Raw genomic sequence first — 288,358 nt, 5'->3', positions numbered from 1 at the left:
TGGAATAGCTGCCACTGTGAAAAAAAAAATTAAATTCTTGATGAATTCTTTAGAAAAATGATTTTTGCAATCTGTTCAGAGCTGTACTGCAAACCGGAAACGAAAGAGTTAAAGATGCTGAGAAAATAAAGACCTTCTCTAATCATGAGTTTGGGGGAAGAAGTGGGTGGATCCACTTGAAGCTTGCCAAGTCTTGCTTTTCTGTTTATTTCTCTCTTGTGTAATCGTTCTTCACGATGCTCTTGTTGATGTTAACATTTAATGAGGGCCAAAAATATGCTAAGCCCTCGGTGGTACATAGAATGAGCAAAGCCCTTTCTCTGAGGTCTCATATCAAGATACAAAGGGGATAGAAAAAGAAAAGATGAAGACAGGAGACAGAACTATAGAATTATAGAAGGTATTCTGCCCATTGCTCTCAAAACAACACAAAATACCACTTGACACCAAATAAAAAACAAAATGCAACCCACAATGAGACACATTGATTGATAGACTATATATACCAGAATATGTGACAAGTATATTTTTAATGAATATATGTTCATGAATTTATTCTTTTACTCCATTCATTCAAAAAATATTTATTGTATTATTATTATTACAAAGTCCTGGTCTTGCATAGGATAAAAATGTATTTCTATGACATTCCTGACCTCAGGGAATTTCTGATCTGGTAAGAGAGATAAGGACAAAATGTTGTTCAGTCATTAAGTTGTGTCCAAATCTTTGTGACCCTGTGGACTTCAGCACTCCAGGCTTCCCCGTCCTTCACCATCTCCTGGAGTTTGCTCACACTCTTAATTATCAGGACAAAATATGCACACAGTATCTGTTAATTAGATTACACCATGCTCTTACTAATAGGAAGTAGGTGATTCTTTCCATCCCAATATTGTCTATTTCTCTCCATCCCCAAACCTGTCTGGATCTCATCATGTCCTTTCTGGTCTCCTGATTTCAGTTTTGTTCCTCTCTCATCCATTCTTGATTCAGTAGCTGGAGGACCACTTTTCTTGTCTAGAGAGGGCCTGGAGGAAATGTAGGATTTGGACTCCGGAAGGGAACTGAGAATGTTCTCAAAGGAAGAAATTCACATGTGAGGGAAGCAAGTGAAAGACATAATGAAATGAACAAATGAAACCTGTGCCTCTGCCTAAGTGTTGGGTTATGAGAAGGAAGAGGTGGTGAGAGTTGAGGAAGGCGATGCAGGCAGGGTCTTGCGGGTTACATGAAGGAGCTTATACCTGCTTTAATAGGAGAGTAATTGAAGGCATGGAGGGGTTTGCAGAAATGAATGGCATCCATTCACTCTTCGTACTTTTTCTCATCTCTCCATCTTTTTGTGTCCACTGGACATTTTGCTCTTCCTTAACATCTACTTCTGCTTTATTGACTACACCAAAGCCTTTGACCGTGTGGATCACAACAATCTGCAAAATTCTTCAGAAGAAGGGAATACCAGACCACTTGACCTGCCTCCTGCAGGTCAAGAAGCAAGAGTTAGAACTGGATATGGAAAAACAGACTGGTTCCAAATTGGGAAAGGAGTACATCAAGGCTGTATATTGTCACCATCCTTATTTAACTTATATGAGAGCACATCATGAGAAATGCTGGGCTGGATGAAGCACATGAAATATCAATAACCTCAGATATGCAGATGATACCAGCTTTATGGCAGAAAGCAAAGAACTAAAGAGTCTCTTGATGAAAGTGAAAGTGGAGAGTGAAAAAGTTGGCTTAAAACTCAACATTCAGAAAACTGAGATCACGGCATCTTGTCCCATCAGCTCAGTTCAGTTCAGTTCAGTTCAGTCGCTCAGTCGTCTCCGACTCTTTGCGACCCCATGAATCGCAGCACACCATCACTTCATGGCAAATAGATGGAAAAACAACAGAAACAGTGAAAGACTTTATTTTTGAGGGCTCCAGAATTACTGCAAATGGTGACTACAACCATGAAATTAAAAGATGCTTGCTCCTTGGAAGAAAAGCTATCACCAACCTAAACAGCATATTAAAAAGCAGATATGTTACTTTGCTGACAAGGTCCATCTAATCAAAGCTATGGTTTTTCCAATAGTCATGTGTGGATGTGAGAGTTGGAGGATAAAGAAAGTAGCTGTAAAGAATTGATGCTTTTTAACTGTGGTGTTGGAGAAGACGCTTGAGAGCCCCTTGGACTGCAAGGACATCCAACCAGTCCATCCTAGAGGAAATCAGTCCTGAATATTCGTTGGAAGGACTGATCCTGAAGCTGAAATTCCAATTCTTTGGCCACCTGATGAGAAGAACTGACTTCTTGGAAAAGCCCCTGATGCTGGGAAAGATGGAAGGCAGGAGGAGAAGGGACGACAGAGGATGAGATGGTTGGATGGCATCACCAATGTGAAGGACATGAGTTTGAGTAAGCTCCGGGAGTTGGTGATGGACAGGGAAGCCTGGCGTGCCGTGGTCCACCGCTTCACAAAGAGTTGGACATGACTGAGCGACTAAACTGAACTGAAAATGGTGCTCAACCAATGAGTGTCTAACCCAAACCAAAGCTCCAAGGCTGAACAATGGAATGCTGAAGTCCTCACAGAGAATCTCAAGCTAGGACCATGTTAGTTTTCTATTCTGTCATTACAAAGTACCCAAACTGGACAGCTTAAAGCAATAGAAATTTATTCTGACATAGTATTGGAGGCCAGACATTCCAGATCAATATGTGGACAACGTGGGTTCCTTCTAGAGGCTCTGTGGAGGAATCCGTTCCAGGTGTCTCGCCTGGCTTCTGGTGGCAGCTGGCATTCTTGGTATTCCCTGGTTTAGAGCTGCCTCACTCCAATCCTTGTTTCCATGGCCCTCTTTCCTACGTTTCTTTCCATGTCTCTGTATCAAAATTTCCTTCTCCTTTCTCTTATAAAGATACTAGTCATTGGACTTAGGGTCCACCTTAATCCAATACAACCTCATCTTAATTGGATTACATCTACAAAATTTCTATTTTCAACTGAGGTCATATTCCTTGGTGGCTCAGACAGTAAAGAATCTGCCTGCATTGCAGGAGACCCAGGCTTGATTCCTGAGTTGGGAAGATACCCTGGAGAAGGAAATAGCTGCCCACTCCAGTATTCCATGGACAGAGGAGCCTCTAGGCTATGTCCATGGGTTCACGAGTCAGACATGACTGAGCAACTAATACTTCCACTTTTACTTCTGCAGGTATTAGGAGCTATGACTTGAATATATTGTTTTGGTGGAGACAGTTCAACCCACCACAAGAACATTAATATAAACTTTGTTCCTGCAGTAGTAAAATACCCATAGTGCCACATCAAAGCAGACATCTCCTCCAATCAATGCACACGGGACACCAACAAAAATACACACACACACACACACACAGCTGAAGATTAGCTCACAGTGAAAAATTACAGAGCACACAAGGACTTGATCTATCAATGATTTACCATGAAAAAGAAATATCAAGTAAAACACTAAGGAACAAAATTTCAAAATAATAAAAATATCCGAAGGCTTTACAATTATGTAAGGAATCCACCACAAAAGTAGTTATTGAAGTGTTTAAAATATAAAAGGAGAAACAGAAAATAAAATGAAAGATGAGAGGAAGAATAATGAGGACTTGTAAAAGAGAACATAGATCCTCTAGAAATAAAAAAGAAAGCTATTAAAGTAAGTGGGAAATAAAATATTTTCTGCCCTATGCTCTGTCAGTAAACAAACCTTATCCAAATGCAAATTTATGAGCCCAGGTGAAATAAAGCCAGCATTTTGGAAGCCATCAGCTGCTTCCTCCCCAGTGTGCTGAGTAGCTGGGGGCATATGAGAGGCATCAGACACATTCGCCATCTCTTATAATAAACAAAGAGTATGTGAACAATAAAGAAAGGAGGATTGGCTCCAGATAGCTAGATGCATATGAAAGAAATGCTTTCAATAAGCCTGCAAGATTGCATCTTCCAGTGCATAGAAGATTGCTAAATCTCTTTATGTGAGAGATTTAGTTTTCTCTTAGTTAACAGTAATCTTTTAATATTCAGATTACCTGCCCCTTGCTGCAAACTTGTATATAGCCTCACTCTTCCCTGCCTCCTCAGAGTCTACTCTCTCAGACCTGAGATATTGTCTTCTGGGCCCAAGTCCTAACATTACCACCAAATAAAACCTAACTCTCAACTTTTAGGTTGTGTCTATTTCTTTAGTAGACATTAGCAAAATTAATAAATCAGTTAAGCAATAGATTCAGCCTAATCAAAGGAAGATCATCCCCAAGAGAAAGAAATTTAAAAAGGCAAAGTGGTTGTCTGAGGAGGCCTTACAAATACCTGAGAAAAGAAGAGAAGTCAAAGGCAAAGGCGAAAAAAGGAAAGATATACCCATTAGAATGCAGAATTCCAAAGAATATCAAGGAGAAATAAGAAAGCCTTCTTCAGTGAACAATGCAAAGAAATAGAGGAAAGCAATAGAATGGGAAAGACTAGAGTTCTCCTCAAGAAAATTAAAGATACTAAGGGAACGTTTCATGCAAAGATGGGTACAATAAAGGACAGAAATGGTATGGACCTAACAGAAGTAGATTATTAAGAAGAGATAGCAAGAATACACAGAGGAACTACACAAAAAAGATCTTCATGATCCACATAACCACAGTGGTGTGATAACTCACCTAGAGCCAGACATCCTGGAATGTGAAGTCAAGTGGGCCTTAGGAAGCATCACTACGAACAAAGCTAGTGGAGTGATGGAATTCCAGCTGAGCTACTTAAAATCCAAAAAGATGATGTTGTGAAAGTGCTGCACTCAATGTGCCAGCAAATTTGGAAAACTCAGCAGTGGCCGCAGGACTGAAAAAGGTCAGTTTTCATTCCAATCCCAAAGAAAGGCAATGCCAAAGAATGTTCAAACTTCCACAGAATTGCATTCATTTCACACACTAGCAAAGTAATGCTCAAAATTCTCCAAGCCAGGCTTCAACAATACGTGAACCGTGAACTCCCAGATGTTCAAACTGGATTTAGAAAAGGCAGAGAAGCCAGAGATCAAATTGCCAAAATCTGCTGGATCATTGAAAAAGCAGGAGAGTTCCAGAAAAATGTCTACTTCTACTTTATTGACTATGCCAAAGCCTTTGACTGTGTGGACCACAACAAACTATGGAAAATTCTTAAAGAAATGGTAATACCAAACCACCTAACCTGCCTCCTGACAAATCTGTATGGAGGTCAAGAAGCAACAGTTAGGACTGGACATGGAACAACAGACTGGTTCCATATTGGGGAAGGAGTACATCAAGGCTGTATATTGTCACCCTGCTTATTTAACTTATATGTGGAGTACGTCATGCGAAATGCTGAGCTGGATAAAGCACAAGTTGGAATCAAAATTAATGAGAGAAATATCAATAACCTCAGATATGCAGATGACACCACCCTTATGGCAGAAAGCAAAGAAGAACTAAAAATCCTCTTGATGAAAGTGAAAGAGGAGAGTGAAAAAGTTGGCTTAAAACTTAGAAACATTCAGAAAACTAAGATCTTGGTATCTGGTCCCATCACTTCATGGCAAATAGATGGGGGAAATAATGGAAATAGTGACTTTATTTTGGGGGGGCTCCAAAATCACTGCAGATGTTGACTGCAGCCATGAAATTAAAAGATGCTTGCTCCTTGGAAGTAAAGTTTGTTTGCTGACAAACCTAGACAGCATATTAAAAAGCAGAGATATTACCTTGCCGACAAAAGTCTGTCTAGTCCAAGCTGTGGTTTTTCCAGTAGTCATGTATGAATATGAGAGTTGGACTATAAAGAAAGCCGAGTGCTGAAGGATTGATGCTTTTGAACTGTGGTGTTGGAGAAGACTCTTGAGAGCCCCTTGGACTGCAAGGACATCCAACCAGTTTATCCTAAAGGAAATCAGTCCTGAATATTCATTGGAAGGACTGATGCTGAAGCTGAAACTCCAATCTTTTGGCCACCTGATGTGAAGAACTGACTCCTTGGAAAAGCCCCTGTTGCTGGGAAAAATCGAAGGCAGGAGGAAGGGGACGACAGAGGATGAGATGGTTGGATGGCATCACCAATGTGAAGGACATGAGTTTAAGTGAGCTCCGGAAGTTGGTTATGGACCAGGAAGTCTGGCGTGCTGCAGTCCATGGGGTTGGAAACAGTCGGACATGACCGAGCAACTGAACTGACTGAACTGAATACAGGTGTGGGGGAAATAGATACTTTCCTCTAAATTTTACTGTAAATCTAAAACTGCTCTAAAAATTAAATCTAAGGAAAAACATGTGACAAAGAAGAATTTATCTCAGAAATATAAGAATGGATTAAAAAGAAAAAAGTAGTAAAATCAGAAATGCATAGAAAACACAATTTAGAAAGAAAAGGGTGAAAAACAACATGCATGAATATCTCAGTTGATCTAGAAAAAGTTTTAGATGAAATCCAATGTCCAGATATTGCTCAATATATAGGCCTCCCTAGTGGCTCAGATGGTAAAGAATCTGCCATACACATACACACACACTTGGCTAACTATGAATAAGAGGGAAATCCCTTAAACAGTTAAAGAATGTCTACGTAACACTTCCAGCAAATTATATATCCTATTTATTACATGTCAAAGGCTGTTTTGAAAAGTTCCAAATCATACAAGGATCCCAATTTACAAACTTTTTTTTTGACTTTTTATTTTGAACTAATTCTAAACTTACAGAAAAGTTGAAAAAAAAAACAAAGAAAGGTTTTTTCTAATATAAATTTATTTATTTTAATTGGAGGCTAATTACTTTACAATATTGTATTGGTTTTGCCAGACATCAACATGAATCCGCCACGGGTTTTTTTTGTTTGTTTCTCACTCAGTATCCCTTAATACTATTATTTTCTATGATTGTAGCACAATTATCAAACCAGGAAATTAACATTGGCACAATATCATAGGCTGAAGACCTTATCCAAATTTTACCCTTTTGCCACGGGTCTCCTTTTTCTGGCCTAATTTCCTATAAGAGATTCCGTGTTATGTTTGCTGATTTAGAACTGTCTCCAGTGATTTGTAACAGTTCTTCAGAGTGTCCTTGTCTTTTGTGACCTTGACACATTTGCCAAGTGTTGATTGATTGTTTTGTCGAAGGTCTCTCAGCTTGTGTTTGTTTGCTATTTTCTTATGATTGGGCTGGGGTTATGCAGTTTGGTAAGACTGACACAGAAATAAAGTTGTATTCTTCCGAATACCAGTGGGTTCAGTACCTCCATATGCACAAGGTGTCCCAAGTCTTGCTGTCACAAGAACAGCAAGACAACTTATTGGTTTAAGAACTGGACTGGGTCAAGCAGATTTCCTTTGTTTCCCCACAGACAATGCTTGTCTACATAGAAAATGCGAGACAATACACAAACCAACTATTAAAAGTAATTATGCAGTTCAGCAAGCTCGCTGGATAAAAGATCAAAATATAAACATCTTTGATATTTTTATTCACATGTATTAACCAGTCTAAAAATGTAATAACAATAGAATAAAGCATAAAAATATCCAAGGTAACTAGAAGGAAATATAACAAAGATATGCAAGATTTCTGTGGAAATTTGTAAAAAATTTATTGTAAAACATGAGAGAATAACAAAATGCATATGAGATACACTTCATTCATGGACTAGAAAAATAAATAGTTAAAATAAATACCTAATTTGATATAGAAATTCAAATGTAATTCCAATCAAATTCTCAGCATAGCTTTTCATGAAATTAGACTGCTGACTCTAAATATTGTAAGAAAATAAACTGTTAAGGAGGATCAATACAATTTGATATAAAGTTTTAAAAATAAAGCTTTAGTAAATAATAATGTGCTTTTGATACAGAAATAAATAGATCAACTGAAAAAAATGGAGCAGAAACAAACTTACATATTTTGGGTATGAAAGAGATGGCATTAAAAACCTTTGAGGAGGGACTTCCTTGTTGACCCAGTGGCTAAGACTCTGTATTCCCAATGCACAGGCCCAGGTTAGATTCCTGATCAGGGAATCTTATGTGCCACTACTAAAGAATTCACATGCTGCCAATAAAGGTCCTGTGTGCTCAGTTCAGTTCAGTCGCTCAGTTGTGTCCAACTCTTTGTGATCCCATGGACTGCAGCATTCCAGGCCTCCCTGTCCATCACCAACTCCTGGAGTTTACCCAAGCTCATGTCCATTGAGTTGGTGATGCCATCCAACCATCTCATCCTCTGTTATCCCCTTCTCCTCCTGCCTTCAGTTCTTTCCAGCATCAGGGTCTTTTCCAATGAGTCAGCTCTTCGCATCAGGTGGCCAAAGGATTGGAGTTTCAGCTTCAACATCAGTCCTTCCAGTAAACATTCAGGACTGATTTTCTTTAGGATGGACTGGTTGGGCCTCCTTGCAGTCCAAGGGACTCTCAAGAGTCTTCTCCAACACTACAGTTCAAAAGCATCAATTCTTTGGCTCTCAGTTTTCTTTAAGGTCCAACTCTCACATCCATACATGACCACTGGAAAAACCATAGCCTTGACTAGATGGACTTTTGTTTTGTCTTTTATGTCTCTGCTTTTGAATATGCTGTCTAGGTTGGTCATAACTTTCCTTTCAAGGAGTAAACATCTCTTAATTTCATGGCTGCAGTCACCATCTGCAGTGATTTCGGAGGCCAGAAAAATAAAGTCTGCCACTGTTTCTACTGTTTCTCCATTTATTTGCCATGAAGTGATGGGATGAGATGCCATGATCTTAGTTTTCTGAATGTTGAACTTTAAGCCAACTTTTTCACTCTCCTCTTTCACTTCCATCAAGAGGCTCTTTAGTTCTTCTTCACTTTCTGCCATAAGGGTGGTGTCATCTGCATATCTGAGGTTATTGATATTTCTCCCGGCAATCTTGATTCCAGCTTGTGCTTCATCCAGCCCAGTGTTTCTCATGACGTATTCTGAATATAAGTTAAATAAGCAGGGTGACAATATACAGCCTTGACATACTCCTTTTCCTATTTGGAATCAGTCTGTTGTTCCAGTTCTAACTGTTGCTTTCTGACCTGCCTACAGATTTCTCAAGAGGCAGGTCAGACGGTGGTCTGGTATTCCCACCTCTTTCAGAATTTTCCCCTGTGTGCTCAGGCATGCTCATTCATGTCTGACTCTTTGTGACCCTTTGACTGCAGCACACAAAGCTCCTCTGTCTGTGAGATTTTTTTAGTCAAGAACACTGGAACAGATTGCCATTTCCGCTTCCAGGGAACATTCTTGACCCAGGGATTGAACCCGCATCTCCTGCATTGGCAGGCAGATTCTCTTACCACTAACGTCACCTAGGAAGACCCAAGGAGGAAAGGATGGATTACTGAAAATGTATTTTTGAAAACTGGTTATTCCTGTTAGCTGCCATATCATATTATATGGATTAAATACAAATAGCAACATCCTTAAAGGTCTAAAGTTAAAAAAAAATCAGAACTGCAGAACTTCAGAAAACAACAGAGGAGACTACCTTAATGACATAAATTGGGACAACGTAAAGCCTAAGTAAATAAATAAGCCATAGAGTAAAACCTGCATAAAACTGACTACTCTAAAATTAAAAACTTCCACACAATAAAATACATGTAAAGGAAATGAAAAGATAGGTAAAGAATACACCAGAAACTTGTAGGATGGAGAAGGAATTCATATCCAGAACATTGCATAACCTAGATTAGAAAATGCATGTTTTTTCACACTTTAATATCTCCAAATTTGGATACATCCTACCATTGAAAAAGCAATTGGCAATAATTGATCAAGAATGCCCATGCCCTCTAACCTAGCAATTCTGCTCCCAGATATACCTTAAACCAGTGTTTTTCAAACCTTAGGTCCTAATTCATGTTCAATCATGGAATGAATTTAGTATGTCCATCTCAGAATATAAAAGGAATAGAATAGAAATGCTTCAGAATGTACTGCAACTTTGTTTCAGCTAAATGCATGAGGGTACGCTTTTATGTGTGCACCTGGGCTTGTGGATGGTGATATACAGTGTAGTCAGATTGTGAGTTCTTGTCAAAATGAGGTTGAAAAACACTACTCTAGAGAAATTCTCACACACATGAACAAGGAGACATTTACAAGAATGTTCACTGCAGAACTATACTTAATAGAGAAATTTTGAAGTGTGTAAATGCTCACCAAAAGTAGAAAAGCTTGATTATTGTAAGCATATAACAGAATAACACTCAACTGGCAGAATATATTGAACTAAGTCTATAGGGATCAACTTGGATAAATGTCAAAAACATAATTTTCAATGGAAGGTGTAACTTCTCAGAGGGCTTATAAAGTTTGGTACTATTTTGAAAATCAAAATCATACATTTTATAAATACAGGATTATCAGGTAATGAGGCTAGTGCTTACCTTTGAGAAAGATGGAGAGAGAGAAGGGAAGAGAGATGGAGAAAGGAAAATTAAACGGTTGATCAAGAGCTCTTTAATTCTGTTGTTAACATTTTTTTACTTACCAATACAAGATCTTTGGGGAGGTCCTCAAGATGACAGAGGAGTAAGATGAGGAGATTGCCTGCCTCCCCACAGATACCAAAAATTCATCAGAACATGGAACAAATCCTACTGAACAACTTCTAAATTCCAGAAGACCCCAAACTTCCAAAAAATGCAAGCCAGTCTCCTTAGAAAAAGGTAGGGCAAAAGATAAAGACATAAAAGGAGACAAAGAATTTCAGGACAGGGCTGGGTAGGGGGTGTGGGCTTGTGCCCTGAGGGAGGGGAGGGAGTCGTGAAGGAGGAAAATGTTCCGCACACTAGGAAACCCCCCTTGGGCCAAGGGGGAGCTAGGATACCTCTGAATGCTCTGCAACAGTGGGGACTGAGAGGGCAAAACAAGCTCTACAGAAAATTTGCCAAATTTATACCTATTTAGTGTTATATTTGATCAGTCCTGGGTGTTCATTGAAAGGACTGATGTTGAAGCTGAAACTCCAGTACTTTGGCCACCTGATGCGAAGAGCTGACTCATTTGAAAAGACCCTGATGCTGGGAAAGATTGAGGGCAGGAGGAGAAGGGGAAGACAGAGGATAAGATGGTTGGATGGTGTCACCAACTCAATGGACATGGGTTTGGGTGGACTCTGGGTGTTGGTGATAGACAGGGAGGCCTGGTGTGCTGCAGTCCATGGGGTCGCAAAGAGTAGGACACAACTGAGAGACTGAACTGAACTGAACTGAATGTTATATTTTGTCATATAGTTTTAAAAAATGCTGTATTTTTTTTTTTACTATATGCACTGTTTTCGGAGAAGGCAATGGCACCCCACTCCAGTACTCTTGCCTGGAAAATCCCATGGACAGAGGAGACTGGTGGGCTTCAGTCCATGGGGTCGCTAAGAGTCGGACACGACTTCACTTTCACTTTCACTTTTCACTTTCATGCATTGGAGAAGGAAATGGCAACCCACTCCAGTGTTCTTGCATGGAGAATCCCAGGGATGGGGGAGCCTGGTGGGCTGCCATCTCTGGGGTCGCACAGAGTCGGACACGACTGAAGCGACTCAGCAGTAGCAGCATGCACTGTTTTATAGTAAAAAATAATAGCAATTTTTTGAAAGCGAGACAAAGTAACACGTGTCATGTATGTTCCATATTCCCAGCAGCCAGGACATGTTTGGGATACAATGTACTTAATCCACTGGTTAGTCAACCAATGAACTTTAGGATATGCTCGTGCATGCTCAGTCACTTCAGTCATGTCCCACTCTTTGTGACCCTATGGACTCTAGCTTGCCAGGCTCCTCTGTCCATGGGATTCTCCAGGCAAGAATACTGGAGTGGGTTGCCATGCCCTCCTCCAGGGCATCTTCCCAACCCAAGGATCTAACCCATGTATCCTGTGTCTCCTGGATTGCAGATGGATTCTTTTACCACTGAACCAATGGGAAGTCCCAGATTTTAGGACACTTGATGCCCTTAGAGAATACTCTAGTACCAGATCTCACCTATGAAATAAACTGGTAGAGTCCTCAGGCTTACAGGTGGGGAGAGTTGGCAGGTGACAACCTTGTGGCCAGTGGTTTCATTCTTTCCAAAGTAAATCCACAGGGAAGCCATAGGAGACTTCAGACATCCCAGACAATGTAGTTGTGATGGAGAAGACAGTTTGGAGAAAAACATCACTATCCTTCCTTCTTTAAGAACTCGAGGTCAGAACCAGGAAGGGATGTTCAGTCGCTGGATGCCTTTCATTGATGTCAAGAATTCCCAGGAGATATCTTTATTCCTAGAGTCTGGGGGAAGGAGGAAAATGTTAGGGCAGCAGGGGACCACCCAGTGTGCCTTAGCCTGCAGTGGAGCTAGAGATCCAGAGAAAGGGGCTGGAGACAGGAAGAGGCAAAGAAGGTCTCTGGCTCAGGGGAATGGCTGAATTCCTGCTCTGACCGTGTGTGGCTCTATAAATTCCACGGCAGCTCTCCTGGTGAGGCACAGAGGCAGCTGTTTGTACTCAGGACACTTCCCCTACCAGACAGCAGCTGTAATGGATCCTGTTGCTCTCAGGACCGGACAGAAATAGGTTTACGAAGGCATACAATTCCCTGGTTCAGAGACAGAAAGAGTTGACCGAGCAAAGATTTTTTTCACACTCATTCTTCTCTCTCTGAGATCCTGCTTTGGAGATGATGCAATTCCAAGCCCTTTGAGATTGATTAAACGTGAAAGTCCCTTTAGTAGCTGATCGCAATGCCAAGGAATCAATTTGCTCCAAATGAATCTTTAGTGCTTATTACAGATCGGCCACTGTCACCGACTGGGGGAGATGGGAAGTAGAGTGTAGTTTCTTAGGTATGAGGTTGTGGTGTCCCTGAGTTGTCATCTTTGAAGAGAGAAATCTGATTGATGTTGACAAAGATGAGGAGTTTTCTGTTCTTTCCCTAGCAGTGGATTTGTGGGGTGGGGGATGGAAAGAGATGAGTCTGTTCCCATTTGGAGAATGAAGGCACTGGCAGACCAGAACAAAATGCAGGCTGGACAGAGCAAGTCCAAGACTGAAAAGGGCCTCACCAGAGGAGAAACGAGTTAAGGAAAAGTAGTAGAGAACTAGAGAGTGAAATAAAACCTAAAAGTTACTTAGAGTTTGCTATAAATTAATCACTGTTTGCAGCATCTTAAATACATCAGTTCATTTAAACATCTAACAACCTTCAGATATAAATACAGTAGAATCATTACAGTGAATACTTTATTATAATGAATAAAGTACAGAAAGTTAAGTAACTTACCTGTCAGAGTTCTGAAGTCAGCTCACCATTGTAGCTGTTCCTCAATATCCCTGGGGGATTGGTTCCAGAACTTGTATGGATACCAACATCCATGGATGCTCAATGCTTATACAAAATGGCATAATATTTGCATATAACCTATGCACATTCTCTTGTACACTTTAAATTATTTCTAGATTGTTTATCATACCTAATACAATGTAGTGAATGTGAAAGTCGCTCAGCCGCATGCGACTCTTTGTGACCCCATGGATTATACAGTCCATGGAATTCTCCAGGCCAGAATACTAAACTGAGTAGCCTTTCCTTTCTCCAGGGTATCATTCCCAACCCAGGGATTGAACTCAGGTCTTCTACATTGCAGGTGGATTCTTTACTAGCTGAGCCACCAGGGAAGCCCAAGAATACTGAATGGGTAGCTTATTCCTTTTCCAGTGGATCTTCCTGACCCAGGAATCGAACCGGGGTCTCTTGCTTTGCAGGCACATTCTTTATCAGCTGAGATAACAGGGCACCGCTATGTAAACAGTTGCCTGTGCATAGCAAATTCAACTTTTGCCATTTGGAACTCTAAAACACTTTTTCAAATACTTTCAATCCTCATTTGGTTGTATCCATGGGTGCGAAATCTATGGGTATGAAAGGCCTGTACAGCAGTTCCCCAACTTCTGAGAGCCTGATACGATCCTACACCCTTGCTTCCTGAAGGTAGATTTTGAACATGCCTGCTAAGTAATTTCAGTTGTGTCTGACTCTTTGTGACCCTCTGGATTATAGCCTCTGTCTGTGGGATTCTCCAGGCAAGAATACTGGAGTGGATGGCCACGCCCTCCTCCAGGGGATCTTCCTGACCCATGGATCAAACCCACGTCTCTTATATCTCTTGCATTTGGCAGACGTGTTCTTTACCACTAGCACCACCTGGGAAGCCCAAAGGTAGATGTTACTTTATCCCATAAAATATGACTGGAGGTGACATGTACCACTTCTGGACAGTTTCAGGAAACAGCCTTCTTCTGTCCTTGTTTCTTTCTCCTTGCCATGACTAATCAGAGACACTTGAGAGGGAGGTGTTGCCATCAGCCTGAACCCAGAGTGAAGAGACACGACCGAGCTGTGCATTGATCAGAAAGCCCAGCCTAGAAGCTTCAGCTCTTTTAGCAACTATGTAAGCAGCTATTTTGATGAATTCAATTCTTTCTTACTTAAAATACCTGCAGGGCTTTCTGTTTCCCTCCCTGACTGGTGCTCTTAAGTAAGGACTCTTGCAGAGTCTAACAGTGAATCATTCCCTTCTTGACCCTCTCTTGGCTTCCATGTCACTGTTCTTATTTGCGTTTTCTTACTTTTTCCCTCTGCCCTTTGCAGGTTCAGAGCCTTCTTTCCATCCCTAAAATGTTGCTGTATTTCAGATTTGATTCTGAGGGGCTTCCCTGGTGGCTCAGTCGGTGAAGAATCCACCTGCAGTGCAAGAGTTGCAGGAGATGTGGGTTTGATTTCTGGGTTGGGAAGGTCTTCTGGAGAAGAGCATAGCAACCCACTCCAGTATTTCTCACCTGGCGAATCTCATGGACTGAGGAGCCTGGCAGGCTACAGTACATAGGGTTGCAAAGAGTCGGACATAACTAAAGAGACTGAGCATTCACACAATCTTCCCTTATTGTACATTTTGCCTGTAAATTTATATCCACATTGTAAATTTATATCCAGCTGATTCCTAGAAATCTTTGACTAGGCATTAGAGCTCAAAGCAAAATCCATCCTCCAACACCAAACATGCTCTTCCTCTGGGGTTTGACATTGCAACGAATTATTTCACAACTTCTAAGAAAGCAGTCTTCTTCAACCAACCTCATACATCACCTCCCATCCATCAGCGATGCTTCTCATTTGGTCACCTTTTCATTTGTTCAGAAAATATTTTTGAAACACCTAAATACGATGGGCATACCGTGGGAGATGACAGTGAGTAAGATGTGGTCCCGGTCCTCAGTTTAGCTTAGGTCAGGCTGTCACCACGTCTCCCTAGCCTACGCAATAGTTGCCTAACTGGTGCAACTCTCTGATCTACTTCATTGTGGCCCAAGTGAACGTTCATTATGGAAAACTGAGTTTAAAATATGTCTTCTCACTTAGAGAGGTCTGGATTTGAATGCCCATCCTTGAACTTGCTAGTTGTGTACCCTGAACAAATTAACTCAAAAACATTTTCTATAAATAGTCTTTTATGTGACCAAAGTATAGGGTAGCTCAATAAACAGTAGTTAACATTATTAACATGAAAATGGGACCAGGTGACTTATATTCCTTGTGTAAATCATTATTGTGGATAATATAAAGTCCAATCTCTTTGGCACGGGGTACTAGAGTCTTAAAGGCCCAAAGAGGGATAAATCTGCCTTTATTTTTCTCCACCCTCACGCTCCCGCCATGCGTTCTTGCCACACCAAATGACGTACTGAATGTACCTGTTACAGTCTCTATGTGCTCCGTGCTCTTGCACAGTTTGTTCTTTCTGCCTAGAATGCTCTTATCTTGGGCTTCTGATCACCTTTCAATTCATCCAACAACATTTTTTGGCCATTTATAACTTCCCAGACATTGCATTAGGCATTCAGGACTCAATATTTTATAAGTCAGTGTAACTCCTTGGGAGAGCCTTACAGTTTAATGAGAGAAGCAGCCAGTAAGGAGGTCATTACAGTACCAAGTGGTGGGGAGCCGTGATGGGCAGATGAAGACAGAGGAATGCTATTTACATCATATTCAAAAAGTCCTAGAAGATTTCTTAGCTAAGGAGACATCTGAGCTGCGTTTTAAAAGAGGAGGTGGAGGAGATGAAGAGAGAGTAGAGTGAGTGCTTTTGAAAAATTTTGCTGTATGGGGAAACAAAGAAATAGGGTGCCAACTCTTGGAGGGAAATGGATTAAGAGTGGTTGCTTTTTTAAAAAATAAGAAATATAAAAACATGTTTGTATAATGATATACACAACCCAGTTGACCCAGCAGAGAGGCAGTAACTGATGGCAAAATAAGAGGGGAGTAATTAAAGTACTCTGCTATACACCTGAAGTGAAGAAGTGACGCGAAGTGAAAGTCGCTCAGTCGTGTCCAACTCTTTGTGACCCCATGGAGTATACAGTCCATGGAATTCTCCAGGCCAGGATACTGGAGTGGGTAGCCTTTCCCTTCTCCAGGGGATCTTCCCAACCCAGGGATCGAACCCAGGTCTCCTGAATTGCAGACAGATTCTTTACCAGCTCAGCCACAAGGGAGTCCATACACCCGAAACTAATACCATATTGTAAATCAACTATACTTCAATTTTCAAAAAAATGAGAGGGGAGAGTTGCTAGAGTGCTGGCTTTGAGAAGGCCAGAGAAGGCAGGATCCTGTGTGCAAGGAGAAGGCTTGGCCAGAGTTTAGAGCCTGGAGCCGGGTAGCTGGGGGGTGTGGGGGAGGTGGGCTCATCTGCAGTAACCTCATGTCTGCCTTCTCCACTGGTGTACTCCCTTTCATCTTTCTAGAAGCCCTTATTACCATTTTCCCAGCAGGGATGGGATTTTAACCATACCTCTGTATGCAGAAAGCTCTCAGAAATTTATCTGTGAAATGAATAATGAATGACAAATGACCTAGAGACTGCACCAGCATGTGCAAATCTAAAACATAAAACTTGTTGTCTAAAGAAAAGAATAATTGAATTACCGATTATCCTTTGGAACAGACTTATTCCTAAATTGAAAACTATCTTTAAATTTCTTTATTGGAACACTCTCAGACACAAATCACAGCAGGATCCTCTATGATCCACCTCCCAGAATTCTGGAAATAAAAGCAAAAATAAACAAATGGGATCTAATTAAAATTAAAGCTTCTGCACAACAAAGGAAAATATAAGCAAGGTGAAAAGACACCCTTCTGAATGGGAGAAAATAATAGCAAATGAAGCAACTGACAAACAACTAATCTCAAAAATATACAAGCAACTTATGCAGCTCAATTCCAGAAAAATAAACGACCCAATCAAAAAATGGGCCAAAGAACTAAATAGACATTTCTCCAAAGAAGACATACGGATGGCTAACAAACACATGAAAAGATGCTCAACATCACTCATTATCAGAGAAATGCAAATCAAAACCACAATGAGGTACCACTTCACACCAGTCAGAATGGCTGACGATCCAAAAATCTGCAAGCAATAAATGCTGGAGAGGGTGTGGAGAAAAGGGAACCCTCCTACACTGTTGGTGGGAATGCAACCTAGTACAGCCACTATGGAGAACAGTGTGGAGATTCCTTAAAAAATTGCAAATAGAACTACCTTATGACCCAGCAATCCAACTGCTGGGCATACACACCAAGGAAACCAGAATTGAAAGAGACACATGTACCCCAATGTTCATCGCAGCACTGTTTATAATAGCTAGGACATGGAAACAACCTAGATGTCCATCAGCAGATGAATGGATAAGAAAGCTGTGGTACATATACACAATGGAGTATTACTCAGCCATTAAAAAGAATTCATTTGAATCAGTTCTGATGAGATGGATGAAACTGGAGCCGATTATACAGAGTGAAGTAAGCCAGAAGAAAAACACCAATACAGTATACTAACACATATATAGGGAATTTAGAAAGATGGCAATGACGACCCTGTATGCAAGACAGGAAAAAAGACACAGATGTGTATAACGGACTTTTGGACTCGGAGGGAGAGGGAGAGGGTGGGATGATTTGGGAGAATGGCATTCTAACATGTATACTATCATGTAAGAATTGAATAACCAGTTTATGTCTGATGCAGTATACAGCATGCTTGGGATTGGTGCATGGGGATGACCCAGAGAGATGTTATGGGGAGGGAGGTGGGAGGGGGGTTCATGTTTGGGAACGCATGTAACAATTAAAGATTTTAAAATTAAAAAAAAAAGCTGAAAAAAAAATTTCTTTATTGGCAACAGACAATGTACTTAAATACATTGGATTTAAGTAAGTTTGCAACTTTTGGGGGGCAAGTTGCAAATTCTATTTATAGAGCTGTCCACTTCCAGAAATAATTTCATGTTCTACAGAGAAGTCCTCAAATTTTCATATTGTGAATATTTGCTATGAACCAAAGAGACAATGTCTTAAAGTAGAAAGATTGCATAATCGTTCATCACAGCAATGTTAATAAGAACAAAAGAACTGGCAACAAGCTAATCTATAAGAGGAAATTAAATTATTTATTAAATTCTATAAATCCATGAAATTAATGAGTAAAGCAATAGGCATAATTAATGATACAAAACCTACTTATGACATATATTTAGGGCTTTCCTGGTGGCTCAGATGGTAAAGAATCTGCTAGGTTGGGAAGATCCCTTGGAGAAGAAAACATCTACCCACTCCAGTATTCTGGCCTGGAGAATTCCATGGACAGAAAAGCCTGGCAGACTGCAGTTCATGGGGTTGTGAAGAATTGGACACAACTGAGCGACTTTCACACGTGACATATATTTAAGTGAAATAAAGTTTATAAAGCCTATGTAATTTTTGTTTTAGAAAAAATATAAATTTAGGCATTGAAAAAATTTCTGGATGGATATATACCAAAGTATCACATAATTTTCCCTACATATTTGAATCATGGGTGAGCTTTTACTTTTCTTTTTTTTTTTTTTCTTGCTTTTCTAAATTTTCTAGTTTTGGGGTGATGAAAATATAGTATTTCTGATTTTTAAATGCTATTTTTAATCAAGAAAAATGCATATTCCATCAACTCCCTCAGTCAACATTATCCCTATATGGCCCATAGTTCTCCACGGCTAACATCTTTAATAGACCACATTTTCCTATACTTTTCCCTTTCACAGGCAAAAAGCAGTTAACCCCTGTGTTAAATCTCTTCTGAAGCAGAAGGCTGTTCACACAGTGCTAGCATTCATCTAGGAGGAGTTTAATGGTGTGGCAAACATTTTCTCTTTTCCATTCCAGACCAGGAAATTTACAGGTGGTCTGCGTATGTCAGGAGTAAATATTCATGATTAACGGGTATCTTGACTCTCCTGAAAAATGCTCTGTGGAAGTGTGGCTGTTTCTTCAGGTGGTAAATTATTATTCATTTATCAACTCAGAAGATTTCATTTTCTATAATGCAAGCGTGAAGTTTAAAAGTAGCCTTTGGTTTTTCAATTGCAGGAAGGGAAGTGTCATTGAAATTGGTGAATGCACTGTGTCTTTAATACAGAACCTATAGCATCTTCAAAAAGTTGCTGAAGAAATATTACATAACAGGTGTTAGTGTCTCCTGACCTGGCTGGTTATAGGTAAAAGTAACATTTTCAATTTATGTACTTAATGCCCTCCATCTTAGCTATCCTTAATTTCCACTGTAATTTTCTCCAAAATTAACTTCCAATAGAACACAAGCTTCCTCTCCAAATATAGCCTCCACTAGCACTAAAATAGCAAGCTTTTTTTTTTTTTCTTTCTATTTCTTCTTGGTCACAATCAGAGAAGAGAAGAGAGAATTCAGTAAAATTCTTCCCTTTGAGGAGCATCTTAAGCATAATTTAATCCTTTTGGGAAAATAACAACCCACTCTAGATATGTAGCTGGCAGGGGGTTGAACTGTTAATATTTTATGTGGCCAGTGTGTTCCTTCAGCCTTAGAATGGATTTGGATGATGTAACTGTGTGGACTTCTCCATCAGTCAGGTGATGGGAAGCAGGCAGGCTGTCTGTTTATCTTATACTTTACATTTTTCAATGGTATTGGGGCCGAGAATGGAGAAGGCAATGGCAACCCACTCCAGTACTCTTGCCTGGAAAGGCCCATGGATGGAGAAGCCTGGTAGGCTGCAGTCCATGGGGTCGGGAAAAGTCGGACACAACTGAGCGACTTCACTTTCACTTTTCACTTTCATGCATTGGAGAAGGAAATGGCAACCCACTCCAGTGTTCTTGCCTGGAGAATCCCAGGGACGGGGGAGCCTCGTGGGCTGCTGTCTCTGGGGTCGCACAGAGGCAGACACGACTGAAGCGACTTAGCAGCAGCAGCAGCAGGGCCGAGAAGAATGCAGATATGTGTGGAATAAAGAAATGCAATACAAGAAAACTCAGTGGAATGATTTTTCAAAATAAATCCTAAGATCGTCACATTCATGGGGAGAATGCCGAATTATAAATATAAGGGGAACAATTGTCAGAGACAAGATTGCTAGATTAATTAGATGTCAGCTGTCCAGTTAATTGAGAAAATATCAGTCCTAGTCAAACAGAAAGAGGTTTAGATTAGATTTACAGAGATTTTTCAACATAAAAAATTGAGAACAGAGCACAGGAGAGTTATGAGCCTGGATGCATAATAAACATTCAGATAGTATACCTTTTTCCAACCTTCAAAGGGAGGATTTGGGGTTGAAGGGAGCAGGGGACATACGCAAAGGGAAATGTAGCTCATTGAAGAGAACAAGTCTTTGGAGAAGAGAAGATCTGAGAGTTGCTTTCCAACTGTGTCTCTTAGGCAAGAAACTTTATCCCTCCACCCTGTCTTTGTTTTATCTTGTTTAAAATGAGAAAATTAGACATTATCTCCTTAGAGTTTCATTATCTCTGAAAATAGACAGTATAATACCTAGTATATGATTGATGCTAAACAAATTGTACCTATAATTATTTCCAAGAGCATTCCAACCTTTCCAAGAAATGCTTGGTTACTCTGGCTTTAGGATGTGAATAGCACAGTGATCCTCCAACCAACATGTTTGTCTAATACAGCCAATGTTCTTCACTCTTTAATGAATAAACCGATGTCATATGTCAGTTAATTGATAAATAACATGTTCTTAAGCCAAGCATCATGATTCATTGTTAAAAATTATAAACGTAAAATAAGCCATGGCTTCAAAATATTTTTTGAGGAGGGCATGGCAACCCACTCCAGTATTCTTGCCTAGAGAATCCCATGGACAGAGGAGCCTGGCAGGCTACAGTCCATTGGGTTGCAGAGAGTCCTACACAACTGAGTGACTGAACACACACATTTTTATATAAATTTGGGAACTAGACAGAGATCAGGATGGAGAAATGGATAAGAGAGTAACAGAGGGCAAGTAGATTATCATCATGGTCTTGGGCTCTGATATCAAACAGACCTGGCTTGAAAGACTGGCTCAGCTCAGTTAATGCTCTGTATCCCTGAGCAACTTGCTTAAACTATGTAAGTATCAGTTTCTTCAACTCTATAAATAAGTATAACAGATACTAATTATTGTTATCAGTAGTTAAGGCATAAATGGATGACCAAGAGTGGAAAAGTAGCAGATCCGAGTCTTTGCCTTGACTGAAAAGAGTTGCCATCTTATGGTAAGAACTTGGAGTGTCCCAAATGAAATCTCTAAGCAGGCATTATGTTTATAGATATAAACTTGATTTTCTCTGACTCTTGATTAGGTCTTGAGAGCTCATTTCATTTTAAATAAGTAATTTTGAGACTTATTTTTAAAGTTACTTTTAGGTATGATGGGATCAACCCAAACACTGCCTTTGAAAAGCATAAATCATCATAAACATATGTGTATTATTGATATAAGTATAAAAACTAGCATGCGTCATAAGAGAAGTGTAGATAAAATGTTATGGGAGTTTAAAAGATTATTACTTCCAGTTGGAGGGAATAGAAAGGTGATTTAAAAAAAAAAACTTTCCACACTTTATCCAAACCCCAGAAAAGCTATACCTAAATATAGGTTGAGACAAACACTAGCTCTGTGCTCCAGGTCAATCCGGGGACATTTTAATACAAATTGGAATTGTGTCAAAAAAAGCATTGTAAACCAATATTTGGTTCATTTTGACTTAAAGTAAAAGATCGTTTGTATTCTTGAGTGGTAGTTCTAGTATGTAGTAAAATATATTGCCCGAATGGGCTAATCAGAATTTTTGGTTCTGATACAGCTATTTCATATATGATCAGCTTTAGAGAAGAATGAGATAATTATACCAGGACTTCCAAAAATATGACAAGGGCTGTAAACCAAAGACTTTTGGAAAAGACCCTGATGCTGGGAAAGATTGAAGGCAGGAGGAGACAGGGACGACAGAGGATGAGATGGTTGGATGGCATCATTGACTCGATGGACATGAGTTTGAGCAAGCTCCAGGAGTTGGTGAAGGACAGGAAAGCTTGGTGTGCTGAAATCCATGGGGTTGCAGAGTCAGGCACAAATGAGTGACTGAACTGAACTGAAGCCTTACTAATGATCATTACAGAGAACTGTTCATCAGGTATCACTTTTTGTCTATACTCATATGCACAAAAAGCAATTTTCCCCAAAGACTCAAAACCACTGCCTAATATGACACATAGTCTGTTGAGAAAAAGAAGTACATTTAGTTGACTCTGGAACTACATGGGGGTTAAATGTCACCAACTCTTGCACAGTTACAAATTCATGTACTGTTATCTCTGCCTCAAAAAAGAATAAATAACTCATTCAAGGGCAGGAAGTTGAAACAGCTGGATAGAATCAGGACTACAACTATAGTTCTTTTTAAAATTCTTTTAATTTTTATGAACATTTCAAATATATGCAAAAGTGGGAAGAATACTACAATAAACACCAGGGTACTCAGTACCCAGTTTTAAAATTATCAATACTCAGTCATTCTTATTTCATCCATCACAAGCACATAAATTTTCGCCTGAAACATTATAAAACCAATGCAAAACATTGTATTTCACCTATGAATATTTCATTTTGCTGCACAGTAGAAACCCTAGTTCCTTTGATTCTGCATGCTATGCTCTCTAACAGAACACAAATTGTTCCCCATCCTTGCTTAATTTAAAGATCTGTAAAATGAAAATACAGATACTATGTTTACATTTGAAAATATGTGTTATTCAAGGGTCAACTGTATAACCTTAATTGTAAATGGGCTCAGTACTGTCAAATAAAATATTTCTTATTTTGAATAAGGATCAGAATAGCAGATTCTCCTCCATATACCACAACTAAGGAATGAAAAGAATTCTTTTGCACAGATTCTGTATTGTTTGTGACCTATGAATTCTTGACCAAACCGTTGTGGCACACCTATAATCTATATGACTCCAAGGCTGTATAACTAAAATATAGTTTAGACCTCTTAAGTCTCCTTGATAGACTACTTGTTTCTAAATTTTAGATATGACAAGAATCAGTTTATCACAGATTCCCAATGCCCATTTCCAGGCTTCCCAGGTGGCTCAGTGGTAAGAATCTGCCGGCCAGTGCAGGAGACACAGGAGAAGTGGTTTCGATCCCTGGGTTGGGAAGATATTCTGGAGGAGGAAATGGCAACCCACTCCAATATTCTTGCCTGGAGAATTCCATGGACAGAGAAGCCTGGAGGTATGGGGTCTCAAAGAGTCGGAGACCACTGAGCACTCACGCCCATTTCCAGTTATTCTAACTTAGTGAGTCTTGGATGAGTTAGTATATATCACAAGCAGTACCAAGCAATTCCAATGTTAAGTCCATAGTCTGAGAAACTTGCTGTAGATTTACTAAGATTGATATAATGTCCTCCTTTAATAAAAGATCTAATGAGTATTTTCTTCCTTCACTTTCTAGAACATATTCTGTTCCCATTTTTACTCTTCCTTAAAAATGGCAATCATTTCTGGGCTAAATCTAGGCCAGGCTGTGAAAGAGAAAAATATTTCCTGTGCACAAGTCTCTCTAAATGCTCAAAGCTAGTGGTTTTCTAAGTGGTGCGTATACCTTAAGAGCTGCACGAAGTGACTTAACTGGGATATGGGGGAAAATTAGAATTCTACTTTTATTCACTTTTATCTCAAAAGAAAAATTAAACTTCACCAATTTAAATGAATTGGAGCAATACTGTATATCCTTGTTTCTAAGCAAATGAATATGCACATAGAGGCACGCACAGTGAAAGACTTTTCACTGACAGAAATGAGTAATGAGAGGTTGACAACCAATAGCACGAATCAATAAAGTTCCCATTTCCCTAAATCTTTCAGCATTTATTATTGCCTTGCATCATTGGTTACATTCACTGTATATATGTCTTCTGTTCCCAATTAGAATGTAAACTGGAGGACAGGAACTATTTATTCAACTCTCCCCACACTCGGCACTCAGCCCCAAATTTCCAATTAGTGGACATTTAATAACTGCTTGGAGATGAATGAATTTGTCCTATGTCTTTTGAACTATTAGTTCTTTAATTTCAAGGTGACTGGCAGCACCTCAGACTGTCCTTCCTCACCTCTTTGTTTTCTCATGTTCTGTATCCAGAACAACTCTTCACTCACATTCCCTTCTGATGAACACTTATGTCTTTGTGGTTTAGCTCCAAAGTTCCCTCTTCTCTGCTGGCTTTCTTACTTCCCCAGCTTCACTTAGACTCATGTCCTTCCTGGCTTTCCAGAGAAACTGATACGTGGCTCTATCATAGCAAGTGCCAAGCTGTGTGCAAGCCTGAACTCTCTTGGGATTCCAAGTTTACAAAAGGACTCATGTCATGTCAATAACATAGGAGGTACTCAATGCATGCTCTTGAGTAATTGGTTGAATAATAAATGAAGGCCCCAAAAAACTGCCTTTATCCTTTATCTGTGGATTTTCTTATGCTCATTAGAGCTTTTATTTCAGTTCACAGTATCTTTTCTCCCTAAATTATAAAATATACCAAATTAAGTAACCTGGCGTGCTGCAATTCATGGGGTCGCAAAGAGTCGGACACGACTGAGCGACTGAACTGAACAAGACAGTGATAAATACCTTTAAATAAAATGGCTCTAAGTAGAAATTTTTGTCATTGTTGTTGTTTTGGTTTGATTTTTTTTGGCTTTAATTTTTTAATTTTTAATTAGATGATATGACTGAATTTTTTAAAAATCTTAGAAATATGTTATATGTCTACAAGAGTAGATAGCATCATCTAATCACCTTAAAGTGATATTTCACAACAGCTTTTTATTTCAATGTGTGAATACAGAATTGCTATACTAGAGCTAAAACCTTTTAAGCAATGCTTTGATTCAGTTTCCCTTCAAAGGTAGCAATTTATAAACAATTGCTGAGAAACGGTCTGACGAATGCACAAGCACCTGAGTCCTGATGGGTTTACATGGTGATTTTAGAAAGTAAATAGATGAAGGCAACTGTAAATAAAAGAATGAGAAATAATCTTAATTAAAGTACACCTTATTAGAATAGACATTTTAAATGAATCTCTCTCCAGGTTTTCTTTATCTAAATGAATATCGGAAACCAGTGTTTGGAAATTTTCTATAAATTGTTCCAATTATTTTTAAACCTCATATTTCCTAGCAGCTTGAGAATGACTCCATCATGTTAAGTGCACATTTCCAGAATGATTTCAACTGAAATGTTCGCTGGTTGTTATTCTGTATTCTATACATAAAACTCTTGGAGATTACCAGAAATTTGGGCCCCAAGAAGTAATCAGAAGACCTTTTATCCTGAAAAAGAGAGACAAAATGTTCTGATCTCTAAAGTCAGTGAATATTTACACCTACGAGTGTAAAAATATTTTATTCTTTCATTTATTTATATATTTATCTACTTATTTATGGCAAACCCAGTGATTTTAAGTAATGAAACTGTAAAAAGTAACTTCTATTCAACACTGTCTATAATGGAATTGGCATTTAGTAAGAAAATTGCTGTCTCATTTCCATGGCCAAATATCCATTCGCTATTGCATAGTATAATGAAAAATAGGTCTAGGCCACTTATCTGACTCAGGAACATTTAGAAGGGCAAAAATTGCATGGAAATACAAATTTGGTGACATCAACAGTTTTGATGTCTTGCCTGATGCTTTAAACATTAGGCATCTAACTCTAAATCTCACTTCAGTAATATACTGCCCTTTGTCTTTCCCTATTTGAAATTAAAATGACAACAAAGTGTACAGTGAGAAGAAATAGGAGTCACAGCTGTTTTTTCTCCCTCTGAGATGCTGGAAACTCAGAAGTTAACAAAACAGAAGTATCCCTTCAGCCAAAGAACTTCTTATCTGGGGAGACAGGAAATGAAGAAGTAAACATATAAATTAACAAAATCATTTTAAACATGAGAAATGCCTTGATGAAAAATGGATGATAAGAGAGAGGGTAACTGCTCGGTGTGGACTAGAGGATGGTGGGTCCTACTTTGATACTGTGGTCAGTTCATACTGATTTGAGAGGACATTCATGCAGAGACTTGAAGGAGCAAGCCTTTTGAGAAACCAAGCAGGGAGAATTCAATTATCAAAGCTCTGTGGTAGGAAGGAGCTAGTGTAGCTGAAAGAGAATAAGCAAAGGATTGGGTAGAGTAGGGAAAATAAGCCAGCTGATGTGGGATCATTATATTATGTACATATGTATTTATATCTATATATCTATATCTATATATTGTGTCACTGTACATAATGCCATAATTCTGCCAATAATACACAACCTGAATTTAATCATGAGGAAAAAAGAGATAAATCCAAATTCTGCAGAACAACTGATATGTAATCTTTAAAAATGTCAGTCCTGGAAAACAGTGAAAGACTGAGGATCTGTTCCAAATTAAAAGAGACTTAAAAAAAAAAAAAAAGAAAGAAAAGAAAATCACAATCAAATGCAGTGTGAAATCCTGAGATTGGATACTGGATTGAAGGGTGTATGGCTGCTATAAAGGACATGACTGGGAAACTGGCAAACTTTAAATATGAAATATTAAATAATATTATGGTATGTATACATACCAATGTATACATCTGATCACTGCGCATGATCTTAGAGAATATTCTTGTTCTTAGGAAACTAATGCTAAAATACTTAAGAGATATACAAGCATAAGAAAAAACAAATGTGGATAAAATATTAATGATTAATATGTCTGGGTAAAGTTAAGTGGGAGTTTATTGAACTATTACAGTTCTCTATGTCTGGAATTCGTTGAAAATTAAAAGTTAAAAAAATGTCACTCTGGCTGTGGCTATATGAATTCTTTTTAAGGAGACAACAGAATCAGTAAGGTCAGTTAGGAGGTCTTTGAGGCCCTGCATGCAAAAGATAGTAGTGGCTTAAGCTCAGAAATGACGGCACAGTTATCTTTGTCTGATATCCACTCATCACAAGAACAAGAAGTGAGTTTTGCAAGATAATAGAACCTGAGCTCAATATACAAAATCAATTGTATTTTTATATACAAGCAATAAACAATCAGAAATGGAAATTTAAAAACACTATTTACAATAGTATAAAACTATGAACTACTTAGTGGTGAATCTAACAAAAGATGTGCACACTCCACACTGAAAACCACAGAATATTCATAGGATAAATTAAAGGTATCTAGATAAATATAGAGATATACCTTGCTCATGTCTTAGAAGACTCAATATTGTTGACATGCTTGTTCTCTCATAATTGATCTACAGATTCCAAATATCTCAATCAAAATTCCAGAATGCTATTCCATTAAGATTGACAAGTCGATTCTAAAATTCATATGCAAACGCAAAGGGGCAAGAATAAATAAAACAAATCTGAAAATGAAATTAAAACTATGATTAGATACCTATTAAATGGGCTAAAATTAAAAAGACTGACCATACCAAGCATTGGCAAACATATGGAGAATGAGCATTCTCATTAGCTCCCAATGGGAATGTAATATGGTGTGGTTTTTTTTGCGAAAGTTCATCAGTTTCCAAAAAAGATACATGTACACCTTCTATGTGATCCAGCCATTCCCTTATATTATTTATGAGAAAAGAGAATGTCTGCTCATACAAATAGTTATACACAAATATCCAGAACATTTATGATCATCCTAGACTAGAAATAATTCAAATTTCCATCTATAATGAATGGGTGAAAAAATTATGGTTTATCCATGAAAACAAAAACTACTTGGTAATAAAAAGTAGTGAACTATGGACACATGCAGTGATATTGATAAATCACAAAATAATTATGCTGAGTGAAAGAAGAATATATACTGTCATTTGTATAAAATTCTAGAAAAGGCAAATTAATCTCTAGTGACAGAAAGTAAGTCAATGGATGCTTGGGCTTGGGCTCATTCAAAGGATGGAACAGACTATAAAGGCTGTCTGGATACTTTGGGGGTTCTACATGTGTCAAAACTTTAAAATGGTATTTATTTTTGTACAAAATTATACAAAAATTTTAAATTGTGTATTTTAAATGTATGCAGTTGATTTCACATCATATATATCTTAAATTATGAGGCATGTGTGCTTGTTAAAGTAAATTAAAGACTATAATAAAGCATTTTAGAATTTAAAAACAAAAAGTGACTATTGAAAAATTTTCTTATATTTCATTTTTTTCTTAAAAACTAGCAAGTGAAATAAAAAGAACTATTTTTACAGAAGAAGATTCTAAGAAGATTTGGTTATCCCACTAGTCCCTGGGTAGGTGTTTTTACCTTTCAAGGTAGTTGGAACTAAGCATTTACCTCCACAGTTTATTCACAGTAAATTGTATTTAGGCTAATTTATCATATATACTCCCACAACTTGCTAAAAGCTTTATTGCTTCTTCACCTCTGATTTTTGCTGAAATCTTATTGCTTGCAACAACTATGATCAGAGTCAAGTACAACCAAGTGAAATGAAGTTGTGCACTGTTTCAGTAAACGCCCTTATTTCACTGCTAATTGTCCGAAGACACTCTTTCAAATTTAACTATAACTTCTTTGTGGTTAGATCATCTTTAATCATTTATAATATAGAAATAAGAAAAAAGTCCAATCTCTTTAGCCTCAGTTTTCTATCAAAATGAAAAATGGCATATAAAATGTACTTTCACAAATTGCCAAGCATCACTCAACCAATGGTTTTTAATCACTGTTATTTCTTTATTATTGCATCTCAATGAATGTCCATCCATCTGTCTAAAAGCATCACTCTCCCAGGTGTCTGCTTCTAGAAAAAGAGGACTAATAAACTTCCAAAGGTAAAAAAAAAAAGAATCTAACAAACAAAACAAAAAACAACTAGTAAGTGAAGAAACTGGGCTTCAAACCCTCTCTATCTGATACTAGTCTGTGTCACCATTTCAGTGTTCTGCTCCCTACAAATGTTAGTCACTGTCCCTGAAATAGAGTAGCTTCTTATAGTAGGTACTCCATAAACATTTCTGGAGTTGAATAGAATGGAAGCTTGTATTAGGAAGGGGAGATGATTGCATTCCAATACTTTTTTGGATGATAACATGATCTTTGTACATCTTCCTTAACAAAGAGCAACACAATTTAATTTCTCTGCAGTTTCCTGAATAATTTCCCACTGCATTTGCTATGTATCCTCCCACTGCCAAAAAGCCAGATGTTCTTTCTTTGATCTATATTTGTTCAGTAGTTGTATTGCGCATGCTATTAATTGGTCAGTAGGGGTTCATAATATTTATTCCTTCATAATCCAAACCATACTGGGAATTCCCTGGTGGTCCACTGGTTAAGACTGTGTGTTTCCACTGCAAACCATACTAATTCTTTGGGGGCAGAGAGCAATGATATATTTGGGCCTGAAGATCTTATTCTGTAAAACATCATCTTCTGCTTACATTTGCCTTTCAAAAACATTAGAAATTTAAAATCCATATTTATTCACTTCTCAGTTCAGTTCAGTTGCTCGGTCATGTCCAGCTCTTTGCAATCCCATGAACCGTAGCACGCCAGGCCTCCCTATCCACCACCAACTCCCAGAGTCCACCCAAACCCATGTCCATTGAGTCGGTGATGCCATCCAACCATCTCATCCTCTGTCATCCCCTTCTCCTCCTGCCCTCAATCTTTCCCAGCATCAGGGTCTTTTCAAATGAGTCAGTTCTTTGCATCAGGGGGCCAAAGGATTGGAGTTTCAGCTTTAATATCAGTCCTTCCAATGAACACCCAGGACTGACCTCCTTTAGGATGGACTGGTTGGATCTCCTTGCAGTCCAAGGGACTCTCAAGAGTCTTCTCCAATATCACAGTTCAAAAGCATCAATTCTTCGGTGCTCAACTTTCTTTACAGTCCAACTCTACATTCACATCTATTTTGTTCTAAACCTTAAAATCACTCTAAAAATAATTTCTTAAAGAAAAACCTTGCTTCTTCTTCTCATCTGAATTGTGTTCCACATCTCACTCCCTATCGAGAAACCAAGAAAAAACTTAATGTATGTAAACTTTCTTATATTTTATATAGCAAACATATGTGCTTGTGTATATGTGTGAGAGATTTATGCTTATTATAAAAGTATTTTTAGCTGATATAGGTTTATGAGAGCTTCCCAGGTGGCGCTAGTGGTACAGAACCTGCCTGTCAATGCAGGAGATGTAATAGATGCTTGTTGATCCCTGGGTTGGCGTGGCAACCCACCCCAGTATTCTTGCCTGGAGAATCCCACGGACAGAGAAGCCTGGTGGGCTATAGTCCATAGAGTCACAAAGAGTCAGACATGACTGAAGCGACATAGCATGCATGTAGCACATAGGTATATGAGTAATTAAAAGATCTAATTCTCCAAAAATATTTTTGGGGAAAGACCTAACATGTCATGAGTACATACTGCTTATGTTAAGATTTTGCATAGTTTTGTTACCAAAAGAGTGTGTGGGTTCTGGCTACCCATTGCTTAAAAGTCAATAAACAGGCCAGATTGGTGGAAAGGAAAGTTTGCTCTAATTCAGATGCTGGCAACTGGTCAGGGGAAGGATGGCAGAAACCTGTCCAAAGGTCAACTTCTCCCCCACTGACAGTCAGTGGGGCAAGAGCTTTTATAGACAGATGGAGGGGGCTACATGCAGAAACAGCACAGTCAGCTCTGACAGTCATCTACAAATTGGTCGTTGGTGGTCTGACCAGCGTCATCTTGATTGTTTCAGGTACCGTTAATCTTCAGTCCCAGGGTCCGTCTGTTCCCATTTCTCGGAGGCCAGGTCTCGGAATTGTGGTAGCTTATGTCCTGGGTACAGTCTTGGTCATCACGTAGTTAACTTTTCCGCTTGGTGTTTTGGTGCCTAGAAGACAGCTCAGAGGATATGGCTCAAAATATTATCTATAGCCCTCGAGGAAGAACTAAGGGTCCTAGACTATGTTTAATGGCTACATTATTATTATTTAGTCTCCTTTGACTGTTTTTCTTTGCTTCCACATTTCTCACTTCTCTGATTAAACTTTTTTGACCACGGTTTTCCACAGATAGAAGGCAGGCAGAGGGCATGATGAGAGGGGGTGTTCAGGACCATAGTGTCCTGCTCCATTTCAGTATGATAAATCCTATGAAAAATGACCAGAAAATGGGGGGGTCTGAGAAATTAAGAAAATTGTCACATAGCAGTGATAGTAAGTGGCACTCCCTAGATCTTTCAATTCCAATTGTCCTTATTTTAAAGTCCCACACTAGATTGGGACTTACTGGGTCTAAAAGAGGATTCCTGTCTTGGGAAAGCTGCTACTTTCTAATGGTCCTAACACCCTTCTGAGTCCTTTCAGTCAATTAAGTTCAGTCGCTCAGTCGTGTCCAACTCTGCGACCCCATGGACTGCAGCCTACCAGGCTTCCCTGTCCATCATAAACTCCCATAGCTTACTCAAGCTCATGTCCATCGAGTCGGTAATGCCATTCAACCATCTCATCCTCTGTCATCCCCTTCTCCTCCCGCCTTCAATCTTTCCCAGCATCAGGGTCTTTTCAAATGAGTCAGCTCTTTGCCTCAGGTGGCCAAAGGATTGGAGTTTCAGCTTCAACATCAGTCCTTCCAATGAATATTCAGGACTGATCTCCTTTAGGATGCACTGGTTTGATCACGTGGGACAAATTGAAAGATTGGTGGTTTAGTCACTCAGTTGCGTCCATTTCTTGTGACTCCATAGACTATAGCCTGCCAAGTTCCTCTATCCATGGGATTTCCCAGGCAAGATTACTGAGGCAGGTAGTCATTCTCTTCTCTAGGGGGTCTTCCCAACCCAGGGATCAAACTCGGGTCTCCCGCATTGCAGGCAGATTCTTTACTGACTCAGTCACCAGGGAAGCACTGGGAGATTATATATACACTGCTGCTGAAGCTGCTTAGTCGCTCAGTTGGGTCCGACTCTGTGAGACCCTATGTACTGTAGTGTACCAGGCTCCTCTGTCCATGGGATTCTCCAGGCAAGAATATTGGAATGGGTTGCTATGCCCTCCTCCAAGGGATCTTCCCAACCCTGGGAGAGAATCTGGGTCTCCTGCATTGCAGGCAGATTCTTTACCATTGAGTCACCAGGGAAGCCCCATATGTACACTATCATATGTAAAATAGATACCTAGTGGGAAGCTGCTATATAGCCAGGGAGCTAGGCTCAGTGCTATGCAATGACCTAGAGGGATGGGATGCAGGGATTGGAGGGAGGTTCATAAGGAGGGGATATATGTATATATATATATATAGCTGATTCACTTTGTGGTACAGCAGAAACTAACACAATATTGTAAAGCAATTACACTCCAATAAAATAAAATACAGAATCAAAGTTTAGTTTAGCGGTAATGTTGACCCTAGCAAGAGACAGAGTCCCCTCATCTCTTTGCTTCCTGTTACCCGTGGTGAAGTTCTGGCAAACTGGTAATCGCTGGAGCAGACCAGTGTGGGGAAACTTGTCAGGGCATGTCACAAGCTCCCTGGGGGCCCCATCCATGTCATGGTGGCCACTGTGAAGTCTGTGATTTTATTCTGGAAAGGCAGAGTCGAAAACATGGGGAGGCAGTTAGTGGAGAGGAGACTCATTAAAAACAGAACTGGGCATGGTGACTAAAAAAACAGAAAAACAGAAGAAGCAACAAGCAAAGAGCAAAAGGGTCTGAGGTCAATGATATGTTTCATTAGCTCCTCTGGGCCTCTAATGGAATATGGATTAGTTTGCTCTGTGAAGGATGGTTAGAGCAAACAGTTGGTGGTAATGTTCTCCTTGCAGAATACATTACAAAACTTGTTCTCCTGCCATAGCTGATATATCACCATTTTATAGTAGGACAAGCATAAGTGACAGTGAATTTTTTCAAGGAAGAAGCTTACAGAATAAAATTGATAAAACAACATGAGGAAAGGTATTAGACAAGTTTATAAATCCTTTCTTTTATATAGACTGTACTCTCAAGACATCATGTGTCAGTTGCTTAGTCATATCTGACTCTTAGCGACCCTATGGACTATGGGGGACCCACTAGACTCCTCTGTTCATGGAATTCTCCAGCTAAGAATACTGGAGTGGGTAGCCATTCCCTTCTCCACGGGATCTTCCCAACCCGAGATCAAACCCGAGTCTCCTGCATTGCAGGCATATTCTTTACCGTCTGAGCCACCAGGGAAGCCCAAACACATCGTATATGCACCTAATTTCAATAATACTTTTGATTGTAGGTCACACGAGTACAATTCCCAGTTTTTCATTGGGAAAGTTTAGCCATTATAGACAGTTCTCAACTCACAACGGTTTGAGTTACAATTTTTCAAATTTACAGTGATACAAAAGTGATATGCATTCTGTGGAAACTATACTTCAAATTTTGGGTTTTGATCTTTTCCCGAACCTGCCTGCCAATGCAGGAGACAGAAAAGAGTTGGATTTGAGCCCTGGGTGGGGAAGATCCCCTGGAGAAGGGAATGGTAACCCACTCCAGTATTCTTGCTAGCTAATCTCCTGGACAGAGGAGTCTTACGGGCTACATTCCATAGGGCTACAAAGAGTCAGAAGTGACTAAAGCAACTTCGCACACACACGCAGGGTAGTGGTGTGTAGTATGACACTCTCTTGTGAGGCTGGGCAGCTCTACAGAACCTGCAGCTCTTGGGGCTCTGTGCCATCACCAGGGTAAACAGCCAGTACGCTTAAAGTTATTCTGGACCCATACAATTACCCTGTTTTTCACTTTCAGTGCAGTATTCAATACATTGCCTAAGATACTCAACATTCCATTATGGAACAGGTTTTCTGTTAGATGACTTTGCCCAACGGTGGGCTAATGTAAAGTGTTCTGAGAATGTTTAAGGTAGGATGGGCTAAGCTATAATGTTTGGTAGGGTAGGTATATTAAATGCATTTTCCGCTTAGGATATTTTCTGTTTACAATGGGTTTAGTGGGATATAACCCCATCATAAGTCAAGAAATATCTGTATAACCAAATTATTTAGCCAAAGCCTACTATGCTCTGTGGCAGAAACACATATCTCCCCATAGATGTAGAGAAAAGAATATATGGATACCAAGGGAGAAGGGGGGAGAGGGGAGGAACTGGGAGATTGAGATTTACACATTCACACTATTGAGATTATGTATAAAATAGATTACTAGTGAGAAAATACTATACGGCACAAGGAGGTCAAGTTCATGCTTTGTGGTGACCTGAATAGCAAGGAAATCCAAAAGGGAGGAGATAGATGTATAGGTATGGTTGATTCATTTTGCTGTATAGCAGAAACGAACACAAAACTCTAAAGCAACTGTACTCCAATAAAAATTAATTTTTAAAAAAAGAAGGAAACACAGGTCTCCCAACCCCCTCTGCTGTCAGTTACTAGTTAAACTTAGCATATTTCCCTCCTGCCAGGAAAGACTATGCAGTTTCCTGTGCTTCCTAGAGGGCTTCCCACGTGGTGCAGTGGCAAAGAATCCATCTGCCAATGCAGGAGATGCAGGAGACCCAGTTTGGATCCCTGGGTTGGGAAGATTCTCTGGAGGAGGAAAGGGCAATATGCTCCAGTATCCTAACCTGGAAAATTCCAGGGACAGAGGCATCTGGCCACACATAGGTGTGCTTTCTAGAGCTTAGCTGATCTGAAGTAAAATGTCATCATTGTTTTGAATATTGCCACCATGGAAAAATAGGCAGATCTTCAGAGTGATGGTATATACCAAAAAGAAAAGAAAAGACAATCTGAAAATTGTCCTTAAGGAGATAAACATCGAGGAATTAGATTCAAGCTGGACCACTTCTGACACTGACATTGATTTTTCTTGTCAACTACGAGGTTCTCTGAATACTTTTTAATTAAATGACTACAAAGGAGGAACTAGGAGTCCACCAATGGCTTCCTTACTAGGAAACAGCTTTTACACTGCAAGTTCCATGTCTATTGTATCAGAGTTTCTTTGGAAAGAGGGAAAATATCTTTTTTTCCTATTCAGTGATTTAGATCAGAAACAGCCTTTTGGATTAACCTGTTTGACCACAATACCTGATGAAAGTGAAAGTAAAAGTCACTCAGTCTTGTCCTACTCTGTGCGACCCCATGGACCATAGAGCCCATGGGCTTCTCCAGGCCAGAATACTGGAGTGGGTAGACTTTCCCTTCTCCAGGGGATCTTCCCAACCCAAAGGTTGAGCCCAGATCTTCCCAACCCAGGGTCTGAACCCAGGTCTCTCACTTTACAGGTGGATTCTTTACCAGCTGAGCCACAAGGGAAGCCCAAGGATACTGAAGTGGATAGCCTATCCCTTCTCCATGGGATCTTCCCATCCCAGGAACTGAACCTGGGTCTCCTGCATTGCAGGCAGATTCTTTACCAACTGAACTATCAGGGAAGCTGATAGAGGTCGTCAAAGAAAAAAAATTCTGATTGGAATTGCTTTGGATCTTGAATCAACAGAAATTGGTGTGTGCTGACTTCCTTGCGTCCTGGCCAGTGTCTCATTGCCCAGTGGAAATACCACAAGAGGACTGAACAAGAGAGGATTTTTTTTTTTTTCTAAATTTTTCATTTCTTGGATTTTGAAATTACAAAGGCATGTTAATTATTCCCGTTGTTCCCCCTCTCTCTAAGAAAAGAGAACATATTTTAATCATTACATAATATGATTCAACACATCTCTCAGCTTCAGGTAACTTTCACTTATTTGCCTTTTGAAATTTAAGTGAAATGTTCCTGTAGTGATTGATTTGCAGTCTGACCCAGTTTCCTGGGCTGAAGTGGAACACAGTATGTTGAGTTCCCCAGAGTCATGGGATTTGAAGTGGTCTGAATGCAGGCAATGGAGTTCGACAGACTTGGATTCAGTCCTCACCTCTGCCACGTACTGGCTGCTGCACCCCGGACCCTTATGTAACCATAACTGTCCAAGGACATCTCCTAATCAGGAAAATCAGTATTACAATACGAAGCAGCCTGTATTTGTTTTTCCTATTATCTGATGCAGCACCTGAAAGTAGCTAAATTAAAAGCCCACTCACTATCAATGTTAGCTATTATTATTAGTGTTTCTCAGGCTGGAATAATTGATAAGAGGTCTAAGCTTCTAAGGATAGAAGGAGTGATCCAACTGTAAAAGGACCATAACATGTCTTGACTGATGTAATTGGAACTGGGATGGAAGAGGTGTAAGTGAGGTCAAGATAACCACTGGAAATAATCTTGGAGTAAACTGGTCAAACCAGGAGTTGGAAATAGGAATTAGTCATGGCTTTAGAAGCAAGAGTCAGAAAATGACTCTGGTTAGTGGAGCTCGAGGAGCTGATGGAGACACGGGCCTGGGAACAATCAGGGACATAGACATCCTAAGGCTTGGGAGCAAGAAGGAAAGTGGAAGGTTCCAAAATCACTGACCAGAACCCACCTGGAGATGACCCCAGACACAGCCCAGGCACCCCTGCCTTTGCCAATCTTTCCAAGTGCCTGGTGTTGCCACTGCACCAAGAAAGCATAAACTGTCACTCTGTCCCCTTCTTTCCATCAGAGTTTCCAAAGTCAGAGATCTGGAGGGGTGTGTCTGATCAGTAAAAGGGCTGCACAGAGCAAGCATAACTTTCCACTTTCTACATGAGAGTCTCTTCCACCCATTACTACTCAGAGGGCAGAAGATCCCCAGAAAAGAAGGACAAGGAGATGCTGACCAGCCAAAAAGCTTTGTTCCCTGTAAAGAACAAGGTCAATGTCAGGTGTATTATCAGAACCAAGGGTACCTGTGTGAGACCACGTGCAGTGAGATTCATGTGCAGGATGTGGTGGAGAAGGTCAGTAGTTAGAGTCGTTGAGTTATCTAGCACCTGGGACTCCTCACTGGACTTATTTTTTCAGGCAGGCATCTGGCCTGCCCCCAGAGCAGCCCCTCAGCTATCCCCATGTGCTCTCATAATGCTTATGAAATAGTTCTAGGTTGACCTGTTTGAGAATTAAAGTGGTTCCCCTCATCTTGGTGGTTTCAACAATTCTTCACAGGCCTGAACAGGAGAAGGTAGTAAAGGGTTTTGACCTGGAAAAGGGGGACACTCATAATATAGGGTGAGTATCATTGCTCCATCCTCCCACATCCAGCCTTAGCCAGGACTTCTGAGTTCTCATGTTTGGGGTCAGGGAAGGGGGCAGTCTTTGAATCTCTAGTCTGAATAGGAACATAAAAATAATTCTACCAATTACTGATACTTTAAAAAATAAACACATGGTTTTATATAAGAGCAATATAATTTAGTCAAATATAAAATAATATAGTATATAATTTTATCAAGGGGAATTTAAAAAAACTAAAGAAAACAGAAGAGTTTATTATAATATCATTCTAACAAAAACCACTTTGGGCCTTTGGGTGTATTCTCTGCTGTTAAAAGCCGTCTGCTTGATCCCCCAAAATCGTGCTTATTAAAGAGAAGTTGAGGATTAGCTCCAGGTGTGTGTATGCATCTTTGGAGGCTGTGGCGGAGGGGAGAGGGAATCAGCCTTGGCTATTGGCAACAGGAATGTGAGTGTGACTCTGTCATTCAAAACTAGAGACAAGGCCAACCACACATGACTGATATGAGAATTAATGGAGAGGGATAAAGCAGCAGCGAAACAGTGGATAAAATACAAACACACACACAGAAAAAAGTAAAATCACCAAGGTTGCCACATATTTCCCTTTTCCTCCATGGTTTAGGCAACTCATCAGGAACATCCAAACTCTAATTAATTACATTTATTAGAGATACTAAGAAGCCCCAGCTGTTATCTAACCAGTATTGAAATAAAGTACTTCTCTGCATCAGGCCCTGTTACAAGAGTTTTATAACTTAATTCTTTTATCCTCTTCACAGCCAATGCTGTTGTTGTTCACTCACTAAGTCATGTCCAACTCTTTACGACCCCATGGATTGTAGCACGTCAGGCTTTCCTGTCCTTCACCATCTCCCAGAGTTTGCTCAAACACATTTCCATTGAGTCAGTGATGCCATCCAACCATCTCATCCTCTGTTGCCCTCTTCTCCAGGACCACGAGGAAAGTCTCGCAACGTACAGGATGATATTGTTTCACAGATGAGACCACTTGGTACAGTGTCATCACTTACAGACCTCAGGTGGTAGAGCTGGTACAAGGCAAGCCTAGGGTTCAAGTACAGCAGCCTGGACCCAACTCCATACTCTTCACCCTTGCACTATTCCACTGTTGGCTGAACTTCAGAATATTGAACATGGAAAACAATTGTTCTGTCCCAGCCCAGTGCTCTCTTTGGAGTGGCCACAGTCTTTCTCCTTAGGAGCTAGTGTTGGCTATTGTTCTCCTGAATTCATCTGAAAAACAATTCTGAAAGAGCTGATTGGACGTGAGGTACACATGTGGCAAAGTCCGTGTTCCTTCTTCAGGCAGCCTGTCCTGGAAACTCAAAAGATGGTGGTGCTTAGGGTAGATCTGGTATTTAAAATGGCATGCTCATAAATAGGACTATTTAACTTGAGATCAAATCGTTGCTTCCCGGAAGCATTTGGCTTAACTGAATCTAACAATCTATCCCACACTGCTTTTTTTGTCCATCTGTGAGCCATGATGGGACAAATAATTTGTATGACATGTATACCTCTGAAGTCATGGCTTCAAATGTTCAATGAATGAATGAGTGAAGTGTGGCTTGAAGGAAAGTGGAAAGAGGAAGCAGTGTGGCCTCTCAGAAATGATGTCATGCTCCTCCCCGCCCCCCGCTCCCCGCAGTCTATAAAACATCTTCAGAACAGGTGTCCCATAGAATGGCGAGACTTGGAGAACGCAGTTTCAGGCATTTGTCAACCATACATCACAAAGCTCCCTTCAGACTACAGTACTCTTGAGTTATTCCCCCACCAAGTGGTTAAGCTGTGTGACATTCCTTCTCCCACACTCACTCCCCTCTTCACACGTGGCTTTGTTAGGGGAACACGCAGCCCTGTGATGTGTTTAGCACTGCAGGTGTCGGGTGTAAATCTCTCTACAAGCCTGGGAGACAGGCGTGGTGGGAGAAACCGCTGCATGTGCCTTTGAATAACTTTTTCTGCAAGAGAGACAGTTAGTGCATAAAAGGCTTTATTTCAGCTTGTCATTGGTGCTATTTAATAAAGAAATTGTCCCTAGAAAAGGAAATTGTGAACTTTGTGGTCCTTGGTATTCTTCCAGAGTTTTTATACTGAACAAACATCCACTCAGTAAGTATCTGAATTATTCTGGAAGTCTGCACGAATTCATCTGGCCAGCTCCATGACAGTATCAGCTTTTCACATGTACTTCATTGTCTTGATGCTCCAACTGGCGGCACCATCAGGTGAGATCACGTGTTGATCTTACTCAGCTTATGCCTTTGAAGCTGAGGTTCTTGCCTTAGGGTGTTATGAGGATGAGAGGAATAGAATCTGAGTTTAGCCACCAGACTAGGTCTTAAATGACCCTAAATTGTCAAGCCTGGAGAGCTGAACAGCTGTGCTCCCTTTCAGCAGCCAGATTGTGCTAGTGCTGCAGGTAGCAGCTTATGAGCTTTAGCTGGCTTCCTTGGTGGCTTAGATGTTAAAGAACTCACCTGCAATGCAGGAGACCCAGGTTCAATCCCTGGGTCAGGAAGATCTCTGGGGAAGGGAATGGCTACCCACTCCAGTATTCTTGCCTGGAGAATTCCATGGAAAGAGGAGCCCGGAGGGCTACAGTCCATGGAGTCACAGAGTCAGACATGACTGAGCAACTAACACTTTCACACAACTTGGGAATTTCCCCATCCAGGTATGCTGAATGGCTTCTAGACAGCCAGGAAGATCTCAGGGTCCTCTCTCTCTTTCTCTCTCTCCCCTCTTTCTTTTCTGGGACTGTGGAAAATATGAAGAAATTCAAATATTCAAAAATACAAATAGTAAACACTCATTACAAAAATTTAGAAAAATGGAAGGGTTCAAAAAAAATAGCATAAGGAAATACACAGTTTTTATTATGCTCAAAATTCTCCAAGCCAGGCTTCAGCAATACGTGAACTGTGAACTTCCAGATGTTCAAGCTGGTTTTAGAAAAGGCAGAGGAACCAGAGATCAAATTGCCAACATCTGCTGGATCATGGAAAAAGCAAGAGAGTTCCAGAAAAACATCTATTTCTGCTTTATTGACTATGCCAAAGCCTTTGACTGTATGGATCACAATAAACTGTGGAAAATTCTGAAAGAGATGGGAATACCAGACCACCTGACCTGCCTCTTGAAAAACCTCTATGGAGGTCAGGAAGCAACAGTTAGAACTGGACATGGAACAACAGACTGGTTCCAAATAGGAAAGGGAGTACGTCAAGGCTGTATATTGTCACTCTGCTTATTTAACTTATATGCAGAGTACATCATGAGAAACCCTGGGCTGGAAGAAGCACAAGCTGGAATCAAGATTGCCAGGAGAAATATCAATAATCTGAGATATGCAGATGACATCACCGTTATGGCAGAAAGTGAAAAGGAACTAAAAAGCTTCTTGATGAAAGTAAAAGAGGACAGTGAAAAAGTTGGCTGAAAGCTCAACATTCAGAAAACGAAGATCATGGTATCTGGTCCCATCACTTCATGGGAAATAGATGGGGAAACAGTGGAAACAGTGTCAGACTTTATTTTCTGGGGATCCAAAATCACTGCAGATGGTGACTGCAGCCATGAAATTCAAAGACGCTTACTCCTTGGAAGGAAAGTTATGACCAACCTAGAGAGCATATTCAAAAGCAGAGACATTACTTTGCCAACAAAGGTCCGTCTAGTCAAGGCTATGGTTTTTCCAGTGGTCATGTATGGATGTGAGAGTTGGACTGTGAAGAAAGCTGAGTGCCGAAGAATTGATGCTCTTGAACTGTGGTGTTGGAGAAGACTCTTGAGAGTCCCTTGGACTGCAAAGAGATCCAACCAGTCCATTCTAAAGGAGATCAGTCCTGGGTGTTCTTTGGAAGGAATGACGCTAAAGCTGAAACTCCAGTACTTTGGCTACCTCATGTGAAGTGTTGACTCATTGGAAAAGACCCTGATGCTGGGAGGGATTGAGGGCAGGAGGAGAAGGGGACGACAGAGGATGAGATGGCTGGATGGTATCACCGACTCAATGGATGTGAGTTTGAGTGAACTCTGGAAGTTGGTGATGGACAGGGAGGCCTGGTATGCTGCAATTCATGGGGCTGCAAAGAGTTGGATACGACTGAGCAACTGAACTGAACTGAACAGATAGACATATAGTTAATATGTTTTTATGTAGCCTTCCAGGTCATTTCTACTGGGCATGGGAGAAGGAAGGAAGGTATGAAAGTGTTCAGCCCTTCTGAGAATTTATTGTGCTTCATCTTGCAAAATGAAATAAAATTTACCATAAAATATTGTTGAAGTGTGAAGATCAAATTATAATATTTCCCATGGGCCACCCTAAAATCTAAATTCTTCATATTTAGCATAGATGTCAACATCTTTTCATCAATAAATGGGTACAATGTCTACGACTCACAGCTTATTTTAATGGCTTAGAAAAAATTTGTTTATCATCTATCATGTATAGAAGAGAAAGTAAGACAGATTGAATCATAGAACAAATATGGTAAGATGCTGACATTGGGGATCTGGGTTAAGAGATGTACAGAAATACTTTATACTATTCTTTCAACTTGCTTATAAAACTAACATTCTTATAAGATATTATGCTAAATATTAAACAGTCCATGGGGTCGCAAAGAGTTGGACACAACTTAAGAGACTGAACAACAATCAGTTCAAATACCTTGCTTAAAAAAAAATTACTGGCTTTATTGTTGTTTCCTCGTCTCTGCCCATCTGAGGACGGGGTAAACATGCGCTGTAGAGTGCAGATTCTTGAGTTCTGCTTTGTTCAGGATGTAGAAAGTTGTAACAGATCATCTCTTACCCTAATAATAAGAAAAGCCAAATAATCTATAAAACTATAACTTTTCCTGAACCTGTCAGAGAGCTGAGGTTGTGCTGCAGCCAAATGGACTGGTGTCCAAAGGATGACAAGGCTCTTTGAGGAGGAATGGGGCACATGGACCGTTTCATCAGGAGCAGAACCTGGGAGGAAGGTGGCTGCCATGAGAAGGGCTGAGAGAAAAGCAACTAAAAAGTCACCTGGTAAAGGCCAAGTATGTCAGGCACTTTCCTTTGTGTGGGCTGTGTCTCTGCACACTCTGGCTCCAGGATTTCTTAAACAGTTTTATTGAGGAATCGTTGATGTAAAAAACATAAATAAATAAAGGCCAAGTGTGAACTAGCATATCCACTTAGATTATCCACAAGCTCCATACAAGCCAAGTTTATACTCACATGCAAGCTCATTCCCACAAACCTCCTGCAGATGCTTATAAGACAAATGACAACATTGTGGAAGATTTTGAAGATGTGTTATACTGAAGGTGAGAAGAGCAATGTAAAGAACTCAATAGCCCAGTCACTGATGACAGTAACCCAATGCACCACACTACTGTCCAGACACAAGAGGAGATGTACCCATGGCCATGTACAAATACTATTTACTTCAGTTCTGTGACTCTCCTACACACAATATTAGGCATTTGATAAAAAATTATGAGATATGTAAAATTAAAAACAAGGGATGGTGGGGGCTTCCACACATCCATTGCAGGAGACATGAGTTCAATCCTTGGTCAGGGAACTAAGATCCCACATACCACACAATATGGGGGAAAAAAAGACTGGAGAAGGTGACCCACTGTGAAGACATGAATCAACTATAGACCAAGCCTTAGTGTGGAAGTGCAGGAAAAACAGGTCTCCTTCAACTCAACAGCTCAACTCAGCAAGACTCAGAGACGAAGCAGATGCTATAACCAGCAGACAGGATCTTTAAAATAACTAGACTCATAGGTTGTTGGAGCACAACCAGAAACAGACAGACTCGGGTGGAGTGTATGGTAGGGAGACATGCTTGCTTGAAGAAAGGGATATGAAGAATTCTGCAAATGAATTCCTATCTCATCACGAAGAAGTCACACTTTCTCAGTTTCTACTTCCCTTCAAGTTGACTGCCATTCACTGATTCCTTGGCCATTGGGAGCCATAACTTTAATCACATGTATACCTTAAATTCTGTTCTTCCCTCATGCCACACAAACAAAAAAGCCAGAATGCAACTCCTCACTTTGTTTCCTCTTGAGTATGTATTCCATTTTTTTGGTCCTTATTGCATTTTGGACATGGTAAGTGATGGAGATTCTGGCTTCTATTATTTTTCTCCACTAAGTATTGTTTTCTTCAAACAATGTAATTCACAATATCACATATATATATATATATATCATAATAAAACTATATATATATATACATTTTTTTAGGTACTGTACTAGAAATAGAATCTAAGATGGAAAAGGTCTTCAGCCTCATGGAGAGAAACAATGGACAAGCAAAGAAATAGGTAACGTTACCAATGTGATTGGTCTAATGAAAGGAATAAATTCAATACACTAGACCGGGGTCTATAAATATTTTATGTAAAGGTAAGATAGTAAAAGTTTAAACTTTGAAGCTATCCAACTCAGCCATTGTAGCACGAAAGTAGCCAGAAATGATACACAGCCTAACTATGTTCCAATAAAATTTTATATTAAGGGGGGGGGGAAAAAAACAGATAATGGGGCTAGTTTGGTTCCTGGGTCAAAATTTTCCAATCTCTGTGCAATGGAATAAAGCACACTTTATTCTTCATAATTTTGATAGAGTGGTCAGGGAAGACTTCTCTGAGGAAAAATGTTTTAGCTGAGACTTTGGGGAAAGCCAGTGTGTTCTGGGAAAAGAAGCGGTTAGCATGAGAGTTCTAAGGCATGGCAAAGGCTTGGGCTGTTCTGGGAACTGACAGGACGCGAGTGTGGCTGGAGTGTGGTCAGCAAGCGGCAAATTAAGGTTGGAGGGTGGACACGGGAGGCCATGGACGGTTTGGGGGTTAGTGTGAGAAATCTGGTTGTTCTTTCAACTGCAAAGGGTAGTCACTGAAGGGTTTTAAAAATGGAGTGATGTGACCCGAAGGACAATAAAAGGTCATACAGTCTGTGGAGAAAGATTAGACGGTGACAAGTGTGAGGAACCCAGCCTGGAGGTGTTTGCAAGAATCCGGTAGATATCTACACTGCCTACCGTGTGGTGTAACCTGGATAGCTAGTGGGAAGCTGCTGGATAGCACCGGGAGCTCAGCTCGGTGCCCTCTGATGGCTAGAGGGGTGGGTGGAAGGTTCAAGTGGGAGGGAAGGTACACAGACATATGGCTGATTCACTTCGTTGAACAGCAGAAATGAACACAACATTTTAAAGCAATTATACTTTCCCCTTCTCTCCCCCTCAAAGCACAGAAGCTGGTAAAGACCACTGGAACTTTTACTTGGTATTTACTTAGCGCTATTATTTGTCCTATTAGATCTTATCATGCCTAGGAAGTAGTTATTGTTATTAACCAAAATTCTTTACACAATTTAGGAACCAGCGAAACTTGCCCAAGGTCATGAAGCAGGGATGAAGCCCAGGGAGATGCTTTCTCAGGTCTGAGGTAGCCAGCTGCCCCTAGTCCTTTGACCTTAAGTCGCCCTTCCCATCACTGCCTGTGGCTGTGTGTCTGAGTGGTTTCCAGAATCATTTGGCTCCATCCACCGTGACTCAGCAGTAAGCCATACCACCTTTGGCTTTGGGCACTTACCAGCCCAAAGCCTGCGTTTGATCCTTTAATGCAGGGGAGTCAGTGTTCTCTGTGGGCACACCTCTGAGATCTGTGCCAAAGGATATTAGCAGCTAAGACCTGGCTGAGTGTGTGTCAAGCACAAAGATAATGTCTTCATTCAGAAGAAATTGTGTTGCAAAGGCTGAAAATGCTTTAAATATTATTTTCTCTTTGTTCTTCATGGCTGATTGTACAAATTTGTCATAATCTTCAGAATCTAGCATTTTTTTTAACCAAGCAGCAAGCACTTTTTGAGATTATCACTCTCTCATATTTGATTCCATACATTTGGGGAAAAATGGAGATTTAGAGCTGGAGGGTCTTTACAAGCTCACTCAGGGCAGTAGTTTTCAAAATGTGTTCTGAGGAGGCTGAAGATTCTAGAGGAGAAAGACAGAGGCTCAAGAGGAACAAACTCTTTCAACTCAAGCTTGTTCCTTTATTTTACTTACTGAACTCTAGCTTAGATGCTGAGTGGTGTCCAACTCTTTGTGACCCCATGGACTCTAGCACGCCAGGCTCCTCTGTCCATAGCATTCCCCAGGCAAGATTACTGGCATGGGTAGCCATTCCCTTTTCCAGCAGATCTTCCCGACTCGGGGATCAAACCCAGGTCTCCTATGTCTCCTGCATTGGCAGATGGAATATTTACCACGAGTGCCACCTGGGAAGCCCACTGAACTCGCCAGTAAGATTTTAAAAAATATTCCACTGAGTAAAAATATTTGAACCTACTTACCACATCTAATGCCTTAGATTTTACAGAAAAATAAATTAAGCCCCAGAGGGATTGAATGAATTTGATTAACCACACACAAAGAGTCAGTAACAAGATAAGGACTAGAAAATTTTCAGCCCTGAATTTGTCACTCAGAGAATCACTGTGGTGAAACATTTGAGAAAGTAGTTCATCAACTGACTTGCATCTAACTGTTACTAGTTGTGTGTGTGTGTGTGTGTGTGTGTGTGTTCAGTCATGTCCAACTCCGTGACCCTATGAACTATGGCCCACCAGGCACCCCTGTCCATGGGATTTCCCAAGCAAGAATATTGGAGTGGGTTGCCATTTTCTTCTCCAGAGGATCTTCCTGTTTATATAAGGATTCTAACTGTCTTTTGTTTTCCTTCTTTTCACTACAAAACTTTCTCTCAGAAAAGTGACTTTTAAGGAGTTCAGAAAGAGTAACATGAAATTTTCTGAAAAGACAAGCTTGGGATAATTCTTTCTTCTTCCACACTTATGCATGCTACTCCACTAGAATATTATCCCTTAAAGCAGAGTTTATGTCTGTTTACTTACCAGTATAACTCAGAGTCTGAAGAAGAAACTTGCACACAGAAAGAAATCCATAAACTCATGTTTAGTCTATGCATCTCTGAAGAATGGAACAACCTCTCTTGGTCTAATGGGTACTCAACCATTTTTAATGATGCAATGCCATCTGCTGGCAATGTGCATAATTACAGTTGCATCTATGAGAAGACAATCTTGAGGAACATTTTCCTTTGTTTTATATTGCATTAACAGTCCGGCAATCTTGATTTCAGCTTGTGCTTCTTCCAGCCCAGCATTTCTCATGATGTACTCTGCATAGAAGTTAAATAAGCAGGGTGACAATATACAGTCTTGACGTACTCCTTTTCCTACTTGGAACCAGTCTGTTGTTCCATGTCCAGTTCTAACTGTTGCTTCCTGGCCTGCATATAGGTTTCTCAAGAGACAGGTCAGGTGGACTGGTATTCTCATCTCTTTCAGAATTTTCCACAGTTTATTGTGATCCATACAGTCAAAGGCTTTGGCATAGTCACGACTGAGCGACTGAACTAAACTGAACAGTGTTTGGAGAAAATATTGTGCCAACACTTTGTCTTTTATAATAAAATAAAAAACTATGAATTTTTAGACTAGAAAAACTCCTTCATTTTACCTGCAAAATGACAAAACATGTACCCTCACCTATACTGAGAAATATAAGCAAGACTGGGAAAAGAAAGGCTGGAAATGAACAGATGTACCTGAGGGAGAAGGAATTGAACACTGGTGAGTGTCACCCTACTGTGGACATTCAGTCTTACTCAGAATGAAGAGATGAAGGCTCTATGGTAAGACTCTCTTTCTGTTCAGTTCAGTTGTTCAGTTGTGTCTGACTCTTTGAGACCCCATGGACTGCATGCCAGGCTTCCCTGTCCATCACCAAGTCCTGGCGCTTACTCAAAGTCATGTCTATCGAATTGGTGATGCCATCCAACCATCTCATCCTCTGTCTTCCCCTTGTCCTTCTGCCCTCAATCTTTTCCAGCATCAGGGTCTTTTCCAATGAGTCAGTTCTTCACATCAGGTGGCCCAAGTATTGGAGTTTCAGATTCAGCATCAGTCTTTCCAACGAATATTCAGGACTGATTTCCTTTAGGATGGACTGGTTGGATCTCCTTGCAGGCCAAGGGACTCTCAAGAGTCTTCTGCAACACCACAGTTCAAAAGCAGTAATGCTTCAGCACTCAGCTTTCTTTAAGGTCCAACCCTCACATCCATACATGACTACAGGAAAAATCATAGCTTTGAGTAAATGGATCTTTGTTGACAAAGTAATGTTTCTGCTTCATAATATGCTATCTAGGTTGGTCATAGCTGTGATTCCAAGGAACAAGCATCTTTTAAATTCATGGCTGCAGTCACCATCTGCAATGATTTTGGAGCCTCCAAAAATAAAGTCTGTCACTGTTTCCATTGTTTCCCCATTTATTTGCCCTGAAGTTATAGGACCAGTTGCCATGATCTTCGTTTTCTGAATGTTGAGTTTTAAGCCAATTTTTTCACTCTCTTAACTTTCATCAAGAGGCTCCTCAGTTCTTTGCTTTCTGCCATAAGGGTGGTGTCATTTGCATATCTGAGGTTATTGATAATTCTCCTGGCAATCTTGATTCCAGCTTGTGCTTCATCCAGCCTGGCATTTCTCATGATGTACTCTGCATAGAAGTTAAATAAGCAGGGTGACAATATACAGCCTTGACGTACTCCTTTCCCAATTTGGAACCAGTCTGTTGTTCCATCTCCAGTTCTAATTGTTGCTTCTTGACTTGCATACAGATTTCTCAGGAGGTAGGTATTCCCATCTCTTGAAGAATTTTCCACAGTTTGTTGTGATCTGCACAGTCAAAGGCTTTGGCATAGTCAATAAACCAGAAGGAGATGTTTTTATGGAACTCTTTCACTTTTTTGATGATCCAAAGGATGTTGGCAATTTGATCTCTGGCTCCTCTGCCTTTTTTAAATGCAACTTGAACATCTGGAAGTTCATGGTTCACGTACTGTTGAAGCCTGGCTTGGAAAATTTTGAGCACTACTTTGCTAGCGTGTGAGGTGAGTGCGATGGTGTGGTAGTTTGAATATTCTTTGGCATTGCCTTTCTTTGGGATTGGAATGAAAACTGACTTTTTCCACTCCTGGGGCCACTGCTGAATTTTTCCAAGTTTGCTGGCAAATTGAGTACAGCACTTTCACAGCATCATCTTTCAGGATTTGAAACAGCTCAACTGGAATTCCGTCACCTCCACTAGCTTTGTTCATAGTGATGCTTTCTAAGGCCCACGTGACATCACATTCCAGGATATCCAGCTCTAGGTGAGTGAACACACAATCACGATTATCTGGGTTGTGAAAATTTTTTTTGTATAGTTCTTCTGTGTATTCTTGCCACCTCTTCTTAATATCTTCTGCTTCTGTTAGATCCATACCATTTCTGTATTTTATTGTACTCATCTTGAAATGTTCCCTTGGTATCTCTACTTTTCTTGAAGAGATCTCTACTTATCCATTCTGTTGTTTTCCTCTATTTATTTGTACTGTTCACTGCGGAAGGCTTTCTTATCTCTCCTTGCTATTCTTTGGAACTCTGCATTCAAATGGGTATATCTACCCTTTGCCTTCTACTTCTCTTCTTTTCTCAGCTATTTTTAAGTCCTCCTCAAACAACCATTTTGCCTCTTTGCTTTTCTTTTCCTTGGGGATGGTCTTGATCTCTGCCTCATGTACAATGTCACGAACCTCCGTCCATAGTTTATCAGGCAGTCTATCACATCTAATCCCTTGAACCTATTTGTCACTTCCACTGTATAATCATAAGGGATTTAAGTCATACATTTTGGTCTAGTGATTTTCCCTAGTTTCTTCAATTTCAGACTCTCTTTAGAGAACTTAAAATTAATGATGAGATTCCTGAATCCTAAGAAAATCTCGTTTCATTGATTATTTGGTCTGATTCTTTACAAATAAAATCTCCCCAAGGTATGTCTAAGTTATTTCCACTGTTGTTGTTGTTCTTCCCCTAAGTCATATCCAACTTTTCGGGACCCCCATGGACTGCAGCACCCCAAGCTCCCCCATCCTTCACTATCTCCCAGGTTTGCTCTAATTCATGTTCATTGAGTTGGTGATGCTATCTAACCATCTCAGTTTTCATTCCAATCCCAAAGAAGAGCAATGCCAAGAAATGTTCAAACTACCATACAGTTTTGCTCATTTCACATGCTAGTAGTTTATGCTCAAAATCCTTCCCACCACACTTTATCACATATCCTTGGGAGCACAATTTGTTTAATAAAAGCCAGGATGAGCTGCTGCCATGTGGGATTTCTCTGAGCCTCAAGCTTGTCCTGTGAAATATGGATTGTTCTAGAGAAACTCAAAGGTTTCTGAAAACCATTAAACCATCACACCTCTCAAAAATCGTTAAATCTGATTAGCATTTCAACTTTCCTATTCTGCTCATCCCTCTCCTCTCTAGGAAGATAGTATCTGTGACTATGAGACTTTACATGAAAAACAGGACTTTGCAGACATAATTAAATGAAAAATCTTCAGATGAGGGGATTATCCTGAATTATCCAAGGTCAGCCCAATGTAATCATAAGGGTCCCCGTGAGAAGGTAAAGAAGAGCCAAAGCTGAAGAAGGCAATGTAACAACAGAAACACAGTGGCTGGAGTAATAAGCTGCCAATCAAATATAGGCATCCTCCAGAAAGAATGGATACCCTCTGGAGCCTCCTGAAGGATCCAGCCAGGCCAACATCTTGACTTTAGCCCCAGAAGACTTGGTTCAGATTTCTGGCTTCCAAAACTTTAAGGAAATAAATTTGTTTTTGTTTGTTTGTTTGTTTTTTGGCTACCCCACATAGCATGTGAAGGCTTCCCTGGTGGCTGAGATGGGAAAGAATCCACCTGCAATGCAGGAGACCTGGGTTCAATCCCTGGGTTGGGAAGACCCCCTGGAAAAGTAAACAGCTACCCACTCAAGGATAATGGCCTGGAGAATTCCATGGACAGAGGAGTCTGGCAGGCTATAGTCCATGGGGTCACAAAGAGTCAGACACGACTGACGGCTTTCACTTCACATGGCACGTGGAACTTCCCTGACCAGAAATTGAACCCTTGGCAGTGGAGGCTCAGAGTCTTAACCACTGGACCACCAAGGAAATCCCAACAAATTTTTTTAAGAGAACAAATATGTTGTTTCAAGCCACCAAATTAGTGGTAATTTGTTACTGCAGCAATAGGGAACTGATGCTGTACTTATCTTTAATAAATAAGAAGATTTAATCTAATCATCATGCTGTCACATTTCACAGAATTAACCATTCATTTATATCAAATACCATACTCCAATTACCTTGATTTTGTAGCTCTAATCACCACATATTGTCATCACCTGTTTGACATACCTGCTTCCCCCACCAGATCATGAGCTTATCAAGAAGGGTTGATTCCATTTGGTAATGTTATCTCCTACAAAGCCAAGGTCCTCACATATCATAGATGATTAATAACAGCAGGCTGAATTGAAATAAATCACATCAATGACAACTTTGATGTGAAATTGCTGAAAATGGAACTTTACTGTTATAACTATATACCCCAAGTCAGAAAGCTATTACACCATAATGACAAAGTCACCATTTACTGATTGGCCACTCTGGACAGTTCATTTTACATATAGTTTTTAATGTAATTGCTATAACAGCTCTGAGAAATAGACAGTATTATCTTATCACACAGTTAGTCACACTAAAATTTAAAGATTGGTAACATGATAAATATTATTTAACAGGCAGAGACAAAGTTCAAATCTTGAAAACATTTGATGTTGGAACCACTTTACATTCTTCATGAATAGCTGCTGCTTAAAGAGTTGAAGTGTCCACCAAAAGTAGGATCGGGCAGGGGCCAAAGCAAGAGTGCTTAGGCAAGAACACCACCTGCTCTAGTCCCAGTGGCAGGACTGTAGAGAAACAGACTGGCAGAGAGAGGATCTGAAACCAGGCAGACTGAAATGTGATGATGAATATTTAATGTTAAAGGTCATTTAGTTCCTGACTTGAGATTGAGTAAGAATGAATGTCATCAACCAGTAATGCTGGAGAAGCTGAAGTAGAACGGTTCTATGAAGATCTACAAGAACTTCTAGAACTAACACCCCAAAATGATGTCCTTTTCATTATAGGGGACTGGAAAGCAAAAGTAGGAAGTCAAGAGATACCTGCAGTAATAGGCACATTTGGCCCTGGAGTACAAAATGAAGTAGGACAAAGGCTAACAGAATTTTGCCAAGACAACACACTGGCCATAGCAAACACCCTCTTCCAACAACACAAGAGAAAACTACACATGGACATCACCAGATGGTCAACACCAAAATTAGATTGATTATATTCTTTGCAGCCAAAGATGAGAAGCTCTATACAGCCAGCAAAAACAAGACCAGGGGCTGACTGTGGCTCACATCATGAGCTCCTTAATGCCAAATTCAGACTTAAATTGAAGAAAGTAGGGAAAACCACTAGACCACTCAAGGATGACCTAAATCAAATCCCTTACGATTATACAGCGGAAGTGACAAATAGATTCAAGGGATTAGATCTGATAGACAGAGTGACTGATGAACTATGGATGGAGGTTCCTGACATTGTACAGGAGGCAGTGATCAAGACCATCCTCAAGAAAAAGAAATGCAAAAAGGCAAAATGGTTGTCTGAGGATGACTTAAAAATAGCTGAGAAAAGAAAAGAAGTGAAAGGCAAAAGAGAAAAGGAAAGATATACCCATTTGAATGCAGAGTTCCAAGAATAACAAGGAGAAGTAAGAAAGCCTTCCTTAGTGAACAATGCAAATAAATAGAGGAAAACAATAGAATGGGAAAGACTAGAGATCCCTTCAAGAAAATTAGAGATACCAAGGGGACATTTCATGCTAACATGGGCACAATAAGGGACAGAAATGGAATAGACCTCACAGAAGCAGAAGATATTAAGAAGAGGTGGCAAGAATACACAGAACTGTACGAAAGAGATCTTCATGACCAAGACAATCACGATGGTGTGATCACTCACCTAGAGCCAGACATCCTGGAATGGAAAGTCAAGTGGGCTTTAGGAAGAATCACTATAAACAAAGCTAGTGAAGGTGATGGAATTCCAGTTGAGCTATCCTAAAAAATGATGCTTTGAAAGTGTTGCACTGAATATGCCAGCAAACTTGGAAAACTCAGCAGTAGCCACAGGACTTGAAAAGGTCAGTTTTCATTCCAATCCCAAAGAAAAGCAATGCCAAAGAATGTTCAAACTACTGCACAACTGCACTCATCTCACACACTAGCAAAGTAAAGCTCAAAATTCTCCAAGTTAGGCTTCAATAGCATATAAACTGCGAACTTCCAGATGTTCAAGCTGGATTTAAAAAAGGCAGAGGAACCAGAGATCAAATTGCCAACATCCGCTGGATCATGGAAAAAGCAAGAGAGTTCCAGAAAAACATCTATTTCTGCTTTATTGACTATGCCAAAGCCTTTGACTGTGTGGATCACAACAAACTGTGGAAAATTCTTCAAGAGATGGGAATACCAGACCACCTGACCTGCCTCTTGAGATACCTGTATGCAGATCAGGAAGCAACAGTTAGAACGGGAGATGGAACAACAGACTGGTTCCAAATTGGGAAAGGAGTACGTCAAGGCTGTTTATTGTCACCCTGCTTATTTAACTTATATGCAGAGTACATCATGAGAAATGCCAGGCTGGATGAAGCACAAGCTGGAATCAAGATTGTCAGGAGAATTATCAATAATCTCAGATATGCAAATGACACCACCCTTATGGCAGAAAGTGAAGAGGAACTGAAGAGCCTCTTGATGAAAGTGAAAGAGGAGAGTGAAAAAGCTGGCTTAAAACTCAGCATTCAGAAAATGAAGATCATGGCTTCCAGTCCCATCACTTAATGGCAAATAGATGAAGAAACAGTGGAAACAGTGGCAGACGTTATTTTCTTGGGCTCCAAAATCACTGCACATGGTGACCGCAGCCATGAAATTAAAAGACACTTGCTCTTTGGAAGAAAAGCAAAGACAACTAGATAGCATACTAAAAAGCAAAGACATTAATTTGCTGACAAATGTCTGTCTAGTCAAAGGTATGGTTTTTCCCATAGTCATGTATGGAAGTGAGAGTCGAATCTTAAAGAAAGCTGAGCACTGAAGAACTGATGCTTTTGAACTGTGGTGGTGGAGAAGACTCTTGAGAGTCCCTTGGACTGCAAGGAGTTCAAACCAATCAATCCTAAAGGAAATCAGTCTTGAATATTCATTGGAAGGACTGATACTGAAGCTGTAACTCCAATCCTTTGGCCACCTGACGTGAAGAGCTGACTCACTGGAAAAGACCTTGATGCTGGGAAAGATTGAAGGCAGGTGAAGGGGACAATAGAGGACAAGATGGTTGGATGGCATCACTGACTCAATGGACATGAGTTTGAGTGAGCTCCGGGAGATGGTGATGGACAAGGAAGCCTGGCATGCTGCAGTCCATGGGTCCAGTAAGGGTTGGACTCGACTGAGTGACTCAATTGAACTGAACATCATCTCCCTCCAGCAACACACGAACACATCAGACACACAAATATCAGCTGCAGTAAAAGCAAACTGAAAGCTTTAAAGGTGATAGTCAGATGCATTACTAATTATCTTTAATTTTTTGAAAAATATAAATGCCCAGGTACTGCTATTCTTCTCCAAGGCTTCAGGTATGTTCTAATGAGCAGCCACGTTTAAATGACCCAGCAATCCCACTGCTGGGCATACACACCGAGGAAACCAGAATTGAAAGAGACACATGTACCCCAATGTTCATCGCAGCACTGTTTATAATAGCTAGGACATGGAAACAACCTAGATGTCCATCAGCAGATGAATGGATAAGAAAGCTGTGGTACATATACACAATGGAGTATTACTCAGCCGTTAAAAAGAATTCATTTGAATCAGTTCTGATGAGATGGATGAAACTGGAGCCGATTATACAGAGTGAAGTAAGCCAGAAAGAAAAACACCAATACAGTATACTAACACATATATATGGAATTTAGGAAGATGGCAATGACGACCCTGTATGCAAGACAGGGAAAGAGACACAGATGTGTATAATGGACTTTTGGACTCAGAGGGAGAGGGAGAGGGTGGGATGATTTGGGAGAATGACATTCTAACATGTATACTATCATGTAAGAATTGAATCGCCAGTCTACGACTGATGCAGGATACAGCAAGCTTGGAGCTGGTGCATGGGGATGACCCAGAGAGATGTTATGGGGAGGGAGGTGGGAGGGGGGTTCATGTTTGGGAATGCATGTAAGAATTAAAGATTTTAAAATTTAAAAAAAATAAAAAATAAAACAAACAAAAAAAAACACAACTGGATTATATGATGATCTTTTATCTAGTTTGTTTCACTTTTTCTGTTTCATATTCAGTTCAGTTCAGTTCAGTTCAGTCGCTCAGTCATGTCCGACTCTTTGAGACCCCATGAATCGCAGCACGCCAGGCCTCCCTGTCCATCACCAACTCCCGGAGTTCACTCAGACTCACATCCATTGAGTCGGTGATGCCATCCAGCCATCTCATCCTCGGTCATCCCCGTCTCCTCCTGCCCCCAATCCCTCCCAGCATCAGAGTCTTTTCCAATGAATCAACTCTGCATAAAGTGGCCAACGTACTGGAGTTTCAGCTTAAGCATCATTCCTTCCAAAGAAATCCCAGGGTTGATCTCCTTCAGAATGGACTGGCTGGATCTCCTTGCAGTCCAAGGGACCCTCAAGAGTCTTCTCCAACACCACAGCTCAAAAGCATCAATTCTTCGGCGTTCAGCCTTCTTGACAGTCCGACTCTCACATCCATACACGACCACAGGAAAAACCATAGCCTTGACTAGATGGACCTTTGTTGGCAAAGTAATGTCTCTGCTTTTGAATATGCTATCTAGGTTAATCATAACTTTCCTTCTAAGGAGTAAGTGTCTTTTAATTTCATGGCTGCAATCACCATCTGCAGTGATTTTGGAGCCCCCAAAAATAAAGTCAGCCACTGTTTCCACTGTTTCCCCATCTATTTGCCATGAAGTGATGGGACCAGATGCCATGATCTTCGTTTTCTGAATGTTGAGCTTTAAGCCAACTTTTTCACTGTCCTCTTTCATTTTCATCAAGAGGCTTCTTAGTTCCTCTTCACTTTCTGTCATATTCAGTCTTTCCATTTCATTTAGTTTATGTTTTCCAATCTCTCTATTTTTGCTGTTCTTTCTCAAGTGTAGTAGAAAAGCTTTTGTATATATATATATAGTATGTATAATATATATTTTAGAAAATTTATAAATCTTTGCTTAGCTAAAAAAGTTTATTACATTTTGATTCCACTTATTTAACTTAGTATGAATAGAATGCTGGATTTCTAATTTATATTCACTCAAAATTTTGATATAATTTCATGTATTTTAGCATTTAGTATACTGCTAAAAGTCTAGAAGATCTATTATCTTAGTGATTTAAATGCGCTGGTGTGATATGTTTCCTGAATATTGTCTGGATTTTTCTCTCCCCAGTGTGGAGGCCGAATTCTACCTCCAGAGGTGCTCAGGTCCACATCCCTGGAACCTGTGACCTTTACCTTGTTTGGCCATAAGAATTTCACAGTTATGATTCAGTAAAGGCTCTTGAGATGGGAAGATTATTCATGGAATTCATAGGCCTTAAATGGAATCATACATGTTCTTAACATAAGGAAGCATAAGGAATTACACAGAGAGAAAAGAAGGTGATGTGACTGAAGAAAAGAGATTTAACTTTAGTGATAAAGGAAGAGAAGTGCCTGGCTGACACTTTGACATTGCTGTTGTTCAGTCACTCAATTGTGTCTTGAGTCTTTGCGACCTCATGGACTGCAGCACGCCAGGCTTCCCTGTCCTTCACCATCTACCAAAGTTGTTGAAACTCATGTCCATTGAGTCAGTGATACCATCTTGTCCTCTACTGTCCCCTTCTCCTACTGCTTTCAATCCTTCCCAGCATCAGGGTCTTTTCTAGTGAGTCGGCTCTTCACATCAGGTGGCCAAGGTATTGGAGCTTCAGCTTCAGCATCAGTCCTACTAATTCAGGACTGATTTCCTTTAGGATTGATTGGTTTTATCTTCTTGCTGTCCAAGGGACTCTCAAGAGTCTTCTCCAACACCACAGTTCAAAAACGTCAATTATCTGGCATTCAGCCTTCTTCATGGTCCAACTCTCATATTCATACATGACTACTGGAAAAACCATAGCTTTGACTATACAGACCTTTGTTGGCAAAGTAATGTCTTTGCTTTTTAACATGATGTCTAGGTTTGTCATAGCTTTTCTTCCAAGGAGCAAGCGTTAGCCCAGTGTAACTGATTTGGGACTTCTGGCTTCCAGAATCATAAGAGAACAAACTGGTATTGTTGTAAGCAACTGAGACTGTGGTAATTTGTTCCAGCAGCCATAGGAAACTAATACACTCACATAAAGAGATTACTGTTAAGTTCAGCTATGATTTAGTTTATGGAATAGGCATGCATTGACTGCTAAAAAGTATGTATGGGGAGAAGGGATAGTTAGGGAGTTTGGGATGGACATATACACACTGTTATATTTAAAAAGGATAACCAACAAGGACCTACTGTATAGCACAGGGAACTCTGCTCAATGTTAGGTGTCAGTTTGAATGGGAGGGGAGTTTAGGGGAGAATGGATACATGTATATGTATGGCCAAGACCCTTCACTGTTCACCTGAAAAGACTATCACAACAATGTTAAGTCAGCTATGCTCCAATATAAAATGTTTAAACAAAAAAGTATATAGGTGTCTCAAATCAGTTTATTCAGTACTTTTCACTAGGAAATTGCAGGCATTATTTTATAGAACCCCAAAACAGTCGTCATAGTTGCTTCTCTAACAACTATCAGATTGTTTTATTTTTAAAAATACATACATAAAAAGAAGCTGACAAGTCATAAGTGCAAATTGATGAATTTTGAAAAAGTGCAGGTTTTCATGTTATCACCATCCATCAAAAAATAGAACATTTCCAGCTCCACAGGAATTCTCGTGGTTCCTCTTCATAGTCACTTCACATCACCACGAGTTTTCTCCCAAACCTTACTCCTATCTTCTTCCTGTTTTGAACCTTATACAAATGAAATCAACAGCATGTAATCTTGATCAGGCTTCTTTCCCTCACCATTGCTTTGCTGTGTTTTGTAGCTAGAGTGTCTTCATTTTCTAGACTGGGTAACCTTTTGCAATGTGTTTATACAGTGGTCTATGGCACTCTTTATGGACAATAACACTGGGGCCATTACACACAGTACCATTATGGATATCATTGGGCATATTTTTCAATACACACAACTGTCTATTAGTCACATTGATAGACAGTGAACTAATGGGGCCATAGGTATGTGACTGTTCAACCTTAGGAGTTACTCCAAACAGGTTTCCAAATTGTTCTATCAATTTATATTCACAACAAGAATGCATGAGTTCTAGGTTCTTTTGATGTTGTTTGTAAATGTTAGTCATTATGAGGGGTATATAATACCTTTGTGTAATGTTAACTTTAATTTTTTTGAAGTTCAACTCTTTTAGCCACTTCTCTGTTATCTTTTTTTAAAATTTAGGATTTAAAAAATATTTTGGATATGAATCTTTTGTAGGATCTATGCATTCAATATTTAATAATGTGCACTGTCAGTCTCTTAAATAGTGAGAACAGAAGTTCTCAGTTTAAAATTGAAGGACAGAAATTCAACAATATCTTTGCATTGTCTCTTTAAGAAATACGTACCTACTCCAAGGTCACAAAGATTGTCTCCTATGCTACTCCTATGTACAGAAGCTGTATTATGTTACTTCTCACATTCAGATTTACCAATCACCTAGACTTGATTGTTCAATGAGTGCAGTAGCAGTCAAATCTTATTTTTTCTATATGGGTATTCAACTGGCTCCACATTACTTATTGAAAAAACTTTCTATATTCCACAAGCCATTGATTTTGTCGTAAGTCAAGACACCATAATGAATGTGTGGGTTTATTTGTAGACTTTCTATTTCTATTTGTTTATTTGTCAACTCTCCATGACAGTATCACACTGTTTTAATCACTGTAGCTTTATAACAAGTCTTGATACATGGCAATGCAATTTTCCAATATGAATCTTTAAGATTGCCTTATTATTAATGATCCTTCATTTTTCTATAAAAGTTTAGTTTTAGCTTGTCAATCTCTACACAGAAAAAGAAAGGACACTTGGATTTTAAACAGGATCAAATTGATTGTTTAGATCATTTTGAAAAGTGATATTTTTGTATTATTTACTTTTTACATCTATGAACATGGTACCTAATAGACAATTTGCTTCATATCACTTTCAATTTTTGTCAAAAATGTTTTACTTTTGTTATTGTAGAGATCTTGCACTTGGAATATTTCTTCTGGAGGCTTAATCTTCATATTGCCTAGTTTTATATTTTCATTTATCCTTTCTTATAGGAAAAAAAGAATATTGGTAACTTTTATGACCATTTCCTGTGTAAGACCGGCCAGTAGTCAGTAGATATCTTTTCTGTTACTTTCTTGCCTAGTGAAGGATGAAAAACAAATTACAAGTTCTTCTAGTTAAAGTTTCTTTGTTGTTGATGATGATGTTGAGGGATTCTGTTGGCTTACTGTGCAGATCCCTAGTCTATTTAGAAAAATTTGTTCCTCTGTTTAAGGACTAGACAAATGCCTGGATGAGAGTTTTTGCCCAACAAAGAATTATGGGAGTAAGACCAGGAAACTTGGGCACATTTTATCTGTGAACCTTATAAACATTTGTGCTAAAAAGAATTTAGAAACAAGGAGGGATTCGAGTCCAGTGGATTTGCCCTGTTGTTTAGCTGTGACTGAAGAAAGAAAGACTGCATGTTATAATTCTGAAAGCCCCTCACACCAGTGAGAATAACGGACGAAAAACAGCGACTGTGAAATATGGCTTCCTCCCCATGACTCTGGGCTCATCACAGCCTCCTTTATCCCGCCTACAAGCAAAGTGTGAAAATCAACTGGAGGGTCATGGAGAGAATGGCTAAACTTCAAGTGCCCCTCTTGAGTAAATAAGGATCATCCAAAATAGCAGAACCAAAGTTAGGAAAAAGATCCTTTGAAGGAAAAAAAATTTCCAAGTGAACTGGGAATTATTTGGAAGAATGAAAGCCACAACTATGTTAGCAATCCTTTATAGCTTTTGTGGATAAAGAAAAAAAGAAATCCAACCAACACTTTGTAACTACAGACTGATTTGTCTATAACTATGGCAAAGAGCTAGTAAAACATTTTCTAACTCTTGTTTGGAATCCTTGCTTGGAACTGTTCCTGAGGAGAAAATGTCCTTTTGACAATTCTGAGTATTTAGAAGACAGTCTGTGCATAGAGTTATCTACCAAAGTATTTGAAGAAGCAAGTTTCTGCGAAATTCAAATGAAAATGCTAACTGGAAGTGGGCTACTCAAACAGTGATAACTACTTGCAGAAATAGATGTATTACTTTTAAAAAATATATAGTAACATATGATTATTCCGGTAGCTGTATTGACCTCTAAGCTATCCAAGCATTCGCCTTACTCCACTTCACATCTTTGCATTGCCATAGATGATTTCTCAGCATCATGCCTCTGTAAACTGGTGTTTAACACAACTTAGACTCTCAGGGCCCTTGAAAAGGAACCACAAGCAATAATACATCTTTAAAACGTCTCTCAGGTCTTTGGCAATGAGTTCTGTGTTAGAACTGCCCTCCATAACTGATGTGCACACAACTTTCTCTAATTTGAATGCAAACTGGGCTGAGACATCCAGGACGACAGTAAATAAGCTCCTCTGAGCAGTGGGGCACATCCAGTGTGTTTATTACATGGCACCTATTGGTTTTGTCTTTCTCACTCACCCAGCAAGAGACCCTGAATTGGCCATCTGAGGCACATTCTGGGCAACTGTTGAAACTGTTTTGCTTGCTGTCTTTGTATTTCCTCCTGATCTGTTTTCTTCTTTCCCCCTGTGGACTGTGCACAGCATTGCAACACAGCTGGGGAGGAGAAATGGGTCTCTTGTACCTATGTTAGAAGGGTCATTAATTCCACCAATTTGCTAAAAGAAAACTAGAATTTTAATTCTGATTTTCACAATGAGTAGGTACTGCCTCACTGCTGGGGCATCTTCTCTTTGGTACTTGAGTGAATTTTCCTACTACCTTTATCTGCAAAAGATTTAATTAGTGTTCTGAAAATACCTCAGTGTTTGCATAGAAAAGGCATTTATTTTGGAAATAAAAAAGACACAGAATGCATGTATGTCCTTGAAAAACTGAGACTGAACAAGATCAAACATTTTGCTTGACATTTAGTTTTGGGGTCTTTGGATTCTGTGTTTAAATACAAGTGACTGACATTTTTCTATTTAAAGATGTTAAAGAGAACTATAAAATTCCAGTGCTGAAAACATTTTAGCTCTTTAGTGGCCTTTTTTGTCTACCAGATAGATAACCTGATGCCCACAGCAGATGGGTGACATGCTAAAGTCACATAGGGCAGACCGTTACTTGTGACCTTTCTTCTACACTCTGTGGTTCCTTCAGAGAAGGAACTGTTGGCTTTAGCAAAATGGGATCATTCCACCTTCGTAAACCTTAAACAATATGGATTCTATATGGTCACTTTCTCCAGTTCTTCTCATCCTTACTAGTTAACAGTATCACTGCTCACCGTTCTTCCTGCAGATTGTACCATGGCTTTCTCACTGATAGAGACTCCTAGACAGACAGTAATAGAATCAGGCTAGTAAGCTCGTTGGGATCTCAGACTTTTCTTTACATGCAAGGAATTAGCCAGAGCAAAAACTTACTTACCACAAATTTCATACAAAGCAAGTCTAACAAATATTTATGAATATCAGTTAAAGCAGAGGAAAATACCCCTTGATCCCAGATTCCTCAAAGTCTGGCCACAGGGTTCCATAAGGACCCTGTATGTTCATATGTTAAATTCCTAGATTTTGAAGCCAAGTTGAGCCAGAAAATAGTTTCTAAGACAGTTGCTCAAAAGCAGGTTTGTGTGCTTAGTTACCTCAGACTTCAGCTGAACCTAGTTTCCTTTCCAAAACCATTAAAAAGTATTTAGAGTTAACCTTAAACTGAAATCTTCTTGTTCTTATCCTACTTTACTGTAGCATATAAGGTGACATTAAGCAATGTGGGTAAAGTGTCTTGAATAGTGTGATACTAGCATATTTTCCCTTTTACTTTGTATTTCTAGTCCGTATTCTTATAAACTCACCCAAATTTAAGGTACTCTGAGATCTACTTTTCCAAAACATGAAATGCAAATAGACCAGGTAGACACCATATAAATTCAATAAACATGAACCAAGCACCTGTTATATAGCCAGCAGTATGCTATTGTCTGTGAAAATAATGAGAATAAACATAACCCAGTGCATCAGATCTTAATATTAATGTCATTCAGTAGAAGAGCTATACACCTAGAAAAATTTGAAAACCAAAAATACAGTATACTGTGCTCTAGACATTGTAGGCACTTGCTCTTGCTGTTAACAGTGTTACGGGAGATAATGTGTTCACTCTAGTTTGCCAGTAATGATTACACAGCAGATCTTCACCGATAAACTGATTCTTTTTTAAGTTACAATAGTTCCAAATGTGTCAGGTCTGCCAGCTCCAGCCAGTGAATAGGGTCACAGAGTCGGACATGACTAAGACGATCGAGCACGATGTATCAGTCACTTAAAATCCTCCAATGACTGGCTAGACTGTAGGATGATGAAGCAGGAAAATATGGTAGTGCTCTAGAGATCTTTCTTTTGCCCCTAGGGTATTTAAAAATCTTTATTTTGCTATTACTTTGTTATTTTCTCACACCGTTTGATCTGTGTATCTCTATTAAATTATATTTAATATGAATATCAAGTATCTTACTCTCATTGACAATCTGAATTTATAAACATTTTTTAAAGCAATTCATGATGAAAATAAGCCAACAGAAGATATAACTTAAAAGATGAAAAAAGATTTTGCGGTATGTCTCCAATTATTCAAAAATGTTTGAGATAAATCAGTAAATATTTGAGACTTTAGAATATTAAATATTTGGTTGTGAGCTTGAAATAAACTAGTTTTTCAAAACACACCAAATAAACATATTTAGATACAATGATTTAGGGAATGTACTTGTGAAAGCTACTCTGAGGGCAAACACCATGTATTAGTTTAGTTAATTTAGCCAGGGACTTGCATTCCTGTAAGGCTGTTTCACATTTTAATTTTACTCAGATCCCCATCCTAATATTATTGTCCTTAGAACACCCAGCAGATGAAAGAGCTTTTAATTATTTTAATTAATAAAAATCAGGAAATCCAACACTGACTCACTATCAGTGTCTTTATACCTCCTTGTCTCATCTAATAACCTGTAGTTCAACCTCAGAAGAAAGCTATGCCTCTTCGTATTATTATTTCTTTCTTTCTTTCTTTCTTTTTTGGCCACACATGCATGTGGGGTCTCAGCACAGCATACGTAATCTTAGTTCCCCGACCAGGGATTGAACCCACACCCGCTGTGTTGGAAGCACAGAGTCTCCAACGCTGGATCACCAGAGAAGTGCCCATATGCCTCTTCTCTTTGCCAGGGCTAACCTTCTCCCTGTAATTCTCATCCCACCCTTGCATCTTCATGTGTACTCTTGTTTTTCACTAGGGAAGCAGAAAAAGAGAACGGTTAAGTATTATTCCTTGATATGAAGAGGGAGGGAAGGAAGAGAGAAAGAGGCGGGGGAAAGTGAGAAAAGCAGGAAAATTGGGGGAAGCAGAAAAGGGAGCGAGGAGGACAGAAAGAGGGAGAGAGAAACAGTACTTTTATACGAAAAAAATAGAATGTTACCCAACTGGAAACACAGGCATTCTTCCAAAACACTGTGTTTGCAAAGCCCAGTTCCTTCAGATTTCAAAACACTACATACACAGATTGGCCTGAAAATCAAGTGTTTCCCACCTACTTCCCACTGTTGCTCCCCTAGCTTCAACCTGCTACATGTGACTGGAGACGAAGCTTTACCAACTGCTTGCCTGTTTTCTTAACATGGCTTGGCCAGGAGTTGTGAAGTTGGCTCAGAAGACCTGAGTTACCAGTGACCAGCCAACATGCCTCACAACTTAGCACTAAGTAGGGCCATGAGCCAAATTGGGCCTTGGCTCTCTGCAGAAGAGAGTTATCCTAAATAATCACAGCAAAAGGAAGTAAGGAGGTCCTGCTCTCATCATGCAAGTCAACTTGGCTAAATTCTGTCATTTTCTAAGCCTCCCACAAAGAAAACAGTGACTATAAATATTAAAAAAAAAATCCTAACTTCTATGTCATATTATTGATTTGGTTCCCTTTTCAGAAGGCTGAAGACTTCCCAAAAAGGAAACCTACATTACTGTTAATTTGCCACAGAGCTTGGCTTTGCATCAGTCATCTCAAGAAAATCTAAGAACTTCAAAATGCATTAATCCCCAGTGAACTGGATCTTTCTAAAATATTCATTCTCAATGTTTTGGCAAAGTCACCCCATGTCACTAGCTTAATTGGTGGCAGGTTATTTTCCAGTTGTCAAATAATCTTTTCCTATTTAAGAGGCAGAAATAAAAACAGTCACTCATAAAGGAATTGAATAATTTGGATCACAAACAACATAGGCATTTATTTGAAAAACATTTTCCATTTAAGTAAAATGGCAAATCAGCTACAGTAGCTTCTTTACTGATTATTCTATCTGCACTCACAGTCATTTTTTATTCATCAAATTCAGAGATACTGCTATAGAAAACTATTTCACAAAGTATTTAGAAAAAATATAATACAGTCTCTCTGATAGAAAGTTAATTAAAATAACAAAGCCAGGCAATATAAAGGTAAGATATAAAACAAGCTCACATTTATAAACACAAATAAATAAATATGTACAAAAGAGTCTATGCCAACATTAAACAAACAAAGCTTTACAACGCCAAGTCATGGTGACAACATTGGAAAACATATCAGGATCCTAGACTGACTCTAACATAATGTAGTTTAAAAAAAGGAAAAGAAAGAAAATAAAAAAAACAACAAAAATTGAAACTCTTTTCCAACTCTCTTCCAACCCCAGAGAGTCTAAGTTGATACTATTCTCAAATTTAGGCTAAACGAAATTTTGGCTCCAGAGCTAAATTCCTGAAGTTCTGTTCTGAGGGGGTTAAATGAAGTTGAGAACTACATGTGTAGAACTCAAGTCCATTTGCAAATGTTTCTATTCAGCTGTTTCTCCATTTTTTTTTTCATCCTTACCTGATTACTGGAAATTTCTAAAGTGGAGCTGATACTGTTGTCAAATATGAAAAAAACATTTTTCCAAGATCTGCATGAATATGAGTAGAAATCAAAGATATTTTTAAAGTTCTCACTTTAATTACTTATAACTACATAAGCACTTTGGGTAGAAATCTCACAGTTGAAAGCTAATTAAATTCTATCATCTCTAAGGCTTGGAGGAGAGTATATGAAGATTAAGCGACTAGTTAAGGTTAACTTTCATCTAGATGCAACCTCTGCCAAAATAAACAGCCTGTTAACATACATGCCTATGGAAAACGACGTGACTCTGCTGTAGGGAATCTTAGTGACCTCAGATTTACTATCTTTTCCTTCTGTCTACACCCCTCTCCTGGGAAGGCCAGGCTGAGTCATGCTTTTATCTCCCAGAACAGTGTTCCAGGATGTTACAAAATGGAATGGTATGAAAACTCATTACCACATCATCACCTGTTCGGGTCTGGCAAAAACCTACATGACTGACTGAGGGTGAGCGGAAAGTGAGACGTCCCTTGGTTGCTGCACAGTCTGAGAGCTTTCTTATATCTCAAACTAAGGGCTACCTGCTTCCTGCACAGAGGGAAAGGTCCCCAGGTGCTCAGTCTGGCTTCTGCCTTTAAGCAGTTTCGTTCTGCCGGAATGTCTCATCTTCTCACACTTAGGCTGCTTCCAGAACCTGAAACGTCTCAGATAACCCAAAGCAAATGTAAAGGTACAGCACATATTGAGACCAATTTCTATGAAACTGGACGCTCATTCATCATTTAAGAACAATTAAAATGTGGTCTCCTACACATTCACTAGCAAGCACATTACTCAGGACAGTCTGAAAGTTAGGCTAAAAGCTGCTTAATATTATGCATGGCTTATATGCAGAAACCTAATCCATAAATAACACCTCATCTATCTTGCCAGATCTCCTCTAGCTCTTATAATCAGAGGACCTATATACAAATAGTTTTCAGACTGGCAAGTATAGACCCACATGTTTATATATTATTTTGATTACGATAAGTCACCCACCTAAGTCTCAGTTTATATTCTTTGGAACAAAACTCTTGAAAGAGTAAGTAAGAGGCTTTTCATTTGTGCAAATGGAAATATCTTAAAAGTCTCTGGAGCTATGACAAGACCATAGAGTCTCAATAGTTGTTTTTCCCAAAAGGGCAAGACTGTTGTACACAGCATGCCTAATGGAAATTCCATTGCTCCCATGAACCCATGGCTCAATATACAGTAGACGATCAAAAATAGAGGTGTAAGAGGTTCATTCTTCAACTACTGTGAGGTCCACTGTAATGAAACCCCAACAATAAATTTGATTCAAAAGTATAGGATTAAATTATAATTAATAATGATGTTTACATCATGTCTTGAATAGGATAAATGAAACAGCATGACTTCATATTAACTAGGTCAAAATTTGGGAAATTCTTTCTTTCTTAGGCACATTGTGCTCTTCATGGTTAAACATTTGAGATAATGGAAGATACACCTTTCTAAACTTTGTCAGACATCATTCTTTTGTCTCTGTAGTTAAAAGAGGAAATGCTACTGCATTCATGGAAACTAGCAGAGATGGACTTGTGGGCATCCAAAATAGTTTTAAATATTAATATGCTTTTTTAAAGATTTTTTGGATGTGGACTATTTTAAAAGTCTTTATTGAATTTGTTTCAATATTGTTTCTGTTTTGTGTTTTGACTGTAAGCCATGTGGAATCTTAGCTCCCTGACTAGGGATCGAATCCACACCCTACCCTCACCCCCCATGTTGGAAGGCAAAGTCCTCACCAGTGGATCACCAGGGAAGTCCCTATTAGTATGCTTTCGTTTGTTGAGAAAGATGATGGAGCAAATGGCCATATCCAAACCTAATTATTAGGTGGAGTGTGAATAAACTCTAAACTAAACTTTTCCACAGTCTGGCCTGTCCCTTGTCCTCTAACCTTAATATTCCACCTCCCAGCCCAAGTTCTGATTGGTCAATTCAATTATATATTTAAAAAACCTTATCCCTGTGGGTACTGAATCATGCTGCTCTCAGTAGTGAAGTTTTAGTGATGGTGGAAACTCCCCCGTGTAAGAAACACACTGAAAAGACAGATAGTGAATTTCACAAACGCCTTCTTCACAAAACACATTGGTCATATATATGCAGTTACCTAGCTAAGACCACGTTTACATCTGCTAGTCAGAGTTTGACTGCTTGCACATCTTCATGTCTGTGTAGACTGATTCCTCTTTCTTATATTAAAGATATCAAAACTTTGTGCTGTGGCTGAAAGTGTCTGACATGATAATATTTTTATAGAAATTATCTGAATGAGCATTGCAATAACCCTTGACCTTATCAATGACCTGATGGACAGGAATGATCGATGTTTGTTCTCCATCAGCATGAGTTAGTTTTGATGAGGACTTGTCCATGGAAGCATTGTCTGAAAGAAATGATACAAGAAATTAGGCTGCAAGATGAGCTGGTGACATGCCTGAGGGCCACCGTTTTGGACGCTCTATTTTGCACATTAAAGAAGATCACAAAGGAAATAAAGCTCTGATTCTTCCTTAGTTTCGATTGCAGGCAGGACTAAAATTTCATGTTTTTCATCTTCAAGGTGCATTCCTGCATATGAATGAATGTTAATGTGCCTTCCAGTAATTTGCGGGGGTTTAAGAATGTTCTTCTAAGTGGTATTTTTCAAAGAGCCAGTGAATAGAGTCATCAGAAAATTGAGGAAAAAATATATATGGCAAATGGCTTGCACAAAGTAGTGACAGATTATATAACAATGAATTAAAAAGTGCTGAAATATCGGTGGAAGAAACTATATGATGTCTATGATATGTTTTCACAGTAATACAGAAAGGGGAAAATGTGTAGGTGGCTATGAGTTGATAGATTCAAGGAGATTCATTTTATTATCCTCTCTACTTTTTATATGTGTTTGACATTTCATAATAAAATTTTTAATGACATATAAAGAATTTTGGAAAAGAAGCGAATAAAAAACATAAAAGCTATTTTGAACACATTTTCTCATGGAAAAAACTTGTGAAATGATTGCAATATAGAAAAAAAGGCATCTTTTATGAATTATTTTTAAATTATAGAATCCAAAATTATCTTTATCAGAAATATTTTAAGTGTATGTTTTCATTAACTATGCTACGGTCTCAGAATAATGTTATTGCTGGCAGCAATAAAATCATAGCAACTAACAGTAATAAAGGATTGCTAAATACATTTCTTTTCCTAAATTTCTCAGTATCACATATTAAACACTATTTCTCTAGACCCATAGCTTTCTACAAGTGGCTCAGCCAATGCCTTGAAACTCTGTTGTGTGTGTGTATGTGTTAAGTCGCTCTGTCATGTCTGACTCTTTGCGACCCCAAGGACAGTAGCCGGCCACCCTCCTCTGTCCATGGAATTCTCCAGGCAAGAAAACTGGAAACTCTGTTAAACACTATTATCTATAAATACGCATGACTATCTTCATGTACCCTATGAGTATCTTGTAAGTTTCTGTCTTCCTCCTTCTCCCAACACATTTTGGAAAAAAATTCTATCTTTTTAGAATTGAAAAAAATCTATCTTTTAGAATTGAAAAAATTCTATCTTTTAGAATTGAAAAAATTCTATCTTTTTAGTTGAAAAAAATCAACTACAGAGATTTCACATCAGTGAATGAGCAAATATGACCTTCTATAAAGTACTCTGTCTCCTGCAGTTGTATTATCTCTATTCACTGTGGAAGGGGAAAAAAAATCTATCATGAAAAACTGTGTCTAGAAATCATGGCTCAAAATGGAATGTTCATTCCACGTGTTTTATGTTTTGAGTATGCTGGACCCAGTATGTGACTTAACATTAAAAATCCATCCATAATTGGCAAAAGCCATTGCTATTGTATCTGTTGTCTTTGGAAATGACTCAAATTGTTCAATTGTGGTCTTGGTGTTGGAGCAGACACTAAATACAATGAAAGCTAAAATAAAAAATGGTGCGTCCATCTCACTGGAGGAAGCGAGAGAGAACAGATGGTCTATGGGACGAGTGAGCAGACTGAAGCATGGTGGGATGACCCAGGATTGGTGAGAAAAAGGCTCAGGGGTCATTACATGAGTCCCTCCCCATTCAGCTCTCAGCAAGCTGATTGATTCTATGCTTTCCTTCCATTCACACATTCACTAGCCATTGGTTTTCTGTTGGGTATTTTTCTGTTGGCTTAAATCTCAATAATGAGCAATTTGTACTTGATGATTTTAGAAAACTGCACATCCTCAAAAAAACCTTCAAAGATACATTCATTCTATTTCATTGACAACTTCCAGGGCCACACAGTTTTTAAAGATTTGACCAGCTCCATTCCAAATATATGACCCAATTTTCTGGATCTTCACAGTCTAATAAAGTAAAATTCTGAGCTAGGTCTGTGTTTCTACATATATGCCATTCCCAGCTTCTGCAATTCCCAGTTATAGTTATTACATTGTGGATAATATAGATTTTTGATTATTGCTATAAGTCTGAAAACCAGGGGCTAGGGAAAGGAACTATTATTTGACTGATGCTGAAATTTCAAGCAGACAAAAGTCCTCAAAAAGCAGGCTTGGAATCGACAATTTGTCTTTTATGACTTCTGTGAATGTACCATGACATATCCAGTAATTCATAAGAGCAGTGAAAAGGTAAAGAATTGTACTCCATTCTACAAAGAACCACTCAAGTACTGCTTTTTTTTTTTTTTTCTGTTATATGACCCACTAACTCCAGAGCATGGTACATTTCCTAGAAGGAGCAGCTTGCAGATACCCCCATGCAGAGAAGAGCCAGCCCAGCACACGATCATCTGACAGTTCAGAAATTCCAGCTCAACGCAGGAATGTCCTTGTGCTGAGAAGTATTGTAAAGAAGAAGCCATTTTGCTGGTGCAGCAAGAGTCTTAGTTTAATCCATGCAAATATTCTATTACCTTGCAAAAAAACATTCATGCATTCAAAAAAGTAATAAAAGTTTACCTGAATGATCCACTTTTGTTGAAGGAATGATCTTAGAAGACATTATCTACAATTCCAAGAAATAAACCATCTAGATATCCATGATGATATGTGGTGACTTTCTACATACCCCAAGTGACCTAGGTACACCAGCAGTCCCACTGAGAACTGGCTAGGTTGCAGAAGGCCCTTCATATGTCAACTGACTGGAATGATTGTACCATGAAAGTCATGTCATACCGTTGACTATATCCTAATACTAGTTAACAAGAACCTGTTTAACTCCAAATGTTTGAATAGAAATGATTAACATTAGTGAAGTCTTCAAAAATAAATATCCAAGATTTTGAAACAGCAAAGCCTTTCTTTGGTATTCCCATTTCTACAGTCCCTTTTATCTTCTAGTCAGTTTTCCCCATGATGCTATTTCCAAATATTTTATACTTTCAAAATGCCCTCTGTTCCAAAATATCTACCTGTTACCTTCTTTACCGTTTTAATAGTGGTTTTTCAGGCTAGCTATTCTGTTATATTAAGAGGAAAATACTTCAATTGGGCTAATTCCTATGTATTCACAACTAATTTATAATGCATTAAGCATTTGGATTTTAAAAGGGAAACAAAATGAGTATTTAATTTTAAGGCTGATTAAATAAAGTATAAAATTCACTCATTATAAGTACAATAGAGCCTTGCATAATAGTTGGGATGAGGGGGCACTGACTTCCTGAACAACTGAAAATCTGAGTACAATTTACAGTTGACTCTGTCTGAGCTTCCTCACTGTCCACAGTTCTGTATCCATGTATTCAGTCAACTGCAGATCATGTAATACTGTTTGTTGTATTTAGTACTAAAAAAAAAAACCTACGTATAAGTGGACCTGCACAGTTCAAACTGTTTTGTTCAAGGGGTAACTGTAAACAATATTTTTGCCAGGGAACTATCAATTAGGTAGACTAATCTATCTCAGATTACATACCTGTCATCGTGTTTCTTACACAGGTGTTTCAAGCAAGAATGCAAAGACCTCTTAATTTTAAGGAAAACTGCTTGTGTGCAGGACTCCAGTACTCTTGCCTGGAAAATCCCATGGATGGAGGAGCCTAGTAGGCTGCAGTCCATGGGGTCGCACAGAGTCAGACACGACTGAAGTGAGTTAGCAGCAGCAGCAGCAGCTTGTGTGCAGGACTCAAAGACTGCACCCCATTCTGGAAGAGTTCATAGCTTCTATTCAATTTCCCAAAGTATCCCTAACTCCGAGAAACTTTAAGAACTGCTGCCCTAAGCTGCTCCAAGTTTTCAGATATTCTTTAAAATAATTTAATTATGTATTGGCTGTACTGCATCTTCGCTGTTGGGTGAGCTTTTCTCCAGCTGTAGCGAACAAGAGCTACTCTCTAGCTGTGCGCGGGCTTCTCATCACAGGGGCTTCTCTTGTTGCTGAGTGCTCTAGGGTGCCCAGGCTTCAGTAGTTGAGGCCCAAGGGCTCAGTAGTTGCAGTTCCTGGGCTCTACAGCACAGGCTCAATAGCTGTGGCACACGAGCTTAGTTGCTCCTGGGCATGTGGGATCTTCCCAGACCAGGGATCGAACCCATGTCTCCTGCAGTGGCAGGCAGATTCTTTACTGCTGAGCCATCAGGGAAGCCCTTCAGATCTTTCTTTGACTAATTTTGGAATTAAGAAAACTCTCTAAACATTCAAACTTTTTTCCACAGTGCTATCTTGAATACCAGGCAGTGGGCACCAGAGTGGTACAAGCAGGGACATGTGGAAAGATTCAAATGTACACAAGGGTCATTTGCAATGCAAGTGTTATAATGTGAACATTTATACACATATCACGCAAATCACTCTTGCCAAATATGAATGTTCCTGGTGCCATTTGCTTCTGCCTACGTTTACTAGCTAAACAAATACAAAACTTGAAAGTCATTTCCATTACCTTTTATAAGCATCTTTCATTTAGAAAGTGCTGGATACTGAGTGTTGAGAGCTGTTTGACTGAGGTTTAATTAGCATTAAAAGTAGCATTTCTGCTATTTTCAACTGAAATTATTAAGGGAGTATACCTTTTCACACTGTTCACTGGCTATCAAGGACTGCAAAATGGTCTTTGCAGGCATATGTCATTTTATTTCACTTCACTTTGAAGCCCTTTACAGACATTGCAGTTTTTATAAATTGAAGATTTGTGTTGTCTGATGATAGTCAAGCACAGTTTTTAGCAATAAAGTATCTTTTTAAATTAAGGTATGTATATTTGTTGACATGATTGTATTACACACAATAGACTGCAGTATAGGGTAAACATATATGCATATATTTATATATGCTACATATAAGCATTGAGAAACCAAAATATTTGTGTGACTCTCTTTATTGCAATATTCAATATATTATAGTGGTCTGAAGCCAAATTCTCTGTATATCTGAAGTCAGCCTGTGTTTTCACAGTCTTCAGAAATTTTCATACACAGGCTTAGTGTCAGAAAGTGTGATCATTGTAAATATCATGAAGATTTGGTAGATGAATAAAGATACAATGTTTCTCACCATCTGTATCACTTTCCAAACATAATGTTCCATCTTTCATATTTAATCAGTAACGTAGAGAGCAATCGCCAGTAACACTTCCAATGGTTAGGGACTTACGTATCTTTTTTGATTGAGGTATCATTGACATATATCATTATTAGTTTTAGGTGTACACTATTATGATTTTATACTTGTGTATATTTCAAAGGACTTAAGTCTTTCACATACAAGCTGGATGGTGTCTCTTCCTGTTTTCATTCCAACTTGCCAGGTAACTATCACACTATGCTGAAATAATCTGCAACTCAATTTCTGTATTTTTTACATAAAGATATACCTTTTAAAAACAAGATACCATACTTTTTTAGGAAAATTAAATTTTAAAGCAAATGAAGTTACAAAAATATTGAGCTAATGATACTCTGACAATGTAGGTTCACTTTTGGTTGTAAAATTTTTAAAAAAGGACAAAAAATTCACAAAGGTGCTGAAGGTGCAAATAAATTTTGATTTTCCTAAGTCTAAAATAAGCACCCTAATGGGCACTGTGATCTATGAATCTTTATGATGCGCCAGTTCTCACCATGAAAACATGATGGGGAAGTGTCCCAGACAGCATCTTTACCAGCACCTTTCTGGCCAGAATGACTCACCTGTGTGGCTGTTTCTTTTGAAGTAGGTGGTAGAGCTGGATTTAGACTTGGATGTAAGGTAGGTTGAGTTAGAACCAATGGAGCTGGAGGACAAAGATTTTCCTAGATTATCAGAACTTTTCTTGATGATGTTGGTAGCTGTCTTACTCCAATCTGAAAGAAATGACATCTCTCCATGAGTCTGCTTGAGAGGGGATACAGTCTGCCTTGAGGCCTTCCCTGGTGGCTCAGCAGTAAAGAATCTGCCTGCAATGCAGGAGATGCAGGTTTGAACCCTGAGTTGGGAAGATCCCCTGGAGGAGGGCATGGCAACCCATACCAGTATTCTTGCCTGGAGAATCCCATGGACAGAGGAGCCTGGTGGGCTACAGCCCATGGGGTTCCAGAGTTGGACAAAACTGACTTAGCACACATGCACACACTTCGCCTTGAAAAATCATCACCACATTATTTAAGTAACTGATTCATAGCATTAGATGTTCTGACACACTGACAGCGAATCATACAAGAGACTGACATGTCAATGGTAACAACTCGAAGATACAGAAAAGTTTCTTACTTTGACCTTATGTTTAAAATTCTACTTAATATCTTAAGGTTGAGAAGTAACCACTGGACGTTTTTTTTAAAGAGTAATGTTTTTCTTCAGGGATTTTTTTATATTGAGAAAAATCTCTTTCGTCTAATAATGTAAATGAAGACTTCAAAAATATGGAAAGGTACACAGGGTATAGTGGATATCCAAGTTGTCAAATAAAATCTTGAGCAACTCACTTAGCCTATCTTGAACTCGTGCGTCTCCTTTGCAAAAAAGAACAGTCAGGTCCAAAGTCCTCAGGTCCCATGCAGTCTTAATAATCTAAGACCCCAAGCAAGCATCTTTACACACTCCACCTCTACACCTTGCTACCACTGGGACTGGGTTGCTCTGACAATGCAAATGTGTGTGTGCTCAGTTGCTTAGGTGTATCTGATTCTTTGCGACCCCACGGGCTGTAGCCCACCAGGTTCCTCTGTCCATGGAGTTTTCCAGGCAAGAATCCTGGAGTGGGTTGCCATTTCAGGGGATCTTCCTGATCCAGGTATAGAACCTAAGTCTCCTGCATTGGCAGGTGGATTCTTTACTACTGAGCCACCTGGGAAGCCCAAATGACAAACCCTTCTGTCCACACTCTTAATGTAAAAAGCTCAATCACCGACAGGCCCCTTTACCTGAGTTGTCTGCCAACCGAAATCTACCACAGCAGAGATGTCGCCTCCACTGTTTCTGAACATTCTCCTTCATAGCACAGTGGAAGATAAATATAAATAAGCCTGGGGCAAAAGAAAATATAAAACAGTTAGGCAAAATGACACATTGCTAAAGACAAATCTTACAAAACACATGGATTCAATTTAATTTTTTTTTTTTTACACCCAAATCACTAAGAAACAAAGATCGAAGGAATCTTTAAGCATGCAGCTGATGTTTTAATCCTTTAGGATAGAACACAGAGGCACAGATAAAACTAGAACAATTACATGAATCTAATTCTGTCCTTGTTTTAATCAGTATTTGTTGTGACATAACCTAAAGACTAATCTGAAATAGGCAACATTCACTTTAAGAGACACTTAATGTTTCCCTTATATTTGTTTTAAAACTATGTGAAAACATAGAGAAAATATCCATGAGCTCATCATCTATTTCAATTTGTGTATTCTAAGCTATTTTATGTAAGCATATTATTGTAAGTCTGGGCCTGGTATTTTTACAAGTCAAGAATGGCCCCAAATCAGCAGTTTCATGTAGCTCCACCTGGCCTGCTTTAGTTTCTCAACATTTTAATGCAGAAGTATTTCTGTATTGTCAAGTGGTCTTCATATATTTATAGTCTGCCTGCATCTATCAAAAACTGTATCACTTGTGCTTTGGGAGCCAGCCTCTTTTAACTCTTCAAAGAATTTGCTTTTGCGTTTTCACTTTCTCTTGGCTGCCTCAATTTCTACCTCTCTTCCTCCAAACTTGGTTATTCCCGTTGCTCACAAGCATATCCTAGTAACTCTCTTTTAAATAATCAAATAATTTCACCTTTAACCCCTGATCTTCCAGCTTCTACTTCTTCATTCCCTTTCTCAAAAAAACATCCAATGACTAACTTTTGCTGTCTCTACTTTTTCTCATTTCTTTTCTTCTCAACCTGCTCTAAAGAGGTGACTATCCTCATCTCTGAGGCCACTGTTCACATCTCTGGGAGACTGTCCACATCTCTGAGACCAGTTAAACTGTAGATCACAGAAACTCCCCTACTGTTAACTCAGTTTTCTCTCCCATTTTACTAGACCTCTCAACCGTATTCAAAACAATTGATCACTCTCTCATTCTTGAAATACATCCTCTCTTTTTTAAAGATTTTTTTTTTCACGTAAACCACTTTTTTATTGAATTTTGTTACAACATCGCTTCTGTTCTATGATTTGGTTTTACGGCTGAGAGGCATGTGGGGTTTTCGCTCCCCGACCAAGGACAGAACACATACTCCTGCATTGGAAGGTGGTCTTATCCACTGGACTGCTAGGGAAGCCCCTTGAGATACAGTCTTGATACCATTTTCTCCTGTGGTGGGGGTGGTTTAGTCACTAAGTCATGTCCAACTCTGAGACCCCATGGACTGTAGTCCTCCAAATTCCTCTGTCCATGGGATTTCCCAGGCGATATCCTTCTCCAGGGAATCTTTCCAACCCAGGGATCAAACCCACATCTCCTGCATTGGAAGTAGATTCTTTACCACTAAGCTACCATCCCTGATGTTCAAAACAGAAGTGCTCTTCATCACTACCCTCAAACAAACATATTAAACTCATTTCAGCTCGATAATTTGATGGCTCTTCCTTCAAATCTTTCCATAACAGGTTCTTAACCTGCCATTCAGGTCTCAGATCAAACTCCTCAAAGAGGCCATCATCAACTGTTCCTTTTTATTTTTACGTCTTAGCCTCTGCTCACACCCTTGCACACACCTACTTTTGCTACAGCACTGATCAGTACCTGATATTCTTGTATTCCCTATGTATTCATTTATCTCTTTGCTTGATTATCTCTTGCTAGTAAATAATAAGCTAGTAAACAACAGGGATGCTTGCCTATCTAATGCTGTACTAGCCATTCCCAAAATAATGCCAGGAACTAAGCAGGACCTCCATAAATGCTTTGTTGAATGAATAAATATAACCATGATTAATCACTCACCTATTTTACATGAGATAATTTAATACATAATGTACATCTGAATGTCTTAAGTGTGTTTGGGTGTAGGGGCTTAAAAACAGGAGTTAACAGAACACAAGTTAAGGAGTGACAGGAATACAATATATTTAAGGCAAAAGTTTCTGAAACGTATGCAAATTAGCTGCCAAGTAATAGCTTAATAATATACCATATTAAGCAGATTATCTACATAAGTGAGGGTATTCTAGAGAGTGCAAGGGCTTAAACTGAACTTAAAGAAAACTTTGGGTAGGAAATTCAGGGAAGTTTCCAACTGAATAATCTACTCAGTGACTACTAAGCACTGCTAAGCAGAAGGCACTCTTTTAAGAGCAGGAAATTCCATGGGGATGATCATTGCTTTCATGGAGCACAGGGTCTAGCATGGAACACCATAAAACTGAAAATGACTAAAGTACCTTTAATGGACATTAAAACCTATCCATTCTTTTTGAATATGGAGTATTCATCAAGGAAACTGTAAATTACACTGTAGCCTGTGTAACTGGAAAAGTGGGACGAGTATTTAAAGTACTCTTATTTTACACGTGCAGATAAATTTTCAAATGAGATCTAAGGCTGTGCTTTTACATTTTATTTTTCAATATCTTAACTGAAAGTGGTCACAGTTTTACTCCAGAATAAATTACATTATTAAGAACAATTACAGAAGGGAATGTGCTGGATTTCTACAGGTTAGACCCTGAATGCAGTGAGATGACCATGGCTGATTCTTCTCCTCTGGGCTTCGCTTGTTTGGTCATCACTGAGTGGCAGACACTTACTTACGAGGTGTTCCACCAATTCCTATTGAACCCAGGTCTCCCGCATTGCAGGTGGATTCTTTACCAGCTAAGCCACAAGGGAAGCTTGAGAATATTGGAATGGGTAGCCTACCCCTTCCCCAGTGGAGCTTCCTGACCCAGGAATCGAACCAGGGTCTTCTGCATTGCAGGCAGATTCTTAACCAGCTGAGCTACTAGGGAAGCCCTTATTATTGTTACCATATCATTTTATACATATTTATATAAATGAAACATTATTATGTTATTTATTAATGATACTTTATTAGTAATAAAACAAAAAGTGATGAAAATATATGCTAGTGACACAATTACTTGTCTGAGATGATACCAGATAGAATAGGGAAGTCTAATTTCAAAAGAAAGCTCTACTAAATATGAATCAAATTTCAGTATTTCAGAAAATAAACACACACGCGCACACCCTCCTGAAGGTCCATGTGCTATTGACAAGGAGGGAAGCTGGGTTGGGGAGGAAGAACTGGAGATAAGAAACCCACTTGCAGCCTGGCCTGGCCTGGAACTCAGACATGACAAGCCTCAGAATAGGGGAAAGATTTTCCTCCACATTCAAAACTCCACAGAATCAGGACCTAGCAGGTAGAGCTATCTTCCCAGGAAGTACAGCACAGGCACTGGGTTGGGACCTCATCTTTACATTTTGACTAAATCTGATTGGGCTTCCCTGGTAGCTCAGTCAGTAAAGAAACTGCATGTAATGCAGGAAACCCAGGTTTGATCCCTGGGACAGGAAGATCCCCTTGAGAAGGAAATAGCAACCCACTCCAGTATTCTTGCCCGGGAAATCCCATGGACAGAGGAGCTTGGTGGGCTGCAGTCCATGGGCTCGTAAAGAGTCAGGCATGACTGAGTGACTAACAGTTTGGACCTCATCTTCACACTCTGACTAAATCTGATTGCCTTTTAAAGGCTTCCTACACCAACAACCCCCAAGTCCCTAACCTGCTTGCTAACACAGAAAATCCCTTTAATTAGCATGCATGCTTTGTAATACGGGTATACACAGTATAGATTGGTTTCCCTTTGAGAATCTTTGAAGAGGTGGTGGCAGTTTCCCAGTACAGGGAGCAGAATGCATGGAAGCTTGAGGCTCAGTTCAGTTCAGTTCAGTCACTCAGTCATGTCCGACTCTTTGCGACCCATGAATCCCAGCACGCCAGGTCTCCCTGTCCATCACCAACTCCCGGATTTCACTCAGATTCATGTCCATCGAGTCAGTGATGCCATCCAGCCATCTCATCCTCTGTCGTCCCCTTCTCCTCCTGCCCACAATCCCTCTCAGCATCAGAGTCTTTTCCAATGAGTCAACTCTTCCCATGAGATGGCCAAAGTACTGGAGTTTCAGCTTTAGCATCATTCCTTCCAAAGAAATCCCAGGGCTGATCTCCTTCAGAATGGACTAGTTGGATCTCCTTGCAGTCCAAGGGACTCTTAAGAGTCTTTTCCAACACCACAGTTCAAAAGCATCAATTCTTAGCTTGAGGTTAGGTCAGCACAGGTTACAGGTGAAGGAGTCAGAGGTGGAGAGGGAGCTCTTTGACTTGGGTTGAATCTATTTTTGTGCACTGGGGCAAGATTTGCAGAATTTGTTGTTGGAGGTATTTTTGTCCTAGAGCTGAAAATATAGCTAACTGTGTGTTTCTTAAACAATTGTTTAACAAAATCACTTATCAGAGCTGGAAAAGATTATAAACTCTAATTAAGCACTTTGGTTCTCAGGCATTAATCCTGGCCTTACTCATGCTTGGGATTCACACTGAGCAAATGATTTTTAGTAGACAGCAGAAAGTGAAATTTGCTAGATGATGTTTCTCTTAACACTCAGAAGTTTTTATAAATGTCATATATATTGGAGAAAAAGCTTCAGAGCATACAATTGGTGTTTTGAGGACACTGGGGAAGACCTAGTTCTGGATTTGCTTCCCTGATATTAAGGGCTTACCTGGTAGCTCAGATGGTAAAGAGTCTGCCGGTAATGCTGGAGACCTGGGTTCTATCCCTGGGTCAGGAAGATCCCCTGGAGAAGGAAATGGCAACCCACTCCAGTATTCTTGTCTGGAAAACCCCATGAATGGAGGAGCCTGGCGGGCTACAGTCCATGGGGTCACAAAGAATCCGACACGACTGAACGACTACCATATTAAGATGTGAATTATTTTGGGGCTCTGAGGCTGACCACAGTCATACAGAAGGAGGCTAAAGCTAAGAAAACTGACTTAATAAAACAATTTTTTAGATGGTACAGTGCTACTCTATATCATAATTATATAGCATTAGATGACACTGCTTATTTTTAAGCAAACCTGAAAATACACATCTCCTGCATTGGCAGGTGGGTTCTTTACCACTAGCACCACCTGGGAAGCCAAGTTTAAGAGACATGTATAGAAATTAAATTCAAAATCTGATACTTCTCTAAAACTTTGTAATAGAAGTCATTTACATGCTCCACTTCCCACTATGAATTGTGATGCTACGGGACAAAAGCAGATAATAGGCATGAGAAATTAGAATTCTTTGGGATAAATATATTTTAAATTTCCAAGGTATCATGCAGATTCTTCAGCCATGAGACAGATTTCCATTTTTAAATCAGAATGAGACTCTCATAACAGGTTATTTGACTATTTGTAGCAACTAGCCCTTTTCACATGTATTTAAATCAGTCTGGCAATAAATATTATCCCAAGATTATTTTAGGACAAAACATCCCGCTTAGAGTTCAGCCGTGGGAAATGTGGAAGGTAGCCACATCTGGAAGCATGCACATGCGGTATGGAAAGAAATTCTGAACACTGCAGGCGAGAGGGGTAGAAAGGCAGGGGGAGCACCAAGGGCACTTGGAGGCCAAAGTGAGAAAACAGAGGGCTGGTCCCTCGTCAGTCTCAGGGTTGGGTTTTTTTTTTTTTCCATCTACTTGCGGATCTTGGTGCCAGGAGCAGAACTTAAAATCACAAAACTTTATAGAGTTTTCCTTTGGCATCCAAAAGAATCTGTTTGACTTCTCATCTCCATCTCTGTTCTTTCTATCACATGTTTTCCCTTTGAGAATCTTTATATCAACCCACATGCCTCAAAGAGGCTCTTCATACCACCTGGAAAAATATGCTTTTCTAACTTTCTGGAAAGGGCTTTAAGCTGCAACTGGGGACCGGAATAATTGACTCTTACTCCTCCCAGTGCCTTTCAGCTTTATTTAACTGATCAGGGAGTAGGAAACACTGCCCATAAACGCTGGACACTAACACGACTGAAAAGATAGAATTCAGAGTTATAAAGTCTCTGCTTCATCTTGACAGGCTGTGCTAGTTTTATGACAACCCTTTTACGGTGAATTTGAGCCTGGAAAACCACCACTCTGATGAATCCAAGCCAGTTCCTTTGCAATAGTTTCTTCAGCTTGATAACTGCCTTGATTCTTTACCATACCCATAAAACCCCAGATATTATGTTAGAGCAAGATAAAGAGTAAAACTTTCTTTAAATGAACAGATTCTTAACCAGTTCTATACCTGTTCATCCTTGTCTTCCTTACATCTCCATTTTTCACTAACCAGAGGTATCTGCTCACTTTTAAAAATAATTTTGACCAATACATGAATAGATGATGTAATTTCTCATTTAAATGCTTTCTTTTCTGCAATCACCCTCTGTGTTTTTTGTTGTTGTTGTTTGTCTTTTAACTTTACTGAGGCTTTCAATGGCTAAGTCAAAGATCTCTTGGTAAATGTCACATTGCACTTGAAACTATGTGGGCTATTTTCAAATATGTTTTAATATTGATTTCTAACATAATCCCACAGTGATAAGAGAACAGACTCTGTATGAAATTTCTGCACCTTGTTTTATGTCCCTGGATATGTTCCAGTGTTTGCTGGTTTATAGTCTACGGGAAGTTAAATAGAATTTGTATCCTGCTGTTGTGTGAAAATTCTATAAATTATCTTAACTATGCTGAATTGGCCTACAGTGCTTTCCAGGTCTACTATATCCTTCTGCTTTTATGCATATTCATTCTATAAATTTTTGAGAGTTTGATACTGAAACTCCAACTAAAAATCTTAATTTATCTACTTTAAAAAACAATTGTAGTATATAGTGGAACTATATGTAACTTTGTTCTGCATTTTCCAGAAAGTGAAAGTGAAACTCACTCAGTTGTATCCAACTCTTTGCCACCCCATGGACTATACAGTCCATGGAATTCTCCAGGCCAGAATACTGGAGTGGGTAGCCTTTCTCTACTCCAGGGGATCTTCCCAACCCAGGGATCGAACCCAGGTCTCCCACATTGCAGGCAGATTCTTTACCAGTTGAGCCACCCCAAGTCTCTTGTAAATGTGTTGCCATACTTTCATAATTTAAAAAATAAAAAGAGAAAGAAAAAAATAGCTTTTTTGAGTAAGGGTGTTATAAGTATGTGGGTCTGGTAGGAAGGAAAATGCAATGAATTCCACCTCATCAAGACCTCTTGAAGAACCACACCATGGGCCAAAGTTGGCTCAAAAAATACAGTAAAGGGACATCCCAGGGGGTGCTCTCAATGTCTAAACATGGAGTGAGAAACATTCGGAGAGACCTCATCAAGTAGCAGCCTTGGGTTTTGATATCTAGTTCTTTCACCTGCCTCAGAACACATTCAAGTAAAAAGTCTTAAAAAAAAAATCCCCTTTCTAAAGCATTGACATCATAACCATTATATATAGATTATATAGGCTTATGTTTAATCTTGGTCTCTATAAGTGCTATTTAACTACTTATTTGGGGGAAAAAAGATATCCTTAGCCTCAATATTTTGGCTAGAAATTGGGCATCCACATAGAATTCATCCTCTTTGGTTGATTTTAGCAAAAATAGGGGACTTCCTATGGGCAAATATGAAATAAGTAGCTAAAGGGATCTTCTCAGATCTCAGTGCCATACAGTAAAATTTAGGGAAGCACATTTCGCATTCTTTTACTGGCCTAACAACTCACTTTCAATGTCTGGTGAAGGAAAACAAACAAACACCTTGAGTGCTCATTTCCTAAACATTTCTTTACCGACTAAGGTCCATTAGCAATTCCAGCAGGCTTGTCATCAATATATTCTGATAAATGACCTAAGTTGATTTTTCATACCTGGACAGAAAAGATCCAGAAACACAGTGAAAAGAAGATTATGGATATAGGTGACTTCAGGCATATGGGACGGAATCAATCAAGAATTAATCAAACCACATGCCTGGGTCAAAAAAGACACACATCCTAGATAACTGATCTTTGACAAAAATGATCCAGATAACTTCTCAGCTTCCCACCAAGCCTGAGTCCAACAACGGCTCATGTGTTCTCTTGTCACACAGATGCAGCCAGCTGGCTGCAGGACTGGGGAATCTCTAGAGTTTATGACTCCCTTTGGGAACCTCTTGAATCCTCCTTTCATTCAACAAGGTGCCCTTTAAAAAAATTACTTCTCTACACACAATATGCTCTGCCAAAAGATGAGTAATTTATTTCCCTGCAGTGTGTAATGTCTTGGCCAACGTGATGCCATTTCAGATGTGAATGGGTTTAAAGGTGGTACATCTCTTTACTTTGGCGTCAACCCGCCGTGTGTGTTGTCCATGTAATTATGGCCCAGCTTAACTATCAGGAGGTTCCTACTCCATAATTTTACTTAATTTTCTGAGTTTGCCAACAGGATTAAAATATATTTTCATTTTAAAATGATAAATAGGTTTCTATAGATGATTTTTGCTAGAAAAGGGTAAGAGCAAATTTCCACTTCATTAGATGTACATTTACTAAATTTCTTTAAACAGACATATTCACTTCCTAGAACTTTTGAAATAAAACATTGAAAAGGCAGTAATTTGTTTTATTTTTTTACTCATGCTTTCTCACCTGATGTGCTTTTCTATGCTCACATATGCTATGTTGTAAATATTACACTGTAGGAGTCAAACTGATCTTGGGAAAGTCATGAACTCTTGTAAGCCTGTTTCTTCGTCTATAAAATGGGGAGAATACCTCTTTCTTGGGTACCTACTTTTCATATTTGCTGCAATAATTACACAACAGATCACAGATGTTATGTGAAAGTGCTTTGTAAACCACAGCACACTATGCAAATATTCTTTCTGTTGCTCTGGGTATTTTAATCTTACCCAACTAATTAATGGCAAACATGATCTCTGAGTAGATTGATGATACCCTTCTGCGTTTGCCATGGTAGCCTCTATTTGCAGAACCATATGCTGCACGGTATACATACAGAAGATGGACTGATTATGCCTGAGACTATTAATCAATATTGTTTCATATGCATGGAAAAGGAAAACTGATGATTAAGCTCTCAGTATGGGGCTACGTTTTAAATCCTGTTAAACGTGTCAGGAGAGTTAAACTTCCCCATGTACTGGAGAAACCTAATCTAATGTTGCTGTTGTTCAGTCACTAAGTCATGTTTGACTGTTTGTGACCCCATGGACTACAGCACGCCAGGCACCCCTATCTCCCGGAGTTTGCTCAAATTCATGTCCATTGAGTTGGTGATGCTATCTGACCATCTCATGCTCTGCTACCCTCTTCTCCTTTTGCCTTCGATCTTTCCCAGCATCAGGGTCTTTTCCAGTGAGTCAACTCTTTGCATCAGGTGGCCAAAGACTGGAGCTTCATCTTCAGCATCAGCCCTTCCAATGACTATTCAGGACTGATTTCCTTTAGGATTGATTGGTTTGATGCCTGTGCAGCCAAGGGCCTCTTAAGAGTCTTCCACACACAATTAGAAAGCATCAATTCTTTGGTGCTCAGCCTTCTTTATGGTCCAACTCTCACATGCACTCATGACTACTAGAAAAACCATAGCTTTGACTATGTAGACCTTTGTCAGCAAAACAATGTCTTTGCTTTTTAATACGCTATTTAGGTTTGTCATAGCTTTCCTTCCAAGGAGCAAGCATCTTTTCATTTCATGCCTGTAGTCACCGTCTACAGTGATTTTGGAGCCCAAGAAAAGAAAATCTGTCACTATTTCCACTCTTTCCCCTTCTATTTGCCATGAAGTGATGGGACTGGATGGAACTGGATCTGTTTTTTCACTGTTGAGTTTTAAGCCAGCTTTTTCACTTAGTGTCAAATACTTTTGTACAGTAATGAAAAAATATACAGTCTGAGACACTATTTATCATTTGTATAATAAGCAGCAATGTGCACAGGCTGCATCTCAAAGCAATAACTGAATCTTGCAAGTACATCAATATCACCAAAGGATATATTATAGATGCCCAAGAGGACTCTGGCCAAGATCCTCTCAGAAACCAGAGAATTGCCTTTTACTTCTTTAGGATGAATTGCATTATATTTCTTGACATATAGGCTAATGTTCTCAGGCATGTGAATTATGATGTATTTTAGTCAAACATCTGTTCTCTTTTGAATAGCAATTTGTATACTATGTGATTTTCTCAAGTTGTATTCTTTAGAATAAACTAAAATGTTGAATAAAATGCTTTGCTACTCTCACCCTAGGAAAGCAGCAAAGATAGAAAAAAGAGTTAGAAACATAATTGTGCCATATTAAGAGAAGGTATATTTATCTAGTCATCTTAGAATACAAAATGCAATGAAATATTTAGTATATAACTTAAATGAAGTAGGTTAAGAGAAACAGAACAAAGCAATACACGGTGGGAAAGCAGTTAATAGTAAACCTGGTTTCAGCCTGCATTCAGGTGACTTCATTTGCTTATTCAAGTAGGTAAAATTTTAGGTAGAGCTGCACAGATTATAATAATTTTATGATATCCAGTTAACATGATTTTTTGCAACTAAACTGTGCAATTACAAATATATCTTAAAAATTTCAGAAAAAATATAGTATTGAAAATAAAAATAAAACATCTAAAATAAAAATACACATATAAAGCTTTAATACATAAGCTGCACAAATATGAATATTGACATAATTATACATGTATATGTCTTTGTACATACACACATATACACATGTATTTCTAAGAATCCTGAGAGATAAATGGATTTTTAACATCTTTGAACCAAATTTTTAAAGACATACACAAAAGTGAAAAGAAATCTGCTAGCAAAAGCTATTCCTCTGATACACGTGATCTGATATCACTGCTCAAACACATCTGTCCTCCCTGACAGACTTCACCTCTGTAACACTCAAGAGTGACTTGTGATCTTGCCAGTTTTAAGATGCTCAACTATAAGCTAAATCTGAGAAAATTAAAATTTACTTTTTTGGGCTTCCTTGTGGCTCAGATGGTAAAGCATCTGCCTGCAATGCGGGAGACCCAGGTTCGATCCCTGGGTCGGGAAGATCCCCTGGAGAAGGAAATGGCAACCCACTCCAGTACTCTTGCCTGGAAAACTCCATGGACTGTCACTTGAGGAGCCTGGTAGGTGACAGCCCGTGTGGTCGCAAAGAGTTGGACACGACTGAGTGACTTCACTTTGGCATAATTTTAGGTTTCAGAATATTACATTATTAATCTTTGGCCATTGCTAATTCTTGCAGTTCCAGGCTTCAAATCACTACAATACTGTATTAACATGAAGCTTTCTTATCCTAATCAGTGCAGAGAAGTAAGAATTTAATGACCAAACCAACGGTAAGTGTTTTGTTACTAGCACACCTGCAAATTCTCTTGACTCTGCTCACGTATCTCAGGCTCCTCCATTCCCATCACAGTCTAAAACCCTGAACCGTCTTACCTTACTTGGATCATTGCCACGGCCTCTCATCTACAGACACTACATGGCTGCTGTAATCCATTCTCCACATTATGTCCAGCTTCATCTTTACAAAATGTGTATCTGATCACATCAGTCCACAGGCCTCAAACCTTTCAAGAACTTCTAAATGCTCTTACACAGATCAAAATACAGAGCCTTTACCTTCCTTCTGTATCACCCCCACTGCTCTGTCACTCTCCTGCTCTTCTTGGTTGGTTATATGATCTTTCTTTAATGCCTTGAGTATATGCTATAATCACCAATTACAGCAATTGTTTTGCATAAGAAATGCCCTCTATCTGAAATAGTTTTCACCCAACTCCTACCCCCACCTCTCATCTAGTTCATTCCTACTGATCCTTCAGCTCTCAGTTTAGGCATCATATCTTCTGTCACATGCTTTCAACACCACCATGTATACTGTACACAGTGACGTATTTGATTAACATCAGTCTCTCCTAGGGCTTTCCTTGTGGCTCAGCTGGTAAAGAATCCACCTGCAATGCAGGAGATCTGGGTTCAAATCCTGAGTTGGGAAGATCCCCTGGAGAAGAGAAAGGCTACCCACTTAGTATTCAGTCTCTCTTACTATAACATAAGCTCCATGAGACCCGGGGGCAAGTTTCATTTTGGGCGGGGGTTTGAATAAAGAATATCAGAAAGACATCAACACAACATAGTTTGCCTAAGTTCAACCTGAGTTCATTATGTATTCATGGAATTTTTTTCTTTAAACTGTCTAAATTCCACATGCTTCTTTTAATAAATCATATACTTTTAATAACCACCAAGCCTCTCACAGAAGGTTCCAAAAATGACGCAAATAAAAACCATTAAATGACTTTCCATAGTGTCTGAAGAAGCTGTTGTACAAGTCTGGCCAGTAAGCAATTGTTAGATTCATGTGCTCTGTATCATTGCCTTTTAATTTAAATTTTCTTTTTAGAAGGTGTTTTTAATGTCACTGGATGTGCAGAAATCTGTTCTGAATTTATATCATTTAAAATCAGCCCTAAAAGTCAGTGATTTATGAAGAATACTGACTCGATGATGGTTTACAACATTTTTCCCTCCTGAGAGGAGACCTATGCTGGGAAAAATAAAACATCCCGAGTCTTATTAATGGAAACAGAGCTGAACAGACAACTGTAACTATTGCAGATTACTGAAAACTGCCAGGAAATTCTAAAAGCAAAAACAAGGTTGGGCTGGCAGATTAATGTGCCTTTCATGTACAATCCTGAAATATAAAACCATGGAATTTTCTAATGTTAATGGATATTTCTGTCAATATTTGTCTAGGCACTTTTATGTTGTATATTATAGAAGAGATTAAACAGAGGAACACTCACTTTACAAAGTTGGATCCCAGTGCAGATGTATTCATATGCTACCTATTCAGTTTCCAACTTCTGGAGGTGCACTTGAGGCTTATTATTTTATTTACTAACGATAATGAGCCCACAAAGTTCCTCTGTCAAAGCAGAATGAATCTGAATAAAATTTACTCAACTAATTAATTCATATTTATGCCGGAGGAGTCTCAGATTGAATTTAGGCCATCCCCCAAGCTCCTCCCTTCTTCATCTACCAATGCAGTGATTGATTTATCAAGTAGTTACTGAGCAGCTTTTAAGTGACAGGTTTTTAAAACAACAAGAGCTCATGAACTAGTTGGAAACTGAGGAAGATAAGCAAAACAGATACATAGGATACAAAGCTGTAAAAACTCTTCTGTAGATGAATACCGATGTTTCTTAGAACACAGCTGCTGGGAGCATTTGCTCAGGCATCTCACCTGTGAGAAGCACAGACCTGATTTCCACACTTTCCATCCTAGCTCAGATTCATTCAGCTTTAGTCAGCTATTCTTTCCCCAGAAACCTTCAAGTGCATGACCAGTAGCTTTAGGTAAGCCAGTAGTAATGCCCTGCTCTAAAAGATGCCAAACTTTGTCATCTCATTCCTACTGGTCTGTGGACTTCATTGTGCTTCCAACATTAGGGAGTTTTAACAACAATACAGGGTATATCAATGTCTTACAGAATGTTACTGAATTTTGAAGAAAACACTTCATATTCACTTAAGGTTCAAAACTAAATTCATCCCAGAAGGGAACCTTCCTAACAGTGTTGGTGGGAATGTAAGTTTCTACAGACATTATGGAAAACAGTATGGATGTTCCTCAGAAAACTAAAAAACAGAATTACCATATGATCTAACAACCCCACTCCTGGGCATATACTTAGACAAAGCTATAACTCAAAAAAGACACATGCACCCCTATGTTCATAGCAATACTATTCACAGTAGCCAAAACATGTGAACAACCTAAATGTCTATGGACAGAAGATACGGTACCTATATACACTGGAATACTGCTCAGCCATACAAAAGAATGAAATAATGCTATTTGCTGCAATATGGATGCAATAGAGATTATCACACCAAGTGAAGTCAGAAAGAGAAAGACAAATAACACATGATGTCACTTACATGTGAATCTAAAATATGGCACAAATGAAATGGTCTATAAAACAAGCAAACTCACAGACGCAGAGATCAGACTTCTAGTTGCCAGTGGGGAAAGCGGAGAGAGAGGGAGAGGGGTGGACTGGAAGTTTGGGGTTATTAGATTCAAACTATTACATTTAGAATGGATAGGCAACAAGGTCGTACTGCATAGCACAGGGAACTATACCCAATCTCTTGGGATAAACTATAATGGAAAAGAATATATTTTTAAAAAGATTGTATATATGTGTATAACTGAGTCAATATGCTGTATAGCAGAGATTGGCACAACATTGTAAATCAACCATACTTTAATAAAAATGGTTTAAAAAGTTAAATTCACTCTAGAGTACACTAGGTTTTATGTTATGGACTTAGAAGCATTACAGGGAACTCCCTGAAAGAAACCTTGTATTTCTAAACAGAACAGGCCGTTTATTAGATTGTTGAGTTCACTGCCATATCTTAGGGAAAAAAAATAAGCATTTCTGAACTAGATTGTTGGTATTTATATTTAGAGCCAAGGAATCAAAGTGAATTTTTCTGACCATGACAGAGTCTAAAGATTTTTCTGGCCAAGAATGCTACACTCACATGGTTCCATGAAGAGCATCAACACTTAGCAAAACGATGAAGAAGCCACAAAGCCTCTGTGGCTTTCACTTCCCATTGGACCCCTCTCATATTGACTCATGAACAAGATATATATACCGAGCACCTACTGTCTTCCAGGCATAGTTTTAGGTGCTTGGTAAATACAACACTGAAAACACATAAACTAACATTCTACCTCTTCACTTCATTCAAGGCCATTTTCATGAGCACCCACTCTGTGCCTGGAACTGTGCTCAGCACTCAGAATAGTGACTTAGAAATGCAGCATGGCGTCTGTTCAGAAGTGAAGCTGTCTGCACATACATTCAAATATGAAAGAGAAAACAGTGCGGGTACCATTTATCTTGGGCTTCCCAGGTGGCATTAGAGGTAAAGAACCCACCTGCCAATGCAGGAGACATAAGAGATGTGGGTTCCATGCCTGGATGGGGAAGATCCCCAGATGAGGGCATGGCAACCCACTTCAGTATTCTTCCCTGGAGAATCTCATGGACAGAGGAGCCTGGTGGGCTACAGTCCATAGGGTTTCAGAGTCAGACACGACTGATGCAACTTAGTAGGCACGTACCAGTTATCTTACCTTGTAACGAGTTGAAGATGGAGAAGAGGTACATGAAGGGGACATTCAAAGGTCCCCAGGCAAAGAAAGCAAACCCCCACGTCATGCCCAGGAGAAACGTCAGGCTGACCACGCTGCGCAGGTTCCGGAGAACCTCCTCACGCAGCGTCCGGCTGCTTCTCTTGCCGTTCCTCCCACAGATCTGCACCATCACCACAATGAACATGGCGACATTCAGGAAAAACATGAGTCCGAAATACCCAGCACAGGTCACGTAAAATACGACAGGATCCTGTATCCAACAGCTTAAAGGAGAAGAGACAGAAAGAGAGAGATTAATCATCACGCCCTGTTTACCTAAGAGGCTTACTTTGGGATTCTGCATACTTTACAGGTGGGCCTTCCTCAAATGCCCCTCAAATCCCTTTAGGAAGTCACTTCATTTGGGGAGGAGGCTCAGCTTCTTCCTTGATGTTTACATAAGTTTTTTGTTTTTGTTTTTGCTTTCTTTTGGATAGTCATTATCTTAACACTTAGTTATTTCAGTCAACAATTAAGAAAACAAGGTAGCCTCTTAAACTCTGACTTGGTGTGAAGACATTATCGTTTGGCTCACTCTAAACCACATCTATCCCCTTTCTCTTATGGGCCTCCACTCCAGAGGATGGGAAACTTTCTCAGTTTCCTTTGTTATTTAAATGGTGGCCATGTGGACTTTCTGGAGAAAGAAATGGCAACCCACTCCAGCAGTCTTGCCTGGAGAAACCCATGGACAGAGGAGCCTGGGGGGCTACAGTCTATGAGATCACAAACAGCCAGACACCACTGAGTGACTGAGCATATGTGGACTTTGTTCTACAAAATGATAAGGTAGCAGAGTCCACTAAGGGATTTTAAGAGAGGTATTCCTGACAGTCTGACTGGCAAAGCCCTTACTTATTTCTGCTTTGAACATGAATGCGAGCTCTGTGGCTGTAGTCATCATCTTCTGTCCAGGAAAGGAAGACCAAGAGAGCTATAGGATTGCTGGTCCTAACATTTTCAGCCCAAAATTAATGCTAGTTGTTGCCTTCTTCCAAGTTTCTTATTATGTGAAAAGAGTAATACTTACTTATTTAAGACATACATAATTGTGGATTCCATTATTAGGAACAAAATACTTCTTATTAATATAATTGGTCTAATTGAGGCACAACCTTATTGTATAACTCTGTTATTCTTACGCTGAAGCTTCCAATGCACAAATAAAAAGCTTACATCATAACATCCTTGTGAGATGAGGAAAGATACACTTGCTATTCAGAATGACATATATCTGAAAACAGATGGAAGTACTTTTAAAGGGTACTAAAAGTAAAATTAAAATACTGCAATTTGCAGATGCCCCAGTACCTAATTAATACTATGCAAGTTCTTAGGTGCCAAAAATATTTAGATGAATTATTTAAGACAATTAATCTTCAAATTCTAAAGCGCATGGTCATCATTTTGGTAGGTTGTGTCTACCATGGTATAACTTGACCACTGCAAAGGCAAAAGCTGTCTTGAACATCTTTGAGTCCTATAACCTAACCAGATTCCTGGCATATAGTAAATTCTCAATTAATGAGAGCTGTCCATGGCACAATAGCTTACTGAATCATACTTTAAAGGCCTGTAAAAGTTAACTCACATACTTTTTATATTCCCTTATTTAGAACTTGTTCACTGACTTGTACCTTTAATATAGCTTATTTTAAAGGTCCCCAAGTGATACAGCTTGCCCCTGGAGCTAATCTTACTCTCTATATGGAAGTCCCCCTAGAATCTGAAATTCCTGGCCTGGATCGTTTACTTCCCACTAGCTCTCTTGGGGGCTTTTGAATGTTACTTTGGAAACATAAAAGGGAAGACCAGGAGGAAAGGAACAGGACTGGATACTGACTGGATATAAAAGTGATATCCATCCATGAAATGAGCACAGAAATGTGGCATCACAGTCAGGAGTAAGCTCTTCATTCATTCAGTAATTCAGCCAACCCACAAATAATACTCAGTACTTATTATGTGCTACATAAAATACAAGAAAACTAACTGAACAGTTTAAAAATCTTAGCCTCAATAATCTCACAGTCTGAAGGGAATTTTTCAAATTATTCAAGATCCATTCTCTCCACTTTCACACAATAATCATACTGTTACTGAATCCCTCACTGTCTGATGCTGCTACTTAACTCTCTGGAAGATGCATGTGGTTTAATGAGGTGGAAGTATTAGGAAACCTCCTCAAAGAGACAGGATCTTCTAAGTCCAGAAGAGAGAATCTTAGGCTTCTTCTGAACTCCAGATGAGAAGAGCACAACATTCATAAAAGCAGCTCACACAGTTCAGGGCTTTCAACTGAATTTATGTATGGTATAGCAGAGGCCTTGGCAAAGACACATAAACACAACTTAACCTTCCAAAATAAGAAGCTCACTACTGGCATGAAAACTCACACTAAACTTCAGGAAACGAAGCATATAATACTCATCACAAATAAATTCCCAACAAACTTTTGTTACTTACAATTCATCACCTTGTTCTTTTCCATAACTGTCTTTTCCATAGACTTCATTTTGCTTTCTGCTCGCTAGAACAATGGACACAACTAAGACAGGCACACCTGTTATAACAAAACCATGACAGAAACAACTTTTCTGAAACATCTGAAATTGCTTTATAAGACTGAAAATGGCAAGGGGAAAAAAAGAAAGTAAACACTCCATATTATAAAATCAAATTTCTTAGAACTGGCAGCTTGGTTGAAAACAACAATAAAATCCCCTTTGTGGTATGAAACATCCAACTCTAATTAGAAACAATCTAAATCTTAAGTATTCTGTTTGCTTGCTGGTACCCACTAGAGTATAAGGACCTGCCCTATACTGAACACAGCACCAGAAAATGTAGTTTCATGAATGACACCTGTTAGACTGACCGAGTTCAGGTTGGAAAGTAAGTGCAGCTTCATTATACCCCTTTCTATAGAAAGAAACGTCTTCAGAATAAGTTGAGGGGAAACAATGGGGGCAGAAAGTCTTTACAGTCATCTCTTTTCTCTCATGAGCATTTTATAGATTTGCATGTATATTTCAGTAGGGAAATGCTACCCCACCTGAATTCCCTGAAAGGTGCCTTCACTGCCTCCTAAGGAGGTACTGAACACCTTGCAAATGTCTCATTCCCCCCTGCCATCTGAAAACGAGATTTGTGATAAAGCTTGAAAATGCCTGCCCCAATACAGAACCCAGATAAAAGAAGGAGCCTGATTGGAAAACTGTAAACAGGCTAACATAGCCATCTGTGTCTGGCTGAGGAATCATGGTAAGAAGTTCAAAGCAAGAATTCTGTCAGTATTCTGGTTGCACTCACAAAAATAACCTTTTCGCTCAGGTTTCCAAGACATGGGCATGTGTCTAGGGGCAAGAATAGTTAAGAGTCTGAGCTGGCCTTTCTATTTTGAAATATAATGGAAATCCACCACTGTCTGCCAGCTGCTTCTTCAGACTTGGGTGGGCTGGCTCTGGACACAGGAAATAAGTTGGTGGTGACTCAAGAGCTAAGGCTTTTTTTTTCTTTCCCCTTTAATCGTGACTTTTGTGAGGACTGTGGAACAGTTTTAAAAACACCCCTGCCTTCGGTTATGTATATCAAAGGCATATCACTCACAATCTTGAAGTTTCTTTTAGCAGTCCTATTCTTTCAAAATAGGATTTTCCTATGAGAACCTAGTGATTTCCAGGACAGGGGAAAAAAAAAAAAATGCAGGAGGCTTACCCCAGCCAACGATGCAGAATTTCAGGATGTACCGGCGAATGTAAGTGTTAAATACTTTCACCAGAGCAATGTACATGTGAATCGCTTCTAGTCCCATCCAGGTAAAGGTAGCTAGAAGGAAGAAGTGCAGCAGGGCTGCGATGGCCGTGCAAAGTCCATCCACATGAAATGAGGTGATCCACCCGTCCAGGAGGAAGACGAGATTCAGAAACAGCAGGGCTGTGCTGAGGTTCATCAGGATTTTGGAGGGATAATCCCTTCGTAATTTTCTTTAGGAAGAAAAGGAGGAGCAATGGAAAGATATATGAGAATGATATTGTAAATAAATCTTTTAAGCACAGGCAGTTAATTCACATCTTATACAGCTCTGCAATAACCTAGATACTACCATCTTTGACTTCACTGGTGGCTCAGATGGTAAAACATCTGCCTACAATGTGGGAGACCCAGGTTCAGTCCCTGGGTTGGGAAGATTTCCTGGAGAAGGAAATGACAACCCACTCCAGTATTCTTGCCTGGAGAATCCCATGGATGGAGGAGCCTGGCAGGCTACAGTCCATGGGGTCGCAAAGAGTCGGACACGACTGAGTGACTTCACTCACTCACTCACTCCACTGGGAGGAGGGCCACAGATATAAGAGTACCAGGCAAATTATAAAGATTTTTTTTTAAACTACTAATCTAATTTCAAAACTGTTTCCAAATTTTCTAATTGGTTACAACAGATTGATTTTTTTTTTAATCCAGGAAAAATTCTAGATTTATTAGAAAAAATATTTTTGTTAAAAACCAATTTCCCTAAAATTTTTTGAAATTTCTTGATTTCTAATGAGGTCAGGGTCCTTTTTTAAAAAGACTTCCTGTTTCAAAACCAATTTTATAAGATTTATTTTGCTTTCATCTTTTTTCATCTTGTATTTTCACAAAAATGTTTTTATCTTTTACCATAAAAAGCAATTCATACAATTGTTATTTACTTAAATACTAATTATCTTAACAGGCTTAAATACATTTTATCAATAGAAATATAGTAACTATAAATTAAGATTCTAAAGCTGGGAAACTCATGTTGCATGATACATCTCATGAGAAATCTGAACATTAAAACTGAATCCTACATGATTCACAGGGTGTATACATGTTTTTTAAAAGCTGAGACAATTCTCGTATTCATGTTTTGCAACAGTCCGCTCTGGATTTGGCAGATAGTGAAAAAAAAAAAACTTACTCAAAAGCAACATATGTCAGGAGGGTAGCTGCTGAAAAGATGGCAGATATTCCACACCCAATATAGGTAATGAAGGTGAGGATTTTAGTGTTTTTTGCATCCAACTGTGAGGCAGTTCCTTGAAGGTCCTACCAAAAACATGAGAAATAGCTGTAATAATCTCTTTTCATGAGAATGCTGTTTTGTTCTAGTAGAAGCTTCATGACAACACTTAGAATCGCAACTCAATCTTAGGGGCTAACAACAACAGTGTAAATCAATACAGGTGAATCTCATTTTAAGTGTTTGCCTTTATTGCACTTCACAGACACTGCATTCTTTTTACAAATTGAACATTTGTAGCAACTCTGAATTAAGACCTTTTTCCAACATTTGCTCACTTTGGGTCTCTGTGTTGCACTTTGGTAATTCTCATCACATTTAAAACTTGTTCGGTTCATTGTTATTATATTTGCTATGGTGACCTGTGATCAGTGATCTTCGATGTCACTGCTTGATAAACTGAAGCTTAGACAATGGTGACTAATTTCTAGCAATAACATATTTTAAAGTAAAGTATCTATATATTTTTTTCCTTTTAGAGATAATGACATTGCACATTCACAGGCTACAGTATTGTACAAACATAACTTTTATGTGTACTGGGAAACCCAAAAATTTGTATGACTCATTTTATCTTGATATTTGCTTTATTGCAGTGGTCTGGAACTGAACCCACAAAAATATCTCCGAGGTATGCCTGTACTGAAATTTCCACTTATTGCACTCTTGTGGATCACTCCATGAAATAAAAATGAAGCATTATTGAGAGAATTGTACATGGTTTTTTATCATTACCTATTACCCAAGCTCTTTGCACATCAGTATAACTTGAAGAGCAAAACCACTGGTTCCTCTAACAAAAACTGGAAAGGAGTTCATTGTCTTGCATTATAAATAACCAGACCCTTCCTACCATTTGCAGAGCTGGGGTTCCAAGCACAAATGGAGGCCACGGTGGCCCATGTGTCCAAGCCCTCAGGTGGGCCTCATTTCTTTGCTTGGTAGGGTGGGACTCATCCGAGATAGCCAGAGGCTGGCTGGCATGTGGCTGCCCAGTTCTAAGAAAAGTGCTGAGGCTCTTACTGTAGTCATTGCAAAGTTTGGTACATATATGGTCTTTCCTTTTCTGTTGTCATAAATGAGAAGCCACCAAGAGTTTTTTTTTTTTGGTGGAGAGGGTATCATAGTTTTTTCATTTTTATACACTTGAAAAGTTGTTACTTAAAAGTGTTAGGGGTTGGACTTCCCTGGTGGTGCAGCGGATAACAATCTGCCTGCCAATGCAGAGGACACAGGTTCAATCCCTGGTCTGGGAAAATTCCACATGCAGAGGGGAACTAAAGCCTGTGCACCACAACTCTAAGCCTGCGCTCTAGAGCCGATGCTCTGCAACAAGAGAAGCCACCGAAATCAGAAGTCTGCCAACAGCAGTGAAGATCCAGCATAGCAGAAAATGTTTTTTTTTTTTAAGTATTAGATGTTGTTGTGGTTAAAAATAAGTAAACATTTTTGCATGTGAATACACAGCCGTAATTTCACTGTGCAGAAGGAGGCAGACTTGCAAAATTCAGGTGTGATAGGAAAATCTTTCTTTTCTTCCTTAAATGGAGAATTGGACTAGGGATAAACCTTGAGTTAAGACCAACTACTCAAGCCTTGGATGGAGGAGAAAGGCATCTCCATTATATAGATGTTTGAAAATGCAGCCTTTTTGGAAAAGGAACATGGAATATCTGGTTTAAACTTTTAGGTCTTAAATTATGAAAAAAAAAGTTTATAGGTTTTTCATTCTGTAATGTTAATTTTCTTTAATTGTCACTAAAATGTCAATAAAATCTGCTATTCATACAAAAACCTCCAGGAAGTCATTTTGTATGAGTGCCTATTTACGTGAAACCACGAGTGGGACTTAATTCCAGGTTCGGTTGACACAGTGAGGAGCAGGTAACAGTACCTGTGTGATAGCAAGAAATGCACAAAGTGATGGAATTCAGCAGACACAGGGACTCAGGGTCAGAGAGGACCATCAATCCCTACCCTCCTCTCCCAGGAATCCCTCAAACCACTGGGAGGACCTGAGATTCCCCTGGCACATGGGGTGGGTTTGAGTCAGGCCACTCGATTCACTGGTAGGTTACCCTGATCAAAATTCTGGTTACTCCAGGATTTGATGGAGCAGAGAAATATCTTGAGAGCCTCCAAAGGACTCATTATTACCTCTTGAAAAATATACGGCTCTCCGTTAGATGTTGTGGTTGACTTGCAAGTCATGATTAGAGCCACAGTTTAAAATGTAAATTGAATAAAATAATGCTCTTCATGGTTACACATTTAAACACAATTCTCATGCTGTTTTGTACTTTTAAAGAATGAAGAATATGAAAATATTTGTTCCTCTGCACTAGCCAACATGAAAACATACTAACGTCAAAAAAGATGAAAATCGGTTTTACTACAAATACATGGAACAGAGGATGTGAAAATTTTCATATGTTTGTAGATTAGGAGATACAATTATGAATCTGGGGTATTTTTTGGGGGGGGTATGTTTTTAAATTTCTCATATGGTGACTGTGTCATGGGGCAAAGCAGACTCAAGGAACACCTTACAGAGGTGAATAAAGAGTCTGTACACCAAGAAAGACTCTTAACAATGTCTTGGTGGTCTGGAAACGCTGAAAGGATATGGGCATATGACCAGAAAAGATAAATTCTGGAAAGTTTTTCTTCCAGAACTTTATAATCCTATAAAAGCAGCCACAATAGAAAATGGAAAGAGAGCAGTGAAAAATGCACATACCCTTATACCTGTAAAATTATTTCATCAAAAGACAACAGAAAAAGTAATATATAATTAAAAATTCATAACAAAATGTAAACAATACTTGAAAAAAAGCAATAGGAAGCCAAACTTTGGTTACTCATAAATCATCTCTGAACAGTGAATAGTATTATTGCTATCTATTTATCTAATATTGATTTATAACACACACAATCCTGCTCAAACACACACACAGTTAAATACTTCAGTAAATTAAGCTAAAGCTTGTATACCTAAATGATTAATGATGCAAAATCAGCATTTCATGAAAGAAAGAGGCTGTCACTTTTCAAAAAAACAAATATGGAAGAAAACAGGATTTTAAAAAATTATTTAGGGAAGACATGCTATAGTTTAATTGTTCATTTTCATGGTCTGTCAGTAAATAAAGACATTAATATTTGAGGAAAGTTATTTTCTATGATTGTCAGTCTTTTTAAATGACATGGTCCTATCCTTCAGAGCTTTAAGTACTGGATTGTCGGGAAAATCACAACGGGCAGGGCTGCCTCATGACAATGGCCCTTTATCAGTCCACAGGCCCAGTAGATCCATGAGCCAGTCACTGCACCCCACAGTCCCTCAGTGCTTTGTCTCAGTCCCATTGGAAGTGGGTGTAAGATTCAAGGGACAGATTGGATATACATAACCCGACGTCTATGATTCAAATTTGAAAAGCTTTACTGCCTTAGCACTCATTACTCCCATCTTCAATTAAAAAACAAATGTGGTTTGTTCCCTTTATGGAAACTATACAGAAACAATGGCTCTGTTTGGATGTGGAGGGTATATTTCATACCAGAAAGATGTTTACACAAACACTAGCATACCAGATTATAAAATGAAGGTGTAAGTCTGTGGATGAAGTCATACAAGTTCCTGCTTGTATGACTCTCGAAAATTGACTCTTAAAAATTTGATGGGCTGAAAAAACATACTGATGCGATCTAATTTCTGCTTAGAACTGTTGGACAGGCTGGCTAATGAGATAAAACCAGGGCCAGGGGAAAGAAGGCAGGAAGAAAGGGAGGAAAGAAAGATAGGAAGGTCTAGTTGTGAGAGAAATGTCACACCCATCATTTCTCTGGCAAGCCTCCACACTACCCTAGTTACTAGTCAGTGCTAACAGGCGTGATCTCTAGATAGGGCTGCAGTCATTTGGGGTCACAACTGGATCACCAGTACCTGGTACAAAGCTCCATTCAAATATACGAGTGATAATATACTATAAGACAATTTTTGATGAAACTTTTCACAGTTCACTTCCATGCTAGTAAAACCCAACATTTTCTCCCTCTTTAACTTTTCTCTCTCTCTCTCTCCCACCCTCCCTCTCTTTCCCCATCTCCCTAACTTTCTCTGTTAATTTGAGGGTTTCATGGTGATTTTCTTGTTTCTGAGGTTATTTGTGATTACTGTTAATGCACGGGATGGGGGGACAGTATTCGTTTCTATACTTACCTTGCACATTTTAAATATATGGTCTCTGCCAGTTAGATTCTTATTTAAGAATCAAGATTTCAGGCTATAGATGAAAATTATTAGGAAAAAAATTTCCCAAACACATCATCCATAAAGGCTGACTCACAAAAAGAAATACGCCTTCCACAATTATATCATTTCAAAACGAGTTTAGACATTCCTCCCCTACCATCAGAACCCCAAAGTGGGTGAGGTGGTTACACAGGCAGATTGTCTCGTTGGCATCTGAATCTTTGTGCGCGTCACATCCTGAAGTGTTCCAAAATCCAGAACCTTCTGTGGGAAGAAGTCAACAGTGTGAAAACGATAGCAGATCAGTTCCTTTCCCAGAATGGGTGAGCGTTCCCTTGGGGAACTATGCCTCAGTCTCTTTTGCCCTGCTGTTTATCTGCAAAACAGATACTGTCTTGAAAACTGCCAATACTTAAAATAATTTCGATTCCTGTAATCATAGGATGTTATTACAAGATGGGCAGATAGAGATTAGGGGGTGGTTTTCAACTGTGTCCTGTGGAAGTGCCTCCTCAGGGAGATTGCAAAAACGTCAATTTTTAAAATTCAAAATATTTGAATATATATTTTACTTATTTAATGTATGTATCTTGAGTATATCTATAAGACATATTTATTTAGTAGATCATATTTTATATAAATATATATTTAACATAAATATATTAATGCATGAATTGATGCGTAACTTATTTAATATATTTCAAAGTTAATTTCCATGAAAAGAATACTCCTTTCCAAATATGTTATGTACTAAAAAAGTCTCTAGAGATCAATACAATTTTTTACCCCCTTGAGTCAACCTATGTTTCTGGGAAGACATAAGAACAAAGGTCAGTTTCCTTGGAACATGCTATTAAGCACACAGCAGTCATGCACAGAAACAACTTACTGTAATGCCTTTGCCACATCTTATATGACTTTCCTGGTATGATATGGAATATGAATGACACATACAGTTAAAAAGTGTTTTAAGACTACAAGGTGATATTATTTTTAACTATGTAGCGAGTAAATCAGGATCTTCTCAAACTGCAACCAGAAACCAAACAACAACAAAAACTTTCCAGCTAGGATAAGGAGTATGAGGCGGTTTGGGACACCTTCAGATTACATTTCTGAGAAGTAGCCCACACTAGCACCGGTTTGACTGGGCCACCACAGTTCCCACTGGGGAACCGCAGGAGAACGGCAGGGAATCCCAGGGGAAGCCGACCAGGTGCGAGGTTTCCCCTTCCCTTCACAGACGTCACCACCCTTTACACCTAGTGATTTATCCCTTAATTTTGCCTTTCTCTCTCAACTGTAAAATGTCATTTTGGAGGCACTTCATTTCTTTCAAGTAACATGTATCTATTATAACCATTCCTATAAGTCCTCTAATATGATACCCCCCATAATCCATGGTCTGGAAACTAGATTTTAAATTGCATGCCTCATGCATATCAAATAATCTCAGAAGTGTCCCAGAAGAAATGTGATCAAATGTATACTGACATTCATCTAAAAGGGGCAGTAAAATGTAAGCTATAGCTTATAAACTACTGAAATTAGAGGTAGTTTTTTTTTAAAGTAAAGTAAGCCTATTTCTTCTCGCAATGAATAAAAAATTACTGAAATAAGAATTCTCTTCCCAAGCTACCTAAACTAAATTTTGCAGCTCAGTTGCCATCACCTTACATTGTGACTCACTCTGATGTGAGATGGAATTAAAGGGAATGGAGGTGTCTAACAAGGTTTAAAATTCAGCTGTTATTAAGACAGCCAATATTTTAAAACTTACCATTTTTGTTCAAATCCCAGAAGGCACAGATGGGATGAGCCACTGCCTATATTAACATAAGAATAAACATGTGAAACTGTGTTTAAAATAAATGAAAAAAAAATCATACAATTTGAACATGGGAAATGAGTAAAATTGCTAAGCTTTACACAAAGGAATAGACCACCATTAGTCACAGCAATACAATCCAAGAACAGCAGGTAGTTTAAGGGGTTTGCTCTCACAGACTTCAAATGGAAATCAACTATAGCTCCAGAGGAATCATCACCTTATTCATTTATCTGCAGGTTACTAATTTTATGTCTCATCGTAAAGTGCAATTCTAAGCATTTAGCAAAGCTCTTTACACTAAAATTTCACTTCATCTTCAAAATTCTCTTTTATTTCTAGGTATATGCCCAGAAGAATCACAAGCAGGGACTCAAACAGATATTTACACAACCATGCTCAGAGCAGCATTATTCACAATTGCCAAAAGATGGAAGCAGCAAAAGTACCCATTATGAAGATAAGCAAAATGTGTGTGTGTCTCTGTGTGTGAATGTATGCAGTGGAATACCATTCAGACTTAAAAATGAAAGAAATTATGACACATGGTATCATATGGATAGAACTTGAAAATCCCAAGTGAAATAAGCCAATCACAAAAGGACAAATACTGTATGATTCCACTCATATGAGATATCAAAGTAGTCAGTTTCATGGAGAGACAGAATAGAAAGGAAGTTTCCAAGGACTGAGAGAGGAGGGATGGGAGGTGTTTCATGGGGACATAGTTTTAGTTGGGGAAAATGAAGAAGTTCTGGAGATGGATATAGCGATGGTTGCAGAGCAGTGTGAATGTACCCACAGAACTGCACACTTAGTAATGGTTAGAATAGTAACTTTTATGTTATGTATATTCTACCAATACTTTGGCCACCTGATGCCAAGAGCCAACTCACTGGAAAGGACCCTGATATTGGGAAAAATAGTGGGCAGGAGGAGAAGGGGGCAACAGAGGATGAGACAGTTGGATGGCACCATTGACTCAATGGATGTGAGTCTGAGCAAGCTCTGGGAGATAGTGATGGACAGGGAACCCTGGCATGCTGCAGTCCATGGGGCTGCAAAGAGTAGGACACGACTTAGCTATGGAACAACAACATATTTTACCACGATAAAAAAAAAATTCTTTATGGATGAAGGAGCCGAAACAAAGGAGGCCAAAGGGTAGAACAGGGAAGTCTCAGAGGGTTCCGTGACAAAGCAAGGCGAATTCTTAGTAGACTTCAATTCCAAGCCTTACTCCTTATCAGCTGGGTCACTTCCCGCCTGCCTTCCTGCCTGCCTAACAGTCGAACCGTGACTGGGAGCCTCTATAAAACAGGGGAACACTGTGGTTAGGCCACTGAGGACAATAAGAACCCCCACATAATTTTGTAAAATAAACAGATGAAGCAGAAAAAAAAAAGCAACATTTGCCAAGATTTTAGACAAGCACTAACCTCTCAAAAAATAAGTCAACTCTCTCCTGTTTCTCCCATTTCCCTTCTGCTTTCCCAGCTTCAGATATCTTTGACTTTAGAAGGGGTCCCCTGGTAGCTCAGCTGGTAAAGAATACGCCTGCCATGCAGGAGACCCTGGTTCGATTTCTGGGTCAGGAAGATCCCCTGGAGAAGGGATAGTCACTCCAGTATTCTTGCCTGGAGAATTCTACGGACAAAGGAGCCTGGTAGGCTATACTTGCTATGAGTCGGATACAACTAAGCGACTTTAACTTTCACTTGACTTTAAAAAGACAACAAAAACCTTTAATGACACAATTGTGCACTGTGTCTAAATCTAATTTAGCTGAAGTACTAGGTTGGCCAAAAAGTTTGTTCAGGTTTTTTGTAAGCGGCACAAAAATACGAATGAACCTTATGGCCAATCCAATAATTGTTGTCGTTGTTCAGTGGCTAAGTCATGTCTGACTCTTTGCGACCCCATGGACTGTAGCACGCCAGGCTTCCCTGTCCTTCACTATCTCCCAGAGCTTGCTCAAATTCATGGCCATTGAGTTGATGATGCCATTCAACCATCTTATCCTCTGTCAGCCCCTTCTCTTCCTGCCCTCAATCTTTCCCAGCATTAGGATTTTTTCCAATGAGTTGGCTCTCCGCCTCAGGTGGCCAAAGTATTGGAGCTTCAGCATCAGTCCTTTCAATGAATAATCAGGGTTGATTTCCTTTAGGATTGACTGGTTTGATCTCCTTGCTGTCCAAGGGACTCTTAAAGAGTCTTCTCCAGCATCAAATCATAAGTCGTTTCTTAAAAGGAGTGGCTCTTTCCTTCACTCTTATTCCTCTTCAGATGACTGAACCCTAGATAAGACTAAATTTCCCTCGCTCATCCTATGGCCACCATCTGTGACATTACAGGACTGCCGGACTAGCTGGTTTCCCCTTTGTGGAAAACAGCCCCCCACAAGGTACAAGTTACTTCTAACCATGTTTTAAAACATGCCTCGGAGTGCTATGAAACAGTCAGACTCTGTCCCATGGCTGTTTGCAGCTTTTCTTTACCTGAGTTCTTGTGTGTTTGATCTTTATCTGAACAGGATCCTTCAGATCCTGGATAGTAATGTTTCCAATCCTGCACGCCATCACATAGCTTACTAAGGTGACTTTCTTGGTTCCTACATCCTTTCAAAGAAAAAAATATGTGTATTAGTCAGAAGTACACCCTTTTATTTTATTTTGGTGCTCCAAAGTAAGCAATCTGTCAGCACTTCTTACACTTAAGATCTTCAGTTATAGAACATCCTGTTTATAAGATCAAACTGCTAGCTTTCCTGAAAGAGCTCTGCTATTTCCCTTATTATAATAAATACATTGAAGGAACCTTAGAGCCAATGCTGTAAGATAATGTTCATAAAACTTCGTTCTTGATTGCTGTAACTGATGTCAGCCAGTTAACATCTGAAACAATGCAAACTCACAAATAATATACACTCATAAAAAGCTGCGAGACAGTTAGATCATTTCCCTACCATAAAAAATAGATGAAGTTGTTTTCCTCTAAAGAAATAACAAGGAAATATGGTGTGAAAAATAAAAATCAATTCATCTTTCAGGTTCATGACAACAGTCTGAGTGTTTACTAGAAGTGAAGTGAGTGAAGCTAAAGTCGCTCAGTCGTGTCTGACTCTGCGATCCCATGGACTGTAGCCTACCAAATTCCTCTGTCTATGGAATTCTCCAGGCAAGAATGCTAGATGGGTTGCCATTCCCTTCTCCAGGGGATTTTCTCCACCCAGGGATGGAACCCAGGTCTCCTGTATTGCAGGCAGATTCTTTACTGTCTGAGCTTCTAAGGAAACCTGAGTGTTTACTAACATGAAGTGAAATGAAAGTCGCTCAGTTGTGTTTGACTCTTTGCGACCCCATGGAGTACAGTGTCCATGGAATACTCCAGGCCAGAATACAGGAGTGGGTAGCCTTTCCCTTCTCCAGGGGATCTTTCCAATACAGGGATAGAACCCAGGTGTCCTGCACTGCAGGCAGATTCTTTACCAGCTGAGCCACCAGGGAAGCCTGAGTGTTTGCTAATGTAAACCTAAATGTAATTCTACTGGATTAAAACTCCACCAAAACTTCTACCATCTCCAATCGTACACTTGATGGCGTCTGTAGCTACCACTTCAAAGTTAAGGTTGTCAGGAAATCAAATTAATGAATCTGTGCTGCAAAATGCCTGGGAACATTAGGTTATCATGACTTTCTCTTTTCCTTTGTCTTTCTTGTTGAACCTCCTCAATTTCTCTATTACAGCTTGTAAATCAGCCCTTTTGGAATAACTATAGGATTCCTTCAATGCTACCTAGTTCTCAGCACCCAGAGTATAGCTTTTTATTAGGTTTGTGTGTTCTCTCTCTCAATAAGGAGCTACAGTTTGGAGATATCCAGCCTTTCCGGTAAAGAGGAGAGGTGGGAGAAATTAAAGAGATTAAGACTGACACATATACACTATTGATACTTCGTATAAAATAGACAACTGATGGGAATGTACTGTATAACTCAGAGAACTCTACTTGATACACTGTACTGTCCTAAATGAGAGGGAAATCCAAAAGAGAGGGGCTATGCATACATATACAGCTGATTCATTTTGCTGAGCAGTAAGGCTTCCCTGGTGGCTCAGACAGTAAAGAATCTGCCTGCAATGCAGGAGACCTGGGTTCAATCCTTGGGTGGGGAAGATCCCTTGGAGAAGGGAATGGCTACCCACTCCAGTATTCTTGCCTGGAGAATTCCATGTACAGAAAGGAGCCTGGTGGGCTACAGTCCATGGGGTCACAAAGAGTCAGACAAGACTGAGTGACTAACACTTTCACTTTTCAGAGGTTAATACAACATTGTAAAGCAACTATACTGCAATAAAAATTAATTAATAAAAAAATACTCTTATTCTGTTCCCTTCTTGAGGGGAGTACAATTAGAACCTTCCATGTTTTTCAGTCTTCTATAAATTTACTTTAAAAACCAAACATATGTTTTCTAATAATGTCGAGGATTGGGAGATGTCAAAGGAGAAGGAAGTGATCACATGAGAAGACGAGACTCAAAATGAAACAGTGACTGATCTTACAACGCTAGGACTTCCTCCAGTGCCCACCTCTCCTCTCAATGACCTCTTCTCCCACTATTCACATCATCCCAAACCTACTGCATTTTTTTGTGTTATTATTATTTGCTGGGGCTTGGCAGGTACACCTGGAAGCATGTGGGATCTTAGTTCCCTGATCAGGGGTTGAACCCAGGCTCCCTGCATTGGAAGCGTGCCATCTTAACCACTGAACTACCAGGGAAGTCCTCTCCTATTATTTTAAAAGGTGCCATTGTTACACGTCTCCAACAACTTTAACAATTGCATTTTTAAGTGTTTGTAGCTATTAAATCCTTCAAAGCAATTACATGTAGCTACATTCTTAATTTACTCAAAAATTGTATATAGCTTGTTCTTAAAACATTTGCTGATAACATTTAAAAGTGTTTTGAGTTAATGACTATAAACAGTTCCATGCTCCTCCTTTTACTTCCCTGTAGCCTCCTTTGCCATTCTTCTAAATGTGATGCCTAGCGCAGCGAAAAACATTTCTACTGACTTTGAAACTTGCAGCTCTCTCTTACATAGGTCACACTGTTTAATATACACAGGTATCCTCAACATAACAGATAAAACTTTTATTGACAGGGCTCAGTGAAACTGCTCAAAATGAGCTGTACTTTCAAAGGCAACCAGAGGTCATCAGTGTTTGCTGGCAGGGGACTTTCTAGTATTTGGAAACGATGCCAATAAAAATGATAATATGTGCTCAGCACAATGCCACGCTACTCGGGGGATGTGGGAAGGCCAAAGGCCATTTGAAATACTAATGGGAAAACTGATTAAAGCCAAGAATGCTGCTCATTATGTAAACAGTGCTTCCCGCTGAATCAAGAAAAAAACCTTTCCTTTGGCACACAATTTCTTTAACTCTGAAGATCTAAATTGCTGGAGAGCATAAAATACTTAACAAAAGAAATAAGAAATAATAACCTCCACAAATTCCATTTCTAATTGCATCATGCAAGTCTTAATCTGATTTATTCAAAAAACTTAAATGAACACATCTTATTAATAAGCATATGATTATCAGAAATAAAGTATTTAGAGTTATGTTAAATAACTTTTTAAAATACAATAGATTAATTTTTCTATACTTTTGACATATTTTTGAGAAACCTGAACTTTTATCTTTCATTTTAAGCAAGGAAACTATTTCTGATTGAAAAATAGTAAGTTAATGAACACTTACCTGGAAAAGTCCAGTTTTATTGAAGAAAGTAAATTGTGCTCTTTTAACTAATACAGAATCCTCTTCACTTAGGTTCTCAAGTAAGTTCGGAGGCAAAATGACAGAAGCCAAAGGATCCATTTGTCCACTCTTAAAATCCATCTGTCACACACACAGACACCAGTTGAGTAAGTATATTTAAATTGCAATGATAACTTTACTCCCTAGGACAGTAACTGCCGTCATCAAGACTCAGCTTCGTCTCCTCTTTACCTCCACCACAGTCTCTGCCCTCAGTATGAGTCCCTTACAAAGGCCTGGATCTTATTCGAGCTTTGCAAATGTGGCAAAACAAGAAATGTAGAGTTTAACTCAAGCCGAGAAATCTACAAATCAGTTGACATTTTCAAGAATAAAGATTAGATTTGCACTTAATAGATTTTGAATTTTTCTCAAAACACACTGTGAAAAAATAACTATCAGAAAAAAAAAAGACTGGAATTCACTTGTTTTATTGCTGAGAATGAGTATCTTTTCACTGAGGAAGCAGCTGAAGTTTTATGAGCGTTCTTGGGTATCATTTTTCCTGAACCCACAGATTACGCCAAAGAGTGTTTTCCTGCAAATGGACCTGAAATGAGACTGACGCTGACTGCTTTTTAACTCTTAAGATGTGAAACAGAATTACTCCAAAAGAGCCGCTGGTCCAAAGCAGAAAAAAAGTTCTTCCTTATATCCAGATTTTTAAATATTCTATCTTGAATTATCTCCACAGTTAAGAAGTATGACATGCCAGCCACTTAGGTGTTCTCCCATGTCAAGGATGATGTTTCAATCATTTCATTTGCCCATGTGGCTAACACTGTCTAGTTCATAAGAGGAATCTGACAATTAATTGCTGAAGTGTCACTTGAACAAGTCAGAGAGGATCTCCATTAATCTAGCCCCGAATTTCTTGTTCAGCCTCATTTTCATCTGTCATTCTTAGCCTTCTATACCTGGAGAAGGAAATGGCAACCCACTCCAGTACTTTTGCCTGGAAAATCCCATGGACGGAGGAGCCTGGTGGGCTACAGTCCATGGGGTCGCTAAGAGTCAGACAAGACTGAGCGACTTCACTTTCACTTTTCACTTTCATGCATTGAAAAAGGAAATCGCAACCCACTCCAGTATTCTTGCCTGGAGAATCCCAGGGACGGGGGAGCCTGGTGGGCTGGGCTGCGGTCTATGGGGTCGCACAGAGTTGGACACGACTGAAGAGACTCAGCAGCAGCAGCAGCCTTCTATACCACTGTTTCTCAAAATACAATCCTCAGACCAGCAGTACTAGCAAATACCTGGGAACTTGTTAAAAGTGCAAACTTGAGAGATCCACTCAGGACCCTAAATTAGAATCTCTGGAGATGGGACCTAGAAATTTTTATTTGTTTATTTATTTTTGGTTCTGCTGGGTCTGCATTGTGGCGCAGGCTTTCCTATAGTTGGGGCAAGCAGCGGCCACTCTGGTGGCGGTGTGTGGGCTTTTTGTGGTGGCTTCTCTTAGGTTCTTTGGTAGCTCAGACGGTAAAGAATCTGCCTGAATGCAGGAGACGCAGGTTTGATCCGTGGGTCGGGAAGATCCCCTGGAGAAGGGAAAGGCAACCCACTCCAGTATTCTTGTCTGGAGAATTCCACGGACAGAGGGGCAAAGAGTCAGACATGACTAAGCAGCTTTCACTTTCCGCTTTCTCTTATTGCGGTTTCAGTAGTTGCAGCACATGGGCTCAGCAGTTGTGGCTCCCGGTTCTAGAGAATAGCCTGAAGAGTTGTGGCACACAGACTTGGTTGCTCTGCGTCATGTGGGATTTTCTCAAACCAGGGATCAAACTTGTGTCTCCTGCATTGGCAGGTAGATTCTTTATCACTGAGCCACCAGGGGAGCCCCAGCAATCTGTTTTGGTAAGTTCTCTAGGTGGTTATAATGTAACAGTTTGAGAAATACTGGCACACCATGCATCTTCCCATCTTTGGGTCCTTAAAAAGGTCTTTCTTCTGACTACAGGAAAGTGAAAATCGTTCAATCACGTCTGACTCTCTGCAACCCCATGAACTATACAGTCCATGGAATCCTCCAGGCCAGAATACTGGAGTAGATAGACCTTCCCTTCTCCAGGAGATCTTCCCAACCCAGAGATCAAACCCAAGCCTCCCGCATTACAGGCGGATTCTTTACCAGCTGAGCCACAAGGGAAGCCCAAGAACACCGGAGTGGGTAGCCTATCACTTCTCCAGGAGATCTTCCCAATTCAGGAATCAAATTGAGGTCTCCTGCATTGCAGGTGAATTCTTTACCAACTGAGCTATCAGGGAAGCCCTTTCTTCTGATTAAACTAATCCCATATCCCACTCCCAGTGGGGTGGTACTCCCTCATAGTTCAACGTTTAATTCCAGTATCACCTCCTGGAGAAGGTAAGCTGAAAGTATACCTCCTGTCTGAGTCGACATGCCTTATGGCTACTGCTGCTATTAATCTCAGTCAGCCTTCAGACTTACCTTCCACCCCTAGAACCAAGATCTCCTTGCCATAGCAATTAGCAGAAGATCAGAGATTTTTGTCTAATTGATTACAGAAACCACTAACTTATTACCTGGAAGTATGATTCATTATTGCTTGGAAGACCAATGCTAAAATTTGAAATTTCATTGGTCTCTGGGGACACAGATGATACTCCAAGAGCCAGATTCCGAGTTGTGATATTCACGTGTGTTGTGCTCTGTAGGTCTATCTTGAAGGCCAATTCATCAATTGTTTTCAAAGCTCTAAAGAAATGACAATAGCACTGTTAAGGAACACATTTTAGGTACCTGCACACATGTGATTTCCAGCAGGACAAAATACAAACCAAATAAAATCATCCTTAAATCTTTTGATCTAAAAAAAATTTTTTTTGACCTTAATACGAATACCCATTAAATTAATTGCCTCATATCACAATAACATCAGTTAAAACAATGAATTCTAGAGGTAAACTTCAAAGAGAAATATATACTTTAGGGAAAAGCAACAATAAAGTTATCCTAAACAAATACTCTGTGTTTTAGGTATTTTAGCCTTTCTTTCCTCATGCAAAAAATCCTCTTCTTACTTTATACTGAGTGAGAATCAAAGGAAATAATATGATAAAAGTATTTTTTGAATTGCAAGACCCTGTAAAAAAAAGTTTGTAATTATTTTTGCATAAGGTAAGTTAGAGAATGCATTATAACAAAGAAAATTTTCATCAAAGAAATTTGGTTGAAAGAAAATAGAAAGGAAAAATATCTCAGCATTCGTGCATACTCAGCTACTCAGCCATGTCCTGCTCTTTGTGACCCCACGTACTGCAGCCGACCAGGCTCCTCTGTCCATGCAATTTTCCAGGCAAGAATACTGAAGTGGGTTGCCATTCCCTCCTTCAGGGAATCTTCCTGACCCAGGGATTGAACCTGTGTCCCCTACATCTCTTTCACTGGCAGGCAGATTCTTTACCACTGAGCCATCTGGGAAGCCCAAATATCTTAATACTAACACAGGAAATGAAACAATTGGATATAAATTGAATTATGTAAAAGTAGGTATATTTCACCCTTCCCTAGGCATTTTCATTTCAGAAGTATAACAGTCACAGAGTAGTGGCTGTTTTGTGTCACAGTCCATGGAATAGTAGACAGCAATGACCACATTATACCTAAAAGATGTGAGCTGAATGTTTGCTAGGTATCTCCTTTGCAAACAAAAAGTAGTGTCATAAATTTATATACATATATAAAATATATATAATATATTCTAAATATAAAATTATATTTATGCTAAATACATAAATATACACAATTTATCTTTTGAATTTACAGCAGTTAACATTTTTCAGATGAAAAAATGAAATACCAATAATGTCTTTCTGGGACTATTTACATTATCTAGCCAGGTGGGCAATCCTAATCAATTTGTAAATTATTTTCTCAAAAAAAACCCCAAACAAACAGAATTTTGAAGTACATTTTGTGAATGATTTGGAAAATATCAGTGGATCTTCTAGAGATTTAAATTATGAAAGCTGGGCACTGAGCATTCAGATTTTTGAGAAACTACATAACACCTGTATCCAATAAATATTATTCTCTGGAAGAAAAACAAACAGACTTACTCAGAAGATGACTCAAGCAAATCGCTATCTGGGCTGGTTAAAATATTAGAAAATATATTCATTAAGGTTGAGCCAAGCGTTATATCAATGTTTTCTTCTTTATTTACAATCCTTTTGACCTGTTCTACGATGCTGGTGATATTGGCTGAGCTTAATGTCTGCCCGTCACTGGTTAAATTTAAAATCTGATTGGCAGCTTCATTTGCTTCCCCTAAAAAATATGACAGAAGAACAACATACAGTTTTACGTGTGTATTCTGAGCAGTTCTAGGGATCCGAAACATAGTATAACATTTTACTTCACAGTAAAGCAGCAAATCAGGTTCCCTGTGTGTATCCCTTAGCACGATTTTCACAGGACAACAGTATTTCTTTACACACACAAGCTAATGTCTTTCTTTAGTGAGACACAAACTGTGCTTATAAGCAGCTTAGGTAAATAACTTGGAGGAATCAATATTCACACATAGTTCTAAGTGAGATGCCCACAGAATCACTAAATAAGTATGTATTTGCTGCTTAAAAAAACACACACACACAATCTTAATTTACATAGTCTCTTCTCCAAAATTTTCTTACTATTGTTATCTACTACAGAATAAGTATAACAGAAAGTCAGAATGAGCAAAAACAGTATTTTCTACTTTAAGTGAGTCAAACAATCATTTGCTTAGCTTTTAATATCACAATGGTATCAGCACATGATACCACAGAACAGAACATCTTCCAAAGAAGATGAAAACCCTGAAACTTGAGGTCATCTTATTTTGCCTTGGAGAAATGAAGACATCTCTCACTTACTTGAGCAATTGGAGATATCGGGAGGCCCCCAGTAGGCTACAGAAGTGTTGACAGAGTCTTTATAACTATAAAACAAAAAATGTAAAAGGTTTCACAGACATGACATTATAGCTGACAAAAGTAGTTAATAATAAGCTTTAGAATTTCCCTTGATATCTAGGTAAGTTTCATTTGAAGACTATAACAATGGACATAAAATTCATATTAAAAGTTCTTATTGGGGAAAAAAAAATCAGGCACATGCATCAGGGGGAAAAAAAAATACTAGCAGTAGCCTATATCCTAGTGTAGGCTCCATGAGGTTACTAAATTTAAAAGCATAGTTGTTAACGTGGATCAAGCACCACTTTAAGAACTTTCTAGATAAAATCTCATTTTGATTTCACATAACTCTGTAAAGCAGATTATAATCCATGTTTCATAGATGAGGAAACAGACTTAGATAAATCAAGGACTTTTCCAAGGTGTCACAGGCAGGAAGAGGCAGAACCACAATCCAAAGCCAAGTCCCTTTCTTTCCTCTCCACCACTTGTCAAACCCAGCAGTGGGGGCAAAATATTTCTACATGGGCAGTTTCAGTGTCTGAATTTCCCTGCAAGAAAATTCTCACTGAAGGTGGGGTGGAGGGTGAGGAACTGGATTTGACTTATTCAGTGAATCCTCTGTTAATCTGTCTGAGGTTTCCATTCAACAATTAGAGAAAAATCCACACTCTTGACAGTCTCCACTAGCAGACTGCCCTAACATGGATCTTGTCTTCCTTCTTTTTGATGTCTCTTTTCCCCTCCAGTGTTGACCACTCCAAAGATTTAAAAAGAATCGGCATGTCATGTCACGTATATGCAATCATGTCATGTAAATGCATGTCATATCATGTCATGTCATGTATATACATGTCATGTCACGTATATGCTGGCTCTGTTCACCAACTTTGCTCTAGAACTTCCCTCTGGTTTTCAAATTGCTCCATCTTTCTTTGAAGAAGGTTAAATTAGCATGTTGCTTAAAGAGAAAAAAACGCTTTTCTTGGTAACCTACCTTCCTCATCTTTACCTCACATGGATTTGACGTACAAAGAGATTCCTGTCCTTCTTTCCTATTAATATACACTGCATGGGATCTATGGAACAGCGCCTGTAACTCTGGAAAGCAGGTACATGGAGTTTGCTGGCAAGAGTTAAGAAAGTATTACCATGTTCGTGAAGCAGAGAAGCCCTGTTTCCCTGGACAGGGCATTCTGTATTCAGAAGGTTGGATGCTTGGCCATTTATAGCCTTTGGGTTCCTCATTAGAGTGACATATACCTATGTGAAAATAAGACCCAACATGAGAAATATTAATCTATTTCTTGAAATTAGACATGCAAGATGAGAGCAAAACAACAATGTTGGTAATTAGGTATTTATTACATGCAATACTAAAATAACAGGTTTTTATGTTCAGAATTTATAAAAGTTTAGAAGCTATGAAAAATAAACATTAGCTGCATTTCATATTTAAGATTGTATCTTAAAAAAATCATCAAATAAAAACATATACTTATGCAAGTATAAAAATGAATCAGACAATACTATTCCAACATAAGTCCATTTGTAGATAAAACTATTAAATAGTTGTTGTTTAGTTGCTAAGTCATGTCCAACTCTTTCGCAACCCCATGGAGTATAGCCTGCCAGGCTCCTCTATCTAAGGACTTCTCCGGGCAAGAATACTGGAGTGGGTTGCCATTTCCTCCTTCAGGAGATCTTCTCCTGCAGTGGCTGGTGGATTCTTTACCAATGAGCCACGAGGGAAGCCCCTAGTAAACCAGATTTATTGGGAAACCAAAAAAACTGACATAAAATGAAAGCTATCCTGAAAAATTCAAAATGTAATTTAATTTTTTTCAAAGAAAAAGCCTATAAAATAGTGCCTCAACAGTTTTGCTGTTGAGTTGCCAGCATGTTTTATAGAAACAACTTCTGGTTGCTCTGAAAGCATGTTTCATCTGGCAATTTGCTGGGGGAATGGCAAGAAGATAGCTGTAGGCCACACATCTTGCACACACACCTTCACCTCAAATCATCCCACTATTGTCTAGAAACTGTCTGAGTGAGAGCTATGACATAAATAACTCAGACTTTACACTTTAAAGATAAAAATAAAATCACTATATCGATAACAACAAAATCTCATATTTCAGTACTGAAAAATAGCAAGTTACACAAAGACTACCGGAAACCGGTAGAGTAGTTACCAGTTAAATATTTAAATAACTTTTCTATCTATATTCTGAGCTTTTCTTTTCCCAATTGGTAGAAATTTTTCTATAGAAGCAAGGTCTGCTGCATTGCAGGTGGATTCTTTACCAGCTGAGCCACAAGGGAAGCCCAACAATACTGAAGTGGTAACCTATCCCTTCTCCAGCAGATCTTCCCGACCCAGGAATCGAACTAGGGTCTCCTGCATTGCAGGCAGATTCTCTACCAACTGAGCTATCAGGGAAGCCCTAAGGATTTCCCTGGTGGCTCAGACAATAAAGCGTCTGCCTATAATGCGGGAGACCTGGGTTAGATCCCTGGGTCAGGAAGATCCTCTGGAGAAGGAAATGGCAACTCACTGCAGTATTCTTGCCTGGAAAATCCCATGGACAGAGGAGTGTGGTATGTTACAGTCCAAGGGATCACAAAGAGCCGACTGAGTGACTTCACTTCACTTTCTACAGAATAACAATACAATATGGAATTTAAGTGGTATAGTAGCATCGTGCTCAGTCCTGACTCTTTGTGGCTCCACGGACTGTAGCCTGCCAGGTTCCTCTGTCCATGGAATTTTCCAGGCAAGAATACTGGAGTGGGTGGTCGTTTCCTCCTCCAGGGGATCTTCCCGACCCAGGGATCGAACTCCTGCACTGACAGGCAGATTCTTTACCACAAGCACCACCTGGGAAGCTCTGCTGCTAAGTCACTTCAGTCGTGTCCGACTCTGTACGACCCCATAGATGGCAGCCCACCAGGCTCCCCCATCCCGGGGATTCTCCAGGCAAGAACACTGGAGTGGGTTGCCATTTCCTTCTCCAATGCGTGAAAGGGAAAAGTGAAAGTGAAGTCGCTCAGTCGTGTCCGACTCCTAGCGACTCCATGGACTGCAGCCTACCAGGCTCCTCCGTGCATGGGATTTTCCAGGCAAGAGTGCTGGAGTGGGGTGCCATTGCCTTCTCCATGGGAAGCTCTAAGTGGTGTGAATTACACGTCCAAGTGTGCAGAGAGAGCTGTTCAGGGATTCCTCAACCTCTGAGGAACAGAGATAAGGCTGGTCCTCATGGGCTCCTTTGTCAGCCACAAACTACATTCATCAAGCTCCTTCTTCTGTGGAGACCCCTATGTGTGAAAGGGAAGCCTTTGTATTCTACTCATCCCCCTGTATCCTTGAGGCACTGGTTCCAGAAAACACATTCCTCTCCCTGCCAGTATACTGATACCTGAGAAAGCTCATTTCCCTTGTGTAAAATGTAGTAACATTTGCAACAACCTACGTACATCCTCCTGTATACTTTATATCATCACTAGATTACTTACAATAATAAATACAGTGTAAATGCTATGTACATAGTTTTAAATACAATGCATACGCTTGGTAAACAGTTGGCCAGGCACGGCAAATTCAAGTTTTGCTTTCTGGAACTGTCTGAATTTTTCCTCCCAAATATTGTCAATCCAAGGTTGGTTGAACTACAGATGCAGACCCCATGGAGACTGTGCATGCTGACACATTAGAGATGAGGGTTTCCTCAGAGAAGCAAGGATGCCTGCTTCCTTGTTGCACTGCAATTCTGGCTGCAGTCATAATCATGCTTTTAGAGGCTGAGGAATATCTGCTTCACTCACTTCAACTTCCTAAGTGTGTGTCTAAGGAAATGTGTCAAAGTTTCCCTTTCTTTTGAGCTCTACTAATTCACCTAGTTAGCTGTCATCATAACATTAGAACGACTACTTTACTTTTTGTTATCCATGTTTTTGATCCATTTATTTTTCTCAAAGATGCCCATCAAGGGGCATTCATTTATTTATTCATGCATTTAAATGCTCAGGAATGTGCTGGTTGCTGGGAAGGAGGTGGGAAGTGAGAGTGTTAAGAGAAAAATAAGATGTATTCTCAAGCCAGAGGAAATTTCTGGTTAAAGGAAATATATATGAGAACACAAACAAGTCCAGTCAAATTCAAGTTTTCTATATGGATGGTACTTTAGGTCTGTGGACAGCACGAGGTGGAGGCTCCCAGGCAGTGATAGCTATTTGTCCATAATGATGTTAGAAAAGGCTTCACAGAAGAGGCGACTTTGGGCTATCCTTCATACCATGTAGGTGATCATCAGGTGGGCAGTGAGAGGGGAGGAAAGAAATGTGGGCAAAGAAAGAAAAGAGCACAGCATGTCTGGGGAAGTGCTGGCGGCACCACGCCTATGGCTGGAGGTTAGGATGTGAGTGGCATCCAGGCAGGAAACAGTTAGGCAGGTAGAACAGGGGAAAGGAGTCCAAAATGGTGGTGGCCACAGACAAGGAAGGGAAAAGCCCACGAAAATGAAACAAAAGAAGGTCCGAGGACCGGAGTGAGGACCTCAGGTAAAACAAACAACACTCCTGGCCGGCCCAATTTACATAGGACAGGCCCAGGGAGAGAGAAACATATAGAGGAGCCTGAGCCAGCTCTCTCTCTCCCGCGCGCTGGGGCGCTCTTCTGGTGTCTTTAGATCAACGTGCCCTCACGCCTCGAAGATGGATTTTCCTGCTATCTTCTAAATAAAATAGAGCCGTAACACTGAGCTGTAACACTGATTTGTCTAAGAGCTATAACATGGTCCATTCGAGACCTGAGAGCTATAACACGGTCTATCTGAGACCTGAGAGCTATGATACGCCGAGGGGGCTTTAATGTCCGTCACTCCAAATCTTTGTTGTGACGAGACAAAGAATCGAGGAACATACACTTGCGTGACAAAAGCCATCTGGGTTTGGGATAACTCCCAGATTTTTGGTCTATTCCTGCATAGATGGTGGTATCATTAACAGAGACAGAGAACATAAGAGAAGAGGATGTTTCATAACAAGAAATTGTCTTTTATAAGATTTACTTTATTGGAGATCCCATATGCACATACACACGCTCTCTTTATTCCTAAAGTTGAAGCGAACTCTGGTCAAGGTTATCTTGGCATTTTGCTCATATTCTTAGTATTTTCACAACAGATTCCTAAAATAGGGTATCAACTTCCATCTGCCTCTTTCATTCCCTTGGATTCATAGGTATCAAGGTGCTATCTTTTATGCTAACCTTGTCACGCATTTGTTAAAAATGTCACCAACATCATCAGAAAAATAGCTTTAAATAAGTAAACACACAAAGGAAGAATATTTTTGTTGATTTTGTTTCAACTTAACCTGTTCTATAGTCACATAAATACATATAATAAAACAATTAAAGGCACTTACCCAGTTGTCTCACATTCACTGTATGTAGCCTCAAGCCCTCATCCAGGGACTCATTATTTCTTAAAAGCTTCTGCTGAATGGTTCTTCCTTCTAAAGTGGGATTGTTGGTAGCATTATAAACCAAAAGGGCCAAAATCACCAACCTAGGAAAACAATTCAGATAGAATTGTTGTTGCCATTGCTGACCAGTCAGATTTTTTTTTGGTGGAAAAACAGAACATTTGCATATGGTAGTAAGAGGGTAACTGTGAAGTGCTGAGATTTAAGAAATACATCAAAGCATTCAAAGACTTCTGTCCCTGTACAAATTATAATGCTAAAAAAGTGTTTAAAACTTATAACCTTAAAAAATCTCAATATGAACATTTTATAGAATACTGCATACATTATCTATCTTATTACCCCATTTCTTTTAATAAATATTTAATATTTTATAGCATACATGCAAGAAAGAATCATATTTGTGGTTAATTCTATACTGTTTCTTTAAAGTCAAAAACAAAGTTTTTTAAGGAAAATTAGAATTTTAACTAATCTGATTAAACAATTAACTTTTAAATTACTCTTATTATTTACTAATATGTTGCAAGCTTCTCCAGAATTGTGATAAAATGCTTTTCTATCTCCATGAAGCATTTACTAGTAATCTGTACACTGAAAAGTTACAAAATAAGTACTTGAAATTCACTCAGTAATTGGCTGGCATGTTACTGAAGAAGTTTATATATTGCTTGAACTGGCTTGTCTTTGAAAAGAAAGTATCTCTATGGGAAGCAGAGATATATATCCTAAAACACCCACCAAAACTCTGGTTCTACAATTTAAAGTAATATAATTTCCTGTTCACTTGCAATCACACACATAGTCAAAAGGGAAAGCAAAAGATGCCAAAGTGAACCCAGTAGCATTGTTTCTGAAATAACTACGAAGTCCTCAGAGGAGAGGCAGTGGCATATTTGATTTATGAAATACTATGGGTATCAACATAAATGAAATAAAGTAGTAACATATTTGTGACACTAAAAAGAAGAAAAATAACTGAAATCTTTAATATTCAACGTTAGGTGAAATTTTAAAATAGCCCTATTTTCCCCCGAAATATCTGTGCTTCACAATTCTCATAGTTTACTCTGAAGAGCTATTTATCTCTAAAATCACTTACTGCTTACTGTTCATATAGACGTCATATTTCAGGATGAGAAAAACGCAGATGTGAATATAATGTTGAACTGTTATAATAATTTTTAAATGACTTATTAAAAAAATATCCCTTGATTAAATTATTACTGGATGCTAAACTTCACCACTCCAGTAACTGAGAACTTAAGAGCTGGCAATGTGAACTTTTACTTTCCTTGAATATTGAGAAAACAGTATGTTTCGGATGGTACTGACCCAAATTCAGCAATTCAAGAATGACCATGCATTTTCACTTCTTATCTGTGTTGTTTCCCTCTCTCATCCTGGAAACTGAAACTATTTTACAGTTCTGCAAAATCCAGTTCTATCTGTTGTTACTATCAGTCATTCTTTAATTGAATAAATCAGTCTCTGTGGCTCTGGTTTCCTGTCTGTCTAGGCAATAGATTATGATAGCATTATCTAAAGCTAGGGTTTGTGTTAGGTGTTACAGTTCAGTTGAAAGGAAAGGTTGGGGAAAAAAAGAATATGTGTAAGACTAGCAGATTGTAACTTTGAGAAAACCTATGAGAGATCACAAAGGTTCATCCATGAGCATAAAAGCAACAGAGAGCAGAAAGGAAAGATGGAGATAAAGATGGTAAGAACAAATTTTAAAGCAATGCCAGAAGCTCATACCAAAGAAAAACAAAATGTACGGATTTTCCCATATACACTCCAAGTTCATTCTCCCTATAATTTTTTATAAAATTACCCACTGGCGTTACAGACAGGAAACTGAGATTCCACGAATTTAAATGTCTTTCCAACAAGAGTTTCTAAGGTGTGGACGTATATTCATGATGACTGATTTTAGTATCATCAGGGAATAGAAGAATCACAGTAAATGGGACCAGAGCATGGGAGCATGTAGTCAGAAATCTTGGCTTCTCACATTGGCTGGTTGATGTTGGGCAATTTATGTGGTCTTAGCTTTGTCACTGGTTGAAAGGGCAGGATGTTACCTACCTTAACATGAAGTTTCCAAGGAGATGCTGTGATGAAGGTTATAAAGGTGGTCAGGATGAGGGTGATAATGCTTTCAAAGGGCATGAGTTTAATATATTTTATACTTCTGGAAAATGTTTTATTTGGTTGTTCTCATCAAATTGCATTATTAGAATCTGAGTTTGAGTCCTATGAAGAGGGGATAGCATTGGAGACACTTTGAACTAGGGCTGCTCCAACTGCAAGACAAAGTGTCCAGCAAAGTTACCCAGATAATTGTGGATCCATTATTCCAGGTTCAATATGATCTAGCAGTAAGGTTTGGAGAAGAATTTATTTGGCTAAATCAAGGAGAAAAATCCTGTTACCATCAAGAAGACAGTGTTAAGATACATTAAATACATTACTCTGATCTTCAGATCATAAAGAAAAAGGAACAATTCTAGAAAATAAACAATAACTTTCCCTAATCAGATGGTCCAATCCAGTCTGTTGAACATACACAGAAATGGTAAATTTGAAATATAATCTTAAAGACATGTGTTTTTCTAATGCATAGAGAAACGTGCGTTTTTCTAATGTATTTTTCTGAATAGAAAAAGAAAAAATAAGAAAACTCTCTGGTCAACTCTCATATGAAATTTTATTACTAGCTTCTCTTATAAGAATATATGACCTGGAAAGAAATATATTCCATCTCTATAGTTGTAAATACACATATCAATTCAGTCAATTGAAACTGAGTAAGAGATGTAAACTTTTACATTTCAGCTGACTTTTTTTATTCTGTGGAGATGCAGTATACTACCTGACACAACTTCATGTATTTTCCTTGGGAGTTTACATTGTTTTTTTCACTACATAGCACTCTTGAACAGTTGGTTTTTAAATGCCCACTATTTATATATGATGAACATAGCTATTAAATTACCTGCTTGCTTAAGTCATGACCTTGATATAAATTTAAAAATGAAGACTTCAGAAAATTAGCTGATGGCTTTGAATGCTGAAAATATTTCAGCACCTATTACCCATATTATTAGATGCTACTGTACATAAGTACTTTACTTAACACTATCATTATTTTTTCTTCTTTGAAGGTCTATGAAATTTCAAATAATAAGCAATAGGTTATCACAAACTGGAATTATCAATACTAAAAATAATAAATGTTCCAATTCTGAATTATTTTTTTATCAGATGTATATTTCTGAGTCGGCTTATATTACAGTTTTAACTATAGGAAAAAAGGAAGATTTGTTCATTAGGGCTAAAGAAATAATTTAAATGTGCTACTCAAAATAAACATTTCTCTCCTACCTCCTTGATTTTATTTCTCTACAGGACATTCAAAACAGAGAACACAAGAAAAGATGTCACATTTTCTACGAGACCTTGTCAACGTTACCTTTGGTCAGTCACAACGCTTCTCCTCACTTTAATCTTGTCCTCTCCAGTGCTCAGGTGAAAACTGTGAATACAAACAGATATATCATTATCAGGGTTTCCCAGGTGGCACTAGGGATAAAGAACCCGCTTGTCAATGCAGGAGATGTAAGAGACAAGGGTTTGATCCCTGGGTCACAAAGATCCCCTGGAGGAGGGCACGGCAACCCACTGCAGTATTCTTGCTTGGAGAATCCGCATAGACAGAGGAGCCTGGCGGGCTATGGTCCACAGGGTCGCAAAGAGTCAGACTCGACTGAAGCGACTTAGCATGCACGTGTGCATATTCATTATCAACCTCATCCGCTGCATGATCAGCAACAGAACTTGAGGAGGTGAGAGGAAGAGGCAGAGAGGATGTTCTAAGCCAGTGTTAGCAAATGTGTCTTTAGAGGTCCTAGTTCCTTCTTAAGCCTGAGACAAATCAGCTCCTTGGCCAAATAAAACTTGGAACTACATGACCTCTCTCTTTCGAAAATTTCGTAACGCATATCAGTACATGAGAGAACCTGAGATGCTCAGATATACAGAAACTTGCTCCTGAACTAATTTCACCCTTTGATCCTCTTTTCTGCGAGATACATTATTGATATATCTCAGGTTCATAGAATACATGTTTAAGGCTTCCCTGGTGGCTCGGACAGTAAATGAGACCTGGCTTTGATCCCTGGGTTGGGAAGATCCCCTGGAAGAGGACATGGCAACTGACTCCAGTATTCTTGCCTGAAGAATCCCATGGACAGAGAAGCCTGGTGGGCTATAGTCCATGGGGTTGCAAAGAGTCAGACATGACTGAGTGACTAAGCAAAGAACAGCACAAATACACTTTAGAAACTGTAAAACGATAAAATCAAGGTGCAGAGGAAGACAGGTAGATAACACAGGTAGAAAATCTCTTCTGCTAGAGATTCATGGAGTATTTAAATAGAAGATTAGTGAAAGTTAATTTTGAAAAGCTAGGATGCAATCCCACTGTAGATGTCTTATTTTATAGAAAAAATGGTCTTCAAACAGGTGCATGCAAACCAGGGAGTGCTCTTGATGATCTACTGGTGTGTGAGAAGCAACTAATTTCTATTTATATTACATGATAACATATATTGGTTAAGTAATATACACGTACACACATGCATACATAAAATTTATTTAAAATTACAAATATATTTTGGGAGTACAAGCTACATTTTTAAAAAAATGATTGGGATCTACAATCAAAAATTTTTTAAACCATTACTGCACTATTGAAGCTTTTTGTGCAAAGCAATGATATAATATATGGAGTTATTTAGAAAGATTATGAGTATAGTGTGTATTTCTGTATTTTCATGTGTATGTGTGTGGAGGTATAACCACAGAGAGAGAGTAGTAGTAAATCAGACACTCCTGTTTATTTGCACGTGGCAGGGGGAGGGAAAGGGGAAGGCGCTATACCTTGCAGCTCGTGGGATCTTAGTTTCTCTAACAGGAATCGAACCTGTGCCCCTTGCAGTGGAAGCAAAGAGTCTTAACCACTGGCCTCTAGGCAAGTCCCCTAGACACTGCTTTCTATTTCTCAATTTATTCTGTCACTTACCTGATATTAACCACATACACAGTGTAGTTCCAATTCTGGAAAGTTGAATTGAGCTGAAAATACAATGGAAATGGTGAGTTTGAATTAACACCTAAAAAAAAAGAAACTTAAATCCAGTTTCTTCTCTCCCCTTAATTGTTATTGGAATAAGACTCTGGGAAAATTCCAAAGAGCTAAAGGAATGAAAGAAAGGTACAGATAACAGTTACTGAGACACTGTATGCCAAGAAATTTACCAATGTTTTTTCTTTCATTCTCACAACAGCTAATGAGATAGGTATTATCTGCACTATCCTCCCACCCATTACACGAAGAAACTAAGTTTCACGGAGATGAAATAGCTCACCCAGCTGCAACCAAGAAGTAACAGATCCCAGACTGGAACCCAAGTCTATCTGAATGGAAACATTATACTTTCCTCTTTAGCCTGTATTATTAGGGCTTTCTCTACAATGGGCTTTCAAGTCAGCTGTAACACTGAGAACTTATCCACAATAGAGTACACAGGAAACTAGCACAATACACACCTTCCACGTTCTTCATTCAACAAACACCGAGGTGCATTAACACATGTTGTTCTAGCAATTATCATCTTATAAGAATATCAGTAGTAAGAAAAATGATAAATTAACAATATAGACCTTTAAAAACAAAGATCAACATTATGGAGGATTGTTATTGACAATTATGTGGTCATTTAACAATTTTTATGGGTCTCAGCACTAAACTTTTTAATGAAGCAAGGGATTCCTCTCCATGAAAAAAAAAAAAAACCTTTCCATATGTCCAATACAATCACAAAATATTTTGATTTCTTTACTGACATGAAATTCTCTTATTTATATATCACCTCCAAAGAGTTTTTTTAGGTCTTGTTTGGCTCAGATGGTAAAGCGTCTGCCTGCAATATGGGAGACCCAGGTTTGATCCCTGGGTTGGGAAGATCTCCTGGAGAAGGAAATGGCAACCCACTCCAGTATTCCTGCTTGGAGAATCCTAGGGATGGAGGAGCCTGGTAGGCTACAGTCCATGGGGTCGCAAAGAGTCGGACACAACAGCCACTTCACTTCATTTCACTTCACTTCATACACACATTTAGCCTTCCTTGTGAGCATTTTTTAATTGAATGTAAATTCTAGGAAATTCTGGAAAGAAGCATTAAATTATTTTTAAATTGTAAATAGTAATAATATGAAATAGGGACACCACTTATACTTTCTCTATTACCAAACACCTGCTTTTGTATCTTACGTCTTAAGGAGAAATGTCCATTTAAGTTTAGTTTCAGATGAAAAATGATGCTATGTTGAAAACCATGCATGAAATAAATACAAATGTAAAATTATACCTTGCCTAAAGCATAAACTCCCCAATGGATGCTGATTTACAGAATTAATAACATTAGAAGTGGTTCATTTGAGAATGAGAATAAAGAATTCTATCTTTTGACTAACACAACATTGAAAATCAACTATACTTCAATAAAATAAATTTAAAAACTTTATCTTTTGAAAACATTCTGACTTTAAAAAAGCAGAAAGAAGAATGTGAAAGAAAATGGGATGCAAGATTAAACTCATTCAGTAAAGCTCTCTCTCCATTTAGAAATTCAATACATCTAGTGTTTGAATTAGCTACTAAGGTTAATATGTCATTCCAGAAAGTTGACAGTAGTACTTTTCTTGGATTTCCACTAGATTTTACTCCCCCGCCTCAATTTTTGTAACAGAGTTGTTAATTACATACTTTTGTTTTCTGTGGGTAACTTGTTGCAAAGGGTACAGCCTTTAAAAATAAAACTATGTCTTCCTACCATTCTTCAACTGTATATACATATACACATATCTGAAGAAAGTACATATAGTTTTATATATATAAAGTATTATCATCACTATCTCTCAGTGTATGGTGTAACATTTTTTTGCTACCGAGGCCACATTTATTAGAAATGCGGCCTTGGTATATGCCCTACCACATAAGAAACCCATTTTTCTTACTTCAGAATGTATACCTAAATGACAAATTACTTTTTCCACAAAAATTGTCTGAACTGTAGTAGTAAATAAAAGCAGTACAGGGTCCCAAAGTATGCTGTAGATAGGAAATAAAATAATAAAAAATATAAACCTATGGGAAATTAAATTTTTCATATTATATCAGAGAAGGAAAAAATCATTAACATGTATTTATAAAATGTATTTATATATTTATATAATGTATATATATAACATGCATTTATAAAATAATAAAATAAAATGTTCAGTTTTTTAAATTAGAAATTACCCAAATTTCCACCAGCAGAATACTGGTTAAATAAATTATAACCCAAATATCTAGTACAGTGTAGAATGGTGTGTACAATATTCTATTTTTAATGTAAAAAGAAAAACATAAGAATGTATAGTCATTTTCTTTTACATTCACAAATTCTTGGGAAAAAAAACAGGAAAAATTCACAGTGATTTTCAAGCAGATCAGTTGGTTTCCAGGCAGATGAGTGTCAAGGATGGGTGGAAGATATTCATGATATACTTTTTATACGCTTGGTTTTTTAATCAAAGACTCAAAAACAGTGCTAAAAATGTACAACTATTACCGTAAATAAAGATACCTCTCAAAATACTTTTCCATTTGTGCTGTTCTTTTCTTATTTGACATAATAGCCCATTAGGCTCACTTTCTTGTCCTTTATTCAACTATACCTCACTTTCTATTCAAAGGTGCAATACTTCACTTACACTTCCATACATTTATAATGAACAGTATCTTTATTTCAGTATGATCTGTGGGTTCAGTTAGACAGCAGAGTGTTTCCCAGATTCCCAGAGATTAGTTTAAAGCCCCCAAACAGAAATTTTACAATCCACTTACCCATTCTGCCACCTTGCTCTGTACTTTCACCTCGGGGTGAGGAAGGATGTTTTGAATCACTATGGAAATTCTATAAATAATCCCATCTGTCCATTGGAAATAGGATTCAGTCCATTAGTTATATTTTACAGTCATACAATTATCAGCTTACATTTATAATGACATAATTTCATACAAGGTCTTCCCCTATGGCTCAGCTGGTAAAGAATCTACCAGCAATGCAGGAACCTGGGTTCGATCCCTGGGTTAGGAAGATTCCCTGGAGAAGGGAAAGGCTACCCACTCCAGTATCCTGGCCTGGAAAATTTCATGGACTGTATAGCCCATGGGGAAGCAAAGAGTTGGACACTACTGAGCAACTAAGAAATGCCTTCTACATAGGTACAGAAATTTTCTGTACAGGTCATTTTCAGTGACCTTGCAACTTTTTAGAAATAGTTATCATTTAGTTTACTTATAGATAAGTCATTGCTTCTAAATTATCACCTATAAATGTTCCTTCATAATTCTTAATTCTATACATTTCTCCCTACTGTCTGTTAAATGATTTTTCATGTATAATTTGATTTCCTGTAACCAAAAATTATCCTTTTCTAACATTATGAAGAATGATAGTTTGAGATGTGAAAACTTGAGTAAGATGATGGGCAGAATTTAATTTGGAAAAGAACAGGTATCACATATTTTTCACCCACAGACCCTTATTCTCTCTATCCTCTTTCCCCTGCCCCACTAAAGCATTTTCTTCTATTTAAGTTGTTGGGTTCATTTTCACCAGATTTTCTCATCAAAATTCCATAAGTACCGTCAATTGTATCAAGTAAAGGAGGAAAAAACAAAGAATATTTGCAGATGGACTTTCAACTGGACTTGCTTGTAAAAGAAAATCCTATATCAGAAGGAAGTTGTGCTTTTTTGCAGGAGAGAAGTGCAATCTTTAAAGTAGTCTGCCATACATATATATATACACATTTTTTTTTAATAAAAATCAAACTGACCAGCCAGGGTTTGCTAAATTTCTCTAGATATGTGCTAAAGGATATCTTACTACAAATAGTAATGAGAAAAAGACTCTTTTTAAATATGGTAGATCATGCAGAGAAAGTATATTGATTCTTCATTATTGTCAATCAATCATCTATCTCCATGCTTAGAAACATGAGTAAAATACACGTTGTTTGTTGTTTAGTCGCTCAGTCATGTCCAGCTCTTTTGTAACTCCACGGACTGTAAACTTCCAGGTTCCTCGGTCCATGGAATTTCCCAGGCAAAAATACTAGAGTGGGTTGTCATTTCCTTCTCCAGGGGATCTTCCCAACCCAGGGATCAAACCTGTATCTCTTGCATTGTAGGTGGAGACTTTACTTCTGAGCCACTGGGGAAGCCAAAATATGCATAGCAAATGTAAAACTGTATTATTAAAACAGTGGGGAAAAGATTTAATGAAGATTTGGGGGAAGTAGTACATAAAAGTACAAAAGTATATCTCCTAGGAACTCCCAAATCTACCAAAATGCAAATTCCAGTCACACTCCTAAAGGAATGTTTTCCAGTATAGGGGTCAGAAACTCATGCTTAAAAAAAAAAAAAATCACCACTCCCAGATGTAATAATATGTCTATGAGATCAGTGTAAGTCCAAGGATATTTATTTAATTTATGCATACTAAGTTATTGGAAGTCCAGCTTCTAAAACTCTTCAGATATTTTAATAACCTTGACTTTATCTTCCTTTAAAAAATATTCTGAATGAAAAATTACAGGCGTGTATGTAAAATAAATGATAATTAAGTCAGGCAAACAAACAAACAAATTTACACTGTAGACCTTATCATATCAAATCGTGGACATTCTGAATGACTCAGAGGGAATTTAAGTTCCAGAAGTCCAAGATGCTACACCAATGTTAGGAATCAAGGGGTATTCTGTGCATGTTCCCTGATGCCAGTTAAGTATTAAAACTGACGAGCTACCACTAGATGGAGACCTAAAGCATGTGTCTGTGTTAGGAATTACAGTCTTGCCCTCTCAGGAGAATCCTGCAAAATATTAAAAATGAGTATTTTTAATTACTCACATTTCTGAAATCCCATTTAAGATTTTTTTAATTTAAAATATTTCTCACTTTTTTTTCTAATTCACTGTTGTTATAAATGAGAAAGACATTCCATATCAGAGTCAGTCTAAATCCCTATAGGACTCTTCCAGTATTATGTTGTTTATGGCAAATAAAATCTATGACTATACCAAACAACCTACCCCTAAGTGTTGGAGATTCGCCCATGCTATGGATCTTTTTTCATATAGTCCTGCTTCAGAGGCCTCAGAATGAGATATTTATATATTCAGCAAAAATTATTCAATGCTGTCTACTTTTTATACTTATTTAAAATTTTTGGGTAATGCAGTCAACAAGTAATCCAAAGAAATGTGCAAGAATGAATTGTTAAAGCAAGATAAAATATCCACTGAAGGTCTGGTGAGAAAGGTTTTGGACTGCAGCGAAATAACTGGCTTAGGTTAAAGCATCTGCCTCCAATACGGGAGACCCGGGTTCGATCCCTGGGTCAGGAAGATCCCCTGGAGAAGGAAATGGCAACCCACTCCAGTATTCTTGCCTGGAGAATCCCATGGACTGAGGAGCCTGGTGGGCTGCAGTCCACGGGGTCACAAAGAGTTGGACACGACTGAGTGACTTTACTTACTTAAGCATTGCCACTGCAGAAAATGCACAATTGAGACACCTCAATGCAGACTTTTCCAGGTCATCCTGGTAATCAAGTCACCTTCTCCTATAAATCCTATGGTTTCTCAATAAGAAAGCTATTCACAAATCTTCATCTGTTCCAGAGACTTCAAAAGCTGTATGTATTGTCCTAATAATGACATCCCAGTCTAAAGAATGCGTGACACTTTTTTCCAATTAGATGACTCTTCCAGCCCCACAAAACTTCAAAGAAGAAACCATTACTTGCCATAACAGATCTGGTATCAAAATATATGCCTGGCTGTAGATCTTTTCCTTTTTTAATTTTCTTAACATTCTTCTCAGAATTTTTTGGAACATTTAGAAATGAGATTATTCTCCATTCAAGGGAATGAAGTAGGTTTGAACAGGTGGGTTTTAAAACATATACTTGAAAAGATAGATTTTAAAGTAAAAATTAAATGCTATTTTACATTCAAGATGACTCCTTTGACTGGTGCAGAGGGAATTATAGTAGACAGTGGCATTTATTATATGACTAGAGTACTGCTCATCACACATACAATTTCTTTAAGTTATTTGGTATATAAAGCTAGATTGATTGTTGGGTCCACATGAATACCCTGAGAGTGAATTTTTTGAGTAGTGAAATGTATGTGAGAAACTAGAAGCAGTGATACAATTTGCACTTGTAGGTTTTTAGAAGAATAATAAGGACTAACAGAGTCAGTTCCTTACTTTGACTGCTTGTGCTAACCTCACAAAAGTTTAACATTCAGCCACAGTACAGCGATGCTTCAAGCATGGAACATATGATTTGGAATGGAAATAATAATACGTCCAAGAGCTTTTCTTGGGAATGCAGTAGAAAAGGCACAAAGGTTATTTGTGGGAATACCTAAATTGTTCCTCATATAGAAATATGTTTGTGAAAAGTAGCTTAAAAGATAAGATTTTCTTAGTATATAATCTGAACTATCAGATTAAAATCCTATTGAAAAATAACAAACAAAAAAAAAACTTTATGCAAGGGAATAGGGACATTTCACTAAAGCCATGAAAACAAATTCTCTTGATATACTCAAAAAATACATCTGGATTGCCAAACAATTTAAATCCCTCTTCCCTCACCACACCAGCAAATCATGACTAATGAATTAGATTTCTTTGATAGTAGATTTCTTTGATAGTGCAGAGTTTATAAGACTGGATAAGGTAGATAACAGATCTGATAGCTGTGTATCTTTCTTATAGTGAACAAAACAGCATTCTCTAATATATCAGATCTGAGCCCTGAGAATGTTTACTACATCAGTTTCCCAAGAAAAGTGTATTTGAAATTGCTGATAGCATGTGAATGATCTCAGATAGTCTAGAATAGGACATTAAATCCTATTTATTCACAAGGTAAACAAGTAATTCTCTTTTCAATTATTTCAAATTTAACTATACCAAAGACAAAAAACTTAATTACAGTGGGTCTTGGAACCCTCCCTTTTAAAAAAAAATAATGAAGGCCTCAAGTGCTGAGATGTGAGAAGGCAATCGGATATAGAGAGAATTCAGTAGCATTGTTTTCATTATATTTATTTTCACTTTACACTTCTATTTTAAGACAAGCAATACTAGTTTCAGTTTACAATTGTGATATTTTCCCATATAAATATAAATGTTTAAGTTAAAAAGTGAGTCAATTTCAGGGGGAAAAAATCTATTATAAATAGTAGAGATGGTTCAAGGATGTGCTAAAATTGAGATGCTGCACAAATTTGAGTACACAATTTGAGATTATTTCTACAACATGGGGACTTTCAAATATTTTTAAGTGCTCAGATTACATTTTTATGAAGAATGATCTGAATTCAAGTTTTCTTTCTTTAAAGTAGCCAAATCAAACCATTTGAACTGATTCTAACATTTGCTTTTTTTGTTGAAACGCCCATGAAGGTTATGACGCAGAGAGAGATGGACTGAACAAGGCTCTCTTCAAGAATGTCAGAAATGACATGATTGAGTGAATACAGCTCCACTCCACCAAGTCGAGGACTCTGAAGCATCATGTAAACGTTCTTGGGCAGTAGAGGATGTGCCAGTCCTAGAGGGCGAATGCCACAGAGGCTCTTTGTATGTTCATACAAAGAGTGAAATACTTAGTTAGAATTATAATATTCCCATCTACTGGCTAGAGTCCATGTGAAATATGCACTGGAAATTTCAGCTGCTTTTGCTTTCTTGGGGGTTGCTGGAATTTTTGCTCCATCATAAATCTCCTTGGCGTAACTACCAGAATAACCATAAACACTTCCCTGAATCAACGTCTTTATAACCCTAATGAAATTTATATCTACGTTTCATGTAAAATATTCCATACTTTCAATTTAAATGTCCTTACAGAGGAAGTTGATGTAACCCCCAAAGCCAAAAGAAAAAATGAAAAAAAAAAAACTATGCTCTTCTCTGGGTTTCTCTTCTCTGGGTTTTGGTCCCTGGTGATACATCACAGATGTCTTGGCCTTGCAAGTTAAATGATTGAGGTTGAGAAAATTCCTTTGTTTCTAATACCTCATATTTGAGAATATTACTGTGTTTGAGGCAATGATGTGGTCACCTGATTGGAATTTCTCTTTTTCAGAAGAAACTGAAACCACTTACTCTGAATTACCAAAAAGCTATATATGTAGTCAATATAGGTAGCAGATTAAATAATCAACCTGACATTTCCCCAGTTCATTTCTTATCTTACGTAACTTTGCAAATTATAAATAATATAAACAGAAATGTATTTGTACAAGGAAAAAACAGGAAGTATTGGCAGTTACTTGAAGTTTTGTCAATCAAAAACTGATTTATGATTTAGTTAATATCCAATCACATTCTAAATGTGTGCATGTGTGTGTGCGTGTTAGTTGCTCAGCTATGCCTGACTGTTTGCGAATCCATGGACTGTAGCCCACTGAGCACCTCTGTCCATGGAATTCTCCAGGCAAGAATACTGGAGGTAGCCATTATTTCTCAACAAATAAAAACAAAGAGCAAAGTATTACCATATAAAAATTATCTAAATGTCACAAATGTTTGAACATAACGTTGGCCTCAGTGAGAAATTAAATTACTAAAATTATGTAGTTTTTTGAGATTGCAAAATTCTTTAAAACAGGTTTTTTTTAGCAAATAACCTGAAAATGCCATAAATATTTTTCTTCTTGGCTCTCTAGTATAATGCAAACTCATTCCATTTAATTAATGTCTTTCCCTGAAAGCTTCCTTTGAAAGAAATTTTTGCTAAAATTCAGAGATGTGTTACTAGATGCGTACTCATTTCATTGGTTATTTGGGGAACTCAAGGCAATCAAATGATATTTATTTTACTAGTCTTGCAAATGTGCAAATGTACCAATTGATTTTAACAACAGACAATTTGTTGGAACATTAGATATTTCCATCTTTGGAATACAGGTGTTCATCAAGTCAGACATACTACAAATATAAAAGGTAATGATTTCTTACCATTCCTTTGTTTATCGGTTCTGTTAGTAACAGGCATGTTAGTGGTGACAGTGGGTGATGCAGTACTAGGAGGGTTTACAGTAGCTGGTAATAAAGATGAGAAAGATGTAATTTTGCAAAAAGCACATGAAAGTTAATATGGATAAGCAATCTCTAATTGATGCATGAAAATATATAGAGGAGGAACAGAAACCATTTCTTGCCACTAAACACAAGTTTCAAGGTTATAATGTATAAAATGAAGCAATGCCTTCTATAGCACATTAAGAATCTATTCCCATGGTCTTTGGTGCCATCTTGTACAAGAGTCTGGAACTGGCACAAAGAGAATGGAGAAAGAACATTCGGATTCTAGACTTAAGTTTGCTATCAAGAGGCTGATGATCACACAGCAAATGAAGAAACCTTCCTAGAACTCAGTCTCCCAAGTCTATAAAAAGAAAGGCTAGAGAAGGAAGTCTGAACACCACCTGTCAGCTTGAAAATTATCTAAACTAAGTTAGTCTTTCTGATACACTGAGAGTAGCAAAATAAAATTTCAGAAGAAAATATACTTCTCCTAGAGAAGATAAATGTGAAGAAAAAGAAGAGAATGAAATGTGTGGATGACATCAATCGTCTAAAGATCCCAATAACTTTACTAAACAATGATGGACAAAATGGATTTCGTAAGGGCAAGCCTTACAGGAGGGATTTTTCAAAGCATTATGTCAAAGCTATGTTTCTGATTCTACTAAAACTCAAAGATTAAACCCTATGTAATGTTTTGATAATATCTAAGGGATTCTGGAGGAACAATGTAAGTAGTATACATATAATTTTCCTTTAGTTTATCTTAGGAGTATATTTGTATAAGATGTACATTTCTATGTACAATAATTATTTGTTACATATTTCTTTTAAATGGGCTTCCTTGGTGACTCAGATGGTAAAGAATCCATCCACTTGCAACAAGGGAGACCTAAGTTTGATCCCTGGGTAGGATCTTTTAATTAGAAAAAAATTACCTAAATTTGAAACATTTCAGTAATTATAAAAAGAATTACCTTCCAAAGGATCTTTAGAAAATATTGAATTCCTTAATCAAAATTATTCTTAACTAAAATAACTTTTTCATTCAAAAATAATATACAACACTTAAGAATGAGGATTCTTTTTGAAATCTTTTATATTTTTAAATTGTGAACAATCAGTTACATTTATGTAATGCAAAATACATCTAAGTCTCAGATTAAAAGAAAAAAAAATTCATGGCTTGAACTAAGCAAAATAAAGGCTTTTTAAAATTTCATTTAACTATTTTAAAACCACACTGAGTTCATCAAAAGAAACTACTTAACGGCTTTATTATCTTAAGGTATTCATCAACAATAATATCAAGAAATAATGTCTCAGGAAAGAAAAATAATAATGAGTTGCACCCTTTCTCCCTGCCTACCCTACTTCCACACTGGAACTATAAAAGAGAGCTTAGGTTTCCATTCATTTAGTCTCACTTCTAACCTGTCACTTTAATCCTGTGACCTTCTTAATAAAAGATCCAGTTTTACAAAAGGCATGGTCATGATTCTTAATGTGGCATATAGAAATGCTACTTCAAAAAGAAGTATATAATAGAATAAATGGATGGAAATGGGTCATGGATAATCAGAAGAAGCAATGATAAAATTAAAGCAAAATATTTTAAAATTTATGCAACTATGGATTATTCAGCATGCAACTATTCAATACATAATATACAATTATAATACTGATCATAGTATGGTCATTATGCACTGTAATAATTAATAAAATTACATTCATATTAGTAATAAGATAACTATTTTTATCTTAATATTTAAGTTACATTGCACATCATAAATTGGCTCATGGCCTTGTCTTAAACTTAATTGACTATTCAACTTAATTTTTCCTCTTGTTTTTTAGACATGAATACTTTTTCAAAATATTGTATTGCTATATTTATACTGGACAATATTTTTGAGAGGAAATAGAGGAAAAAAAATGAAGTCAACCCTTCCTAATAGCATATAATTATTCACATTTTAGAAACTCAGTGCTTTATGGAAATGTGGTCATCCAGTGTGTGAATGCATTCTTTCTCAACACTGTGCACCCACACAACTAAAACACATCCAGAAATTCTTCTGGTTTGCTGGTTTCTGGCTTCTCAAGTAAAAATGAAGATAAAATTCAAAACAATGACAACTACATTTTCCAAAACAGCAAGTAAGAAACAGACATGCCAGAGGACGATGTTGACTCCCTACCTTGGCAGAGGGTCCCCAAATCTGCACAGCTGGCTAGCTCTGCTGCTGGGAGTGGAATCAGGTAGGAACCTTGATCAACACAGAAAGATTACACAAATATGACTTATGATTTAGTGATATTATCCAAAAAAAAAGTCATGAATCATTTGGTTGGTGTAAAAGGAGCAGCCCTGGAAGAGTCCACCAGTAATATTTTAACATCAAGAACGTCTGTGTCTTAATTTCCACAAATGTAAAAATCAAGCTACTGAAATTTCTCTCAAAATGTTTAACTCAATCTACTGACCTTAACCACACATCAAAGGGAAAGAAGTGCTACTACCCCTTAAGCTGTGCATAAAGAGTTTAGGACCTTTTCACAAAACAAATTATAAAGCTTTGGTGGAAATTCATACAAATGAAATAATAAGAACATGAAAGATAACGTTTCAAAAGTGAACATGGATATTATTAATGCTCATAAAACACATACTTTTGGTTCACAGGTCCTAGCACATACTAGCTGCAATTCCAGAAATAAGTTTCCGTGACTTCAAGCTGGTCTCTGTGCCTTTTTATTTCAAGCTTTGCCTGACTCATCTTCAGCAGGAAACAAATTTTGAGCTGATTTTCTAGTAGCAATAGTGGATTTTCTCTGTTGCACTAAATCTCTCTTGGCTATTAACAGGCTTTTATCAATAGGTTGAGGCTGAGGGAGATGGGCTAAACATCACAAAGCATATTTTACTATGATTAAGGACAGAAGAATAAATACAAACATGTACATACACATAAATCTTTGGCCACTTAATGCGAAGAGCTGACTTACTGGAAAAGACTCTGATTCTGGGAAAGACTGAGGGCAGGAAGAGAAGGGGGAGAAAGAGGATGAGATGGTTGGATGGCACCACGGACTCAAAGGGCATGAGTTTGAGCAAACTCCGGGAGATAGTGAAGGACAGGGAAGTCTGACATGCTGCAGTCCATAGGGTTGCAAAAAGTCAGACATAACTGAGTGACTGAACAATAAGAAAATGCACATATATATACATACACACATTATTGAATTTTTAAAGAACATTTCTGTAATAGTAACTATATTCTAATATTTAAACATTTTCCAAACTTCCTGTGGCAATGGTACACGAAGACAGAGCATGTACATGAGCCAACAAAAGATGTCTAATTAGATTAACTGTGTGCATAAGCAGAAAGCATCCCAACAATTTAGCACCATCTCAGGAGCATACTGTCTTCATTCTTAATTGCCTCAAGGAACTGGCCCAAGAAAGAAATCATTTTATTTTAGAAAGAGCCAACCCTTGGGCCTCTGGTCTGTGATATTAGCTGGCAAGATTTTATTATAGACCTTTACATGTTCATTCAATAAACATTCATTCACCATTAACAGTATGAGAGACAGGGAGGCTAGAAGAATGCTTTAAAATTATGTCTCTGCTCTCAGAGAGACATGAGAGGGAGGTGGCTTCACAGTTTTCACAGAGAAATATAGATGCATAGTGGTCCAAAGGAGCATGTGACCAGCAGTCTGGTGAGAAGGGTGAATAGAAAATCCTTTACAAAGATTAACTGGAAATATGAGGAGTCACTATACTGATCAGAGGATAAGAGACTAGAGATGGTTATTACTGGCAGACTGAATTACAGAGACAAATTCCAAGAAACAGCCTTCCCAGGTGGCACTACTGGTAGAGAACCCACCTGCCAGTGCGGGAGATGTAAGAGATGTGGGTTCAATCCCTGGGTTGGGAAGATGCCCTGAAGTAGTGCATGGCAACCTACTCCAGTATCCTTGCCTACAGGATCTCATGGACAGAGGAGCCTGGCAGTCCATAGGGTCACAAAGAGTAGGACAGGACTGAAGCAACTTAAGCACGCACACGTGCACACCAAGAATGTAGTCAAACCATCTGTGAACCCAAGTGGCATAGCATTTCTGCAATAGGGCATTTGTAGAAAATGGTAGGAATGATCAGATATAGAGGCAATAGATAGTTGTACAGGGCCTTGTAGAATGCAGGCACTATGAATTCTGGAACTTTGTGTCTTTCTTCCAATGGTGTATCCCTTACACATAGTAGCTGGGTCCTCAAAGTTTACTGAATGCATTGTGAATGACTGTGAACATTTTGAACCCTTTCTTAAAGGAAACGGAAAAAAAGAAAAAGGAACTTGGTGAGAAAATTAGATTTAAATCTAAAACAATCACTTTTGAAGCTTCATAACTAATTAAAAGAGAGGAGATACAAGAAGCCTGAATAAGACTAATAATTCAGGCTTCATATCACGAGTCCACTGAGGACAGAAAGAGATGGATACAAGACTTGAAGAGGGAATAGACAGGATTTATTTAGTGGCAAAGGCAACCCACTCCAGTACTCTTGCCTGGAAAATCCAATGGACGGAGGAGCCTTGTGGGCTGCAGGCCATGGGGTCGCTAAGAGTCGGACACGACTGAGCAACTTCACTTTCACTTTTCACTTTTACGCATTGGAGAAGGAAATGGCAACCCACTCCAGTGTTCTTGCCTGGAGAATCCCAGGGACAAGGGAGCCTGGTGGGCTGCCGTCTATGGGGTCGCACAGAGTCGGACACGACTGAAGCGACTTAGCAGCAGCAGCAACAGCATTTAGTGACTAATTGAAGAATGGAGAAAGAATAGGAAGAACAGAAAAAAAAAATTTCTAATTTTCAACTTGAGAAATTGATACATAATGGTCTCAGACAGTAAATACTGGAAGAAAAGCAAACTCAGGTGGGGTGGGCTAAAAGTAATAGGAACTGAGGTAGCACGTGTCATCTGGTACATGAGCAGATGTACATGTTTTTGTAAATGATCTAGCAAGGAAGTACTCCACAGAAACTATAGATGTGTTTGAGATCATGTGAGCTAGGGTGTAGATTTGATGGAACCACAGATTTCCTATATTTAAGTATCATTTTTTTTTAAAAAAAAGAGAGAGCTATAGATTTGAGAGGGCAAAAATAGCTCTTGTCAATGATTTTACAGAATTCAAGTTAAGAAAGTTTCATGGAGGGTGTGGCCACATCGAGCACACAGTAAGGTCCACAATGATAAAGACTGAGAAGACCCTTCACTTTGGAATTTTGCTAACAGCTCTACAGAATTCCCTTCAGTAGCGTGGGAACAATGAATTGTAGATTTCCAATGTTTGAGAAGTGAATGCAAAAAGAGAGGAAGCCTGGCTACGAAAGGAAGCAGAGATGGGGTGGGTGAGGGCCGGTGTTAAAGATTAAAAACTTAATAGCAAGTGTACTAGGGAGAAAGAGTATGTGAGAGGTAGAAGCTGAAGCTAGCCTAGAATTTGATCTTGAATGTTTTCTGCCCATTATTTCTGCCCATCACACTGAACTGATGCCCTCTTCTTGCAGGACCTTACTTCTCCTTTAGGTATTTACATTTTAGTAAGGAACTTTTTAACACTAAAAAGCTCTTAAAACTTAAAATGACTGAGGAAATCTCAGCCAACATAACATGCAAGAGAGGAGACCCTTGGACAGAGTTCCTGTGCTGCTCAAATTACACACAATGTTGGCAGACACAGGCTCCTAAGGCCACTTCTGGCACTGATACAGTATCTCTGGAAGACAAAGGGAGATAAGGGAACAACATTGTGGGAAAGAAGCTTTCAGGCTAACTACACATCCACCGCAGGGTATCAAAGAGCTGAGAGGTGGAACTAAGGAAAGAAAATCAGAAGACTTAGGATTTAGAGTAAGATACTTAACAATATTCTTTAACATCTCTTCAGTTTGATCGTATGGTAGCAAGTCTAAATTTCATTCTGTGACATACTTGTCATGGAAAATTGTTAACATTTGCTTCTCAGTATTATCAGTTGTTCCTTCCTGGGTACTTTTAATTTAGCAAATTAACAATGCTTTATAGATACTTTATAAACACTATTTTATGATGATTCAGTATAGCAACAGAAATTACATTTGAAGTTTGTTTCAGTGCAAATGGTTTGAATACAAGTGACAGATTTAATTAGAAAGGTCTGGAATAAATGAAATCTTACATTACAAATACACCAAATTACATGGACAAATACATAAAATATTAAAAATGTGCACAAACTTTTCATTTGCAGGCAGTTCAGTTTCTGGCATATCTACATAAAAAAGTCATTCTTCCAATCAATTTTTGCAGGTGGATAGATTTACAAACCAGAAGATTGTTAAGGAAGAAGAGACAATTCTTTCTCCTGGATATATTTATCATTAAGAAATTGCTTTCAGAATATGGCCTATGTATAGCCTCTGGTATTTGCGGATACTACAAAGGGATTTAAAGGTATTTACTTAATATTAGCCTCAAAAATTAAAGTCAAATTTCCTTTAAAAATGTAGTCTCTGAAAAAGGGCAGTTGATGAAAAGCTATAAAGCTGTTAATCTTTCTTCTTTGTATTCTGTTCTTCCAAAATCGTACTACAGAGGGGAGTCAACATTTGTACAAGTTGTAGTAAAAAAAGACTGACATAGCTAACCACTCATCTCACACCCTCAGTTCAGTTCGCTTCAGCTGCTCAGTCGTGTCCGACTCTTTGCGACCCATGAATCCCAGCACGCCAGGCCTCCCTGTCCATCACCAACTCCCGGAGTTCACCCAAACTCATGTGCATCGAGTCGGTGATGCCATCCAACCATCTCATCCTCTGTCCTCCCCTTCTCCTCCTGCCTCCAATCCCTCCCAGCATCAGAGTCTTTTCCAATGAGTCAACTCTTCGCATGAGGTGGCCAAAGTATTGGAGTTTCAGCTTCAGCATCAGTCCTTCCAATGAACACCCAGGACTGATCTCCTTTAGGATGGACTGATTGGATCTCCTTGCAATCCAAGGGACTCTCAAGAGTCTTCTCTAGCACCACAGTTTAAAAGTATCAATTCTTTGGTGATCAGCTTTCTCCACAGTCCAACTCTCACATCCATACATGACCACTAGAAAAACCATAGCCTTGACTAGACGGACCTTTGTTGGCAAAGTAATATCTCTGCTTTTTAATATGCTATTTAGGTTGGTCATAACTTTCCTTCCAAAGAGTAAGTGTCTTTTAATTTCATGGGTGTAATTACCATCTGCAGTGATTTTGGAGCCCCAAAAAATAGTCTGACACTGTTTCCACTGTTTCCCCATCTATTTCATGAACTTCCAGATGTTCAAGCTGATTTTAGAAAAGGCAGAGGAACCAGAGATCAAATTGCCAACATCTGCCAGATCACTGAAAAAGCAAGAGAGTTCCAGAAAAACATCTATTTCTGCTTTATTGACTATGCCAAAGCCTTTGACTGTGTGGATCACAATCAGTTCAGTTCAGTCGCTCAGTTGTGGCCGACTCTTTCCAACCCCATGAATCGCAGCATGCCAGGCCTCCCTGTCCATCACCAACTCCCGGAGTTCACTCAGACTCACGTCCATCGAGTCAGTGATGCCATCCAGCCATCTCATCCTCTGTCGTCCCCTTCTCCTCCTGCCCCCAATCCTTCCCAGCATCAGAGTCTTTTCCAATGAGTCAACTTTTCGCATGAGGTGGCCAAAGTCAACTCTTTGCATGAGGTGGCCAAAGTACTGGAGTTTCAGCTTGAGCATCATTCCTTCCAAAGAACACCCAGGACTGATCTCCTTTAGAATGGACTGGTTGGATCTCCTTGTAGTCCCAGGGACTCTCAAGAGTCTTCTCCAACACCACAGTTCAAAAGCATCAGTTCTTCGGCGCTCAGCCTTCTTCACAGTCCAACTCTCACATCCATACATGACCACTGGAAAACCCACAGCCTTGACTAGACGGACCTTACTCGGCAAAGTAATGTCTCTGCTTTTGAATATACTATCTATGTTGGTCATAACTTTTCTTCCAAGCAGTAAGCGTCTTTCAATTTCATGGCTGCAATCACCATCTGCAGTGATTTTGGAGCCCCCCAAAATAAAGTCTGACACTGTTTCCACTGTTTCCCCATCTATTTCCCATGAAGTGATGGGACCGGATGCCATGATCTTCGTTTTCACAATAAACTGTGGAAAATTCTGAAAGAGATGGGCATACCAGACCATCTGACCTGCCTCTTGAGAAACCTGTACGTAGGTCAGGAAGCAACAGTTAGAACTGGACATGGAGCAACAGACTGGTTCCAAATAGGAAAAGGAGTACGTCACGGCTGTATATTGTTACTCTGCTTATTTAACTTATATGCTGAGTACCTCGTGAGAAACGCTGGGCTGGAAGAAGCACAAGCTGGAATCAAGATTAATGGGAGAAATATCAATAACCTCAGATATGCAGATGACACCACCCTTATTGAAGAAAGTGAAGAGGAACTAAAAAGCTTCTTGATGAAAGTGAAAGAGGAGAGTGAAAAATTTGGCTTAAAGCTCAACATTCAGAAAACTAAGATCATGGCATCTGGTTCCATTCACTTCATCTCACACCCTACTTAATGACAATCTGAACAATAGTTGACAAAGCTAAAACTCTCATGTGAGTTGCACTAGTAAGACAAATATTAATTCCTTTCAATTCCCTCTTTGTAATTGTTACTAAATTGAATTCAAATTTTTCATGAATGTATTTAAAATCATTTTTGGATGTCATTTATGCTCATGAAGAGTTTGGGCATCTTCAAAGGATAAAGTCCTTCGTAAAAATAAGTGACTTCATCTTTGTTATTTAAAAAAAATTCAGTCATCTAAAAATGCTACACTCAATAATTTGTTAGGAATGAAGGGAAGGAGCCAATAGTGAAATCAGTTTTATGGCTCTGAGGGACAGAAGTGTAACAATCGAAAATGAAAGGATAGGAATCCAAGAGCTGATGAAATCTTGGTAATTAAGTGTAAAATTTCAGCGAGGAAAACAAAAGTCAGTCCAAATCTAAAAATGTCTAGAAAAGAAAAACATCAAAGTTTATCTTATCTCTACATTCACAGTGGTTAATAAATGGAAGTGATTAATAAATGCTTGTTAAATAAATGTAATTTGTTTGAACTTAAACTATTCATTGAGTTATACAGTACCACTCCTCAGGAAAGTCCAATCATCAGTAAAATAAATAAAACTGGTATAGAAGGCACTGTCTGTTCTTTGTGAAAATTGATGGACATTAGCCACCTAAAACTGAATCATGGGCCTCCCTGATAGCTCAGTTAGTAAAGAATCCTGCCTGCAATGCAGGAGACCATGGTTTGATTCCTAGGCCACGACGATCCACTGGAGAAGGGATAGGCTACCCACACCAGTATTCTTGGGCTTCCCTTATGGCTCAGCTGGTAAAGAATCCGCCCATAATTCCGGAGACCTGGGTTTGATCCCTGGGTTGGGAAGATCCCCTGGAGGAGGGAAAGGCTACCCACTCCAATATTCTGGCCTGGAGAATTCCAGGGACTGTATAGTCCATGGGGTTGCAAAGAGTTGGAAGTGACTTTCACTTTCACTATTCACTTTCAAACCTGAATCATAACACAGGGAAATGGTTGAGCCTATAATTAAAGAGTCCATTAGGGAAACCATCTACCCACCGAGGTTATAAACCCAGTACTGTTTAATAAAATTGTCTTAAGAAAAAAAATGATGATATAAAAAGAAAAAGAATTGTTGCTAAATAAAGCATTTCTTTCTGAAAAGGACTGACAAGATTAATCATGTTTTAAAAAAAAAAAACCTGCTGAAAATCAATTATATTCCAATTAAAAAACCTGTTGAAAATTTCTTAATTAGATATATTTCCTAACTGTGCTTAGAACATCATGCGGAAAATAAAAGTACAACTATGAAATTATTTAAAAATTTATTAATAACATGTTGATTTTATTGCTAGGATAGTCAATACTTGAAACAAAAGGCAGGATGCTTTAAAAGGAGTCAGTTTAGTTCCATCATCTTATTTCCATATTAAAATTTACTTAGCAAGAGACCTTTGGAAAAATCAGTTCTTTTTCTGTCACAAGTTGATTCTGGTATGAAAGTTCATATTTAACAGATATTGTCAAGCCAGTGGAATGTTAGGCATGAAATTCTATTTTCCCATTGGCTACTGTACTGATCATTAGTTTTGGGAAATTACCATTACCATAAACAGAAAGCCGTGGTGTTCCGGAAAAAAGGAAAGGTTAAAATGTTAATAGAGCACACATTTTGTCATTTATTCAAGTTTTGCTTAAGTAACAAGCTTAGATATAATCTCTTGTTACAGGTATTTCCTGTCAGTTAATAAGTGACTTGGGTTCTTCAACTCCCAAAGCTTATGATTAAGCAGCAGGAAATTCCCTCCCCCGTTATTACTCCTGAAACCCAGTCCAGGATATCTGAATGTAAGGAACGGGGGTGCTGAGAGTCACTGTGGAATGTCAAGAAGAGGAACCCAGACACTGACTCTGTAAGCTTGTGTTACTCCTTTGAAGTCATTTTGAAAACTTACCGATGGCTAAATTCCACAAGCATATATCTGATGCCTTCCAGTAATCATAAGGCTTGGAAGGGAGTCTTAAAGACTGTGTTAAAGAAAATATGAGAATTCCCAAATATAAACCCTGGACAAAAGGACAGGAGATGTGCATTTTAGCCTACCAACTGGCTCAGCCGCTTGTTTTTTCTAAGCTTCGATTTCCTATCCTGTTTAAAGTGAAAGGAGTGGCCTAAATTGGGATTCCCAAACATAAGTGCCTCCCTGGGCCAGAAGTGAAGGGAAGTGAAGTCGCTCAGTCGTGTCCGACCCTTTGCGACCCCGTGGACTGTATAGCCCTCCAGGCTCCTCTGTCCATGGGATTCTCCAGGCAAGAATACTGGAGTGGGTTGCCATTTCCTTCTCCAAGGGATCTTCCAGACCCAGGGATTGAACCCAGGTCTCCTGCATTGCAGGCAGACGCTTTAACCTCTGAGCCACCAGGGAAGCCCTGGCCAGAAGCTAATCTAAACAGGGCTGGTGTGGGGAGAAAACAGGGGGTGGTAAGGGCCAAAGGGGACTTGGAAAGCCCCTTCAAAGGGGGTCGTCACCATTTACTTCCAGCTGTGTTGGTTAGGCAGTCAGACATACTAAGGTACGTATTTTTTTTAAACCAGGGAATCCAAAAATTCATATTTATGTGGAATCTAGTTTTTTAAAGTTGGAAATCAATCCTTATTTAAAAGCACTGCATGGAAATGTAAATAAATGAAAACAAATCAGTGTTGCCACCACTCATGCCTATGGGCTAAATGAGCCCTAAGTGACTGGCCTGTTATCTCTGGCTCAAGAGATCTAGCGGGTCTTTCCCAGTATTCAAAGTGTGTGCTTCAGAAAATGAGACCCTTTGATTTTTGGTCTAGTTTCAGGGGTTGGCAGATTTTCTTTAGGATGGTGGGCCAGGTCATCTCTCAGAATCAGTCTATTCTACGTTGGAGCACAGAGGCAGCCACAGGTGATACAAAACCTATTTTCCAATAAAAGTTTATTTACAAAACAAGTGATCTACCATAGGCCCTTCTCATTTGCCAATGCCTGGCCTAGAGGATTTCTTAGGAGAAGTTTAGAAATTTTGTATACTAGATTCTTCATATTTTATTTTTTTTATTTTTATTTTTTTTAGATTCTTCATATTTTATTATAATAAGGTATTAAGCACTAAAGGAGGGAAATCCTTATTAATTTTGTTTAAAACGAATACCATGCTAATACCTGAGAAAGCTAGTGTTCTGGCCAGCAGTGCTTTCTGTAGCCAGAGATGGCTCCTGGGCCTCCGTCCCACTCATCTGGACAAGAATTGGCTTGCCTACTCTAGCAGTACATCTTGTCTTCTAGTTCTGCTTATTCTCAAAGACAGTTTAGGGAAACACGGTTCTAAAACTGAACATTTTGGCTTCAATTTCTGACTTGGCTACTTATTAATTAAATGACCTTGGGAAGTTACTTAACCTCTTTGTACCTCAATTACTCATCTGCAAAATGGGGTTAATCATAAACCTCACATCATGGGATCTGTGTTGCAGGAATAAGTTCCAATGTGTAAAGTGCTTAAAACAGTACTTAGAGCATAGTACATATTAAAGCATCATTTAAGTATTTAGCAATTATTAATGTACATAGCCAAATTCTTTTTCTAATTTTCTTCTGATGGTCATCATTCTCAAATACTGACCCACAGAAATGCAATTGTTAAACAGTCCATGATTTTTAAATAATGGCCAATGATATGATGAAAACAGGGCCCTAAAGATAATCACCTTGACTGTAGGAAGTGTACCAATGCCCTCTCCTCACTGTTCACCACCCCACACAAAACACACACACTTGATTTTCTCAATTTCCTTGCTGAGTGAAAGACTTCTCAGGAGTCCCTGAAGGTTGTCCTCCGTAGCCAGTCTCAGACTGAGAGAATGTTGGTTCACACCGTTGACTCTTACAAAGGTCCAGAGTCTCCTTTTGGAACAGGGCTGTGGTTTGCCCTCTTTTCAACAACCCACAAGGAAATACCTTTCAAGTGACATCACATAACAGCCTCCCACCATCTGTAGGAGCGCCGTGGACCACACCGAGAGATGGGTTGCCCACACAGGGAGGTGGGTGACAGGAGTTTCCCAGGCTGGAAGGGCAAACATAGGTCAAGGATATAGGACAGGGGGCCTCAGGTCTTCATGCTACTGCTGCTGCTAAGTCGCTTCAGCCATGTCCGACTCTGTGCGACCCCATAGACGGCAGCCCACCAGGCTCCCTTGTCCCTGGGATTCTCCAGGCAAGAACACTGGAGTGGGTTGCCATTTCCTTCTCTAATGCATCAAAGTGAAAAGTGAAAGCGAAGTCATTCAGTCATGTCCAACTCTTTGCAAACCCATGGACTGCAGCCTACCAGGCTCCTCTGCCCATGGGATTTTCCAGGCAAGAGTACTGGAGTGGGTTGCCATTGCCTTCTCCACAGGTCTTCATAGTGGTTCCTATTTTGTTGAAAGTATTGGGACTCAAGTTGTGATAGAATTCCCTGCAAAATCACTTACAGATGACTTTTGAATATTAGGCCCCATCTTTCCCTCCTTTATTGAGAGTTAACTCTGAGACTAAAAACATGTTATCAACACTTTAGATTTAGTCATGTAACATTGAAAATTGATAATGAACTTCTACTTTTTATATGTGACTCAGTCCTAGTGTAAAATAAGGACTTCCATTGACTTATATACATAGGGAATACTTTATAGAAGTATTTCTTAATATAACTTTTATAACATGGAATTATATCTCTAAATACTTGCAGTTGGCTACTTACAATAATAATGCATTTAAAGTCTCTCAAAGAGCAACCAAAAAGAGAAGAGTATTTGAAACAAACAACAAATCCTCATTTTCAAGTAAGTGGGGGGAAAAGTTAAAAGAAAATTGACAATTCCTGACTATCAAGATTTTCCATAAAATGGACTGTTCTGATATTGGCTAAATACATACCATTCTTTAAGGTGATGGTTGTTTAAGTAATGTAATGGAAACTGCATTCCAGGATGACAAAGATCAGCTTTTCACTATACCAGCTTTGTGATTAAAAACTGTAACATTAATTTCTTTTGTTTTGGTCCTGGGGTTAACATTTCTATCTAAGACACAATAATTGTAACTGTTGTTTATGCTTGGGGAAAGCTGTGTGATATTTTATGGCATAGGAAAAACTTAAAAATGGTAAGACCAAAAGCTTTAGTTGAATATGTATGGTTTGCAATCATATACAAAGATGTCTGTCTATATAATTTCTTGTTGACAAACATATTCACAGAACAATGGGAAAAAAAAAAAAAAGAGTGACTATGCCACAAACTTACCACAGCTGAGGTTGCTTTCAGCTTTCAGAGCTAGGGTTGGGATATTCCAGAAGTCATTTTGCCAGTCCACCACATTCCCTTTCACACTGCAGCTGAGGTTGGAGAGGATTTTGGAACTCATGGTAAAATTCCAAAGTCGAAAGTTATAAATGTCCCCTTTGAGGGAGCCAATGTCATGTTGATTGGAGCCCAGCAACAATTTCCCATTCCCGGGAATAACTTTACTAATCGTAGAATTGCATGAAACTGTTCCATAGTTTCTTTTGAAATTTACACCAACGGAGCCCAAAGAACTACTCCAAACAATGCAGAGCTGCTCGAAGCTTTCTGTGAAAATATCTTCCTTATCTTTCACAGGTAAAGCACTGTTTAGTAAGCATTTTGAGCCAAAAAATGATAGAAAGTAGCCACTCTTGGTCTTTCCGAAACTGAGCAATTGTGGGAAGGATGCACCTGAGTAGGAGAAAGCTATCCATTCGCTGTCTTCCTTGCCAATTTTGGTTGCTTCAAAGCAGAGTGTGAAAGCTCTGAGCTCTGGAATAGAGACACTTTTTGCAACAGATACCTGGTAAGAATCAAGTGACTGGGGTAAAATGACTTTTTGATTCCTTAAGGACACGGCAACTAGAACAAAACACAGGAACAGATAAAGCATGTTAATTCAGACATGGACTAAAGAGATGCAAAATGTCTGAGACCTCCAACCTCCACCCTCTCTACTAATTGGCTTTTACCCACCGTGTGCCTCACTCTCTCCCCTTTCTCTGTCTACCACTCTCTCTTGCCAACCCAGTACCATATGCCAATACCAGTATCAATACCAATACCAATACCAATAAGAAACCCCACTCATTTAACTCTAGTCACAGTTGGCTCTCACACTTAAATCTTCCAGTTATAGCTTCCAAAGTGATATGGTTTTTTTTTTTCTTTTTTTAAATCCCTGAACTGAAGGAGATTTAAAAAATTAAGGAAACCAGTGGTTTCAGGAAAGTTCATACATTATGATTTTCAAAACTATGTTTCTTTTCAAATAATTTTTAAACATAATAGCTAATCATTCTATTTTTCACTAACCATCACCTTTAACTCTACCCAAACACTCCTATGCTACCTTTCCCTTTGGACACCCCATATCGTACTAGTCTTCCCCATATCAGGCTATTTTAGGATCAAAGGCAAAGAGAATTCCATTACTAAGAAGGAGTCTTAGCAAAAAAACCAAATAAATAAAAATGGCATTTTAAGATACATTTCCTTGACTTCTGGACATGTGAGCTAATTTCTGAGACAATACGGAGCAGTGGTTCAAGGGCAGACATTGGATCTCCCTTGGCCAAGTCATTCTGCCTTAGCCCCCTTGTCTATAAAATGAAGGGAAAGGCACCAAGTATATATGTGGTTAATAAGAATTTAATAAGGTAATATCTGCAAAGTGCTAGAGCAGTACCTGTGCTAAGCTGTATATAGCTATTACTGATTACTAATATAGATGACGATTATTATGTGAATAATGATTAAAATAAAAATGCATTAGCCTAGTTCTTCTGTGACATACATAAAATTATTAAGTAATACAATGGATTTCACTCTGGGCTCATACAATAGATATTGGTAAACATTATGTATTGACTTGAGAGAGAAGTAGCTGTTTACACTGGCTTCATATGTATGCTAGTTTGAATATATTTTAATACACACCAAGAATAGCTCTATAGTAAAAAAAACCATTCTTTTAAATGTAAATATTCTGGTCAAAAATCCGTGATGGAGTTTAATGAATCATGATTGTTTAGTCCACTTCTTAAATATGAAGCAGCATACAAGTCTACTTGAGCTTCCCTGGTGGGTGGTAAAGAATCCCAATGCAGGGGAAACATGTTCAATCTCTGGGTTAGAAGATCCCCTGGAGAAGGAAATGTCAACCCACTCCAGTATTCTTGCCTGGGAAATCCCATGAACAGAGGAGCCTGGTGGGTTACAGTGCATAGAGTCACAAGAGTCAGACACAACTTAGCAACTACCTACCCAAAAAGATACAGTATAAACCCAGTATTCTATATGCATTGTGAAAATAAAAAGGCTGGAAGGAAATATGTTCATCAACATTTTATTAGTAGTTATGGCTGGGTGGTAGACGTATAGGTAATTCTAATTTTTTTTTTTAATTTTCAAATTTCCCATAATATTTTATAACCTTAAAACATTGTTTGAAAAATTAAAGCATGTATGTTTCAGTTAACCACATATATATCTAATGTCAATCACAAACAGTAAATAAAGATGTCTACCAAAAAACACAAATTGTAATAAGAAGGGTCAGGCATGTCCATAGTGCTGCCTTTCTTTTTTGTTTCTTTTTCTGATACATAAAGCCTACTTAAGTAGCTCAGGATGGAAAAAAAATTATTACTAAATCTCATAGTCTTGAAACTTGAGTTTTCCTTAAGCATAGAAAGGTTCTGGAGAGAATGGTTCAATTTCAATGTTCTGCTGTGCCGGAAGCTAGGAAATATGTCTGATAAAAATATATTTCTTTCTTTCAGTTAGACATTTTCAAGGGGCTTTCCTCAGGCTATGCTATTTAATAGCTTCAGTTACACAAAGCTCATTTTACATGTTAATGTATATGTTTATTTCTTATATTTGTTCTCCAGCATCATTCCTTAAAAGAGCAACATCGTAAAAGCCTAAAATAAAATGATTTATAAATAAGAATACTTTGAATGTTTGCTGGAGAGATATTAGAATTAGATTCAATTATTAACTGTGGGATATTCACTGAATCTTTCAAACAGCCTTTAAATGTTCTGCATGCGAACACTAGACAAGAATTCAGCTCTACTGTAACCAGATTTTGGATCTGGTAACTATATATTGTTAATGAGAATGCTCAGAAAATACTAATAGATTCCTGCCTGCCTTTAAATTCTAATCCTAATCATTCATACTCACATAAAAGAGCATAACTCTGTCCTCTGGGCCTTTTGTTTATTGTTGAACATGCTAAATGAAAGCAGAAGTTTGGCGCCACCTTTGGTTTACATACCTCTGATGTAGCTGGCATTGAAACCTTTCTTCTGGATGCTAAAGTCACTTGAAAAAGACACATGCATCTCATTCGCACTTGAGTTAAATGATAGGCCTTTGGCAGTTGCTCCACAAAACTTCGTCTGGCTCTCTCCATTATCAAGGGATAATGAGTCATAAATGCAATTGGGAGCTTCTTCAATGTCGAAGTCATTAAATGTTATCTGAATGATATAGCCCATGGGGGCTCGGAGGGTCCACATGCAAGCCTGGCTGTTGGGGTAGTCGTTAGGGTAGCACGGAGAAGTAAAGGTCCCGGAAGGGTTGGAGAGGACCACCCTGCAGTTGGCACATGCCCATACTGTTGGCCAGACAAAAGAGAGACAGAGAGAAGGGCTGGATCAGAGGTGTGCAAGAAACCAAGAATACCACACTCTGGGGACAATCAAGCAGCAAACATTTTAAAATAGCAAAATACAATCATCAACATTAAAAGGAAAACGACACCATCTCAAGGGAAAAAAGAAAAACCAAGAGAAAAACAAAAAGTAAAAGAAAAACACAAAATTTTAGAGCAAAGATTTTTTTAAACTTGGGGGAGGGTCATAAACACTGAGAATCTCAAAGTCAGGGAAACTCTCTCCAATAAACTGTACAGGGGCTCCTGCACCTGGCATACAATTTCAGGGAGTACATGAAGCCTTAGGAGGTAACACTGGATTTCACAAAGGTTCACTGACTTTAATCTTAAAGGATTAGGAATCTCCACTGAGCTAGGGTAGAGGGGATTTTACAGAACCATAAATGCAGAGCAATATTACAAAACTTGAAAGAGAAAGACTTAGGAAATAGATGTTTAAAGAGAAAGCTAGCAAGCAGTGCAAAAAAATTTGACAAGTTATCATCTGGCAAATCGCATTCTTTTCTAAAATTCAAATACAGAGCATCACCTTGCATGTGTGAAATACTTATAGTTTTGAAAAATACTTTCACTTCTTCCACTTGTTTATTTTAGTTGGCAATTATATACCTCTATGATTATGTCATTTATTCATCCACTCAGTGAGTATTTATTGAATGTCTTCTACATGCCAGGCGCTATTCTAAATAGTGTATACCATGAGCAGGAAAGACAAAGTCTCTGTCTGAATGATTCTTACACTACAGTTTTGGACCCAAAGATACAAACAATAGTATAATGATAGATAATAATTAAGAGGTAGAAAGAAAAGTAAAGCAATCAATTATTTCTCAATTATTATTTACCTAGGGCCTGGTCACCAGCTAGAACCAGCAACCAAGATCTACTGTCTTTCTATTTAGTGATGCTTTTGAAATTAATATTCATGTTGCTTTTAAACATTTATGTAAATATAGGCAGCAATCTCATTTATTCAACATTCTGGATAAATAAACTGTCAAATAACTGACCACATACACTTTCAAACAATAAAAGACTTCTACTATGTTAATGGAACTCACTCTCAACTTACTGTGTTCTTCCCTTTTTAACTGGGTTGAGTAGAATGAATATACCATAGCTTTTCTTAAAAATGGTAGGTACTGTAAGTATTACTTATACTTCTATGATGCGGTGATATCTTCAAGGATTTAGATGTGTAATGTCACATTGCTCAAGTTAGAGTTTTCTTTTTTCCTGTCCCTGGGGCCACCTTGTGTTTTGCAGGGGTTTGCCAACTCAGCTCCACAACCATTCTTTCTAAGTTGCCCTCTATCCAGCTCCTCCTCCACAAATCTCTAACATCTTTTACAGAGCTGAGGATAGACAGGGAAAAAGATCTATGATCACCAAATGTTAGCCAAGTGCCTTCTCTTACCCACCCCTGGAGTGCTGTGCTCCTCTCCTTGTAGCATGATTAAGAGCAGCTGGGTGAATTCCCGGCGTGAGATGACTTTATTTATTGTCTGGATCTCCCACTATTCTCTAGGCTCAACAAGCAGAGGGTTGGTACTGTAATAGTCATCATCTGACCCCTCAGGACCTCACAGCACCCCTGCCACCTGGGAGGCCTCTGATAAAATTTGTTAAATTTATGAACAAATAAATGAGTTACAAAAGAGTTGAACACGACTGAGTGACTGAGGGCACACACACACAAATGAGTCACATGACTAAATAAATTAAAGAATGACTGTAGTATATGAAACTGTCAACCAAAATCTAAGGCCCCAAAAAGAGTGCATCATATCTGGGATATCTTTTTTTGGATGGGGTTTTGAGGCTATTTCTTCCAATGATTTCACTCATGGCATGAGATTGAGATGATGAGGGCCTACCTCTCTGACATGTTTAGCTTTCTGTGACTGTACCCTGGGCTCAGAAGCAAGAACTAATCCTGGTAGATCAACAGTAAAGTATCCAGCAAAAGCCACTGGAGATTACAAAAGAAAACAAGAAAGGAAAATAAGATACAATCTCTGAGTCATCCCAACATGCATGCAGGCAGCATTATTTTTCCATAATGAGATGCTATCCCCTACATCCCTTACCCAGCTAATGTTCATGATTTCCTTTGCATTATTTTTACAAATTTACAAGAAGTTTACAAATTCTTCCAGAGAGCTAATGAAAGGTATAAAAAAAAGTCAATCTGACTCACCACACTGACCATGTAACCTTGAACAAGTTAATCTCTCTGTACCTCAGTTTCACCACTTTTAGTTTAGTCGCTCAGTCATGTCCGACTCTCTGTGACCCCCTGGACTGAAGCATGCCAGGCTTCCCTGACCCTCATCAACTCCTGCAGTTTACTCAAACTCATGTCCACTGAGTTGGCAATGCCATCCAAGCGTCTCATCATCTGTTGTCCCCTTCTCCTGCCTTCAATCTTTCCCAGTATCAGAGTCTTTTCCAATGAGTCAGTTCTTCACATCAGGTGGCCAAAGTATTGCAGCTTCAGCTTCAGCATCAGTCCTTCTAATGAATATTCAGGACTGATTTCCTTTAGGAGTGACTCCTCTAACCTCCTTGCAGTCCAAGGGACTCTCAAGAGTCTTCTCCAATGCCACAGTTCAAAAGCATCAATTCTTTGGCACTCAGCTTTCTTCACAGTCCAACTCTCACATCCATACATGACCACTGGAAAAACCATAGCTTTGACTAGATGGACATTTGTTGGTAAAGTAATGTCTCTGCTTTTTAATATGCTGTCTAGGTTGGTCATAGCTTTTCTTCCAAGGAGCAAGCGTCTTTTAATTTCATGACTGCAGTCACCATCTGCAGTGATTTTGGAACCCAAGAAAATAAAATCTCTCACTATTTCCATTGTTTCCCCATCTATTTGCCATGAGGTGATGGAACCAGATGCCATGATCTTAGTCTTTTGAATGTTGAGTTTTAAGCCAGGTTCCTCACTCTCTTCTTCCACTTTCATCAGGAAGCTCTTTAGTTCCTCTTCGCTTTCTGCCATGGTGGTGTCATCTGCGTATCTGAGGTTAATGATATTTCTCCCATTAATCTTGATTCCAGCTTGTGCTTCATCCAGCCCAGAATTTCTCATGATGTGTGCTGTATATAAGTTAAAAAAGCAGGGTGACAATATACAGCCTTGATGTACTCCTTTCCCAATTTGGAACCAGTCTGTTGTTCCATGTCCGGTCCTAACTGTTGCTTCTTGACCTGAATACAGGAGGTCAGTAAGGTGGTCTGGTATTTCCATCTCTTGAAGAATTTTCCACAGTTTGCTGTGGTCCACACAGTCAAAGACTTTGGCATAGTCAATAAAGCAGAAGTAGATTAACATTGGCAGAAATAAAAGCACCCACTACCCATGGTTATAGGGAGGACTGAATAGATTAGTTTTAGAATGTCCTAGAAACTGTACTGGCCACACAGATAGCACTATTTAAGTGTTGGCCATTATTGGCATTACTATAACAAAATCTGTGCATCAATAATTTAAGAAAAAATTTAGCACCCCATCTTAACAGAAACTCTTTTTCCTTTACGCACCCATTGTGATAGAAAAGACAAAGACTCCATAATCATCATTGTAAAAAGCATGTAAAGCACTCTTCTACATGATTCTCATCTACCGTAGCTAAATTGCATTTAGACATAATGCTACCAAATAGCGATGATCTTAACTGGATGAAATATCAATTAAACTAGGCACAATATCATCACGTTCATTATACTGATGTTTATAGACCCCAGCAAAGGGCTTTCACATAGGTTATCTCACTTGGCATCATAACAACCCTGGGAATTAGTATCTCCTCCATCTACAGAAGAAACAAATAATGCTATTAGAGATTATGGAAACTGCCAAAAGATACATGTCTAATTGATAGGACCAAGGTTCAAACCAGGCTTTCTGAATGTAAGTCCAGTGTTTTCCCAGAGACGTTGCCAAGATTAAACAAAAGACACAGCAAAGTGATGAGACCAAGTCTTGTTTTAAGAGACAATGCTTTCTAATGGGTAATTTCTTAAACATAGTGTAATCACCCTGTTTTTGTTATTGTTTAGTCATTAAGTTGTGTCTGACTCTTTTGCAACCCATGGACTTGAAGACCTCCTGGATCCTCTGTCCAAGGGATTTCCCAGGCAAGAATACTCGAGTGGGTTGCCATATCCTTCTCCAGTAATCACCTTAAAATTAATATATTTTAAGAAACTAATTTTGAAATATTTGAGTAAAGAATGTGAGAGAGTCTAAAATGTAGTGCTTTGGATTTGTCCACTTAGAGCAATAAAATATCACTGCTAACTGATTCCTATTCAAAGAGCCAGTACCCGAAGAAATTATTCTCTTTTGAAGGCGAGGCTACATAAAAAGATGGCTACAGTAGCCATGGAATAAGGTCTTGGGAAAACCAGAGTTAACATCTTTTAAAAGCTACCCAATTCAAAACATCTGGCTCAAGTTGTTCTCAAAGACAGATACAATAACATATTCACACCCATACTTTATAAAAGCAAGGTTTTCAGATAATCTAAACAAACAAACCAGATTCCACCCTTGCTTCTTGTCTGTGCTTGCAATGTTGAGTAATAATTCACTTCTGCTTATTTTCACAAAACTTTATTCCTCAAAGAAACTCAAATCTGAATTGGAAAACCTCCCAGTTATGACAAAGGCTATCTCAGTTTATATAGAATATTTAGATATAGATTTAATAATCATTATCTCATTTTTTTTCACCTGAGGTTTAGATTCTTACTCCACCTTTGTTGCAAGTACTTCTCTATAAATCAAATACTATGTTCTTTGATTTCCAAGACAGGAGTATCAGATCCAAGAGATAAATCAAAAGAGATCAATTTTAGCTGCTTTCAACACATATCTGTGGGTGAAATAATTGATATTCCTATACTGTGTTAAATGGTGAACAAAATGAATGCACCTAAATTGAATCTCAGGTTTTGTTTTGTTTAATCTGAATGTGTGTAAAACTGGCACTAGTGAATTTGTTGGACAACTTGGCTGGTGAAGAAGTATCTCTAGAAAATTTCCCTTCAGTTGCCTGCTCAGTTTGCATCTCTTCGAAGTCACTGTTTGAATTATCTGTACGAATCTCTTAAATGAATTGCTTAAAAAGGTTTGAAATATTTAGCAGCCTTGGTGGTTTCTGCAGATGAAACCTAAGGGCAGCAGCTGAGAGCTCTAGAGTCAGCCTGATGCCTCAATCATTACCAAACCAAGGTAGCCACGCAACATTTCCCCTGATCAAGTGGAATGCACCAGATATAACATCACTGAAATGTAAAATATAAATAATACTTTGGATGCTGCCAGGTGTTAAATAACTGACAATATACAGAACTGAATGACATCATCAAAGTATATAAATTCAAGTGATTTTAGGCCTCTATGTGTATTTTTTTCAGGATGGCAAGGAACCTGAAGGCAGTCTGGCTGTGACATCTGCGTTTCTGTTAATGCGGCAGACTTGGCAAGCAGGCCTGGGCTCCTCACCACTCCTCTTCAAGCTCGGCACTCAAAGATAGCATTTCTGTGCAGGGGAAAGTCACTCTTTCACCAAGGTTACACTGGTCGTTCCACCCTCTTGCTAGAACAAGCTAGGACATCCATTTGCTCCCAAACTCATCCTAAAACACTGGCTTCCTGGAGTTAACCAGAAAATTGTCTGATTTTCCTCTGTGATGTTTCATCCTGAAAAGATTCTTCAGAAGCACCACAAATATGAAAGTACTGCAATAACTTGGGCTAACTTGGGCTTCCCCAGCGGCTCAACAGTAAAGAATCCACCTGCCAATGCAGGAGACTCAGGAGACTCGGGTTCAGTCCCTGGGTTGGTAAGATCCCCTGGAGAAGAAAATGGCAACCCACCCCAGTATTCTTGCCTGGGGAATCCCATGGACGGAGGAGCCTGGCGGGCTACAGTCCCTGGGATCGCAAAGAATCGGACACAACTGAGCACACATTGTGCTATTCTGCTGCAATAACTTAAACATTGTTCAAAAGGTCCCACTCTACTTCAATCAGTTCAATAAAGTCCGACCTCACTAGAATATGAGCAAGAAGTTGAAATGAAGGTTCCTTGGTGAGGCAGCACCATTCAACTTGAATAATTTTTTGAATCTCCAGAGAGATCCGTACGCACAACATCCTCAGACACATTTCTGTCTTCTGTGATACTGTTAATGTTCAAACTTTGAATCCTCTTTCCATAATCACCTTGGCATGAGAACATTCCCTATATAACTGCAAAAGGGAATACTTTTGAAGATCCAAACAAGAGAACTACTGTAAATTATTCTAGAGTCGGCTGAGTGTGTATATATATCCTGTGTAAGAGGATTAAGAACCCAAGCACATGTGCATGCATTTACAGACACACCCACACACACTTTCACGGGAAACTATTCTCTCTTAAGCAATCATTGCGTCTTTCTCCAGCTGTTAAAAACACAATCTAAAACCAATGCACCATTTGAAACAGTCTAAAGCTGCCTGCTTATAACTTACTCTGCTACTGCTACTGCTGCTAAGCCGCTTCAGTCGTGTCCAACTCTGTGCGACCCCACAGACGGCAGCCCACCAGGCTCCCCAGTCCCTGGGATTCTCCAGGCAAGAACACTGGAGTGGGTTGCCATTTCCTTCTCCAATGCATGAAAGTGAAAAGTGAAAGTGAAGTCGCTCAGTCTTGTCTGACTCTTCGCGATCCCATGGACTACAGCCTACCAGGCTCCTCCATCCATGGGATTTTCCAGGCAACAGTACTGGAGTGGGGCGCCATTGCCTTCTCCAATAACTTACTCTACCTTCTAGTTAAGGCTACTCTACCTTCTAGTTAATGCATTCAAGTTTCTTATCCCCTTCCTTCCAGCACTGCAAGCCCCTAACTCTGAATTAACCTAGCCATGGACCTTCTTGCTCTCTATGCACTCACAGACTTCTGTATACTGCTGAAAGAATACTCAAAATCAGGCAGATTATTTTTACTAGAGAGGATTCCAATGTGATCTCACTCACCTTCTTCAACATTTGTTGCCTCTGAACACTCCCTGATTCTGTGTCCTCCACTCAGTTCCCACCGTCTCCTTGATCTCCTCCTGCCTTTCTCTCTGCCCTCTCTGAGCATACGTCTGTTTTACTGGCCCTGACCTCAGCCAGTGGCACAGCGGCAGCTGGGAGCTTGTTAGACCTACTAAACAAAATCTGTATTTTAACGAGATTTTCTGGTGATTTCCAATACATGAAAATCTGAAAAGTGCTCCTTTAAGTAATGCTGCTGCTGGGCTAAGTCGCTTCAGTCGTGTCCGACTCTGTGCCACCCCATAGACGGCAGCCCACCAGGCTCCCCCGTCCCTGGGATTCTCCAGGCAAGAACACTGGAGTGAGTTGCCAGTTCCTTCTATAATGCATGAAAGTGAAAAGCGAAAGTGAAGTCGCTCAGTCATGTCTGCCTCTTTGCGACCCCATGGACTGCAGCCTACCAGGCTCCTCCGTCCATGGGATCTTCTAGGCAAGAGTACTGGAGTGGGGTGTCACTGCCTTCACCTTTAAGTAATAACATACTACAAAATCAATTCACAATCTCCACACATGCACGTGCTTCCAAGAAGATCTATCTGCTCCTCCTGCATCTTTCTTAAAATTTTATTATTTTATTTTTGGCTGACTGGGTCTTCATTGCTTTGTGCAGGCTTTCTCTAGTTGCGGCAGGTGGGGGCGCTATTCTTGTTGAGGTGAGTAGGCTTCTCACTGAAGTGCCTTCTCTTGTTGCAAAACAAGAGCCCTAGGCATTCAGGCTTCAGTAGTTGCACAGAGTGAGCTTGGTAGCTGTGGCTCGCCGGCTGTAGAGTGGGGGCTTAGTTACTCCATGGCACGTGAAATCTTTCCAGACCAGGGATCAAACCTGCATCCCTGGCACTGGCAGGTGGATTCTTATCCACTGTAAACCTGAGTTTACCTCCTGCATCTCTTGGTCATATTTGCACCATAACCCCAGAGGAGGATCTCTCACCTGAAGAGTATCAAATCAGGGGCTTCGTTGCTCAGTCAGATTACCTCTCTATGAAGTTAGAGACACAAATTTTTCAGAGAATGATGAACAACAGAATGACAAAGTTATATGAACACAAAGGTATCAGCATCCTTTGCCACTTGCAGACAAAGACACTGATGAGCAAATAGAGAAAAGAGAAAGAGAGAAAATGTAAGAACGGAGAAATCAGGGAAAACCAGTCCTCTGAAAAACAGACTCTCATTTAGACACTCCATGTCCAGTCACCAGTGGGGGAGCTGTTCTTTGTGGCTTGTCCTTGGATCCTATGACCAGAACTCTCCTACCACGCCGCTTCTTCTCTTGATCCATCGTTTGTAGATTTCTGATCCATACAACCAAGTCTGCCCCAAGCCAACTCTTACAGGGCTCTCCTCTGTCTTCAGCTCTTCTCTCCTCACTCATTCTTGCTGGGTGATCTCATCCAAACAGAGGCCTTCCTTATGTCCAAATGCAGATGACACACGTCTTCTACTGTACACCAAACCACACTCGTGCTTGTCTGCTCAACATCTCCACTTGGACACTTCACAGTTTCCTTGATCCAAACACTGTTCCTCCAACCATTTATTTATGTTCTAAGTGCTAGTTGTAAGAAAATTATCCAAACTAAGACTCTGAATATCCCTTCTCTCTTCTTTCCTCTACACCCCTTAAAGTGGTTTGTCAAGGGCTATGACATCATTTTCTTCATGGTTCTTTCATTTCTGCCCTTCTCTCATTCCTGTGGCCACTTAGTTCTTATCTTTCCTCCCTTAGAAAAAAGTTCAGTAACTAGTCTTTTTGTCATTAGTCTTGTTATCTCTGACTCATTCTCCCCATCACTACAAGAAATATCTATGAAAATGAAAATGCAAGTATAAAAATATTTCCTCTAATTCAAAATCTCCTCTGAAATCCAACAAAGCAAGCATCTTTGAATGACCATATAGTGCTCCATATTTGTCCTGTTTGAATTTTCTAAATCATCACTCAACAATCCCCAACATTCATTTACCCAATAAATAGTTATTAAGCAACTATGTGCCTGGCTCTGTGGTCTGGTACTGAGAATAAGTTGTGGGCAAGATATAACCCCAGATTTTATGGAAGGTGTGCTGCTGCTGCTGCTGCTGCTGCATCGCTTCAGTTGTGTCTGACTCTGTGACCCCATAGACAGCAGCCCACCAGGCTCCACCGTCCCTGGGATTCTCCAGGCAAGAACACTGGATTGGGTTGCCATTTCCTTCTCCAATGCATGAAAGTGAAAAGTGAAAGTGAAGTCGCTCAGTCTTGTCTGACTCCTAGCGACCCCATGGACTGCAGCCCCCCAGGCTCCTCCGTCCATTGGATTTTCCAGGCAAGAGTACTGGAGTGGGGTGCCATTGCCTTCTCCATTATGGAAGGTATAGATTACTGCAAATACAGATAAATAAGTAGACAGTGATAATACAATGTGAAAATTGCTCTGATAGTGCATGTGTATGTGCTCGCTCAGTTGCTCAGCTGTGTCTGACTTTTTGTGACCCCATGGAGCCCACCAAGCTCCTCTGTCCATGGGATTTCCCAAGCAAGAATACTTCAGTGGATAGCCATTTCTTCCTCCAGGGGATCTTCCCGATTCAGGAAGCAAACCCATGTCTCCTGCGTTTCCTGCATTGGGACACAAATTCTTTACCAATGAGCCACATGGGAAGCCCATGATGGAGCAAGTAGACGAGTAGATGACTGCAACAACCTAGGTTTAGGTTTTGTAGAAATAGAACCATTTCTAACAGATGAGAAAGAAACTAAGATCTAAACATCCAGCAGATAAGTTGGCCAATGGAAGAGGGGAGGCAGAGGAGAAAAAGAAAAGAGAGTTCTGCACAGTAGGGTCACCAGGTTGCATCAGCTTGTAGGTGAGAGAGAGCATGAATTGTTCCAGTAACTTAAGAGTTTTGTTTAGCTGAAGCAGAGTGTACAAAATGGGGAGAAACATTAGATAAAGATGGCAAGGTAGGCCAAGATTAGATTCTTCAGGGTTTTGCAAGCAATGCTAAAGAAAAATGTTTTAAATGTAATATGAGCAGTAAGGAAAATTAAAAGGTTTTAATTATGGGAAAGTAAAATAATCAGATTTGTACTTAGCACATTTTAAAAACCTCACCCTTGTGCACATAAACACACAATTACCAGTGAACCAAAACTGTTGTAAGAATAACTTCAGCCTTATGCAAAGGGCTTGAGAGATGACAAGAAGAGAGACAAAAGACAGAAAACTATCCTGGCAGTTTATTTGTGGAAAGAAAATATCAGTCACAGTGGTAAAGGAAGATTAATTCTACTAAGATTCAGTGAAGCAAAGCCTAATTGTTGATGGGTAGTTTAAAATGCAGCAAAATGACCAATCCAGTGTTTATCAAAGATGTCTTACTTTGATGTATTATCTCTTAAAAAAAAAAAAAAACAGAACAGGAAACTACAAAAAAACAAACACTCACCTAATGTTCATTTCACTCAAGAATGCCACAGAAAACCTGGGATTATCTAGGCAGCATTGCAGGGTAAAACTGGTTTATGTTAGTATTATCCAGAAAAGTACTGCTAAATCTCACCAACATAAGTGGAGAATGTCTTAGCCTCATAAAAGCTAATTATAGTTCTAATACCCATCAAGGCAATGATGTCATTACTGGCTAAACAGCACATGACTAATTCCTTGAGCACTGAATGCAGCTAATGAGATATCCATGTAAAGTACTAGGACTATACTTGCTCATAGAGAGATGCTCAAATAATATTCATTTATAGTGTTGTGACTGTGGTTATTATTTAATAGCAGAGCATGTTAGTCATATTTTGGTTCATTCATTCATTTATTTATTCAATTTTCTGGGCCCCTACTTGCATTCATTTTCCGTTTTCTTTTAAATATCTTTACATTTATGTTTATCAGAGGGTGGTCAGAGGGAAAGTAGGATTAAAAGGAACTTTTTATTATGGGTGCAGGTGTGGAACCTGAAATTAATAGCTAGAACTAGTTTTGATTTTAGAAACTTGCCCTCCAAATAAGTTGGGACAATATATTAGGAAGAAGATGGCAGTAGGTAAATGTGCATCTTAGCTCAGATTTTCCAAATGAGCCTTTAATTTAAGGATAAAAAAAAAAAAAAGAAACACTCAGGTTTGTGCACTTAAATGGGAGCAGTTTAAATGGTCAAGGTTTGGAGCAAAGCAAATTATCAATGCAACTGGATAATTCTATCCCTTTATGCAGTACATTTTAATGTTAACAACTTAGTAATAAGGAAGAATTGATGTAAAAATTACATAATATAGATTTTTAAAAATAAAGAAAAATGTTTTTTCAGTAAAACTTTCCATTTTATACATAAATAGATTGTTTAAATACACTGTCTGACTGCCTTAAGTTAATCCATCACTGGAATTAATTACTTTTCAAAATATTTATACAGTGTTAACTTTGCACATAAATCTCAAGTATAATCTATTAGAGAAGTGTGTGTGAGAGAGAGAGAGAAAGAAATAGAATATCTCAAGTTTTAGTAAATTCTAAAGTGGGACTTTGAAAAACTGTCTCTTAGTCCAACTCCTTTCTAGCTAACTCACAAGGTCTAGCTGATTAAAAAAAAAAGTTAGTATTATGGAAAAAAAATCATTGTAGCAAGAACAATATGCTTATGAAGTTAAACTAGAAGCTTTCTCAAAATCTTTTCCAGATCTAAAATTATTACCATTCAAGGCATTTTCTTAATGTGAATACATGCCATATAAACCCATATAAAGTCATAAACCCATCTTCTCTGGAGGCGAAGAGAAATAAAAATAACTGTAATAACAACCAGCATTTAGTGAATGACTACTTTGTGCCAGGTGAGAGGGGATTAAATTGTCTTCTCCTTGAAATAATCTATGGTTATGTGAATAGCTGGGACACATGACAAGTGGATCACAGTGGGTTCTGCCCTTGGCTAGTGACTGGCCTTAGTTTCCATATTTGAAGGAAATGTCTTTTCTGGTTCTAAAAGTCTAGTGGAGTGATGGATCAGAGCTTCAGCTGCCCCTCCACTGGAAGAAACTTCTGGGAGAGTCAGGAAGACATCAGATGCTTCCCCAAGGAAAGCTCAAGAGATTATATGGAAGAGGGTCTTTTTGAGTATTCAGGAGTCTCAACTTGTTTGTGTTATTTGTCCACATAGGAACCATAAACCAGCCAGTACAGGGTGAATGCAAGTGGAGCTTAGTGCTCGGCAAACATCCTGGCTTCTGGGATATATTCCGACTGCTCAAGAAATTTCCACATCTTGCTAACAGTACTTATTGTGCTATTTTGATATTGCTGGCTTAGAGTTACAGAGCAAGTTGTGACAGACTGTGAAGATTTAGAGTGTGGTTACATCAAGGGGAAAAAAATCACCTCTCTTCTACTTAATATAGCCGCTTTTGTATGTTCTCGATGCCTACCAGCTTACTTTATAAAAGAAAAAAAAATCATCTCTTACTTTCATAAAGTTAATACACTTACTGAGCAATGAGGCTGAACTTTGGTCTGCTACTCTATTGCCAAAATGTTTATCTAATTTCAAACTGCACTGGGCTAGGGACAAGGTGATGTAGGTGTAACACTGCACAGCCTCTGGCAGGTTATTTACATCCAGGCAGCTTCATCAACTTCTCCACAGTTAAATGGCTTCACCCCTGCCCTGGGGAGACTTCACACCAATCACCAGTCTGCAGCAAAAACATACTGGAAGAAGTTCATGAAGTTCACCACGCTGGATAATTATAAGTTTCCAGGATAGTATAAAAATCTACTTGCTTACTGTCCTCTTTCAGTCAGCTTTATTTTTAAACTGCAGAGAAATGGGAGAGTGACTTGTTTACAGGTGAGTGAATAAAGTCACACCTGCAGGCAAGCCCGAGAGGAGGCCAAACCACCAACAGCGGGTGGGTTGGGTGGTCTACATGGCAAACAGGGTAGCGTGTTTCCCGATGGAGGTGCTGACCTAAGAACGGAAGTTGGTCAGTGTGCAAGAGAGCTGAGCCGGGCAGGCACACCTCTGTCACTGGAGAGTGCTGGAGGACTCAGGCCGCTCAGGACTCTCTCACGGCTTCTGGGGAAGCTGAGCCATCACTGGCTCTTCTGTACATTGCTTCTACGCTCACAATCACCTTTTAGCTTTGCAGAGTTGTTTGTGGGAAGTGTTGTGTTAGTCGCTCAGCCGTGTCTGACTCTTTGCGACCTAGTGGACTGTAGCCTGCCAGGTTCCCCTGTCCATGGGATTCTCCAGGCCAGAATACTGGAGTGGTTTGCCATTCCTTTCTCCAGGGGATCTTCCTGACCCAGGGATCGAACCTGGATGTACTGCATCACGGGTGGATTTTTTAGTCTGAGCCACCAGGGAAGCCCATTAGAGGGAAAGGGAAATATTATTTTAATATACAGATTCCTTTCATGATCCCATTTAGAACAGCAAGTACGGAAACTTTGTAGGGTGTTATCTAAGGAAGTTATTTTGAAATAACAATAGGTATAATACTATTCTTGCTCAGTAGCAAGTATGATACAAAGCTCAGTCAACCCCAACTCATCAGACTGAGCCCCAGGAATTAATAAAATGACATTAAGAAGGTCCACCTTACAGAAAAACTGAAAGGGAAATTCCAAACAATGGCAATGTGGCATTCCAGTATAAATACAAAGCTCTAGATACACACATATCATTTCCCAGGGAAGTACATATGATGGGAAGGCCATGTGCCATTTTGGCATCAAATCTCCGTCCAAGAAAGAGGAGAAACTTTAGGTTTCTCGACTCCTTCATAATAAATTAAACTAAATAGGAGATAATTTAGATAACAGATCTTTTCAGAAAATCATTTGCTAAGAGAATTTTAGTAAAATCTCTACTCAAGGCAATCAAAATGATTTTCTTCTCCAATAACTTTCTGTCTGGGGGACGAGCAAGACATTTTTCTAAAGGACCACTCAGCCAATGTGGTTCTGTCAAGTAGAAGGACTGCTAGCCTCACTGTGCAAAATGAGCCAAAACAAAAAAGTCAATTGAGATTTGAATTAAAGTTAGTATTTGCTTGTAAAACGATATTAATAGTTTGCACATATGTGATTTTCTTGAAAGGAATAATTTTTTAAATTATCAAAAATACTTTTTCTCCAACATGCATCTTTTTTCACGGATAATATTTTATGATGTTTTACAATTATTTTTCTACAAAACTGAAAGTCATGATTCAAAAGTGAGCAAGGCAGAAAAAGTTCCGTGGTCACTTTATGTCTCATAATAAACAACAGTCAATAAGAAATATATGAACCACGCTGAACTTAAAATGCAGGCCAAAGCTCTTGGCTAAAACGTAAAAGAAGTGTTCTAAGTGACTGTATGAAAAACTTAATGTATAGCAACAAATGCAGGATGGTATCTAGTCATTAGCAATTCAAACACAGCAAAGACCCTTTTCACAGAAGAACATGAGCAAAGCAAACCTTAAAGGACAGCCTATCTTGTCATTTCTGTTACTATATTTAAGCATTTGCTCGCTGGAGAGCTGAAAATTAAGCACCTATAGTTCACATAAGGTCTTTTGGAAGCAAATCTAAGTTTCCATTTGAACTGGCTTCAGAGTTGCTCCAAGGCCAACATCTGTACAGCTGTTCTCAGTACATACACCCTCCAAAAACTGGACTAGAAATAGCACACTGGCTGGCTGGAACTCTGTGCACAGCATTTCAGTGAAAGACAGCACTGTCCTCTAAAGCACATTATTCAACAATTAGATTTGGGCTGCTGAAGCGAAAAGACAAAGGCTCCACTATACCCTGTGTAGTTCTATCAATTTGCTTCATGATGTCATTTTTAGGTACAGCCTTTCCATTCACAGTCTGATTTACAGGGTTTCTGGTGATGTAGAAACTATGCAAAAAGATGCGCCCCTACCTCTCAGGGTACAGGCTTTCCAGAATTATAAAGAAATAAAGACTTCAGTAAGAAAACTTCATGTCAAAGCAACTTTTCTATCGAAACCATTGATAAAGGTAAATTTTAATGTTAATGAAGCTTTAATGAAAAAAAGTTCACCCACTTGTACCCTACTTGGTACAACATCCAAAGAAAGTAAATGTGCTGATTCTTTTTGCTGCCTTCAGTAGACTGGAAAAAATTTAAGAAATAAAAGAGAAAAGATAATGGCAATGCTCAGCTGATTTTATCCTGAAATTTTGGGGAAGGCTGGAGGAACACTCTGCACTAAGAATGTTTGATATAAAGTTGTGATTAAACCATCTTATGATGAGTGGCATCTTGTTAGGTGTAATTGGAATAGCATCATGGCAGATTAAGCTATCACATTTTCCTTTCAACCTCCTTTGGTAACTGGGGTAACGGAATATATAGGGAAGTAATACAGGGAAGTAAAATAAAATAGATTTTAGACATAGCTTGGGTGAGAGCTCTTTGCTGTCGGCTTCCTTTTTGATTCTTTGAGTTATATCCAATAAAAATGGAAGTAGAGGGGAAAAAAACCCAAAACAAATGGCTATCTCTAAGATAACCAACTTATCTTGGGTTCATTCTGTAACACTGCTTAATGCCAGTACACAAACTTAAAAATTCCCTTCATCCCACAGACAAAGGCTTGGGGTTTTTTGTTTGTTTGTTTCGGTTTTAGGAGGGAGGATGAGAAAATCTGAAAATCTTGTGATACACATTCTGAAATTCGAGACTATTTTTCTTGGCAGGCTTCATGTAATTTTATTTGCTTGCTTTCTTTGTCAGGTTTTGCTATGGATTAAACAACACGAATTCATAACATGAGCTAGGCTAAAAAAAATAAAGAATCACAAAGGACAAAGTTCTACAGGCACACATATAATATGTTCCCCTTCTGGACACATATAGGATATAGATGCAGATAATTTCCATGAAGTCAGGGAGTGTGGCTACTTGATTCACTGCTAAATATCCAATGCTCACTGCTAGGCATGGCAAAGATTCACCACTCAAATACCCAGAAATTGAGAAACACACACACACACACACACACACATACTTCAAAATACATACACAACATTAACATATATGCTTTTACATATATTTTAGATATACGTATTATAAAATAATTTTTTTAAAAAACAATCAGAATCCTTAGAGAAAAAAATCAAGTTGTTCGTTCTTTCCCGGTCATGACAGAAAAACTAGAATTCCATTTTAGGCTGAGATTATATTTGGTTTCACAAAATATGTTTGCTTCACTCTAGCATCACCGACTCAGTGGACATGAGTGTGAGTAAACTCTGGGAGTTGGTGACAGACAGAAAGGCCTGGCGTGCTGCAGTCCATGGGGTCACAAAGAGTCGGACAAAACTGAGCGACTGAACTGAACTGAACTGAACTGAATCAATCTATACTTACTCAGCACATACTAAGTCTAAATCATATGTTGTAAGCATTAAAGAGGAAAATGATTTACTTTGGGAAAAATAAGAAGCAACAATAGTTGCTGTTCAGTCACTCAGTTGTGTCTGACTCTTTGTGATGTCATGGACTGCAACATGCCAGGCTTCCCTGTCCATCATAAACTCCCTGAGTTTACTCAAACTCATGTCCATTGAGTTGGTGATGCCATCCAACCATCTCATTCTCTGTTGTCCCCTTCTCCTCCTGCCTTCAATTTCTCCCAGCATCAAGGTCTTTTCTAATGAGTCGGCTCTTTGCATCAAAGTGGCCAAAGTATTGGAGTTTCAGCTTCAGCATCAATCCTTCCGATGAATATTCAGGATTGATTTCCTTTAGGATTGACTGGTTAGATCTCCTTGCAATCCAAGAGACTCTCAAGAATCTTCTCCAATACCACAGTTCAAAAGCATCAGTTCTTTGGCGTTCAGCCTTCTTTACAGTCCAACTCTCACATCCATACATGACTACTGGCAAAATCAAAGCTTTGCCTAGACGGACCTTAGCAGAGCGGTCACAAATTTCCCAAAGTAGGAGAGTCACTTGTATGTAAGGCCAGTTGTTGACATTACACATTTTATCATCTTAAACCACCCAGATCTCTAGTCTCAGTAACATTTAGCAGAATATCACTTTGTGTGGAAAGCTAGATCACCTACCTCATGCCTCTCATTTTACAGATGTGGAAGCTAAGGCCCAGAGTTACCAACTGACTTGCCAAAAAGAACACTATGAATTAAAATCAAAATGAGAATCGTCTCTGTTTCCCAATTATGCTAAAAGCAATATTTTCTAATATGTATATGCCTGTAATATATTTAAATGCAGAAAATAAATTTTAGCATGCCTATAGGGCTTCCCTGGTGGCTCAGATGGTAAAGAATCCACCTGCCAATGCAGGAGATTCAGGTTCGATTTCTGGACAGAGAAGATCCCCTAGAGAAGGGAATGACAACCCACTCCAGCATTCTTGCCTGGAGAATCCCATGGTCAGAGGAGCCTAGCTGGCTCTAGTCCGTGGGGTTGCAAAGGAGTCAGACACGAAATAGTAACCAAATAACAACAGCAACAATCAAAGTATACTGTTGATCAATGAAACTTCCTACATTATCATTAATATTTAAAGCAATTCTTAGAAACTTTGTCTTCTTTTTCGATGAAGTCTAAATATCTCAAAAGAAAATCTTATGTTCAAATATTGCTTTGCTCATGATCCATAAATATTTTTTCAAGCAAAGAGAGCAAGTTAGTCACCAAAATATACTTTGTATTCCCACTGAGGTAGCAGATGCTTTCAAATGATGTTAGGAATGAAGAGAGAAGTAAATTAGAAAAGGATATTTTTCATTATCCTATTTTTACCAATCCAAAGATACACACTGTTCCCACTGAAAAAATGACCTATCGTACGCCTATGTCTAAATTTGCCTCTTCCTTTTGATCTTTTAACATTTGATGCAGAGTCCAATTATAAGACGGCTCAGTTGATCAAAGACGGATTGTCATACTCCCTTTGATGCATCCTCTAGAGGGCTTAACAAACACCATTTTAAAAATATACTGTACCAGAACATAAACCTATCACTCATGTTTGTTTTTTATTGAATTTCTGGTAACCGAGTGGTGTGATGATTCTCAAAACCCGAATTCCACCACTCCATAACCATGTAGCTAATGGGTTCAGAAAAATCCAACCACAAAAACATAATCACAGTAGTTCTCTGTAAAGTGGTACCTGAAACCTCATTGATTACGACACTTAAAATATTCCCTGTGACGGTCAAATCCAAAACATATTTATGAAAAATAAACCTTTATGTTTAGATTTTAAGTCTGTTGGCCAGAAAAAACATGGAAGTTTGGTTCAAAATATAAAAAACGAACATAGAAATCCAGGAGAATATTTACCTACCTTATTCAAATAAAAACTCTTGTCTGTACTTGAAAGTTATAATGAAGAGCCCCCCAGGAATTTAGAAATCAGACTGTTCTTTAAAGCATTAAATTTTAACTCTTTTGCATTGATACCAATAGACAGAGTCATCTTAGAAAAAGAGAATCTTTCTGAGACCAGTAAGATATGACTGCTATCAAAATCAATGTGGAGAAATATTTACAATAGATATGGTAAAAGGACAATCTAAGAACTCAGTGGTAATACCTATCTATGTATTATACTAGGCCAGCAAGAAAATCCTAGAAAATGGTCCTGAGTCCTTCAGCCACAAAGATCAAGACTCTCATGAAATAGATACACAAAGTTCATTTGTATTGATAGCGTTAAACACTGGACTCATCACAACCTTCTAATTCATACTCAGACCACTTCTAGTGTCTTCTTAGGTGTGCCATCTACTCTTCTGGCTCCTCTGATAGATATTACTGATTATATATCAAGAAACTGGCTCATGATGATTTAAGTTTCTCAAGTAAAGTGATATCCACATGACAGCCATGCAAGCTGGGGTAATTTCAAAAATATTTAACAATCCATAACAACTGGGCTCCAACCAATTAGAGGAGATGTTGGCCGGGAAGGTGGTCATAAAAAACATGTGAATATCATCAGGTTTGACTCAGATTTCTGTACTCATTTTTCTTATCCCTTGACTTGTACATAAACTTTCAGTTACTTGTTTTTCTTCCCTCTCTTCTGTGCGATCCATGAGCACAGGGACTTATTTACCACTGTATCCACAAAACCTAGTCTAATTCCTGGTCCTGGTCCTGCAAATAAATAAAAGAATGAATGAATGGAAAAATGAAGGAAGAAGTTAAGTATCAGCTTGGGTGAATCTACCATTAAGAGGTGGATCCACTTTCACAGTGGGCTCAGAATGAAATTTCTGAGCCTCCAAGACTGAGTGATAGACTAATTCACCAAGGCCACCTTCAGGGAGGTCACCTGAGGAAACAGTTTTAGCATCCTTCCTGCAAGCAAACCACTATCTTGACCCAGTCTTTCAGACACCCTGGGGATTCCCCCCCCTCAACACACACACACACACACACACACACACACACACACACACACACACACACACAGAACCTTCAGTGAGATTATCAACATAAGAAAACTTTACATTCTTTGTCCTCTCAACATAAATCTAAGACATAACAACAGCCAACACATTTAACGGATTAAGAGCCTACATCAATTTTGCCACAAATTAAAGCCTGGATAGAAGTTAAAAGTTTGCTTACTGAAACAGTCACTTTGACCATGTAATAATTAAGCTTCCCTTTTCAATTTGCTATGCTTTAGTCCAAGACTATTAGCCATGTTGCCATTGGGGAAAATGCAATTTTATTTGATGACATTATCTGATCATAAATTTATGTTTCAACACAAAATAAGTCATCTTAAAGAGTACATTCAGAACATGCTGGGAGTGGGGTGCCAGGATTTATGATATTCTATTTCCTCCCTTTTTGTGGGTCACTAAAAATTCACATATTTAACTGACATGTAAATTAGAAAGACTATTTTGAATTCAAACAGTGTTGATCATTATATGAATAAGATTTCTTAACCAAAAAAGCAATGGGTTTAATATAGTGCTTTATATTTACAAACCAAACTTTTGTTCAGTATTTTCATTATTTGTAGTATCTTTATAGCTATCAGCCAACAAGTATAAGTAGAACAGTCTTCATCATGGCTAAAAGGATAACAAGATATTTTTTCAAGTTATGTACATTTTCCCCTAGTCTAGTTCCTAATGAAAAATTAAAGAAAAATTAAAGACAACTGCACTTTTATATCAAAAACTCTCAATGCATCAACAAATCTGTAACATTTATTTCTTTCTCCTTTGCCACTCTCTAGGAAATTTCTCAGTCATGCAAAGCTTTTACTGAAAAATGAGTGTTTCTCAAGTCCCCTTGGACTTTTGTAATTTGCAGTATTTTACAATCTGATTGTTGAAAGAAGCATACTTTTGATATTTATTGGGGCTGACTTGACTCTCAATTCTCCTAATCTGTGATTCCACCTTTCTGCCTTGCTCTAGCTGCTTTACCTGGAACTATTTGAAGTTGAAGTAGAATCAATTCATTTCTTAATAGCTCCATCATTTAAAGAGATCTTCAAATATCCTAATAGTCATCAATATATTTTATTGCAAGGACAGCTTGATAACTACAATTCTAGACTCTTACAGAATGTCAATCATAATGTTAGATATGTTCAAAAGTAGCATATGTGTGTGTGTGTCCTCTATCATCTTTCAATTTTAAATCTTATCTAGTAACTATTGCCTAAAATAGAATGGAAACAAAGCTTTTTATCTGTAGTTTTAAGGCACCCAGTTACTTCAACAAAAGTTTCTGGAGGAGGCAGTACTTAGTAGTATCAATCATCTAAATAAAATACCATTTAACTAGTTAATGGTAAATTTTCTAGACTGTCTAGCTTTGGAAATTTCCTTCCTGTGAGAGTCCTTTAAATAATATTCCACACTATTTTCTTTAAAATATGTCCATAACTAAATACCAATTTACATGCATCCAAAGGATAAATCATGTTATATCTTTTCTTTTGAGATTGGATATTTTGTATGTACTGTAGACATGACCTAAGATAGTTCCATGTGATGTACTAAAATGCACGTACAATATTCAGACTAATCATAAAGCATTTCAAATACTCTTTCACTACTAAGTTATAGTATAAAGAAAAACTGATTATCACATTGTTAGATGGTTTCTCCTCAAGTATGTATTTCTTTCACTTGAGCTCATGTAATATTTTTCTTATCACTAATACTCTGGAAACAAAACAATCAATGACTCCACCTAGAAAAGACTTTTTCTCCTCTTTACACAGAGTAATAAATTCAAAATAATAAATCATGTATCAGCATGTAAGCTAGATCTTTCCGATTTCCCTATGAATGCCTTTTCAAGTCTTCCAACCAAAAAAAAAAAAAATCCAGTAGGAACTGTAGCTATTTGTTCAACATCTTTCATACATTTCATTTAGTATTTAGATAAACTGTAGAAACAGGAATTCAGTGCTGTAAATTTTAAGTACTAGCAAAGTACCATATAAAAAACTACGGGGTAATATAAATCTTAATGTTTCATTCCAGGAGAACATAAATTAAGAACTTCCCCATTTTGTTTCCTTTTGCCAGACAATTCACACAAAATGTCTTAAATTTTTGTACCTTATTAAAATAAATAGTGAACTACAAATTTTCACATCTCTGGATCTGACTAATCTAAAAGTTTGTTGTTTAGTCTCTAAGTCACGTCTGACTCTTACAACCCCATGGAACGTAGCCTGCCAGGCTTCTCTATCATGGGATTTCCCAGGGAAGAATATTGGAGTGGGATGAATTTTCTTCTCTAGGGAATCTTCCCAACCCAGGGATCGAACCCATGACTCCTGTTTGGCAGAAGGAGGATTCTTTACCACTGAGCCAACAGGGAAGCCCAATCTAAAAGTTATGGATAATTAAATATTCTGATGTTTGGAAACTAAACATATTTTTCCAAACCAGATAATTTTCCTTCTCTTCTTCAATGGTAATTAAAATATTAAGACTAATTTCATATTCAGGTTTTAAAATCCGTAATTTAACACTTTATAGATTTTTTAATAAACTAAAATCTATATAAATTTTATCTAAAAACTTTATCTTTTTATCTTTCACTGAACAATTTCACTAAACTAGATCATTAGGGAGAAATCATAATTTAAAATAAACAGCAAATAAAATCTTATTCAAAGATACTGGCTGCACCTCCTCATTTTTATTAAGTGATAAATATAATTTGTTTTCTGAATGTTATTTAAAGTAGGATTTAATATTTATTTGCTTAAAGATGGTTCACTAATTCTAGATATTGAATTTTTGAAAGATACTATGTTATTTTCTTACTTCCAAGTACTGTCTTTACTTGAACAACCACATAAGTTCTGAGAAATCCCATGACAGAGGAGCCTGGTAGGCTGCAGTCCACAGGGTCACAAAGAATCAGACGTGACTTAGAAATTAAACAACAGTAAGTTCTTCATGACTACGAATAATACAGAGATGCTTATCAAGGTATCATTAAAATTATTAAATAAAAATACAGAAAAAGCAGGATATTAACTTTATATAAGTAAGGTCAAAAACGTATCTCATTTTCACAGAAAATACGGAGAATACATTTATAGACAAGTATGTTTTTTAATCTGTTAATATTAATATCAACAACCCATTCATCTGGGAACCATGTTGGGGTACATGTACAAGTTATATTAGCATATGAGTAAATCAGAAGTCAGAATTTCATCTGTATTTGTAGGAGAAATTTCACTTATCTAAATAAGTTTGTAAATAAATAAAATTGATTTTTTCCCATTATCTTTCATCTTCTAAATAGCTAAATACATATTTACTCTGGGGAAAATGACAATTTATGATAGATGACTATGAATGAAACTGATTTTATTCATTTATCTACCATGTGATTAGTTTTGTTAAGATATTTTGGAAATTTTTTAAAAATTGCTTATAAGATTCAGTTCAGTTCAGTTCAGTCGCTCAGTCGTGTCCGACAATCTGCGACACCATGAATCGCAGCATGCCAGGCCTCCCTGTTCATCACCAACTCCTGGAGTTCACTCAGACTCGAGTTCATCGAGTCCGTGATGCCATCCAGCCATCTCATCCTCTGTCGTCCCCTTCTCCTCCTGCCCACAATCCCTCCCAGCATCAGAGTCTTTTCCAGTGAGTTAACTCTTCGCATGAGGTGGCCAAAGTACTGGAGTTTCAGCTTGAACATCATTCCTTCCAAAGAAATCCCAAGGCTGATCTCCTTCAGAATGGACTGGTTGGATTTCCTTGCAGTCCAAGAGACTCTCAAGAGTCTTCTCCAACACCACAGTTCAAAAGCATCAATTCTTCGGCGCTCAGCCTTCTTCACAGTCCAACTCTCACATCCATACATGACTACTGGAAAAACCACAGCCTTGACTAGATGGACCTTAGTCGGCAAAGAAATGTCTCTGCTTTTGAATATACTATCTAGGTTGATCATAACTTTTCTTCCAAGGAGTAACCATGTTTTAATTTCATGGCTGAAGTCACCATCTGCAGTGATTTCGGAGCCCCCAAAATAAAGTCTGACACTGTTTCCACTGTTTCTCCATCTATTTCCCATGGAGTGGTATGCCCAGATGCCATGATCTTCCTTTTCTGAATGTTGAGCTTTAAGCCAACTTTTTCACTCTCCTCTTTCACTTTCATCAAGAGGCTTTCTAGTTCCTCTTCACTTTCTGCCATAAGGGTGGTGTCATCTGTGTATCTGAGGTTATTGATATTTCTCCCGGCAATCTTGATTCCAGCTTGTGTTTCTTCCAGTCCAGCGTTTCTCATGATGTACTCTGCATAGAAGTTAAATAAGCAGGCTGACAATATACAGCCTTGATGTACTCCATTTCCTATTTGGAACCAGTCTGTTGTTCCATGTCCATCCAGTTCTAACTGTTGCTTCCTGACCTGCATACAGATTTCTCAAGAGGCAGGTCAGGTGGTCTTGTATTCCCATCTCTTTCAGAATTTTCCACAGTTTATTGTGATCCACACAGTCAAAGGCTTTGGCATAGTCAATAAAGCAGAAATAGATGTATTTTCTGGAACTCTCTTGCTTTTTCCATGATCCAGTGATGTTGGCAATTTGATCTCTGGTTCCTCTGCCTTTTCTAAATCCAGCTTGAACATCAGGAAGTTTACGGTTCACGTATGGCTGAAGCCTGGCTTGGAGAATTCTGAGCATTACTTTACTAGCATGTGAGATGAGTGCAATTGTGCGGTAGTTTGAGCATTCTTTGGCATTGCCTTTCTTTGGGATTGGAATGAAAACTGACTTTTCCAGTCCTGTGGCCACTGCTGAGTTTTCCAAATGTGCTGGCATATTGAGTGCAGCACTTTCACAGCATCATCTTTCAGGATTTGAAATAGTTCTACTGGAATTCCATCAACTCCACTAGCTTTGTTTGTAGTGATGCTTTCTAAGGCCCACTGGACTTCACATTCCATGATGTCTGGCTCTAGATGAGTGATCACACCATCGTGATTATCCGGGTCATGAAGATCCTTTTTGTACAGTTCTTCTGTGTATTCTTGCCATCTCTTCTTAATATCTTCTGCTTCTGTTAGGTCCATACCATTTCTGTCCTTTATCGAGCCCATCTTTGCATGAAATGTTCCCTTGGGATCTCTAATTTGCTTGAAGAGATCTCAGTCTTTCCCATTCTGTTGTTTTCCTTATTTCTTTGCATTAATTGCTGAAGAAGGCTTTCTTATCTCTTCTTGCTATTCTTTGGAACTCTGCATTCAGATGCTTATATCTTTCCTTTTCTCCTTTGCTTTTTGCCTCTCTTCTTTTCACAGCTATTTGTAAGGCTTTCCCAGACAGCCATTTTGCTTTTTTGCATTTCTTTTCCATGGGGATGGTCTTGACCCTGTCTCCTGTACAATGTCACGAACCTCAATCCACAGTTCATGAGGCACTCTATCTATCAGATCTAGGCCCTTAAATCTATTTCTCACTTCCACTGTATAATCATAAAGGATTTTATTTAGGTCATACCTGAATGGTCTAGCGGTTTTCCCTGCTTTCTTCAATTTAAGTCTGAATTTGGTAATAAGGAGTTCATGGTCTGAGCCATAGTCAGCTCCTGGTCTTGTTTTTGTTGACTGTATAGAGCTTCTCCATCTTTTGCTGCAGAGAATATAATCAATCTTAGCAAACTTAAAAAAAAAAGTCTGAGCAGAATAATGGAAACAATTTTACTACCAGGTCTGTGGTTTACTAATTTGACCTTGGTAAAAAAAAAAAAAGAAACTGAAATAGTTAATTATGAAAATTTCTTTATGCTTTATTTAGTTGGTAAAGCTTTTAATAAGAACACTCAAAAAAATGGGAGTTTGAGTTAATGGTAGGGATCATTTCTCCTGAAATTCTTTTTAAAAGACTATACTGTGTGCCATGGACAATAAAAATTGTTCAATTTCCCTTTGTTTATTCAGAACATTATAATTTTTCATTTAAAATAATGATCCCTGTACTATAGCATAAGTAAGGATTGGGAAAGCATTATAGAATTGGGTCTCCTCTAGAATTTGACTTTTGGAATAAATTCCTGAGATAAACTTAGTTTCCTAATGTTCTTCCTTTCAACAATTTTCTCTTTGCCTCTGGAGGATTTTTTTCCACTCAGTTATACTCTGTCTCTCTACACTTGTTCAGTTCAGTTCAGTTCAGTCACTCAGTAGTGTCCGACTCTTTGTGACCCCATGAATCGCAGCACACCAGGCCTCCCTGTCCATCACCATCTCCTGGAGTTCACTCAGACTCACGCCCATCGAGTCCGTGATGCCATCTTGTTACATCTCTCCAAAACTCCTGCTACCGACTTGCCTTCCACTCTAATTTATTCCGTCTTTGCACAAAGGTCTTTATGGCATCATGCCCTGATGACAAGCTAAGTTGCCAAATGCTGAAACTATGGTCCTCTTAAGAGGTGAACTGCACCAAAAAAGTGTTTTCTAGATTAACCCTTAATGGCAAGCTTTCCAGGCATGGGATCTGATTCAGATTACACTTTTGACATTCATTTCAATTAATGAAGTTCTGGTGATAAAGTTTTTTTTTTAATTGGTTTTCATTGGTTAAATGCTCATAGAATTATAGAACTCTAATTGGAACGGAATTACAGAGTGTAAAGTCCACTGTTTCATTTTCTAACCTATAAGGAGGTTAAGAGAGGAGGAAAGGAAGAACAGGCAGGCACAAAGTGTCCAAGGTTACAGAGTTTTACTCAACAGCTTAACTGTGATTAGAATTTTGCTCTCCATTCACATTTCCAAGTAGAGGATAAACCAAGATCTTGATTTTTTCATTAAAAAAGGTGGTCATTAAGTTCTATGCTAAGCAGCCCAATTAAAGCAGATGCTATGAATAACCCTGTTGACACAAGGAACTATATTTTCTATCCAGTGATAAACCACGATGGAAAAGAATGTGTAAAAGAATATATACATATATAATTGAATCAGTGTGTTGTACAGCAAAAATTAACACTATATAAATCAACTACTCCTCAATCAAATAAATTTTATTTGATTCTTAATAACGAGTAAGGATATATTCTGACTGTTTTCTTCATATATCCAAAGTTTTGTTTTACCTGATGTACATGTGAGCAGTTATGACTATACCCTCTAATCTTATTTAACTATAAATGCATGCATACTCAGTCATATCTGACTCTTTTTGGCCCTATGGACTGCAACCCACCCGGTTCCTCTGTCCATGGGATTTTCCAGGCAAGAATACTGGAGTAGGTTGCCATTTCTTCCTCCGAGGGATCTTCCCAACCCAGAGATTAAACTTGTCTCCTGCAGTGCCCACTGTAAGAGTACTTCTAAATTCTCACAAGTGCCCTTACTATCAGTATAACCTCCTATAGTTAACAGAAGAGCCTGGAGGGCTACAGTCCATGGAGTCACAGAGTAAGACACAACTGAGCACACACAAACAAAGTGAGTTGAATGCACACATGGAGAATTGAATAAATACAGGGTTATTCACAAACAGGAAGACTTGTACACAGTAGATAATAAATATTTGGCGATATGCAAATTGCCGCAGATGAACATTTACTCTCAGGAATCCATCTGCATTTCATACAGTCTTCCTTGCAAAATAACTTGCAGCAAATGTTGGTACGTAAGCATAACTACACTAAACTCCCACTTCTAATCTTTCTCTTTTCACAGATGTGTAGTTACTCACAGGAAAGACTACCTGGTCCCACTGCATATATAAGCTACTGTTAATATGCAATATTTATGATTAACAAGATTTTAACTTTATTAAACAAGACTGCCTTAGCACTGCCTAACTCTGCATCTAATATTTGTCTGTAGGTCTGGAGCCAGAATTTCCAATGCGAACCACACCTGCAAAACACATGCATAAATAAAAACGCAACACAAAAGGGAATGCTTACCCTATTATGCTAAAAAGTAATACATGAGAATAAAAGCATAAAAAAGAAAAAAACACCTAGTTTCTAAAGTTTCAGTGGTGTAAGGCAATCCAGAAACAATTATTTGGCATTAAATCTAGAGGGTTGTAATGAAAAGATTAAGTGGGTAATTTCATAGTGGTTTTTATTTTGCACTTCTAGTAAAGTACACAATAATCCTTAAAGTCAAAACATCCCAGGAGCAAGGACAGTCTTGAAGAAGGCCTGTTTGTGATTGCCAAGTGTGACAGAGCACTGCACGAACTTAGCTCTTGATATCACAGAAGGTTTCTGTTTTTCAACAAAAGACAGTCAGTAAAGACATGGGATGACAAGGCTGGATACTCAAGCAAAGGAGAAGAAAAGCCAAAGTTGGTTTTGGTACTCACTCTCGGCACTGTGCAGGGAAAGAAGAGATTCTAATTTTAGTGTGCTTCTAGAAAGCTCTGAGATTAGCCCTTATATAACTGTGCTTGATTGATAGTTCCTAAATCAAATTCTTAGTTTCAGTGCCTCGTGCCAATTTTTACTCTCTGCAGGTATCCAGCTTCTTTTAAGGCATTCACATTGTTGTTATAACACCAATGCCAAAGGGCAGTTTACAGCGTAGAAGGGATTCTCTACCTGGCTGGTCCTTGCATAAGCTCCAAGTGGTTTATTAACCTCCAGTAAGTAATGTGAAAGTGTGTACACGGCAAGTGGTCAGACTCTCAACAGGGACCCTGACTCAAAAATGTGAAGTACACTATTAACAAATATAAATGTTTAATATCTAAGGTTTATACAATAGCTAAAGTGAAAGTGAAGTCGCTCAGTCATGTCCGACTCTTTGCGACCCCATGGACTGTAGCCTACCAGGCTCCTCTGTCCGTGGGATTTTTCAGGCAATAATCCTGGAGTGGGTTGCCATTTCCTTCTCCAGGGGATCTTCCCAACCCAGGGATCGAACCCAGGTCTCCCGCATCATAGGCAGACGCTTTACTGTCTGAGACACATTGCAAATTAACAATTGTTCTGAATGTGAACATTTCAGTATATAGAGGTAAAATTCTTATATTAATTTAGAGAGTCAATACAACATCAATTAAATCCAATGGGATGTGGATTGTGTTTGTGTCTATAGAGGTGTGGGGTGAGGGGATTTGAAAAACTTCTAAACCTCTTAGCTATTGAGAGAAAAGTCTATTTATATTTGGGGTGCTTCCAAGTTTGTGGGGGGGGGTGCTGGGTGGATGGGTGGATGGATGAATAAATAGATGATAGGTGTTATTATCAAAATGACAAAAAATAATTTAAATGGTTCAATTATACACCAGATGAAATTAAGGATTATATTTAACTTCTTTAAGATAAGGACTATAGTGTATAAATCTAATGATGCTAATTATAACTGTTTATGAAATAGTAATTGCCTTGAGAACTCTTTGTATTAAAATTATATCAAAGAAAATTAATTTAGATATTTTAAAGTTTTAAAGCTAATATGAATCTGATGATATATCAGTGCAAAGCTTTTAAGCATTATCTGAAGTATTAGCTTTAAATTTTTAAATTTATGGAATATGATAAATAGTCCCATTTAGAGTCTTCATCAAGAATTAAATTATTGAACTACAACCAAAGAAAATTAGATTTTTCTCAACACAGTTTAAGACACAGTCTTAATATTATTAAATTGTCATTCTGACAATGAATTTTTTATGCCCTGTATTTCTTTCATTTCAATATAATATCAAAGATACAGGGCATAAGAAATTCATTGTCAGAATATTTGTTAATTTTCAACATAAAAATTATATTTAAATTCAGTGTCAGACAAGTATATAAAATTATGAGACATTAATTATTCACTAACAATATTCGTTTCACGTAAGTCCATAGGAATCCCTCCTGAGATGCTCTGGAAAGCAGTAGAAAGCCACATCCCTCAGGTAGGCAGGTACCTACTAACACATGGGAGGGTGGAGTCAAGATGAGCATACCCAGTTATGCTTTCCACAGATTAACAATCATTTAAATCCAGGAATAAAGTCAGCTTGGAGCTCCCTTCGCATGGAGGAACCATCAAAAGAAAATGTTTCTCCCCGACATACACCGTTGCCATTTTTCTGGGTTGTTGTGGTTTCATTGCTTGAGTCATATTGCAACAACCAGAAGGGTTGATATAAGATTAAAACAGAACCACAATCTATTTTGTTTTAATTATAACTTCCAAAAGCCCAAGTGCAAAATTCTTAAACTCTGATGCCATTTCAATATATCCAATAGACGGACATTTTATTCACCTTAAAAGCTGCAGGCTCTTTTTGGTTACACAGTAGCGAACTCACAAAGAATACAAAGGTCTCTGAAATTTATTCAAGAGGGAAAAAAAGTCCCTACAGAGGCACCCCCTGGTGGAAGGGATATGGCCCTGCTGGAAGCAGCTTGCCCAGCTGGTCCTGAACCCCTCTGTGCTTCAGCTCTCTCACTCGTTCACCCTGACACTGGTCTCCAATGTCTCTATATTCCAAGAGGTACAGCATAACTCAGGGATGGAGGGTATCGGATATGAAGCCACTCTGTCCGAGGGTGCTTTCTTGGCTGGCTCTTTTATCCATCTGAGCTTGGACAGTTGTAGGATGTCTCACAAATTCAGTTTTGTTCATCCATAGAACAACAATAATACCACCCCTCTGAAGAGATTGTCGTAAAAGACGATAATGTAAGTGATGTGGTTATACATCATGTCCAGCACAGTAACTCAGAATATGCCTCAATATGCATGTAGTGACTGTTACATTTTTATTAGTAGAATAGTATATTTGATTACCAGCAGCATATACTATAGCTGCTATGATGTGATAGGTGAACTATTTGAACCCAAAACTTAAGTTTCAGTTAAGGCAGTTGTTTTTCCTATCATATAAGACAGCAAAATATAAGACAGCAAATCTGTAAGTAGTCCTCAACTACAGTCTTATCTGTAAGTATAATAAAACTAGTTATGAGGAGGAATTTGCAATTTCTGAACTCTTTAGAGCAAAGTCAGTCTTACAACAAAGCCATAACATGCACATTATTTCAGAGATAACTAACTAGGTGTTTTGTGCCAGTATGTCCCAATCATCTACTCCCTCCGCAAAAAGGAAAACAGGAGCAACGCTGTCCTCCAATGGAGCTTGGTTCAAATCTATAAATTTAGTCTGCTGTGAAGGCTTTCTCTTGAGAGAAGTCTGAGCAGCAGTGCAGGGAAGGGCAGAGAGAGGCCTTGTTATCACCCAGAAAGGAGGGGAAAGGCATCATGAAAGTCGCTCTGAGTAACAAACACAACTGTGACTAATGTATTATTTGGCTGCTTTTTGTTCCTTCACGTTTACAAAATTATATGGTCACTCCAGTTCCCGAACTCTTGAAGGGTGGTTAGAATCCTCCAAGGAAACTTCCAACTTGGGTCTGTCTTGACTTCACAACTTCATGGTCTCTAAGAGTATCACATGTTCTTGAGGTTGTGTTCTTCCTCAGCTTCCAAGAAATAGTCTTGAGTTTTCTCCTTATTCATTAAGTTTGCTTTTATTACTACCTTCTCTGATTATTTTCCCTTCTCTTGCCTGCTAAGAGGTTTCTTTTCTTTTCCCTGATAGGCTAAGTCATGTCCAACTCTTTGAGATCCCATGGACTATATATATTCCATAGAATTTTCCAGGCCAGAATACTGGAGTGGGTAGCCTTTCCCTTTTCCAGAGGATCTCCCCAACCCAGGGATTGAACCCAGGTGACTCCTGCATTGCAGGTGGATTCTTTACCAGCTGAGCCACAAGGGAAGCCAAGAATACTGGAGCGGGTAGCCTATCCCTTCTCCAGAGGATCTTAATGACCCAGGAGTCAAACCGAGGTCTCCTGCTCTGCAGGCAGATTTTTTACCAACTGAACTACAGACTGATTCCACATTGAGAAAGGAATGTCAAGGCTGCATATTGTCACCCTGCTTATTTAGCTTATACACAGAGTACATCATGCCGAGCTGGATGAAGCACAAGCTGGAATCAAGATTGCTGGGCGAAATAACAATAACCTCAGATACACAGATGCCACCACCCTTATGGCAGAAAGTGAAGAACTAAAGAGCCTCTTGTTGAAAGTGAAAGAGGAGAGTTAAAAAGTTGGCTTAAAAATCAACTTTCAGAAAACTAAGATCATGGCATCTGGTCTCATTACTTCATGGCAAACAGATGGGGGAAACAGTGGAAACAGTGAGAGACTCTATTTTTTGGGAGTTCCAAAATCACTGCAGATGGTGACTGCAGCCATGAAATTAAAAGACACTTGCTCCTTGGAAGAAAAGCTATGACCAACTTAGATAGCATATTAAAAGGCACAGACATTACTTTGCCAACAAAGGTCCGTCTAGTCAAAGCTATGGTTTTTCCAGTGGTCATGTATGGATGTGAGAGTTGGACTATAAAGAAAGCTGAGCACCAAAGAATTGATGCTTTTGAACTATGGTGTTGGAGAAGACTCTTGAGTGTCCTTTGGACAGCAAGGAGATCAAACCAGTCAATCCTAAAGGAAATCAGTCCTGAATATTCATTGGAAGGACTGCTGCTGAAGCTGTAATTCCAATACTTTGGCCACCTGATGCAAAAAACTGACTCATTAGAAAAGACTCTGATGCTGGGAAAGATTGAAGGCAGGAGGAGAAGGGGATGACAGAGGACGAGATGGTTGGATGGCATCACCAGTTTGATGGACATGAGTTTGAACAAGCTTCAGCAGTTGGTGATGGACAAGGAAGCCTGGCGTGTTGCAGTCCATGGGGTCGCAAAGAGTCAGACATGACTGAGCAGCTGAACTGAACTAAACTGATAGTCTCATCTTTGGAATTTCATTGCATTTTAGGTTGCGTCCTCCATGTAAATAATTCCCAAATCTGCATCTCCATTCTTCACCTCTGTCCCATTCACTGGTTCTGCATTTGTGGCTCCAGATGGACACGAGGGCAATGATACCCTCGATACTTTTTCTCCCCCATAAGCTTCCCATTTCAATTAAAGACAACTCTATACTCCCAGGAGCTGATTTCTCACTACTTCTGCTCTAGACTGCAACTTTTCTCACCTAGACTTTTTAACCCTCCCTTTTCTTTTCTAATCCTTCCTTCCCACCATAACCAAACTAACAGTTATGAAACAAAGCTCATTATCATGTCCATCTCTATTTTAAAAATTTTAAAAATTGCAAAGGAAATTAGGTGTCCACCAAAGCCCAAATATATGAACCTGAAATTCAAGTTCGTCCATTCCCTAACATGAATTTCTGATTGTTTCCCTCAATACTGTCCTCCAATCAGCTATAGGAAAGGACAGTATTTGCCTTGTAGCCTCTGACACATGTCTTTTGCTTACCCTGCAGAAGTTCTTTCCTCCAACGGAATTATACAATACAGGCACACCTTGGAGATATTGTGGGTTTGGTTCCAGACCACTGCAGTAAAGTGGAATATTGTAATAGAATAAATTACATGAATTTTTTTGTTTCCAAGTGCATATAAAAGTTATGTTCACACTGTATTGTAGTCTATTATGCATACAACAGTATTATGTCTTAAAAAAACACCACGTACATGCCTTAATTTAAAAATACTTTATTGATTAAAAAATGCTAACCATCATCTGAGCTTTCAGCGAGTTATAATCTTTTTACAACAGTAACATCAAAGATCACTGATCACAAATCACCATTATAAATATAATAATGATGAAAGAACTTGAAATTTTGTGAGAACCACCAAAATGTAACACAGAGACACTAAGTGAGCAAATGTCTTTGGGACAATGATGCCACGGACCAATAAGACTTGCTCAATGCAAAGTTGCCAGAAACCTTCAATTTGTAAAAATGTTTTTTTTTAATATCTGTGGAGCACAATAAAGTTAAATGCAATAAAATGCGATGTGCCTATACAAATGTAACAGATAAATTCTTTTCCAGATGTATTTATGTCCATCGCAAATCACCTTCATTCTGCTGGGATTTATAATCACTACAATGGGCTTTATTCAATACGACTTCCAAAAGAATCTATTCTGGTTGTTTTCCTCTAACATATATTATTTTGAATTTCATTTGATTACTTTCGTAAGGGGCTTCCCTGGTGCTCAGACAGTAAAGAATCTGCCTGCAATGTAGGAGACCTGGCTTCGAAACCTGGGTCAGGAAGATTCCCTGGAGAAGGAAATGGTTACCCACTCCAGTATTCTGGCCTGGAGAATTCCATGGACAAAGGGCTGTCAAGCTAATCTTATTTCATAAGCCCAAGTCCCTCCCTGTGTATATTAAAGTATATTTATGAAAATCAGTCAACCTTTGAGTATGAAAGAGAAATAAGGTGTAACCAAAACAGTCACGGAATCACAGAGTCTTGGCAAGGAACCTTCAGATCCATCACAGTTCATCATGATGTGAACTGTGACCCTCTGCTGGAACCCCCGATGGCACTCCTGCCAGACAATGTTCTGGCTGCTGCCTGATTCTCCAGCAGGAGGAAGCTCATTTCTTTAGAGGATAGGACATTCCATTGTTGGCAGCTCTTATTGTTAGAAAGTTCTTCCTTACTCTGGGCCAAGACATACTTCCTGGTAATTTTCCCTCATTACTCCCAGCTCTAGTGCTACAAACATTTGGCCTTCTGTTATTCTGGAAAGTTAGGTAATAGGATTCCTGCAGTCTGTTAACGTTTGCAAAGCCAGAGTATTGTTTTATGGGGCCTGGGATGGCATAGTCTGGATATATGCCATATGCCATATGCTAACCAGTGTCATATATGTCTATGCTGTCTGGCAATGTGGATTAGTTTTACCTTTCTTTTTTTTTTTTTTTTACCACTTTCTTCCTTTAGCCAAACTTGCTGTTTTGATTCTACTGCCTACATGAAATGGCATTTCTTTTTTCCTTGCTTCCCTACTGGATTATTTCTTCGACCTTCTGTCTTTCTGCTACTGACCATATTTCTAGCATTTCGAATTGAGAAGTCATACTTTGAGTCTCACTGTGGAAACACCTTAAAACTACCAGAGAACAGACAGCTGTACCCATTCATTGGGAGTTACTGGAAAATCCACTCTCCTCCCCCAGTCAACAATCTTGCATCATTAATTGGCAATAATTTATACCAGCTTTCTTTCAGCAAACACCATTAGTTTATAGATATATTGCCCCTTGACAAAGATTAGCAAAAATCCATTTGAATTAAGGGGAATAATAGTGTGGACAGGACACAGGATTGGAGACAGAAGGCTTGACTCAAGCCCTCCCTGCCTCAAAGACCCTAAGGTGATGATGGGCAAATCAATTAACTTCTCTGCAATTCAATTTCCTCATCCCTAAATAACAATAATAAACTACATGTACCAGAGACATCTATCCTTGTTTCAGCCACACCGTAGCAAGACATGGGCATTTTTACCTTCATCCTCAAAGATCTAAACATTAAATTCTGTTTCCAAGTTCCTAGGACCCAAAACCTAAAGATGATGAAGATGAGTTAACAATCCAGTTGACCTGATTCCAACACCCACACTTGCATATAACACACACTAAAATGAGGAAGAAGAATTTGCTGATAATCAAGGCCAATCACATTTTAGGATTCTAATGACATATGCAAACACTTAGTGAATAGTAAAATAGTTTAGAAGGGATAAAACCCTATCAAACCAGCAGTGAATATGCTTGGTGATAAACTAAAATGAGTCATCATACAGTCCTCTTTTTCTAGCCATCCAGGCCTCTCATTCTGTCTGAAGTTGTTTCCTGGGTGAGTCTAAGCACTGAGACATTGATTACTTGACAAATTCAAGAAAGAAAATAACTTCACATTGTCTCATTAATCAAGTCTTGTATCATATACTCTCTTTGTTGTGACATGGGAGGCAAATGACAGGATCATACTTTTCCAGTGTTATCACCATTTGGATGATGTAAGACTTTTCAAACACCTCTGAGTCAGTGAGGTGAGAGCCAGGCTATTTTTATGCTCAGCAGACTTCCTAGTGTAGGTAGCTAGGATGGAAACTAGATGGCTCACTGACACTCCCACTTGCTTCACCTTCTAAGCATCTGGACAGAAGTCCTTCCCTAAAAGGTTTAAGAGCTCCTATCGGCCTCTTCCTTGTGCCATAATCCTTCAGACCACACTACCGTTTTTCCCTTGTTTCTCTAGAGTGGGAGAGAAAGAGCCTCAAGGACATTCCTACTAATTCCCGTATACAGAGAAAGAAGGTCTGGATAAAACCCCAAAGATTAGAAAAACAGATATATTGATATATAAAATAAACATTATCTTTATCTCTCTTGCAAAAGCTATCATTTCTTGGCTTGGTCAATAATTGTGTTTTATGGCCATACAACACCCAAGCTTCACAGCAAGATTTATGAGGAAAGGAAGTCATTTCCTCGAGAAACTGCCTTGGAATGAGGTAGCTCATTATCTAAGCCAGCAGAATGCCAACTCTGCTTAACCCAGACTTCCTTCACAAATGAGGCAAAAAACATCCTGGTTAAAAACATTCTAGTTTAGTGGAGAATAGAGAAAGGTCATCAAGCCAATATTCACATAATCTACTTTTATTAAAAATAAAAACTTTCTATCTCTATGGAATGTCATCTAGTGTTTACATATGTTTACATTTCTTCATGAACTGAATTAGAGATTAGTGAATTGAGATTATCACTGATATGCCAGAACATGCTACTACTCATCACTATGCTAGCAAGTTCAGTATCCACATTTTTTTTTAAGGAAGGAAGGAAGGGAAGCTATTATATAATACAGAGATACAGTCATGCTATAAAGTAAGCAACAAGGGGTAATCTACCCATGTGTTGATATTAAATTCTGTTACATTTACTTTTAGAAGAATTGAGTGCCAGACCTTTTTCTGGAACTCCAATAATATATATTTTAGACTTGCCAGTATTTTGTTCTAAAGATCTGTATTTAATTTCCCCTTTTGTAAAGCTCTCATTGACACAAAGTATCAATACAGTCCCGAATTGTAAAAATGCAGCTAACTTTTTTGAGACAACAGTATTTCTTTGCATCTCATTAAAAGATGGCCTAACACAGGACAAAAAAATTAACATGAAAACATGCCAAATTCCACACGCTGTGAATTAAGTTGATTAGTTAATGGAGGGGGGTGGGAAAACTAGTGACACATATTTTCCTACTTAGTCACAAATACACTAAGAAAAAGAGAGAAGGAGAGCAAGTTTTTAAAAAATAGAGCAGAGGGCAATAGTTTTCATGAACTCTTCTGTTCCATTAACCCTGCTAAGAGTGATCAGTACTGTTGCTTTAAAATTGTCTTAAATATATACCAATCTAGACCTATAGTCTGTGAACACAGTGCATTTCAGAACAATTTTCATCTATGAAAATAAAACAAGGTTAAGTTAAAGACATTTCTAAAAAGTTTTCTTTTAGCATCCCTTTCAGAGGGTCATGTCATTGTTGGAGTCCCACTGCATTTTCGTCATTGAGAGTGATGATTATACCAGCAAACACAGAACAGAAGAATCTTTTTTCATTTCTGACCCTGCAAGATGAGATCACAGAAAGCCTCACACAAAGCCCATGGGCTGCAGGACATGTTTCACTGGGCCTAAAAAGACACAGCCCTCTTCACTGTGACTTTCTTTGAACTACAGGCTTTAAAGGAGCCGTAAGAGTTGAGGTGGGTGGGGGTGGAGGGAGGAAGGGACAGAGGCAAGAAGAGGCAGTGTATCGTCTCAGAACTAGAGGCATCCGGATGGCAAAAGTTAGGAGTGAATGGGGAAATACTAAAAAATCCAGGACAATTGAAAAACATTAGCCTTTATTAAAAATTTTTCCTTTCCTGTTATATCCACATCACTCACAGCATTTCTGACCTCAACTCCAAAGGAGACTGGGCTTCATCAGTGACTTTCAGGCAAAGGCAAGTTTTGCTTCTGTCCTGCCATGGGAAAAACTGTTGATCAACCCCTGTTACATAAATGAAGCTCAAAACACTCTTTTTGAAAATAATTCTCGAATGTCTTTACATGGACTAGAACTCCATGCTTTAAAAAATATTGTGCTACAGTTCCTCTGACATATAATAAATTAAAAATTGACTTTTTGACATACAAAGAACATGTTTTTATACTCTAGTAGTAAAAATGGAAAGAGTAAGTTGTAAATTCTTCCTCCTCAAAACCCCAAATGAAAGACCACTAGGGAAAAAGGCATATAAACTGTTTTCAACTTTCAGCCCACTGAATGCATTCAATACTACACAGTTGTAAGAGATCAAATCTGTCTTCTCAAGCATATTTTGTTTCTTTTCCTGAGGGGAAAAGGCAAGGTATCAAATATTATGTTTCTTGATGCTGAACAGAATATAGAAAACCCTGACTCCAAAAATGGATCTGGTGACCTGGTTATATGACACTAAGGGTTAGGGGAAGACCTTTTCTTAATATGGTTTTCATGATTAATGAATGATATTACCACATTTACTCCCACATCTTTCTGGCTTGCAGAAGCCCTGCTGTCTTGAGAACTCCATCAAGAAAAAAATGTTTTCACCACCTAATTTCTAACCTCCCCTTACCCTGTTTTTCTGCTTATTAAAAAAATTGCAGTGGCAAATAAAAGAAAATTTTTTTTCAGCAGAACAATTTTTTTTTCCTTGCCAGGACCTGTTAAAGACTAAAACAAAGGAACCAACAGCTGCTGGTGATGGTCTGTAGTAAAGAGTGAAGTTCAAGAGCAACACTCACATACCTAGCCTTTGCACGGCTGCCCTTCCCCTACCGTCTTTTTTCCTACCCTCTTCTCATTATTGGTGGCAGATTGGTGGCAGATGTATGACTATCACAAACTTACGGGAGGAGAAAGCTTAAGGAGTAAACTGGAAATGCCTCAGCTACACGAGCAGTAAAAGCACCAAAGTTTAAATGAAAAAAAAAAAACTTTCAGCATAAGAACACCTTTCCACCACTTCCAGGGTCCTATTATTTACCCTTTGTGTGGATCACAACAGCAATGACTCAGGGATGGCAGCTTTCTACAAATAATAGTTATTCACTGAAATAAAGAGGAAACATTCAAAATTGTAGATTAAGGTCAATGAGAAATGTCATGGATTTATAAAAATAGATGTTAAACGTTGCAGCAGACGGCTGATGCCCAAAAGTTGGATGATTATGTCAGCACTTACTTCCCTTTCAAAAGTGAAAACATTAGAGGAGAAAAAGGAATATTACATTGAAATGAATTTTTAGCACAAACATTCTCTTTATGCCACTTTAAGCTATTAATAGGTTATTAAGATAAACAAGCAAGCAACATTTAGAAAGGAAAAACAACTGCTAATGAGGCATGCACATTACTGCGCGAACCCCAGAAAAGTCTCAATTGGTGGTTTTCCCTAAAGTGCATTTTTAAGATCCTTGGTTGAAATAAAATATTATTTTTCAAAATAATATTTACTTGGTGAATAACTATTCACCCTCCTAACAATTATAGCAAACACTTCATTGGTACTTTCCAAGAGATCAGGCTCTGCTAAATATGTTACATGGATTCTTTCACTGAATTGCCACAATAACCCTAGGAAGCAGGAACTATGGTGACTTCATTCCACAGAGAAGTAGCTTTTCCTAAGACCATATCCCCGGTACACAAGCAAGAGGACCAGAATTTCCAACTCACAGTTTGTCTTCAGAGCCCATGTACTGAACCACTACACTCTCCCATCTCAGGCGGTCGACATGAGGGATGTGGACATCAACAAGAACAGTATTATAAATGCTAGATAGACTCCTTGGATACATCAAGAAAAAATGAAAATTCACCAGAATTTCAACTGCAATGAATGAGTTAAAACAGCTGACCTCAAACTTTAGCCTGCGTGGGAATCGCTTTGGAGGGCTTGTTTACAAGCAAACTGCTGGACCCCACACCCAGAGTTTCGAGTCAGCAGGCAAGGATGGGGCCCAAGAATGTACATTTCTCCCAAGTTCCCAGATGATACTGATAGTGTTTGGCCTAGATCACACTTTAATTACCACTGGTATAAAACATCACCCTGGTGATACTTTGATTGAAACATAAGGGGTGAATTTTTTGAGTACTATTACTGAATGAAAATCAGGCATATAATACATACCCTGACTCCTGCTTAAGGAGATGAGGTAAATTTAATCAGAAAAGGATGGGCATGTGAGGGTGTGTGACTCTTCATAGCCTCTGCTTGTTTGGTATCTGTGGGCCGTTTAGGGATCTGTGGTGATGGTGGGTTAGTCTCTAAGTCGTGTCCGACTCTTGCGATCCCATGGACTGTATAGCCTGCTAGGCTCCTCTGTCCATGGGATGAGCCAGGCAAGCATACTGGAAGTGATTGCCATTTCCTTCTCCAGGGGATCTTCCTGACCCAGGGATCAAACCAGGCTCTCCTGCATTGCAGGCAGATTCTTTATCAACTGAGCCACCAGGGAAGCCCTGGGGATCTACTTCTCACATTAATTAAAGAACCTGCACTAGGAGCCAGAAGAACTATGTTCTGCTTCTTATGCTACACAACTATGATGAAATATTCAATACAGTCTCCTCTGGAACACAGGAACAATAATTCCCTTCCTTTCTTTTTCTTCTTAAATGCACCAAAGAGCAATATACAAAATAAAGCAGCATTACTGAGACACCGATTTAATTTGATTTAATCTCAAATGTAGGACTTCTGTTTCTTTAGAGAAGATTACATTTTATACCAGTTTATGATTACTGATCCTAATGATGAGTCAGGATTACAGCATATTTTAATTCAAAAATTTCCTAAAAGAGAGGCAATGAAAGTGGAAAAATTGAAAAGGAGTTTACCCTTTATAAAAATAACCGACTTTTAACCAATAAAATGAAGAGAGACTGGGCACACAATCTTCTTGAGAATGAACAGGAACAGAAGAAAAGGTGGGGTAACAATTTAAGCACAGGTACAAGAGTTCTGTTGTTACAAAGTTATCAAGAAAATGGAAATAAAAGCAAAAATAAACAAATGGGACCTAACTAAAAGCTTTTGCACAATGAAGGAAACTATAAGCAAGGTGAAAAGACAGCCTTCAGAATGGAATAATAGCAAACGAAGCAACTGACAAAGAATTAATCTCAAAAATATACAAGCAGTTCATGCAGCTCAATTCCAGAAAAATAAATGACCCAATCAAAAAATGGGCCAAAGAACTAAACAGACATTTCTCCAAAGAAGACATACAGATGGCTAACAAACACATGAAAAGATGCTCAACATCACTCATTATCAGAGAAATGCAAATCAAAATCACAATGAGGTACTATCTCACACGGTCAGAATGGCTGCTATCCAAAAGTCTACAAACAATAAATGCTGAAGAGGGTGTGGAGAAAAGGGAACCCTCTTACACTGTTGGTGGGAATGCAAACTAGTACAGCCACTATGGAGAACAGTGTGGAGATTCCTTAAAAACTGGCAATAGAACTGCCTTGTGACCCAGCAATCCCACTGCTGGGCATACACAGCAAGGAAACCAGAATTGAAAGAGACACATATACCCCAATGTTCATTGCAGCATCATTTACAATAGCTAAGCCATGGAAGCAAATGGATAAGAAAGCTGTGGTACATATACACAATGGAATATTACTTAGCTTTTAAAAAGAACACATTTGAATCAGTTCTAATGAGGTGGAAGAAACTGGAGCCTATTATACAGAGTGAAGTAAGTCAGAAAGAAAAACACCAATACAGTATATTAACACATATATATGAAGTTTAGAAAGATGGTAAGGATGACCCTATATGCGAGACAGCAAAAGAGACACAGATGTAAAGAACAGACTTTTCGACTCTGGGAGAAGGTGAGAGAATAACATTGAAACATGTATATTACTATATGTGAACTAGATCACCAGTCCAGTTTTGATGCATGAGACAGGGTGCTCAGGGCCAGTGCACTGGGATGATCCTAAGGGACGGGATGGGGAGGGAGGTGGGATGGGGGTTTAGGATGGGGAACACATGTACACCCATGGCTGATTCATATCAATGTATAGCAAAAACCACTACAATAGTATAAAGTAATTAGCCTCCAATTAAAATGAATAAATTAATTTTTAAAAAGGTGATACATATTTCCTAGACATATCTAACAGCCTCAGAACTTTATTCTATGTCTGCACTAATAAAATCTGTTTCTTACTAGCACTCATTTCCCATATTGTGTTCAGAAACATTTCCTAACATAAAAGGTGGACCTCACTTGCTAAATTTGAATTAGGGGATTTTTACAGTTTAAACAGAAAGTTGTTACAATATTCCCAGTTCCTCTTACTCCTCAAAGACTTATTAAAAACAGAAAACTAAATTCCTCTTTTTCTTGTCCTGTCATTATTTTAGTTGAAGATGTGGCTCATTTGTTTCATCCTTTATTTTACAAGGTTTTGAAATTAAAACAATTTTTAAAAAAAATCTCCCACTGGCAATTACAACTGAAAAGAACTTAGTAAGTGTGAATACCCAAACAAAGTATTAGAGCAAGATGGAATACTAGTCTTTCATAACCAGACTGAGATGAGAAATTATAACTTTTACAATACTCGTGATTCGATACTGAATCATTAAATAATGTATGGAGACTTTTCTGCATGCCATCAGTTTCTGACAGAATGATCTATGTCAATTAATCTGAAAAGGATTCTTAAAGTGAGAAGACTTCTAAATGAAAAACAAACGTATGCAAATATAAATCCCACAAATGGACAGAAAGGGTTCACCAGCCCCCCAGTACACACACACACTCTCCTTAACCTTCACACAACCTGATTGATGGCCTTTTCTACAGATGTTTCTGTGATCACTTCAGCCATGAAGACTCCACCTCATAAGTGAGTTTTGATAACAGATGATCTCAGACTCACAGGATGAGTCTGTCTCTGCACCATTAATTTGAAAGAACAGAGAACAGTCAAGGGGTACATAAGAACAAAACAACTCTGTTCTGGACAAGGAGTCAGCATTCAGGGCAACACTCGTCTTGAAACACGTTCAAAACCAAAAACAAAAAGAAGACAAAGAAGATGTGAAGGGCCTGAAAATGATGATAATATTCCATATTATAAATAAATAGGTTCAATGAGATATGACAATTATTGCAATGGTATGTATAATAACCACATGATCAGTCATGTCTGACTCTTTGTGACCCTTTGGACTATAGCTGATCAGGCTCCTCTAAGAGTCTTGTTAATTTTTAACTCCTGTTTCTTTTTGTATAGGAGCTTTGAAATCTTACAGCAATCAGCAATCTTACAGCAATACAGGGAAAAGAACCACAGCAACTGGTAAGTGCTTATCAAGAATAACTTGTTAGGAGGGAATATAGAGGAACAAAAATGACAGTTCTGAATTTATCTTAATGCACACTGCTTTAATCAGCCTGCCTTATTATTCCAGCAGCAACATGTTCAAAATCAAATAAAATTACTTTGAAGACTCACTTTGAAAACCTGAAGCCATTGATCTGAACTTTCTTACTCAGATACTTTAACACTTGCATGCCAGCTCTCCAGTCATTTATACTCATACAGTTTGCAAACATGACATATTTAACATCTAGTATTGATATTGTTTATTATTCTAAATACAGTGTGCATTTCTACATTTAATTGTAGTCATTTTCTCAAAATTCATAAACTTATTTAGTGTTATTAACTTCTTTGTTTTTTACTACTTTGTGTGCTAAGTCACTTCAGTTGTATCCAACTCCTTGAGACCCTATGGATATAGGTCACTAGTCTCCTCTGTCCATAGCGATTCTCCAGGCTGGAGATACTGGAGTGGGTTGCCATGCCCTTCTCCAGGGTATCTTCCCGACCCAGGAATGAACCTGTATCTCATGTCTCCTGCATTGGCAGGCAGGTTCCTGGAAGCCCCATCTTCATGTATGAAGCCTTTCAGTTCAGTTCAACTCAGTCACTCAGTCATGTCCGACTCTTTGGACCCCATGAATCGCAGCATGCCAGGCCTCCCTGTCCATCACCAACTCCCAGAGTTCACCCAAACTCATGTGCATCGAGTTGGTGATGCCATCCAGCCATCTCATCTTCTGTCGTCCCCTTCTCCTCCTGCCCCCAATCCCTCCCAGCATCAGAGCCACTTTTCCAATGAGTCAACTTTTCGTATGAGGTGGCCAAAGTATTGGAGTTTCAGCTTCAGCATCAGTCCTTCCAATGAACACCTAGGACTGATCTCCTTTAGGATGGACTGGTTGGATCTCCTTGCAGTCCAAGGGACTCTCAAGAGTCTTCTCCAGCACCACAGTTCAAAAGCATCAATTCTTCGGCACTCAGCATTCTTCACAGTTCTCTCACATCCATACATGACCACTGGAAAAACCATAGCCTTGACTAGACGGACCTTTGCTGGTAAAGTAATATCTCTACTTTTTAATATGCTATCTAGGTTGGTCATAACTTTCCTTCCAAGGAGTAAGCGTCTTTGAATTTCATGGCTGCAGTCACCATCTGCAGTGATTTTGGAGCCCCCAAAAATAAAGTCTGACACTGTTTCCACTGTTTCCCCATCTATTTCCCATGAAGTGATGGGACCAGATGCCATGATCTATGTTTTCTGAATGTTGAGCTTTAAGCCAACTTTTTCACTCTCCTCTTTCACTTTCATCAAGAGGCTTTTTAGCTCCTCTTCACTTTCTGCCATAAGGGTGGTGTCATCTGCATATCTGAGGTTATTGATATTTCTCCTAGCTATCTTGATTCCAGCTTGTGCTTCTTCCAGCCCAGCGTTTCTCATGATGTACTCTGCATAGAAGTTAAATAAGCAGGGTGACAATATACAGCCTTGACATACTCCTTTTCCTATTTGGAACCAGTCTGTTGTTCCATGTCCAGTTCTAACTTTCGCTTCCTGACCTGCATATAGGTATCTCAAGAGGCGGTCAAGTGGTCTGGTATTCCCATCTCTTTCAGAATTTTCCACAGTTTATTGTGATCCACACAGTCAAAGGCTTTGGCATTGTCAATGAAGCAGAAATAGATGTTTTTCTGGAACTCTCTTGCTTTTTCCATGATCCAGTGGATGCTGGCAATTTGATCTCTGGTTCCTCTGCCTTTTCTAAAACCAGCTTGAACATCTGGAAGTTCATGGCTCACATATTGCTGAAGCCTGGCTTGGAGAATTTTGAGCATTACTTTACTATGAAGCCTTTACTTCTATTTAATTATTCTCTTTGGTGAATTTCCCAGAAATTAATCAGAGATACAGCATCATCACCCTGGATGAATCAGCACAGACTAGTTTTAAAAATCAAACATCTATTTTTAATTTTAGTAAAATCTATAAATATTCATTTGAATGAGAAGCATATCATATAAATTGATGAATGTTTAAAGCCTTGGCTACATCATGTTTCTAAATAATGCATACTGAGACTATTTTAATTTGATTTAAAAGAATAAGGCACCGGCACAATGAATTTTGAAATATTTGGTCATGAAAAAGTCAATGGTACCAAGTCCAAAATGTACTAATTCCCATATTACAAAAAAATAAGCTCCAGGATGGTTGTTTGGATTTTAGAACGTTTTTTTCCCATGGAAATAACATTATAAAATCCAGTTAAAATCTCAGGCCAACTCATAACGTAGCTAAGGCAAAATTAACAGCAGCCCAGAATCCCAAATCTACTTAACACCCTGGAGCCTCAGCCCAAGATTCTGCTAAGCTAGGAGCCTTCTGGGAAATGTACAGAATATAAAGACCATGGAAGCTCCAGTGCCTCTTCCACACCCCCATTCCCACAGTGGGGGGAAGGAAGAGGGGAAAGCGGAGGAACGCGAGTCACTTTAGGGGGTGTGCTGGAAGCTGAAACCTACTGCAGGGACAGCTCAGTCAAGAAAAGACACGAAGAGGAAAACTTCACAGTACTGGACTCTTAGGCATGTTGCTTCATTAAGGCCAGAGTTCTCATGTTACTAACGTCATAGGAAGTTTGTCTCGAGTACTATATAAATTGGGGTACACCAACAGAGCCAAAATGAATGAAATGCAGACCCAGCCCCCAGGGTCTGCCGCACTCTGAACAGTTCAATGAATCTACTCCAGTATGATAACTAAAAAGGATGCCTGTGTCTTGGTCTACTTTTTCACGACACAGCTCTTTGTGCTTTTCACATCAAACCCATAGAGTGGATGGGTTACTTTAATCTTAAATGTCTCCCTTTAAATAATGTACTTTAATTCATTCACATTGCAGTACCCATACTCTCTTGGTTTTGTGAAGAAGAAGAAGACATAGCCCCTACATTCTAGGCACTCATTAGCAATAAAAAAGCAAATATAAACATGAATAAAAATAAAACACAATCCGGCAATAAAACATAGAATAAGTACAAATTATTATAGAATTCCAAAGGAGAAACGGGAAAAGAATTGGAGATATAGAAAATATTTCCTGCTTCATTTTTACCTTTAAAATGTTACCTAACAGGTGGTTACCTGGGTGTATATATTTACATGAAAATTAAGGGAAAAAAACCTACTCATCTTACTAGCCTCATTTTAAATATTCCCCACATGAGGAAGCATTTAACACAGGTCTTAAGATTGGGAAGCACCTTACATGTAGCAAAAAGGAGAAAGGAGTTTTAGACTGAGGAAATAGTGTAAGGAGGACTTAGAGGCAGGAAGATATATGAAATATCAGAGAAAAATATGTTCTCCAATTTATCTATTTCTTAGATTATGAATAAGGAACCTTGGAAATAGCTTAGAAAATACTAGTTAAGAATACATGGTGAAGGATCTCAAATGTTAATCCATAAAGGCAGTAATTAACTCAGCAACCAAAAGTTCTTCAAGGTTCCTGAGCAAATAACCTTCCTTCCTGCTGGTTCCTGCCAGCCTCAATAAAAGATCCTGGGTGTTACAACTAAGAACTCCATGTTCTTAGTTTACAGGAAATGTTTACACGAAAGTGGTTTGTTACTAGCTTACAGATGAAAACAGGCAACAACAGCACCAGTTTTTCTATTATTACAAAAGTTGAGGTAAGAAACCATCAGGCTCTACATAAGAATGAAGAGCATGGACTTCCCTGGTGATCCAGAGGTTAAGAATCTGCCTTACAGTGCAGGGATTGCAGGTTCGATTCCTGATCAGGGGACTAAGATCCCACATGCCATGGGGCTACTGACCCCATGTGCCACAACTAGAGAGCAGCCTGTCAGCCACAATGAAAGATCCTGCGTGCGACAACTAAGAACCAACACAGCCAATAATTAATTAATTTTAAAAAAAAAAACCTTAGGAGGAAAAATAATGAAAAGCATTCAAAAAACCAAAGCGATACAAGAGATGCCCCCTGATTTAGCAATAGATTAGACTTTACAGGGGGGTTCCCTGATAGCTCAGTTGGTAAAGAATCGGCCTGCAATGCAGGAGACCCCGGTTCGATTCCTGGTTCGGGAAGATCCCCTGGAGAAGGGATAGGCTACCCACTCCAAGATTCTTGGGCTTCTCTTGTGGCTCAGCTGGTAAAGAATCCACGTGCAATGGGGGAGACCTGGGTTCAATCCCTGGGTTGGGAAGATTCCTTGGAGAAGGGAAAGGCTACCCACTCCAGTATTCTGGCCTGGAGAATTCCATGGACTCTATAGTCCATGGGGTCACAAAAAGTTGGACACAACTGAGCAACTTCCACTTCACTTCATTTGGGTTTTATAGAAGTGTTGCTAAAGAAGAGTCAAAGATATCATTGACATTTTGATTCTGGAAGGAAGAAACATTACAGTAGTGACATTGAAACCAGGAAAAAGCAGCTCAGATTGAAGAATACCTTAGGCTGCAGCCTAGAGATCCACCAGAGGCTCTCTTAGCCAACCTGCACTTAACCGATGCCTCAGGTTAACCTACTTCGATGACTTTCTCTGTAAAACACTGAATGATACAGCAAGTTGAATATTCAAAGCTAATGACCCTCTGGATAGCTGTTCCCATTAGTTGAGTTGTGCTTATTAGATGATAGTTGTTACTATTTTTTGCCAGTTATATTTCATATTCTAGTTATGAAATTTACTATATTTAACATGACTCAATAAATATACAAAAGTAAAAGGATATATAAGCCTATGAAAACTTGGTCGAATCATTAGAAAGATTTTGAATAAAGGTAAATAAAAATAGCTGCTTAATAATGACTAAATGATAAAACTCAAAAATAAGGATTTTGTGCTCAGATCACTTCATAAGCAATCTCTCTTCACTCTAAAGGAGTCAAAATTAAAAATCACTGTGCTGTATGTAAACTATATCTCAATAAAACTGGAAGAAAAAAAATCAATGATGACACTTCATGGGCATGATTTACTCAAGAGACAGCACTCTCCAATTAACAAATCAATCCTCAAAGAAAAGAACTTTGCTGTGTATCAAATGATTGGCAAATAAACACAAGCTTACATTAAGTTCAGATAAAGCTTTAGCCATAATGAAGGGACTCCTGCTTTAGCCATAATGAAGTAACAAGTATTGGACTTCCCCTCCCAGCATACAAACATGTAAGTGGGCAAAATACATGAAAAAAATGTTTTCAGACATTGGATAACTGACAGAACAAACCTCTGATGCTTAATAGAAAGAGATTCAGGAAGTATAAACCCCATATTTCTGTCTGAGAGCACTTTCTGAGCAATTGCACAGGTAACTAATTAGAGAGTGGTGGCTTCACAGCATAGAAGAGCCATAAAACTTCCCCTACTCTGTCATCAGGTAGGCTTGATTTCAAAGTACCACCAGTGTCTTCACAATATATGGAGTTTTGTTTTTTTTTTTAAGAAAAATAAAACGCTGCCCTATCCAATGGGCACAATTAAATTATAACTCTAGCACAGGTCCCACTTACTAAAACATCAGCTAAATCAGCTTAATTGTAAACTTCTCTGAAACTCAGAAATGAGATCAGACTTTAAGACGTTAAAGTTGAGCTTCATCTTTTTTTAACACTTACTGAAGTTTAAAATGATGCCATTTTCCCCCTTTGGATTTCCTCAAATTATCCACCCAATGCATTCTCTCTTTCAGAAGATGTCTTTGTATAATCTGTGCATCATCTGGGATCTTAAATTAGCAGTTGATGATTATTCGTTCCATTATTTTGATTCCATCAATGGCTACATTCTCATTACACCCTTCCTAGGCAAATAGTGACTTCCATCCAGGGACACAGTCATAGCAGGTGCATCTTCTGAAATGAGACTGCCTTGACTGATGCTTTCAACCCACTATTTACCCATGAAAACCTCTCAAGTCAGGAACCAGAGCAGAACAAATAACCCCTCAGAAAGTATTCACCAGGTGCTGAGTCTACTCTAGGCTGGAATTTTTAAGTGTTTGTAATTTACTTTCTGGTTCGTGCTTTATATTTGCTGAGCAATCAACTTTACAAAAAGATTTGTGGAGTTTTTACAAATACCATGTGTTTGTGAAACTAGTACAAATCCCTTTATAGTAAATGATAAATAGTTCTGTTAAGATACAACAAAATGAACAGAAAGAAAAATATGAAAAAAGAAAAATAACACTATAACTAATGGAGTGAATGTTCTCGAGGCATCCTTTTTTCTCTCATTTTTATTGAGTAACAAGCCAATAATATCAATAAATCTCCATTAAGGTATTGGTTAAGAAGCAAAATCTGATATATAATTATATACTGATCATTGTACGTATTTTTATTAAATGAAGGAAAAACTCACAGAAAAGATCTGCCAGGTAAAGACACAGTAAGTCCAACTTTTGAATACAGAGGTTAAAGGAGGGTGAAATGAAAGCTTACACTGAACCTAGGTGAGGTTTCATCCTTTGCAGAAATGTCTACAGAGATAAAAGAGTATTTGTAAGTACTGAAAATATCTGAATAAGCATATCTAATTCATAAATAATAAACCTAAATAATCCTTTCCTGCTAGCCAAACAAAACAGAACAAAAGCCAGCAAATCAACAAAAAGGCTGTATTTTAGAAAGCTATTATTTAATTCTTTATATAGCTAATAAAATCCTGACAGTTTTGGATGTATCAGAGGTCTACTTATTGTGTCTTAGAACTATTCTGGCTTTCCAGGTAACTCAGTGGTGACGAATCACCTGCCAATGCAGGAGACTCAAGTTTGATCTTTGCGTTGGATAGATCCCCTGGAAAAGGAAATGGCAACCCACTCCAGGATGCTTGCCTGGGAAATCCAATGGACAGAGGAGCTTGGCAGGCTACCGTCCATACCGTCAAAAGGATAAGACACGACTTAGCGACTCAACAGCGGCAGCAGAACTATTACTAATAATTTTTCCAATTAGCTGAGACTTCTTTTTGAGGTATAATTGACACACGTTAAAAATGCATAGATTTTAAGTATGCTGTTCAATCAGGTTTGAGGATGTATACCCCTATGTAACTACATTCCAACCAAAATTTGGAACATTTCCATCAACCCAATGTATCCTGAGGTGTCTCCTTCCAGTCGGTTGCTCCCTGGAACTCAATCATCCAGTGTAACCACTTTCAACCGCCTTCTGCCTGATTTTGCCAGAAACAGAATCTAAAAAATCAGGCACACATGTTTCACTACATGTAATAACTGTCTCCTCCTACCTAGAGTCCGCGAGGAATAAAGCTCCAGTACACACACTGAGAAGGTATTTCTGAGTATAAAAGAACGTCTTTGCAAAATTTTAGTTCAGAGTCAGCATTTAACTCATGTTACTGATGGATCAAAGTACTCAAAGTCAACTTAGCAGTGTCAGTGATATCAAACAAACTTTTCATTCTCATCATTAGCTTAGATGCATCAAAAAAATCACTGATACCATGGTATGTGCAGCTCAAGTTTTAATGAAATCCAAAGTAAATTTATATATTTTTAAATGTACTTTTCAAAGGCAGTTTTCTCTTCAGCAACACAGGATTCATTTGTGTTGTTAACCTGAAATAGCCCAATAGATTGTATTGATGACTAGGATTATTAAGATATAAAATATTCAGATGGTACTATGGTCTTACTTTGGAAAAAATTAAAAGTTACCCTTTAATAATAGGGGGAAAAAGTTCAATTTGATGATTAGACTCCAAATCTGATTTTAGTTTCCAGATGAATAACAAAACTGGTTTAGTTTCTATATTCTGCCCTAAGAGCTAAAAGACTCCTTGGTAATATAGCTGGTAAACAATCCACCTGCAATATAGGAGATCCTGGTTCAATTTCTGGGTCAGCTTGATTCCTGGGTTGGGAAGATCCCCTGAAGAAGGGATAGGCTACCCACTCCAGTATTCTTGGCTGCCCTGTAGCTTGGCTGGTAAAGAATTCGCCTGCAATGCAGGAGACCTGGCTTCGATCCTTGGGTTGGGAAGATCCCCTGGAGAAGGGAACGGCTACCCACTCCAGTATTCTGGCCTGGAGAATTCCATGGACTGTATATATATAGTAAATATTATATAATTTTATGAAATATCCCCCCCTTAAACAGCTGCTCTTCCATAAAGGTAAAAAGGTTGAAGCCCTGAACATCTCAAAGGACTCTTGAGAGTCCCTTGGACTGCAAGGAGATCAAACCAGTCAATCCTAAAGGAAATCAACACTGAATAGTCATCAGAAGGACTGATGCTAAAGCTGAAACTCCAATACTTTGGCCACCTGATGTGCAAAAAGAGCAGTAACATCAGCTTCTAGGAAGTCAGAGGAACCTAAAGGAACAATTTAAAGAATATGAAAAACATGCAAAGCAGTATATTCTAAAAGCTGAATATAAGCCATTTCACCCTGTGACATAATTTCAACCTAAAACAGACTTTCTTTGAAGAAAGTGTTTTTTTGTCCATTTAATAACAAAAACATTATTGCATTATCCACCTCCTTGAAAAGAAAAATTTTTAATAAAAAACCCTCTGGAGAAGTTCAGACTAACTCAGGAGATCTTTAGAGAAGATAACATAATTGTTTACATACACATACAGCTAGATACCTGTCAATGTGTCTCTAAAGCAGAATGATCTATTTTTAAGTGTGAGGAAGTAATAAATCCAAAATGTAGTCTTTTAAGATTTTCAGAAATAAAAGGAATGATGAATGGGAATGAAAACTGAAAAGAACAAAAATGTGAGGGGCATGTGGGAAATTTTTGTTTGCTTTGTAAAGAAAAGACTAGAACTGACGCAGGACAAGGGGGAACAGCTGAAAACAATTTTAAGCAAATAATAACTTTCACTATTCTCAACAAAAGTAGATTATTTTTTTAAGAGTGTACATTTTAATAGCAGTGAGTTTGCCACTAAAGAAATGTATTTCCATAACAAGTTTAGCCCTTGGCACAAGTGAAAATAAATTCTCTGGTAATTTTTCTCATTTGGAGGCTCAAGTAATTATTATACAATTTATTAAATATCCCCCCTTAAATAGCTGGTCTTCCATAAAGATAGAAAGATTGAACCCCTGAACATCTCAAAGGACTCTTGAGACTCCCTTGGACTGCAAGGAGATCAAACCAGTCAATCCTAAAGGAAATCAACACTGAATAGTCATCAGAAGGACTGATGCTGAAGCTGAAACTCCAATACTTTGGCCACTTGATGTGAAGGGCCGACTCACTGGAAAAGCCCCTGATGCTGGAAGAGATTGAGGGCAGGAGGAGAAGGGTGACAGCGATGAGATGGTTGGATGGCATCACCAACTCAACGGACATGAAAGTGAAGTGAAGTCATTCAGTCGTGTCCGACTCTTTGCTACCCCGTGGACTGTAGCCCACCAGGCTCCTCTGTCCATGGGATTCTCCAGGCAAGAATACTGGAGTGGGGTGCCATTGCCTTCTCCAGGCGATCTTCCCAACCCAGGGATCGAACCCAGGTCTCCTGCATTGCAGGCAGATGCTTTAACCTCTGAGCCACAACGGACATGAGTTTAAGGAAATACCAGGAGATAGTGAAGGACAGGGAAGTCTGGTGTGCTGCAGTCCATGGGGTCGCAAAGAGTCAGACCCAACTGAGCATGTACTCTCTCTCTCACACACACACACACACACACACACACACACACACACACACACACAGTAGGGCAAGCACTTGATCACTTGATGGCATTATAAAGCTAGAGAGCTATGAAATTACATAAAGTAAGGACTGTGGACTCTATCCTGTGCGTGACACGAATCTTCGGGGAACTTCAGTAGGGTGGTGGCATGACTCCAACTGTGAAACCTGGATGCAAGGGGACGATCAGGAGCTCACACAATATTGCTGGTGGAGATGAGAGCCCCAGTCATTAAAAAGTTAACGGAGGCATTTCCAACCTAGATTCAGCAACTGTTGATCACAACGAAATATGAGTTTGAGCAAGAAAGAGAAGGCATCAAGTGTGTCTAAAATTTTATTAATATCTCCAGCTTTTTGATAACTCTATGAATGAAGTTCACTAAGGAGGAAAGGAAGGCTGCCATTTCTGAAGTAAAATGACATTATAGAGAAAAAGCATAAACTACAGGTTCAATAAACCAAAGACAATTCTACTACTGAGTTACCCGTCATCTAGGGAAGTTCTTACCCTCTGCTCCTCAGGCATACCTTGCCAGTTACACGTATCTTACTGAACTACAACTGACAGTGACCTGGCTATCCCCTGATTGAGTTGGAATCCCTCATTCAGTTCTGATAGCACTTTTCCTCCAGCTACATCCTCCACCATCTGGCCTTCCCATTACATGTCTAATTTAAGTCTTTATTCTCTTCTGCCGAGATCCTTATCCTAGAAACAGGAAGTACTGATCGTCTCATAAAATCACTTTCAGTGCACTTGTGGGTTCGTCCTTGACCTTTTTTCTGCCTACATCATCCTTCTCCATTTCTATATTAACTTTCTATCTTCTTGCTTTCAGTTAAGGTCAGAGATGATACTCAGTAGGGATGAACTACTCCCACAGCTGCATCAGATTTTACAGCCAGCCCTCCAACCTGATTACAGGGCAAGTTCTTCAAATGGTGAATGACAAAGCCATACCATTTTGTAAATATTTTTTCATCACCTTTGATACAAGCTGCAGTTTTAACACTACCTCCCGTGTGCAAACTTTTCTGAGATCTCTTCTGTTATCCCTTGATATCAGAGTCACAATTGTATTAGACCACATATCACAGTGCTTCCTGTTTGTCTCATATCAGTCTCCCCAACAACACTAAAACTCCATGATTTAGTTTTGCATAGCCAGGACTTTGATAAGAGTCTGATACATATCTGATACACACACACAGTACTCAAAAATTATGGAATTATGATAACATAGCCCTTAGAGTTTAAATGCATTTAAAAGGAGCAATAGTACACCCGTGGCGGATTCATGTTGATGTATGGCAAAACCAATACAGTATTGTAAAGTAAAATAAAGTAAAATTAAATAAATAAATAAATAAAAGGAACAATACAATTACACGTTCTCTGTAACTCCTTTAAGTACTATAATGCGCTCACAAATGTCTAATGTACTTTAATAATATTGGGGGAGGGAAAGGTTCTGATTAAGCAAACCAAACTTTTAGATTTGCTAGGCTCACTCTTTCCTCCCCTGCTACTCCACCCTGTAAAACATACTTACTCAGTAAGTCTAGAATAAGCTTTTTTTCCCCTCTCTTTTTGGTTCCTTTCCATTTTGTTCTTTTCCACATTCTTTACTTACTAAATTCTATTATATTGCAATCTTAGAAAGAAGAGTACCAAAAAGCACATATTCTACTTGTTGAAAATAAAAGAAAAATTCCATAAAAAATTATTCATTTGAAAGTAGCAGAAAATTTTGTACCTGCCAAAGCCTACAGTTCCAAAATTTATCTTAGCTGAGAAAGTTACCTTCCTAATCTCTCACTGTGTATAAAATTTACCTACTAAAATTGAAAGAAAATACACACAGACGAACCTTTTGAGGTAACTATTAAAACGATGTGTATAAAAAAAAAAAAAAAAGACCCTCTCTGTAGCAAAATGGATCGACCTAGAGATTATCTTACTAAGTGAAGTAGATCAGATAGAGAAAGACAAATACCATATGATATTACTTATACATGGGACCTAAGAGGATGAGATGGTTGGATGGCATCACCAACTCAATGGACATGAGTTTGAACAAACTCTGGGAGATGATGAAGGACAGGGAAGCCTGGCACGCTGCAATTCATGGGATCGCAAAGTCAGATATGATTTAGCAAGTGAATAACAAAAAGCAGTTCTGATGAACTTACTTACAAAACAGAGACAGATTCACAAACACGGAAAACAAATTTATGGCTACCAAAGTGGGGTATGAAAGATGAAAAAAAAATAAAAGACTATACACACACACTCACTCTGTGATTAAACTGGAGACTGAGGAGGCCACCATGGTTTTTAGTACAAAATCCTCTTCAATATTAAGATTCCTTCCTTCTTCATCGCCAGTGATGGCAATTTCAAAGGACAGCTGGTTTTATCTTTTGGCAACCGATTACTAAAAGCCATTTGGTACTTGAAACATCAACACAAAAGTATTCAGACTAAGTCTGTTATCACTTCCAAATGACCACTCTATCCAAAGGCCACCATTCACTATTCCAAAGTAAATGTACCATTTAAGTCATTTTTTTAAAAAATTCAGTAAGACTTTCCCGCTTTCAAAAAGACCAAGTTGTTACACCAAAGCAACACTGTGGTGGCTGACTCGAAGGACATGAGTCCACAGCTGCAGCCCAGCCTCAGAGAAGCCTCACATAACACAGTGGAGACAGAGATGCTCTGAAACATTCCTCAGATTACTAGAGACTCATCACCGGCCTGATCTGCCTGATCTACAAACTGTTTACCAACTGTCTCTAAAGGATGACAGCCAAGCCTGGAGACAAACGTGATGTGACCAGTGAAGGGGAGGACTCTGTACAGTACCCTCCCCTTCCTAATGCTTAATTCCTAAGTGGTGTCAGTGTCACTGGAGGCCCGTCACACCACTTAGTCACTTAATATTGTCACCGTGGTGATGATGAGTCACCCTCATCCCACGTTTATGTAAGTGACTTTATGACCCCAGTGTAAGATTTCATATTTACCTACATCAAATTCAGATCATTTCACAGGAGTATGAGGGAAATTATCTACAGGGACGATGCATCAAAGAGACTTCTGTATACAAGTTTCTGAGGTTTGCTTATTCAGTCACACTGGCTCTTCTAAACTGAAGTGTAGAATGGGAACACAGCTTTAGCTGAAAGCCTCAGACGGTAATTTGGAACATTTTGACTCTGACTGAAGGAAAAAACCCACAAACATTTATCATCATATAATTTTCTGTTAGTCACTTAAGCATTACTCTGGCTCTTTCTTCACTTGATAAGAACAGTTTATACAAGTAGATCGTTATTTCTGACCTTCAAGATATACTTATTTAGTAGTTAATGCAAAGATACTGGAGTGGGTTGCCATTTCCTTCTTCAGTGAATTAATGACATATTCATACTAAAATGGCTAGGGAAAAAAAAAAAAACTAGGAGATTTATAAAAAGATTATTTTTCTATGCATTGGAAAGCCTGTTGAGCAAATACAGTTCAGTTCAGTTCAGTCGCTCAGTTGTGTCCAACTCTTTGCGACCCTGTGAATCGCAGCACGCCAAACATGTATAAAAGATGTCTAACACTCCATCACAGATTGCAGTGTAACTGACAGAATAATGGCCCATTCTATGATCATGAGAAAAATGAACATACAAACAAATCCAAAAAAAGAACAAGATTTCTTTAGCTCAATCATCTGCCTTCCAGAACCGTGCAGTGCTCTGGGCTAGAAAGTACACAATTCAGGTCAGACTGTGCTTTCAGAAACATTTCCCCTTTTAGCTGTTGCCCTATCGTACATATCAGCATAACACTGAGTTTTGAAATAATCTGCTGATGTCATCGATTTTCAGGAGTGAAGGGAGGCTCCTCCCTCAGCGCTCGTGACTAAGGCTATCTGTGTGGAAACAGCCTCCTGGTTGCTAAGGAATTCATTGGCTCTTGGCTGTTTGTTTCCCACTCTGTTTGAAGCCATAACCTTCTGTCTGCTTGAGATATCATCATTCATCTTCAGAGCTGTAGTGTGTCACGCTACATAAAAAGAGGTTCTTATTTGAAACACCATTTGGAGATTCTTATCAAGCGAAGGAACAGCTAGAGTAACGGTCATGATTAAAAGAAGAGTGTAATATTCATACATGTCAACAGTCTCTCTGGCCAATATTTTAATGCGTTTTTTTAACACCAAAGAATTTCATCAAGAATTTTTGTTTCCCCATATTACTAAAATAATACATGGTCACTCTAAGAAGGTAAACAATTTGTAGTTGTATGAAGTTCCATCGCTTTCCTGCTTCTCACTCCTACCCTAATATAATGCATTTTATGCCCCTGTAGTAATCCATTTTAAAACCTGATGTGTATCATTCCATGTTTTATCCCAGAAGACAGAGCCACCATGTTAGCGCATGCCTTTTACCCGAACTTTGACAATACTGGATGTTATCAGCTTTCTAAATATTGTCAAGCTAGTGCATAAAAAACAATCACATTTTGTAATTTGTACTTCTGTGGGGCCAGTTTAAATATTCAAAGATCATACTGCTGCAGTTCTTCTTAAAAATTATATTCATCAGCTGTCAAAAGAAGAGGCGTTCTTTTTCTTTATTACTTTTTAAAATCCTGAAGGGTATAAAGTTTGTATGCTATTTGCTTTGTAAATGTCCACAAAACTACAAATGTTAACTTGCCTAGAAGACTCAACGTTGTAGTTCTATGTTATGAGGTAAAGTGTGGATATTATCAGAATCAAACTATAGGATCCTAATTTTTAATCATCCGAACTAAGTGTCAATCTTAACAATCAAGAGGTTTTGCCAACCCTCCAATCCAGCTACAGCAGTCAAATTAACAAAACATTAACAAGCAGAAGAGTAACCAAAATCGACAGATTATCACTAAAGGTAAAATGAGAGTGACCACAAGGCTTCTTTGAATTGGGGCATAAGCAGGCTTATCTGAGATGGTAATAATTAAGACCTGAGTATCAAGAAAGAACCAAGATTAGGGAGAAAAGGGTACTGAGAGAGCACAGTCAAGGAATAGAAAGAAAACATGTCTAAAAGACAGTGACTTTAGGAGAGAATAGCAGGAAGTAGGAGGTATTGGGAAAGATTGAAGGCAGGAGGAGAAAGGGATGACAGAGGATGAGATGGTTGGATAGCATCACTGACTTGATGTACATGAGTTTGAGCACGCTCCGGGAGTTGGTGATGGACAGGGAAGCCTGGTGTGCTGCAGTCCATGGGGTCGCAAAGAGTCGGTCACGACTGAGCAACTGAACTGAATTGGGGATGTACTGGAATGCATGACAGTGAAGCAGATTTGGGAATAGGAGGTAGGAATCAAGAATCTTGTTCACACATGTGAAGTTTGAGGCCTATTATACATCCAAGTGTCTGAGGACAGGCAATCCAAGAGGTAACTCCAGGGTCCAGAAAGGGGCTCTGGCCAAAGATAAGTATTCGGGAGATACTGGCATCAAGATGCCACTTAAAACCACTGGATTCAATGAGATCATCCAGGGGTCATCCATAGAAGTGAAAAAAGTCAGAATTCCTATACAGAGACAAAAATCACAGTTAAGCACCAGATGGTCTTTAAAAATATAGCGATATTACACCATGATTTAAAGATAGGACTCTGAAAATTATATATATTGATAGTAAAGCTTTAATATGCATTATTTTCATGAACCCTCTACTGAGTTAAGGCAAAAATTTTATATAAAAATGCCAGTAATAGCCCCTAAAGTACTTCTGTAAGTTCAGCTATTCATGTGGAAGGCGGCGGCATTTTAAGTGAGTCATGTGTAAGACATATAGATACAAAATATGTGGCTTCATGAGTAAACACAGGTAACTATCTGTCACAAAGCCTTAGGTGATACACACACCATGTGGAGTAATAAGAGAAATTCCTTCAAAAGATTTCTTGTGTCAGACAGTAACTTGAAAATACATTTAAATACTCTGATTCCCATACCCTTGAGAATGAGAGCCTCCTGAAATTTTACATCCCAGGTGCTCCCCCTGCCCCACCCTGGTCTCAGCTCAGCTGACCTTATTTGTTTAGTCTAAAAACATGGGTTTCATGTAATTTATTCACACGATAAAAATAATGAATGTGCACATATCAATCAACACACTGACATCTAAAATAAAAAGTCCCAATTTAATTTTTGAAGAAACCTTGAAAATTTGCAAATGCCATGACCTAACAAAATGAAAGTAAATAGACCTCAACTAATTTTAATCTCCTAATTCATCTTACATCATGTAATTGACTCTTGGAGAAGCACTTTTGAAAGTCAAGAAATAGTTCAACTATACATGATAAAACCCAACATATATACAATTTTCAGATCTCTTTACAAGTGTGCTTCTTCTTTCTGATAATGAAAGAAAAAAATAGACTTCTAATGAAATTGAAACAAATATACCAAAAAAACCACTCAAAGTTCAGTTATGTTTTGAAGCCATTAAACATTAAGTACCAGGGATTTTCCAACTAAGTAGCTGAAACTCTTAAAATACTTGATAGCTTGGGAAAAAAGTATTTATATATTAAATACTCCAGTTGAATATCTTGATCTAAGAATAAGCAATTTTAGCAATCTATTTCCATGATTTGTTACATGTATTATTTATAATAACATACAGGTATTTATAAATATGGAACATATGAAATCTTGAGTAAATTCCAAGTAATCAGTATATAAGACTTCATGAGTAATGATTTCATTCTAAATGAAAATATAATAAACTGAATAAATATAGCTGTAAAAAGAAAGCAAAACAAAACAGGCACAAGAGAAATTCAGTTTGCTCAAGCAACAAAATCAGGTAATTTTTAAAGATCATTAACATTCCTCAGGTTCCTACTGGCTCATTCACGTAACTAGCTGTTTATAGAAAATTTGGCTTTCAATAACAGCTAAAAAGGCCTTGTTGCAAAGTTGAGAAAAAAACTGTACTCATTTCAAACATTAAATATCTTCATTCCAAAAGTACCGTAATTAAAATAAACTTCATCACATCATTTTAAGGCGACTACTTCATGGTCTAAAAACTTAATTCCAAATTCCTATCTCATACATGGCAACAAAATCAGAACAATAACAAAGTCTCTACTTTTCGTTAAGAACAGAATGAAAACTTGAAAACAGAGAGTTAAGTGCTGTATATTTATTCAGTCATAGGAAAAGCTAGCACACTTTTAATGTCAGGTATGTAGCTATCTTATCATTCAAAATGGGCTCGATGAATAAACGAAACTAAAAGAGATGTAGCGAAGATCAAGGAAAATAAAACAATGATCAAAGTAATAGAATTCACACATAATTCAGGTGGAATGAGAGGCCCCTAAAGCCTGTAAGGACAGAAAAAGTCAACAAATAAAAGGCATACTTACACTGAAGGCAATGTCATCATTATTAAATACAGAATTTGAAAGGAAAAGTCTTACTTACCTGAGAGAGGAGCATATACAAGACACAAAGCAAATAAGAACAAAAGAGAACTTGGCTTCCATTTCCAATGACAGCTCCACATTCGGTCTGAGTGAAACATCCTGCCATGAAAAAAAGCAACAATCAGGACACTCAGGCTTAGTAAAGCATTGTCAGAAAACGTTGTAGGTTTCTAGCAGGGACTGAAAAAGAACCTTTTCCCGCCTTGCTTCCAAATAAGAAAAGAAACCTTGAAGATACTAAACTAAGGATTCCCCTTTAAGCTAATTAGGTAAAAGAAAAAACCCATGCATTTTATTTGCTACTTGATGACAACTTCCTTATCAGAGGTATATAATAGATGATTCTTGCAAAAAGAGGGGAAGTATTCTGATAATTCAAGGGAAAAAATCACTTATTAAAAAAAAACAATTCTAGCATCAATCTTTAGCATCATCAGTCACATGCCCATCTGAGTACCAAGAGGATGCTTTTATCAACCTCTTCTATAATCTCCCAGAAATTTAACCTCTAAGGAAATGTTTTCATTTTATAATATCTGCTGCTTTACAAGTGGAAATATTAAAATCAAAGCGCCCAAACTTTCTTCTTTCCTCTAAAATTAAGTACTGAAGCTTAACTTAATTAGTACTAATGTCAGTTCTAAAATTATATATATTAATAGTTATTAATGTTTGTAAATGGCTAGTAAATACCAAGTATTGAAGAAACTAAGAAATGACATTAAATGGAGGGGTGGTGCTTTGAAGACCCTCAACCGTCTGTACAATAGTCTTACCTCTAAACTCAAAATTATGCTTAATGATTTAGATGGGAACATCCATATTATCTTGGCTGAAGACAGTGGCATGCTACCTTCCATTGACGTAGCCCTATCAAAAGAGGCAGACCACAGAAGGGGGCAGTGGGTGTGAAAGGCAGTCACAGAAAGGAACCATGAATGAACTGGTGAGCAGGAGAGTCATGAAGCAGGAAGAAAGTCGAGTGGCAGAAAGAAACCTCCAGATCTTAAAATCCGCAGAGTTATTTTCATTGTAAGTGATAATTGAGAATCATTTTATTTCTAAAAGAGGAGCAACTAAAACAATGCTTTGGAGTCACAATAAAATACTTCTTTACTTGAAGGTTGCTTATCTGGAAAAAATGTACAATAAATAGAAAACCAGAAAGTGGTAACAGAAATACTTGAATAATAAAAGTCAGACATTAAACTGATTCTTGCACTTGTCTCAAGCCTGCCCTTCTAACTTATCTGAGAGACTGCTAAGTAGAGACTACTTAAGTAGCAAAGAGAATAAGCTCTGGAGTCAGACAGACCTGAGTTTGCTACTGATGAACTAGGTAATCCTTGGAAAATTGACTTGACCACCTTGTTCCTCCTAGTTTTCACCTGTAAAATAGGAACATCAATACAATCTAGTCCATGGTGCTGGTGGATGATTAAATCAAATCATGTCTTTTAAGAAATGTGTCTAACATTCAGCAAGTGCTCAGTGTTGTTGTTGTTGTTTAGTCACTAAGACGTGTCCGACTCTTTTGTGACCCCCTGGACTGTAGCCCAGCAGGCTCCTCTGTCCATGGGATTTCCAAGGCAAGAATACCGGAGTGGGTAGCCATTCCCTTCTCCAGGGGATCTTCCCAGCCCAGGGATCAAACCTGGGTCTCCTACACTGGCAGGCAGATTCTTTACTGCTGAGCCACCAGGGAAGCCCAAGTGTTCAATAATATTAGCTATTTTTATTGTTACTATCATCCTGAGCATTCTAATACAAAGGTGGTTATTCTGTCAACAGTGAAGTAAGAAAAAAAAGGACTTTACCAGGAACAGACAATAGGATCAATATTATAAACCAATACCAATCTATTAACTTTGTAGCTATTTCTCGGATCTACTTGGAACAGAGATGAAATAGACTATTCAAGTATGCCGTGAAAGAAGATATTTAAAATAGTATCTGATTTTGTTCATGTTATTTTATATTCACCAAACTAGAATCCCCAGCATCACACAGCTCTTAGCAGAAACCAACTCTACACAAGAAAAAGGCTACATAGTACTTTTGCACAACATTGTAAATCAACTGTACCAATAAAAATTTTAAAATATTAATTTAAAAAGTATTTTCGAATGGTAGGTATATTTTCAAATACATCCATCCAAAATATTTGAAATTAAAAGCAGTGTTACTGCTTACATGAGAAGCAAGATGTTCTAGTGAGTCATTCGCCGTGCTCAGTTGCTCAGTTGTGTCCAACTCTTTGTGACCCCCTAGTCTATAGTCCGTCAGCTTCCTCTGTCCATGGGGATTTCCAGGCAAGAATGCTGGAGTGGGCTGCCAATTCCTTTTCCAGGGGATCTTTGCAACCCAGGGATCCAACCCAGGTCTCTTGCATCTCCTGCATTGGCAGGTGGATTCTTTACCAGTGTGCCACTTGGGAAATTCCAGTGAGTCATTAATAATAACAAAATGATAATGGCTGAGAACTCTGGAATAGCACAGAGTTACATCCTGGTACCTCTATCTACCGTGTGTTTTGAGGGGGCAAGTACTTTAAATTCTGAACCTATTTTCTCTTCTGTAAATAGAATGTTACAGAAAGAACTAGATTAACATTACATAGAACTTAACGAGGGTTTTGAAAAGGGTGGCCAGTAAACCTTTGTTGCATGGAAAGTTCACTTATTTGGAAGAAGGGCCCATTTCCCATTGATGCTGGATTTATGAGATGTTTCCCATTCATGCTGAGCGTGGAAGACTGTACTTCCGAGACCAAAGAACAATCATATATTAAAAGAAATATAGAGCTGGAAGGCAGAGATAAAGCCTAACCTCCTCGTTTTATGGAGGAGGAACTGAGGCCCAGAGAAACAAACAGGCAAACCAATGAAGCCTGGATGGTAGGCTCATGGACATTAACAGAAGGAATATTAGCCCAGGAGAACTGAAGCTTCTCAATCTTTGTGGCACATGACAATCTTCCTTTATCAGCATCAGGGCACTATTAGTGAATATGCCCTTCTCTTATGTTCCCATGTCTTCCAAACAATACTCAGGGAATGACGCTCATTAGTTTGGTGACACTCAATTTCATGGTGTCCATTTCACGTGCTCATGCAACTTTCTTTTGCTATAAAAGGTGCTGACACTTAGGAGTTCCATATCCTCTCCTGAAGCTATTTTACAAAAGCTGCCTACAATCCTATTAGACAAGAGCTGCAAATGGCAACCAAGAGCTTAATGCACTCCAGTTCTCAGGACTCCATCATGTTGTACAGCAAAGGAACCCAGGACAGGGCAAGCACTTGTAACCAACATAAACCATATGACACGCCAACTTTCATCCACTTAACTGTTTACTGAAGAACAGAAACAAATAAATTAAGAATAGAACAGAGGCAGGAAAGCACTGTCTGTCTTCTCAAGGGATCACTTAGCAAAGACACATCCCTGGGATTTAAACAACTTTCTCACAAGAATGGAAAATCCTGAACAGGGTTACTAAGGTTCTAAACAGGAACTACAAAAAACACAGTATAATTTTGTGTCACTCCAGCTGTGGTCTCAGCGTTCTATTGAAAAGAACAGGAATACTTTTTAAGTAAAAGAGAGTCACAGACTTCTATAACCTGAAAAGAACCCAAAAGTTATGGAACAAAACCCATCATTTCACAAATGAAAAAACTATGATGTTTAAGCTACTTGCCCAAGATCACATAATCAGTGATAGCAAAATCAAAAAGACCTCCTGGGTCACCTGGCTTCCAACCCAATGGTCCTTTTTGAGAACCAAGCTAACTTTATTGGAAACTCACTCTTCAAAGTATATAGACTGCAAGATGCAACATACTTAAATCTTGCATCAGAAAGTTTTAGAACTCAACCCTTTTATAGGAATATGGATACCATTTAATCCAAACGCATTACTGAAATAATCTAAAAAACCTGCCCCGTGTTCTGTGATGACCTAGACGGGTGGAATGGGGTGGAGGGGTGAGGGAGGGTCAAGAGGAGGGGATATATGAATACTTATTGTTGATTTACATTGTTGTAAGGCAGAAACCAACACCACATTGTAAAGCAATTATCCTCCAATTCAAAATAATTTTTTTTTAAACCTACTGTCTTACATCTCTTTACTCCTACTGACTCCTCTAAAAAAATCACAATTAAAGAGAAAAGAGTGAAGAGATTTTGAAATTGTGGAGAAATTAACATGGCACTAATTTTCTTAATATTAGCAATAGTCAGAATTAACTTCTTTCTCTATATTCCAATTGTATTTCTATGGCAAATCTTTTCAGGAAGGGACATGAGGAGTAGCACAGAGAATGCCTTAATTCTTCCAGAGTAAAAAGCATAGTAATTTGGTTTATTTAAGCCTGCTTATAATTTTGTTTCATCTTCTGGTTAAAGATCATGTTCTTGAGCCTAAATAATGAAGTGCTATTATATTACTTAAAGTAAGTTCTTTTATTAAGTTGGGTTCACTCCTCACTTTAAAAAAGCATCAAGGTTTATAATTCTTGAAATCTGTACAAATCTTGCCCCTTACTTGAGCTATAATATACATAACTGGCTTTACATAGATCAAATTAAGCAATCATGAGAAATACACACACCTTCACACAAACACATGAAACTGGGAAAATCTGAAAAAGAGAGGTGTATTGTATCAGTATCCTGGTTGTGATATTGTACTCTAGTTCTGCAAAATATCAGCATTGGGAGGAACTGGGTGAAGAGTACCTGAGCTATCTCTGTATTACTTTTTAAAACTGCGTGTGAATCAACAAATACTTCAACAAAAATTTCAATTAAATAAATAAACCCTTGAAGCCCCAATAAATGTAAGTTACTTTCAGATGATTCAGGGAAAAAGAGTGTGTGTGTGTGTGTGTGTGTGTGTGTGTGTGTGTGTGTCTGTGTGTGTGTCTACAGACAGTGGAAAGGAGAAGATAAGAAAAATGATAAAACAAATGGGGCAAATATTTACAATAAGTGATTCTGTGTCAAGAGTATACAGCTGTTCTTCATGTTATTTTTACAACTTCTCTGGAGGTTTAAAATTATTTCTAAATAGAGGAAAATACATATGTACAGTTTTACAATGAAGAGTATCAGTGTTTATCTAATGAGCCTCTCATCACTACTGGGTAATATTGCTTTAATCATTGCCAGTTTGATAGAAAACATAATGTCTCATATGGATTTCCTTTATTTGGATTGGCATATTGAATGATTTATATAGTTAATTTTCCATTATAAACGTTTTCTTTTCTAGTGATTTTTTTTTTTTAACCAATTCTATACTAAATATGTTAAGCCTTGGTCATGTTTGTTGTAAATGTTTTCAATACAGCAATACTGAAGTTTTCCTTAAGGCACTCCAAGCAATTCCATCCTGAGTAACGTTAATAAGGGAGAGTAAGATGACACTCAGGTAGTGCACTCAATTTTTATTGGCATTTTTAGTTATGACTGAAATGGCCTTTAAATGTGTATAGCCCCAGTCACTTGCTGTGCTTCTTCACGCCGTCCAACGCAGATAATGTTTTAATGTCATCCAATTAGAAAAGAAGTGGAAAGATGCAATTTTGCCCAAGCATGCCACACACACTGAACAAAGTCTTTTTTTATTTAGTCTAAAGTCCAAATGGACTCTAGAAACTTTTGATCATCGCATTAGAAATGTAAACCCTTGTTAAGACATGGGCAGTCAGAAAAACGGTCAGGTTTAAGGAAGTAGCTGTCAGTTTATTTTTAATATGTAAACTGATTCTCTTTCAGATCATTATTTCCAGAAATCAGAGTGACGTGTCCACTTGGGCAGTAAAACTACAAGCTTCTAATATTTCCCATAAGCCAAGAGACAATAGCCTCATTCACCATTCACACTGGAAAAGCACAATGTCATGTAATTTATATAAGCCATAAATGGAACAGTAGCTTCATGCAGCTTGAGACCAATTAATGCAAGTCTTGCTAAATCTACTAAAATTTAAAATTATGCAGTCATTGCAACTCCAAAGTATATTTGTAAAGTCTCTAATTCCAGAACTTGAGTGTACTAATATACAAACACTATCCACAAGAGTAGGCAGAAACATATTCAAACAATTTGTGTATTTGAATCTATCAAAATTATAAATTTAAATGATAATTACATTTTCAATGAGATAGTAGGAATATTTACCTTGGAAAGGTTGGTATTATTTCTATATATCTTAATATACTGATATCTAAAAAGAATCAGATAATCTTAAACCATTCCATATGAATTATAAACAGAAAAAAAGAAAAAGTTGCAATCTGACAAGAAATGGAAAAACATTCTGTCAAAACAGCTCAATAAAGAAACTTGAATCAGAGTAATAATTTTGTGATTAAATATCCATGCTTTTACTGTATAATGACATTAAGATTTTTAAAATCATATAGAATTCAAATGGACTATATAATTTCATAACCAGGAAATTTTAACATTACTTGATCAGTTTCACATCTTTTAAAACCTGGTATTTATATTTTTTTCATGTATAATGTAGTTTTTCCCCCGTACGGTCCAAATCACCTAGGAAAGCTTATAGAAAGCTAGACAAACATCTGCTATTAAAACTCTTACTATGTATTTTCAGGAAAAACTGAAGCTTAAAACAAACTCACATTCATTCAAAATGTGTTGCCTGTATATAAGAATAAGTCTTATATGAAGCTGTTGGCCACATCCCAAAATAAATTATTTCAGGTTATACCTTGCTGATCCCACTGGGCAAATGAAACTTTCAAACTCACAGGTGTGGAATGACTTCACATGCAGTTTAATAAAAATAAGTGGTTCCTTTCTAATTACACTGCTCACTACCAGGAACAGACCGGCCAAGGGCTAGGTTTCTGGACACTAACCCTTTTTCCTATTTTGAAAATGTGTGCTGGAGGGAGCAAGGCAGAAGGTCCAAGGAATGGAAAAAGACAGGCCTGAGGGGCAGGTTTTTTCCCAGGTATTAAATTGAAAGAGGAAATTTAAGTGGAAATAAGTTAGGCTCCAAAAGTTGGGGGAAGGAGGGTGTTTATCAATTTCTAGAAACTCTTGTATATTAGTCAGTGGAAGGGAGTTAAATGTCTGTCCAGATGTCTGCCCAAGATTAAACAAAACACCAGAGGGAAAATTATATGTTACAAGAAAAAGTAACTTCTGAGTTGGCCACAAAAATAAGCTGGGTCTTTCGAGAACAACCTTCCTTTTTCCATTTTGGCAGGCTAAGCTAAGCGGTGCTGGGGGCCCTTCAGCGGGGTCGCCCTGAGGCACCTCACCACTTGGAGGACAAGTCCATAGAAACAAAACACATCAGGTTTCTCTAAGCGTGTCATCGCCCTACACCCCCGACTCCTGCTTCTACACAAGCCCCTTCAGAGATTCTATCATGTAAAATGGCATCTTCTTTCAGGACTTCGTAATCTGTAAAGTACACGGAGAACCTTTTCTGCACGCTTAAAAAAAAAAAAAAAATCATCCAAACAACCCAAAGATCCAAGAATAAGTTCTACAGTCAAGGGTGACAATGTGTAAAGTCAACATTCTCTCCTCATACTAGTACCTTCCAAGCCCCCAGGTGCTGATCCAGGAGAGCGCCTTCCTGGCAGGGCCCGGCCCCTTGATGGAGCGACCGCGCCTGTGACTTCTTGTTGCATTTGAATCGAAAACGTTTTCCCCATTCTTGAAGCCCTGCCCTTTTTATTATGCTTTACGCCGCCCAAACGTGAGGTTTACCTCTGGCTGCGGGAAAAAAAAAAAAAAGCCAGCCGCATACACATGTCACAGCTCAGCCTGGCAAAACAGCAGCTCACTCCTCGTTGCCTCGGGGGGCGAAGTGAAGACAAACCGGTTTATTCCGTCGGTGCTCAGTGCGGCTAAGTCTTTATAAAGCCGTGGGGTCGGGGACCGGGAGTTAGGGGGCGGGCAGGGGAAGGGGGCACAGGTAAAGGTGTGAAGGAATTCTGAGCCGAAAGTGGGGGTGGGTACTCACATGTTGGCATCACTGCGCTGGCGTCCCCAGGGGCCGCGCGGTCATGCTCCACCACCTTCACCAGGCTCTGCGGCTCCGAGTTCCCCCGATGAAGCCCCTAACCTGGGCCGAGCGCGGTGGCCGGACCCTCCTTTACGCTCTTTCTGGAGAGTTCATCGGGGTTTCCCGTGCAGCTCCGGGGTGGCGCAAGGTGGAAGGTCGTCGCCGCGGAGTTCAAGTGCGGATCGTCGCGGCCAGGGGGCGGGCGGGGCGGCAGGTTCCTCCTTACGGAGAAGTTGGAGGAAAGTTAGGGCGAGAACGTGGAAGCGGCTGGGTCCGCCTTGGAGCCGGTGCTGGGTGCTCGGGGTGCCCCGGGGGCTCCCAGGGTGACTGGGTGGGCGGGTAGGTGGAGGGGTCCGCCGGCGTGCGGCAGCACGTGGTCACCCGCTTTGTGGCTCCAGTCTCCCCCTCTACCCCACCCGCAGGCTCGGGTTGCTCCCGGGACCGGTCCACCCCGCCTGCGCTTCCGGCGCCGAGTGTGCCGGACCAGGGGCTCAGGTGCGGCTGCCCCCGCGGCGTCTGGCCGGGCCCCGCGCGGCCCTGGGGCGGCCCCAGCCTAGCTGATCCGCCGCGGGGGCCGTCCCGGAGGCGCGGCCGCCCCACCCAGGATCCCAGCCCCGGAGGGAAGAGTCTGGCTGCGGGGTGGGAGAGGAACTCCCCGGGCGGGCAGCGAGGGGCGAGCTGCTGGGGCCGGAGTGGGTGGGAGACTGGCTCCCGGCCCAGCTCGGCTGCCCGGCGGGGGAGGGGGCGGGGCAGGCCCAGAGGTCGCCCGAAGCCGGGCGCCGTGAATCCAGGAGACCCTCCCTGCGAGACCTGAGCAGCTCGGAAGGCCCGCGGGGATGGGGGCATCTCCTCCCTGTCCCCGTGGGGTGCAGCCCGAGTGCGCGGAACCCCGCCGCCAAGTTCCCTCGCCATTGCCCCGCTTTCTCCTTGTTTCTTTGCTCTTCTCCTTGCTTTTCTTTCATGTCTTCCCCCTACCCCTCGCTTCTTTTGTTCTTTTTCTAATGATTATCAGGGTGAAGGGTGAGCCGTCTGTCCTCAGCGCGCACCCAGCCACCCCATGCCATCACCAGATCTCTTGGTCTCTGCTGGGAGAGAGGGGGTGAGAGTCCCTCAGCGCGCGCTTCTCCAACCAAGGATGAAGACCAGCCTTAAGAGGAACCTGCGACAGTCGCCCTATTCCTATGCCCAGCACAGAAATACACTACTGCCTTCTCCCACTGATTTGTTGACACCTGTAATTCCATCCTTTTGGCTTAGAATTTTGTCTTCTGTTGAAACATATCTAAGTACTCCTAAGGAGTGGTAACACGGCAAAGCTTTGACATTGCCTTTGGTTTGTATTGTTCAAATCCCTTCTGGAAAGAAGCTAATAGGCAGCAGAAACAGCCTGAGCGATCTGAGAGTGGTTGCAGGGGGGTTAATTGAAAGCGAAAACTGGGCAGGACAAGTGACAAACTGCTTGCTCCACAGTCTGGCCTGGGACCCTCCTTCTTCAGCCCCCTCCTGCTGCTTCACTGGGATTCAGGGATAGGGCTGGACAAGTCATGCTTTCTTTTAAAATCTGCACCACAAAAAAAAAAAAGAAAGAAAGAAAGGATATTAACATGGGACTGACTATTTGTTCACCTAATATTCAGCAGGATTGATTTGCAAATGCAAATCCAGTTACTCAATGGGAAAAGTCCACTGCCTGGCCTCCTATAAAGTAGCTGCCTGGCAAAGGGATCTGGACACACCCCCTTGGAAATGAGAAGGGGAAAAAAAGGACTCACACTAGCAAACACGTTCCCTCACCCTTGAGTACCACCAGTTAATCCATGAAAATACAGGAGGCAAAACCAAATGCCAGTGCTGTGTACGCATCCAGAGCCCAGCATGAAGTGTGAGCATGCACACACAGGCCACAAGCAGAAGTGCCAAAAACTGTACATGACACTGATTGGCTAGTGATACAGACTAGTAGGGGTGGAAAAGAACAGGTAGAACAGGACTTGAACACAGACAGCTATCTGCACAAAGGATGCTGGAACACTGCCACCAAGTCTGGAGGCCTGAAAAATCCAGGGTGTGTTCTTCTTGTGACTTTCATCAGTATTTATTTTGATGAATAAACCATATGACTAATAGGGACATTGAATTGTAGTACTTAAGGGAGGCTAGAGTTCTAGTGTCCAGTCCTCTCATATTACAGATAGGAAAATGAGACCCAGAGATGTGACACCTGCATAAACTAGCTGGCGGTGACCAGGAGCTAGGACCCAGGTCTCCAGACCGAAGTGACCAGGGTCTAGGACCCAGATCTCCAGACCGAAGTGACCAGGGGCTAGGACCCAGGTCTTGCAATTCAAATCAGCCTCTATTACACAAGACTATTCCAAAGAAATTTAAGTTCCATTCATAGAATATTATTAAAGCAAACATATTTATTATTTCACAGTCCTCGGGTTCAGAAATCTGAGGAAAGCTAAGTATAATGTCTCTCATGAGACTGCAACAAAGGTTTTGGCTAAGGCTGTGATCTCATCTGAAGACAAGACTGGGGAGGGATCTGCTTCTAAGTTCATACAGGTACTACTGTAGAACTACTGTTCTACTCATAGAATTCTAAAGCTAAAAGGAACCAGGAAACATGGGCAAAGAAATAAATATAAATACCAAATTTGTCAGAATTCTCCAGAGAAATGGGATGTATATATGTATATAGAGAGATCTAAGAAATTGACTTAACATGACTATGAGGTAGAAGTCCAAAATCCTCAGGGTAGGCCAGCAGGCTGGAGACTCAGGAAAGAGTTGCAGTCAAGTTCAAAGGCAGTCTGCTGATAGAATTCCTTCTTGCAGAAGGTCAGTCTTTCTTCTATTCATGCCTTCAAGTGATTAGATGAGGCTCACACATATTATGGGTGGGAGGCCCACCCACCATGTTCTTTACTAAAAACCCAGTGATTTCAGTGTTGCTGCTGCTAAGTCGCTTCGGTCATGTCCAACTCTGTGTGACCCCATAGAGGGCAGCCCACCAGGGCTGGGATTCTCCAGACAAGAACACTGGAGTGGGTTGCCATTTTCTCCAATGCATGAAAGTGAAAAGTGAAAGTGAAGTCGCTCAGTCGTGTCCGACTCTTCGCGATCCCATGGACTACAGCCTACCAGACTCCTCTGTCCATGGGATTTTCCAGGCAAGAGTACTGGAGTGGGGTGCCATTGCCTTCTCCGATTTCAGTGTTATTATTATTAACTAAAAACCATCTCTGTCACCTTTTGTCTCTGTCATCTTCACAGAGACATCCAGAATAATGTTTGACCAAATATCTGAACACTAAGGCCTAGCCAAGTGGACAGATAAAATTAACCATTACAACAGAAACAAATGTACATATATCTTGAAGATAGGAGTGGCATATTTAATGTGCTGTTATAAGTTAAATGTTCATAAACATATGTATAAATAGTAAGTCAAAGTATTAGTCTTTCAGTCCTATCTAACCCTATGGGGTCCCATGGACTATAGCCCACCAGGCTCCTCTATCCATGGAAGTCTCCAGGCAAGAATACTGGAGTGGGTAGCCATTCCCTTCTCCAGGGGATCTTCCCTATCCTGGGATCAAACCTGGGTCTCCTACACTGCAGGTGGATTCTTTACATCTGAGCCACCAAGGAAGCTGATATTTCTGCACAATTACATGAATCATAGGTAAACTATTTCAAAAAGCCAGTGCTTGTCATTGGTCAGTGCATTGGTAAAATCTGTGTATTTTGATACTTTTATCCTCAAACTAAAGATTTTTTCATTCCTTTGAAAGGGAAATGAAGTGTGCAGAGGTGAGTACATAATCTTATAATGCAATAACCTCGGTTTAAAACTTGGTCCTTTAATTTACCAGCATTATAAACTCTGCCAGCTTACTACGTAAACTGTGTTATGCTGATTATACTTACAATTTTTAACTCTTCAGCAGACTCAGTGAGCTAAAGATACATAGCATCCAGCATATTTCCTGGAATTCGGTAATATTGGTTGACTCTGCCTGCCCCATATATCATCCTAAAATGGAAATTGCCAGGCCACATTCCTCTGCAAACAGGAATCCTCTGACAGCATTCCAGACAAAATGAATATTGAACATCTGTTTGAATCCTTAGCATTGATGAACACTCAACTATGAGAAACTTCCTCTTTCTGTTGATTGAATCAAACATTCATGCCATCAACTTCTATTCAGAACAAAGACATGCTATCTTCCACAAAAAGCCTTTTAAATCTCTGAAGACAGCTATCATCTCTCCCCTCAGCTGCCCCTTGTTCAGCCCTAGTTGTTTTAACCATACAGTCCCTGACTCCTCACTACCCATGTGAATCACTCTTCGCTACATTATCAGCCCACGTGAAAAATGTACTCTAAGTGGATTCCACACTTCGTCTGTGATGAGAGTGAGATCCTTACCTTTCCTGAACTAGACATTACTCTTGCGTAAATAAAAGTTAGTATTGACCTTTTGAATAGCCACATAAAATATTTATAGTTGGGATAGGAGTTGTCTTTATTGTATTGATCTTCCACTATGTGCCAAGGAGTATATAAATTTTATTCTAACAAATCAAAGTTGTTCAAGATATTATCTTAGTCTGTAAATAATTCAACCCAATTTTTGTTTTAATACCTTCTTCTGCCTTAACTATTTTGATTCCTCCCCTTTCACCAGGCTTGTTACTTTCTTCAGCGGAGGGAACAGAAGAAAAGTAGCCCTTGATATCTTTTTATTTTTTGGCCGAGACCCACAGCTTGCAGGATCTTAGTTCCCTGACCAGGGATAGAACTTGGCCCCCTCACAGTGGAAACACAGAGTCCTAACCACTGGAAGTGGTCTTTGATTTACGTGTGGTAGCAGGTACCACTCTGTGTGGGTATTAGTTTACACAGGTTGTCAGTGAGGGTCCTTCAAGTCAGGCTCTTTATTGGCTCGCTGATGGTCTATCACTGTCCATCAGCATCATGCCTGCAAGGAGCCCTTCTCTGGGGCCGTGGCTCCTCTCTGGGTCTCTAATTGGGAGGCAGCACAGAAGACCACTCCACTCTCTGCTCTCCCACCATCTCTTTTCCTTCCCTTCCAACCTGAGAAAAGAAAAATAGCTTCTTTTTCTCTGCTGTGTCCCAACATTTTGCCTGTATCTCAGCTCTTCTCTGTTCTCTTGAACAGAGAAAAATGAGAATTCCTTGGTGGTCCAGTGGTTAGGACTCTGCACTTTCACTGCCAAGGGTGTGGGCTCAATTCCTTGGTGAGGAACTGGCACCCCTCAACCCCTGCGGCCAAAGGAAAACTTATGAAAAACAAATGCAGGCATTCTGAATCCCCTCTATTTTCGCCTCTGCTCCATCACTTTCAGAAGCTATGCTTATACACTAGCTAGAAACTTGAATAGGGAGCAGGAGAAGGGGCAATAAGCAGAAGAAAAAAGGAAGACAGCTAATCTCCCAAAAATATCATGCCTCCCTCAATTCATTATCTTTACAAGTGATTGTTATTCCCATTTAAAGACAGGAAATTGAAGTTCAAGATAATTGAGTAAGTTACCCGAGATCACACAACAAGCAAGGGGAGGCTGAGCAAACACCAAGGACTGAGTGACTGCTTTGCCCTCCTGGCTTCTCTTCAGTGTAGGCCTGAGTATTTTCACAGGAGCTGTCACCAAGTCAGAAAGCCTGTCCTGCCTAAATCACTCATCTGAATCCATGACCAGTTTGCTGAGTACATCTTGTACTGTTGCATTCAGTCCAGTGTATCAGTTTGAAGAAATCAATTTGAAATTTGATTCTTTCGCTAATCTTGTTAACAATCTTTTCCAAGCTCTTGCTACACGCAAAATTAATCATTTTGTTTCCTGTATTTGGAATATATAAATGTTGAAGCTGACCCATGCAAAGCCCCTATGGAATTCCACGAGGGATCTGATTCCTGGTGATAACTGATCTACTGATAATCAACACTGGAAGGTACACGTTTTGAACCAGTTGTTATTAATCCATGTTGCTTTACTGTCCCACATACTTCTTTCAATCAGTTCAGTTCAGTTCAGTTGCTCAGTCGTGTCCGACTCTTTGTGACCCCATGAATCGCAGCACGCCAGGCCTCCCTGTCCATCACCAACTCCTGGAGTTCACTCAGACTCACATCCATCGAGTCCGTGATGACATCCAGCCATCTCATCCTCTGTCGTCCCCTTCTCCTCCTGCCCCCAACCCCTCCCAGCATCAAAGTCTTTTCCAATGAGTCAACTCTTCGCATGAGGTGGCCAAAGTACTGGAGTTTCAGCTTGAGCATCATTCCTTCCAAAGAAATTCCAGGATTGATCTCTTCAGAATGGACTGGTTGGATCTTCTTGCAGTCCAAGGGACTCTCAAGAGTCTTCTCCAACACCACAGTTCAAAAGCATCAATTCTTCAGTGCTCAGCCTTCTTCACAGTCCAACTCTCACATCCATACATGACCAGTGGAAAAACCATAGCCTTGACTAGACGGACCATAGTCGGCAAAGTAATGTCTCTGCTTTTGAATATGCTATCTAGGTTGGTCATAACTTTTCTTCCAAGGAGAAGTGAAGCGAAGTGAGGTCACTCAGTCGTGTCCGACTCTTTGCGACCCCATAGACCGTAGCCTATCAGGCTCCTCCGTCCATGGGATTTCCCAAGCAAGAGTGCTGCAGTGGATTGCCATTTCCTTCTCCAGGGGACTTTCAGCGTCTTTTAATTTCATGGCTGCAGTCACCATCTGCAGTGATTTTGGAGCCCAGAAAAATAAAGTCTGACACTATTTCCACTGTTTCCCCATCTATTTCCCATGAAATGATGGGACCGGATGCCATCATCTTCGTTTTCTGAATGTTGAGCTTTAAGCCAACTTTTTCACTCTCCCCTTTCACTTTCATCAAGAGGCTTTTTAGTTCCTCTTCACTTTCTGCTGTAAGGGTGGTGTCATCTGCATATCTGAGGTTATTGATATTTCTCCTGGCAATCTTGATTCCAGCTGGTGTTTCTTCCTTCAGTGGGAGCTCCCAATTTATCACAAAAGACTAAATGCATCAGTAAATTCATATAGCTTTTGTTTTCTCTTGACCTGTTAGTCTAGACTGTCTAGTCATGAAGCCAGAATGTGAGTTTGACTATATGATATTTTCTTTTTTTTTTCTAATGTGACACATGGCTATGGGATTTTTTTCCCCCAAACCAGGGATCAAACGTGTCCCCCCTGCATTGGGACCTTAGAGTCTTAACCACTGGACCATCAGGGAAGTCCCTGCATGACTTGTTCTTGATGCTGTCTTGCTGGTCCTTAGCAATATCTCATTCTTTTCAAGTGTCAAAAATCATCTTTCATATAACCCATTCTTAACAATGTCTAGGACAAAAGGAGAGTGTATTCATGCTTGAAAAGAACTCAGAGCATGTCGCTAGTTTAATTTTAAATAGGCTATGCAAATAATTAAATGTCAGTTCATATCAACACCATCAAATTTAGGAGAGTATAGATGGTAGACAATCCCAGAGTTCTAGGGAATATTACATCAGATTTACCAAGGCTCTGAATCCTATCTTGCTTTTGATAATATCTAGGAGAAACATCAAGATCATTAGATTTTATTTTCCACAAATCCTCTTTTCCTATGAGTAAACCAGAACAAATTATATATTGTTTTAAAGCTGACATGGCAGACATTGTGAGATTAATTCTTTTAGTTTGGTGATAAATGTAGGCTGCTATGAACTTCATGAGCTGAAAGTTCTTTCATGTACTGGAAGCTCTTTAGTCTTCCATAGATAATAAAAATATTAATATCAAGCAATTAGTGCTTTCTATGTACATGATATTTTATTAAGATAATTGCATATAGTATCTCTTTTAATCTTCACACCATCCCTACAGATACATAGAGTTGGCGTAAAAGAGTTCAGGCAATCAAGGTTTAAACACTTCTCTCTTTTTTTTTTTTTGCTTCAACACTTATACTCTTGACCAACTAATTCAGATCTTGCCTGAAATACTTGCCTGGAATATTTACACAGAATTCTAGTATATGGTCTGGTCAGAATGAATGGAAGGAAAACACATACAGAGATACACAAGCATACAGGTTTTTCTGCTGCTGGATTACCTTGTTTTCAAAAGCACTTTAAAGCTGGCTTTCACTAGCTGGATGGGTATTCATTAATGTTTCTGAGAATCTAGCCATATAAATACATTGCCTTTTTAAGCTTCCCAGTTTCAAAAACTGGGAAACGCTCCTGAACTACATAAGAAAATCAAATATGGGAAGAAATGCAATCACGAGAGCAGTATTCTTCCAGGTAACTGATAATTGCCCTTGTCACCCATTCATTCATTTGGCAAAAATATTGATCATCTACTATATGGCAAGCATTGTTCCAGACACTGTCATGACAGCGATGAGCAAAAATAAAGTTTCTGCTGTTGTCAAGTTCGTATTCCTCTTGGAAGGGGAAGTAGATAGTAAAGTAATAAAAATAGAGAGAAAGAGATAAAAAATATAGATGATTAATTCTATGAAAAAAATAAAGCAAGAAGAGATTAAAGAAGCTAAGGGTGATAGGTATTATTTTCTACAGAGTAGTCAGGGAAAACCTCTCTGGTAAAATGTCATTGTCGAAGAGACTTGGTTTAAGTGGAATATAAAGTCAGGCTGGGGCGTCGGCTGGGAGGAGCAACCCCATATCCGAGGAGTGGTGGCTGTGCAGGCACAGGAAGGCCTAGAGGAGCTATCCCACGTTGAAGGTCAGGAAGGGCAGTGGTGAGGAGATACCCTTCATCCAAGGTAAGGAGCAGCGGCTGCGCTTTGCTGGAGCAGCCGGGAAGAGATACCCCACGCCCAGGGTAAGAGAAACCCAAGTAAGATGGTAGGTTTTGCAAGAGGGCATCAGAGGGCAGACACACTGAAACCATACTCACAGAAAACTAGTCAATCTAATCACACTAGGACCACAGCCTTGTCTAACTCAATGAAACTAAGCCATGCCCGACAGGCAACCCAAGACGGGTGGGTCATGGTGGAGAGGTCTGACAGAATGTGGTCCACTAGAGAAGGGAATGGCAAACCACTTCAGTATTCTTGCCTTGAGAACCCCATGAACAGTATGAAAGGCAAAATGATAGGATACTGAAAGAGGGACTCCCCAGGTCAGTAGGTACCCAACACACTATTGGAGATCAGTGGAGAAATAACTCCAGAAGGAATGAAAGGATGGAGCCAAAGCAAAAACAATACCCAGCTGTGGATGTGACTGGTGACAGAAGCAAGGTCTGATGCTTTAAAGAGCAATATTGCATAGGAGCCTGGAATATCAGGTCCATGAATCAAGGCAAATTGGAAGTGGTCAAACAAGAGACGGCAAGAGTGAACGATGACATTCTGGGAATCAGCGAACTAAAATGGACTGGAATGGGTGAATTTAACTCAGATGACCATTATATCTACTACTGTGGGCAGGAATCTCTCAGAAGAAATGGAGTAGCCATCATGGTCAATAAGAGTCTGAAATGCAGTACTTGGATGCAATCTCAAAAATGACAGAATAATCTCTGCTCGTCTCCAAGGCAAACCATTCAATATCACAGTAATCCAAGTCTGCCCAACCAGTAACACTGAAGAAGCTGAAGTTGAACGGTTCTATGAAGACCTACAAGACCTTTTAGAACTAACACCCAAAAAAGATGTCCTTTTCATTATAGGAGACTGGAATGCGAAAGTAGGAAGTCAAGAAACACCTGGAGTAACAGGCAAATTTGGCCTTGGAATGCAGAATGAAGCAGGGCAAAGACTAATAGAGTTTTGCCAAGAAAATGCACTGGTCATAGCAAACACCCTCTTCCAACAACATAAGAGAAGACTCTACACATGGACATCACCAGATGGTTAACACCGAAATCAGATTGATTATATTCTTTGCAGCCAAAGATGGAGAAGCTCTATACAGTCAGCAAAAACAAGACCAGGAGCTGACTGTGGCTCAGATCAAAAACTCCTTATTACCAAATTCAGACTTAAATTAAAGAAAGTAGGGAAAACTGCTAGACCATTTAATATGACCTAAATCAAATCCCTTATGATTATACAGTGGAAGTGAGAAATAGATTTAAGGAGAGAAATAGATCTGATAGATAGAGTGCCTGATGAACTATGGACTGAGGTTCGTGACATTGTATAGGAAACAGGGATCAAGACCATCCCCATGGGAAAGAAATGCAAAAAAGCAAAATGGCTGTCTGGGGAGGCCTTACAAATAGCTGTGAAAAGAAGAGAGGCAAAAAGCAAAGGAGAAAAGGAAAGATATAAGCATCTGAATGCAGAGTTCCAAAGAATAGCAAGAAGAGATAAAGCCTTCTTCAGCAATCAATGCAAAGAAATAGAGGAAAACAACAGAATGGGAAAGACTAGAGATCTCTTCAAGCAAATTAGAGATACCAAGGGAACATTTCATGCAAAGATGGACTCGAAAGGACAGAAATGGCATGGACCTAACAGAAGCAGAAGATATTAAGAAGAGGTGGCAAGAATACACAGGAGAACTGTACAAAAAAGATCTTCATGACCCAGATAATCATGATGGTGTGATCACTCATCTAGAGCCAGACATCCTGGAATGTGAAGTCAAGTGGGCCTTAGAAAGCATCACTACAAACAAAGCTAGTGGAGGTGATGGACTTCCAGTGGAGCTATTTCAAATCTTGAAAGATGATGCTGTGAAAGTGCTGCACTCAATATGCCAGCACATTTGGAAAACTTAGCAGTGGCCACAGGACTGGAAAATGTCAGTTTTCATTCCAATCCCAAAGAAAGGCAATGGCAAAGAATGCTCAAACTACCGCACAATTGCACTCATCTCACATGCTAGTAAAGTAATGCTCAGAATTCTCCAAGCCAGGCTTCAGCAATACGCAAACCGTGAATTTCCTGATGTTCAAGCTGGATTTAGAAAAGGCAGAGGAACCAGAGATCAAATTGCCAACATCCGCTAGATCATGGAAAAAGCAAGAGAGTTCCAGAAAATACATCTATTTCTGCTTTATTGACTATGCCAAAGCCTTTGACTGTGTGTTTCACAATAAACTGTGGAAAATTCTGAAAGAGATGGGAACACCAGACCACCTGATCTGCCCCTTGAGAAATCTGTATGCAGGTTAGGAAGCAACAGTTAGAACTGGACATGGAACAACAGACTGGTTCCAAATAGGAAAAGGAATATGTCAAGGCTGTATATTGTCACCCTGTTTATTTAACTTATATGCAGAATACATCATGAGAAATGCTGGACTGGAAGAAACACAAGCTGGAATCAAGATTGCCGGGAGAAGTATCAATAACCTCAGATATGCAGATGACACCACCCTTATGGCAGAAAGTGAAGAGGAACTAAAAAGCCTCTTGATGAAAGTAAAAGAGGACAGTGAAAAAGTTGGCTTAAAGCTCAACATTCAGAAAACGAAGATCATTGCATCCGGTCCCATCACTTCATGGCAAATAGAAGGGGAAACAGTGGAAACAGTGTCAGACTTTATTTTGGGGGCTCCCAAGTCACTGCAGATAGTGATTTCAGCCATGAAATTAAAAGACGCTTACTCCTTGGAAGAAAAGTTATGATCAACCTAGATAGTATATTAAAAAGCAGAGACATTACTTTGCCGACTAAGGTCTATCTAGTCAAGGCTATGGTTTTTCCTGTGGTCATGTATGGATGAGAGAGTTGAACTGTGAAGAAGGCTGAGTGCTGAAGAATTGATGCTTTTGAACTGTGATATTGGAGAAGACTCTTGAGAGTCCCTTGGACTGCAAGGAGATCCAACCAGTCCATCCTAAAGGAGATCAGCCCTGGGATTTCTTTGGAAGGAATGATGCTAAAGCTGAAACTCCAGTACTTTGGCCACCTCATGTGAAGAGTTGACTCATTGGAAAAGGCTCTGATGCTGGGAGGGGTTGGGGGCAGGAGGAGAAGGGGACGACAGAGGATGAGATGGCTGGATGTCATCATGGACTCGATTGACGTGAGTCTGAGTGAACTCCGGGAGTTGGTGATGGACAGGGAGGCCTGGTGTGCTGTGATTCATGTGGTCGCAAAGAGTTGGACACGACTGAGCGACTGAACTGAAAGTCAGGCCAGACAGAAAGAGATTTGCCACCAGAAGAACAAGTGAGTGAAAATGCTCTGTGGCAGCATGGACTTGTCTTGCGTGCCAGAGCGAGGAGAACAGAGAAGCTGAACTTGAGGGAGAAAGATGGAATGATGTCTGAGAGACAACAAAAGGCCAAATTTTATGCCTAGTGGGCAAGAAAACAGGTTTTTAATTTTATTGTAAATGGTCATTTTAAATAGAAAAGAGCATGGTCTAAGGCAAGCATAAAATAGAATCTATGGAGTTCATTAAATGTGAACACAATCAAAAAAAGAGATGATGATGGCTCAAACTATAGAGATAGAAATGGAAGTGGTGAGAAGTAATTAGACGGGATATTTTGAAGGTGTTTTATTGATAAGTTGGATATGAAAAAAAAGCAGAGAAAAGAAATACTCCAGGTTTTCCACATATACAGCTGGGAGAATGAGGTTGCTAATAATAGGGTTGGAGAAAAATGAGGGGAAAGCATGTTTGAGAGGGAAAAGTGAAGAGTTCTATTTTGGATCTGGTTAGTCTGAGATGTATATTGGATGTTCTAACACATGCAACTACCACCCTGCCTGGAATATACTGAGTGCACAGTGAAAGTTAATTAAATAAGGAAGCAAGCACAGCATTCTAAGGTTTTACCTGAGATCCAAGTCAAGTTTCTCTAGCAATTGCTTGTAGAATAAAACTTCACAAAGGAGCAGACTCCCCTGGTGGTTCAGTGGCTATGACTCTGGGTTCCCAACAGAGAGGTTTGGGGTTTGATCCCTGGTCAGGGAAGTAGATCTCATATTCCTGGTACCACAAATAAGACCTGCTGCAGCCAAAGGAAAAAAAAAATACTAAAACATTTTTTTTTTATTTCCTAGAGGAGTTAGACGTTTAGTTAAGTCTTTAAGAATGGATTAGATTGATAGTAAAAGAGGGAAGAGTAAGAATTTAAAGCAAGAGAAGTATTTTAACAACATTGTAGGAAAAGATGATAAATATTTGAGGTAAGCAAACAGTCTGGTTGCTTTTATAAATTCTATGAAAACAAAGGTTAATTGCTGACAGATTGTGAAAGGCTTGAAGGGTCAGGCTAAATAAACAATTTGTCTCATTTTTAGCTATCTTCTGTTTTTATCTGGGCTTCCCTGGTGGCTCACAGGTTAAAGTGTCTGCCTCCAATGCGGGAGACCCGGGTTCGATCCCTGCCGGGAAGATCCCCTGGAGAAGGAAATGGTAACCCACTCTAGTATTCTTGCCTGGAGAATCCCATGGACGGAGAAGCCTGGTAGGCTACATTCCACGGGGTCGCAAAGAGTCGGACACGACTGAACGAGTTTTACTTTACTACTTTCTGTTTTTATTTACCTTATTGGCAAGGGAGTAATATGATAGAAGCAATATTCATATAAAGCTAATCAGAATGGACTATAGTAGAGAAGATTTATGCAAGCAGAGGATTGCAGTAACACGAGAGGATATAATAAGCACTGTGGGAACAATGGAAATAGAAAAGGAGTAATTCATTCAGAGCCTTTGAAATAATGAAGACTTGATGCTTATTTAGTCCCACCGACATAAGTGTTATCTAACTTCTTTGATGCTTGACTTCGTGCCAAGTATGGTTGGCTACATCCTTGTTAATTTATAGAATTATATATGATATACATATATATCATATTTGTATATGATATAGCTTTGGGAGTCATTAGGGCTGTTCTCTGCAGATGGTGGGAGTGCTCTGCCCTTTCCCTTGGATGTTAGGCATGGTAAAGTGACTTGCTTTGCAAAATGGGATGTGAGTATGCAGGATAGAAGTTTTTAAAATATAGAGTGCAATTTGTCACTGTCTCTTCCTTTGACACAGTAAATGGTATCAGCATGAAAAGCAGAATGTGACTGTTGTGAAAGTTACTTCAGCCAACCTGCAGCGGAAATAAAAGTGACAAGCTTTTGTTCCTACAAGCCACTAAGATTTGAGGTTATTTGTTACTAAGTTAAGACTCAGCTGATTCTGACTGATATGATAACTGCTGTCTAAAGAACAGATAAAGCAATATACATTCAAATGTCAAAGATATTTAAATAATAGAAAAGAACCTATTTTATGTTGGAAATCTTACCTTTCCATTTTAAAAGTATTAAGCAAGAGATTTATCACTGAAAGTGTGATGATATTCATGAAAGTGAAACAGTTGTTGTCGTGTCCGATTCTTTGCAAGCTCATGGACTGAAAGCCTCAAGGCTCCTCTATCCATGGAATTCTGTAGGCAAGAATACTGGAGTGAGTAACCATTCCCTTCTGCAGGGAATTGTCCCAACCGAGGGATCAAACCCTGGCCTCATGCATTGCGGGTGGATTCTTTACCATCTGAGCCACCAGCGGAGGCCAAAGATGATACTCATTTTGTTGTTCAGTCGCTAAGTTGTGTCTGAGTTTTTGTGACCGCATGGACTGCAGCATGCCAGGCTTCCATGTCCTTTGCTATTTCCCCAAATTTGTTCAATTTCATGTCCATTGAGTCAGTGATGCTATCTAACCATGTCATCCTCTGCCACCTGATACTCATAAGTCTGGCCCAAAAAAGACAAACATAAACAGGAAGTAAAAGTTTTTATTGTGTATTTGCTCACCTGTGTTAATTCTGTATGTTTTCTATGATCTGTATTTTAAAAATCAAAGTAAAGTAGTTTTCCAAGGATTTTGCAGAAAATGGAAAGTGTGCACATGCATGTGAGAGAGGAGAAAATCAGCTTCCCCAGGGAAGAACGAGAAACCCGGAGCAGAAGTAAATGCTGTGTGAAGCCAGTATTAACATCCTCTATTGGTACAGAAATAATATCCAAGGTACTTTTCTACAATTGGAGAAAAAGGTTGATTAATTTAAAAGGATAGGATAACCGATATTCAGTATTTTGGTCACCTGATACAAACAGCCGACTCATGGGAAAAGTCCCTGATGCTGGGAAAGATTGAGGGCAGAAGGAGAAGAGGGCATCAGAGGATGAGATGGTTGGGTGGCATCACTGATGCAATCAATGGGCATGAACTTGGGCAAACTTCAGGTCACTAAGAGCTGGACTCGACTGAGTGACTGAATAACAATGACGAGATAAGCACACTCCTTAATATAAAGGACATCACTTAATTTGGAACTATGCATTTATACACTTCTGTGATTGAAAACTTTTCAGTTTTTGACTGTGTAGATCACAACAAACTGTGGAAAGTTCTTAAAGAGAGATGGGAATATCAGACCACCTTACCTGCCTCCTGAGAAGTCTGTATCCAGGTCAAGAAGCAACAGTTAGAAATGGACATGGAACAACAGACTGGTTCCAAATTGGGCAACTGAGTACATCAGTCTGTATATTGTCACCCTGCTTATTTAGCTTATGTACAGAGTACAGCATTTGAAATGCCAGGCTGGATGGAGCACAAGCTGGAATCAAGATTGCTGGGAGAAATATCAATAACCTCAGATATGCAGATGATATCACCCTTATGGCAGAAAGTGTAGAGAAGAGCCTCTTGATGAAAGTGAAAGAGGAGAGTGAAAAAGCTGGTTTAAAACTCAACATTCAAAAAATGAAGATCATGGCATCCAGTCCCATCACTCCATGGCAAATAGATGGAAACAGTGACAGACTTTATTTTGGGGGGCTCCAAACTCACTGGACATGGTGACTGCAGCCATGAAATTAAAAGACACTTGCTTCTTGGAAGAAAAGCTATGACCAACGTAGACAGCATATTAAAAGCAGAAACATTAGTTTGCCGACAAAGATGCATCTAGTCAAAGCTATGGTTTTTCCAGTAGTCATGAATGGATGTGAGAGTTGGACTATAAAGAAAGCTGAGCACCGAAGAATTGATGCTTTTGAACTGTGGTGTTAGAGAAGACTCTTGAGAGTCCCTTGGACTGCAAGGAGATCCAAACCGTCAATCCTCAAGGAAATCAGTCTTGAATATTCATTGGAAGGACTGATGCTGAAGCTGAAACTCCAATACTTCAGCCACCTGATGCGAATAACTTACTCATTAGAAAAGACACTGATGCTGGGAAAGACTGAAGGCAGGAAGAGAAGGGGACGACAGAGGATGAGATGTTTGGATGACATCACCAATTCAATGAACATGATGAGTTTGAACAAGCTCCAGGAGTTGGTGATGGACAGGGAAGCCTGGTGTGCTACAGTCCTTGGGGTAACAAAGAGTCGGACACGACTGGGCGACTAAACTGAACTGATGCATTTATAGAGTTGAACAAACAATCAGTTTTACATTTTAGATGTGTTGGAACTAACAAGACTCTCCTCAAACAAACTCCAGACAGATTCCTTTGAACTCGACTAGGCTGCATCCTTGAGCATTCCTCAGAAGTCTAATTTTAGTGAGAATCCCACTAAGTCTGTTTAGCCAGAGTCCCCACCCTCTATATCTGATCAGATTCCTCATCCCCACACTCCACCAGGTACTGTCTGATCATCCTGTCTGCTCTTTAGCAAGAATTCTGTCATGCTGGTTTAGGCAGAAGTTTCCCTTTAGCTCTGCTGTTCCCTCTCAGTAACTTTTCATCTCCCCATCTCCTCAGGTACAAATCTCCACTTTTCTTTGCTGTATTAAGAATTGAGTTCAGTTCTGTACCAAGGTTTCTTTTCCCCGTTGCAATAATTCTCAGTTAAAATCTTCTTTTACATTTTAATTACTGTCCAGATCTTGTTTTGATCCTACAGAAGACATTTCAATGAGTTTCTTAAAAAGGAACTGCAGTAGGAACCCACAGAAGTACTATCTAGATGTAACTAAAGTGAAAGTGAAGTCGCTCAGTCGTGTCCGACTCTTAGCGACCCCATGGACTGCAGCCCACCAGGCAACAGACACTAAAAAAAAAAAAAAAAATGGTGAAAACAATTCTTGGAACAAGTGGTTAGACTAGTTACCTATAGAAAGTACCTTCAGATGAAACCTGATTGACAAAATGGTGCTAGCTATCCAAAAATTTAGAAGTGCATTCACACAAGAAGTACATAGCTACTATAAAAGTCTAAGGCAGAAACCAGTTAAATGTTTAAAGGTTGTGGCTAGAGCATAGTGGGTAAAGGGGAAAAATGGAACATGATAGCAGAGTATAAGGAGGAGTCAGATTGTACAGTCTTGTGAGTCAGGTTGGAATTTCCTTTTTAGTACTATGGTATGCAGGGCTTCCCTGATGGCTCAGAGGTTAAAGCGTCTGCCTCCAATGCGGGAGACCCGGGTTCAATCCCTGGGTTGGGAAGATCCCCTGGAGAAGGAAATGGCAACCCACTCCAGTATTCTTGCCTGGAGAATCCCATGGACTGAGGAGCCTGGTGGGCTGCAGTCCATGGGATCACAAAGAGTCGGACACGACCAAGTGACTTTACTTACTTACTTACTATGGTATGCTATTAAAGAGTTTAAATGGGGATCTGACCATTGGATGTGGAGTTGAGAATGGATTAAAAAGAATAATGGAGGCATGATGACCACTTGGATGAGTATTACAGTAATCTGGGGTAGACAGTAATGGTGACTTGGATCATAGTATTGGTGTAAGGATGGAGTGTGAAGTGGGCAGATTCAGGACAAGGTTTGGAGGTTGAGGTGACATGAATTATATTCATTTGGATGTAGGAGGCTGAGGAATCAAGGAGGGCACCTGGGTTTTAGGCTTGAACAGCTGCGTGGGTGGTGGTAGGTGAGGGCTGACACTGTGGTTGGGATAGTTTTGGAGGAAAGGGGACATGTTAACTGTGAGATGCCTACAGAGGTCTAAGTAGAGATATCAAATAAGTAATTGGCTTATATATATGGAGGGTATATATGGAGGTAAATAGATTAAGGAGTAGATTTGAGAATCATCAGCATCAAGTGACATTTAATGCTCTTAGAATGAGTCAGAATGCTATCCAGAGAGAAGAGAAATGAACTAAGACCATGCCCTTCAACAAACTAACGTGTAAAGAGGAAGAGGGGACAGTGAAGAACACAGAGAAGGAGTGAGGGAAAACAAAACCCAGAAAATGCATTTCCATGGAAGCCAAAAGAACATGTTTCAAGTAGGAAGAAGAGCTCAGCTATGTTGGCTTCGCAAAGATGAGGTTCTTGGATGTGGCAACCTAGAGTTCCCCAGAGCCTCATAGCAGTGGTGTCAATGGAGTGGTGGGACCAGAAATCATAATGAAAGAGCCTGAGGAACAACTGGCAATGTTCAAAATCCTCCATATTATTTAGCTTCGAAGCAAAGCAGAACAATGGAATACAATGTTCCTGAAAAGGAATGTGGCAGAGATGGTTCTCTTCAAATGGAGATGCTTCAGTATGTTTGTAGGTGGACATAAATGATTCGAGAAAGAAGACTCTGTGACAAGAGGAGTGGATGGTGATTGCGGCAGTGATGTCCTTGAGAAGCAAGAGGGAGTTGGGAAGGAGTCCAGGGTGCATATGGAGGACTTGGTCCCCAAAAGTTCCCACCACACCATCCAAGAATGGTGCCTGCAAAACGCTTACTATACTGATGGATCACTAACATCAAGTAAGAATGTGAACTCCTGGTGGGACTGATAGGTGGTGAAAACCTTTGATAAGATCGAAGAATTGTTAGAATTCAGATGAAAGAATAAGTGAGCTTTGTTCAGTTTTTAGGAAGGAAGAAGTTAGATGTTTAAATCCCTATTTTCCTAAGCAAAATGATGACTAGTTACCATCATTTTAACTGTTTAAAAGTTTGAAAACATAGGTATAATATCATACAGATATATACAAATTATTTTTCAGTCAATGGTTTCTATTCACATGTAAACTTTTGAACATATGTTGTCTACAAGTTTATACATACCTAACTGGATCTTTGAATATTCATTTGATGTTTGCTGTGCAAGTGCCATGAAGTATCACCAGAGTTTGGGCTATTTACTTTCCTTAATCGTGCTTTTAAACACACTTTCTCTCTGCTTGTCTTGGAAAACCCACTTTTATTGTTAGTTAAAATTGTCTAGCAGAGTCAGAACAATTGGAAACAAAGAAAAGCAAAATCTCAGGCCAAGAAATTTAACTGAAAATAGCATGCTATTTAGACTGTAGAAGAAAAAAAGGATTGAGGAGTCAAATTTGTTTAAATGAGGCACATGAAACTTAACTTTGGAACAGAGGTCTCAGAGAATAAGAAATCAAGAGGTTAGAGGTCCTGCATTGAGAAGAATAAGCAATGAACTTGGGGCTCCAGTGGAAAGCAGAGCACAGTGGGAAAAATACACATTTGAGAACCGCAGCACAGGAATATAAACCCAGTCACTACCACTTATTCATTAGGTGGCCTTGGCAAGGATTGGCCTCTCTGAGCCCAACTCCCTGTCTATAAGGGGAAATAAATGATACCCAATTTCATTAACTGTTATTATGCCTAGAGATAGCACTTATAAAGTATCTGTAAGAATTGGAGCTTAAATATAACAGGAGCTATTTTTATTAAAAATAATTTCAAAGTATAATCAGACTTTTAAAAGGGAAAAGATCCTCTTAGTGAAGAAACAAGATTTACTACCAGAATAAGTAGCTAATTCAGACTAGTTTGGATTCTGTGACTCTGTTTAGTGCCTGACCATTCCCACCCAGAATATAATTTGTAGCCACAGTCCTTGAATTGTGGTGTAGTAGATTTTGCCATCTCAAATGTCATGGTCTGGGTGAACTGCTATGGAGTGAAGTACACACGTCTTGGACTGTGGAAGTGTGATGTGATCACTGAAGAGTGTTTGGTGCCTTCATGTTTACAGTGCAAATGGACAAGCCAGGTAAACTGGGTGTTCAGCCCATCTGAACTGAAACCCTTGGAATACAATAATTTTGTGAGCAATATCATCATCAGAAACTACTTTTGCTGAGTTCTCTATAAACCAGTGCTGGTTTTGACTGACAAAATCACAACAAGACTCTTGTTCTCATAATTTCTCTAAAGTTCCATTTGTATACTTGCCATCTCCATTACACACAATTTTGGGGTAATTTCTTATTTATTTTATGGAAACATTTCCAAATCACTTTGCAAATTATAGTTAAAATGGTGTATTGAACTATATCAATTTTTTTTATTGTAGCATAATATACATTATCTAAATTTACCATTTTAACTGTTTTTGAGTGTACAGTTCACTGACATTAAGTATATTCACATGTCTGTCAACCACTGTCCATCTCCAGAATTTTTCACCTTCCCAAGCTGAAACTATATATCCATGAACAGTAATTCCTCCCTCTTCTTACTCTGTAGCCTCTGGTAAACTCTATCCTACTTCTGTATCTGTAAATTTGGCTATTCTAGGCACTTTGTATATTTTTTCCTTTGTGTCTGGTTTACTCATGCTGGAATTGCATACGAGTTTAAAAAGTGACCAGTAGAGCCTTGGCTTTTAAAGTAGAGTTAAAGTGGCTTATCAGAAACAGGAGGAGCCTGGGAGAGGTCATGCTGATTTCTGATATATGTTGATAACCCTGTGCTACCGTAGTTTCAGCTCTGATAACAGGTAGGAGAATTTTGAATGTAGGTGATAATTTCCCTATTTTCTAATTTAATTTATACTGCTGAAATTTGGCAACATATTTTTTTGGAAAACCAGAGTAAAATGCAACCTGGAGGAAAATAGAACAAATTCAACTCCTCCCTCTCACCCCTTTTCCATATCTCTTAGCTAGCATTAAATATAACAGAAACAAAAACAAAAACAAAAAATGACTGGAATGCTACCTGGTTAATGAGAGAAAGAAAGAAGTGTATTTCTGCAGAGTTAACAGCAAGCAAAATCTTATTTCCAATAAAAACTTTTGCTTTGTTGACTACTTTAATATGCCACAGAATGAATAATTATGTTGAAAAAGTGGCAATAAAATTAAAGGAGACAAGAAGGAGGTGCTTGCCATGAAAGCCAGAATTGAAAACTTTGTTTGAAGCTGTAAAATATCATTAATCTTTGAGTGAAGTGAAAACAATCCTCGCTCTCTTCTCACATAGACAGCTGCTATGAGTTAGGTAGTTTCAGGAAAAAAAATATTTTGACATGGAAACTGCTAGTGCATTTAGGCATGGGCAACTATGTCTAAAATCCAAACTGATCCAACCAATAAAATATTTGGAAAAATAAATTTCATTAAAAATATTTTTCATCAATATGTTCAAAAGTATTACCCATAATTATTTTTTCTTAGTCATTTCTGAACCATATGAATACATTTATAATTGGCTTCTCTCCCTTCTTTTAAAAAATTTGAGTGGTATCAAAGAAATCATCATTTATACCACAAGTTGTTTTTGTTTGTTTGGTTTAGCTTATCAGCAGCTCCAAATGGGTATGCTAAATTTAATCTAGCTACTGTTTAAAACTCAAAATGCTACTTATGATCTATAAAATGGCACTGTCAAGTTATATATTTCTATTTTGACATCTGGCCATTGATTTAGGTTGAAATCTTTGCCAAAATTAATGAGTCGTGTCTTTGAGCCTCAGATCATTTTTCTGGTTTCCCCAAATGAACCTGAATCTCAGACCTTACCTTCCCAGTTCAGCTAGACCCAACAAACTTTTTCCCTTATAATCAAGGCAAAACTCATGCTTTGAGCAAGAACTGTCTCCAGTGGAGCTCAAGAGAGCCTTTAATCTATTCCTGTTGGACATTGCTTGGTCTTCAGCCTTTTTCATCACACTAACATAGAGATCCACCCAGTCCATTCTAAAGGAGACCATTCCTGGGTGTTCTTTGGAAGGAATGATGCTAAAGCTGAAACTCCAGTACTTTGGCCACCTCATGAGAAGAGTTGACTCATTGGAAAAGACCCTGATGCTGGGAGGGATTAGCGGCAGGAGAAGGGGATGACAGAGGATGAGACGGCTGGATGGCATCACTGATTCGATGGACGTGAGTCTGAGTGAACTCTGGGAGTTGGTGATGGACATGGAGGCCTGGCGTGCTGCAGTTCATGAGGTCGCAAAGAGTCGGACATGACTGAGCAACTGAACTGGACTGAACTGAACACAGAGAATGATACAAAGTCACATTCTAAAATGACTAGATTTACTCTTCAAACTTAGTTGAAATAGTCACTGACTTTTAAAGGAGACCTTACCCCTTCTGTGAATCATTATAAAAGCAGGCAAGATAATATACAATTATTTTTCATAATCTTTTGTTTTTTAATTTCAGAGCTATATTAATGAAAAAATCTGGAATTTTTATGTTTAATTATTAGTAAATCAACATTTGCTAAATTTAATGTATATGGAACTCAGTGGGAGGTATTATTTGATATTTTATAGACAGTGAAGTGACAATCCCAGACTAAAAGACCAGTTTTCTTGTGTGTGCTCATATTTATAGCTAGTTTTCAAACATGTTAATCCAGTTTTGAACAATATAATAAAGTTTCCTTTTTTAGATCTAACTGAAAGGGATAATAAACATAAAACATTTACTAATGATGCAGCCTGGCACATAGTAGGTATTCAATCAGTTGTAGCAAAAGTATTACATGTTATTTTTGTAGTATTCTGTTGTCATCAAAACAGTTTCCAGTTCCTGTCATTAAATAAAGAATTGGATACCATGTTTTCATGAATTAGTTTTTCAGTTATTTTTTGTACAGAAGAGAGAAGAAATCTAAGTTTATTCCTGAAAAGATAAGCTTCTTTATTTCAAATCAAACTTAATCCTAAACTTCTGCCTAACATTATAGGCAATTTATTATTATATTTGTGCCATATTGGGCTTTCCTTGTGGCTCAGTCAGAAAAGAATACACCTTCAATGCAGGAAACCTGGGTTTGATCCCATAGTGGGGAAGATCCCCTGGAGAAAGAAATGGCAACCCACTCCCTTATTCTTGTCTGGAAAATCCCATGGACAGAGGAGCCTGGTGGGCTACAGTCCAAGGTGTCACAAACAGTCAGACACGACTTAGCAACTAAATCACCACCACCAATAGAGATCATATAAAAAATATGAATTTTAGAATTTTAATCAATAATAATCTGAGAATCAAATAATGAAAAATATTTTTATATTTTAAACTCAGATTAAATTTGAACCATGTATATTTGCATATAATTACCGAGTTCATAACTCAAACTTAAATTTATGTAATATATAGTTTATCAATTTAAGCCAAAATACTAATTTTAGCATATCATTAACACATGAACATTAAGGAAAATCTGTAATGCATGTAATCATAAGTTTCACAATATAGACAAGGTGAAATGTGACCAAACAGGAAAATGATACAGTATGGTAGTAGTTGGTGGTTTAGTCGCTAAGGTGTGTCCAACTCCTGTGACCCCATGGACTCCCCAGGCTCCTCTGTCCATGGAATTCTCCAGGCAAGAATACTGGAGTGGGTTGCCAGTCCCTTCTCCAGAGGATTTTCCTGACGCCAGGATCAAACTTGGGTCTCCTGCATTGCAGGTGGATTCTTTACCAACTGAATCACCAGGGAAACACTGATCTTTACTAGTCCTACAATGTCAGAGCTATAGAAGCTAGCATAAATGAAAAAAGCATTGCATTTGGAGTGAAAATGAATATGGACCTCTGCCAAGGTTAGACATTAGAGCAGGAGATGGTTCATGGGGATGTTAGAGCAGGATTGTCTCATGAATCCCACGAATATGTATGATAACTGCCATCTAAAAAGTTTAAACATTTAATTTTGATAAAATTGGAATTATAGCAACACTTACTTTCCACACATGGTGGATAATAGATGAGACAATGCCTTAAAAATTGCAAAATCTCTGGCAAATGTTTGTTACTTTTTGAATTTTTTCCATGTGACTTTAATTGTTTTCAGAATTCTGGTTTTTGGGTGTCGGGAAAAAATATCCAATAACTCCGTATTTGATGATGTTAGGAAGCACTTATGATATTGAATCATAATAAATAAAAAGGAAACTAAGTGTGGTAAAATCCTGGCCACTATAAGAACACAAAGATAAGACCTCAGGTAAAGTTGACAGAGGTCAGAGTTCTTCAAAGAAAGTAGAAATCTCCATAGCCTAAACCAATGACCGTGTTTGTTTGGGACAATTCGAGAGGGGTAGACTAGATGATCTCTCAAGCACCCCTGAATCCCACTGGCATCATGTTCTAGAAGAGGAGACTAGACTGAATGAGAAATGTGAACACCTGGCACCTTGGCGAGACACAGTCTGCTGATATGGCTGTGCTGGTAGAGACACTCCAGTGTGTGAGAGTCCTATAATTGTCGATTTTTCATCGAGCAAAATTAAGACATGTCATGTGCACACACATGTTTTTTGTAATATGAATTTTTTATCTTGAGCTATCCTGGAATCTTCCAGGATACCCGCTAAAAACAAAACAAACAAACGAACAAAAGCCACAGCAATTGAAAGCCAAAAACAACTGAGCAGAGACATCACTTCCCACACACTTCACGGAGACAGGTTTCATAATGTGAATCCAGGCAAGGTCCAGACTAGCAGACAAAAACACTGACTGCTCAGGAGAGCAAAACGATTCATAGTTGTTTGAGTGCCTAATTTCCAACTAAAATGTGTTAGTTGTGAAAAAAGCTTTTTGAAACAAAAACCAATTTAAAGTGACCAGAGGTTCAATTTAACAGCTATAAACTTCAAAACAGTACTAAAAGTATACTCAAACAATGAAAGGAAATTTTTTCAAATAATTAAAGAAAAATATATTAATGAGTAAACCCTTAGGGATAGCAAGAGAAAAAGTAAAACTATTTTTAAAAACTAAAAAGGTACTGCAAGGATATCAAACCAATCAATCCTAGAGGAAATCTGTCCTAAATATTCATTGGAAGGACTGATGCTGAATCTGAAGCTCCAATACTTTGTTACCTGATGTGAAGAACTGGCTCATTAGAAAAGACCCTGATGCTGGGAAAGATTGAAGGCAGGAGGAGAAGGAGAGAACAGAGGATGAGATGGTTGGATGGCATCATCGACTCAATGGATGTGAGTCTGAGCAAGCTCTGGAAGTTGGTGATGGACAGGGAGGCCTGGCATGCTGCAGTCCATGTGGTCGCAAAGAGTTGGACGGGACCGAGTGACTGAACTGAACTGACTGAGATCTGAAAAGTACAATAACCAAAGTAAAAAAAAACAATAAACTCAACTGTAGATTTTAATTGACACAAGAAAAAAAATTAGTGTACTTGAAGATAGGTCAATAAAAATTATCCTGTCTGACAAGTAGAAAAGAAGGCAATATTTAAGAAAATGAAAAGATTTTGTGACAATATCAAGTGGTGCAGCATACCAGTAATTAGAGTTTCAGAAGGAAAAGACTGAAGAAGTGGGCAGAGGAAAACATTTAAGGAAATAATGGCTTACATTTTTCTAAATTTGTTGAAAAAACATAAAATTACAAATCCTAGAGGCTGGCTGTATGAAACCTAAGTAGAATAAAAAAGAGAAAATCATACATATGCACTTCAGATTCAAACTAATGAAAGCCAAAATTAAATAGAAAGTTTGAAAACAGCAAGAGAAAAATGAAATGTTACCTAGAGAGAGATAATAGTAAAACTAATGTTTGACGTTTCCTCAGTGGAACAATGGAGGCTAGAAAATAATGGGATGGTATATTCAAGTTGCTGAAAGAAACATTATTATTCAACTAAAGCTAAATTAAAGACAGTTTTTGATTCAAATAATTGAGCGAAATTAATGCAAGCAGAACTACACTATTTAAAATGCAATTGAGGGACTTCTCTGATGGTACAGTGGCTAAGATTCTACACTCCCAGTGCAGAGGGCCTGAGTTTGATCCCTGGTTAAGAAACTAGATCCTGAATGCTGCAACCAAAAATCCCACATGCCACAAGCAAGATAAAAGATCTTATGTGCTGCCACTAAGCCCAGAAGCAGCCAAATGAATAAATTTCTTTTTTAATGAGGTATACAATTCATTCTAGAGTAAGGAGAAGAAGGTAGGGGTCTGGGACTTCAAAGGGAAGTAAGGTAAGTTCAGGACGATGAAAAGAGTTAGCGTTTGGTAAATAAATGTGGGCTGAGCCATCTAGAGACAATGGAACACAGAAAGGACTTTGAACAAAAGGGCCTTCCTGGATTTCTCCCTGCTACCATACCAAGTTCATAGTTTACTACAGTTATCTATGGTGATAGATAACTGGAACAAGCCTTCTATTTTAAATTCTTTCAGGCAGTAAAGGGGAATTTCAAACCTTCTTCCTGACTCTTTGAAGCCTTGGTTGATTTCAGGTTGAAATAATCCACATGCCAGAGTGGCATATCTTGGGTTGGCCAAACCTAAACCCTATCATCTGACAACAAAACTGAACTTGAATTCAAACAGAACGTAGCTGCCAATTCCCCTAAATATTTACAAGTCAAACCTTTTGAAAATTAAACAAATATTTGGAAATGAAATTAACCCATTGGCCAAAGAAGAAATCAAAAGGAGAATTAGAAAATATTTTGAGATGAATGATAATAAATGCACAATATTGCAAAATTTGTGGATGAAACCAAAGCAGTGTTAAAGGGAAACGTATAGAATTCAATGCTTACATTAAAAAAGAAAGAAGATCTAAAATTAATGATATAAGCTTTTAGCCTAAGAAGCTAAAGTTATGTGCTAAGTAGAATGAATGAAACAAAGATCAGAAATCAATGAAATAAAATAGAGGAATAAGGAAAATAAGTAGAGCAAGACTGAGGCTTTTCGAACATTTTGATAAAACTCTAGCTAATCTGAACACTAAAGGAAGAGAAAGCACACAAATTATCAATGTAAGGAATGAAAGAGATGAAAGAGAATGTTGCTGAACTCAAGTTGCTGTGCTTGACACACACTGAAGCCAAACAAACAGAAACATCAGAGCCTGGAGCAGAGAAAGAGAGCCGAGGAAGGTAAATGAGTGGCTCCTGCTAAAAAAAAAAACAACCCCAAACTCAACAGAGGATGAGATGGTTGGATGGCATCACTGACTCAATGAACATGAGACTGAGTAAGCTCTGGGAGTTGGTGATGGATGATAAGGAAGCCTGGAGTGCTGCAGTCCACAGGGTCGCAAAGAGTCAAACAGGACTGAGTGACTGAACTGAAATGAACTGAAACTCCCCAATGGTTTTCAGGAAGAGTTTTTAAAAGCAAAATTGGGTGTGAGGACTATAGAGTATGTTACTTCCTTCTGAGTGGCTGGTGGTGAGGTAATAGGGTGGTGTTCTAGGAATCTTGTGCTCAGCCTGAAGTTACCATCCTCCACCTGGGTGGGGACCTTAGTTCCCGTAGAAGAACTAAGAGATATGTGTCAAATTGTTCTGTTTATCCCTTGAGGAGGAATCAGGACCCTGATCCATGCTGCACTATTGTCTCTTGACTGCTGTTTTATTGTTTCTACATTCCTTTCCTTCCCAGATTAGTAAATGAATCCACACTTTGGAACTCTCGGAAGGTGTAGGAGGCTGAAAAATTTTATCCCACAAACAAGAAATGGGGACATGGAAAAGTTTTTGCACCCAGGAAGATCCCACACAGTCCTGCTCGGTTTCAAGAGGATTTTACAGATACCAAAAGGGTAAAATTATGGAAAACTTTATCAAAATAGATTTGATACTTTAGTTAAAGGAACAAGTTCCTTGAGGGGAAAAAAGAAAAAGTCAAAATTTGACTCAGAAAGAAACAGAAAATCTGAATAGCCCTGTGTCAATTAAAATGTTGAATTAATAATCAAAACACTTTCTATAAAGAAAAGCCGAGATGGCTTGATTAGTGTTTGCATGCTAAGTCATTTCAGTTGTGTCTGACTCTTCGTGACCCTATGGACTGTAGCCCACCAGGCTCCTCTGTCCATGGGATTCTCCAGGCAAGAATACTGGAATGGGTTGCCATGTCCTCCTTCAGGGGGCTTGATTGGTAAATCTCATCAAACATTAAAGAAAAAATTAATATCAATCCTACAAAATACTATCAGAAACAGAAGAAAATGGAAACTTCCCTAACTCATTTTATGAATTCATTATTCTTCTGATGCAAAACTCAGAGAGAAAAAAAATTCAAGAAAACTACAGACAAATATTCCTTACCAGTTTAGTTGCAAAAATCCCTAATGGCATTAGAAGATTAAATACAACACCACACAAAGAACATGAAAAGATTATTCTTTGTTGTTGCCCAGTCTCCAAGTCGTGACTGACTCTTTGCAACCCAGGGACTGCAGCACACCAGGCTTCCCTGTCCTTCACTATCACCCAGAGTTTACTCAGATTGATGTCCATTGAGTCAGTGATATCATTCAACCATTTCATTCTGTCTGCCGCCCTTTCTCTTCCTGCCCTCAATCTTTCCCAGCATGAGGGTCTTTCCCAATAAGTTGGAATACAATATTTGCATCTGAGATTGGGAAATTTTCTTAAGTAAGAGAAGCAAAGGTGAAATGTCAAATAAAAGTCGATACACATTCTACTTCCACTTGCTTAATAACTTTAGAAATTTACTTAATCTCTGCTTACCAACTATAAAATAGGAAGAAGAAAACTCATCTCACGAGGTTGTTGAGGAATAAATGAGGTAATATATACACATTGCTGAAACAGAACCCAGAGCATGAAGTAAGTTTAACAAATTTTAGCTGTAGCTATCATACTGAGAAAAGGGTGAAAAGCAGCACTGAATTAGAAGAGCACAGCCATGTTTTGGTAAAGACTAAACTTCTCCCTTTCTTGGACAATTAGATGGGGAGTTCCCCGGTAGCTCAAACAGTAAAGCATCTGCCTACAATGTGGGAGACTGGGGTTCGATCCCTGGGTCAGGAAGATCCTCTGGAGAAGGAAATGGCAATCCACTCCAGTATTCTTGCCTGGAAAATCCTATGGACAGAGGATTGTGGTGGGCTACAGTCCATGGGGTTGCAAAGAATCAGACATGACTGAGCGACTTCACTTTCACTTTTCAAGGAAATCAACTATTCAGATAAGAAACAAAGAGTCCATATTTTGAAGCTCATGTTAAACTCAACATCGGTTTTCATCCAGCACTCATCAATGTATAGCTGAATCAGGTAATGAAGTATTCAAACTTTTAGAAGACTACTGGAGCAGTACTGAAAAATGGGTTGATGTTTAATTTATGTGTTTATTGCAATAATCTAGGCCAGGAAACTGGCATTTAGGCATTTTCAGTGACGATAATGTTTTGAACATTGCCAAGATAAAATCGAAGAATCTTGAATTCTAGGGACAAAAGAGGAGGTAAAATTGGTTCTGAAGCTTGTAGCTGGATGAACAGAAGGATGGTAATTCCAGAAGTAGAGAAGAAAGTGTAGACATTCTTTTCCAGAGACAGATCAGTAAGTCATTTATGTGATTCAGTTCAGTTCAGCTCAGTCGCTCAGTCATGTCTGACTCTTTGCCACCCCATGAATCACAGAACTCCAGGCCTCCCTGTCCATCACCAACTCCTGGAGTCTATCCAAACCCATGTCTATTGAGTCAGTGATGCCATCTAGCCATCTCTTTCTCTGTCATCTCCTTCTCCTCCTGCCCCCAATACTTCCCAGCATTAGGGTCTTTTCCAATGAGTCAACTCTTTGTATCTGGTGGCCAAAGTATTGGAGTTTCAGCTTCAACATCAGTCCTTCCAGTGAACACCGAGGACTGATTTCCTTTAGGATGGACTGGTTGGATCTCCTTGCAGTCCAAGGGATTCTCAAGTCTTCTCCAATACCACAGTTTCAGTTCAGTTCAGTCGCTCAGTCGTGTCCAACTCTTTGCGACCACATGAATCGCAGCACGCCAGGCCTCCCTGTCCATCACCATCTCCCGGAGTTCACTCAGACTCACGTCCATCGAGTCAGTGATGCCATCCAGCCATCTCATCCTCTGTCGTCCCCTTCTCCTCCTGTCCCCAATCCCTCCCAGCATCAGAGTTTTTTCCAATGACTCAACTCTTCTCATGAGGTGGTTAAAGTACTGGAGTTTCAGCTTGAGCATCATTCCTTCCAAAGAACACCCAGGACTGATCTCCTTCAGAATGGACTGGTTGGATCTCCTTGCAGTCCAAGGGACTCTCAAGAGTCTTCTCCAACACCACAGTTCAAAAGCATCAATTCTTCGGCGCTCAGCTTTCTTCATAGTCCAACTCTCACATCCATACATGACCGCTGGAAAAACCATAGCCTTGACTAGACAGACCTTAGTCGGCAAACTAATGTCTCTGCTTTTGAATATGCTATCTAGGTTGGTCATAACTTTTCTTCCAAGGAGTAAGCGTCTTTTAATTTCATGGCTGCAGTCACCATCTGCAGTGATTCTGGAGCCCCCCAAAATAAAGTCTGACACTGTTTCCACTGTTTCCCCATCTATTTCCCATGAAGTGATGGGACCGGATGCAATGATCTTCGTTTTCTGAATGTTGAGCTTTAAGCCAACTTTTTCACTCTCCTCTTTCACTTTCATCAAGAGGCTTTTTAGCTCCTCTTCACTTTCTGCCATAGGGTGGTGTCATCTGCATATCTGAGGTTATTGATATTTCTCCCAGCAATCTTGATTCCAGCTTGTGATTCTTCCAGTCCAGCGTTTCTCATGATGTACTCTGCATAGAAGTTAAATAAGCAGGGTGACAATATACAGCCTTGATGTACTCCTTTTCCTATTTGGAACCAGTCTGTTGTTCCATGTCCAGTTCTAACTGTTGCTTCCTAACCTGCATAGAGATTTCTCAAGAGGCAGGTCAGGTGGTCTGGTATTCCCATCTCTCAGAATTTTCCACAGTTTATTGTGATCCACACAGTCAAAGGCTTTGGCATAGTCAATAAAGCAGAAATAGATGTTTTTCTGGAACTCTCTTGCTTTTTCCATGATCCAGTGGATGTTGGCAATTTGATCTCTGGTTCCTCTGCCTTTTCTAAAACCAGCTTGAATGTCAGGGAGTTCATGGTTCATGTATTGCTGAAGCCTGGCTTGGAGAATTTTGAGCATTACTTTACTAGCATGTGAGATGAATGTAATCGTGCGGTAGTCTGAGCATTCTTTGGCATTGCCTTTCTTTAGAATTGGAATGAAAACTGACTTTTCCAGTCCTGTGGCCACTGCTGAGTTTTCCAAATTTGCTGGCATATAAAGGGGTGCAATTCTCCTTTTCTGCATCCGGTATGTGCTCCACTCCCTGGAACTTTCTAGTCTATAGGCAAGTCATTTAATTTCTGTTAGCTTCAGATGATTTATCTCTACTTGAGAGAGAAAAAGAGAGAGACTGTGACACCAAGAGAGAAATAAACAGATGTCTGGATATCAGCACAGAACTACTTCATTTCAAAGAGGATAAAGGCCTATGCAAACACGACTGCTACTGTTATTATTCAAATAGCATGCAAAATTTGCTTACATAGAGTATTTGTGTTCTGGTTTAGAGCTTGCTTTTCCTATACCCAAAGGCAACCTCCATGTGTCCACAGTGTGCTCTGAGGTTACAGTTCAGGGGAGCATCACTTGCTCTCACAAAAAAAGAGAGTCTTAAAAAAGAAGCAAGTCTGTTTCCCTGCCTCATGTCCTCACTGAAGAATTAAATACTGTATCAAATGACTTGCTTCAGGTTTAGACAAATCTGCTATGCATAAAGGAAAAATAAAAGAGGATCAGAGAAATTCATAAAATATATCTACACATGAAAGAGGAGAATAAACATTTGCAAAAACTGCTTCAGTGCAAAGGAGTATGTGGGATTATGATATTGGTGCTGGGTCGTCCTAGATTTAACAGGAGAGTTGTGTCATCTCGCTTCTGATCACATTCATGGGAAGGACTTCAGGGAGGAAGTGACAGTAAATTGGCTCTTAAAAATGTGAATCATCACGCCTAATCTCCCCACAAAGCTCCCCTGTCTGTCTCTTCTTTCTTTTATAGCATCACCCCAGCCCCAAAGGGTCAAACTCCCTTGTGGTCTTTCAACCCTCCCAGCTGTAAATAAGTGTCAGAACTAGGAGCCTTGTTCCGGGCAATAAGTAGTTTAACATGTAGGCAATGAAATTAGTAAACATCAAATGGTAGAATTTAGGGAATATCCAATATTAGCAAGGGTAACTTTCAGAAGACCTTTTCCAGCAGCCAGGAAATCAGCTCTATTGATTTGAAGTGGCCTGTGATCTGCAGCTACATTCCTATCACAAGAATTAGTGGGTTATCTTGCCGGATATCATGCCAGAGTGGCAACTGGCGTGTGACTTTTGGGGGACATCTTCAAAGGAAAGCAGCACTTTATTAGTATTATTATTTAAAAGTTTAGTCTTTCACTATTGTTGTATTTGTTTATTTATTTTGGCTGCATTGGGTCTTCATTGCTATGTGCAAGGGGGTTTCTCTAGTTGCAAGCACAGGCTTTAGGGCTTGTGGGCTGGGGCCTTCCGTAGTAGTGGCACGCATGTGGCAGTATGTGAGATCTTCCCTGAGCAGGGGTTGGACCAGTGTCCCCTGCATCGGCAGGAGGATTCTTAACCACTGGACCATCAGGGAAGTCTGCAGCGCCTTATTATTGTACAACATGCCAAGAACTGATGCTGGGAAAGACTGAAAGCAAAAGGAGAATGGGGTGGCAGAGGATGAGATGGTTAGATAGCATCGCCAACTCAATGGACATGAATCTGAGCAAACTCCAGGAGATAGTGAAGGACAGGGGAGCCTGGTGTGCTGCAGTCCATGGGTTTGCAAAGAGTTGGACGTGACTTAGCGACTGAACAACAGCAACCAAGAACCCCCAAACTGATAAAAAGATGTGGGGAAAAAAAAAAAAAGACCAGAAAGGGCATTCCTTGGATTTTACCTGGAGAAAACATTTGGTCAAAGAAAAAATATCCTTTATGTACCTCTCAGGTGTGTAGAAATGCAAATCATGGATACTTGATATCTGAACTGTTGAGAGACCTGAATATTAAATTGACTTCTAGGAAGCAGTTGTTCATTTTCAAGTCATTATTAAATTCCTTTTTAAAACACCCCACTGGTTGAATAAGGGGAATATTGTGGTAAGTGCCCAGAATTCCACTAGAAATGTGCATACTCTCTGTGTACTTGAGGCTAATAAGAATACGCCCTCTGAAACTTCCCTAAATATGGTTTCTCCAGGGTATCTTAGAGTTTCACTTAATTTTGTTTACAGGAAACTTTATTCTTTGGCCACCTGAACTTCATTTCATCACTTGTTTTTCTGCAGGCATTTAACTGCTTATGCTTACCGGTCAATTAATAAATCAAAAGAGTGCCTAATTTCCCTTTCTTGAGGTAGGAGTTTCTACTAGAAATGTTGGCTGAAACTTGGTTTTAAATTTTGTTATGCATGAAAAACAAGGAACTGGTGGGTGGTCCTCCAATGAGGTGGTCACAATGGAAACCAGAGCAAACTGAAAAGCTGCTTGTGGAAAACACTATGTATATGTTTAAAAGTTAAAAACTCGTAAGGACCCCACTGAACAGTGAGCTTAAAGTTAATTTCATGCCACCTTGGAACAGAGTTTTTAGTGGTTTAGCACAGAGGAAAGCATAAAATGTCACTGAGCAAAATTTGTAAATCAGTGAAATGAATGAATTAATGAAAGTAGAGTCATGTAATGCTTTTAAAAATCTTGGTATAGATCATCATCTAAGTATGGTATTACTTGGATACAAAGACATGAAACCCATGACCCCGAGTAACATTTTTGTTTTGCTGTGACTGGTTATCTTGTGTTCACTGCTGAATTAAAGGGTCAGAGCTCTGACTTCCTCAACCTCTTAACTAACTAAATGAAATGAATATAACTAACTAAATATATTGAAGATATAGCCTCTCATCGGAGATGCTAATGTGTATTGGGAAGTTACACAAGAAGCTCATGAAGCTCAGAAAGCTCTATAGTTTTTTGAGTATGACATACATGACAGGTAACGACCAACTCCTTGACCATGGCAATCTCTGTTCCAAGAACATTCTGAGCTCAAACAGTTGGGTACATATTCCAGCTTGATTCGCTTTAAAAAAAAAAATAATAAAGAAAGCCTGAAACAATATTGAGGTCTCTGATTCCTCAAATAGTGTTCTTTCTCCACTTCTTTCTTTGTTTCTGTGAAATTCAATTCTTAGTACTTGAATTCCCATGAATGTATTTAGCACTTTTATTGCATTTCGGGGGAAAGTTGAAAATAAGTGAAAGATATGATTTACATCTGTGCTTTTTTCTTTGATTACCCTTCTGACCTAAAAGCCCTTCCTGTAGTCCAGTCCAGTTTCCCTCATTATTTCCGGATGAGGAAAAGTAACATCAAGTGCTAACTTGTTCCCAAAGTCTTCTTTATATTCTGCTGATCCCCATGTTCCGATTCCACTGTACATTTCTTGAAGGTTGGAGCTCTTACTCTACCCTTTAGTCTGAAGTCTCTAGCCCTGTGTCTTGTGCATAATAGGCATTCCCTAATCTTGGTTAAATTTTACCATCGTATTATTAAAACAAGCCCCTGACTCCCAATGCAATAGTTGCAATAATATTACAAAGTAAAGGATGAGTGGGCTACCTTGGTGGTTCAGTGGTAAAGAATCTGCCTGCCAATACAGGAGATGTGGGTTTGATCCCTGGGTCAGGAAGATCCCCTGGAGAAGGGAATGAAAACCCATTCCAGTATTCTTGCCTGGGAAATAAATCCCATGGAAAGGGGAACCTGGTGGGCTACAGTCCATAGGGTCACAAAAAGTCGGACATGACTTAGTGACTAAACAACAATAACAAAAAGGATGAATAGCCAACAAAATGAGTGATGCAGACACAAAATGATGCAGGGATTGAGGAAAGCATCACAGAGAAAAAAGATGAGTAGGGCCTTGCAGGAAGGTGGGAACGGGTTCAATGTGCAAAAGGGGGGAAAAGTGTATATTTATAGAAAGAAACTACTGCTGCAGAAATAAGTAAGAATCATGAAATCTATCTGTCTAGCAATGCAAATTCTAAGAAGAATGGGAAACTATGTGATAATACCTGAATTTTTATGGAACATTTATCAATCTTGTGTGAGAGGTCTTTTGACCTTTTTTCAATGTCTTAGAAAGTAAAATATTTAAAATCAGGATACTCCTATCTTACCTTTCTCGGACCTTGCTAGAGCATGTAGTTCACTTTATTGTATAGAAATAGCTCAATGTTGGATGAGCAACAGAACTTGGTGGTTCTCCCAGTAGGAAGTGCCCCTGGCCTGCAAGGTCAATGACTTGTTTTCCCTCAGTCTTTCCTACCAGTGGACACAGTGAACAGAGGTTCCTGTATATAATTTTGTTGCCTTAGATTATATAACCTCCACTGAGTATTTTAGAAACATACTACTGAGAGACTTAAAGAGTATCTAATTCAGGATTTATTAACAAAAAAGAAAAAAAAAATCAAAGGCCAGAATAAATACAGTGATTGGCTTAGATGACATAGAAAGTTAAAGACCACCTGAGACCAAAAAAGTCCAGGTGTCTCATATTTATATTCAAATCTCCTCCTCCTGCTGACTTGGCCATATTTCATCCAAGGGTCTATATATACTGGACTTTACATATTAAGCACTATCAGTTCTTTGTTCTTGAACAAGGAGTCTTGCAAGCCTGACCATGAGGAAGAGTCATTTCGGTTCTACTCAAATGCAGTGTTAAACCCTGAGGCAGGATCCATGACTTCCTCTTCTCGTTTTCTCATGGCCCCTAGGACCCTGTTTGGAACACAAGGGCAACCAATAAAAGATCTATCCAGTGTGTGCACTATGGACTTCATCCTGCCAACTAAAAAGCTGAGGAAGGATATGCCTGTTAAATTCAGTGTAAGGCACTCAGAAACTTTTTAAAGGAGATTCAAAATCTCTGGCTTCTCAGAGCAAGAGTTGCAGACAGACCTTTGATCTGTTTTCCGCCTACATTGGGCTGATTCTCTTCACATCTGGTGGCCATCTTCTCACTTCCACAAATCTCTGTATATCACATGGAGACCCTGGTGTCTGGCTCCCAGTTCCCACCCAAGAAAGGCATGTTTGGGGCTTGAACTTTGCAATTTATAAATGAAAAATCTCTTAATTGAGTGAAATTGCATACACATCCACTCAGGCTGACAAAAAATATTTAGAAAACAAAGATGTAGCTGGTTAAAAATCTCACCCAACACACTCCTGATTAAGAACTGAGTTATTCCTGTGCCTTGGCATTTAGGAGGGAGGCGTGTCTTTTTTAGAAACATATTATTTAGAGATGTTTGACACATGTTGGATCACCACATATAGCTGAGAGCTTTTATGTTTTGGTGTCCTGGTTGAAGAAGAAAAGGCTGAGGATACTATGGAACTGATTATTTTGAGGACAGGTGAATAAAGGAAAAGAATAAAACATGTGTCCTGATTTCCCTGTAGAATTTAGGTCACTGTGCAACCACATGAGAAGTAAGGGGAGTTATACTTTGTAGATGTACAGGCAGGGCTGAGAATCACCATGCAGCTAACCTCCATCTCTAACATAACTAATGGGGGACATCCTTGGCAGTCCAGTTGTTGAGAATCTGCCTGCCAATGCAGGGGACGTGGGTGTGATCCCTGGTCGGGGAAGATCCCACATGCCGCAGAGCAACTAAGCCGGTGTGCTACGACTATCGCATCCCCGCACCTAGAACTGGTGCTTCCCAGCAAGAGACGCCTCTGCAATAAGCAACCTCACTTGCCGCAACCAGAGAAAGCCTATGTGTAGCAACAAAGACCTAGAGCAGCTAAAAGTTAATTAATTAGCAATGGATTAGATCACAACTTCTCTACACCATGCTTCAAATGGGTTAAGAGAGTTTAAGATACTGATTCCATCCATCCTCTGTATGGCTGGAGCTCCTGAACCTCTATTTACTACAATGTGTTGTTAGTATATTAGCATTGTCTGTGTGTGTCCAGATTAAGAAAAAGCCTGGGAAGCGCAAGGGGGACTAAGAACAGAGCCTTGTTTTCAGAGAGCACTAGAAAATGTCCAACTGTTACCAGGGCAGGAAGAGAAACACTAAAGGGGCACTTCCAAATTCTTTTCCTATGGTAGTCATGATAAAAACACACCACTCTGTGTATATCTATGGCTGATTCATGTTGATGTATGGCAGAAATCAACACAACACTGTAAAGCAATTATTCTCCAATTAAAAATAAATTTAAAAAAAACACCCCACAAAACTCCACTCTGATGCTCTGCAGAGACAGCTGCAACTGCTGATCTCCTACCGTATATATCTGCTGTTTCTCTTAAGGTCACTCTTCCTCCTCCCGGCCAATGGCTGAACACAACACTGGGTGGAGAGCCAGCCATTCCTACCTGACTTTAGTTTCCTGCAATGAATAACTTTGTCTCAAGCACTCTTCATTGGCCTGGCTGAAATTTGAGAACTGTGCTGTAGTCTGAGACCTCCTCCCCGGTCCTGCTTCCTTCACCCTCTGCCTCCCTGGGTCAGGAAGATCCCCTGGAGAAGGGAATGGCTACCCATTCCAGGATTCTTGCCTGGAGAATCCCATGCCAGAGGAGCCCTGGCAGGCTACAGTTCATGGGGTCACAAAGAGATGGACATGACTGAGGGACTAACACTTTCATTTTCTTTTTTGTACTCTAGATCTTTTTAATATATTGCTGAAAATGAAAGAAATCAATGTTCCTTCCTCCTGGGGTTTTTGTGTCCTTGTGGATACTAAAGAGAAACTGGCTACTTCTCACTGTGGTGTGGGAGAGTCCTAAATTTTACTTTTCTGAGTAGCTGGAACTTTTATTCTCTACTGCACTACTAATGCAAAAGCTTGCTTTTCCCTATCTTACAGTATCTTTCTAACCCAAAGTAAACCTCAAATTGAGTCTATTTATAACCATTTGTTGAGTATTTACTTTTCCAACTAGCCTTTGAACTTCATGAGGTCCCTAGCCTCTACCACAGTACAAGGTCCAGAGCAGGAATCCATTAAACAAATGTGCCCTGAATGAAAGACAAGATAGGACATTGAAAGACGTAGGTTTCAGGGACGGCAGCCCTCAGTGTGTGTTACTGGAAACATTTATTGAGTTAGAGTAAAATGGAGACTGAATAAAATGGAGGATCACACAGTCAAGTATAGCAAATTCCTCTCTTGAAAAATAATTAAACAGATTAACAAAGTCTCCAAGAAGTCTTGTAATAAAGAAATATTTAAATTTGTAATTTTGCAAAGTCTACCACATTACTATTTAGCCAGGCTCTGAAGGAGGTTTTGTTTTGTTTTGAAATTTTTAACTGTGCTACAGGACTTGTGCTAAGTCCTAACCACTGGACTACCCAGGAATTCCTGAAGGTGGTCTTTCTTTGAATATGACAATTTCTGGCATGAGGTCACACTTACACTGATATTTTCAACTTTTTCAAGACAATTTTTTGACTGCTCATTCATATTTTATTGATCAAATTGTTTCACTAAATTTAGAATTTCTGTCATGTGTCTTTTCAATGATTTTCTCATTTAATCCTCTTCTACATTAGGAATAAGGAAAGTAAGAGTATGTCACTTAGTGTTTATTAGTAAGAATATAAACAAGATAAACCTGAATTCCAAGAAAAGTTTCACCACCTATTAGTTGTTGCTTGAACCCTCCAGTTAGGTTTGAAAATATTTAGTTGTAAGAATGAAAACTTCTACCTCATATTTTTGCCAAAACTATAGAGATTTTGTCAAACATATTTGAGATTAAAATGTAAGTGTAGATATCTTGCTAGTGCATGGTAATAGTTATTTCATTTATTTTTACTCATGGTCCTGTACTTTAAAGAACAAATTTTTGTCCTCAATATTTTCTGTGGCAATAATCAGAGATTATTGAACATAAACCTTTAAGTATGGGAATTCACCTGCCAATGCAAGAGACACAGGAAACTCAGGTTCAATCCCTGGGTCAGGAAGATCTCCTGGAGTAAGAAATGGCAGCCCACTCCAATATTCTTGCCTGGGAAATTCCAGGGACAGAAGGACCTGGCAGGCTACAGTCCAAGGGGTTGTAAAGAGTTGGACAAAACTGAACACATACACACACATAGAGCAGCAGAGGATTATATTTAAAAATGATGTATATGGAATACTTTCCATTATAAAATAATGTTGACTTTCTTCGATTATCTGTCAAAGTGTCTAACGATGTCTCATATTTTGTAATCTAATTTTGGACAGCAAGAATTTTGCCTACCAACTCTTTCCAAAAATCCTGTCCCCAACACTGATGACTGAAATTTAAAATTTTTCAAAATTGAAGATGTACGTTTTGTTGATGAAATAATTTTTGTTTGAAAAAAGCTGAAAAGCACAGAAAGTAATATAATATACATGTACCCAATACTGGCAGTAAACATTAATATTTTGTTATACTTGTTTCAGATTTGTAAACTAAAATTTTCCTCACCCCCATTCATTTTCCCACTTGCCTGAAGTAACCACAATCTTAAATTTGGGAGTTTTATGTCTAATCATGTTTTTATACATGGCATCCATTTGTATGTCTCCACAAGCAGTATGTACTATTGTTATTTATATTTAAAAATGCTGGCTAAATGTTGACATGCCAAACATACTGTTTTGCAACTTCATCTGTTTCTCAACTTTATATTTGTTTGTCCGTGTCGATCCTCATAGACATTTATTTATTTTAATACAGTAAAAAAGTATATTGAATGAAGAAAACACAATTCCTATTTAGTCATTTTCCTACCAAGTTTTCCCACATTTTAGACATTTATAAACTGTGCTTCAAATAAATATCCTCTAACTTCCTCTTTTGCAAGTGTGAGAGTCATTTAGATGAATTACTGTGCCACAGGAAATGCAATCTTCATTTTTGCTTGATAGTTAAATTACTTTCCAAAGTGGTTCTATCAGTTTAAGCTGTGAACCACAGGGCTTAAAAATGGTTCCCCACAACCCTGCTAACTTTATATTCTCAGATCTTTTTATTTAAAAAAAACCCATAATTAGCATAAAAGTCAGTGTGTCTCATTGCTGTTTATTTGATAATTTCTAGGTTAATAAGTTTCTTTCTTCTGCTTCTAGTCCTTTCCATTTTCTTCTGTCACTAGCCAGTTCATGACCTGTGGCAAAAAGCACTGCCAAAGATTCATGCTCCTCTACGATTACGTGGACCTGTTGCCCATGGATGGTATCAACCAGAAATGATATTTCCAGGTACCCCTAGCATCTTGATTAGACCAGATGACCTGCTCTTACCAGTGGAATAGGAGCAGAAGTGATGTTTTATGCACTTATCAAAGTGGATAAGAAGTGAGTGTGCTGGAATTCCCTGGTGGTATAGTGGACATGAATCCATCTGCCAGTGCAGGGAACATGGATTTGATCCCTAGTCCAGGAAGATCCCACATGCCTCAAAGCAACTAAGCCCAGGAGCCACAGCTACTGAGTCCACGTGCTGCAACTACTGAGGCCTGTACAGCTAGAGCCTGTGCTTTGCCATGAGAGACGCCACCGCAATGAGAAGCCCATGCTCTGCAACGAAGGTCCTGCACAGCCAGAGGGAAATAAAAGAAGTGAGTGTGACTTTTCTACTCTTTTTTCTCTTCTATTTGCAGAGATCTAGGAAACCCTAGGAAATGGAGAGCACTCAAGATGGAAGGAGTCTAAGTCCCTGAGGACCACGTAGAAGAAAGCTGGCCGTTAACCAGGAATACTTCCTTTGGACAATTATATGAATGGAAAATGAACTTTTGTGTTAATCTAATGAAATTTGGTGTTTTATTTTTAGAGACACTAGAAGAGCAGCATTGCCTTTGGTAATAAAAATCTTTTACATGTTTTTTGGGTTGTCTTTTTGTATTAATATTTAATTATTTTCTTATATTTGATGGATATATAAAATTTCAAGTATCTCCTCCAAATTTGTGGCCTGCTTTCCTCCACTCTTAATTATCTCTTGATGTATAGAAGTGTTAGATTAAAAATAGCCATTTTTATTAATATTTTTCCTTTATGGATTGTGTTTTTTTGTTTTCTTTAAAGAAATCTTTTCCCCAATATCATAACAATTTTCCTGTGTTCATTCAAAGATTTTTTCTCAAAAATTTCCAGAATTTCTATTAATAATTAATGTGCACTATAGATCTAATTATATCTTTTTCTCCCATAATGAATTGTCCCAGAATCATTTATTAAATGTTCTTTGTTTCCATACTTATTTGTAATGCCTACTGTAATGGCCTTCTGATCTATAATTCATCAAGTTCCCATTTATACTGGAACCTAGGACTAGAAGGAGGAGCTGAGAAACTGACCTTTCTTTCATTTATGTGCATAATATAAATACACAGGTAGAAGGATTTTTAAAAATCATTATTTCACAAAAATGATATCACAGTAAATATATTTATGTATCTTATTTTTTCGAATTCACATTACTTATGGGTGTATCTCTAAGTAAACTAATACTGCAATAATTTTTAATGATTGAATAATATTTTATGAACAAGGATTCATGAATAAGAGCAAGTGTTCATAAACACTGAAAAAGAGTTCTATAATTTCTTCATCTACTCCCCTATTAGTGGGTGTTAGCATTTTGCCTTTTTTTTTCCCCACTGAAACATGGTTGCAACAGAGTTTCATATATATGTCCCTACATGTTTGTACTTATATTTCACTGGGTTAGTGGGCATCGAGGTAGACGGCATCTACATTACAAATATTTTCACATTATTGTTGTTAGCTCCTGACTTTATTTGTAACATTTTTGGCATCTAAAAACTTTTAGTTTTGAAATTGTTACACAATTTGGAATTTTCAATATTAAGATTTTCTCTACCCTTATGTTTTATATGGACTTTACTGGATTTTTCTACAAATCTATTCTCAGTCTATATTTCACCTCTACATCTCAATTTTTAAAAATATTTATTTATTTAGCTGCACCAGGTCTTGGTTGCGGCAGGCGGAATCTTCAGTTGCAACATGCAAACTCTTAGCAGAGGCATGTCGGATCTAGTTTCCGGATCAGAGATCAAACTCAGGCCCCCTGGATTGTGAGCGTGGAGTTTTAGCCCCTGGACGGTCAGGGAAGTCTGTGTCTCAACTGTTAATCTGGAAAAGCAAAATAAGCCCACAGTTTCTCTTGTGTTTCCACACTTTTTGGACAGTCTATGCAGTATTCAATATTGAACTTAATGCTTGAAATCTAGAGATATCTCACTTGAAAACATGTCTGAAGGATTTTTGTTTTAAAGAATATTGAAGATAATTTTCAAATTAGAATCTGCTTAACAAGAAGTTTATCCTATGTTTCCCAGCTTTTTGGAAACCTTGTAGAATATAACCTGACATGCCAACTCCATTTACTTCTATTTATTCCTTCCATCATACTCTAAATGTGTCACCTACTTTAGAATCTTATTTAATCTCATTCTTGCTTATTTTTACAGCGTGACCAAATTTTTATTCATTCCATTGTTCACTATCTTGTTGTGGAATTTCTTCTGTTTTTACATTTTATCGATGGTCAGCTTTCCTTTGTCCATGTGATGTCACAAACAGCACAAACATGTGCCCAGTGAATTTCAGTATACCCTTCACAATGCTTGGTTTTCCCCCTGTTTCTCTGCCATCTTAATATCAGAAGAATATTAGAAAACTTTCATTATCCCTTTCCTTTAACTCTACATTCTACCCCCCTTAGAACTCTGGAATGTTTCACTTCTCCCACCCATTTCCCATTCCACTCTTAATTCCTTGGGGAATTTTGCCGTACTTTTATCCTCTGAAACAATATTTTTCAGATAGATATAGTACATTGCTAGAAGATTACACATAATTTTCCAAGTAAAACACTGTGGCCTGGTGTTTTTAGGAACTCTTTTTTTTTTTAACCTTTAAATTTAAACTTCTCAATAGTAATGTTGCATTTTTCCAAGAAATTGTTCATTTCATCTATGTTCAAATTTACCAAACATCAAGTTATTAATGTAATTTCTTTAATTAAAAAAAAACTATTTAAAAAGTCTCTATTACTTTTACTACTCCAGTCTTTCACACTGATCACTGTTATCAGAGGTCCATTAATTTTTAGTGGAGAATTTTTGGTTTTCTTGATCCTAAATATTTTGGTTTTAGTTATATTAAATTTACTTGTCAATATCTGAAGTATACTAGAAGAGGTCACTTGTGGGCTATAGTCCATGGGGTTGCAAAAGAGTTGGACAAGGCTTAAACACTAAAACAGCAACATCCAGAGGTCAAGCCACAGTGCGAGAAGTTTCGTTACCAGCTCTGTTGTGTGTTGGGAAGGGTAGCCAGATGCATTCTTTGCTGTTACAAATGGTAGCATTGTCACTTCTATTCATCTTGTTGTTACTTTCACCTTTCCCTCTGTTTTCTATCATTTTGTTTTTCCTTAAACTCTTTCACTCTCCTGTCAAAATGTATGCCAAGACTCTCTGGGACCATTATCAGAACAAAACAGAAAGATAGTTATTTGTCTGTTTTTAAAACAGTTGACCCACAGTATGTATCATTAAAAATATAAGACTGATCTGAGGATTGATGTAAGACCTCAACATGGCTTACTAGCTATTTAAGGAACATTTAATTAGATGAACTCATTGTCAATGCATATTGTTAACTTTAAAAATATTACTGTTCAGAGACTGATGTGGTCACCACCCCTGTCACTCCCATTCTGGAATAAGTTAACAACTGGGGGGCAAAGAATAGTTCTCAAGATTAATAGAAGGGAAGGTGCCTCCCTTCAGCACTCCTCCAAGGGCAGTCCTCCACCAACCCCCACAGGGTTACCCATGGGGAGAGATGGCCTTCTTGTACTTCTCTCTGCAGCTCGGAGGGTGGTGTGGGGTTCCTCAAGTCCTCCACAACTCCCTGTATATCCACAGGAATAATCCATATTTTAATGGCTGTTTTAGGGTCTAGGAGGCTTGCATTTATTATGGTTTACTTGTTCTTACTCTATCAGATATATCAAATGATGCCAAGTAGATTGTGTTTCTTTGTAAATTACCACTTGCGCTTTATGAATGAACAAAAAACAAGGACGCATACACACAAAAACCGGTGACTCAGAGATAGGAGATGACATGTTTTTAGTTTTAGATACAGAGCCAAGATGCAAAGCCAGGTCTCCTGACTCCAGCTGTTGGACTCTTTCCACTGCTCTTTGCTGCCTTACTAATAAGAGATACAAGAACTTCTATGAACTTTATCTAATTGTATGGACACCAGGCTGTAGACGAGAAGCAGGACAGATGATATCCAGAATCACCTCCCGAGAAATTCCTCTTCAACGTTATCTGACAGTGACACAAAGAACGACAGGCATTCCAAAGTTGCATTTTGGCATGACCTCTCCTGCTACAGAGGAGCCTGGCATGCTATGGTCCATGGGGTCCCAAATTGCTGAACACAACTAAGCAGCTGATACTTCACTACTACCCTTTGGAGAGAATGAGATTTCATGGTGAGCCCTAACCACATTTTGTCCTGTCTTTACATCTTCAGGGCTGTCTCTCCTTCTTTCCCCAGGTACTCCTTACTTTTATTATCTAACCTTTCATTCATCAGTCATTCACGCTAGTACTGTACTGACCTGTCAATAGAGGAGCCATTGATCACATGTTGCTATTTAAATTAGTTAAAATAACATTAAAAATTCAGTTGCTCACCTTTTCTAGCCCCATTTCAAGGGCTCCACAGCCACATGTAGCTACTGGTCCACAGCAGAACAGCACACTATATATAGAACATTTCTGTCATCACAGAAAGTTCCATTTATTGGACAGGATTGCACTAACGTGTAGGTGACTAATGACATCTTAAAATAGTTTTCCTTTGGGGAGACCTATATTTAACTGGATTCTTCTACTGAATGGATCCAGTTCTGATGCTAGTCTTTGTTTAAAAGGGGGCTTATAAGCATACAACTTCCAGGCTGCCCCAGAAAGCACAATATGGGTCAGTGGTTCTCACCTGGTAAACTTAAGTGATGATATGGGGAGGGGGTGACTCTATCAGTCTTAAAGCTTTCCATGTGATTCTCATATCAGCTGGTGTTGAGAAGCACAGACCTAGGTGGTTGCTTGACATCGCCTGGTGTGTGATCGTGCAGCTGCCCCGTTCACTGTCCCTCGTTGCTGTGGCCACCTGCCAGGCCTCCAGTCTCAGGTCTGGAGGATTTACTCTTCCGGCCTTAGGATTTAAAACTGTGCATCAGCCTGTCAGTCACTCAGTCGTGTTCAACTCTTTGCGACCCCATGGAGTGCAGTACCCCATGTTCCTCTGTTTTGGGGATTTTCCAGGCAAGCTTAGTGGAGTGAGTTGCCATTTCCTACTCCAGGTGATCTTTCTGACCCAGGGATCGAACCTGCATCTCCTGTGTCTCCTGCACTGTCAGGTGGATTCTTTACCAGTGTGTCACCTGACCTTTCTAGATTTTCCATCTCATTTCAGCCTTATATGAATGCTTTATATACATATCTGTATCAGTGTATATCAATTAAGCAATTAGTTACGTAAGGTAAAGAAAAAGAAGCAGATTACTGAGGCAAAAGCAAAGATCAGGATGCAGTAAAATAAACAAGAGTGTATCTATGTATCTATTTATCTATCTAAGCAGTCATTGATTATAGTATTTGGTTTCCACTGTTTATAAACCATTCCTTTTCTACTAGCTAAACTAAAGTTAAGAAAAAAGTGGAGAGAAATCCTTGGCCCTCCAGTGCTTATAACTCTGCTTTCAATGCCAAGGTTTCAGATTCAATACCTAGTCAGGGAACTAAAATCCCACAACCCACGTGGCATGGCCAAAAAAGGAGGAAAAAAAAAAAAAAGAATAAAGTGGAGAGAGATAATATATTTCATTTGCTTGGCAGAGAATCCCAGAACCACAGGAAGATCATTGTGGACACTTACTGGAAGGTACCACAAGCATAAGGGCTTCTCAGGTGGTAAAGAACCTTCCTGCCAATGCAAGACATGTGGGTTCAGTCCCTGGGTTGGGAAGATCCCCTGGAGGAGGGCATGGCAGCCTGCTCCAGTATTCTTGCTGAGAGAATCCCGTGGATAGAAGATCCTGGCTGGCTACAGCTCATGGGGTCACAAGAGTCAGACATGACTTAGCAACTGAACCACCACCATCACTAGCATAAAGAAGCACTTGAGGGCTTCCCCGGTGGTCCTGTAGTTAATAGTCCAACTTGCAATGCAGACAAGTTGGACTATTAACCACACTGGTTAATAATCGAACACTGGTTCGATTTTTGGTCCAGGAAGATCCCACGTGCAATGGAGCAGCAAAGCCTGAGCACCCACAGCTACTGAGCCTAGAGACTGGGATCTGCAGCAACTGAAGTTCATGAGCTCCTCAAGAAGAGAAGCCACTGCAATGAGAAGCCCACACACAGCAAGAGAGCAGCCTTCACTCGCCACAACTAGAGAAAGCCTGTGTGCAGCATCAAAGACCCAACACAGCTGAAAAAGAAAACTTAAAAAAGAGGCATTGAGAGGAGGAGAGTTTGGATACTCCTGTCTAGAGGCAAGACCAGGTGGGCACACAGCTCTGGTCTCTCCCAGTTAGAGCTCCGTCCGGGATAAGCTGCTGTTTCTTCAAATAAACATTCATAAAAAGCAACATCAAACAACTTGAAATCCATATAACAAAGGCAATGCTTTCATCCAAAGGTGAATGGCTTTGAAAACAATGTGCTGGAAATGGGAACAAATCCAAATTTCATGGGTCCCTAATGTTATACAATTCTTGGAATGCTCTTTAGTGAGAAGAATGCATTAGATGTTAAAACAAATATTTATTAGTATATATTAGTTTTTAAGTTATTATTATTTAAACATAACTACAGTTTCTAAAACCTGGCAGCACAAACCAGAAAATACAGGAAAATATTTTACTAATTAACTACTGATACACTGTTAATTAACTCTTGACAATATGGAAAGATTTTGAGGGCATTATGCTAAGCAAATGGACTGAAAGTTTTATTAGGAGTTTATGACTCGATGGACGTGAGTCTGAGTGAACTCTGGGAGTTGATGATGGACAGGGAGGCCTGGCATGCTGCGATTCATGGGATTGCAAAGTCGGACACGACTGAGTGACTGAACTGAACTGAACTGAACTCATGTTATCTTTGCTAATGTCAGGCTCTGTGTCAAGGATATAATCATTGATGGGAAGGCCAAGGTCTTGCTTGACTCCAATACTTTTTTACTGTATGTTTTTTGGTATATATAACAATTGTTATAATATTATTCTTTTAGTGAGAATGATAAGAAATTCATAGGTTCCATGATTATGAGAGAGTAAAATTGACAATAATTATAGTTGTTGATGTTTTAGAAAACTTTCAGTTTCAAAACTGAAATGATAATATCATGCACATTTTTAGGGTTCTTATCAAGTCTGGGGAAACTTTATCTAGTTTCCTTTTTCATATACAAGCTGTGGGATTTCTGACCTTTAAAGTGTTCAACAGAGAATGAGATGGTTGGATGGCATCACTAACTTGATGGATTGAGTCTGAGCAAGCTCCAGGAATTGGTGATGGACAGGGGAAGCCCAGTGTGCTTCAGTCCATGGCGTCACAGTGGGATACTACTGAACTGAACTGACTGAACTATTTAGTGACTTATTTTAAATGCTCATTAAATTGCCAACATCATTAACCAGTTTGTTATGGATGATGTCACTTATATTAGGGGCTTCCCTATGGTTCAGATGGCAAAGAATCTGCCTCCATTGCCAGAGACTTGAGTTTGATCCCTGGGTTGGGAAGATTCCCTTGAGAAGGGAATGGCTATCCAATCCAGAATTCGTGTCTGGAGAAACCCATGGACAGACGAGCCTGGCAAGCTACAGTCCATAGTGTTGCAGAGTCAGAGATGACTGAGCAGCTAGCATGATGGACTGAACATTAGATTAGGAGTTTATGTTATCTTTGCTAATGTCAGGCTCTGTGTCAAGGATAATCATTGACGGGAAGGCGAAGGTCTTGTTTGATTACAAAATCAACGTGTTTGACTCTTAAAGTAGTAGAATTTATGGCCACCATCTAGCTTCATTTGTGAACTCTGTAGGTCGTTCTTCAAGACATAGAAACAAATCTCCCTAGACAGAATCATAGTAAGAATTGCTTGCAGTTCGCATGATTTCTTTAAAGAGTGAGGTATCCATTTACACTGTGGGGAAAACACATAAAACTTCTGACTATATTAGAGCATAGGCACTATATATAATGAAAAAAAATTCTTTAAATCTTCCTTTTAATTGAAGCCGATGGAAAGAGAGAGGTCTGCATGCTAGAACTTAGGCTATCTCTGCCTCTTTTGTTGGCCTTTTTCTAATAATTGGAATTTCCTTTGGAAATCATTTATTGTAGGTAGTTTCCCTTCTCCAGAATTCTATTCTTAGAACACACTTATTGGCTGTAATTTCTTGCCAGCCTGTGAGTTACTTGTAATGTTTTCCATCATCGAGAATGCCTGTTGTGGTTTATTTTTAATGGGCTTATTGCCTAGTCCCACTGGGAAAATTTTATGATGGAATTTATAGCTACTTAATTACTTTCTTCACATGTTTTATATTTGTAAGCCTTCTGGGGAATAGTGCATAGAAAACATAGATTTGGCTGGGTTTCTGATTTTTTCCCTCTGTTCCCCTGCAGAAGTCTTCCAGTCTACACAGTGGCCAACCTCACCCCCTTCGTCTTTCAGTCGTCTGTGCTGCAGCCTCATCCATCAGGAATTTGAGGAAAAGTAAAACTGGAAAGTTCTCCTTTACCATCAACATTCTCAGTTCATTTCAATCTTACTCCCATAGCAACTCTGAAGCACCTCAACTGCTTGGGGAAAAGGCAATTGAACTGGGACTCTTTTAAGACCTGAGCAGATGAGAAATTTTTTAAGCTGCGAATTTTCATTATCTTTAAAAAAACAAACAAACAAACAAAAAACACTCACACACTTTAACCCTTTTGAGAAAATTCTTGAAAATTTTCAGACTGAATAATGTTGACATGAAACAAATGTACTACCAGTTATTTCTCCAGCAAAAAATAAAAAATAAAAAAAAAGGCGGGGGGAGCTTATTCTGGATGTGCAGAGTTTTGCAATTCAGGATATGCAACCCTGGCAAGCCACGTGCAGGTCCCAATGGACAGGGAAGGAGAACTCTTTTATGGAGAGGAAAAGGTAGTTGGAAGGACTAGAGTAAATAAAGAGTTCATGGCTTTTCATTGGCTGAATCATTGCCAGGAAAGAAAAGGAGTCCTTCCTCTTCCTGTTGGGCTCTGCTGAATTCTCAGGGCGTGAGAGTTTGCCCTTCTGGTCTCTCAACTCTGTTTAACTGAGGTTTCTGTTTAATAATTTTTACAATAATAATAGAAATTTGCAACTGCTTTTCAAACTAAGAAAATTTATGACAACATGGATAGCTTTTGAGGACATTATGCTAAGTAAAATGAGTCAGACTAAGAAAGACAAATATGTATCTCAATTATATATGGAATCTGTATATAGGTCAAACAAACAAACAAACAAAAATCCCCGAACCAAACAAAAACCCCAAACTCATAGACGCCATCTGCCCTCTCTATATTTGGGTTCCTCACCTTTGGATTCAACTAACTACAGCTTGGAAATATTCAGAAAAAATTTCCAGAGTGCTCCAAAAGGCAAAACTTAAATTTGCTGTGTTGTCAACTACTTGTACAGCATTTACATTGTATTCACAAATATGTGCATGACATTTACATTGCATTAGGTATTATAAGTCAGATAGAAATGATTTAAAATATAGAGGAGGATGGACAGAGGAGCTTGGCAGGCTACCGTCCATAGCATTGCAGAGTCAGACACAACAAAAAGAGACTTAGCATGCATGCACATATGTGCATAAGATTAGCTGTAAACACTATACCATTTTATACAAGGAACTAGGGCATTCACAGAGTTTGCTATTTGTTGGAGGGAATCCTAGAATCAAGTTTTCACAGATGCAGAGGGATAACTGTACAAAGAACAGACTATGGCTACAGGCAGGTTGTGGAGGACTGGGGAAACGAGTGAAGGTGGTCAAAATGTACAAACTTCAGTTACAAAATAAATAAGCTGTGGGGATGCGATGTACATCATGGTGACTGTACTGTATATTTGAAAGCTGATAAGCACCAAAGAATTGATGCTTTTGAACTGTGGTGTTGGAGAAGACTCTTGAGAGTCCCTTGGACTGCAAGGAGATCCAACCAGTCCATTCTGAAGGAGATCAGCCCTGGGTGTTCTTTGGAAGGAATGATGCTAAAGCTGAAACTCCAGTACTTTGGCTAACTCATGTGAAGAGTTGACTCATTGGAAAAGACTCTGATGCTGGGAGGGATTGGGGGCAGGAGGAGAAGGGGACGACAGAGGATGAGATGGTTGGATGGCATCACTGACTCGATGGACATGAGTCTGAGTGAACTCCGGGAGTTGATGATGGACAGGGAGGCCTGGCGTGCTGCGATTCATAGGGTCGCAAAGAGTCAGACACGGCTGAGTGACTGAGCTGAACTGAAGAGAGTAGATATTAAAGGTTCTCATCACAAGACAGAAAAAGAAAGAAAATTTTGTTTTTTGAAAGATTTAGGTAATCAACTTGTCTTGTAACACAGATGTCCCAAATATGTGTTAGATAACTCTTCAAGGAGCAACCTCCCTCCACTTTTAGCTTACTATTTTATTTCTAAAATTAAGGGGCAAATTTGTTATTTATCTGAAATTAAAAAAAAAACATTGATAAAGATTAAAGCTTCTTTTCAGTAGGATAAAACCACTGACTGCACTGGAAAGTTAAAGATGAAATGGAAGTTAGCAGAGAAGTAATAAGAAAAATGTCAATAATAATAATATTCATATTTTTCACATCTTCAGATTTATTGAATCCTTATAGTCTTCACCAAACCACATGTAACCTCCTGGAGCAGCCTCGAAATAAAGAACAGGATTCTGCTCCCACTCTTTGTACCTCAATAACAAGAAAGAGAGAAGAAAAGGAAAGGAAAAATAGTTCATTAAAAAAAATGAATGGATCTTTTAAAGGTGGATGTATTTCAAGGTCTCATTTCCTAGAAATTTTAAAACAAGGAAACTTTCTTCATTATTAATGGAAAGTTACAGTCACTTAAGGGACTTAACATTTTGAATGTATCATTTGGGAGACCTCTCATGAGCAAGAATGTCTTACTCATTTTTCCGTGATATCACTATTGATGGTTGTAGTTCAAGTGCACCATAAAGATTCAAAGAATTCTTATCCACCAAGAGTTAAGGTCTTGTTTTTCCTGTATACTGAAGAAAGTACATCAGAGCCAGAAGGATATGGGGTAACGGATACAGAACATTATTTCAAGTTTCTATTTTTTATTAATCCCCTGATCCTAGCATTTTAACCTTTCTCCTCTCCCTTAGTTATCACTAGCAATTAGGAAGTGCTGGCAGAACATCCCATGGTCTTTTAGGAAGGATCTAATGGAACGAGAATAGAGTTGATAAGGATCATACTTTGAATATCATCCTCTGGGACAAAGGGTAGTTCAAGTACTGGCCCATTCTGTGCAGTTCCTGGGAATCTGGATACAAGGAAACAATTGGATCCTTGATTTTTTTTTGGCCCTGCCCATGGCATGTGGGATTTTAGTTCCCTGACCAGAGATAGAACCTGACTCTCCTGCCTTAGAAGGTAGATTCTTAACCACTGAACTACCAGGGAAGTCCCCTGGTTCCTTGAGTTTAATTATAGTCACAATAAAGAAATTCTCTTTAAACTGTAAGGCCAATAAGAGAAAAAATAATCCTCAGTCAGAATGTAAAATTAAGCAAGACTTGACTCAACCACTTCTACAAGCCACGTATCACCCAAGGGAAGATAATACAAAACTCCTTGTGAAAGAGGGGGATGGTCAACCAAACTCCGTGGCCGGAGTTTGTATTTTCCAACTCTTTGGGAATTCACTTCAGTTTAATAGATTTACCAAAGGCCACTGACATGTTAGTGATGAGAGCTAATACAATTAATAAGACACAGTTTCTTCCTGCTAAGAGCTTGGCGATTGGTTACCTGAGGAACTGAATCATAAAATCTTACCAATATGACTGTCAATGCAGTTGGGTTCACTTGGAGCCTTTTCTTCTGAAGATAAAGCAGATTCAATTTCTTATCTCCCTAATTGTAGGTCTTATAATTAGACAGATAAGAAACTGAATTTTTATGATCCAACATCAGTTGGATCACAGAAAAAGCAAGGGAATTCCAGAAAAACATCTACTTTGCTTCATTGACTACTTGAAAGACTTTGACTATGTGGAACACAACAAACTGGGGAAAGCTCTTAAAGAGACGGGAATACCAGATCACCTTATGTGCCTTCTTGACCTGTATGCCGCCAAAATTCGGGAAAGGAGTACATCAAGGTTGTATATTGTCATCCTGCTTATTTTACTTTTATCTAGAGTGTATCATTCGAAATGCCAGACTGGATGAAACACACACAGCTGGAATCAAGATTGCCGGGAGAAATATCAGTAACCTCAGATATGCAGATGACAGCACCATTACGGCAGAGGTGAAGAGGAACTAAAGAGCCTCTTGATGAAGGTGAAAGAGAAGAGTGAAAATGCTGGCTTAAAACTCAACATTCAGAAAACGAAGATCATGGCATCAGGTCCCATCACTTCATGGCATATAGAAGGGGAAAAAATGGAAACAGTGACAGACTTCGTTTTCTTGGGCTTCAAAATCACTGCAGATGGTGACTGCAGCCATGAAATTAAAAGACACTTATTCCTTGGAAGAAAAGCTATGACCAACCTAGACAGCATATTAAAAGCAGAGACATTACTTTGTTGACAAAGGTTTGCATAGTCAAAGCTATGGTTTTTCCAGTGGTCATGTATGGATGTGAGAGTTGGGCTCTAAGAAAGCTGAGCACTGAATAACTGATGCTTTTGAACTGTGGTATTGGAGAAGACTTGAGAGTTCCTTGGACTGCAAGGAGATCAAACCTGTCAATCCTAAAGGAAATCAACCCTGACTATTCATTGGAGGGAATGATGCTGAAGTTGAAACTCCAATATGTTAGCTACCTGAGGTGAAGAACTGACTCATTGGAAAACACCCTGATGCTAGAAAAGATTGAAGGCAGGAGGAGAAGCGGATGACAGAGGATGAGATGATTGGATGGCATCACCAACTCAATGGACATGAGTCTGAGCAAGTTCCAGGAGATGGTGAAGGACAGGGAAGCGTGCTACAGCCCATGGAGGTGCAAATAGTCAGAAATAACTGAACAACATTCCTGTATTTGGGTTAATTTTCAAGGGATGTGGTTACTGGATGTTTATGAATTCATGTGTTGCCATTTAGCTTAAGCAATTTTGTTTCTCCTGAGCCTCAGCGCCTCATCATTAGATTTTATCCTTGTTCTTTTTCAAGTCATTTATGTATTTCCTTCTCTCTTTTTCTCTGGTCCTGACACATTTGTCTCCCCCTTTCTTTTTGCTAAGCATAAATAAGATTTATTTATTAATAAATAAACATAAGTAGAAGGACATTACTTCAAAGCTAAAACCAGGTTTAAAATGTTTAAAACATTTAACAGATACTACATACAAACCCAGTAATATATTTGGCTAATAGAATTGGTAGGGAAACAGACTCACAGATACAGAGAACAAATTAGTGGTTACCAGTGTGTGTATTTGGGATCTGGGGAGGCAGTAATATAGGGGTATAGGATTAAGACAAACAAACTACTATATATAAAGCAGTTAAGCAATAAGGATATATTTATACAAGGAAATGTAGCCATTAATTTATAACTTTAAATAGAGTATAATCTATAAAGACATTGAATCACTATGTTGTACCACCTGAAACTAATGTAATATCATAAATCAACTCTATTTAAAAAAAAAAAGAATGGGTAAGGTTACAATACTTAAACTTCATCTATAAGAATTTGTATCTTAAAAAATCTAAAGCAGATATTAAAAAAATGTAAAGCATGTTTCTTTCAAAAAGGCAGATCCATCAGTTTATGCTGTCTTTTGAACATTTATTTTTATTTGTTGATGTTTAGATTTTGCACACTTACCTCTGCATGCCAATGCAGGAGATGAGGGTTCAATCTCTGGGTTGGGAAGATCCCCTGGAGTAGGAAATAGCAAGCCATTCCAGTATTCTTGCCTGGAGAATTCCAAGGACAGAGGAGCCTGGAGAATTACAGTTCATGGATCACAAAAAGTCGGACATGACTGAGCAACTGAGAACATACATAAAGTAAAAACATATCCAATCTTTATGAAATAAAATACAAATTTTTAGTCTTAAAAATTAAGGTCATCCTTAAGATTTTAATAACTCATGTCCCCAGCTCATGTCTCCCTGCTTCCATCTACTGCTTACTTGCTGCTCTATGCTTTCCAGGCTTCATACTTGTGTTTACGATTGTTCCCCAGATACAGTGAGATAGAGTTGACATATGACATTGTGTAAGTTTAAGGTGTACAAAGAATTGACATGATATACATATATTGCAAAACACTTACCACTCAAAAATTATTTAAATAGGAATTCTCCAATATCACTTTAACTTCACAAGGCTTGAAGGGTGAAAATATCATTGTAACTAACTGAATGTTGTTCAATATGACAGGTTCTTTTCCTCCTAAATTAATTTATTTCTTAGAGATAATTCCCTCAACAGATCTACAAGGTCACAAATCAACCTCTGTTTACCTGTGCTTCTTACTGAGATTTGGGCTTCCCTGGTAGCTCAGCTGGTAAAGAATCTACCTGTAATTCAGGAGACCCTGGTTCAATTCCTGGGTTGGGAAGATCCCCTGGAGAAGGGATGGGCTACACATTTCAGTATTCTTGGACTTCCTTGGTGGCTCAGATGGCAAAGAATCTGCCTACAAGACATAGATTGTAACATTTCATTGAATCATAAATTACACCTCATGATTTCAGAGCCTTGTCCTGTGTTTCTGGTCTACTCCAGAATGCTTAGCAGGTTCCCATTCATTTTCCTTTGACTTCTGGAGAAGAATATTTGAGAAGTATCCATGTATTAATACTCTATTTTCAAACACATAATTGTCTGTCTTTTACTAATTACATCTCCCACTTTAAATATTCCTTCCTATTTTAACATCTTTTTCTTAAAATGCTACAGTTTTAGATGTCAATGCAATACATTGAATAGGGAGGAGGAGGATTCTAGGTATATCTCTTCCACTATTGATCATTGCTGTGTTTTTCTGCTCATTGAGAAGCAGATTTAGAAGATTTTGACACTTTGTTTTTATTCAGATGTAGCTTAAAACTCAACAGGAATTAACATCTCTCCATATACAAGGACACTAGAAAGAGTACATGGGTGTCATGGGAGGGCAGCTATCAGAATTTCCTAGTGATAGGGCTTTTCTTTTTCAAACACACAGTCTGCACTGAAGCTGTGATTGATGTCCCAGGGTGCTCCTCCCCTCATCCCTTTGAGGACTGCAGTCTGGCCTGCCATGAGGAGCCTGAGAGCTGAACACATCAAACCCTTCTTCTTCCTCTGGGTCTGAGAAGAGTGGATGCTGATGCTACTCTGGAATTTCTCAGTGTGATGGGATGAATGATGATCTTTATTATTTATACATTCTTCTGCATTTTTAAATTTTTTCAAAATAAAAATATATTTAAATTAAGAAATGAAACATTTAAAAAATTCACTCAAGGGCTTATCATACCCTTTAAACAACAAAATGTATCCCTGGAATAAACCCCACTTGATCAAGGCATATGACTTATCTTTTTAATTGAATTCAGCTCATTAACATTTCATTGAGAATTTTTGCATCTATATTCACCAGTGATTCTGCCTATAATTTTCTTTTCTTATGGCTTCCTTGTCTGGTTTTGGTCATACACTATTTTCTATTATATTAAAATTAATTTAAAAATCAGAACAGTCAAGTGCAAACCATTTGCACCACCAATAGGTATTTTTTCCCTTTTGTCATGATTTACCATACAAAGGTGTGGTTGGATCATAGAGAAAGCAAGGGAATTCTAGAAAAGCATCTACTTCTGCTTCATTGACTGCCTGAAAGCTTGTGACTGCGTGGATCACAAAAAACTGTGGAACATTCTTAAAGAGATGGGAACACCAGACCATCTTACCTGTCTCTTGAGAAACCTGTATGGAGGTCAAAAAGCAAGAGTTAGAACCTTCCATGAAACTACTGATTGATTCAAAATTAGCAAAGGAGTATAATAAGGCTATATATTGTTACTCTGTTTATTTAATTTAAATGTTTAGAATACATCATGTGAAATGTCAGACTGGATGAATTTCAACCTGGAATCAAGACTGCCAGGAGAAATAGCAGCAATATCAGATATGCAGATGATACCACTCTAATGGCAGAAAGTGAAGAGGAACTGAAGAGCCTCTTGATGAAGGTGAAAGAAAAGAGTGAAGAAGCTGGCTTAAAATTCAACAATCAAAACACTAAGATCATGGCATCTGATCCCATCACTTCATGGCATATAGAAGGAGAAAAAGTGGAAGCAGTGACAGATTTTATTTTCTTGGTCTCCAAAATCGCTGCAGATGGTGACTGCAGCCATGAAATTAAAGACTCTATGCTCTTTGGAAAAAAAGCTATGAACAACCTAGACAGCATATTAAAAAACAGAGACATTACTTTGCCAACAAGGGTCCATCTAGTCAAAACTATGGTTTTTCCAGCAGTTATATATGGATGTGAGAGATGGACCAGAAAGAAGGTAGAGCATCAAAGAATTGATGCTTTTAAATTGTGGGCTGAATAAGACTCTTGAGAGTCCCTTGGACTACAAGGAGATCAAACCCATCAATCCTAAAGGAAATAAGCCCTGAATATCCATTGGAAGGACTGATCCTGAAGCTGAAGCTTTACTACTTTGGTCACCTGATGCAAAGGGCAAACTCATTAAGAAAAAACCCCTGATGGGAAAGATTGAAGGCAAAAGGAGAAGAAGGCAGCAGAGAATGAGTGGTAAGATAGCATCACTGACTCAATGGGTATGAATTTGAGAAAACTCCTGGAGATGGTGCCAGACAGAGGAGTCTGGTGTGCTGCAGTCCATGGGGTCATAAAGAGTCGGACATGATTCAGGGATGGAACAACAATAACCAGACACTGCACAGTGTTTAGGAATTTTTTAGTTTTATGAAAATAGCACTAAAATGCTGGTCTCAGTTGATGGTTGCTGTTAAAGATGCGAGATATTTTTCAGGTGTGAGAGTATACAATTGTTTCAGTGAAAAAGTAAGTAAAAACTCTAGGAAGCACCACTGAAATGTTGATTGATTTTTCAGCTGCATTTTATCATCACTCTCCTTTTTCTACATTTTAGAACAATCCCTGCAAGGCATTCTGAAAATCTCTTATGTGATAATAGATGTCATTTAATACAACTTTCTGTGGAGAAGGGCATGGTAATCCACTCCAGTATTCTCGCCTAGAGAATCCCGTGGACAGAGGAGCCTGGTGGGCTGCCACCTGTGGGGTCGCACAGAGTCGACACGACTGAAGTGACTTAGCAGCAGCAGCAATACAACTTTCTGTACCTGAGGCAGAGTGACTGTGCATCTCTAATAACGAGAAATATTAGTTTTGCATTCCTGAAAATGTATTGGGGTTCACAAAGCATGGAAAGCAGATGTATCACTTAACTTAGACCTTGCACAGTGGAAAGCTGGCAGCATGATAGTTTTGGCATTCCATTTTGTCCAAGGTACAGATATCATGCTTTACTATACACTGTATTTCCTTGATCTCAACAATACTAGCATGTCTGTCCTTCATTACCCCTAGAAGGGAGTCCTGGGAAATAGTGATTAGATTATTTTATGTATATTTTTAAAGGTAAATTGATCAATGATTTATAACTTTATAATGTTTGCATTGGCAGTTTTAATTTTTTAAGATTTTCTTAAATACCCAAACGTACACATTTAAAAAGACAGTTACAAGAGTCATGTGGAGGTTGTGTTGATAAGTGTGTCTTAAGATTTTTTGTTCTTTGTTTCTTTATATTTATTTATGTGGCCTTGAGGCTTGTGGCATTTTAGCTTCTGAACAGGTATCAAACCTGCACTGTCCCTCCCTTCCTTGTAAGTCATAGCCAACAGCAGACAAACGAGGCTGCTGTGGACAAAGGTCGGCTTGTTGGTTTTTTTCAAGGTGTGGTTTTCCATAACAGAAGCATCTCTTTCGAAATTATAAAGAAGGATTATTCTTTCTTGTTTTCAATTCCCAAACAGGCAAGAATGCAGCAGTAAAACTGCGTCCGGCATTCCCCTGGAGCACACGTCATTATCAATCTTCATTAACAAGATATCTCAAAAGGCATTTACACTTAACCAGTAGGAAAAATGGAAACTTTTAAAAGTCATTCTCGCATCAGCACTTTATGCCAAGGTTAGAAACTGACCCCAAGAATTCCAACAGAGGAACTACCAGAGACCCGATCAACTCTGGGAATGGGAAACCCATCTCATATATCACATTCTGGCATATATCCTCTTTACTGGGTTTGTAGTTTTTTTTACAGCATTCCCCTAGCATGATATTTTAGTAGCCGTTGGGTTCATTTGGAAGCTCGTAAAGCAACAATGTCAATTAAATGGATAAAGATCACTCTTCCCCTGGCTTTCAGGGACGAGTTTGGTATATGAATGGAATCCAGATACGGAAATGGTGGAATCCAGGAAAAATAAGAGTTGCTGAGAGAGAAAATTGTGAAAAAAAAAAAAAAGAGCCAACTTTGAACATCTGGACTTGTGATTTTGCTACAAACATTTTTATTGGAAAATTTGAACAATTATCAAAAAAACATATATAACACAGATTCACCTTTGGGGTCCTGTAGACATTGACTGGTGTCAGCGTTAACTATCTAAGATTTTCCTTTTAACTATAGCAACACACACTACTACTCGGCAAGAATTTTAACCTATATTTGCACATGCCCATCTTTGGTGAAGTTCTCAGAATAATATTTTAAATGAATAACATAAACAATATATTAGTTTTCTATTGTTGCCATAGCAACTTACCACAAACTTAGTGTCTTACACAGCACAAAAGCACATGTTTATTATGCAACAGCTCTGAAGATCAGAGTCTGATAGAAGTGTCACTGGGCTAAAATTAAGTTGTTGACAGGACTGAGTTCCCTTTGTGGAGGATCTAGGGGAGAATCTGTTTCACGTGTCTTTTCCAGTTTCTAGAGGCCACTCACATTCCTTGGCTCATGGCTCCCTTTTCTCAACTTCAAAGTCTGCAAGGCAAATCAAGTTCTTTCACATCACCCTTTCTCATCACAACTGGGAAACGTTCTCTGCTTTTAGAGAATGCATGTGAATAGACTGAGCCCACGAAGAAAACCCAGGATCCTCCCCCTACCTCAAGGTCCTTAAACTTAATCACATCTGCAAAGTCACTTTGGCCCTGTAAGGTAACATGTTCACCAGTTTTGGGGATTAGGGCCTGGGTATCTTTGGAAACAATTATTCTACCTACTTAAGATTATGGATAAGATAATTGTGTGGAAATCAGTAATATAAATATATTAAATATATTAAAAAGCCAAACTTGTGCTATAATGATGTATATTTAATAATGAGATTTAGAGCAGGTCTAACAATGCCCACAAATTTAAAATACTGGTGAACATAAATGACTTTTTAGTATGTCAGTAACAACAGCAATGACTGTGATTAGGTATGAAAATATCTAATTTTTATCGGTAACAGAGTCACTGAAAATGCTCATATTACTGTTTTTTGTTGTTAAAATTTATAATTATAGGGAATAGTAAATTTCACCTAGAGGTTAAACAGTAAACAAGGTATTTTTTTCCTCATCCAAGAGACCCTTTCCTTTCCCATTAATCTGACATTTTATCATACGTTGCCTTGAGATTCTAGCTATCTTTCTTGTGTATGTTTCTTACCATCCTGATGAACTTGGATCTCTGCTGTAACTGTTCACTCACTAAGTCATGTTGGACTTACCCGTGGACTGCAGCATGCCAGGCTTCCCTATCCTTCACTATCTCCTAGAGCTTGCTCAAACTCGTGTTCACTGAGTCAGTGATGCTATCTAACCATCTCACCCTTTGTTGCTCCCTTCTCCTCCTGACCCCAATCTTTCCCAGCATTAGGGTTTTTTTCCAGTGAGTCTGCTCTTTGCATCAGGTGGTCAAAGTATTGGAGCTTCAGCATCATCCTTCCAATGAATATTCAGGGTTGATTTCCTTTAGGATTGACTGGTTTGATCTCCCCTCTGTTCATGGAATTCTCCAGGCAAGAATACTGGAGTGGAAACCATTCCCTTCTCCAGGGGAACTTCCGACCTAGGGATCAAACCAGGATCTCCTGCATTGCAGGCAGATTCTTTACCATGTGAGCCACCTGGGAAGCCTTGGATCTCTGGAAATAGAAGTAAAACACTTTTTTTTCCCCTTAGAGGAATTTTGAGAACTTTAAAAGTAGTCCTGCATGCAGCAACAAACACTCAGAGCAGCCAAAAATAAATATCTTTTAAAAAGAAATTGAACAGTATCAAACACATGCCTAATAAGATTAGTTCCTTCTTGTCAAAAGACTCATTTGGATTGACACACTATTTCCCAGTCTAGTCAAATTCTTTCACATGTAGATGAAAGAGGGACTTGTTGGTGAGGTCCTTGGAAACTTTTTTATGAAAGCATTTTTGTGAACTTTTCAACAATTTTCTTAAGAAAACTGTAGCGTCCTAATGACTTAAGCATTTGTCAAACAATGATTGACTAATTAATCAATTAATAATTCACACTGAATTTACAACATATTTTGATGAAAATGACAAAGAATGTGCTTGGTAAGTTGAGTTTTTTGTTTTAACTAATCCTCAGAACTTGATATATTATATGAAAAGATTCTTGTCTGTGAGCTAGAGTTTTTTCTTGTTTCCTCTTTAACCAGGTTTGTGATCCTGAGCAAGAAAACACATCCCTCCTGGGGCCTCAATTCCATCCTTAGTAAAATGGGAGGATTGGATTAGATCACCTCTGGGGGACCTACCATCTTTCAGCTCAGCTCAGTTCAGTTCAGTCACTCAGTCGTGTCCGACTCTTTGTGACCCCATGAATTACAGCCCTCCAGGCCTCCTTGTCCATCACCAACTCCCAGAGTTTACTCAAACTCATGTCCATCGAGATGGTGATGACATCCAGCCATCTCATCCTCTGTCATCCCCTTCTCTTCCTGCGCTCAATCCCTCCCAGCATCAGAGTCTTTTCCAATGAGTCAATGAGGTGGCCAAAGTACTGGAGTTTCAGCTTTAGCCTAAGACCTTCCAATGAACACCCAGGACTGATCTCCTTTAGGATGGACTAGTTGGATCTCCTTGCAGTCCAAGGGACTCTCAAGAGTCTTCTCCAACACCACAGTTCAAAAGCATCAGTTCTTCAGCGCTCAGCTTTCTTCACAGTCCAACTCTCACATCCATACATGACCACAGGAAAAACCATAGCCTTGACTAGACGGACCTTAGTTGGCAAAGTAATGTCTCTGCTTTTGAATATGCTATCTAGGTTGGTCATAACTTTCCTTCCAAGAAGTAAGCATATTTTAATTTCATGGCAGCAGTCACCATCTGCAGTGATTTTGGAGCCCCCCAAAATAAAGTCAGCAACGTTTCCACTGTTTTCCCATCTATTTCCCATGAAGTGATGGGACCAGATGCCATGATCTTCGTTTTCTGAATGTTAAGATTTAGGCCAATTTTTTCACTCTCCTCTTTCACTTTCATCAATAGGCTTTTTAGTTCCTCTTCACTTTCTGCCATAAGGGTGTTGTCATCTGCATATCTGAGGTTATTGATATTTCTCCTGGCAATCTTGATTCCAGCTTGGGGTTCCTCCAGCCCAGTGTTTCTCATGATGTATTCTGCATAGAAGTTAAATAAGCAGGGTGACAATATACAGCCTTGACGTACTCCTTTTCCTATTTCGAACCAGTCTGTTGTTCCATGTCCAGTTCTAACTGTTGCTTCCTAACCTGCATACAGGTTTCTCAAGAGGCAGGTCAGATGGTCTGGTATTCCCATCTCTTTCAGAATTTTCCAGTTTATTGTGATCCACACAGTCAAAGGCTTTGGCATAGTCAATAAAGCAGAAATAGATGTTTTTCTGGAAGTCTCTTGCTTTTTCAGTGATCCAGAGGATGTTGGCAATTTGATCTCTGATTCCTCTGCCTTTTCTAAAACCCACTGGAACATCTGGAAGTTCATGGTTCACATATTGCTGAAGCCTGGCTTGGAGAATTTTGAGCATTACTTTACTGGTGTGTGAGATGAGTGCAATTGTGTGGTAGTTTGAGCATTTTTTGGCATTGCCTTTCTTTGGGATTGGAATGAAAACTGCTGAGATTTCCAAATTTGCTGACATATTGAGTGCAGCACTTTCACAGCATCATCTTTCAGGATTTGAAATAGCTCAGCTGGAATTCCATCACCTCCACTAGCTTTGTTCATAGTGATTCTTTCTAAGGCCACTTGACTTCACATTCCAGGATATCTGGCTCTAGGTGAGTGATCACACCATTGTGGTTATCTGGGTCATGAAAATCTTTTTTTGGTATAGTTCTTCTGGGTATTCTTGCCACCTCTTCTTAATATTTTCTGCTTCTATTAGGTCCCTACCATTTCTGTCCTTTATCGAGCCCATCTTTGCATGAAATGTTCCCTTGGTATCTCTAATTTGCTTGAAGAGATCTCTAGTCTTTCCCAGTCTATTCTTTTCCTCTATTTCTTTGCATTGACCACTGAGGAATGCTTTCTTATCTCTCCTTGCTATTCTTTGGAACTCTGCATTCAGATGCTTATAGCTTTCCTTTTCTCCTTTGCTTTTCACTTCTCTTCTTTTCACAGTTATTTGTAAGGCCTCCCCAGACAGCCATTTTGCTTTTTTGCATTTCTTTCCTATGGGGATGGTCTTGATCCCTGTCTCCTGTACAATGTCACAAATCTCCATCCATAGTTCATCAGGAACTCTTTCTATCAGATCTAGTCCCTTAAATCTATTTCTCACTTCCACTGTATAATCATAAGGGATTTGATTTAGTTCATACAGGAATGGTCTAGTGGTTTTCCCTACTTTCTTCAATTTAAGTCTGAATTTGGCAATAAGGAGTTCATGATCTGAGCCACAGTCAGCTCCTGGTCTTGTTTTTGCTTATAGAGCTTCTCCATCTTTGGTTGCAAAGAATATAATCAATCTGATTTTGGTGTTGACCATCTGGTGATATCCATGTGTAGAGTCTTCTCTTGTGTTGTTGGAGGAGGGTGTTTGCTATGACCAGTGTGTTCTCTTGGCAAAACTCTATTAGCCTTTGCCCTGCTTCATTCCATACTCCAAGGCCAAATTTCCTTGTTACTCCAGGTGTTTCTTGACTTCCTACTTTTGCATTCCAATCCCCTATAATGAAAAGGACATCTTTTTTGGGTATTAGTTCTAAAAGGTCTTGTAGGTCTTCATAGAACCGTTCAACTTCAGCTTCTTCAGCTTTACTGGTTGGGACATAGGCTTGGATTACTGTGATATTGAATGGTTTGCCTTGGAAATGAACAGAGATCAATCATTCTGTCGTTTTTGAGATTGCATACAAGTACTGCATTATGCTGTATATTGTCACCCTGCTTATTTAACTTATATGCAAAGGACATCATGAGAAACACTGGGCAGGAAGAAGCATAACCTGGAATCAAGATTGCCGGGAGAAATATCAATAACCTCAGATATGCAGATGACACCACCCTTATGGCAGAAAGTGAAGAGGAACTAAAAAGCCTATTGATGAAAGTGAAAGAGGAGAGTGAGGAAGCTGGCTTAAAGCTCAACATTCAGAAAATGAAGATCATGGCATCTGGTCCCATCACTTCATGGGGAATAGATGGGGAAACAGTGGAAACAATGTCAGACTTTCTTTTTTTGGGCTCCAAAATTACTGCAGATGGTGACTGCAGCCATGAAATTAAAAGACGTTTAGTCCTTGGAAGGAAAGTTATGACTAACCTAGATAGCATATTCAAAAGCAGAGACATTACTTTGCCAACAAAGGTCTGTCTAGTCAAGGCTATGGTTTTTCCTGTGGTCATGTATGGATGTGAGAGTTGGACTGTGAAGAAAGCTGAGTGCCGAAGAACTGATGCTTTTGAACTATGGTGTTGGAGAAGACTCTTGAGAGTCCCTTGGACTGCAAGGAGATCCAACCAGTCCATTCTGAAGGAGATTAGCCCTGGGTGTTCTTTGGAAGGAATGATGCTAAAGCTGAAACTCCAGTACTTGGCCACCTCATGCAAAGAGTTGACTCATTGGAAAAGACTCTGATGCTGGGAGGGGTTGGGGGCAGGAGGAGAAGGGGATGACAGAGAATGAGATGGCTGGATAGCATCCCCAACTTGATGGATGTGACTTTGGGTGAACTCTGGGAGATGGTGATGGACAGGGAGGCCTGGCATGCTGCGATTCATGGGGTCGCAGGGAGTTGGACATGACTGAGTGACTGAACTGCATTTCAGACTCTTTCGGTGAGCATGAATGGCTACTTCATTTCTTCTAAGGGATTCTTACCTATAGCAGTAGATATAATAGCATCTGAGTTAAATTCACCCATTCCAGTCCATTTTAGTTCACTGATTACTAGAATGTTGACATTCACTCTTGCCATCTCCTGTTTGACCACTTCCAATTTGCGTTGATTCATGGACCTAACATTCCAGGTTCCTATGCAATATTGCTCTTTAAAGCATCTGAGCTTGCTTCTATCACCAGTCACGTCCACAGCTGGGTATTGTTTTTGCTTTGGCTCCATCCTTTCATTCCTTCTGGAGTTATTTCTCCACTAATCTCCAGTAGCATATTGGGCAAGTACCGACCTGTGGAGTTCCTCTTTCAGTAACCTGTCATTTTGCCTTTTCATATTGTTCATGGGGTTCTCAAGGCAAGAATACTGAATACTGCCATTCCCTTCTCCAGTGGACCACATTCTGTCAGACCTCTCCACCATGACCCATCCGTCTTGGGTGGCCCCACATGCCATGGCTTAGTTTCATTGAGTTAGACAAGTTTGTGGTCCATGTGATCAGACTGGCTAGTTTTCTGTGATTATGGTTCCAGTGTGTTTGCCCTCTGATGCCCTCTTGCAAAACCTACCATCTTACTTGGGTTTCTCTTACCTTGGATGAGAGATGTCTCCTCACGCCCGCCTCTCCTGACCTTGAACATGGAGTAGCTCCTCTCGGCCCTCCTGCACCTGCGGAGCTGCTGCTCCTTGGCACTGCACCATCTTTAATAGTTTTTAAATCAAAAGTTTACATCACCTTCATTAGCATTCCTGAAGTTTTGTACACTTCATTAGGACTGAATTCAAGTTCCTAGGATTATTACGCTTCCTCAAGTAGTGTAAGAATTGAAATGCCTAATACTGAGATGTTGTGCTGAAAAATATGGGCTTCACTGGTGTTCCAGTGAGAATCTGCCTGCCAATGCACGGGGCACCAGTTGGATCTCCGCTTGGGAAGATCCCACATGCTTTGAGGCAACTAAGCCTGTATCCACAACTACTGAGCCTGTGCTCTGGACCAGCAGCAACTACTGAAACCTGGGCACCTAGAGCCTGTAGGAGAAGCCACCAGCCCATGCACCGCAACTAGAGGGTAGACCCCAATCTCTGCAATTAGAGAAAGCCTGCATGCAGCAACAAACACTCAGAGCAGCCAAAAATAAATATCTTTTAAAAAGAAATTGAACAGTATCAAACACATGCCTAATAAGATTAGTTCCTTCTTGTCAAAAGACTCATTTGGATTGACACACTATTTCCCAGTCTAGTCAAATTCTTTCACATGTAGATGAAAGTAGGGACTTGTTGGTGAGGTCCTTGGAAACTTTTTTATGAAAGCATTTTTGTGAACTTTTCAACAATTTTCTTAAGAAAACTGTAGCGTCCTAATGACTTAAGCATTTGTCAAACAGACAGCCATGGCAACAGAATGGCCAGTGATCCTCTGAGCAGGACTTTAGCAACATTTCATGTCAATTGTTGCGACTTACTTTTGCCTTTTAAAGTTCTGGGTAGAATAGTCCACTCCTTAAGCTGTTTCCCATTTTCCTCCTCCGCTTTATTCTCTTTCTAGCCCTGTCTGGCCCTTTCTGCTCTACTTGGCAAAACTTTCTCTCACTTTGATCTCTAAGTGTCTGAGAGACAATGTCTGGATCGGGCAGGGTGTGTGAGGATCATAAGGAGAGCTAGAGTTTACAATGCTGGGATTTACAAGTAGGTACATATTCAGCTTCAGAAAGAATACAAAGATTTCTATTGGAAATTACTTTTCCATCTTTAAGAAATTGTTATTTATCTCACAGGGATCAAGTGACTATATGTACTCTATTAAGCAGTTTCTCCTTAGGACTTATACATGGCTATTAATATTTTGCTGTAATTGAAAAAAGTTATCATGTGCTTTCCTATAATTATTTCTCCCCTCGGATGCTTCCCTTTTATCTTAATTACTTACCTTATTTTCTCTATTGGAATAAGGTCACCATGCAACGAAATGTCAGCTCCAGTTCCCTCAGTCTGGAGAAAAATAATTAAGTTCAATAGCAATTCATGAATGTTTTCTTTCTGGCACTTTATGCTTCCAATTTTCTTTATTTGGGCACATCTGCATCACTAAGTAGATTTTGAGCTTCTAGGGTTCTGGGATTCTGAGACTTCTAAAGAAACTTTGTGCCTTCTGATTACACAACTCAGTACCTTGCAACTTCTTAAGCAAAGCCAAAGAAGCTCCAATACTTTGGCCACCTGATGTGAAGAACTGACTCATTAGAAAAGACCCTGATGATGGAAAGATTGAAGGCAGGAGGAAGCGGATGACAAAGGATGATGTGGTTGGATGCCATCACTGACTCGATGGACCTGAGTTTGAGCAGGCTCTGGGAGTTGCTGATAGACAGGGAAGCCTGGTGTGCTGCAGTCCATGAGGTTGCAGAGTCGGACATGACTGAGTGACTGAACTGAACTGAAAAAGAGCTTGTTGAACTGAAGTAGACTGGAAACCTGCAATATCTGTTCATCAGCTCAAACATCATTCATCAGAAATGTTTGGATTGTCTTTCTCAGTCCATTTTGAGGTGAAATAACTACTCTCTAGGGTAGGAACAAAAACTCATCTCCAGTCTTAGCTAATTTTAATAGAAAAATTATAATGATTTTCTTTGCTTTCTAGATCCAAATAATTCCAAAAATAATTTTCAAAAGGATTACTGTCATTCAATAAACAATCTCATTTGTTTTCTAACATTGTCTTGAAACACTCTTTATAAAGATCCCTTGACTTTCTGTTTTCAAGTCTGTCAACTAAATAATTTGGAAAAAAATGTATTCTGAATCACTATAGTAGAAACTCTCAGATTTTGTATACATATGTAATATATGTAATTATATATGTAATTTATATAAATATAACTACATATTACATAAATTGTTGTTGTTTCATCACTAAGTTGCGAATGACTCTTTGCGACCCCATGGACTGGGGCTCCTTTGTCCATGGAATTTCCCAGGAGAGAATACTGGAGTGGGTTGTCATTTCCTTCTCTAGGGGATCTTCTTGACCCAGGGATCAAACCTGAGTCTCTAGCATTGGCAGGTGGATTCTTTACCACTAAGCAACCAGGGAAGCCAGTCTTCAGTGTCTCAAGAAAATACTAAAAAAATAATATATATATATGTATGTATGCATACGCATTTGTAAATAACATGACACACCATATATTTCCCTTTAAATTCAGCATCAAAGAAGGCAGACACGTTGCTTGCAATCTTCACACTTGTAGAAATAATATCTCCAGTTATGAGAAAAAGGGTCAGAAATTCATTTTCATATCATTCTATGTAAGAGTCACTCCAAAAGAAGAAAAGCAAACAGAACCCACTGCAGGAAGAAAAAAGATATATTGATTTTATTCAGGGTCATAGACCAATTTTAAGGGCCATATTTTCTTATTATTCCATCAATTAACAAGATGGGAATTAAAATCTCCAATTATAATTTTGAATTTGTCTATTTCTCCTTGAAATTATGTTAGTTTTTGCTTCATTATTTTGAAGATCTGTTATGTCCTCTTGATTGAGCACCTTTTCATTGTCCCTGTTAATATTCTCCATCAGATTTTTGCTCACTGGCAATCTTTGCAATGGCAGCAGAAAATTCCCTGCCCAGAGGAACAGCAATATTCCAGTAATCTTCCCCTCCACCCCCACCCCCCGCTCCCGGTTTATAGATAGCTGCCTTTTCATTGTGCCCTCACATAGCTTCTCTATGTGTGAAAGTGAAAGTTGCTCAGTCATGTCCGACTCTTTCTGACCCTATGGACTATACAGTCCAAGGAATTCTCCAGGCCATAATACTGGAGTGGGTAGCCTTTCCCTTCTCCAGGGGATCTTCCCAACCCAGGGATCGAACGCAGGTCTCCTGCATTGGAGGCAGATTCTTTATCAGCTGAGCCACAGGGGGTTGCATGGAGAGAATTCTGGTGTCTCTTTTCTCTAAGAACACCAACCCTGTGGACCTAGGGCCCCACTCTCAGGGCTTCATTTAACCTTAATTACCTCCCCAAAGGTCATAGCTTCAAATATAGTCACATTAGGAGGCAGGGCTTCATCCTGTGAAGTTTTAGTTGGGGTAGGGGAGGACTGTTCAGTCCATTGCCAGCAAAGGTCCGTCTAGGCAAAGCTATGGTTTTTCCCAGTAGTCATGAATAGATGTGAAAGTTGGACTATAAAGACATCTCAGCACCGAAGAATTGATGCCTTTGAACTATGGTGTTGGAGAAGACTCTTGAGAGTCCCTTGGATTGCAAGGAGATCCAACTAGTCTATCCTAAAGGAAATCAGTCCTTCATTGGAAGGACTGATGTGGAAGCTGAAACTCCAATACTTTGGCTACCTGATCCGAAGAACTGACTCACTAGAAAAGATCCTGCTGCTGGGAAAGATTGAAGGCAAGAGGAGAAGGGGATGACAGAGGATGAGATGGTTAAATGGCATCACTGACTCAATGGACATTGAATTTGAGTAAGCTCTGGGAGTTGGTGATGGACAGGGAAGCCTGGCGTGCTGCAGCCCATGGGGCAAAGAGTTGGACACGACTGAGCGACTGAACTGAACTGAATGAACATCTTCCCACATGTGCAATCTCACATTTGTTATTTTTGGTGTTGACAGGCCATCTGCCATGGCAACACTAAATTACTCAAATTCCCTGAATTTCTAACATTTTTTTTCCTCCATGCAGACACTCATGTTTTAGTTTTGCTAAGTTCTTCCTGCTTCTCTATCGGGCAAACCTGCAGGTCAATCTCTTTTCCGAGGACTTTTCTTTCTTCAGGAAGAATGAGTACAGTCTCATACATAACCTCCAGTATAGCATTATAACATTAAACTTTAATTGATGGGAGATGCTCAATACATATTAATATTTTTGAACAATGAATGATACTAACATTTTTATAACATCTCTCAATATTGCTGAGCTATTGAAACCTGGAGGGGGTAGGGGGAGGTTCTGGGGTGGATTTCTTTATTCTACAGCTACTACTTTTTAGTAGGCAAGACTCAAGACTCCAGCCTCCATGACCTTCTGTGTGTTCCAAAGGGTGGATTTGAACAGTTGGTAATAAAATGAGGAGTACACAAGAAACCACCTGAGGTGCATCAAGATTAGGAGACTGATCATCCCAGCCCTGCACACAACCAACTCTTGTCAGCAACCCCATCTTTGAACCATTGTTATAAAATTTCGCATCACATCCTCCCTGGTTGAGACACATAAATTATCAAGGCAAGAACCTGCTTTCCCCCTTCACCTGGCAATAAAGCAATAAAGCTATCCTTTTCTACTTCACCCAAAGTTCTGTCTCTGAGATTCAGTTCAGCTCCAGTGCAGAGGTTGAGCTTTCAGCATCAGTATGAAGATAGTTCTCTAGAAAGTTGTATTCATGGATTATTGTTATGCAATCGAGTCTTTCCTGCCAACCTAAAGTAAGGGATAGGTGTTCCTGTCTGACTTTCAGGCAGAAATTTAATTTGAAGAACCAACTGATAATAAACATTAATTTTATTTTGAAGTCCATATATTTGAAATCTGTGTAAGTGATGGCTACATAGTTAGGAAAAATATTTTGTTTAAAATTAAGAAAAACTGGCATGCCTGGGAAACCCAGGACTTCCTAAGTGATGTGGGACTCTCTCCAGGATGACACATAAATTCATCACACCAGTCATCAAATCTGCCTGTTTTCTCCCTGGCCTCAAAGTCCATTTGCTTTCGGGTCACAGGCTCACCCACAGTTACTAATGACTGGAACATATCGTCCAGGAAAGTCTAGTTGCTATGCTTCTCACTAATAAAAGGAATTGTCCAGTGAACTTGATAACATCTCGCTTTTCTCATAATAATTTAACTGATCCTGTACCTACATGGGTGATAATATTATTGTCTGAAATAGGCAGTGTGAGCTTAGAAAATTTCAATACTAAGCTGTGTGTATGTGTGTGTGTGTGTGTGTGTGTGTGTGTGTGTGTGTGAGCTTAGTCATGTCTGATCTTTGCAGCCCCATAGACTGTAGACTGCCAGGCTCCCCTGTCTATGGGATTTTCCAGGGAAGAATATTGGAGTGGGTTGTTATTTCCTACTCCAGGTTATCTTCCCAAATCAGGGACTGAACCTGCGACTCTTAATGTCTCCTGCACTGGCAGGTGGGTTCTTTACCACTAGTGCCACCTGGGAGGCAAATTTACTATCCTGTGGTTGTTTTCTTATTTGTAAAACAGGACTCACCTCTTAGGATCACTGGCAAGATTAAATGAATACATGTAAAATACTCAAATCAGTGCCTGGTA

The 288,358-nt window shown here is 38.9% G+C and overlaps 1 protein-coding gene across 6 annotated transcripts; it reads right to left on the bottom strand.

The window, feature by feature from the left end:
- Positions 64,339-217,187, bottom strand: ADGRG6 (adhesion G protein-coupled receptor G6). 6 transcript variants are annotated; one of them, XM_018053279.1, is made up of 26 exons: positions 217,075-217,187; positions 209,049-209,149; positions 148,453-148,794; positions 145,404-146,027; positions 133,610-133,678; positions 131,340-131,423; positions 125,127-125,212; positions 122,256-122,308; positions 120,645-120,707; positions 117,110-117,252; positions 112,834-112,945; positions 111,641-111,705; positions 110,840-111,050; positions 109,304-109,475; positions 106,697-106,837; positions 103,422-103,541; positions 100,876-100,921; positions 99,253-99,359; positions 94,739-94,866; positions 93,511-93,779; positions 92,260-92,356; positions 89,734-90,017; positions 74,425-74,526; positions 73,213-73,365; positions 70,042-70,087; positions 67,355-67,457 (listed from the first exon to the last, which is right to left on the bottom strand). In XM_018053279.1, coding segments are annotated over exons 1-25 (3,588 nt in total). In that variant the 5' UTR covers positions 217,077-217,187; the 3' UTR covers positions 67,355-67,457; positions 70,042-70,073. The 6 variants fall into 6 exon arrangements, with proteins under 6 accessions (XP_017908765.1, XP_005684913.2, XP_017908767.1 ...); XM_018053276.1 differs by lacking the exon at positions 70,042-70,087 and having other exon boundaries at positions 64,339-67,457; XM_005684856.3 differs by lacking the exons at positions 70,042-70,087; positions 217,075-217,187 and adding an exon at positions 216,646-216,745 and having other exon boundaries at positions 64,339-67,457.

Source organism: Capra hircus, chromosome 9, assembly GCF_001704415.2.
Source record: "Capra hircus breed San Clemente chromosome 9, ASM170441v1, whole genome shotgun sequence".
Classification (NCBI taxonomy): domain Eukaryota; kingdom Metazoa; phylum Chordata; class Mammalia; order Artiodactyla; family Bovidae; genus Capra; species Capra hircus.
The sequence above is the reverse complement of the archived record's forward strand: the minus strand, read 5'-3'. Positions and strand labels throughout refer to the sequence as shown.

Coding starts and splice junctions, on each gene's coding strand:
- ADGRG6 (XM_018053276.1), bottom strand. Junction 103,542..106,696: donor ATAAAACTGGACTTTTCCAG/GTAAGTGTTCAT, acceptor TTTCTTTGAAAG/GATGTAGGAACCAAGAAAGT. Junction 94,867..99,252: donor CCCACTTTGGGGTTCTGATG/GTAGGGGAGGAA, acceptor TGTTTTTGGTAG/GACCTTCAAGGAACTGCCTC.